Raw genomic sequence first — 288,358 nt, forward strand, 5'->3', positions numbered from 1 at the left:
TACCATTCTTTCAATTCTGAGCCAAATCGAACTCGCCAAACCGGCGTGGTGTATGAGAGACTGGAGGTCATCCAATTTCCCATATATTTGGACTGAACATCCCATACAAACCTTCAACTCATTTGCGCCAGCTAATTTTTCAACCGATTGTGCTGAATCTTTCACAGATTGTTCTTCTCATCCAAAGGCACGATTCTAGAGGGTGCCCCGTGGAAATTTTCGACATTTTTGCATTTGGGCCAGTCTAATCGTACACCCTTACTGAACACCTGTTCACATTCTCATAAGCAACCATGCGTCTCCACCTACCGTTGACTGACGGCCTCGTAATAAAAATATGTTCACGGAACGAGTTTTTTTTCTAGTTCAATATCGCTGCTGAGTTTTGAATAAGAACCAACTGTTGTGGCAGCGTCTATAGATCTACGTTCGTTGAAACTCCGAAAATACGTGTGGCAAACGGAGCACCGAAAGGGACCTACAAACATCCATCGGGGTACGACTGTGCGCATGTCCGATGCTGGATAACCTGGAAAATTTCTACGTCGATTTGGCCGTGGCTGCTATCACACACCGATGAACCGATCTCACGACGACGACGGCTAGATACCTACAGCTCACCAGGCACGGCCGTACACAGGAACATCACAGTTTCTCAGTCAGTTTCGTCGAGACACTTTCATCATCGTCATCATCGAGTCAGTCGCGGTCGTGATTGTCGTGGACGTCTGCTGGCTGAGTCTGAGACGGTCGTCGTCGAGGCTGTCTCGTTTCGCGTTTGTTCAGAGTGGAATTCAATAATTAGATCGGAAAAACGGTGTGTACAATATTGGAACACGGAGTATTCCTTGGTTGGAGCTAACTGATATCGGAATAGTGCTGAATGAATAGGTGGGAAATGAAGAAATATTGTTGGTGGTCCTGTGTCAAGGTTCTTCACGCCTATTGCAAAAGCAGTGAAAAGCTTAGCACTGCAACAATTTCAAGGAGATCTTAGGCACAGCTAAAATGAAAACCGCTACGAGAAAGTGCATTCATTGCGAAGATAAGATCTTGAAGAGTGACCAGTGTACCATTATCAGCTGCAATGAAGCCGAGAATTGTGTCATTTTTAGCGAAACGGATTGGAACCAGTGCCTTTCGGATTGATGAAAAATTGATGGTGGAAAAATCTTTCGTCCCCAGCTATGCGAGAGTGAAGGAAAAATGGAAAGGGGGACGACGCGAGTTGGATCGGGTCCGCGAATACTAGTGTCACCTAAAAACTCATACACACGCAGCCTGGTCCGAGCTCTCTTCATGTGGTGCATGCGTCCGCTCTCCCGGCATCCCCAAGTGATTGTGCTCTTGTTCTTCTTCGATCCACATGTTTGTAATCAAGTGACGGCGACGACGGCGCTTGCACGTTTTTCACGTGGTGGCTATGTGTCGGTGCACAGTGAGAAAATGTGAAAATTTAAAATTGGTGTCATGAAATGATGATAATTTGGGAGTAATCTTAGGCAATGTATAATGTTGGATTCAAAAAATATGTTATAGTTTATGTTCCTCAATTGACTATTGGATGAAAAATTATAAACACTCAGAAAACTGTTGCACATTTCTGAATTGAATGTTGTCTTAGGTTCGTCTGTATACAGTAGAGCGTTCATGATTAACAAAAAAAATATGATTAATCATTGATAATTAAAATTCAAATTTCTGTGATTAATTATTAAGATGAATGATTAATTTGATTTTTAGGATGATTATTGATTATGATTAACGATTAAATTTGGTTTTATCTGTGATTAGTAATTATGATTAATGTTTAAAATGGCTCAATGATTTATAATAATGATTAATCAATCACAAAAAAACTGGAAATGGTTAATCTATATATATGAAGATCTTGAAATCTCAAATGTCATTTAGAGACCAGGTCAGTCAAACTATCTTGGAATTTGGAACTTCAGATCTACATTCATAACAGTAGCCATATCTGATATACTGAGTAAAGATGCACAATCAATCGCTGTTACTGGAGCAAATTGAAGTCTACAATATATTATTATGCCCCAAAGCATTACAGGTCACCCAATCCTGAAGTTTAACTCTTAACAGTAACAGTAGTTATCCTCACATTAAACTGTATCATTACACATCCAATTTTAATCTGTAACCTCCCTGACATTTCATGAGTTATATCAAGATAGTTTTGAAATATTCCAGATCAACCAATCTACTTTGGAGACCATAGTTTCAGTTCTACACTTGTGATAATAACTTTTGCCAGCACGTTAATTAGTGTTACATCCACTGTACTGTATTTACCAAAGTAGTTCAAGGAACAATAAGCGTTGTTATATATTTTTGAGATACTATGGGCCATCCTTAATGTTATGGAGCTTTGCTTTATAAAAACTACTACTGTAACATGAGATGATTTCGTTACACAACCAAATAGGATCCATGATCCTCTCAACTCTCAAAAGTCACTTCATGAATAATTTTTGAAAATTTAGGTCACCCAATCTTTCATGAAGTACACAACTTTATATCTACACTTGCAATGCTAGCTTGCTACAACAAATAATGATACATAATAAACCATATTTATAAATATTCTTCAAAAACTAGTAGGCAGTGCACAATGGTCCACGACACAGATTTAAGAGGAAAGATGCATTCAGCGCCTTCAAATGATTTTCTAGATTAATATGGTCTTCTACAAAGTTGTTCCTCAAAATAAGGCCCTATTTTCAATATACATGAAAATTAGGGTGGTCCATATTTTCAAAGAAATTGTGAATCAAACTTTTTTATTTGCAAGAATAACTATATACATTCTTCGGGAAAGTTGTAGAATAGATCTATCAATTTTGAGCAAGTTTACTGAAGACACTTTTTATGTAACTTTAAAATTGACCGATCTAGAAGTATTTTTCTGAATAAGCTTAGGGTGGTTCAAGAAAAACCGGTTTTCTGGCGTTAACTTTTTCAGATTTGATTTTTCATCAAAGTCGCCCAAGAAACACTTGTAGAGCATATATATATAATAATGCAGTGGCATACGTGGGACCGCGCATAACTTGCGAATGGAAGGTCCGATTTTGATCGTCTTAGTTTTGTTCTGTTAGTTTTCACCCAAGGAAGGTTTATGAGGTAAAAAACATGGAAAATCTGAGAGTTTTTGAAAATCGATTTCCATACATTTTGACAGGGGACTTGGGTCTTGGCTAGAAACTTGGAACGTCAAAAACGCAATAGGCACGACAAAGTTTGTCGGGTACAGCTTGTGATAAATAAAATCTGAGTTATTAAAATAAATTTGAATCACGGAGAAGCAACCACTGACATGTACGTACAGCCAGTCTAAGCTAAGTTAAGCACTTACGAAGTGTAAACTAGCCTTAAAAAGGTAACTCTTTTGAACTCTTTTTGATTTTTGAAAAAAGGAATCATAAATTACATTACACTGGAATCTGTTTCTATTCCATTGGCTAGGGGTTCATAAATTAAGACAGGCATAAAAAGAGAAATTTGTGCATAATTATGTCATGGCTGTAATTAGCGAATCTAGTTTGTGTGAAAAGGTGTTGCTCCTGGGCATTTGGGATGGGCCAAGCGGATTTCCAGGAAGTTCCCCGGAAGCCCAACGAAAAAGAGGCTCCTTGGGCTACATGGAAGTTTCAGAGGATTTCAATAGCATTTTAAGGGCGTTCCGTCAGTTTTCATTGCCGTTTTTCGAGGACTTTATGGGAGTTTCAATACACCGTGTTTAATAAGTTCTCATACAAAATCAAATTGACTAAATTTCACATCTGTAGCTAGGATTTTCAAAGTAAATTTATTTATTGAAGGGCTGTCTAACACTAACCAAATACAGCATATGTTTCGGAATTAACTGTCCTTTATCCTTCTTTGCTGATCGCCTATGTGTCGTAAGTCCATTTCAGCAGGCACGCACGCCATATCATTGATATTTCTGCCCATTTTGAGCTTACTTGCAAATTTCATACCATATCATCACTAACATTGTATTGTTTTAGCCTTAGTATATTCATTTGATACAATACTTGGGATAAAAACTCAAAATTTAACCTCATGGACTTTATTTAGCATCCGTAGAATGAAAAACGTTTCGAACATTTTTTTGCGTGTCGGGGCAAACGGATTTCAGAAAACGGAAGTATACTGCTAGGCTTATGAAAACAAATAGAAAATAACGTTATTCTGAACCGTTTGGTTTATTTAATCAGTATTACGTGGCCCATCAAGACATACATTCATTTTAAAAATATAGATCACAGATGTGAAATGAAATCATATTTCTAAATGTGTATTTTGTATGAGAACTAATTGGACACAGTGTAGTATTAAGGGAATTTCAGAGGCATCCCAGACATATTTCAGAGAGTTTTAGGGGTGTTTCAAGGGGTTTAAGGTATTTTTTTCCCAAATTGATTATGATGATTTCAAGGGCGTTTCAATGGGATTAAGGAGGCTTCAGGAGCGTTTCGAACCATTTCAGGTAAGGTCATATAAGCGGGGTTTTAGGAACATTTTAGGATTTCAGGAGTATTTCAATTCGATTACGGAGATTTCAAGGTCATTTAAATGAGACTATGGAGGTTTCAAGTCATATCCGGGGCGTTTCAAGGGTTTTCGTGGGCCGAGAGATAAGGGATATGTCACACAATCAGACGATCAGTGTACGAATCCATGCCAATATTTTACTTTTATATGATTTGTGTGTCGGTTCGGTTCTAGCGATTGATAGACCCATTTTCAAGCTGCGGCGATTAATTTGCTGCGTGGAAAGCATGTAATTTGTACATCACTTTTACAACTTCCTAAAATGCTTCCGAATTCCCTGAAAACCCTGTCGGCCCCATGTAACTCTCCTGAGACCCTCTGAAATCCCTGAAAACGCCTGCGTTACGACTCTGAAATCCGCCGAAAATCCTCTAAAACTTCCTGACGATATGACGAAGTCACACCTCGAATTTGAAACAGCACAAATCTGAATAACCGGATATCAGTTTGCGCTGAAAAATTGATCGTTTGCTCACCAACAGTGGGTAACCAATCGATTAACTGTTCAGCACAAACCGACTTTTGCTTCTTCAGATTTGTGCTCTTGAAAATTCGAGATGGGGCTTTGTCATATCTTTACTTGAAATGCCCCTGGAAACGCCCCCAAAACCTCTGAAAATCAATGTCCCCGAGCTCCAGGTACCCATCTGAAATCCCTTTGGATCCCCTGAAACGCCTCTAAGACCCCTGAGACCCATTGAATCGCCCCCTGAATCCCTTGTAAAGCCTCTCAGACCTACTGGTGGTAAACCCAGATATTCCTTGAAATGCCCCTGAAACGCCCCTGAAACGCCCTTGAGACCCACTAAAGCTTCCCTGAAACCCCCTGAGGCCTCGCTTTTCGTATACAGCGCGAGCACGGTGCAGTTTCGGTTGCTTGATGGCGCGCGTCCTGGAAGGTTAAACGCTCCTGAGATCTCCTGGTACCCCGCTGAACCCCTTTTTGACCCCCTGCAACCTCCCTTTGCTCGTCCCTGTAAACGTCTCATGGCCGCCGTTGTCATAGTTACCGTCATCATTACATTTTCTTATACACAGTTTTGTAGGGCATTAAAGAATTGCCTAAATTGGAAGTGCATAAAAATAACCTTTATGTAGGTTTTACGGTGAAGGTGAAAATTTTCAAGAGCACAAATGTAAAGAACCGAATGTCGGTTTGCGCTGAAAAGTTGATCGATTGGTAACCGGCTGGTGGTGACCAATCGATCAACTTTTCAGCGCAAATCGACATTCGGTTCTTTAGATTTATGCTCTTGAAAATTCTAGGTGTGGTTTCGTCATATATTCACCATAAATAGTCCTTAGAGCAGCATTCAACTAATTCAAATTGAATAATATATTTTATATAATGAATCATTTTTTTTTTTATCATGAATGATTATTAACACTTAAACTACCGAGGGGGTAAAAACTCCCGCGAACTACCAAGGGTCCAAAAAAAGTCGGAAGTCCAACTTTGACAAGGCATTTCTCGGCCGTTTTTCAACCGATTTCAAAACTTTTTTTTTGCGATGGAACCGGACTTGAAACCTGTTAAAAATATATAAAATAGATGCGTCTACCCAAAGTTATTAAGCAAAAGGCACTTCCTAGTTTTTTTGGGAGCGCATTTTTTACGCACATTGATCAATAAGACAAAATTTAAAGCGATGACATATGGTTTTTTCGACTCTAAATCATGCGTACAGCTGATGTGAACATGTTTATGCAAAATTGGTGATTTTTCAGTACACTGATAATTTACTTTACTTAAAAAACTGCTAAAATACCCTATTTTTCACATAAAATAAGCAATAAATCAAAATTCAAAGCGATGACATATAGTTTTTTTGGTCTTAAACTGTTCGTAGGATTGTACTCGACATTTTTGATGAACAATGAAAATGTTCTAATTACACTCTTATTTTGTTTTACCCGGAAAACTACGAAAATTCCATACTTTTCACACAAAGTAGTCAACAAAACTAAATTTAAAACGATAACATGTAGGTTTTTAGCCTTGAAATGTTCGTGGCAGTTTGGGGGACATACTTGAAGAATAATAGTGATGTTTTTATTACACTCAAATTTTGATTCACTCAAAAATCAACGAAAGTACCACATTATTCACGCAAAGCGCTTAACAAAAATAATGACTTACAATGCAAAGTAGTTTTTCACCATTAAATTATTCGTGGAAGCGTACTGGACGTTCTTGATGAGTAATAGTGACGTTTCCATGACACACTCAATTTATTTTACTCAAAAAGCTACAAAAATATTATAATTTTTATACAAAACAGTCAATAAAACAAAATTTAAAGCCATAACATGTAGTTGTATGGCCTTAAATTTTCCGTTACAATTGACTGGACCTGTTGTTGATGAAATGTTGATGTTTACAATACACAAATATTTTGTTTTATAAAAAAATGTCCAAAAAATATCACAAAAAATCGAATAAGCCAAAATTTAAAGCAATGATATGTAGTTTTTCAACTTTGAATGTATCGTAGTAGTTTAGTGGATTCATTTGAACAACCTTAGGGATGTTTTTATTACACTCATATTTTATATCACTCAAAATACTAGGAAAATACCACATTTTGCACACAAAGTAGTCATCAAATAAATATTGGAGTCAATGCATTATAGTTTGTTTTTGCCATGAAATTATTTGTAAAAAAGTACTAGACTTGTTTGATAAACAATAGTGAGCTTTCAATTACACTCGTTGTTTTCTAAATTTGTTTATAAAAAATCAAAAACAACTCAAATAAAGAGAACTTACTATGCGCAGCATATAGTCACATGTTGATGTACCGTAAAAACATATCTTTACACAGATAATTATTTTTGATAGCTAAAAGCACTGAGATTTTCACTCAGGTGGAGTACTGTCTAAATTTGTTATTTATAATTTTATGAAATTCTTCATGTTGTGATACAATAAATTAACCTAACATGTTCCATACAGCTTTTCCCATCATGCTGATACTCTTTGCTTTTCAATCTGTAATATTTTTTGGGATTTAATATGCTTGTCAGAGCACTATCAAAGTTTCCCCAAAATGAAAATGTGATTCTCGCTCACATGAAAAAATAATATTGATCACCCAAGACAATTAAAACTGTCCAATCCTTACATTGCAATTATAACTGAGACACCAGTACTTGTTTTAAAATTATTAAATCAGGAAAAATACATGGAATAATATATTGGGGAAATTTGCTGAAAAACTATCAAAGCTACCCCGTTTTACGGTATTGCATCAGAAACTCTTCTATATACATTTGTTTTTCAGAAATTTTCCATTTGTTATGTGCATTTATATTTTATGATATCTTTCAAAGATTCTTTCAAAATATTTTGTCGTGGGTTCTTTTCGAAAATGTTTCAAAAATATTCCACAGATTCCTTCAGGGATATTTTCAAAAACATCAAGGATTCATGTGGAATTTATTTGGGGGTTCTATTTCTCGAGGAATTCTTTTAGAAAACTTTTGAAATGTTTCCGTGTATTATTCCTTTGGGTTATCATCACAAATTCCTCTAGCGATTGCTTGATAAATTTCTTCAAGGACTCATTTAGAATATTATCATATTTTTTCATGTATCTGGAGCATTTCCAAGTTTTTTTTCTGGCTTTCTCCAGTTCCCTCAAGTTTCCATCCTAGTTCCCATGCAAAGTGTTTTTCTTTTATTTGCTCCCATTAATAGTTCCTTCCGTGTTTTTTTCGATATTTTTAGAGATTTCCGATAATTACTTCTGGAATTTCTGCCAAAGAGTTTTCCGATATTTCTCCTGAATTTCTTTTCTGGTTTTCATCCGGAGTTTCTCCCGGGATTTCTCTAGAGATTTTCAGAGTTCTTTCATGAAGTTTCTAAATATTTCCTACCAGAGCTTTTTCCGAGATTTCCCAGTTCTTATCAGGATTTCTTCCGAAGTTTCTCTCGCGTTCCTCATTGCATAATTTCTCGCAAAAATCACGTGGACTCATTCCGACATGTCTCCGGTTTTTTCAATAATGAATTTTGTAGGTTTTCTCAGGCAGGAGGTTTTCCGAAAAACACTTCTAGAAAAGTACAGTACTGGACGTATTGACCGATTTTCATACAAAATGCTTAAGTTTGGAGCTCTGTATTTCAGCTTCTAGAGCACAAACTCCGAGAGTAATCTCAGGTGAAACTTGAAAAAAAAAAACTCTCGCAAGAACCTTTATAAAATATCCCGGATGTAACTTCTGTAGAAATCCGGGGAGAAACTCCAGAAAAAAATCATTGAAATTTCTTAAAACTTCGGGAGAAATCCCAGAAGCAATTCCTTCAGAAAACTCGTGAAAAACTCCTTTAAAATCTGGGAGGAGCCGCAGTTGAAATCCCAGCAAAAGTTTCAGTAAAAACCTTATAAATCCCGGAAAAATCTTATGGAGAAGTACCAAGAGGAATACCGGAAGAAATCGCGGAAAACCTTCAAGAGAAATTCCGAGAGAAACTCTAAGAGAAATTCTACGACAACATCTGATGTATATTCCCGGAGAAAAGAGAATGAATTCCACGAAAATTTGTTTGGGCAAAACGCAGGAGGAAAAATCCAACGAGAGACTCTGAGAGCAAATATGAAGGAATCCCAAGAAACAGGGATGAAAGAAGGCTGAAAATCTCTCTAATAAAGACACATAACGTAACCTTAACTTTGGAAACCAGTTAAGTTCGTAACTTTTTTCATTTTCACGGGATTTCCGTTTATTTTTTGTTGATTGCTACTGCATGTTCAGGAGACGCAAATGGACTCAAATAAAAACAAATAAAAAATCCCTGGTGAATTTTCGGTTTGCCTTGTATTTTTTTCAGGTAGTAGATAACCTGAAACTGGTACAAAAAAGTCAGTAATAGAAATCTGCATGTGTTTGTTTTGAATTTTGGTTATTCTGTGTGAAAAATATGGCACATTCGTGATTTTTCAGTAAAACAAAACGTGGATGTGATGTGAGCATCAATGTCTAGTACATTCCAACGGAAAATTCTAAGACTAACAACTACATGTCATTGCTTTAAATTTTGTTTTACTGACTATTTTGTAAGAAAATTATGGTATTTTAAAAACTTGTTTGGTAAAATGAATTGAGGGGCCCAGAATCAGAGGGGTGTAAGTGACCATTTTGTAGATTTTAAGCTGAGCATATCATAAAATTCTTCAGATTTCAAGCTTTCAGGAACTTTTTTAAGATTGTTGCTACGATGATTAGAAAAAATGAAACAAATCAGAGAAAATTGGGTTGATTTTGAAACTCCATACATTTTGTATGGGATGAAAAATTGGTCAAAAACTTTAAACCTCATTTCCTTGAAAGTGGGTTTTTGTCACTTACACCCCTTTCCTTCTAACCCCCTCAATTAAGAGTGTCATGAAGGCGGTATTATTGTTCAACGTTCATCATTTCATGAAAAAATTCAAGCCAAAAAACCAGAATGCATTGCTTTATATGTATTTTTATTTGTTGACTTATTTGTGTGCAAAATGTGGTATTTTCCTAGTATTCCGAGTGAAATAAAATATGAGTGTAATAAAAAATTCACTAAGATTGTTCAAATAAATCCACTAAACTACTACGATAAATTCAAAGTTGAAAACAAGGTTGCGACCATTCATTTGCAAAGATTTACATTCATTTGCTATTATCTCAGTTCAGAAGCATGCTATCGAAAAACAATGTATGGATGAATTTAACCTTGTAGTTTTATCTAAAAGTTTGCCGAATGACATTGGGGTCGCAATCGAATACCAAAGTCGTGAGCGAGCTGTGAAGGCAACTCTCCACGCGGTGAATTCACGCTGTGGAAAGTTGCCTTCACAGCTCGCTCACGACTTTAGAATGCGTGTGCGACCCCAATGTTATTCGGCAAACTTTCAGATAAAACTACAAGGTTAAATTCATCCATACATTGTTTTCCGATAGCATGCTTCTGAACTGAGATAATAGCAAATGAATGTAAATCTTTGCAAATGAATGGTTGCAACCTTGGTTGAAAAACTACATACATATCATTACTTTAAATTTTGGCTTATTCGCTTTTTTGTGGTATTTTCGTACATTTTTTTTATAAAATAAAATTTTAGTGTATTGTAAACATCAACATTTTAACAAAAACAGGTCCAGTCAATTGTAACGGAAAATTTAAGGCCATACAACTACATGTTATGGCTTTAAATTTTGTTTTCTTGACTGTTTTGTATGAAAATTATGGTATTTTTGTAGGTTTTTGAGTAAAATAAATTAAGTGTGTCATGAAAACATCACTATTACTCATCAAGAACGTCCAGTACGCTTTCACGAATAATTTAAAGGTAAAATACCACTTTGCATTGTAAGCCATTATTTTTGTTAACCACTTTGCGTGAAAAATGTGGTACTTTCGTTGATTTTTGAGTGAATCAAAACTTGAGTGTAATGAAAACATCACTTATTATTCTTCAAGTATGTCCCCCAAACTGCTACGAACATTTCAAAGCTAAAAAACTTCATGTTATCGTTTTAAAATTAGTTTTGTTGACTACTTTGTGTGAAAAGTATGGAATTTTCGTAGTTTTCCGGGTAAAACAAAATAAGAGTGTAATTAGAACATTTTCATTGTTCATCAAAAATGTTGAGTACAATCTTACGAACAGTTTAAGACCAAAAAAACTATATGTCATCGCTTTGAATTTTGATTTATTGCTTATTTTATGTGAAAAATAGGGTATTTTAGCAGTTTTTTTAAGTAAAGTAAATTATCAGTGTATTGAAAAATCACTAATTTTGCATAAACATGTTCACTCCAGCTGTACGCATGATTTAGAGTCGAAAAAACCATATGTCATCGCTTTAAATTTTGTTTTATTGATCAATGTGCGCAAAAAATGCGCTCTCAAAAAAACTAGGAAGTGCCTTTTGTTTAATATTGCGGATTTTTAGAAAAATTTCCACTCTGCGGTAGCCGCCGAGTTCTACCGCAGCTGTCAAAGTCCTACCGCAGGCTTGAAAATCATCCTATCATTGAAACTGAAGGCCAAATCAAAGCATGCTTGCAAGGTGAATTGAACCTAATTGAACTGAAAACCACAGGAATTCTAGGAGGAACTATCTGATGATTTCCAGGAGGATCTGCCAGAAGGAATTCCTAGAGAAATTTCAGAAGGGACTCCTGGTAACATTTCATGAGGAACTCTCGAAGGAATTCCAGGATCTTCGAGGAACTCTCATAGAGGTACCAGGAGGATACTCGTGGAGAGTATTCAAGTGGAGAATCCGAAGTAATACTATGACTTACTTCCGGAGGATTTCAGGATGAACTCTCGTAGGGGCTCCAGCGTGAACTCTCAGAGGAGAAGGAACTCCAGAAGGAATTTCAATAGGAAGTCCCAGAGTTTTAGGAGAAACTCCTAGAGATATTCTAAGGCAAACCCCCCTAAGAAATAAAAGTAGAGTCCCCTGTGAAATTTAATGAGAAATTTCACGAGCAACTCTTGTGGGAATTTCAGAAGGTGTTTCAAAGTGACCCTTAAGAGAAATTTCGGTAAGAAAGGAGGAATTTTGGGAGGAATTCTCAGATTAACTCCAGAGATACTCCTAGAAGGATTCCAGAAGAATTTCCAGAAAGAATTCCAGAAACAACTTTAGGAGAAATTGCAGGACGAACTTCCAGAGGAACTTCCGGAAGATTTCCTGAAGGAATTCCCGGACGTTTTTCAAGAGGAACATCCGAGCAGTTCTGTGATAAACTCCTGAAGCATTTTTGGGATCCAGGAAGTTCCATGAGGAATTTCAAGAGGAATTCTAGGAGGAAACTCCCGGATGGTACTCTGAAGGAATACTATGGCAAACTCACAGATAAATTCTAGGTCGAGCTACCGTTGGAGTTTCCGCGTGAACTTCAGAGTGAACTCCCGGAAGAATTCCAGGATGAACTCTCGGAGGAATTTCAGAAGGAACTTCCAGAGATATTCTAGAATGAACTAAAGAAATTCTACAAGCATCTTCCGTAGGAATTCATGGGGAAATTCCCGGAGGAATTTCTTGAGAAACTGCCTGTGGAAGAATTTCAGCATAAACTCTCGGGGGAAATTATGACAAACTCACAGAGAAATTTTACGTGAAACTCCTGGTGTAATTTAAAAGGGACTGCCGGGGGGAATTCCAGAGGAACTTAAGAAGAAACTCCCAGAGGAGTTCCAGGAAGGACTTTGTGCGGAATTACAGAAGAAATTCCCGGAGAAGTTTTGGAAGAAACTCTCATACTTACTTAAGGAAAAAATTTAGGATGAACTCTTAGAGAAACTCCTGGAGGAATTGGAGGAGGAGAACCCGGAGGAATTCCCAGATGGACGTTTGTCAAGAAATTCCGTTGAGGATGCCTTCAAACATTTTGAAAGGGATTCCTCCAGGAATTACGCCAGGGAATCCTTCGGAAGTTCCATCAGGCATTATTTTATCCTGTCAGATATTTCTCTGGACCTAGCCAAGATGCGTTACACACCACATTTTGTCATATGAACGCGTTTGTTCGATATGCCATCAGTCTCTTGAGGGCATTCTCTAAGTTTTAGCAGTAACCACAAGCATATTCTCGAAAAACATGATGAAACCGTCGCTGAATGAACCAAATTGATTCTGGCCATCGGTTCCCTCAGGGCGCCCCAGAAAGTTTCAGAAATGGTCAACCAAGAGTGTGGCCACTTTTGATACGACCACATACATAGGAATTAAAAATCATGATGGTCACATTACATGTTTTGTTGTATGATCGTAATTAGCTTTTGTTGTCGTTTCCGTCGGGGTACCTGGATGTTCCAGAAGTGGCCAATAATGGGGGCCATGTCTAGCATCGATACAACCTCAAACATATCTATGAAAATTCATGAAGGAAGATCCGTCGCATGACACATTTTTCTGTTAGAATATGATTATCCTCTAATGTCGGTTCTTCAGGGCATCCCGGAAGTTTCGGAAGTGGCACATGGGACATGGCCAGTATTGCTATGCAGTCACAAGTGAATTGACGAAAAATCATAAAAAAGAGCCGTGGTGTTTTTCATCATGTTTTGCTAAATAAACGTAATTGACCCCTATCACCGGTTCTCCAGGTTGTTTCGGGTCATCCCGGAAGTTCCCGGAGTGGGCAGTGGTGACCATGTGGTCAATGATTCATCCTGACATCAGCTAATCATGCCTTACAAATTGCTGAACTTCGTAACTGTAGTCAAGTCAGGTTTCATAATCTTGCAAGTAGGAGCCCGAACGCGCGCATTCCGCCACCCACGAACCACGCGTTGATAATTTCAATCAAAGCCACCCTGCCCACCTGGGTGCACCTCAGTAAAACCAGCAAAATTTTTCTAAGTCCAAATCGTAAACAACAAGGCCACGAAACGTCAAGGACTTAAAAGAATTTTCCCTAGCAACCGCGGTGTGCAGTGCCCTATGATCATCGGCGTCGTAACCAAGGCTATCCAAGGCATCGCTAGGGCTCGCTTGGGTAGATCGATGATACCTCAGTGAAAATCAGTAGTCTGACAGCTGCGGTAGCTTTTCGTTCTACCGTAAAACGGAAAGTTTTCTGTAAATTAGCAATAACTTTGGGTAGACGCATCTATTTTATATTTTTTTAAATGGACGATGATCTTGAAACCTGTCCGGTTCCATCGCAAAAAAAAGTTTTGAAATCGGTTGAAAAACGGCCGAGAAATGCCTTGTCAAAGTTGGACTTCCGACTTTTTTTGGACCCTTGGTAGTTTAGGAGTTAAATTTGTATTCTTATGATTATGATTACTGATTGATGATTAAATTGCGAAAGCAGTGTGATTAAGATTAATGATTAAACTGAGGATTAAACGATAATTTTTTGTGATTATTATTAATGATTTTTGATTAATCTTAATCATTAATAATTGATCATGATAAAATTTATGATTAATCATTAGGGAGCATCCATTAAGTACGTCACGCTAAAATTAGGAATTTTCGACCCCCCTCCCCCCTTTTGTACGGGGTTTTCCTATACTTAAAACATTGCTTGTCACACTTTCACAAACCCCCCCTCCCCCCTAAGACCGTAAACGTACTTAATGGATGGCCCCTTAACGCTCTGCTGTAAGTTTTATTTTTGGGGAAATTAAATCCTTTGCGCCTAAATGTTAGTTGGTAGGTAGTCAATGTCATCGACAAATCCGCGAAAATATGAGAAAAGGCTCCGCTTTTCGACTCGCCTTTCTGCAGCTCATCCTCGTGTATTGTGCGTTTAGCACTAAATTGATTTCCGAAAAAAACTTCATCGACTTCCGCTGCCTTTCCTATGCGTTAAACATAACGTCGGAAGTAGTGCGCTGTATAGAAAACCAGATTTACTGTACAGCGCACTACTTCCGACGTTATGTTTAACGCATAGGAAAGGCAGCGGAAGTCGATGAAGTTTTTTCGGAAATCAATTTAGTGCTAAACGCACAATATAATGCTAATATTCGCTACTGAAGTTTTCATTTTCATCCTAATTTTCCCACCAGAACCAGCCAAGTGGTGTTGTGCAGCGTGGAGAGAAGCATAACGAATTGGTGTCGTGCGGGGTGGACCTTTCTAACCTTGCTTGTGATGGATGAAAATTGCTTTTATCAGTGGATTCTCCATTTGTCACCTACATGTACGGTATCAGCCGTCAATTGTGCTGGGCTATTGTACTACTGAAGGGGTTAACGATGAATTACTTTTTCCCTGAAGGGATACAACAAATGCGCGAAAAGATGAAGAATTTCCGCGGGAGCTTGTCCTTGTGCAAAAATTATATCGTCCTTGACCGAAGCAATATAGTAGGAAGTCTACGTGCAAGATCGGTGTAAGCGTGATTCTTCGAACGTATGGGATGGATCATGGTACGGAAAATGTTTAGAGAGTGAAAATAAAATCAGTGCAGTTAAAAAAAATCCGAATAAATAATGTACCAAAAGCGTACCCTGAAGCTAAAATATTCTGTACCGATTCCCGAGCAGAAGAGAATACCTTACAAATACCATGCAAAGAACAACCTGTGCTCTAATACCCAAAACTGTTGCTATTATGCTATTCTTCAAAATGTTATCAGAACTTTTTCTCTTGTTCATTATTTCAAGTTAAGTCAAACGTTTTCCGGAGCTCATTACAGTCAAAAAAAGCCTAAAATCGCATATTTTGTCCTATAAATTAAGGTGTAGCTCAAAATTGTGACGTGCTGGAGCAAATCTGAGCCCGGATTCGGATTCAGCGGTCTACAATCTGTCAGAGACACATAAGTTTGCTCTTGAGACAGACCAAAAGTTATTTTTTGTTACGCTGTGTTATTTGAGTCATAAATGGTCAAAATTTCATTGAATTCGGTTCAAGTTGGCTATCGGATAATTATACCTTTTTCTAAAATCTTTACAACTTCGTGCAGAATAGCACAATCTTTTCCAAATTTTTACCACTGATACATAGTTGATCAACTTACAGTGAAAATTTGAGAATATTTGATGCACTTTTCGAAAAATTATAATTAGCTGAACATTTTTTGTAAAGTGAAAATTTTGCCTGTTCCGATCATTTGGTCTATGCCTTGTATATTGGCAAGAGCATACCACAACAATGTTTCATACTTCCAGAAAGTTTTTAGTACATGTTGGGCAAGTGTTAAAGAATAATATAAATGAATGACTTAAATTGTGAAAATGTAAACAATTTATGAAAACTTCATATTTTCATTCTTTTTCCATGAAGAGCTCTTCAACATAGATTCCAAACCGTGTATCGTAATAAAGCTCGGTTTGGAGGAACGATGAGCGTTGAGTAACATACGTTTCGCTCTTGCTTGGTTCGGGTATGTTTAAGTGTGGTGCGAATATGTAGGTAGCTACGGTGTACGTTATTCGCCAACATCAGCCAGCGTGTTTATTTATAATTCTTGGTCGCAGTGGTTGCAACTTGGTGAACGTACCATTTGGAGGACGAGAAATTGGATTTTCTTTTGTAGAGAAGTTTGGCTGCTGATGCTATTGCATCGATGGATACATCGTACCGTTTGTTGGTGAAAGGTAAATTTTCTAACAGTAGACCTTCATCAATGTTTTTCATCTATTTTTTTATTATTATTGTTAAGGCTAATAGTTAGGAAAACGATCAGTCGACGACATTTTCTTCTTATAGAGTCTACTTTGTAATGTTTTCAAACTAGAACTCTTAGCTTCTTGGAGTCTCCAGTTAGCCTAGTGGTTAAGGCTATAGATCGCCAATCCGGAGACGGCAGGTTTGATTCCCGTTCCGGTCAGAAAAAAATTCTTGACTCCCTGGGCATACAGTGTATCATTGTACTTGCCTCACAATATACAAATTCATGCAATGGCAGGCAAAGAAAGCCCTTCAATTAATAACTGTGCCACGGAAACAAATTTCGTTCGTTTGAAACAAAAATGTTCATGTTTATTCGATAAACTGATAAAATATTTAAAATTAATGTATTAATTTTTGAAACTAACTCAACTACATATTGATTTCTACAATACCCATTGAAGAGCCCCCCGTTCCGCCGTCGAGAACATAAACAAAACAAACAAGTTCCAGCTGCAGCACCAAACAAGATTTCCTCTTGCAAAAAAAGTCAAATTTCACCAAAAGTTTCTACGAAATCCCATTGATTTCGGGAGCGTATGTTATCTACATGATGTTGGCATTGAAAGTGCCACGCGGGAAGTGGGTTATCCTAGAGAAGGAAATGTCTTTGTAAATTTAATTGGAAAACAAATATTTCCGTAGGGCCGACCTGCCACAAAAAACATTTTTTTTTACATTTGTTTCTAACATAACCTGTCAGAAAAAGCATGTTTGTTTCAAAAATGGATTGAATTTGCTTCAAATGTGACGTTCGATTTGCTCCAAACAGTTTTATTTTTGTTGCCAGAACAAATTGACAATGTATTTGAGTTTACCTGAAATATTTTTGATTTTACCATGTTTTTTTCTGCGTGTGGAAGTGCTCAAAGAACACTAAGTTTAAGCGAGGTAGGACAAGTCCCTGTGGCGACGTAGAACCACAAAGAAAAAGGAGAAGCTTCTTGGAGAAATGTACAACAGGAAAAGTTTTTCATTTCTTTGAATGGTCTAGGTGTTCTGAACTGTGCTGAAATTCAGTCCTTCAAATCTACAGAAGTAATTTGGTTTATTTTGGCAACCAATTATAGAATTACGTAATCTGCTGTAACACGTGAATCTCTAGAAAAAAAAAACAAAGGCCACTCATTTACATTGTTCAGTTAGGTCATTCAAACTAACTTGGAGTGGAGAACTTTAAATACAAATCTACAGGGGGTGGCCAAAATGTTGGGATAGGTTTTTTTCTTTTACGAGAGAAAACGTTGCCCAATCCACTATTATTGCTGGATCTATTTGAAGATTGATAGATGCCTATCTTCTATGTATATGTATATTAGAATGGGTCAACAAGGTCATTTTTTTGGAACAATGATTTTTCGATTCCTTTTAGCATCCAAACTAACTGTACAAAATTTGAGAGCGATTGGTTGCATCCTCGTATTCCGCAATGCAATTGCAATTTGTACGGGATTTAGTATGGAAAACCGTGCATCTCGATTTTTTCTCACAAGTTGGAATTTTTTGTCTAAAACGATCTAACTAACGACTTGAAAGTATAATCTAGGATATGCCGAAAAACTTTGCCGAATACCGCAAAGTGATCTAACGCGTGTGAAAAAATGTATACGGTTGGTAATTTAGGCCAAAATTTAAGATTTTCTTATTGATGTTATTCCTTTAAATGTTAAATGTTCAGCATTATCAGACGATCTGTTTGCTATAAGTTTTGGCACAAGAAATTTATTAAGGATTCCTCCAACAACTAATCCAGGGATTTCTTCAGGAATTCCTCCAGAGTTTCCTTCAGGAATTCTTCCAATGAAAACTCCAGAAATTTCTCCAGGAAATTTCTTCGGGGGATTTTCCCGGGTAATTTTTCCAGATATTCCTCAAGGACTTCCTCCAGGAGTTTCTCCAGGAATAACTGCTCATTCATCTAGGAATTCATCAAGGGATTCCTTCAGAAAATCCTTCACGGTGCGGTGTCCTCCAGAAATTCTTTCAGGGGTTCCTCCTGGAATACTTCCATAAATTCATCCCGGAGTTCCTCCAGCAATTCCAACAGGGGTTCTTCCAGGTATTGCATCAGTCATTCCTCAAGGAATTCCTTCAGGAATTGTTTTAGGATTTCCTACAGGAATTACTCCAGGAAATCCTCTAAGAATTCTCCCATGAAATTCATTAAAAATTCCTTCGCAAATTACTAAATGAATTCTTCCAGAAAGTACTGCAGGCTTTATTATGGAAATACATCCAAGAATAACTGCACGAATTCCTACAGGAGTTGCTGCAAGAATTACTATTGGAACTACTCCCGGAAATACTCCAGAAATTTCACCAGGAATTGTTTCAGGAATTTCTCTAGGAATTCCTTCAAGAAATTCTCCAAGAATTATTTAAAGAAATTCTCCAAGATTTGTTCCGGGAAATGCATTAGGAATTCCTCGCGTGAATTCCTGCAGGAATTATTTAAGGAATTCCTCCATGAATTCTTACAGGAAATACTCTAGGAAATCATCCAAAAATTTCTCCAGAAAATAAAACTTAGAAAAAAACTTCAAAAATTAAAAGAAATCCTACAGGAATTCCTAGAAGAATTTCCTTAGGAAGCAGTCCCTGGAGAATTCCCTAAAGGAAATCTCGGAGGAATTCCTAGAGTTGTCCCAGGAATATTTTCATCAGTACTTTCTGGAGGTTTCCTGAAGAAAGCTGGAGGTATTCATAAAGGAATTTCTGAAGGTATTTTTGGATGAATTTTCGAAAAAAAAATCCGTGGAGGTATTTCTGGCAAAATACCTGAAGTGATTCTTGGCAAAAGTCTAAGAGGGACCTCTGTTGAAATTATTGGGGAAGGTCCTGCAGGATTTTTTGGAGGAATTTGTGGAGGAATTCTTGTTTGAATTCTGGCCAGATGTTTTGGAGGAATTCCTGGATGAATTCTTTTAATTTTTTTAATTTTTTTCGGAAAAATTTCTGAGAAAATCTCTGAATATTTAGAATAATCCCAAGAATATTTACTTGAGGAATTTATGAACGTTTCCTGAAGGATTCTGGAGGTGTTCATGGAGGAATTTCTGTAAGAATTCTTGAAAAAAAAATCTTAAAAAAATCCCTGGGGGAATTTCTGGAAGAATTTTTCGAGGAATTCCTGATAAAGATCCTGGAGGATTTTCTGGAGTAATTTCTGTAGAAATTCCTTGAAAAATTTCTTCACGAATTCCTGAAGAAATTTCTAGAGAAATGCCTGAAAGTAATCTTGGTCCCTAAAGTTTTTTTGGAAGAATTTATGGAGAAATTCCTACAGGAATTCTTGAAGGAATAATTATAGAGATTCTTTGAGGATTTTTTGGCAGAACTTTTAGATAATAGCTGGAAAATTTTTTTGGAGAAATTCCTGGTGGAATTCTTGAAGGATTCTTAGAAAAAAACCCTGGAGGGATTCTTTTAGGAATTTCTGGCAGAACTCTTGGAGGAACTCCTGGAAAAAAATCGACGAATTTCTTGAAAAATTCCTGGAAGAATTCTTGAAGGAATTATTGGCAGAAATTCTTAGAGGTGTACTAGGAAAGATTCTTTGAAAAATACTTAGTGAAAGTCTTGGAGGAATTCCTGGAGGATTTTTTGGAGCAGCGTTTGTCAAATGTTTTTACCAACACGTGTATTTCTTATAAGGCTAATAGGTCGCGACCCATAGTTTGAGAAAGCTGGTTTTAGAGGAACTACACCGATAAAGTAAAGTGATACAAGGTTAGAGTATGTAGATCTTGAAGGTCTTAATTTCAGAATAGCTTGGATGGCCTAGATCACCCTGTTGCCAAGTTATCAGAATTGCACTCTGAGACTCTAAAAGACTCTAAGCCTAGAATTAAGCCGATAGAGTGAAGAAAAACAAGAGTAGAGCCTTGAAGGTCCTAATTCCAGAATAGTTTGGAAAGCCTGGAATATCCCTCGAATGTACCAAAAGCATTATAGTTGTGCACTGAGGCTCCATCGGCAGTATTGACTACATTCCACGAATATTTTTTACAATTTAAGAATGATACAGTACGTAGATATTGTAACCCAAACTTTAAAGTGTATTGGAGGCCATTTCTTATTTTACGGAATGTTCAACTACCACAATGTCGAGTTGCTCATGACGTTGCGAGGTCTAATGAACACAAATTATGGTAGATGTTGTAGATCTTAAGGAAATGAATTCCAGAGTAGTTTGGATTACCTAGATTACCCAATTCAGGTACCATGAATTTTCTAGGGTGCTTTGGGGCTTTTTGAGTACCGTAGACTATGTTCTGTGATCATTCATCGTGTATAAAATTTGGGTTAGAATGTTGGATTCGTGACATAAACTTCGGAGTATTTCGGAGGCCTGAGAATAGCTCTGGGATCAAAACTTCAACAGACTATGATGTTATAATTCATTGCATGTCATGGATCATGGAATATATAAAAGCCGTATTTTCGGCTACCAGTAAAAGGAGGGGGGAGGGTGCAAAGGGGGGGAGGTACTATGCGTTTCTAAGCACAACTATTTCCCTTTAATATAATAAACTTTCTACCAAGATAAGATCGTCCGGGTGTTTACGGATTAAATAAAAAAAAAATCCTGTAAAAATAGCAATTAATTCTCCATTTATTTCTGCAACATTCTTACAAAAACCCATAAAAAATTGTAGGATTATTTTTTCAGAAATTCCTCAAGCAAGCAATTTTTCAGAAATTCTTCTCAGAATTGTTGTAGTGGGTTCTGCAAATATGTCATCAGCATTTTTTCAAGGATTCTATCATTTCAAGCCTTTATGGTTTTCCTCTAACGATTTTACCAAGTAATTCTTCAGTTTATCCTTGAGGAGTTTCTCCAAGGATTGCTCCAGGAATTTCTCCAAAGATTTTTTCAGAATGTTTTTCAAGAATTCCTATAAAAATCTTCGATTCGTTCAACATTATCAAAGTATTTCTTTAATAATTACACTAAAATTTTTTTAGAAATTCTATCAATGATTCCTTCAGGATTCTCCTTATGCGTTCCTGTAGGAATTCCTTCATGCATTCAATTAGAAATTTTTAAAATGAATCGCTAAGGAAATTCTGAAAGAATTTCTTAAATAATCACATTCCTGTCTGATCCTTGCTCCTCCAATAACTTCTCAAGACAATCCTTCAAGAGTTTCTGAAGATATTTTACAATATCTGCCAGGAATTCATTCAAGACCTCCTGCAGAAGTTCCTTTAAAGATTAATATTTCTATATGAATTCTATCATGATTTTCTTAAAAGAATTTGCAAGAATTTGTCATCTGCTACAAAATAGCAGCATGCTACAGATTTTTGTTAGAAATGCCGTAGAATGGAAGGGCCCATATAGCCGAGGCGGTAAACGCACGGGTATTCAGCATGACCATGCTGAGGGTGACGGGTTCGATTCCCGGTCGGTCCAGGATCTTTTCGTAAAGGAAATTTCCTTGACTTCCTTGGGCATAGAGTATCTTCGTGCCTGCCACACGATATACACATGCAAAATGGTCATTGGCAGAGGAAGCTCTCAGTTAATAACTGTGGAAGTGCTCATAGAACACTAAGCTGAGAAGCAGGCTTTGTCCCAGTGAGGACGTTACGCCAAGAAGAAGAGAGGAGGAGGAGCCGTAGAATGGATGATCAAAAAGAATGTTTGGGTTCTCAATTCTATACTGCAGTGCTCTCACTAACAGAATCACGGAACCCATCATCGATAGCCGATCATAGATCAGCGAAACGCTCAAATGAGTAAGTAACTATCTGTCTACGCGGTGGGATAACAGACCATTGGGTTGGTCTCACAAATCTGACTACCTGAAAACCCAATTCACAGCACGATCAAGTTGTACTAAAACTGATCGCAAATCAATCTCAATAATTGCAACTAAATGTACGATCCGATCAGTTCCGATTGACTTGTTCTGCACCTAAGAACACCCGTTCTGCGTCCAAATATCTGTTGATAATTTCAAGTGAGGTGAACAAGTTAAGAATAAAGATTAGAAATTCCTTAATAATACTTCAAGAGATTCCAGCGAAGTTATCATCAAGTATTTTTTTAAATTGGTGCTTCAGGTATCTATCCATGGGTTTCTGTTTTAAATACCTCCAAGGAGTCCTCAAAGGGTTTCTCAAATTCTTTACTGAAAAAAAAATTCTTTATACAATTTCTCAAGAAATACGTACAAGAATTCCTTTAAAAAAAATCAAAATGATTCAGGCACTCTTCCAAGTATTCATTTGCGGATTTTTCCAACCAATCATGTTGGAGTTGCTTCAAAGATAATTGAGGAAATTTTTCTTGAGAAATCCTACAAACAAAATCTCAAAAATTTTGCAATTCATTCTCTTACGAACCCTTCTAAGTTTTTCTTTAGAAATTTTCCCAAGTGTTCATCAAACAGCTCCAGCAAGGATAGCATAGCAAATTCTTCCAAAAATTTCATCAGAACTCCCTCCAAGGTTTCCCTAAGAATTTCTTCGAAGATATCTTAAGAATTTCTCCAAGAATTATTCTGGAATTCTTCCACAGATTCATCTAGCGTTATTTTCGAGGCATATTTCATATTTCTTGAGATTGCCCAGAACTCCTCCAAGGATTTCTCTGAAATTTCTGAATTCTGAAAGGTTGGTAAAGAATTCATTCCTAATATTCCTTTTGCAATTTCTCAAAAGATTATTTCAGAATTTCTACAAGTATCCTTTTTGAATTCCTTCAAGCATATATCCTAGTATATCTTTAGGAAAGTCTTCAATGGTCCCTTCAGGAAGAATCATCAAGCGTTTTCGTGTCATTCGCTCAGAAATTTCTCCATGCACACTTCGAGAATTCCTACAAGTAGCCTACCATGGATATTTCTCATGCATTCCGTCTAAAATTCATTTAAGCTGTCATTTGAAGATTTCTTAACAAATTCTTCCCAGAAACACCCTTTTGAAAAATCTCCAAGGAATCTTTTAGGAGTACCTTCAAAAATTTTTAGAGAAATTGTTCATAGAATTTTTGAACAAAAACCATCAATGATTCCAAGAGGCATTTCCTTGTAAATTGAATGATTTTTTTTCGAAAATTTATCCAAGGATTCCTTTAGGAATACCTGAATCGGGTTCTTTCAATGATTTTCTAAGGAGAAAATTCAATTTCTTTAAAAGTTTCTTCAAGATTGTTACCAAATATTTCATCGGAAATTTCTGCCTGAGTCCTTGCAGAGGGGTTTCTTAGAAAATTTCTATAACAACTCCTTTTGGAATTTCCCAAAAATATGCTAATATTTCCGAAAGAAATATCTACACCCTTTTTAACTATTTTTTTTATTTTTTTGGCAGTGAAACTTTGAAAATACGGTAACAAAATTAAGTAATAACGCTTGGAAAAATTCAGACCTCAAAGAGTTAAAGAACTGTGGAAGTGGTTTCTGGTTATGAGGCACTGAGCTGACAAACAGACTCCTCGGACATTACTCAAAACCGAAAAAATAGGAAAATGAAGAAGAAGAAAAAGTAGAGGGATGAAAAGAAGAAGAAAAGAAGGAAAATGAAATGAAAGAGAAGAAAGAGAAGAAAGGTAGGTGAGGAAGAAGAAGACGCAGAGGAAAATTAACTTATAAATAAACACTTAACTATCATTGATTTGTTTTTAAAGAAGTTCTCTTATTTTCCAATAACTAGCAATTCTGCCATCTCTTGCTGCTAATTAGTAATTACTAATTGTGTTATCTAAAATGATCAACTTCACAACGGGGTCAGAACGAAGACAAAACGTGAAGTTTCTAGCGTTCCAGCTTTATTTTTCACACTATCGCGATGGCAATTGATCGGCTGACATTTGCCCAGCTTCCCGTCTGGGCGCATTTTTTTTTCTTTCCAAGCCGAGCAATGGATCCAATAATTAGTTGAGCATACATTCAGTGCGCTGTCTGTCGTATACAAAGCAATTTCAAAACCAACAGATCGAGCCGGCGGCGGCGGTGGCATTCCACAATATGACCAAACCGTCTCGCTGTTCCGCCTGCCTATCGTCGACGTCGTCGTCAGATGACGCTGAAGCGCCCGTATACTTACCCGATACCTACCAGATTGAAAAGCCGCATCATCTTCTGGCTGGGGGTTGATGCATAAAGTGAAACTCATTTATCACTCGGCTCGTATACCTTGTTAGCGAAGTTTGTTACAGCACCCGGCGCGCGAGCGGTGAATCTTTTTCAGATGTATTGCACTCTCGTTCGACAGAGGCGAACAAAACATCAACGTTACCTACACACAACGTGGGTATCGTTCTTGGCCCGTACTGTTGTTGTTCAGGAGGTTTCCAAGTGTGTTTGCGATGTAGCACTAGAAAGTTATTTTAAGGTAATTCATATTTATTATTATTATTATTTAATAAAGAGGTTTTAACTTGAGTCATTCGCCTCTGAAAATTCATATGGTATCAAATTAAAAAAAACATCTTGACAAACTGAGGAAATTGATTAGATAACCGGCATTAAAATTTTAGGAAATGAAATATTATTATTCATAAATCTGTCGACGCCCAAGGAATCTAACAATTGGGTTTTTAAATTAAGAAAAATGTATCGATTTCTTGATTTTATGCGAAAGAGCACCCTTTTCTGAGCCACTATGATTTTTTTTTAAGATTTTTAGAACTTTATTTTGATACCTAAAATCAATTTCAAAGAGATTTCTTGAAATCACCTTTTGACAGCTGGGTAACTGTTTGACAGCTCCATCCAATGCAAAATACGACGAGGGGTGATTCGAGAAATCGCTCCCATACAAACTTTAAATTTATTTTCAAATAGGTCCCCGGGCACCAAAATTCATGAAAATTTGGATATCGGCTCAGTTTCGCATGCAGATTCAGAATATGAAATTATCTCAACACCGCTAAAGAAGCCAATTAGAAACCTTCAATAAGGTTGAATTGGAAAATTTGAATACAAAAACGAAAATATAGTTTTACAAGAAAAAACAGAAACTCTATATTTACAAAAATCTAAAATATCTATTACAGTGGTGATCAGATTTTGTCAGCCTTTTTTGAACAACGAAAATAATATGTAGTGCGTTTTATTTAAAATTGTTATTTTATAATCAAAATTAATCAGTTAATGTCTTCTGCCTGCTGGCATCATATTGAGATTCCACCATAAATTCTTCTTGGGGTTCTTCCAGAAGTTATATTGGAAAACCTTCACGAATTTGTGTTGGGATTCAAAAATTCTTGGTTCGGTTCCTCCAAGAATTTCTACTATGAATATTTCCGGGAATTCGTCCAGAAGTTCTACCGAGCATTTTTATAAAAATCCCAAAGAACTTTTCCAGGCATAATCCTACAAAAGTTTTTCTTGGGATTCCTCCAGAAACTCCAACTAAGAATTATCCAGAAACTTTTGCTGGTATGCCTGCAGGACTTTTCCCAGGAATTCCTCTAGGCCTTAAGAATTTTCTGTTCGGATTCCTTCAGAAATTGATCTAGGGATTTTTCCGGGGATCTCCCAATGGATTTTGTAAAATTTGTTTTATGGATGTTTTCAGTTACTTTTCAAATTACTTTAGCAATTTATCCACGAATCCCTCAGAGGATTTTTCCAGAATTTCCAATTACTGTATGGAATTTCTGGGTTTGCTCTTGGTATTTATCCGGGATGTCCTTGTGCTTCCCCTACATGAGTATCTCTTGGTATTCCCCTAGATTTTTTTTCGGGATTTTCTCCGTGGAATTTCATCTGGAATCCTAACAAGGATTTCTTTAGAGATTTCAGAAGGAATTCCTCCAATGATTTTCCAAGAAATTACCCAAGAATTCTTCCCAGGATTTCCTCTAGGGATTCCTAGAAAGACAATTACTCGGATGCAGCAGCAGTGAACTCCTGCGTCCACTTCCCTGAAAATGTCCGCGGAACTGAGAACTGGAACTCTGCTGGAGATTTCTACAGAAACTTCCAACGGGATTGCTTCCGGAATTCCTGCTCAATTTTGTCTACTAATTTCTCGGAAAAATTCTTCAGGAACTCTTCCAACGATTACTCCAGAAATTTCACCAAGGATTTCTCCATTGTTTTTTTTCAGAGGATTTTAACAGATATATCTTTACAGGTTCCAGGGATTACTCTACAAATTTCTTCACCAATTTCTTTGGAAATTATGCTTACTGTTACTCAAACTGTTGCCTGACAGAACCTGGGCTGACAGAATTGGGTCTTCAATGTAACACCTTTCTGTTTTTTTTTCATTTTCTTTGCTTCATCATCTCTAGTTTGCTAATCAGAAACCGATGGAGTTCAGGAGGAATCCCTGCAGGAATCCCAGGAGGGACGCTTGTAAAATTACCTGGAGGACAACTGCGAATAGGTTTGTCAGGAGTCTTTGTAGAAATTCCATTGGAGAGAATTAATTTCGGAAAAATACTCGAAAAAATCTTAGGTGCTCCGTTGAGGAATCGGGCAAGGAATGCCAGGAATAATCCCAGTAGAAAAACCGGAAAGTATCGAATATGGAATCTCAGCAGGAATCCTTAGAGGAATCTCACTAGGAATACCGGAAGGAAGGAATCTCGGAGTTTAATCAATGAAGTAATCCAGAGTGGAATGCTGAGAGAAACTACTGCTGGAATCTCGGTAGGAAACTTGCGCAGAATACCTGAGAAAATCTTAGGGCTTCCTGGAAGAATCACAGGAGAAATCTCAGAAGAAATTCTTGGAAGTATTCCGAAGTGTTTGGGATAAAAACTGTACTGGAATCCCGGGGGAAAACTCCGGAAGTATACCTGAAGGAATCGTGGGAAGCGGTCTGGAAGGAATTACTGGAGGAGTTATAGAAAGAATTTCGGAGAACATTTCTAATGGATTGTGAATCCACCAATCATAAGAGAAATCTTCAATAGATTTCTGAGAGGAATCCCAGTTTTAAATCCGGAATATATCTTCTGGGGACCCTAGAATTCCAGAAAAAATCACTGAAGTATTTCCAGGAGGAATACGTAGAGAAATTCCTTGCAGGAATACCAAGAGGAAATCCTGGAATACACTAAGGTCTTTTTTTACACGGGGGATACGTCCCGTGTAAAAAAAAAACCGTGTAAAAAAACGTGTTAATTCGCGAGTCCGTGTAAAAAAATACCGTGCTGATTCGGGAATCCGTGTAAAAAAAAACTGAGGGAAATCTGAAAATATTTGAAATGTCCTCACCTTCAGATATCCGAGGTGTGTTTTAGAGAGTTAATAAGGAAAGGGGGTGGCCTTAACTCGCGGAAGTTCATGGAAGACCTAGCATATCTATAATAAATACTCTTCAGTACAATGCTCAATGGACCTCTGGGATCGGTAATGTAGCAAGAAACCATTGGCTTTGTTTGTAGATCTTCTGGCCTTTACTCGCGTAAGTTCTTGCAGATCAAAATTGGAGGTCATGTTTGAAAATTATTTATTTACAGAACAATGCTCCGTAGACCTGTAGGATGTTGCACCGTATCAGTAATGTAACTACAATCCATCGATTACGCTTGTAGATCTTAAGGCCACTACTCGCGGAAGTTCTTGGATGCCCTAAGATATCCTTGAAAATTACTTATCGTCAGAACTATGTTCCATGGACCTGTAGGATGTTACATCGTATCAGTAATGTAACTACAATTCATCGATTACGCTTGTAGATCTTAAGGCCACTACTCGTGAAAGTTCTTGGTTTCCCTAGAACATCCTTGAAAATAACTTCTCTTCAGAATTATGCTAAATACACCTGTAGGATGTTACACCGTATCATTAATTTAACGAAAATCCATTTATTACGGTTGTAGATCTTGAATTTTTAATTCGCGGAAATTCTTGGATGACCGAGAGCATATTTGGGAAGTTTCTTTTTTACAGAACTATGCTCCATGGATCTGTAGGATATTACACCACATCAATAATATAGCAAAGATAATTGATTACGCTCGTAGATTTTCAGGCCTGAACTCTCGGAAGTTCTTGGAGGTCCTAGAATATCTTTGAAAACTACGTCTCTACAGAACTATGCTCTATGGACCTGTAGGATGTTGCACCGTATTAGTAATGTGACTACAATCCATCGATTACGCTTGTCGATCTTAAGGTCTTTATTCACGGAAGTTCTAGGATGCCCTAGAATATCCTTGAAAACAACATCTCTTCAGAACTATGCTCCATGGACATGTAGGATGTTACACCATATCGGCACCAACATTTCAAAAGGGCGTAACTACATTTTGAAACAAACCCCTCTTTCACATCTGTAGATCGTATTTCAATGCCGCCATGCAAATCACCGCCAGTATAGGAAAGAAGAGCAATTTCTCTGTCTAGTAATGTTTGTGAATTTCGTGGGAAACTTAAAATATGACCCACAGATGTGAAAGAGTGGTTTGTTTCAAAATGCAGTTACGCCCTTTTGAAATGTAGGTGCCGATATCAGGAATGTAACTACAATCCATCGATTACGCTTGTAGATCTTAAGGCCACTACCCGCAAAAGTTCTTGGATGCCCTAAGATACCCAGCAAACCAGAAGTCATATAAGGATGTTAGTTTAAAGTTATAATAATGAACTAATTTAGTTAGAATTATATAAAGGGCAATACCAGATTAGGTGAAATCGTATACGAATCTCACAATTTCATACGATTTCATTTGGCAACATTAGTAACTTCAACTTTGCGTGATCATTTATCCAACTTCAAGTTGACATTCTTTAACAACTTCAAATGCAAACTGCAAACTGATAGGGCTAGAGCTGCTAAGTGCGCGGCGCGATGTAGCCAAAACGCTTTTCATTTCAGACCTTTTACAGTCGAACATTGACTGTCCACATTTGTTGTCACTCCTTAACATAAATATGCCCCATCGACAACTTCGCTCTAATGCCTTTCTTTTTATTCGAGGAGCTCGAACAAATTATGCTCATAATGAACCTTTCACTAGTATGTGTCGCTGCTTCAATCGATGTTCTCAAGTTTTTGATTTTCATTTACCTCGTTGTACCCTTCGTAAAATGTTTTGTCAAGTTTTTTCGGCTTCTGTATGAATTGTTTGTTTCTGTTAGGTTAGATAGGTTTAAAATTAATTAGATTATAATTAGTATTAGAATTAAGCAAAATTGTATCACTTGGAATGTATGTAATTCTGTTGATATTAAAAGAAGAAAGATTAAAAAAAAAATGCACATGTTGAGACTCAATTGTAATCTTAAATGCGAGATTACATATGGGGTCATATTTGTAAAAATGATATTGTACGGTGAGGGGATCCAATTGGAGAGCCAGTGGATGATGAAAATTAAGTGTTTTGCCTTTCTCGTACACTAAGTGTACTGGAAAGGCTATATGTTCACTCCAAAAATGACTTTTTGATAGAAGGCCCGGAGGGTCGAGTCACATATACCAATCAACTCAGCTCGACGATTTGAGGTGATGTCTGTGTGTGTGTATGTATGTGTGTGTGTGTGTATGTGTGTGTGTGAGTATGTGTGTGTACAAAATAAACTCACATCACTTTTTGGCAGTAAACCTCAACCGATTTTTATGACCGACGGTTCATTCGACGCGGAATCCGGTCCCATTGTTTCCTATTGAAAATGGTTCAGATCGGTTCAGCCGTTCCGGAGTTATGGCCATTTAGGTGTTCCGGATCAGTACCCCAGGGAGGGGCCAGATATGAAAATGCTACAAAACCATGCATGCGACATATCAGACCGCGGCTTTTTCGATAACCTGACGAACGGAAAGCAGGAAAATACTCTCAGTCCATATCTGAACCTGTAGTATTCCGGAATCGGTTCCGGATGTCCCGCCGGAGGTTGCCAAATACAAAAGTGAGCCAAATCCATGTATGCGACACATCAAATAGCGGCTTTTTCGATAACCTGATGAACAGTGAGCAGGAAAATAGCCTTTGACCCAGCAGAGACTACTGGTAGTGTTCTGGAACCGGTTCCGGGTGCCCCGCCGGAAGTGGCCAAATATAAAATTGAACCAAACCCATGCATGCGACACATCAAATCGCGTCTCTATAGATAACCTGATGAACGGTTAGCAATAAAATGGAATCAGACTATATTTAGGGAAATCAGTAGTATTCCGGAACCGGTTCCGTGTGTCCCGCCGGAAGTGGTCAAATATAGATGGGAACCAAACCCATGCATGCGGCACATTAAATAACAGCTTTTTCGATAACCTCAAGAACGGTAAGCAGGAAAATAGCTTTAGATCACAGCAAAGACTACCGGTAGTGTTCAGGAACCGGCTCCGTGTGTCCCGCCGGAAGTGATCAAATGTAGATAGGAAACAAACCCATGCATACGACACATTAAATTGCAGCTTTTCCAATAACCTGCACAACGGTAAGCAGGAAAATAGCCTTTAATTACAGCAGCGACTACCGGTTGTGTTCCGGAACCGGCTCCGGATATCCCGCCGGAAGTGGTCCAATATAAAAGTGATCTAAACCCTTGACCAAACCCATGCATGCGACACATCAAATAGCGGGTTTTTCGATAACCTGGTGAACAGTAAGCAGGAAAACAGCCAGCAGAGATTACCGGTAGTGCTGTAGAACCAGTTCCGTATGTCCCGCCGGAAGTGGTCAAATGTAAAAGTGAACCAAATCCATGCAACACATCAAATCGCGGCTCTTTAGGTAACCTGATAAACGGTAAGCAAGAAAATGGTTTCAAACCATATTTGAGACAACCAGTAGTATTCCGGAACCGGTTCCGGGTGTTTTGCTGGAATTGGTCAAATGCATATAAGAGCCAAACCCATTCATGCGACATATCAAACCACGGCTTTTCCGATAAATTGATGAACGATTTACAAAAAAAAATGTCACATTAGAGACTACCGGTAGAACCCGTCTTGTATGTCCCGCCAGAATGACCAAAATGTAAAATGAATCAAATCCATGCATGCACATCAATTTTCGGCTTTTCAGAAAACCTGTTGAACAGTTAGCATGAGACTAGTCTCAGACCATATTTGAGACAATAGGTACAGTCTTGGAACCGGTTCCGGGTATCTTACAGGAAGTGGTAAAAACAGTGAAAATAATCAATGCAAGCGATAAATATGTGTAAGAGAACAAAATATTGACCAAGATATTGACAAAACTGATGCAGGCTCATCAAATCACATCTTCTCATATTCCTGAGGTGTAAATATGCAGTAGAATGGGGGTTCCATGAGAACATTGAAATTTAATCCCATCAACCTCGAGCAAAGTTTTTCAATCCCCTTTTTGCGTCTAAAATTGCTGCGCAAAATTTTGATCTGACTGATTGCTCCTTGCGCTCTATGATATGGTTTTAATTTGAATTGGATTCAGTACGAAAAATGTCACTTGCTTCCATTTTTTGGTTATTTTTTTTAATCTAGTAACCAATGATAATAAAATATAGCCTGAAGTGTGCAGGAAAAAGTTTATCGAAGACTGTAAAGTGATTTTTGGTTGTGAAATAAATTATATTTAAGGTTGTTATTATAAATAAATTATTCACAGGATTCAGAATGCTTACGTCGACGGAGAGATTATGAGTACATATTCGACGAGAAAGGCACTATCACCACTAGGTGGATTAATCCGGGTTTTTTGGATCTATTTCGCCAGGCGCATCGTTTATATCAAAAAAGTACAGATGCAGGCGAGTTCATTACATTCACCTACCTGAATGTCCTACTGGCAACTCCAAGGGCAGCTCTGTACAAATACCAGCGCAGCCGTATTGCGGATCGGCAGCTGCGCTGTTATAAGCAAGTTTCTCTCGTTATCCGAACGATTTTTGCAACCAGCTTCTGCTGCACAGATTGAGATGAGCATAACTAAAGAGAGTCACGAAAACATCAAAATCTGTCTCACACTTTGCTTGCAATTTTATCACTATTTATCAACATTCACACTTTTAACCAAGAGTCGGTCACGACTTATTGATATTTCATTGTTTGTAAAAACGAAATCATATAAAAGCTCACACCAAGTTATATTTGAAATTATATAATACGCCGAATGGATTCGACTAGAATTGTATATATCAAAATGATATTGTCAATATGTACGTATTACCTTCAAAATTTCTACTGATAGAGCAAATCTGTGCATTTTAAACATTTTTTTTTCAACGAATAAATATTCACATTACTGAGCTGCGACAGAGATAACGTCAACCAATTTGTTGGGTGAGTTGGAGTGTACAACTTTATCACCCAATACTGGCACTTGTATCCATTCATACCAGCCTCCTAATTATTTATAACTGCTTAAATTTTACTTCCAACAACAGTCAGTAATTGGCACAGTGGTAGGGTATTTAATTAATCAGCTGTAGGTAGGAAAATCGAGCCTTGAAAACTTTTTTTAAAATTTTTGAACATGTGAAAATAAAATCGTATATATTGCCAAGCAAAGTTATAAAGCGAAGTTATATTACATGCCAAATGAATTCGCCTGAAATTGTATAACTCAAAGTGGTTCTCTCAAAATGTACGTATATGGCCTCCAAATTTGTGCGAATAGAGCATATTTGGTGCATCGTATACAATGTGTTTTGGGCGGATAAGAGTTCACTTAGCACAGTTCTAGCAAAGTTATATGAATCAATTTGTTGGTTGGGTATCCTTGAACATTACTTATCTGCAGAACTATGCTCCATGGACCTGTAGGATGTTACATCAAAAATATAGCATAAATTAATTGATTATGCTTGTAGATTTTCAGGTCTGTAGTCTCGGAAGGTATTGGAGATCTTAGAATGTCTTTAAAAACTACGTCTCTACAGAACTATGCTGTAAGGACCTGTAGGATGTTGCACCGTATCAGTAATGTGACTCCAATCCATCGATTACGCTTGTAGATCTTAAGACCTTTATTCGCGGAAGTTCTTGGATGTCTTAAAATATCCTTGAAAATAACTTCTCTTCAGAACTATGCTCCATGGACCTGCACGATGTTACACCACATCAGTAATATAGCAACAATTAATTGATTACGCTCGTAGATTTTCAGGCCTGTACTCGCGGAAGTTCTTGGAGGTCATAGAATGTCTTTGAAAACTACAGAACTATGCTCTAAGGACCTGTAGGATGTTGCACCGTATCAGTAATGTAACTACAATCCATCGATTACGCTTGTCGATCTTAAGGCCACTGCTCGCGGAAGCTCTTGGATGCCCGAGAATATCCTTGAAAATTACATCTCTTTAGAACTATGCTCCATGGACCTGTGGGATGTTACACCTTATCAGTAATGTAACAAAAATCCATTTGTTGCGCTTGTAGATCTTGAATTATTAATTCGCGGACGTTCTTGGACGACCTAGAGCATATTTTGGAAATAGTTTTCTACAGAACCATGCTCCATGGATCTGTAGGATGTTACACCGCATCAATAATATAGCATAAATTAATTGATTACGCTCGTAGATTTTCAGGCCTGTACTCTCGGAAGTTCTTGAAGGTCTTAGAATGTCTTTGAAAACTACGTTTCTACAGAACTATGCTCTAAGAACATGTAGGATGTTGCACCGTATCAGTAATGTGACTACAATGCATCGATTACGCTTGTAGATTATAAGGTCTTTATTCGCGGAAGTTCTAGGATGCCCTAGAATATCCTTGAAAATTACTTCTCTTCAGAACTATGCTCCATGGACCTGTAGGACGCTGAATCATACTCCAGAAATCACCTTTAGGAAAGCCCCATTTAACCCCTCCTAGCCCCATATATTAACCCCCCGCTCCCCCCCTTCAACAAACAGACCCTCCCCCCTTCCCACTACACATCCCTTTCCAGCAGACCTCTTACATCATCATCCGCCTCCACCTCATACCACTTTTCAACTTCCTTGCAACCCTTTCCCATAAATCCCCTTTCTTCATTTCAGTAAGAGTTCCCTTCTAGACACTTAGCCCGAGAAAGTTGAAAAACCCGTGTTAATTCGAGAAACCGTGTAAAAAAGCCGTGTAAAAAACCGTGTAAAAAAAAACGTGTAAAAAAGACCTTAGTGTAATTACAAGAATGTTTTCTGAAAACTTCAAGCTTGCATAACACATGCATTAGTATGACCCACTTTATTATTACAAGTTACAGAAGATTCAACAAAACTACTTGCGAACGATATTTTGATTTTCTTGTTAAGATTGGTAAATTGAAACTGATTGAAATTTGACGAGCGCAAGTTTACTGTCAAGAGATTGAGGAGAAGATTGGAAAACAACGAGGCCGCTGGAGCAGATCAACTACCAAGCGAGCTTCTTAAACACACTGGGTCATTACCAAGATTTGGAAGGAGGAGGTATTACCGGAGGAATGGATGGAAGGTATTCTCTGTCCTATCTACAAAAAGAATGACAAGTTGAATTGTCTGTACTGAGCGCTGCCTACAAAAATTTTATGCCGCGATCTATCACCGATTGCAAGACAGTTCCTGGGGTAATATCAGGCTGAATTCATGGGTGAACGCGCTACAACGGACCAGATGTTCGCCATCCGTCATTTGTTGCAGAAATGCCACGAATACAACGTGCCCACACATCACTTGTTCATCGATTTCAAATCGGCGTATGATGCAATCCTATACAACGAGACCAGCTATGGCAGATTATGCACGAATACGGATTCCCGGATAAAGTGATACTATTGATCAAGACGACGATGGATCGAGTGATATGCATAGTTTCGGTATTAAGGACACTCTCGAGTCCCTTCGAATCTCGCAGAGGCTTACGGCAAGCCGATGGTCTGTCGTGCTTGTTGTTTAACATTGCTTTATGGGTAGTACGGAGGTCGCAAGAAATTTCTTGGCCTATTTCGATGCGTGGATAATTCAGGCAAGGAATCGCTCAAGAAATAATAAAGCGTCGCTTTATTCCGGATCCTAGTACGGAGCTGAAACGAAATGTCAAATCAAATGGGGCTTGCTGTGTTAAATTTCCGGTTATTCCGGTCACGAAGTCCGTTCAGCTGCTTGGTTTCGCTGATGATATTGATATTGTAGCTCGCAAATTTGAGATGATGCCGGAAACGTACATCCGACTAAAGAATGGAACTAGGGGAATCGGATTAGTCATTAATTTGGAGGAGGAGTCATTAATGTGTCGAAGACCAAAGTACATGATGGCAAAGAGGGAGTAATCACCGCGCCCGCCACCCCGAATTTCTGTCGACGTTGATGAAATCGAGGCGGTTGAAGAGTTCGTGTACCTGGGCTCACTGGTGACCGCCAGCAACGATATACCAGCAGAAAAAATCAGAGACGCATTGTGGCAGGAAATCGAGCTTACTTTGTTCTCCGCAGAACTCTACGATCGAACAAAGTTCGCCGTCACACGAAGTTAACCATCTACAAAACGCTGATTAGACCGGTCGTTGTCTATGGGCACGAAACATGGACCCTACGTGCAGAGGACCAACGCGCCCTTGGAGTTTTCGAACGGAAGGTGTTGCGTACCATATACGGTGCAGTGCACATGGAAGACGGAACTTCGACAAGGCGAATGAACGACAAGCAACATCAGCTGCTGAGAGAACCAACCATCGTCCACACCGCGAATTCGGGAGGCCATCCGAGAGCCATCCGACCGGTACAAGAAGACGTGGTGCGCAGCGAGCTAGGTGGGTCGATTTAGTGGAGGACGATCTGCGGACCCAAGTGCGGACCCTTGTGCGGACCCTTCGTAGAGTGCGGAACTGGAGACGCACAGCCATGGACCGAGTGGAATGGAAGCGGCTCCTACGTGGAGCAGATGACAATCAGGCCTTAGTCTGACCGGTAAGGTAAGTAAATTTACTGTCAGGACGGAAGTCTATGGAAAACAGCAGGACCAACACCTGTCAAACTTGACCTGTGAGTCGTGAAATCCGAAGGCGGTCATCAGTGGAAGTCGGGCCTCCTATGGGCTCCAGAAAATAACTGCGATCAACTTTCGATGATCAATATATGCCGAGTGCACCGCGATGCACGTCCTGGAAACCCCTCGAATGACTGCCGGTTATCACTAAGCTGTAGGAAAGAAAGCGAATAGTTCTCCTGGGCGTCCGATAACGAACGGCGTCGCACTACACGGTACGCGAGAGAGAGAGTTGGACGTCCGGCTTCGGTAAATCGTTTCGTGCACAGCTGAAGACATCAGTAATGTTTGTTTGTGTGATATTAACTGCGTTTCGTGATCCAGTGTTTTATCGAAAACATGCAATAAGCAAAGAACTAACCATCTTTCAACGCTCAAATTGACCTTGCACTGCACTATTACAGTCGATAACGTGCATCGTTTGTGTTCGCTCGGTCACATTCTGTTCGGAGACAGTTGAATCAATTACAACGGCGTGAATTCTTCAGTGCTCTAAATGCTGGTTCGATCTAGTTGATCACAATAGTGAAAGGTGTTATTACGGATTGAATGCGAAGCAGAACTTTCAATTATACTGTTGCTCTGGCAATAACTGGATAACCATTTGGACAGGGAACCCTATTTTGGGAACATTGCGGTATAACTCAGTCAATTTTATACAAATGGTCCTGCATCCTATACGAATCTCTTGATCTTTTGACGGGCTATATACTTGTTATTTGTTGAAAAAGCAGTATAAGATCATAACAAAAAATTGATATAGATATCGACACTGATTCTTTATTAGGGCCTAACTGACATTTTCGATTTCTCTTCATTGATCCTCTCTTTGTGTTATAACGGAAAGTGTATTAAGTTTTCCAAAGATTTTATGGTTGAAATGCGAAGACGAAGACTACATCTTGCTCTAGAAACAAAAAGAATAATGATTTTGTTTGTTTTGATCAAGTTATTAGCGAAAAAGAGAGTCAACGAACAAAAATCGATCAAGTCAGTTGGGCCCTTAAGAAAAATCATTGTCGATATATCTGGAAGCAAAATTATGTAAGTGACAAAACGAGCTGTTGGTAAAAAGGGAGTTTAGGTTTGTGGGCATTTTTTTTATATCTATAGAATATTAAAATAAAATCCTCGCAAGGATAATGGTGAAATGTATAAAGGATGCTTTGTTCAAGCTTCTTATGCGACAATGAACGTATTTCCAAGCGAATTAAAGAGAATGCTACATTTGTTCAGCAGGGTGCTCATAACTTTATGCTACTTACGCAACTATCTACGGTACCCTGTAGGACATTTTGCGATAATTTTTGTAAGAATATTATGAAGATCGACACGAATGCCACTCTAGTGGTAAATGGTTTTCAATAAAGTAATATTATTTATTAAAAGTAATAATAATAATTATGAAATATAAATATAATATTATTATATATTAGGGGAATTCACTTAACAGCGTAAACTGATAAAACTGATTAAAGAGACGAACCAGTCAAGGGCTGAAAGTCTCTCTAATAAAGACAAATCAATCAATCAATAAAACTGATTAAACGTAGCGATCATCAAGGCAATTTTTGATTATTTCATTTGCAAAATCGTGAAACATTTCAAATAAGCTGAAAATCATGGCTTTCGCAGAAATTTAATCTGTTTAGTGAGTACCTTTATTATAAACATTTTGGTTAATAGTTTGTCAAACAATTGGGGATGGAGCTTATCTTCGATGGATTTATTGTGCATTGCTGGAATTGCTTCTTGAAGTTTGGTTTGTCTTGGAAAAAACTCCGTCTATTTCGCAAACGATGCCAATGACCAGACCATAAAATGCAAATATTTTACTTTCATGGTTCTAATCACATATTTTTTGTAAATGCACCCATATTACAGTTACAAAATTAGAATAACCAGCCACAGAAATCCAATGTCGCGACTATTCGTGTGACTAACATCTAGTTTGCCTCGCCCTTACAGAGTCAGTAGCGGTACTGTAAGTGCCAAATAAATTTTGTTTACCAAAACAAAAGGTCCTCTACAAGATGGGCACTTAAAAACAATCAATTATTACAACTAAGGTTATTAAAATAATTAAAGAGGAAAACTGAGTACAGCGCCATTGGCGTTCTAGAGTATTTCTATTGTAACAACGTTAAAAATACTAATAAAAACATGTGATCTAATTTTTTTGACTTATTCAAAAAGTTATTAGTAAGCTAAGATCATACAGTATATCAAACAATTGTCCGTAGAATAATTTTTTGTCAAAATAATAATATGAAACATCTGAATATGTTCAGAGTGTCATTTGGAATTTTATCATATTTTGATCAATAAAAGTGCCAAGTGTTTTCAACTTTTTTAAACTCTCTTTATGTAATATTTTTATACAGAACCTACTAAACTACATACGAAGAGTAGGTCCTATGAGTTTTTCGTTCAGTTATTGCACTTTTATTGGTGGAAAATGTTTGGCAGATTATATGTGCAAAATATGGTAAATTTTTAAACAGCTTCAACTACATAAGCACATTTTTCATATTTTTTGTAGTGAATATAAAACCTCAAACATATCTGCATATGAAAGCCATAGGTATAAGATGTAACACAAAAAAAATAAAAAAAAAAATCATTGAGTATATATTGAGATATAATGTTTTAAAAATTTGTTCAAAAATCTTAAAAGTTTTACTCAAAGTTCTATTATTTTTAGAAAACTTATTCGATCTCGCTCAAAATTTTACCAATGGAGCTTTAATACATGATTCATGATTGGTCAAAATTTCAGCGTTTTTGATCGACGCATAAAAAAGTTATAAACATTTGAATGAAAAATTATTTTGACAAAAAATTACTGTACGGACAATTGGGTTGTTTAGTGAATAAAATATTGCTATTTTCTATAGCCTAATCGAAAGAGCTTATTTTTCTGAATATGACGTGAATTTATTGGATTCCAATACCTTTGTTTTGATGGTTAAATTAACAAAACAGTTTTCGTGGATAGAATGACAGTTCAATCGATAAAATGACAGTTCGACCCGAACAAAAAAAAAATCCCCATACAACCTTTAAATGAATTTTAAAAATAGTTCCCGGACTCCAAAAATTATGAAATTTTGGATTTCGACTAATTTTTGGGCGGAGAATCGGGTTATGAAATAATTTGGATACCCCTAAAGAGCCCAATTGTTTGATACACTGCATGTATATCAATTTCTGAATGATTATTGAGACTAGAAAGCTGATACTCGACTATATCTAAGAACTCGTGAATATATATCTTTTGATAAGGTTGATCGAATTTTCAAGGGAAGAAGGGCAGGCATTTTTTTAATACGTGGGATGCCGGCAGGGTACCCGGCTACCCACGAAATTGAAATGATCATATCTCAGTCAATTTTTCATCGATTTCAGAGTTTTTTGGTTCATTTTACTCAGAAACTCATTATCTATCGAGAAAATATCCGGTTGGATCTGATCAGATTACCGTGGTTTTCGGAAAATCAAAATTTTTGAGAGCATGTCTTTATACCATATTGAAACGCTAATTGTTGAGATTAGAATATCTTACAGTGTTTAACCATGGCCTTACGGGTCAACACGTTTTATGGTTCCAGGCTGGCCAGAGATTATATGCTGAGGTAATTTTAGGATGATTGATATCGTCATTGCTACTAACCCATCGAAAAATTCATACATTGTATTGTATAAAAACGTGGACCCGAAAATCCGGATCATCCGGCACCCACGGTACAACCGAATTTTATTTATCTCGATTAGTAATGAGTTTTTGAGTTGAATGAGCCAAACATTTTAGAAATTTCACGGAGTACCTGGGACCCTGCCGGTATTGTAAGGGTGTTTTCTAGCTGGCCACACAACGGTTAAGAAAAATCAAAACTGCTCCACCCGTTTCAACTTGCCCCGATGTACCTTATATGATAAATGAAATAAAATTCCCTGGGTGGCCCAAAATACCTGCCCCGGACAAAATACATACGTCCACTATCCTACATGATACAAAACTAATAGTTGAACTTTTGAATAAAATTCTGAAGAATTTGTTGCTGCAGAAATCTAGTATTTATTCATTCATTCATTTCATTTATTTAGAATTACATTAAAACCACAATTAAGCTGAATCAACAATTCTTCATCGCAACACTCGGTTCGTGGTTGCAGTCCTCCATCCTCGGCCGCGTCCCACACTTGCTAGATCGTTCTGTACCTGGTCCGCCCACCATGCACGCTGCCTTCCAGGTCTTCTTGTACCATCCTACCAGCTTTGCATGGTTGTTGTCCGGCATTCTCATAACATGTCTCGCTCATCGTAACCATCTAGCTTTTGCCGCCATCCGGATGATAGGTTCACCGTAGAGTGCAGTGAACTCGTGATACATTCTTCGCTGCCACACACCGTTCTCCTGCACACTGCCAAAGATGGCCCTAAGTACATGCACCTTGAATACTTCGAGTGCTTGCATGTCTTCCTCGAGCATAGCCAAGGTCTCGTGCCCGTAGAGAACCACGGGTTGTATCAGCGTTTTATACGTACATGGTACATTTGGTGCGAGGGTGAATCTTTTTCGACCGCAGAATCTTGTGGAGCCCATAGAAGGCCTGTTACTTAGAGATGGGCAAAACAGTTCTGTTAGCGGAACCATTCTCAATTGAACAGCTCCTCAGAAAGAACTAGTTCTTTTGTACCGTTCTTCCGTTCAATAGTTCTTATGGTTGTTTTGTAAACCAAAGTTCGGCGTTTGTACGTTGCCGTGTTATTTACGTGACAACATAACAAAGCAAATCCATCTCCGCAAGAATATGTAGGATTTGTGATACTGTAGATTGACCCATTATTTATCAACTGCCGTTATTTGACCGGCTGCATGTCATCTGAGTACTCTTTTGTGAGAGGGTTGGGTAGATCATATATAACATTAGCTCTTACAGAACCCAATATTCATTCATTGAAAAGACTGAATGAACAGCCTGCGAGACATTCATTTTCGCTGTTTTTTTTTATAGAACGGAGAACTACCGTTCTTTTAATACGAACGACAGTTCATTCATTCTCTCTTTAGAACTAGTTCTTCGGAACCGTTCGCGAACGGTTCGCCCATCTCTACGTTACTGCAGTGCCGTGACGAGCTCTTCCACTTCGGTGACATCGTCTAGGGTTTTCGCCTTCAAAGTTGCATTTTATGTGAGAACCCTCACCTCACTCTACCCCTTCGCCAAGGACCTCTTCCACAAAAGTTTGTGGGCGGCACCCTTGCGCTCCTTATCGCACTTCAGCTCCAGGATCATCTCGCCCGTACGAGTACGTCTGATACTGCGCACGTCGGCTTCCAGATCCACGAGCTTGGCGATGCTTCGCATCACCTTCAAGACGTCCGAGTACTTCGACTGCTCGGTCTTGATGACGAGCGCGTCGCTTTTCTCACGCTTATCATCTACTCTTTTACGACCTGGTTTGGCTACCCTTGCTTCTTCTACCTGCGACTTTGACTTCTTCTTCTTCCGCTTTACCTTCGTCCAAGGGGGGCCCTTCCCTAGGTGCGCCCTGCTCTGTGGTTGTTGAGGGCCTACCAACGGTCGCAACACCTTGCTTCCATCCTTCCGGGACGGGTCAGCCTTTTCAGGCCCACCATTCCCAGCTTTCCAGGACACCTGGCTGGGGTTCGACTTGCCGGCATTACTGCCGACTTTCGGGGTAAGTATTCTCCTCGCATTGCGGGCACCGCAAGACAGCTCATCGCTTGCCCCGTTTGTCACGAGCAATCGCTTCCACTTGTTTCGGACTTCCAGCGAAGGAGAAGTCCTTCGTTTGAGTAAGCTTCGACACTTTTTCCTTTGCAGGCTCCGCCGCTGCAGCAGTCAGCAACGCGAGTACCGCGTGCTCCTGCTTGGCCTCGTCGATCGACACCCTAAGTCGAAGCAAGGCCGTTTTCAGATCCTTGCTTATATTCGGCTTAGTGGACGCAAAGTACATGATTTTGCCAAGCTGCTGCTCAGCCACCTCTATTGCGGACCGTCCTTTGTTTTTTTTTGGCTGACGGCCCTCAGCAGCCACGCTCCGCCCATAGTCTCCACCGGCTGGGTTGCCGGGAAGTGGACTGGAGCTCCTACGCTTGAGCTGCGTACGCAGCTCCCAGCGCCTACCTCCTCACTTCTCCTTGTCGGAGACCTCATCAACCCGCTTCTTGCGAAGGGGTAGATCGCACCACTACTTCCACCTATGTTCTGATTTTTAAATTTTTGCTCATTGTTGATCCCACGAGTCGCACGGGAAATAAGGTCCACCACGCCAGAGCCCTGCATTGACGCGATAGAAGACAGCTTACTGTGGGGGGTGCCCAGGTACGAGCATCTTTTTCACCTCCTCGATCACTCATTCCTTGGCACGGGTCGTTTGAAACCTTGAATTGTTTTTTTTTCTCTGTTCGGGACATAACCACTGCGACCAATATTTGATCTATTGTGGTATACCCCGTGTCCTTTGTATAGTGCATGTCGTATTACTTTATCACCATTGAGAAGTTATAAAGTATTCGGTTTTGTTACAGCAGTCATTTTCAACATAATCGCAAGGAAGGATTCCGATTGATAGGTTCCGCTTTTAACACGCTCCTTTTTCAGTCAAAATCGGATCCCTTAACGAGAACGTCAAGAAATGACACCGATATTGACCATGCATCGGAACCCTAGTCCTTTCTGTTTCAAAGCAGTGTACACCGAATAAAAGATTAGGAACCCATGTTTCCTTGTTTCAAGATCCATCTCGGCCACACCTAAAACCGAGACCTTTCACTTTCAACAAGGTGTAAAATGTAATAAGGACCAAAGTGTTTTCCTTTGTTTACTAAAATATGCTGTTCCACTAGTTGGAAGCAGTTAGGACTACGGTTCGATTTGGTAGATCTTTCGTCGCAACGCAACCCAAAAAGGTGATCAACCCACGCTACGGGCTCCGTTAAAGATCGAGCATGTTTTAAACCCCCTCAACCATTCATCCCTCAGCACGGGTCACCTGACACCTTGGATTGGGGTTACCTGTTTGGTGGACTTTTACCCCCGGAACAGGTGGTCCGTAGTGCTATTTCAAGCCGTTCAACTACACGGTCATGAATTGGGGTTAGTAGTCCTATTCTTAGCCGGCGACTATGCGGCTGACTTGCAAGCGGGGGGGTTTGTCAGGCCCCAAGACTATAGTCCCTGCTGCCCCAACCCAACGTAGGTCCCAGCTGCTTTTATCGTACTCTAGACTCGAGTACAAGATACTGAAGACGACCTTACAGTTGAGGTCGAAATACGTATCTGTCAAAGGATGCAAATTCTTAGTGGAATTCAAAGAAACAGTACTTAACACGATTTTATTTTTTACTTAACTTTATGGTGACACTATAATCATCATCATCATGTACATATGACCCTCTGGCCCCAAAGATCCACTTTATATTTATATCTTTATTTTATTTACATCCCTCAGAGAGATACACATGGAAATATGTAAGGCTCAAGTACTGAGCAAAGCAAGCCTACGTCACACATGACTGAACAATAATTGATCATACTCACGATATGATGATGGTGACGACAACGAAGACAACAACAACCACGACGACATCGTCGTTGTTTCGAACCCCATCGATAGCGGGCGATGTGACGTCATGTCATCAAGGACACAAATATCTACATATAGCAGTGCACCGCTAATGCTCGCTTTATTAGGGGGAGGGAGAAGCAACTAAATTGGTCCACATGGGTGCCACGGGACAACTAATTGCCATGTCTGGACGTCGTCGTGGCCATGGTTGATGGTGAGAGGCTACGCGACGCGCCATTGCATTGCCGTCCGTTGTTGCTGGCTGGTTGGGGGTGGTTGTGTTGAAGAGGATCAAAGCGAATGTTTCAACGAAGATGGGGGACCGTGAAAAGTCTACGGGAGCGAGAAAAACCTAGGAGTGTGTGGGGTTATATGCAGTTTTCGACTCTGTACGATTGACGATTTTTCATTAGCTGTTCCAGTTATTGTATAGTGCAAGTGTCTTTGAGGTATACAATCACAAAAAAAAAAGATAAAAAAAAGAGCTCGCTCCCTAGTGCCTATTACCCCAAACACCCCTCTGCTGTACGGATAGCGGCCGTATCGAACCTACTGCGAAGAGGGCTCGGCGAACAGGCTGCTGGCCGCGGCCGGCTGTGTGAAGTGAAAACAGTGTTATCTGACGTTGCAGCATTAGTGCTCCATCTGGAGCGAATCGATGAAGCGGAAAATTGAGCGAAGTGTCGAAGAAATAAATGATGACCATAAAGGAAGTTGGGCCCGACATCGCGGTGAAGTGGTCCGGAAGATAAGAGAACCCGTCGTTCCTACGAGAGGATACTCCGGTGGTTTTAGCCAGTTTGTTGACGTGCTTCCAGTCTGAACGTGCTTATTTACGTGAAAAAAAAAATGTTTTGGGGGGTGTGGTGTCAGATATAGATCTTGATGCTATTTTTTTATACATGGTGCTTTGCAGATGAAAGTATACAGGTTCAAAATTTTAAGGAAATGTGAAAACATATGCAATGATAGTGATTAAGGTGAAAATTAAAATCTGTGGAAGCTGCGCTTAGTTGCGATTGTTGGAAGAGAAAGTTCAGAGGATAAGGGAGAGAGCAGCACAACGCCAGAGTAAGGACTGCCGCTACAAAATGGGGAACTACTGTAGTTCGGGACAAACCAAAAAGGACAAGGATAATGCTTCAGAGAAGTCGGAAGAGTAAGTATCATTTGTAGCCTTTGTGTTCACACATGTGAAATTTTTGCATTACATATAGCAATATTTGTACAACATTTGTTTTTGCATTGCTGTTATATTCGGCTTCCATTTTTCATATTTATCAGGTTATGCGAACGGTGTTGCAAACAGTCAGATCACCCTTTTTTGTTTTTTATCACGACATCTAAGTAGATTCAGTCGGCTGGATATGTCATGGTTCAGATAAAGCCTGTATCCACAATAATTGGGACACCGAAATACGGCTGGACTGGAACTCTGCAATTCATGCATTAACCCTTTGAAGCTGGAGAGGTCATTTATGACCCCAACATAAAAACGGCTGTGTAAATTCACACATTAAATAAAACAGAATACTTTCTTCGGCAAAGTTGCAAATTCAGTCCTCTATTAGGGAAAAATAGGAATACTTGTATTTGAGACTTCACTGACAACCTAGAACACCCCGAACACCTTAAAGTTTGGAGAAACGAACTAATTGACATACCAGTTGCTCTAAAAGCTGAATTTGGATATAGATTACGTTCATATGTTATCATTTAATCTTCGTCAAGAATATTAGAAGGTGTTTCGTATTCTGGGATGTTCTAGGTATTCCAAACTGTCTTACTACACGCCTTCAAATCTACAAGAATAATTTTATGTATTTCCGCCATTACTAATAGAATCACATAATCTACTGGAATCCGTGAAGCTATTGAAATCTATAATGTCATTTATAGACACTATAGGGAAATTCCAGGTCATCCAAACTACCTTGAAGTTCAGAACTTCAGGTCTACAGTCGTAACAGTAGCCATATCTGTTATACTGAGTAACGTTGCATAATCAACCGCGCTTACTGGACCAATATGAAGTCTACTTGATAATATTGATGATGATTAACCTGGGCTTGTTAGGGGAATATCTGTAAATAAAAAGAAAATCGGGTTAAGTACGGTTCCTTTGAATTCCACTAAGAATTTGCATCCTTTGACAGATACGTATTTCGACCTCAACTGTAAGGTCGTCTTCAGTGTCTTGTACTTGAGTCGAGTCAAGTACAAGACACTGAAGACGACCTTACAGTTGAGGTCGAAATACGTATCTGTCAAAGGATGCAAATTCTTAGTGGAATTCAAAGGAACCGTACTTAACCCGATTTTCTTGATAATATTATAAACCTTTGGGATATTCAGAGTCGTCTAAACTGTCCTATAACGAAGTCCTTCAAATCTACAAGAATAAGTTTTTGTGCTTCCGCCATAAATAATAGCATTACATAATCTGCTGGAATCCGTGAAGCTCTTGAAATCAACAATGTTATTTATAGTCTTCTTCTTCTTCTTCTTTATGAATCTACGTCCCCACTGAGATTTGGCCTGCCTCTCTTCAACTTAGTGTTCTTTGAGCACTTTCACAATTATTCAGACACTACAGGGATATTCCAGGTTAGCCAAACTACCTTGCAGTTCAGAACTTCAGGTCTACACTCGTAACAGTGACCCTATCTGTTTTACTGAGTAACTCTGTTATTGGCTATTTCCGGTCAAAATTGGTTTTAGGCGGAATTACTTCCCAAGTAACACAGAAAACATCTTTGAGAATAAACTTTAAAAAAGACGTTGTAGTATAGTACTATAATCGTATTTGTACACATATTATGTTGAAATCATGTTTTAACTCTGTTTGGCAATAACAAGTTACTGAAAAATGTAATCATCCTCACTACAAGTTAAAATAACGTAAATTTAACGTTGGTTACACAAGATATTTATATCACCGTCTAACTTCAATTGAAGATGTTTTGTATAACATCAGCAGCACATAGTTATAACCTTTGAGATCAAACATGTTATTAAAACGTTGTTTTTACGTACTAAATACGTTAATGTACAACATTATTAGTTTGCTATCTCTTCTCACTGATTTAATCATTATTTAAGAAACATCTCTTTCACTTAAAAATACAAGTCGATAGCAACTTTAATTTTATGGTTTGTGGATTGATGCTGCTACAAGTATGCTAAACGAGGTAACCAAACTTGGCGCAGACCAATCAGCAGATCACAGTCACCATGGCTCGAAAGATGGACGCCATCATTCAACTGTATTTACATGGTAGGCCTCCCGTCATCTAAACATCACTGGGGATACTTACCTGGCGGCTAAATCTCCCTTACCAGCACAGTTTTTACACTATTTTTATCCCGTGAAGCGAACGAAATCAATTAATTGGTATTTGTTCTAGGAAACGCACTCTAACTTTGTTATTGTTATACCTATGTTCAAAACAGGTAATCCAAAACCAAAAATGACATCGTCGTATGCTATTGAGTAGTAGATGTTCAAAATACGTTGCTATGATGTTTTTTCAATGTATTTCATTCGACTCAAGTGGTACTCGACAAACATGTTATTGAGATGTATAGCAGTCGTAATTTAAACGTATTTATAAAATTTTGAGCTCTTCCGTATATCAGGCCAGACCAATTACAGTGCCTGCTAAAAAGTTTCACACTATCATTTATATATATGGCCGTTAATTCATCTACTGATGTTTCTGCCAATAATCATCCATCTGGAACAGTTTAAATATGTAATGAAATAATATAATTTCTTTATTGATAACGAAGACAAATTTTACAGTCTAAAAGAACATCATTAATACATCATAATTTAAAATAACATCCCAAAACATTCTGACGGTACTTTGCCAAGAAGCCACCATGTTGCATATCTGAAAATTTGTTTGAAAATCTCTTACAAACCACAGAAATGTCAAAAAACTTCCCTTCTTATTTCTTTCCGATGGAAAGCGAATGAATTTATCTAGAGAAAAAGTTCTCATTTCACCATAAATTTTGAACGGCACATGAAATTAAGCCATAGTGCCCAAACATCGAGATGTTAAATTACAAACGATGTGTAAGACCTGACAATTATTTTGAGCCATCACTTAATACTGCATTTATAATAGATGCCATATTGATTTGCTGTGCGTGGTTGATGAATATTAATTTCGTGCCAGTAATAAGTAAGTTGTTATGATGTTGCTGAGAACATATTCGATACATAATTTTATGTTATAATGATGTATTGAAAAACATCTTCAGTAACATCAAAGATGTTTTATAAGCCGCCATTTTTTTCGCTTTTTCGGTTATATAAGTGTATGAAAATACGTTTTCCATATTTGAAACAAAACATGGACGTTTGTATGAAACATGTATTATATACAGTATTATAACAAATTGTGTTACTTGGGTTAATAGCTTCCAACGTTCCGGCCCTTGGTTTGGGCCTTCCTCAGGGAGCCGAAACGTTGGAAGCTATTAAGTAATTCCGTCTAAAACCAATTTGAACCGGAAATAGCCAATAACAGAGGGACAATTTATAAAAACCCTGGTCGCATTCCAAATAATTTACTGAGTAACGTTGCATAATCAATCGCACTTACTGAACCAATATGAAGTCTACTTGAGAGTATTATAAACCTTTGGGACATTCAGGGTCGTTCAAACTGTCCTATAATGAAGTCCTTCATATTTATAAGAATAGCTTTATGTGTTTTGGCCATAAATAATAGCATTGCATTATCTGGTGGGATCTGTAAAGCTCTTGGAATCTCAAATGTCATTTAGAGACACTATAGGTATATTCCAGGTCAGCCAAACTACCTTGGAGTTCAGAACTTCAGGCCTACACTCGTAACAGCAGCCATATTTGATATACTGAGTAACGTTTCATAATTAATCGCGGTTACTGGACCAACCCGAAGTCTACTATATATTGTTATGAACCCTTGGGACATTAGGGGCATCCAAACTGTCCTGAAGTTTAGCTCTCAGTAACAGTAGTTATTCTCACAATGAACAGTAACATTACACATCCAACAGTAATCTATAATCTCCCTGGCATTTCATGAGTCATTCCAAGATAGTTTTGAAATATTCCAGATCTAGCAAACTACCTCGGTGGCCTTGTGATGATAGCTCGATGACACTTGTGATGATAGCTTTTGCCAGTATGTTAAATAGTGCTACATCAACTGTATCGACCATAGTAGTTCAAGGAACAATAAGCGTTGTTATTATTTTTTTGGGATATTATGGGCCAACCTTCCTTTGAAGAGCTTAGTTGATAAAAACAACCACTGTAACATGAGGTGATTTCGTTTTAGATAGCATGAACCTCTCAACTCTCAAGAGTCACTTCATGATTGATTTATGATTATTTAAGGCATCCAATCATTCATGGAGTACACAACTTTATCTACACTTGCAATGCTAGCATTTTACACTAAATAATGATACATAATGAATCAAATTTACTAATATTCTTCAAAGATTAGTAGGCATTGTTCTGTACCTTTGAAACATTTGCGCTATAAAAAGATACTTTACCTAGTCTTACCCACCCAGATGCGTGAGCTTCTGTGAAACCCAGAGCCATTTCAAAATACCATTGAGATATTTAAGCATTATCAAACTTCCGTACAACTAAGAACTTCCAGCTAAGGAAGACTTACTGGACATGATGGAATACACATCGTAGTTTTGTATAATGATAGAAGTTACTGTTACATACGTAGACTTTAGGATTTAAACTCAAGAACAGTTTGGATGACCTAGAATATCCCGACTGATCGGACACTGTCTATTGAAGACTTACCGGACATGATTGATTACAAATTGTACCTTTGTATAATGAAAGAAGTTACCGTTACACGCGTAGACTTTAGGATCTAAACTCAAGAACAGTTTGGAAGGCCTAAGATATCCCGACTGATATGCTACTGTCTATTTAACATTCAAATGACTTACTGTACGTACATGATAAAATACAAATCGTAGCTTTGTGTAATGAAAGAAGCTACTGTTACACCCGTAGACTTCAGAATCTAAACTCAAGAAGAGTTTGGATGACCTAGGATATTCAGAAAAAATATTCTGCATCATATTTTACCCCTTCCATGCTGTTGAGCACCAAAATCACAGAAATATGTAGAAAAAAACTATTATAACGCTTGGAAAAAATCCGGCTTCAAAGGGTCAAAACTGCTCAAATTTGGCCTGGAAACATCTTAAGATGTGTTCATTTCACCAGCAAAACTTAATGCAAGTCTGTGCACTTCATTATTGCTCCATGGTTTTCTTAGGGAAGTCCTCCAGGAATTTGTTTCAGAGAGTCTTCCACGGATTTCTCTTGAAAATTCTTCAGAACATTTTCCATGGATTGCTTCAGAATTACCTCTAAAATTTCCTTCAGAACTTTCCATTCTTCTAACAATAATACATGGGTTTCCTAAAAAACAAGCCTCCCTCCATAGATTTTTATTTTCGGTTCCTTCTGAAACTTCACCAGGAGTTACTCTTCTTGGAATTCGTTTAAAAAATTAGTGGAAATTACACCAATGCTCCAAAGACTGTTTCAGAAATTCATTCAGGTATTTCTTCAGGAAGTTCATCAGAGATTTGTTCGGAAATTACTTTAGGGATTCTATTGAAAATTTCTGCGTGTCCGGGAATTTCTTCAGGGATTCATCCAGAAAGTGTATCCTCAGTTACACTCTTAGGTATTATCCTAGGCATTCATCCAGGAATTGCTCCATAGATAAACATAAATATTTCAGGATTTTCTGTCCAGGAATTTTTCTAGAAAACTTTCGAGAATTTTCTGTATGAGTTTTCACAGATATCTCAAGGAGTGTTTTTTAAAGAAAGTTCGTGACAAAATATGTATTTTTTTGTTCAATTTTTGAAAAAACTTCTGAAAAATCCCTGGTGAAATATCTGATTAAGGTCTTGTACCATTTGGGCAGGTGTACCTATTTTGGGCACTTGCTGCTATAACTAAGTCAATTTCAAACCGATTGATTTGATATTTTGTACAGAGTTAGATACTGCACGTGCCCAACTCTATACAAAAATTCAAATCAATCGGTTTGAAATTGACTTAGCTATAGCAGCAAGTGCCCAAAATAGGTACACCTGCCCAAATGGTACAATATCTTATATTCAGTATCGAATCTTTAAACACATTCAAAGAGATATTTCTGATGGAATCGCAAAAAAATACTTGTAAGAATTCCTCAAAGAGTTCTTGAAGAAACCATGGGAAAATTTTCGAGAAATCTCTATATTTGTAAAATAATTTTTAGAAGAATTTCTAAAAAAAAATTTATGAAAGAACTTTTGAATGAATTCCTTGCTGAAATTCCTGAAGAAATTCCTTAATTCTCTGGAGATGGAAATCTTCTCAAATTTCAGAAAGAATCCCAGCAGGATGTTTTGAAAGAAGCCCTGATGGAATTTCTGGAGACATTTTCATTAGACTCCCTGTAAAAATCCTAGGAAATACTTTTGAATAAATCTTTGGAGGAATATCAGAAGAAATCCCAGGAGAATTCTTGAAGGAAACTCTGAATAAAATTTCTTTCAAACTTTTAAGAGAAATACCTGGACCTGGTAAACTTCTCGAGAAACTTCTTCTAGAATTCATAGAAAAAATATTGAAGAATTCATAGGAATTTTCATGAGAAATCGTTAAATAAAAATCTTGGAGGAAAAACCTGTTGAAACGTATAGATGAGCGTCTACAAAGAGCCACGAGATATTTCTAAAGGAATAAGAGATTATATTGAATTTTCTTCAGGGACTCAGACAGTAAATTCTACGGAAATTTCTTTAGAAATATCCCAAAAGTTTTCTCCAGGAATCTTTGCAGACGCCCATTTATGTGTTTCTCTAGGTATTTCTACAGGTTTTTATTTCAGACATTCATTCACAGATTTCTCCTGAAATACTTTCAGAAAATCCTTCAAAATTTTTATTGAAGCATTTCTACATGAAATTCCCACTAACTCCTTACTATTTTTTCTAGGAATTCCTCCAGGAGTTTCCCGAGAAGTTTATCCAAATCCAGGTATTTCTCTTCGAAGTTCGAAGAGTTCCCTTGGGATTTCTACAGATATTCCTTCAGAACTTCATTCAACAGTATTTCCATAGATTTCTAAAGTGATTGTACAGCAGATTTCTCCAGAAATTCCTGCAGGGATTCTTTCAGCAGTTCCGGCTGGTAGTTCTTCTAAAATTCGAGAATATATTTCTATCTTCAGAGACTTCTACAGAACTTTGAGAATTTCTGCAAGGGATTGATTCAAAAGTTCTTCCATGGTGTTTTTTCAGAAATTTCTCGGAAATTTTCCAATGGCTTCTTCAAGATTTTTTTGAGAAATTCTTGCATGGATTTTTTTTTCAGAAAATGCTTCTGAGGTTCAATCAGTAATATCTCCTTGTATGTCTTTACGGATACCTGTTGAGTAAGTTCAGATATCTCCCCTAAAGGTTTTTGTTAATTTCTTCCAAAAATTGCACAACAATTAATGAACAATTCTTTAAGGAATCCCAGAAGGAATTTCTTAGTAATCCATAGATGATTTATTCAAGAACTTTATAAAAAAAACTTCAGGAGATATCTGTGATACCATGTGATACCATAGAAGAAATTCTCGAAAGTTTTCTAGAGCAATTCATGGACTAAAATTCCAGATACATTCATTTTTATCTCTGGAGAAATTCCTGAATGAATGCCTAGGATATATCTGAAGAAACACTTTAAGATACCCGCTTAATTAAAAAAAAATAAATAAGATCACGAGAGACTTCTGGAGGAAGCCGTGTCGATAAAGCGTATTGGTCTATATGCCGACGGGTCTACGGGTGGTTTCCCCGCCTTTGGCCATAGAACCAGGTTCTGCTTCATCCAAACCTTTTCCAGTACATTTCGGGAGCCTCTGCAATAGCTACTTATAAGGCCAGGTTCGGAACATCGTCCGGACCTGGGGCCTTATCTACGCTAAGGGACATTGCTATCTTCGCCAATTCTTCATCGGTTATTTGCTCATCATCGCCAGCTTGTCCTTTGCAGTCCCATGACTTGTGTTCTTGTTCCAGAAACCTGAAGCACACCTCCCGTAGCTCGTGCAAGGTCAGTTGGCATACTGATTAGCTCACCCTGAGCTTCCTTTGTTAGTGTCCACCACAGGTAGCTATTCCAAGGCCACGTGTGTCCCTGCACTGTTACCGCAGTGCCTTGACCAGCTCTTCCGCATCAGTTTTTTCGACTAGGGGTTTCTCCTTCAAATTTGACTCCGCTGTAAGAGCCCTCGCCTCAACACCCTCGCCAAGGACCTCTTCCGCCAGACTTTTGTAGGCGGCGCCCTTGCGTTCCTTGTCACGCTTGAGCTCGAGGATCATTTCATCTTAGCTGGTGGGCTTTGTAATCACAATGACCTGAGGAAGCATGGGATATGCACTTGTGAAGACCTGGGATATGTAGCACGCTACGTTCAGGATGTCGGTTCAGGATTTCTGCTGCCGATACATTATTACTAACGTCGATAATAACTGTTTATCAATCAGAACGTCGTCGATTTGCGACTCCGTTTTACATTATCCCCAGACTTTGTCTCTATTGTTCAAATATGCTTCCGTATGTCAACCCTATGGTGATTAATGCGTTGTAATTCGACGATAACCGCCAATATCATTGTCAGGGTTACATCAAATACAAGCAGTTCTGCTTGCGGTGACATCAATCACCAGTAGCCTGTTTTCCCTCGATCGATGAGTTAGGATTGAATACGCTTATCCCCGAATAACACCCGGTCTAAGCATTAACGATTAAAGCGATGCGATGTGATGGGTAGAGATAGGCCCGATGATTAGGGGAAAAAACAACAAGGAAAAGCCGACCGACCGACTGGGCGAGTGACTGTAGTCGATGACGACGACCATAGATAGGTGTCTGATGCCTAAACTGCCTACCGGCTTGGGGCCAATCATGATTTTCCGTTCGCTCCTATAAATTACCGTTCATTGGCGTTTTCCATCAACGGACGAAATGCAAATGAATATTTTATATCACTCCTCTATTTGTTTATTTACCTTATCCAGCTTATAATGGGTGCATACGTTTATACGCACGGTGGTGGGTTGACGTCAAGATTGTTTTTCTCCCCCACGTGCTACCGATTGGGGGATAGCAGGGCATAGGCGTGAAAAGACGTAATTTCGTTGGCATGTTATACCGCCATCTGCGTCAATATTTGTATGCACTATGATCGAGGTGAGGCCTTTCGAAGGCCTGTGATAACGCCTGTGACTGGTAAGCGGAACCATGCTGTACATGGCTGGGCTCGGCACGTGATCTTTTTGGGTTGAAAGTTTTCTATATTTTCTTGGACATGGGAAATCTCCATGACGAAATCCGTACATATGTTTCCAAAAGAACCACAAAAAAGTTCATGTCACCATATTTAACGTTTTTTTTTAGATAATGTTCTGTAACAAATCGATTTACTTCATTGATCGGATTCTTTTTGAAAGTTCTTTTAAAACATCTTCCTTATCTTTCAAAATTACCTCTAGTGGAATAGCTTCCATGGGCTTCCTTAGAAATTTTTCAATAGTTTTTTTTAGAAATTCGTACGTAAATTATTTCAGGATATCATACACGGACTTCTACAAAAATACTTTCTGCAGTTCCTATAGAAGATCAAGAGTTCGGAATTCCTCTAAAAACTACCCAAATATTTTTAAAGAAAATCTTACACAAACACCTTCAGAAGTTCTTCCAAAATTTCCTTCAGAAATTCTTACAGAGATTCCTTTAAAAATTTCCTTAGAGATTCTCAGAAATTCTCTATGATATTTCACCATAAATTTGCCCAAGGATTCCTTTAGGGAATCTTCTGGATAACGCCCAAAGTTGCTTCATGGATTCCTTCAGAAATTACTCCAGAAGTTCTGTTTTGAAATCTATCTAGTGGTTTCTTCAGAAATTCTTCAATACATTCTTGAAAAAAATTCTCCATGACTTCTAAAATTTCACCAGGGATTACTTGAAAAAAAAAACCCAGATTTATCCACCTAGTGGTGATAGTGCCTTTCTCGTCGAATATGTACTCATGAACTTTCTGTCGACGTTAGCCAAAATGTTCCTGAATCCTGATAATACTTTATATAGAAAAACAATAATTTTAACAAATCCATGATCGATTTTGGAAACTTATTCATGGTACATATTCCGATGTAATGCTCAAGAGCAAAGCAGAGATGAAAAATATCAGACCTCTCAGTTGACTGCTTGACCACCTTAACCCTGATCGTATATTGGGGTCAGAGATGCCAGATATACAGATTTTTCTGTATTATACAGATTTTTGACCTTCTATACAGACAAGATATAGAGTACAGAAAAATACAGTATTTTGAAATGTTATACAGATTTCTCCAGAAAGCATGAAATTTGAAGCTTTTTGCAATAAATTTTTCAATAACTTTATAAATTGTTGCTTAAACTTTAAAGAATTTATGAAAATTTGTACGTTTTCACACATGTTTAAAAAAAAAATAAATACCTGCAAAAGTTTTAAACTGTCCGAAAGTAGTACATTTTTGTTAGTTGCTATTGAAATCTAGGACTCTCGGTGTCTGCTCCTCTCTCTCTCTCTCTCCTCTTGTTGGCGTAACGTCCTCACTGGGACAAAGCCTGCTTCTCAGCTTAGTGTTCAATGAGCACTTCCACAGTTTTTAACTGAGAGCTTCCTCTGCCAATGACCATTTTGCATGTGTATATCGTGTGGCAGGCACGAAGATACTCTATGCCCAAGGAAGTCAAGGAAATATCCTTTTCGAAAAGATCCTGGACCGACCGGGAATCGAACCCGTCACCCTCAGCATGGTCATGCTGAATACCCGTGCGTTTACCGCCTCGGCTATATGGGCCCTTTCGGTGTCTGCTATACCCTCAAAAACGGCGATACAGAAAAATATGTAATGATACAGATTTTTGATAAAAATAATCTGGCATCTCTGATTGGGGTCATTATGACTCCATTCCATGCACTACGGCAGCGGGGTGAGCGTCAGCTAATGCATGAAGAAGGTCAACTCTATTCACAATCGTAGATCACTTTGTGATCTTCGCCATTGTTTTTTCAGTACACTTTAGGCTATATTTTATTACCAAATGTAACACGATTCATGTAAAATGTGATCTTCTTACGAGAGAAATGCAGATAATGTAAAAATTTCCATTCATATTTCAATCGCAATGAGAAGAGCGAGGGCTCAACCAGCCGCACCCAAATTGTGAGCAGTAATTTTAGAAGCAAAAGTAGATTGAAGATTGAAAATTGATAAGGTGTTGATGCGATTAGATTTTAATTTTTCCATAAAACGTTGATTCATCCTACTATGCATTTACACCGCTGGAATCTGAAATGGTGTGATTTGAAGATATCACTTTGGTCACGATTTTGTTCTCTTGCATATATGAAGACTTTGACCATTTCTTCACTTATAATCTTACCCAACGTTTACAGGCTATCAAAAAAGCCACGATTTGATTTATCGCTTTGACATTGGTTTTGTTCACTTTTATAGTTCCGCTATTTGATGTGCAGCTTGCATGGGTTTTGTTAAATTTTACGTTTGACCACACCTGGAACCAATTCTGGTTGTCTCAAATGTGGTCTGAGATTATGTTCTTGTTAACTGTTCATCGAGTTACCTAAAAAACTGAAAATTAATGTGATCTGAGGCTATTTTCTTGCTAACAGTTCAACATTTTTTTTTGAAAAACCACGATTTTATGTATCGCATGCATGATTTTGGTTTCTTCTTCTTCTTTATGGCTCGACGTCCCCACTGGGACTTGGCCTGCCTCGCTTCAACTTAGTGTTCGTTGAGCACTTTTCCACAGTTATTAATTGTAGGGCCTTCTTTACCTGCCATTGCATGAACTTGTATATTGTGAGGCAAGTACAATGATACACTATGCTCAGGGAGTCAAAGCCTTAACCACTAGGCTAACTGGAGACTTCTATTAAATCACTTCCGAAGGAACACCCGCAACCGATTCCGAAATATTATTACAAGTTCTAGATGTGGCCTGAAACTATTTTCTTGATGGCCTTTTTTTTTCCTGTTCGGGTTTGTCACTGCGACCAGTTTTTAGATCTATTGTGACATTACCCGTATCCTTAGTGTAGTGCATGTCGCATTACTCAATTGCCATTGAGGGGCAATAAAGTATCGATTTTGATACAGTTGTTGTTTTGTTTTCTTAGAAAACAAAACAAGAGTACTGATATTGGCCATGCATCGCAAAACCTAGCATCACCCTTGTTTTACTGCTAAATTCTCCCCAGTAGGAAGTTTAGGACCCGGGTTTCAACATTAGCAGCAATAGCATTCCAATAATGGAACATGTGTTCAGTAATAAGGATTCTAGTATGTTCCTTGAGTACTAGCACTTTCCAGTCTTAGAAGAGTTAGTACATACATGGATCCCTAACCCAATTTGATTTCCTTTGCATAGAGTTTAGCCTCAGATGGTGAGGTTTTTAACTATATGCAAAGTAAAGTTGGTAAACTCAGTTTTATTCAAAACTGGAAGTCACCAAAACACCAGTCATAAGGACTAAATACTATAAATCCTTGAATTACCAGAACACATATTCCAAAATTGAAAAATAGGACGACACTAGATTTCGGTTTGGTAGATCTATCACCGCAACGCAACCCAAAAAGGCGATCTACCCACGCTACGGGCTCCGTTAAAGATCGAGCATCTTTTAAACCCCCTCAATCATTCATCCCTCAGCACGGGTCGCCTGACACCTTGGATTGGGGTTACCTGTTTGGTGGACTTTTACCCCCGGAACAGGTGGTCCGTAGTGCTATTCTAAGCCGGCAGCTACATGGCCTTACATCAGATTATAAAAAAAACGCCGCTATGGTTCAGTTCCCTTCTATATTTTACCACTTCCGGTGGGCTACTCGTCTCGTCTCTAGTTCTGGAACACTACCGGTTCTCCCAAATATGGTCTGAGATTATTTGTTGGCTATCGTTTATCATGTTACTGAATAAGTCATTGATATGTTACATGTATTGGTTCTCTTTTACATTTGACCATTTCTAGCGGGACAGCCGGAATCGGTTCCGTAACACACTGATATGGTTTGCGTCTATTTTTTGCAACTGTTCATCATGTTACCTAAATAGCCGTGATACCTCAATCGCATGCATGAGTTTGCTTTCACTTTTTGCTCGGAACCGGTTGCGGAACACTACTGATAGTCTCTTAAATTATCTGAGCCTATTTGCTTGCAAACGTACGTTAGGTTATCAAAAAAAGCCGCGCTTTGCTATGTCGCATGCATGGGTTTGGTACAATTTTATATTCAGCCGCTTTCGGAGGGAAACCCGGAACTAGTTTCGGAACTACTGACAGTCCATAGTCTTAGCATAAAAGGTCATCAAGTTGTCGGAAAATCCGTGATTTGATGTGCCGCATGTAAAAACTATGTCAAATTTTATATACGGCCACTTTCGGCGGAACTCCCGGAACCGGTTCCGCAACACTACTGGCTCAGATATGGTCTGAGTCTATTTTATGCCAACCTTTCATTATCACAAAAGCCGCGCTTTGATATGTTACATGCGTGGATTTGGTTCAAATATGGTCTGAGTCTTTTTTAATGCCAACCTGTCATTGGGTTATAAAAAAGTCGCGCTTTGATATGTCGCATGCATGGATTTGGTTCACTTTTATATTTGGCCACTTCCGGCGGGACATCCGGAACCGATTCCGGAACACAACCAGTTCAGATATGGTCTGAGACTGTTTTCTTGCTAACTGTTCATCAGGTTATCGAAATTGCCGCAATTTGATGTGTCGCATGCATGGCTTTAGTTCACTTTTATATTTGACCACTTCCGACGGGACACCCGGAATCGGTTCCGGAACACTACCGGTTCAGATATGGTCTGAGACTGTTTTCATGCTAAACGTTCATCAGGTTATCCAAAATGCCACAGTTTGATGTGTCGCATGTATGTGTTTGTTACATTTTTATGTATGGCCCCTTCCAAGGGTACTGGTCCGGAACACCTAAATGGCCATAACTCCGGAACGGCTGGACCGATCCGAACCATTTTCAATAGGAAACAATGGGACCAGATTCCGCGTCGAATGACCCGTCGGTCATTAAAATCGGTTGAGGTTTACTGCCAAAAAGTGATGTGAGTTTTTTTGTACACATACACACACACATACACACACACATACACACACACATACATACACACAGACATCACCTCAATTCGTCGAGCTGAGTTGATTGGTATATGTGAGTCGACACTCCGGGCCTTCTATCAAAAAGTCATTTTTGGAGCGAACATATAGCCTTTCCAGTACACTTAGTGTACGAGAAAGGCAAAAATAAAATAGGGAATTACTTCAAAAAAAATCCTACGGAAATGCCTCTAGGAATTCCATAAGAATGTTCAAAAGTGATGCCTTCGGAAATGCTCTCAAAAATCATTCGAAGTAGTTTCTTCTGAAACAACAGATATTTCTTTTAGAAGTGCACCAAACATAATTCATTAATTGCTGTAGGGATTCTATTGAAAATTCCCACAGGAATATGCCCAGAAATTTCTGCAGGAATTCAACCAGAAAATCTTGCAGGAACTTCTCCATTATTACGTTTAATGCTTCAGGCAGGAATTCCTCCAGCGACTCCTGCAGGAATTTTTACAAAGATTCCCAAGTAATCACGAAGCACGATAATTACCCTGGAGGCGAATATAATGCTCTTAAGGAGCTGACATGCTCTATACTGACCGCTTAATAGCCCTGAGAGCCAAAAGTGGCGAAATATAGTGCTAATGGTTACTAGGGTTCATGTAGGATTTTGTGCCTCGAAATATTCCTACATGTATTTACCTTGATATTGGTCCTGCATTTCCTATAAGGATATCCCTTTGATTTTCTTTTTAGGGTTCTTTAAGGAATTTATACAGAAATATTTCATAGGAATTCCTTCAGAAATATCTCTAGAGACTTAGGGATCTCTCCAGGTTTTCTTACATGAATGTCTTCAGAAATGCGTCCACAGATTGCTCCAGGAATACTATCATAAAACATCTAAGAATTTTATTAAAGGATTTCTGCAACCATTTTCTTTAAAATTCCTCAATAAACATTCCATCAAGGGTTTTCCGAGGAGGTTCTTCAAGTTTTAATTAGGAAGTTCTTCTCAAATCCCTCTTGCGATTCTTTCAACAATTTCCCTGGGATTTCTTCATATATTTCTCCAGAGATTCATTCGAAAGTTCTTCCTGAGTTTTCGACAAGAATTTGGGAACGTTTTCAAAAATTCGTTCAAGGATTTTCTTAGAAACCCCTGCTTGCATTCCTGCTCGAATTGCTCTGAAATTTCTTAAAAAAAATTCTCCGAATACTTCTTTAGAATTTTTAATATTTCTTCAAGAATTTCAGTACGAGTTTTCTTTCATGAAGTCTTTTAAAAATTCCTCTCAAACAATCTTTAATAATCCTACAGAGATTCCTTTGGATTTTTTTCCAAGAGTTCCTCCACAAGAGTTCTTTGATAAATTTCTTCAGGGATTCCTGGAAAAAACCCTACAGTTTTTTTTTTCAAAATTGCTACACCGATTCTGTCAGGAAAATATCCTGAGAATACAGTGCCAATTTTTGCTGGAGTTTTACAGATACTCCTCAATTTTTTTTTCAGATGCTCTTCCAGAAATTGTACAAAAAATCAAGAGAATTCTTTATTGAATCCCTGAAAGATCTTGAAGAAATCGCTGGTGGATTATATGAAGAAATCTCTTGAAAACTGCTGATGATACTTTTGAAAATTTCCAAAAGAAAATCTTGACAATTTTCTAAAGGAAAAAAGTTCCAAAAATTGTCTTTAAAAAAATATCTTAGCCTGCGAGAATATCTGAAATAACTATTTAAGATGCTTCCTTAATTCCCAGGAAAAAGTCACGAGAAAGTTTTGGGGGAACCCGGAAGTAACAGCTTGAGAAATTTCTTATGGGATTCGTGAAGAAATCCGTAGAAAATGTCTGCAGAAACTGAAGACAAAGATACTGGTGGAATTCTTGAAAGAATACCTAATAAAACTCTGGAGGAATACTTAGAACTCTGCAGGAATAATTTTTGAAGGCATTTACCCAAGTAACATTTTAAGTTTTGTTCGGCTCTACAAGAGATCTTCATGGCCAATTTTATAAAACTTGCAATAAAACTGAATCATACATCAAAACCTCTTGATAACCTCTTTAAGAGCATCTTCCGGCTAAGTGGACCACTCTCGGAGAGGTTTTGCAAACCGCATTAAGAGTAGCAATAAACCCGTTTTAAAACCTCTCTATTGTTGTTGTTTTTTTTCAACAAAAACTATGACAGCTCAAAATGCAGAGAAACTTCTTCGATGGAACGTTAAGTTCAGTAGGATACATCATTCGTAAGTAGAAAGCGATCATTTCAAAGTAATATTTTAGTAGTTATTGTGCTGGTAGGCTTATGCGCATTCGAATTTACCGTGAATATTGGGGTTGCAGAATCATAAAATTTATGCGCTTCGGAAATAGTGAATATTATCATCTTGGAATGAAATAAATCAATTTGTGAATTTAGTAAAACTATCTCGAATCACAAGAAAACTCAGCAGAGAGAGTTTATTTATGTGAGCATGTTATGAAAATGGTGGCAAACTATCAATTTATTGCTTATTTAAGGACAAGGTATTTGGAGTACATTGCTCAAAATTTCTAGAGCACCGTTTTTTAGAACCGTTGAACGGATTTGGATTAAAATGCATCACGCTGTTGACTACCACTGAACAATTAGCGTGATGCATTTTCATCCAAATCCGTTCAACGGTTCTAAAAAACGGTGCTCTAGAAATTTTGAGCAATGTACTCCAAATACCTTGTCCTTAAGCAAAATTAACAATTTTTCATTCACGTAAGCTAATTTTTCGATATAGCGACGACCATAATCAGCGAAAATAAAACGAAAGCAAGTTTACTTTTATGATGACCGCAATAAACCTAGCTGTGTCGTAGTTTCTGCTTTTCCACCAACAGATGTCGTTACTAATCGAACGGATCGCCATCTGTTGAGAGTTTTAACAGTTTTATTGTGGTAATAATAATTGCCAGAAGGTTTACATATCGGAAAGTTTTGTTTACTCTTGAAATATGTCTTTATGGATATCTACAAGTATACTATAAAATATTTTATCAATGGTTTTCATAAAAGCAGTCATTAAACTGTGAGTTTTAATTATTGCTGTAATAAAACCTTAATAAAAATCAATCAAAACCAATCAGCAATGGAATTGTTACTTGGGTAGTGCACAAAAACCCTTAAAGAATTTTTTTCTGCAGAAATTTTTAAAGGATTCCTGGCGAATCCCCTAGAAAAATTCCCAAAGTAATTAGTGGCGAATTTTTCGAGAAGCATTCCAGAAAAGGAAAATTCCTGGAGGGAATCTCTGAAAGAATCTCTGGAGAAAATCCTCAAAGAAATGCTCAAAGAAATACATGGACTGGAATGCATTCTAAAGGGATTGTTTCGGATAAGGCGAAGAAAACCGTGACACGTCTTTGCAGCAGTTACCGCAGCTTCAAAGCTGTAAATATATTTATATAAATAGGGGTCGTGCATGTGTACATTAGGTTACTCACATTTTCGTGTGGCTTCTTCTTTTAAACCGAAACTTTTGAATACACGGTATCTTGTATCAGTCGAACTGTTAGCTTGTTGCTATAGATTGTAAGCAGTTCCCTTGTTCAATTCCGTACTATTAGGATTAGCATGCAATTCACTAGCTCAATAATAATAAATTCAGTAAATATTGCACTTTGATATGACTTCTCTCTCTCTAGAGCAAATTCTGCCTTATCATTGTCTTCTACTGATCAAATGTCAACCACCTCCCCTTCATTGCTTGCTGTCAACAGGGATGGGAACACTCACTTGCGAAGAGTTTCACTCACTTGCTTTTTCTCAGTCCATAAGCGTGCTTGTGGTTTTGTCTGAAAGTTTGCTGAATAGTGTAGAGTAAAGTGGGGTAAAAGTTCGAGTGGGGCAAGAGTTTCTTTTGAAGTTTTTGAGCTCAATTTAAATTATTTCTTTCGGGTGTCAAGGTTGTTCGAACCATTTTTGAAAAAGAGTCTTTCACTCCAAAAATTATGAAAATTGATCAATATTTCGAAAAGTTATAACAAAATGTTGGTTTTTGATGAAAAAATTGTAACATGCGATGGCCCTTCCTTGTGGGCTTCGTGGCCGTGCGGTTAGAGGCGTCAGTCGTCTAGGCGTTTCGTAAGCCTCGGAGTGCGGGTTCGATTCCCGCTCCAGTCGGGGAAAACTTTTCGTCATACGGAAAATTCTCCATTGGGCCACTGGGTGTTCAGTGTGTTGTCCGTTGTCTCATGTATGTAATGTTCAGTCTGTGCAGCCTTTGGCTGAAGACGGTGTAGTGTCTTTTAAAAAAAAACGCATGGAATGAAATTTTAATGAAATTGAATTCGATATTTTATTTTGGGGCGTAACTAGAAATATTTTGAAGATGCTCTAGCATATATAACTTTTTGCAAAAAAGATTTGGAAATCGTATTTTACACATAGTGGGGCAAAAGTTCGAATTGTGGGGCAAAAGTTCGAGTCATGTGGCAACTTTAGGTATAAACCTAAAATTCTGCAAAATGTACATATTATCTCTAAGAGTGATGGATTTTTTTTTTGCCTTTCTCGTACACCAAGGTGTACCGAAAGGCTATATGTTCACTCCAAAAACGAAAATTTGATAGAGCCTCCGGAGGGGTCAAGTCTTATATACCAATCGACTCAGCTCGACGAATTGAGGTGATGTCTGTGTGTGTGTATGTGTGTGTGTGTGTATGTGTGTGTGTGTATGTGTGTGTACAAAAAAACTCACATCACTTTTTGGCAGTAAACCTCAACCGATTTTATTGACCGACGGTTCATTCGACGCGGAATCTGGTCCCATTGTTTCCTATTGAAAATGGTTCAGATCGGTCCAGCCGTTCCGGAGTTATGGCCATTTAGGTGTTCCGGACCGGTACCCCAGGAAGGGGCCAGATATGAAAACGCTACAAACCCATCCATGCGGCACATCAAACCACGGCATTTTCGATAACTTGATGAATGGTAAGCAGAAAAATAGTCTCAGACCATATCTGAACCAATAGTGTCCCGGAACCGGTTGCGGGTGTCCCGCCGGAAGTGACCAAACATAAAAGTGAACTAAACCCATGCATGCGACATATCAAACCGCGGCTTTTCCGATAACGTGGTGAACAGTAAGCAGGAAAACATTCTCAGACCATATCGGAACCGGTAGTGTTCCGGAACCGGTTGCAAATGTCCCGCCGGAAGTGGCAAAGTATTAAAGTTAACCAAACCCATGCATGCATCTGAACCGGTTGTGTCCCGGAACCGGTTCCGGGTGTCCCGTCGGAAGTGGCCAAATATAAAATTGAAATAAAACCATGCATGTGACATATAAAACTACAGCTTTTTCGATAACCTGATGAACAGTAAGCAGGAAAGCATTCTCAGACCAATCGGAACCGGTTCCAGATGTTCCGCCGGAGGTGGCGAAGTATAAAAGTTAATTAAACCCATGCAAGGGACATATCAAATCGTGGCTTTTTTGATATCCTGATGAACAGTAAGCAGGAAAATATTTTCAGAACATATCGGAATCGGTTGTGATCCAGAACCGGTTCCGGGTGTCCCGCCGGAAATGGCTAAATATAAAAGGGAACCAAACCCATGCAAGCGACACATCAAATCGCGGATTTTAAGGCATCTTGATTTGACAAAAAAAAAGTTTCCGGCCATATTGGGGACAACCGGTAGTGTACTGCAACCGATTACGGTTGCTCCATCGGAAGTGGTCAAATGTAAAGGAGAACCAAACCCATAAATTTGACACATTTAATGACTTTTTAGATAAGCTGATGAATGGTTAACAAAATAAATCATAGACCATATTTTGGAAAACCCATAGTGTGCCGAAACCGGTTCCAGGTGCCCCGACGGAAGTGGTCAAATGTAGAAAAAAAAAACCAAACGCATACACGCAACACACTAAATAACGGCTTCTTCGATAACGCGAAGAACGGTCAGCAAGAAAATAGTCTCAGGTCATTAGTGTTCCGGAACCAGATTCGAGTGCCTCGCCGGAACTGGCGAAATGCACGAATGAACCAAACCCATAGCATTACATCAATTTGCGACTTTTTAGGAGAACTGATTAATAATTTGCATGAAACTAGTCTAAGACCACATCAGGGACAATCGGTAAGTGGTAAAATGTGAACCGAAAGTTGTAAATGTGAAATTGAATCAAATCCATGCGTGTCGTACCATAAAACCACGCTAATTCGACAATGATTGCTGTCAAATTACCTGTGTAAACTTTCAATTCGATAAACTAACTCTATTTTAGTTTTGTTTAGATTGTATGATTTGTTTTTGAACACAAATCTTACTGATATTGTGGTGGTACGAATTGATAGCTTGTATATTTTACGATTGTTGGCTTCCGAGGTTCACTGCGGCTGATCACCAAACGGATCAGGTGTCGGAACGCACCAAATTAGAACTTTCGGAAGTAGCAGCTGCTCGAGGAGCCGCTGCGGGTGTAAGTAACATCACAATATCGTATCATTCGTATTTACAGTGTATTACACTGTGACATTTGATCATTTTTTTAATTCAACAAATTTCGAATGAGCCGGGTACAAGTTAAAAAGTGTCTTATTAAAGAGTTATGAATACGTGGGGTTCGACAGTACATCAAATAGCAGCTTTTTTGATAACTTCTTTTTCTTATTTATAGCTCGACGTTTGCATTGGAACTTGGCCTGCCTCTCTTCTACTTAGTGTTCTTTAGGGCACTTCCACAGTTAATAATTGAAGGGTTTTCTTGCCCGCCATTGCATGAATTTGTATATTGTGAGGCAAGTTCAATGATACACTATACTCAGGAAGTCGAGAAAATGTTCCCGACCGGAACGGGAATCAAACCCGCCGTTTCCGGATTGGCGATTCATAGCCTTAACCACTAGGCAAACTGGAGACCCTTTTTTGATAACACGATGATCGATTCGTAAGAATACCTGAGCAGAAAAGAATAACAACCTAATAACAGATCATGGTATTTAATCTGAAATACCAGCATACCTTGATATGCCCTTCATTAGGTGGTAATAAGAGGCAAAATAACAAAAATGAATACCATGATTTTGTATGAATAACACCTAGAAAATAACAAGTCTTGTTATTTCAATAATTAATGCATACCTAAAATTTCAAACATACTGCGAAGTGCTGCATTAGTTATCCAAAAGGTATTGAATAACAAACCAATAACAATTCATAGTATTGAATTAACCATTTTATCGATAGCTGAATTTGTTATCGAGCAGGTATTCAATAACAAATGAATAACAACTATTACTATTAGATTGTACATTTTTTGGTAGCTCAATTTGTTATCGAGTGGGTATTCCATAACAATGAAATACCAACTTTTACTATTACATTTCATATTTTATCGAAAGCTCATATTGTGATCGAGCAGAGATTTAATCCTCGAGCAGTCGCGTCTTCGGCCATGCTCCCGGGATAATAACAAATAACAATTTTGAGAGGTATTACACCGAATTATGTCACAAGTTGACGCGTATGACCACCAGCCGGACCAAAAAAGATCAACTTAGCAAATAGAAAAAAAAAAATCATGGAGCGCAGATGGAACAACAACTTAAAGAACTTGGCACTAGGAAGAGTTGAGCAATCCTTTCAAACCATTGACATTTTAAAAGACGCATCTGTGCAACCCGAGCATTTCAATTCGGGTTGTAATTCTCAAAAACTACGTTGAAGGATGCACTAGGATTTCATTTTGAAGTACACATGAGTCGTTATTCCCAGAAAAGCATATCGTGTTTTAGCAACAGAACTTGTTCTTCACATATTATTACTGATAAAAAGCAACCAATACCATATCGATACCAACCTTTGCTCAAACACCTCAAATTGTTATTGTGATGTTCTCATAAGATTTCGTATGAAAACATCGCAATAATAATTTCAGGTATTAGAGCAAAGGTTGGTATTGATGTGGTATGTTTTGGGTATTCCCTTCTGCTCGGGATAGCCTCAGACCATATTTTAGACAACCGGTAGTGTCCCGAAACAAGTTCTGGGTGTCCCACTGGAAGTGGTCAAATGTAAAAGTGAATTGTACCCATGCATAAGATAAATCAAATCGTGGTTTTTTTAGGTAACCTGATGTACGTTAGCAATGATATTGCCTCAGACTATATTTGGGAGACCCGGTGGTGCTCCGGAACCTGTTCCGGAAAGTAACCAAATGTACCATGCGACACATCACATCACGGCTTTTTTAATAACCTGAGGAACGGTTAACTAGAAAATAGGCTCATACCACATTGAAGACTACTGGTAGGGTTGCACGCACAACCAGCGTTTGATGCTTCGCCGGAACTACGAAAGTAAATAAAATCAATGCAAGCGATAAATATGTGTAAGAGAACAAAATCTTGACATATTAAACCCACATAAAAACAGACACTATACTCACTACGTTCTTGTTTTTAACAGTCAATAAAATTTAACCTAGAATGTGCAGAAAAACTTTATCAAAGACCGCAAAGTGATCTGTGAATATGTTAAAAGTTATATCTTAGCTTGTTAGTATCGTCTTGGTATTGATCAGTTCCCCATGTTAGTGAAGGTACTCAAGCAGTCAACTGAGAAATCTGAATAAGCTCTGCTTTTATGCTGAACACAACGTCGGAGTATGTGCCATCAATAAGTTTTAAGTCGATTCAATGATGGCTTTGATAAAATGCTTGCTTTTCTTAAAAAGTATCGGGATACAGGAACACTTTGACTTACGTCGACGGAAAGATCGTAAGAACATATACGACGAGAAAGGCACTATCACCTCTAGGTGGATTAATTTGGGTTTTTTTTTTATATTTTACGACAAAATCATATATACATTTAAAATACATTTAAACAATTTTCAAAATGCTTTCTTATGGCTACTATGTTATTCCAGCGCAATTGACGAATATGCTGTTGGAATTTGTATAATCTTCTTTGTTTTTCAAAATGTTTTAGGTTAAACGCAATTGCTTCACATACAAGCCAAAGTGCAGCTTTTTCTTTATATGCTTTTTCGCTCATGTTAATGCCAATTATCTCTTCAGGATCGCTTAGTCCTAATCTAAACCTTCTACCTATCAAATCGTGGATCCAGGTCCAGATTTCTTTTGATCCTACACACATTTTTACACGGTGCTCCGTTGTGTCTTGCTGTCCACAAAACTCACAAGTATCATTGCTTATTCCTACTATCTTGTTTCTCAATTGTTTAACTTTACTACTAACTATGTCATTCACACACATGTAAAGACCTTCTCTAGCATTTGTCGATAAAAACGATTTACTACAATTTCCCCATATTATATCCCACTGCAGGTCAGGGTTCTCAGTCTCTATTTTAGTTGCACAGCTTTGCTCTGCAAGTAATGAATCGTAGATTGATTTCGTGGAAATCAATAAGGGATTTGATGCTGCCTCGCTAGCATAGATTAACCATAACCTTGAATTCAAGGTTAAGAAATTATTTTGATTCTGGGCCATCATGAAGTGATCAATTGGGTCTGGGTAATTGTTTGAAAACAAAACATTTTTTACAAATAAAGCTTGACATTTCAGAACAGGATCAATTAGTGAAAGACCACCTTTACTAACGTCCAGGTACATTTGATTACGGGAGACCTTGAAAATTTGTCGATTCCATAAAACATCCAACAACTTGCATTAATCTGCGCCAAATGGTTTTTATTTGGCGGAAATACTTGTGCTAAGTACCAAATCTTCGATAGAATTAAGGTATTTACAATCCAGACTTTTTGAAGCAAATTCAAGTATCTCTTAGAATGAATTTTGAAACAGTGTTTGACTGATTGAATCACAGTATCGTAATTATTTGAAACCGTAGTTTGGTATTTTGCATGAAAAACAACACCTAATATTTTCAAACAATCTTTTTCTTGAATTTGGTGCGGTCCGGATTTGCAGTTGTTAAATCGCATATAATGTGATTTATGGATATTCAATTTTATTTTAGAATAAATACTAAAATAGTTGAGAACCGTGTCGAACTCATGATCATTTAGGATGAAAATATTCAGATCGTCTGCATAAGCTAATACCTTTATAAAGGTATTAGCTACAAAGCAACCTCGAATATTATCACTTCATTCGTATAAGCGGTTCTATGTACAGGACGAATAGTGCCATACTGATTGGGCATCCTTGTCGTACCGATGATCTGATTGCAATATCGTTGGTTAGAAATCCGTTGAATGTAATTTTTGAACTTGCGTCGTAGTAAAGGTTTTTCAAACAATTGATAAAAAGTGGTGGGAATCCGAACTTTTCCAGCACCGCCCAAAGAAAAGAGTGGTTAACTTTATCAAATGCCTTCTCTAAGTCGAGGCTCAGAAGAAGCCCCTTAAATCGTTTTGTCTGACCGGCTCGAATGGTTATATTACGCAATGTTTTCAGGTTATCAACACATGATTTGTTCGGATTACAAGCAGTTTGTCCTGGTCCTATGATTTTTTCAAGTAGGGGATGTAGTCGATTCGCTAAAATTTTCGTAAATAACTTATAATCTGCGTTGAGGATGCTAATTGGTCTTTTGTTGGCTATGTCATGTGGATCACCTTTCTTAGGGATAAGACTTATTATTCCCTTTGTGAAGTTTTTGGACGGGCGCACACCATCAATCAAATATTTGTTGAAAACTGTAAGCAAATCATCAATACAGATCTCAGAAAATCGCATATAAAATTCATAAGTTAGCCCATCTGGACCGGGAGTTTTTTTCCTGGCTGCCTCTTTCAGCACGGTCTCTAATTCATCTTTTTCAATGGGTCTTATCAAAACAGCTCCATCTTCATCCGAAAGTTTTGCATGTAGATGACTGAGAACATCATCGAAATTATTTTCATTGTTTTCCTTTTCGAAAACCTTACTAAAATGAGAAAACAAAAAAGTTTTCAATCTACTGCTGTCAGTGGTTGGAACACCTTCAACTTTTAAACAAAATTCGGAGTTCTCCGTTTGTCTTTTGATTCTTGAGGATAATTGAAATAAACTAAGTTTCTCGTCCTGCAGAAGTGAATTTGAATTAATTTTCATACCTAAATTTGATAACCTATTTTGTTCAATTTCCATTAATTTGGATTTGACGAAGCACATCTCATTATAAACATCTTCACCTTTTGCTTGTTTTTCGATAATTTCATTTAAACAAGCATAATAAAAGTTTTTCTCTCGATGATTCTGCTGATTTAGGAGGAAATTCTGATGTTTGAAAAAATTTGAAATCCTGTTTTTCGCATAATCGTTCCACCATACATTTATATCTCTGTGATACATAGTGTATGTTTTGCATTCTTGATAAATCTGGGCCAAAGCGTCGCATACATTATCATTCAAAAGGATACTTGGATTTATTTTCCAATAGCCTCTTCCTCGAACTTGGTTTACCACGCCATCAGGAACTTGATATTTCAACACGAGAGCATGATGGTCGGAAAAACCGACAGGTTTAGTAGCAATAGTTTTTACTTTTTCAATGACTTCTAATGATGCATAGTAGCGATCCAATCTAGATTTTGACTGTCCGCGTATGAAAGTAAAGTTTCCTCTACGATTCTTTTTCAGCTCAACATCATAGAGCTGTAGTGTTTGCACCAACGTCTCCAAACCTACGCAAGTATTTAAATTTTTGCTGTTTGAATCCGATTTCAAAAGCACGCAATTAAAATCACCTACAATAACATTCTGTTTGACGGTGGAAATATGAGGAACAATTTCAGACATGAACATATCGTTTCTTTCGTTTTTATGAGTTGACCCTGACGCCGCATATACGTTAATGAAATTCATTTGGTCTATGACCACCGACGTTATCCGCCCATTAGGGTTCATGATAACGTTACTGAAATTGACTGTTTTTCGTACAAGAACAGCGGTGCTTTTATGCTCCGTTCCAATATTGACTATGGCAGCATGAGAAGAGAGGAACCCAAAATCTTCAAATGCTACTTCCTGAAGAAAAACGACGTCGATGTCGTTATTCCAAACGAAATCTCTCAAAAGAGACTTCTTGACATGTGTGTTGATAGCGTTAATATTAACAGTACATACTGTGCGCAAAAACACCATTATCTAGATTCACAGTCACTCACTCTCTCAAACAAACTCATCATCACTCATCCACTCAATGAATACTTACGCCTGGATTACTCGGAATCCTACCTACTTGCCCTTCTTTGTCAGTGTGCGGCTACTTATTGTCTCGATTACCTTCTGTTGACCTTTGTTTCGCTTGTTTTTCATAACACGGAAAGGGGCTTCCGCATCTTTCACTCCCTCCTTATCCGTCCGCGACGAATCTTCCAGCTCGGACGATGGTGTGAATGTAGCAGCTCGTTTTTGACCTTGCTTTGGGTCCGTCTCCATCGGCGGTGTACTCTCGTCAGTATCGGCCTGTTCGATCCTAGTTTTTTCCAGCGGTTTGCTGGGTCCCGGTTCAGCCTCCGTCGTGACCTGCGGTTCTGGTTCAGCTTGCTCCGTAACCTGTGGCGTTGAGTTCAACTTGTCATCCTTCCCTTTGTTCAGAACCTGCATGTTAGCCACCAGCGCAGGCGTGTTACGATTTGGTGCGAAAACTGGTCTGCCATGTGCTGCCACTGAGCTGTATGACCGTGCGCCTCCATTACTGTTAGAAGCGGATGCGGCGGCCAGCTTGGGGCAGTTTGCCTTCAAGTGTCCTTCCTCCTTGCAATAAAAGCAACGGTTCTTCAAACCGTCATAGTAAATTCGAGCTCGAAAGTGTCCAATGAAGATGTTGGCCGGGATTTCTTTTGCTATCTCCATATGCACGCCACGGACGACGCTGAAAACACTCAGGTTGTATTCAGCAGGGTAGCGCTCTCTCACCTGTTGCCTCACTGTTCCGAATTGTCCCAAAACTTGGGCGATGAGTCTGTCATCGATTTCCGGGGGCAGATTGAAAATACGCACGTAACGGAAAATGCGGCTGGCCATGTCCAGACTGATCGGTGTCGTAGATCCATCGTCATACTTGAAGGCATAGATTTCTTCCACGTGGTTGCAATAGTCGTTGAATCTGTCTTCATCCAGGAACTTGATGAAGAACAGACCGTCATTCTCATCCTTGTAAACAGAGTGCAGGTCTGCTGTACTCAGGTGCAGTTGACCAGTGATGAACCTGAGAACTTCCAGGTGGGAAGGTACTTTTGCACCAGACTCGAAGCACAGCTTCAGCGTGTTCTTTCGTACACTCGATTCCATTTTTCTCTATTTTTCAATAGATTCCGCTACAACCAAACTAACACTACTACGGCAAAGCCGTTTGAAAGAAAAAAAAAAAATAACGAGAGCAATTGACAATGTCGACTGATCGATCCAACGTCTCATCCACAACTGAATTAGTGAGAAAATTCGATTAAAGTTGAAAAAAAAAAGTGTTGTTTTATCTGAATTTGGCGGAAAACTACTAATTTTTGGTGTAGTAAATTTAACCCTGATTTGGGTAAAATCCAAATCGAATTTTAAAGTGTATTCCAGTTCTAACATCAAATATTAAGTGGTTTCAGGTATTCCTATTACCAAAGTGTCAAAATACTGTGCTACGGTTAGCGAAATTCCACAAACACTAGATTCGAACTTTTGCCCCAGTGGTGGGGCAAGAGTTCGAATAATACACACACATACAAAAAGTGTTGTAACTCAAAATTAAAAAGACATTTGGCGTAACTTTGTTCAGCAAAATTTTAGCTCATGGATGGTAGAATCACCACACGGTATTTATTTATTTTTATCTGCTTCGATTTTTTGAAATAGGTTGAATTATCAACTAAGGTCGAACTTTTGCCCCACCTTACTCTAGGGGTCGCAAACCCATACCAAAGTCGTGACAGATCTATGAAAGTGACTCTCCACAAGGTGAGTGTAATTTACATTCACCTCGTGGAGAGTTGCCTTCGCAAACTTTATTCGGCAAACTTTTAGACCAAAAGGCAAAAGTCGTCCATACATAGTTTCTTGATTGCACGCTTCTGAGCTGAGAGAACAGCAAGTGAGTGTAACTCTTTGCAAGTGAGTGTTCCCATCCCTGGCTGTCAATCAAACGATCATGGGTGATACGGAACTCACCCTATGGTACTGAACGCAGCTGCCCTGTGGTGTTTTTTACAGGGATATTTGGAAAAATCTTTGGAGAAATTCTTGCTGAAATCATGCTAGGGAATCCTGCAAGAAACTTCTTTCTATAAAGATTCAAGAAAAATATTGATAAACTCTGCAAGAATCCACAATGAAATAACTGGCGTGGTCCCTTTTGAAGTAATCATGGTGAAATTTTGTACATGCAAAGCAATAATTTTAAAAATAATTGTCGAGGGAATTTTTAGAAGAATTTTCGTTGAACTGTTGAAAAGAAGTCCTGCAACTCCTTCCGCGATAATCAAAGAAAAGTTTGATGAAAACGATAATTCATGAAAGGGTTTCCATGGTATCATTCTCAATTAAAGTGCAATATTCAAGTAATTTTCATGGGGTCGTACCAGTATAGGCGGCGCTGAAATTTGGAATCTTTGAGCAATCAGCTCTTATTCTACCATGATAGAATTGGATAAGGATAAGTTCATGATTATACCACATAGGGTAGAAATCTACTTCGTCATATGCGCTAATTCCCGTCATATCAGACAGTAAGGGCCAATAATTGCAGATATTTCAACCTTTCTTTGGCAATGGCTCATCAGATGGACACAAAAAGATGTAAACGTAAACTATCAATAACCAGCCCTTTAGCACTGATCATCTATCAGCCCTTTAGCACTGAAAATCGAATAATTACGCAAAATTTCACTAAACTTACGACAACCGTGACAACTACACATGAGTTGATTTGGATTGCGGAGAATTTGACCGATTTTTCTATGACCGATTATGTACCATAGGACCATAGTGTCACGTAGAAGGTGTGCCAGGAATTGAATTCAGGATGTGCCCGAAATAGACGTGGACTAGACGGAAACGTAATTTGAGGGAGAACTATCTTATTAGAATCTTATTATTTCATTACTTTCACAATATTTTTTTCACACGATATGGAAGTAAATTTATAAACTAGTAATTGATACGAAATTGGCTATGTGGCATTAGGTGAGGTGCAATCATTATTGGGCGGTGCTTAGTTGGACGGGAATTAGATAAGAGCACATACAACACGTAGCTGAGGAAGAATTTAATTTTCTACTGATAGGGTAGCGAGCCACTTGGGCAGTGGCTAATATTTTGGGCACTTTTCACTATAACTCAGTCAATTCTGAACCAATTGCCTTGAAATTTTGTACACGGCTAGATAGTATACGTATCTCATTGCGTTCCAAAAATTGTATCAATTGGTTGAAAATTGGCTGAGTTATAATAGCAAAGTGCCCATAATAGTAGTACTTCCGAGATGATTGCACTTGCCTATTAGTATGGGACAAACATCAAATTCTCGCTCCAGTCGACTTTTTTGATTCCATTTAGGTCCCATATAAACTGTACAAAATTTCACTGCAATCGATGAAACTATAATTCAGCGCAAGCGGTTCAAACATATCATAGGATTTACTATGGGAAAAGTTACACTTTCATATAAAAAATCACAGAGGTCGCCCCTTGTCTCCTTAATTCAAATCAATTAACACATCTCGTAGAAAAATCATTTATGAAACTTTTCTTCGAAGACCCCAAAACGATTGGATGCTTGTGGAAAAAGTTATTCATTTATTACCGATTAGTGATCCAACGAACGGCTTTTTGTTTTGTTTTATTAGCAGCACTGTATCTGCTGCCTTGGCTGCTGCTGTTTCTGGGGGTGGTGGGTGATGCCTCCCGCCACTCCATGTAACAACGGCAGCAGCAGTGCTGCTGATAAAACAAAACAAAAAGCCGTTCGTTGGATCACTAATCGGTAATAAATCAATAACTTTTCCCACAAGCATCCAATCGTTTTGCGGTCTTCGAAGGAAAGTTTCATAAATGATTTTTCTAGAAGAAGCGTTGATCGATTTGAATTAAGGAGACAAAGGGCGACCTCTGGGATTTTTTGTTTGAAAATGTAACTTTTTCCATAGTAAATCCTATGCAAACTTTGAACCGCTTGCGCTAAATTATAGTTTCACCGATTGCGCTGAAATTTTGTACAGTTCATATGGGACCTAAATGGGATCTAAAAAGTCGACTGGAGCGAGGATTTATTTTTTCCATACAAGCGTGTCCCATACTATTGCCTATTCAATGACAGGAAAACGAGAATTTTGTACGAAACCGAATTTGCGAGTTAAAACCATATTATTGAAACGTATAATTAGAGGAATTGAGCCCACCACAGCTACGCCAATGCGATCGGAGTGTTCATAATTATAGATTGAGGAAAGTCATCTTGCAGGAGCAATCGGAGCTCTACCAACTGTTGTTTTTGGCTTTGTGTTTATAGATAGTCTAATTTTTCCAAGCATTGAATGAGTGTCACTGCTTGGTTGGTAATTTATCATCCCAGTGGGGGAGTGCTGGCAATACTGGGACATTAGAAACAGTTTTTTTTGTTTCAGGCTGAAGAAGTCGTCATTTCATCTACATTATTGAAATTTCGAAATAGGTTTTCTTGTTTCGATCTTAAATGTTTTCAATGAAAATGTATTAATTGTGTGCTGGATGCAAAATGAGTGAATATATTTTCAATGCAAACATTCAAGTTTTGAACTGAAAAACTGCTTAAGAAATTTCAATAATGACGATGATATCAAAGACGACTTCTTCAAACTTAATAAAAAATCTCTGTATGCAATACAAGCCCTTTTTATAATAGCTTTATCACAGTACTATTCCACTGAGTTTTGACCTACTTTAAGTGTAATCATATTGTATGAAATTAAAAATTATTGGCGAGCTCTTCATCATCAATTAATAACTTTATAATATGCAAGTTAACAGTTAATGTATTTGAACAAAATGAAAACAATTATACTAATTCACATACATTCACATGTTTCCGTATTTTTCTCCACCAAACTACAGATCGCCATCGTACCAGCTGGCCGAGAAAAATAAATCCAAACCCAACGATACGAAGGAAGCTCCACTGGCAGCACCGGAAGTGACTTCCGACGGGTCCGGAACGGGACCGGTATCGAATAATTCTACTGCCAGTGGAGGTGGAGGTGGTGCAGCAGTTGGCAGCAATCCAGCGACAACTGGTGGCTCATCTGAGACTAGTAAAGCACAATTGAAGGCTCTGCAGAATGTACAGTCGGTTACACTCTCTGGTAGGTATAGTAAGGCGATGTTATGTTATGGAAAATTTGCAAGAAAAATGTTGAAATGACAATTAAAAATTAAGAAACAGCAATAAAAAATCTATAAATATGACAAAAAATCTGTCATATAGATATACATGACACTTTCTACAGTGACGTTACAACGTTTTGACGCCTTTTTGGTCAGATTTTTCACTATAACTCCTAAATTCGACCGTAAACCCTTAAATATTATTGCATATTCGGATTTCTTGTAAAATTTCCTATAAGTATGATCTGTTAAACTGTTAGTTTCCATTGGAAAAGTATGTTAAAAACCCGGATTGATCCACCTAGTGGTGATAGTGCCTTTCTCGTCGAAAATGTACTCATGACGTTTCTGTTGACGTGAGCTTGCAACCATTCATTTGCGAAGATTTACATTCATTTGCTATTATCTCAGTTCAGAAGCATGCTATCGAAAAACAATGTATGCATGAATTTAACCTTGTAGTTTTATCTGAAAGTTTGCCGAATAACATTGTGGTCGCACGCGCATTCCAAAGTCGTGAGCGAGCTGTGAAGGCAACTCTCCACGCGGTGAATGTAAATTACATTCACGCTGTGGAAAGTTGCCTTCACAGCTCGCTCACGACTTTGATATGCGTGTGCGACCCCAATGTTGTTAGGCAAACTTTCAGATAAAACTACAAGGTTAAATTCATCCGTACATTGTTTTTCGATAGCATGCTTCTGAACTGAGATAATAGCAAATGAATGTAAATCTTTGCAAATGAATGGTCGCAACCTTGGGCTGAAATGTTCCTGAATCATGAGAATACTTAATTTAGAATTTTATCAGAGCCATCATTGAATTGACTTTAAACTTATTGATGGCACATATTCCGACGTTATTTTCAACGTATAGGCAGAGCTGAAAAATATCACACCTCTCAGTTGACAGCTTGACCTCCTTCACTATCACTGGAGGCCGATCAACACCAAGACGATAAAACTTTTTCACAAACACAGATACCTTAACGATTTTCGACAAAGTATTTTCTACACACTTCTACACACGCTGTATTTTATTATCATTGGCTACAAGATGCATGTAAAATTTGACAAAAACATGCAAGTAACTGAAATTTTTCATACTGAATCCCATTCAACTTTCAACCACATTACAGTGCGTGAGGGAGCAACCAGTCGCACAAAAATTTTACACAGTCATTTTAGACGCGAAAGAGAATTGAAAAAGTTTGTTCGGAGTTATTACGATTAAATTTTAATTTTCCCATACAACGTTGACCCATCCTTCTGCATTATTACACCTCAGGAATCTGAAATGGTGTGATTGGATGAGATCGTCTTAGCTTTGTCAAGATATCTATCGCTTGCTTTAATTTTTCTCACTTTTGAATTCTGACGAAGCACCCAACGCTAGTTTTGGAATACTGCCGGTAGTTTCTTATGTGGTCTGAGACTATTTTCTTGCTTACCGTTCATCAGGTTATCGGAAAATCTGCGATTTGACGTGTCGCATGAATGGGTTTGGTTCGCTTTTATATTTGGCCACTTCCAGCGGAACACTCGGAACCGGTTTCGGAACACCATCGGTTGTCCCAAATATGCTCTGAAACTATTTTCTTGCTAACCGTTCATCAGGTTACCTAAGGAGCCGCGATTTGATGTGTCGCATGCATGTGTTTGGTTAACTTAAATATTTGGCGATGGAGCAGGCCTGGTTTGATGGTTAGAACACAAGACTATCATGCCAAGGGCCTGGGATCGAATCCCACTCCCGACATATTCACAAAACGTAGGTTCTTCCTTCGGAAGGGAAGGGTCCCGAGATGAACTAGCTTCGAGTTAAAAATCTCGTTAATAAAGACAAAAAAAAAATATTTGGCCACTTCTGGAGGGAACCCGGAACCGGTTCCGGAACACCACCGGTTGTCTCAAATATGGTATAAAACTATTTTTTACTAACCATTCATCAGGTCGCCTAAGGAGCCGCGATTTGAAGTGTCGCATGCATGGGTTCGGTTCACTTTTATATTTGGCCACATCTGGCGGGACATACGGAACCGGTTTTGGAACACCGGTAGTTTCTTATGTGATCTGAGACCATTTTCTTGCTAACCGTTCATCAGGTTATCGCAAAGGGCGCGATTTGACGTGTCGCTTGCATGGGTTAGTTTCATTTTTATATTTGTCCACTTCCGGCGGGACGCCCGGAACCGGTTCAGGAACACTACCGGTTCAGATATGATCTGAGACTATTTTCCTGTTAACCGTTCATCAGGTTATTTAAAAAGCTGCGATTTGATGAGTCGCATGTATGGGTTTGGTTCACTTTTATATTTGGCCACTTCTGGTGGGACCTTCGGAACCGGTTCCGGAACATTACCGGTTCAAATATGGTCTGAGACTATTTTCTTGCTTACCGTTCATCATATTATCGAAAATGCCGTGGTTTGATATGTCGCATGCGTGGGTTTGTTGCATTTTCATATCTAGCCCCTTCCTGGGGTACCATTCCGGAACGCCTAAATGGCCATAACTCCGGAACGGCTGGACCGATCTGAACCATTTTCAATAGCAAACAATGGGACCAGATTCCGCGTCGAATGAACCGTCGGTCATTAAAATCGGTTGAGATTTACTGCCGAAAAGTGACGTGAGTTCGTTTGTACACATACACACACACACAGACATCACCTCAATTCGTCAAGCTGAGTTGATTGGTATATGTAACTCGAATCTCCGGGCCTCCTATCAAAAAGTCATTTTTGGTGTGAACATATAGCCTTTCCAGTACACTTAGTGTACGAGAAAGGCAAAAAGGATTAAAAAGGCGTCAAAACGTTGTAGCGTCACGGTAGAATGTGTCACATATAGACAGGGTGCAAAATGTTCAAAGTCATTGACTGAAAACAGCACGAATTTGAATGATTCTGCACTGAATATTCAAAACAAACAAATTCATTTTCGCTCTCCTTCTTCACACAGTCAGTCAATTCCTAGTCATTGAATATGAATCCGATCGAACAACATCTTAATAATTACCTACGTTTATGGCTACGATTCGCACCAAAAACACTCCACAACAATCAAATGGGAAAAGATCCGTGTAAAGCACCGTTATACGTAATCGAAACGTTAATATTTTATCAACAATTTACCACTTTGTAAGATGTTTACAAATATTCATTGACTTTCATTCAGTTGACAAACGAGTATCGAGCAGCTGAATATGAATATGCAGGCAAGTGAATGAAAATTGCCGCACGGTGAACTTCAGCTCGTCTGCTCGAAAATTTTGCGCCCTGCATTTAGATATACATATAGATTAAGCCATCTATCTATATAAAGTTTGGAATCTCAACTCCTGACGTTTCGACCTGGGCATTTAGTAGGATACTTCCCTTGTTTTCTTTCGGAAAATCTCCATTAATTCCTAGCGGAGTTATTACACGGATTGTTTCACAGATTCCGCCAGAGATTTCTTCCAGGATTTCATTCAAAACGCCTTTAGATATTTGTCCCGGGATTATCTTCAAGATTCTTTGCGGAATTTCTTCGAGGACTATTTTAAAATTCTTTCAGAAATTCATCCCAGGTTTTTTTCTACTCCTCCCGAGATTTCTACAATGATTACATGATTCTCCGGGCTTCCACTAGGAAATCTTATGGGATTCTTTTAGATATTACTCCTGGATTCTTTCAGTGAATCCTCCCGAGATTCTTTCATGGATTCCCCACAGAACTCCTTCAGCGATTTTTCCCGATATTATCAAACAACGGAGTAATATTTTCAAAATCGGTTTCCATACACAGTTAGAAGAAAGATCAAGATATATCCTGCTTTTTTCTGGTAAAAATGTTATTAGTTTTAGTATTTCGAAAACCTTTTTTGAATTTTATTTGAAAATAGGTTCAGTGAAGAAACGAGATGAACTAGCTCTGGGTAAACCACTCATTCATAAGAATAAAAAAAAGTTTCTGTAAAAGCAGAATTTTCTATCAGGAAAAATCAGGAGATGCCTTGATTTATGTACAGTATCGGACAATAAAAATGCACCAAAGCCGTATTCCCATACAAACTAGTCAATTTTGGATTGCCATATCTCAGTTATGTCTCAACCAATTGTTTTCATTTTTCTGTGACGAACTACAAAACATTTCAATTTTCAAAAACTATTGAAAAACTTCAGTGATAACTATTGATACAAAAGTTACAGATAGGCTGAATTTTGACAATAAAAATGCACCAAGACAAAAAATTATGTAACCAAAAATGCTGAAGTCAAATCACTATGGTGTCTTCGGCAAATATGTTTCTTGTGTGATGACCAATAAATTTGCTGAAGACACTATAGCTATCTGACTTCAGAATTTTTAGCTACACAATTTTTTGTCTTGGTGCATTTTTATTGTCAAAATTCAGCCTATCTGTAACTTTTGTATCAATAGTTATCACTGAAGTTTTTCAATAGTTTTTGAAAATTGAAATGTTTTGTAGTTCGTCACAGAAAAATGAAAACAATCGGTTGAGACATAACTGAGATATGGCAATTCAAAGTTGACTAGTTTGTATGGGAAAACGGCTTTGGTGCATTTTTATTGTCCGATACTGTATATTCCTCTAACCATGTATGGAAACCGATTTTAATGATCCGTTTTCAATGAAAAATCAAAAACCAAAAAATGAGGAAACGCATCCAGTTTCACCTTGTGGGCTACTTGCTGGATTATTTCAGGGATTCCTCCATGGGACCTCTCTTCAGATTGCTCCCTATGGATTCCTTCCAGGATTCCTACCTGGATTTCTCCCGTGAACCCTTCCAGAATATTCAGGAATTTCTTCTATATTTTTTCTAGAAGTCCTCCCATGATTCCTTCCGGTATTGTCCCTAGGATTTTTCTGAGTCTGCAGTCTTCCAGAAATTATATCCAGGATCCCTCTGACAATTATTCCATGTAGGGGGGAATAGTCATGGTAAAATCACAGCTGGTTACTCAAGGTTCCCAAGTTTTAGCGCTCCCTGTACTGCTTCACCTCCATGTAAATGATTTCAATATTGCGCTTTACTTAGAATTAAGTATTCCGGGAAAACCTCTTTGTTGGGTAGTTGGCCTTGGACCTTCTTCGATAACCGTAGAGCCGGTGGATTAGCCAACCACCAACAGAAGTAGGGTGTTTGAGAGTATATAATCTAGGTCGATTTATTAGTGATAATTGGGGCCAATTGGGAATTACAACCATTCGTGGAAAAGTGAGTCAATCCCCAACACTCTTCATCAATTAGTTTTCACGATTTTTTTAAATTCTGCAGTTTAGCAGTTTAGCATGAATTCTCCAAGAAATTCCTCCAAGAATACTTTTAGAGTGTATTCCTTCGCATGTACTTCTCTAGAATTTTCTCCACGATACCGAGATTCTATTTAGGAAATTTTTCGGAATTAATCAATTTTTTTCCGGAATTTGCATAAAATAGGGGTCCCGCAGGATTTTCCAGAATGATTTCAGCAAGTGTTATTCTGAAGATTCCCAAAGATTAAATGCATTCCTATCTGTGAAAGTTTCTGTAGAGATTCCTGTTGAAATATCTCCAGAAATTTTCCTTGGTTTTCTTCAGAAATTCTCAAGAGATTTCTCAAAAGATTTACCTTGAAACATGTCTATTGTTTTCTTGAAAATTTCCTTCAGAAATTCCTCCTGAGATTATAAGGGATTCTTTAGGAATTTCCTTCAAAGGTTGCTACAAAAGCTTGTGGCTGTATGTATTCCTTAATGTATGTCTTCAAACATTACTGCAGGAATTGCTCCAGGAATATCATCAGGGTTTCTTAGCAATTTTCTTAGGAATTTCTCCAGGAATTATTCTAGAAATTCTACAAGAAATTCTTCCAGAATTTCTCCAGGGGTGTCTCTAAGAATTCCTTCAAAGGTTTTTTTGTTTAATATGCAACTCCAGGAGCAAAATCTAAAGTGATCCTTCTGAAAGTTGCTTTAAGGGAATTTCTTCAGATTTTTCTCCAGGGATGGCCTAGGATCTATTCAGACCTTCTTTTGCGATTCTTTTAGAAATTTGAGATACTTCAGGTATTTCTCCAGTATTTCTCTCTCAGCAGTTCCCACAGAAATTACATTCAAAAGATTTTCTGAAGAAACCACTGGAAGAGTTTATGAAAGAATTTCTGAAGGGATCCCGGAAGAAAATTTTGAAGAAATCACTGTATAAATTTTCAAAGAATTTTTTACGACGAATTTGTAAAGAAATCCTTGGCGGAATTCAAGAAGGAACACATTGAAATCTACCAAGAAAAAATCGAGGAGGCATTTCTGGAAAAAAAATTGAGACAATATTTGAAGCCCTAGAGAAATTTCTTATAGCATCCCTGGGAAAATTTGTGAAGAAACCACGAGTGGAGTAGATTGTAGATTTTAAGATTCCCGAAGGAATCAATAGAAGATTTTTCAATGGAATATTTGGATAATTTTATAAAGAAATCTCACAAGGAATTTCTGAAAAAAAACTACAGGGAAATTTCTGGAATTCCTGGAACAATTTAAAGAAAGTTTAAAAAAATCTGAATAAGTTTGTGAAAAAATGGTGAAGAAATCCTTGAAGTAATTTTAGGAGAAATTCTGAACTTTTGATTTCTAAAGGAATCTTTGAAGGCATTTCTGAAGGAATTCTTGGATATTTTTTTTAATTCTCGTACAGATTTCTGAAAGAATCTATGGAGGTATTTCTCAGAAAACCCTTGCAAGTTTTTCTTGAGGAATTCTCGTAGAAATTTCTGGTGGAAGCTTTGGAAGAAATTCTGAAGGAAATTACAGAAAAAATCCGAAGCCTTCCTCGGAAGATTTTTAGAAGGAAACCATGAAGCAATTTAGGATGTTGGACACCGGTCCTAAGAAGGTTTTATAAACGAGTGCTTACATTAATTTCTGGAGTAATCTCTAGAAAACTTTAGACGAAATTCTAAAGGAAACTATAAATTTTCTCAAGTTAATCCTGAAAGAATTTTTCAAGGAGTTCTCAGATAAATTTCCCAATTCATTCCTGATTGAATTTCATAGATATTTCGTGGAATATTTTCTGAAAGAATCGCTGCAGAAATTAAAAAATACTTGGAGGATTTTTTACAGAAATTCATGACGCCATTTCTGAGGCTATGGTTTTGGATTGTTTTCTAAATGAATTCTCGATAATTTTATGGAGGAATCTCTTCAAAAATCTTTGAAGCAATTGATTCAAGGGCCTTCCTAAAATCATTCGAGGAATTTCGGAGAAATATCTAGTGAAATATCTGAATTGATATCTGTAAGAAACTGAAGAAATCTCGGTGAAACTTTCTGATTTTATCTTTGAAACATTGATTTAAACAGCCCTTCAAGGCGTTTCCGAGAGTTTTGGAGGGCCTCAGGTGCGTTACATGGGGTGTATGTGGGGTGGGTTTTAGGGGGGGGGGGGGGTTTCGGAGGCATTTCAGGATGTTTCAGAGGTTTTTTAGAGATCCCATCTCAATACGTTTCGAAACGCACCTGAAATGTCCTTAGATTCTCGAAACTCCCTTATTCGGCCCTGACCTGAAATGCCTATAAACGCCCCTGAAACCATTATCCCATTGAAACGCCCTTAAATCATTATCAATTTGAAATGCCTTTGAATCCCTTTGGACACCTTAAAAAGGCTCCAGAAATCTCCTGAAATGCTATCAAACGCCCCTAAGACCTCTAGGCTCCCCCCTAAAACGTTCCTGAAACCCCCTTAACCTTCCGTAACTCGTGCGGTTGGCTACCTGCGTCAGCACCACGCTAACGCTGAGTACAAAAAGCGAGTTTATTTCAACGTGTTGTACAAAATACAACAGCGCGATCGCTCGAGGGTTAAACTCTCTGAAACTACTTTGAACGCCCCTAAAACACTCCTGAAATCCCTGAAATCACCCCACGAAACGACCTGTTCTTGTGTACTAGATTCTCTTACTAAATCCTACTTAACTAACTTAATTCATGCACAAATTTCCCTCATTTTATGCATACTTTAATTTATGCACATTTTTAGTTTCTACATCTCCAACCATGTGCATAAAAAGAGGTTCCAGTGTACATAAAAAAACATTATTCAACCTAAATTGTTTACGATGCGCTGTGTATGCTTTTAGGACAAAAGTGTCCAGGCCTAGCAAATTTACGCTTTATTCAAATCCAAATACAATATTTTTAAACATTATTTGTTTTATATTCTATAGCTGATTCAACGTCCAACAGCCCGATGGCTGCCTCACCTCCCTGTGATATCTCGTTGATTCAGCAGAACCTACCGCAGAGCTTGACACCATTGTACGGAAAGCCAGCCTCTAGTCGCCGCACGGATAAATATAAGAAAATTGTCCTCTATATTCTGGCAGCCGATGATAGTAAGTTGATTTAATTTTTCAATCATATAGCACTGACCTAATTGCTCTTCTTTTTTGTGGTTTCAGCGTATCAAACGGAGAAGACTGTCCTACGAGATGTATTCAAAGGATTGGTGCAAAAGTGTCAAAGTCGCGGCTTTGAGCTGCACGTTTCGGATTTGCACGTGCAGCAAACCAAGGGCAACAGTTTAAATGTGACTAAATGGTTGAGCGGCCCGTTGGAGGCCCAAGGAGGACACGATTTGGCTGCCAACTGTTTGGCGGAAATTGCACGCCAGTCGTGTGATTCCTATCTGATCCCGATACTGTTCCTGAGCTCTACCTTGGGGGACCCGTTGCTTCCGCTGACGATTGAAAGTCAAGACTTCGCATCGGTGCTGCAAACAGCCGAGATTAACGCAGAGGACCGAGCCATTCTGGAGAAGTGGTACACATTGGACGACAAGTCGCAGCCGGCGTGCTACCGTTTGAATGTGAAAAACAACTCGGTGAGTGATTTATCGGTGCAATGTGTCCCTGGGGATATCACTTTGCCCGATGCGATGGATTGTGACATTGTTTTATGTGATTTCAGAATCTAACGGCAGAAGAATCGGAGAAGGAGCTCTCTACGTTGCTGAAAATTTTAATTGATATCTTTCCCAAAGAGCTACGGGATTCCTATCTGACAACGGTGGTTGAACAGGTGCTGCGCCGTGATTTATGTACTCGTGCTAAGTAGCGTTTCTAATGGTCCCATACGTTATATTGTAGGAAATCAACAACACTGTTCTGATCAACCAGGAGCTCTCTAAGCGATGTCTTTGGATCCAAAATACGATCTCACCGTTGAAGGTCACGGAAAATTCAACATCCGCCGAAGTGGAAATGGTTCGAAGAATTACCAACATTCAGGGCGATTTGAAGGTACGTAATAAAGCAGTATGTATGTATAATGAAAACTTTTTAATTATTTAGAGTTGTGGCACTGAATTGTATAAAGCCTGTATCCGCAATAATCGGGACACACAAGTACGGCTGTAGCTCTGTAATCGGTAAAAATGGCCAAATAATTGACTGAGAACTCTTTGGTGCATGTTTATTATTTGTGCCAAATTTCATTAAAATCGATGCATTACTTTTAACTGTGGATGAAAAATAAACAGACCTGGTTTTAAGCATTTTGTACAATCTTGACCCATTTTCATTCGCGCTACAGTTCAAAGCAGTGTTGCGAATACTCACTTGCAAGAGTGATACTCACTTGCTTCTATCTCAGTCCAGAAGTATGCTATCAAAAAATGATGTTTGAAGGGCTTTTAGATTGTAGTTTAATCTAAAAGTTTGCCGAATGAAGTAAAGGTCGCAGACGCATACCAAAATTGTGAGTGAGCTGTGAGTACGAGATGAGTAAAATTCGTGTAGTTTATACTCACATTGTGCTCACAGCTCTCTCACGATTTTGGTATGCGTCTGCGACCTTTACTTCATTCGGCAAACTTTTAGATTAAACTACAATCTAAAAGCCCTTCAAACATCATTTTTTGATAGCATACTTCTGGACTGAGATAGAAGCAAGTGAGTATAACTTTTCGCAAGTGAGTATTCGCAACACTGGTTCAAAGTACTGTGAAGATAATTATGAAATTTCGTTAGCAGTTATGATACTTACAGAGACACTTTCTTGCAAAATTTCATCAACTTTGATCAATTAGTTTGAAAGTTACAGGTGCTGATAGGAGTGAGTGTTAGTGGAAATTTTTCGCGTTTTTCATGTGCGATGTTTGCCTATTCAAAACTTTTGAATTTCTCAGCCAACTTTCATGAAATTTTCACAGAAGGTAGTTGATTATGTGTTTATTATGCCTGCAAAATTTGATGATTATTGTTATAGTACTTTTAATAGTACAATTGAAACAATAAAGGATGCTGAATAATTGCTGTCTGAGGGGCCAAAATCACGTTCAGTCCCAATACATGTTTCGACTATAATTCGCCCCCTTAATGCTAGAACTAGGTAACTTGTTTTGGAAAGTACGGGTAACAATGGCTGGTAAAACTTATCCTGCTATAAAACAAACACTTTGTTGGTTTTAAATGAAGCATCATTATGTGTTTTTGTAGTTTCAATCGACAAACTTTTGTTTATTGTTGTGAACGTTCACATGTAAACAAATTGCTCGCGATTTCGCAAAACCAGTTACCTAGTTCTAGCATTAAGGGGACGAATTGTTGATAGTGCATCGATTTTTTTTTGAAATTTTGCACATACAACAAATGTAGTTTGAGAGGTTTGTGTTCAAAATTTTAGCCATATCCTTTTCCAAATTCCAAAGTTACAGCGCTAACAAGCAAAACTAGGGGCTGTACAAAATTCAATGGCGCACATTCTACTCTTTCATTGCTACAACAAAAAGTACTGCATCAATTCACATAAAATTTTGTAGGTGAAATGAACACATCTGAAAATGTTATTAAGCCAAATTTGAAAGATTTTCATGCGTCTATTGCAGAGTAATAGCTGTATTTCTGTGTCCCGATTATTGCGGATACAGGCTTTATTATGACGTCTTTGAATGGGGCTGCAACCACCCAATCTGCATGGTATCTGCGTATTTACCAGAGAGGAAGTGTTGGACATAACGCGAATTAGTCACGAGCTGATCAATTGGCCTGTGCCAGATAAAGAACCACTATCTAACCATCGCTATATCGTTTTTGAACAGCTGAATGTTACTGCTCAAACTTTGCGTGACAGGAATCCCAGTTTGGTCAACCAACTGGGATCTCTTTACTGATTTGGTTGCGGCCAAATTTGATGGATACTCACCATCCATTGACACTCCAAGTGATTTAGATCATGCCGTTGATACTACGACGTCCTTCATTATAGAAGTTTTGTAGAAGCTTACCCTCTGCGGGGCTGCAAAACGGTGAGTCGAAAAGGAGAGCGTCCAACATAGCTCTGGTCCTCACAAGTTCCTACCTCATGCTTCCACGGGTCAAGCGATGACAAAGACCGCCAGCTAAGAGTTGTGTGCTTAGCTGGTAGTGCAGCCTGGGCACTGTTGTCCTTCTGACTTCAGCTAGATTGAGGAGGTACGTCTCGAGCGTCTGTTCATCAAGGAGGTGCGGCTCAAACAGCGTCTGTTCTGGGATCCAGCGGCTGATTATGAAATGCTCCTCCATTGGAAGCTATACCTTAGGTGGCAGCCCCACCACGATGGATAGGGGAACTTAGGCCAACAACCTACTGTTTCCGAAACCGTTACAGAAACCGAAAATGAAAGATTACGAACTGATTCAACTGCAACTTTTATAGTGAAACAAAGGACAAGAATTGGAACGTGGAATGTATTAACCCTAGCCCAGCAGGGTTAACTGGCTCAACTAGCCACTGAGGCATGCCGTATGAAGCTTAAGATCCTAGGACTGAGCGAAGTCCGTTGGCCGCCACCGTGGAATTGGTTTCCTGCTCAGCGCTCACGCCTACGCAGCGCTCATGAAGTGGGAACCTATTAAGGGGCTGTCCATTAATTACGTAAGGGAATTTTAGCGATTTTTCGATACCCCCTCCCCCCCTTGTAAGATTTTTTGTATGAGAACCCAAAATTTTTTGTATGGCGCGTAAGATTTTTCAAACCCCCCCTCCCACCATAAACCCTTACGTAATTAATGGACAGCCCCTAATGAGAGGATAATTGTAGCCAGATTCAGAACACGAGTTCGAAACCTTACCATGATCCAATGTTACGCGTCAATCGATTCTGCCAAATTGCAAGACAAAGAGAACTTTTACAGTCATCTGAATGCTGTCGTGGACAAGATTCCGAAAGGTGATATCAAGATCTTCATGGGCGACTTCAACGCGAAGGTTGGTTCCGACAACTCGGACTATGAGCACGTCATGGAACGCCATGGTCTTGGAGAAATGAGCGAAAACGGATCTGCATCAGCCGAAAATGGAGACGGAGCCTTTTTGATGTGCGGAACAAACGTAGCGCCGACATTGCGTCCGACCATCATCTCCTAATCGGCGAGATCCGACTGCGCATTGCTAGGATACATCGACAGGAGGAAAAAATCGGGTGATAATTTAACACACGCCGACCGGAAGACGCTGTGGTGAAAAGGTCCTTCGCCGAGGAGCTAGAGAACCATGTTGCGGATATTTCAGCAGGCAGAAGCGTGGAAGATCAATGGAGCGCCATCGGGTGAGCAACGCACCCGGAGAAAGCAGTGGATCACAGATGATACCTGGAGGAAGATAGAGAAGCGAAGGAACGTCAAAGCCGCGGTAGAGCGAGCGAAAAAACAAGAGCCAAAGCCGTAGCAAGTCAGCTCTATTCGGGTTTCGAGAAGAAAGTGAAACGCTCATGTAGATGGGACAAATGAGTATGGGCGGACTCCCTAGCCGACGAAGGCGAGAAAGCCGCAAACACCGGCGACATCCGTCTCCTCTACTATGTTTAACTTCGCCTTAGTGGGACTAAGATGAATGCTACAATGCCCGTGAAAGACATGTCTGGACAGTTACTGACCGACCCGGCTGATCAGTTGAAACGCTGGTTCGAGCACTTCAAAAACTTTTTTGAAGTATCGGTCACGCCATCAACACCTCAGCATGATCCGCCAAGGATTCGACGCATTACCCGTGTCAACACCGAAGCTCTATCAGTGCAAGAGATAGATACAGCCATTCGTAGCATGAAATCGAACAGAGCCCCAGGGGTCGATCGCATATCAGCTGAGAAGCTCAAAGCTGACCCCTTAGTATCCGCACAACTACTGCATCAATTATTCTGCAACACATGGGAAACCGCGACATTTCCGGCCGACTGGATGCAAGGCGACTTAGTATCCCAAGTAACAATCTGGCAACCAATTAGCTTTTGTGATATCTTATAATGGTTTTATTGTTACAACCGACATGCTATTTTGCTTACAGGGAGCATTAATATATGCCAAATAATCTTGATTTGAAACTATACTTATAAGTGTTTCAAAAGCCGTCTCTAGTCAAATTATAAAGTCAGACATTATGTGGCATTTAATATAGGTTTATTGCAGCCTCCTGTTCCTCCAGATAACCATTTGAATGAATATACAAACATTGGTTTAAGAGTGCCGTGATAAAATATGCTTTAAACTCATTCTGTTGTCATAAAAGCCATAACAAAGCCATTCGGTTTCACCTGAGAGTGAAAAACATTGCGTCCGACGCAGCGACTGCTGCTTGGGCTACTATCCACTGCCACGACGCCATCATTGTTCTTTATCATTCATCTATCATTTTATTTGCTACGGAAATATTTACCAAGAACCCAACAAGAACCTTATTTTCACCAACGGAGTTATCTCGCGGCAGACCTCGACGGTATCGAGCACCCGTTTGACCATCTTCCGATTACACAGAACATGTAATAAAGATTAAGTGCATCGCGATCTGCTAGAGCCATATCAGGTAGAAGATCCAAGTATGACATCGTCAGTGATGCATCTGTGTTATTGAAGAAATATTGATTAATACGGTTCCCGGTGGTTAGGCCAATTGAAGTGTGTTACTGTTGGCATTTTGGATCCATGTTGTGGGTAGTCTCGTCGATTTAGTAGCACTTTAATACGAAACAGCTATGACGCGAAAGTTTTGCTCGATTTAGGCTATTTCAATTTCAAAACAAACTGCAGCTGTCAAAATTGCACCAAGAAGCTGTTTGGTTACCATATAGAGTGAAAAATAACCAAACGGCTTTGAAAGGGCTTTTAATGTAACTGTTTAGCAATCAAATTATCTCCACAAATGCGTTCTCTAACCGTTCTGCACTAATAGTTGCTTTTATGAAATCAAAGTGGCAACAATAATGAAAATTGATATTTTGACTCCGACATGTTGATTTTCTGAGTTTTGCTGATTTCATTCTATTTGTCAACGTGACTTTTCATGCAAATTACTCCAAATAACTACTGTATTTTAAAAATACTACGCCTGTATCAACATGTAGATGACCATACCATCATAACATAAGCAAAGTTTTACAATTTGGCTACTTCAATGAAAAAATACATTTTTGTTTTAGCTGAAGTTGTCTGATGAATATGATGATCTTGGAAAGGGCGCTCGTTTTTTCGGTTTCCAATAGCAAATTTCACGATAAATTTTGATGGACGCCTAAATTTGGAGCACCATATAGTGGAAAAATTCCGCGAATGATTCGGGTACGGAGAATAGAATATTTCCATATTTTTATCGAATTGCTTGGTTATGTTTTCACAATGAATTTATCGAGGCTAAATGTAATATATAAATTCCACAATGTTACGATTAAAGTCATCATTAGTGAAGATGGCAACCTCTGTTCTGGGAAATATAACAACAAATGTCAAATTACTTTTATTCAAGCAACCAAATGGTTTTCAAATCGGTTTCGGTGCAACAATCTTGTTGCTAGTTGATTTTGATTCAGTCTTGAAACAGCTCTTTAATACACTCTTGCAAACCTTCGCTAGGATGGGCCAACTAGCAAAATTCTACTCTTCGGGAGGTTTTGATAGAAGAAATGCGGATAAAATTGCCATGACTACGGTTTTATCAGCATTGGTTTATAACAGCCATCTAGTCGTTCATAAAACTGAAAATGTTACTTGGGATAGGTACCCAAAAAAGGTGACCTGACTGTATGCGATAATTGGCTGTGTATAGCTCTCAAAGTCCTCTGCAAAGTGATCCTTAACTGGATACAGGAGAAAATTGACCAAATCAGTCGACGTACCATAATCCGTGCGGAGAACACGCAACGGCTGCAGGTCTTCATCAATAGATGCCTGCGATATATAATTCGTGCATGGTGGCCTTACAATTGGATCTCCAACGTGGAGCTCCATCGTCAATGTCAGCAAAAGCCGATAGCGACAGGAATTCGGGAGCGAAAGTGGAGATGGATCGGCCACACTCTACACAGGGGCGGAAACGAAATCTGCAAGCAAGCGTTAGACTGGAACCGAAACGAAATCAAGCAAGTCGACAGAAATTTGACCTGGCAACAGGTCAAGGCGATGGCTGGCAATCGCCCAGGATGGAAACCTTTCAATGCGGCCCTCTGCACCACCGTTGGTGCCCAGGACTGAAAGTAAGTAAGTTGGATATCGAGGGTGATAACGTGCCTTTTCATGCTATAATGGAAGCCACATGGAGTCATGGTGTATCTCCAAAGATTTTAAATTGGGTTCATCGAATCGATAAATCTTCTCGACATTGCCCCAAACAGCGGTTAGGAAATTAAGAGTTTGGGCCCCCAAAGGGGAAGTGTACGCTGATGTGGCAACTCAATAATAGCGGTTTCCTACTTATGGTTTTGCCGACGACAGTTGTTGTCGAATCAATTTCACGTCAGGTAGATCGGCGGGGCATGGGGGCTGGCTACCGATCGCTGGGAACAGCATGGACTTGTAGAAGGGAGTGGCATCAATCTCAAGAAGACAACGGTTCAGTAGCAGCGCTTTGGATTTGAGACTGGGGAGTTGTAGCTTTATTCCTCCTTTTTCTCGAGAACGAGCGAGTTGATACATTGGGATCCTTTCTGGGACCCTCCACAGGAAGTTACCCATGGTTTTAGTTAACTTTGTTATGTGTACTGCTGCGGGTGGGAGCACCGAGGAGAGGTACCAGACTATAGAAGTGGCAATCGTGTTCAGAAGAGAAGCCTTCTCATGGAGCGGGAGAGAACGAATCGAGTGCAGCCAGACTGGGAGAACTTATTAACCATTGCGTCCCAGTTTAGCTTGACCATCAAGCGAATGGAGTTGGCGAAAATGATACCGAGAATTTTGGCGGTGTTAACTGTTCGCAGCCACGAGACGTTGAGAGTATTTGGTCCGCTGGTGTCGCCGATGTCCACTGCGAGCGTTTTCTCTAGGTTGAGTTTTGCACCAGCTACTCTCGATGATACTTTGAGTGCTTGTTGAGATAATGCTAATGTCATCGGCATAAGCGACGACAAGGTTGTTTCCACGAACGTTTTCCAAATTGCGGACGAGTGGCTGGAGATAGATAGCGAACAAGAGACTGGAGATTGGATTGCCTTGCCGAACACTCCGTTCGATCGGAAAGGCAGCTGATAGGTGGCCGTTAACGAGTAACCGAGATGACGAGAGGCTAGATATGCGAGCGAGGAGGCTAACGAAATTCCGATTAATACCGAGTGAGCACATGGTCCGATGAAGGAAACTGTGACGGACCCGATCATAAGCGTGCTCTAGATCAAAACTGATCAATTTGCCTCTCTGTTTTTGTCGGATCATCTGTGCCAGCCGATCCTTGATAGAGAGGGTAGCTTGGAAGATGTTGTTCGGTGGATTAGCGCATTTCTGAGCATTGCTCAAAATGCGATGCGGGCGAATGACGTTCTCGAGGCGGTTTTTGAGAATGCGTGAGAACATTTTATAATCACTGTTCAAGAGAGAAATCGGCCTGTACGATCGCACGGTTTCGTCACCTCCTTTTTTCAGCACGATTGTCCCGTTTACGAATTCCCGGAGGAAACGTTCGGCTAGCGCTTTGTTCAACACTAAGTTGAGCTCTCGGTGGATGATGTCGTATGTTCTCAGGTAGCACTCTTTTGGTATTCCGTCGCTCCTTGGGGATTTTCTCCGCGATGCAGCTCGTATAGCTGAGAATATTTCGGTCGAACGGATGTTCTCCATGCACGTTTCGTTTGTTCTGTCGTTTTCAGGAACGACTCGATCACACTCTAAGGCACCCTACACACTACTCAAACCGTTTGACCAACATTGCCACCGCCCCCTGGTTGGTCGAACCAGCGAATGTTTCTGAAACCGTATGACGAACTGCCAAATCGTGTTGCACCAACATGTCACTTTGGTTGCACCAACATCTTCTCCCATTTGAAATCGCACTATGTTTGTGCAACAACGCTACACACGGTACGATCGGTTCGTCAAACATTGGCTCCGCCCACCGTTGTTTGAGTAAAATCAAACTGGTTTGATTTTTGCCGAGCAAACCGTCAACCGTCAAATCGGTTGGACGAACTGCCAAATCGGTTCGTCAAACAGCATCACACACGGTCAAACACAGCACCAACTCAACCACCAACCTGGGGGCGGAGTCAATGTTGGTCAAACCGTTTGAGTAGTCTGTAGGGTGCCTAACGCATTGTCGATCGTCTGAGGTTCTTCTCCTTCCCCTTCAGAGTACAGCTGTTGGTAATATTCGTGGAGATGACGTTCAATCGATTCGGACGTGTCGTAGCTCTCGTTTTGTTCACCACGAATATGGGTGATGATGGTTCGTTTCTTCCTTCGTTCGCCTATGTGAAAAACCGACAGAGCTTCGCCGGGAACGTATGGCTCGTTGATCCGGACAAAAGTATGCGAGAATTCTCTTCCCTTAACCTGGTTGATAAAGACAAGTGCGGTCCCATCGTGTTGATAACGCTCGTAGGCTTGTTGGAGCTCTGTGTATAAGCGTTGAAACTCGCGATGGAAGACATCGTGGACGATCTTCGCCTTGCGTCTGAAGAGAGCTTTGATTTTTGGTTTTGTGTGATCGATCCACCACTTCATCCAGGACGAGTAGTTTCTTTTCTGGCGCGTCCAAAATTGCCATTGGACTCGAAATTCCTCCAAGTTTTCATGAGTCAGGAGGTGTGGGCGGAGGCTCCAGAAGCCGCGGCTCGGTTCTCTACCAAGGTTGGGCAGGCACATTCGCATAGTGACCGCTTTGTGGTCAGAAAAACAACATACGTGTGTGTTGATAGTTCTCAGCTGTCTGCATTGGTTGAGGCTGACGTAAATACGATCAAGCCTAGCCGATGAGTTATGCGAGATGTGTGTTGGGCCTTCAGTTCGCGGGTGTAGTTTTTCCCAGACATCTACGAGTTGGAGTTGTTGTATGGTTCGCTGAAGTGTTGGGCTGTGATTATTTCCTGATGCATCGCATGCTCGTACTACATAATTAAAGTCCCCAGCCAAAATCACGTTGGGTGCATTGTGTCGGAGATAATACGCAAGAGTGTGGTTAAAAAACCGTTCTCTCTCCGGTCTGAGATTTGTACCGCTGGGAGCGTAACAGTTGCATAGGGTTACGTTGTTTGTTTAATTTAAGGCTGTATCAGACACTGTGCCGTTTTTCAGGCCGAAATCTTCGCTCTTATGTGCGCAGTACAATCAGCAGCACGCAATGGGTAAAGTAAAATACTTCTGTTCAGATAGCCAGGCTGCTATTGAAGCACTTGCGTCGGACACCTCCAGGTCGAAGATAGTTATCGCTTGTCGAACTCAAATCGAGGAGCTGAATTCAGCTAAGACCAAGCCCACCCGTGGGCTTAATACTACACACGCAACAGCAAGTCGTTAACGATTTTTAATTTCGTTATCAACCCATTTTCGCACCGGTCGTTCGTTTCCATGTGAGTAAAATAATGATCGGTCGCCTTTGCGCACCGGTGGTCTCTATTCTCTCCGTACCATCGGTTTTTTGCACTTCTGTAAATCATCGCAATATTTTGTGTATTTCTATGGGGTTATTGCAAATCTTATTCAGTATCATAATTTGTGCTCATATTATGAAAGATGGGGGTTTGGATAAGACTGAAAACTGTTAGTAAAAATTGAATTCAAATAAATAATTCCCTTGGAGATTTGTACCAGTTTTGGTGCGTTTAAAGATATCATTTTCTCAATAATTTATGATTGTATTTAATCCAGGAATTCAAGCAACCTTTTTTTAAATTATATGTTTGTTGCTTACTGTATGACTTGTAGGTTGAATTTTTATCTAAAATAATGTTGCCTTTCTCGCAAGAAATTTATCTGAATTTGAGATTATGAGCATCTTTTTTGATAATTAGGTTTATTGAATAATTACATCCCTTGCATTTCCAACACATTTATAACGTAGTTGTCTCCTTTACAACTTCGCGTAGGTCAAGATTCTTGAATCCTGGTCATAGTAGAAGCTGTCTTCTAACAGTCTGCGATAGGTTTGCGCAACCTTTTTTCATTAACGTGTATTTTAACATCAGCTAATTCTATACTCAGTCACAACCTTTTAGTTACAAAGCATCACTCGCAAATCTTAATATATATTGCGATCTTTTGGATGCTGGTATATGAATATTTTGTTGGAAGCAGATTCTATGCGCTTGAAGTAGCCTGCGTATTTGTCAAAGTACATAATGAGCCCACTCTCCTTTTTGGCACTTCATACAACAATTGTTGTTTTTTAACATCCAACGCCTTGCTTTTTCTATAACGAGGAACCTACAATATGGCAGTCCTGCACACTGCCTATTTTAATTGGCGAAACTTGGCAGCTCGACTACATTTTTTAAGATTTTTATCGGTATGATTTAGTTTTTACAAAAATAAATAACTGTAGTGTTTCTATGATATCTGAGTTGAGTTAGGTACAGTCAATGCATCTTTGAAAAATCGTAACTACTCTTATCTAATCTCATACATACGCGGAATCACCCTGGAAAGCAATCGTGTTACTTTTCTTGTCAATACTGATGCTTGCAGCATATCAGAGATATGGCACATGCATCAAAGCGGCCTTGTCTACTGCGTTGTATTTACGCGCAAAGATGATTCTTCGAAATACTTGGAGTACAGAATATTTTATTTCGGCAAGATACTTCTCGAATTTACAGGGGAGGAAGGATGCGTGGACGGTGAAGTTACCAATTTCGCACACTTTCTTCCTAATGTCTCGTTTATTTAATTTATTTTTTTTAAATTTATATTTAATAAACCACCCACTGACGACCACCATTTTCAAAAACAGCAATCTAACCAAAACGCTTTTGCCTTTTTGAAATATACACGACAAAACGAACGCGAGGCACAACTCTTTCAAAGCGGAGGATCTCAGCCCGGAAAGTGAAGAAAGAAAACCTTGTGGTCACTTATTACCGTCAAATAGTTTCTTTTCGGGTTAGAAAATACGCACATCTTCTCACCGGAATTTGCGTCGGATGACGATAATTTTGAAACTTGTCGGAACGAACTTCGCGAGTTATTTATTTGGACATTTTTCTAAATGTGCGAAACTAAGCTTTACTTGCTGCGTAGAAAGCCGGCTCAAACATGTACGTGTTAAAACAGCAAAACTCACTGAATTACTATACATTTCTTCAAATATTAGTTTCGAAACGATCGGCCGAATCAAAAACTAAAGGTGCGATTATGAGCAATCGTAACTATTTTTAAGAGAAAATCAATACATTTTCGATATGCATGACCCTAAAATTGGCGAAGAAGCGGAAACTTTATTCATTACATACTTAGGCAAAGCTTGTCAATTTAAACCTATTATTTTTCTGCGTTTCACAATTCTATGTCAGACAATTTGTTGTGTTATTCGTGAAACGATCTAGGGTATCGCGCCGCTTGGGCGGTGGCTTCTATATTCATCTGTTTTCCACTATAACTCAGTCAATTTTGAACCAATTGACTTGAAATGTTGTACACGAGTAGATACTATACCTATCTCACCACATTCCAAAAGTTGTGTCAATTGGTTCAAATTTGACTGAGTTATAGTGGAAAACAGACGAATATAGAAGCCACCGCCCAAGTGGCGCGATTCCCTATGATATTGATTGGTTGAAAATTTCAAATATTTGATGCAAACTAAAATAAATTCCTACCTATACAAAACAAGAAAATCATTCTCTAGAAACTATATACCTGGCAACAAATCCATACTCATGTTCTTTCGTCTCCTCTTTACGCTACCCAGAGAGCTAAACGCGAGAGAGCGCACGAGCCTACGGATAGAGACCGTACTTTGCGTGTCTCTATATTCTAAGCCCTGCTACGAACCGTACGTAAACTTTTCGCTTTCGAGCCCTACTTAGCAGCGACCGGTGCGGTTCGCTTTTTTGTTCGGGGCTCTACTTAACATTAAAACGCTTGATTGAGCCCATGAGTGGGCTTGGTCTAACGCTGTTCACTTTGTATGGGTACCTGGCCATTCTTCCATCGCTGGAAATGAATTGGCGAAATATCTAACAAATCTGCCAACACAGAATTGCAGCATGCTGGTCAAAGCATTGACTGGCCACTGCAGACTCAGCTATCACATGGCGAATATTCAGCAAACTGATTCATTGCATGTGATAGCTGTGAATCCGATTATGAAACTTCGTATCATTTTATATGTAACTGTTCAGTTTTTGCGCAACGGCGTTTCCGAGTACTCGGTAAACAGTTATTAAGTGAAACTGACTTCAGAAACTTGAACCTTCAGGACGTTCTGTTGTTATTATTATTATTATTATTATTATTATTATTATTATTATTATTATTATTATTTAATATAATTCATCCGACAGTTAAGTCTACATGAATTTTAAGAGGTAAAAATTACAACACAAATATAAAACAGTCATCAAAAACTCATCTTAATCTTCTAATTCTGTTGCGAAACTTGTAGGAAGCCTCGCCAAACTCGAATTCCGACTCCACCGCCGAGAAAGCTCTAATAATAGACGTGAGCGGTTCATTGTAGCCGTAGTCTGTACGATGATACCTGGTCTGCAGTAGAGAAGAAGTCCGAAGCACGCGTTGAGGAATACGAAATTCTAACTGCGACAACAGATCTGGGCAATCCACTTCGCCGTTCAAAAGCTTCGCGGCAAAAGTTGCCTGTTGAACCCGTCTTCGATGCTCCAAAGTGTCCAAATCCAGCAACTGGCATCTATCCTGGTATGGAGGTAAATTAGCCGGATCGCGCCATGGCAAATGTCGCAACGCCAGCTTCACGAATCTCTTCTGAACACGTTCAATTCGAAGTATCCATGTTGTTTCATATGGACTCCAAACGATTGCGGAGTTTTCTAGCAGTGGCCTTACCAAAGAGCAGTATAATGCTTTTAAGCAGTAGGGATCTTTAAAATCACGAGCGATTTTGGAAATAAATCCTAGTTGGCGAGTCGCTTTCGATATTACTGCACTGTAATGTAGACGAAAATCAAGTTTTGGGTCCAAAAGAACACCTAGATCGTTCACTTTGTCTACTCTGTTTAGCTTAACTCCATTAATGTGGTAATCAAAACGGATGGGTTTCTTATAGCGATGAAATGTCATCACCACACATTTTGTGGTACTGACGGTTAGTCTACATCGCCGGCACCATTCTACGAAAAGGTCCAAAAGTTTTTGAAGACGATGACAGTCTTGTTCCGTACGCACGACGAGGTAGAGTTTCAGGTCATCTGCATATTTCAGTTTGCACTTATCACCCAGTAATGCCGCAACATCATTAAAAAACAATGTGAAAAGCAACGGTCCCAAGTTGCTTCCCTGAGGCACACCAGACGTACTGGAGAATGGTTTTGAAACACATGAATCAAGCTTCACACGGAGAGTCCTATTGGTCAGGTATGACAGCAACCACGTCTTAAGAGATGTCGTAGCACCAAGCTTAGCCAGTTTATAAACCAGAATCCTATGGTCTATCTTGTCGAAAGCAGCTTTAAGATCGGTGTAGATGACGTCGACTTGAGTGTTATGTTCCATAGCCGTAACGCACGTGCTGGTGAATGTTAACAAATTGGTAGTAACCGATCGGCCAGGAATGAAACCGTGCTGGTCTGTGGAAATGTAGCTCCTCGAGTGATTCAAAATAGCCTGACTTAGTATTATTTCAAACAGTTTAGATGCTGCCGATAAGCTTGTTATACCCCGATAATTTTTGACATCCCGACGGTCCCCAGCTTTAAATACCGGAAACATGAATGACTGCTTCCACAATGTCGGAAATTTGGCTTGTTCGAAGGAGCGGTTGAAAATGGCAGCGAGAGGTTTGGCCAAAGCAGCTGAGCAACGACGAAATACCACAGCAGGAATGCCATCCGGCCCAGGTTTAACAGAGTTTTTCAGCTTCTTCGACGCAGCGATAACTTCTTCTTCAGTGACGACAATCGTGTCCAGATTCAAAAAATCAGCAGGCACGTTACTTGCTGCTGATTCCGCTTCATTGTCGCTAGCTCCATCCTTATCAAAAACAGAAGCAAAGTGCTCTGCAAACATCTCACTCGCTTCCGCAGTACTAGATGCTTCTTTATCGCCAAGTCGCATGTTTGATGGAAAGCTAGAGTTTTTCCTTTTACTATTGACAAAACTCCAAAAACTACGAGGATTTCGCCGTAGATTCCCCTGAACTCTAAGAACATGGGATTTGTACAGGGCGCCATTAAGCTTACAGTAGGCACTGCTTGCACGTTTAAACACCCTCTTATTGTCGTTAGTTTTGCACAGCCTGAGTTTCCGTTGGGCAGAGTTCCGCTCCCGTTTTAATTTTCGCAGTAACGGTGTACTGTTCTTGACCCGCTGCGGTAAAGAGCTATAGGCTTTCTTTACGCTTTATGCGTTATCACAGTTTCCTTTTCAGGACGCTATGTGAATCCATTGTGGTACGCTTATGCGTGTATGACGATACTATTCCCTTATCTGTCCTTTCCCCTTTCCCATCCTTTTTCCTTCCCTTCTCTCTCTCAGGTAAATGATGAATAGGTTCGTGTTCATGGCGATGGCACAAATGTCCCAAATGGAGGAGAACGTGCCTCTAAAGTCGACCAACTGATACCTGATACCTGTCACCAACGAAAATATTAGAGAGCATGTCATTATCTGTTAACAGTTAGGACAAAGTGTAATTGCTGCGTCTTCTTTGTTGCTGTTTTGTGCCTATTTTGTCCGACAATTCTCTTCTCTGCGGGGGGTCTGGTTGTGGACGGAGTGCACTCATCTCCGACTACCCTCGCTAGCTGCTATTTTGTGTGATGACTGATGAGTTAAAAATAGTTTCTTATGAGTAAAAGATCTGACAAAAAACGGGCTGACAAATTGGGTTCTCACTGTATTGTTTTTTTATGTCACTACTAAGCTGTTCCCAATCATCTTTTCTTCTTTCAGAACCACCTGACCGAGAAGCACATCCTTCGTATTCCGGCGAACATCGCCCAGCAACAGGATCAGTTTGCCACGCTACTGGAGAATTGTCTGTCCACCGAGATTGATCTGATCGTCGAGGAGCACATGAGCAAATATTCGATTCCCATGTGCACCTACGGAGTCGATCGCCGGCTGCTGAGTGAAATCGAGGAAGTCAACCGCCATTCACGTGTTCTGAATGAAAATTGCGCCAACTTTTCCATTACGGATCGGGTGAAAGAGTACCTCACCAGTAAACGACGGAAACCGCTGGTGATTTTCGGCAAAACCGGTGCCGGGAAGAGTGTTCTGGTGGCAAAGATCTCCCAGAATATCCATACGTGGCTGCCGGATTCTCATTTAGTTCTAAGGTAGGTAAACCAAAGGAAGGGATTTGTGTCAACCTGACAACTGATTATTGTGACTTGTAGATATACCAATCTGACTGCGATGAGCTCCGATGTGACCTCGTTGTTAGGATCAATTACGGAACAAATTTCGGTGCTCGTGAAAAGTGTACCAACTCGATGCCATCATGTAAGCACTAGAGTTATTTGGAAAAGAAAAGAACGATAGAACTTAATTCCATTCCTTGTCTTTGTTACAGACCATTGAATCATACTCGGAAACTTTGAAGCAGCTGATCGAAGGCACAAAACAGCAAATCACAATCCTGATCGATTCCGTAGATAGTCTTCGGGATCTCGACGAGCTCGATTGGCTTCCGCTGGAGCTGTTGGAAAATGTGAAACTGGTTCTGACTGTATCCTCCACATGCACCAGCCAGGACCAGTTCGGTGCGGAAGACATTGTACTGAAACGGTTGAAGGAGAAAACTGGCGATGCCGACAGCTTCCTGTATTTGACTCCTTTCACTCAAGAACAGTGGGAGGATGTGCTGTGTTTTGGCGGTGGGGACATTTACTCGGCAAACGGCGCTCTACAGTTACCTGATGGTTGGAAAAAGTCTAATGAGAAAATTTCGGTGCAAGCAAAGGTTGGGTTTTGAAGCTGTGTAATTGTTGTGCAGTTCAACATTTTACATTTTTTTCTCTTTAGATACTGTGGTGGCTAGCTTGGCTTGGAGTGACGGATTTAGCTGATACCTCGGTGTCGTATATTAGCGAGAAGGTGTTTGAGATTCTGGAGGAAAAATTCACTGGCGCTTTTACTAGGTTCATTATATCTGTCCTGCTAGCGGCGCGGGAAGGTCTACTCGAAACGGAGATTATTACGCTTATTAGGAATTCTAATTTAGTTACAGGTAAGGTTACACAAGGAAATGTTTGAATACGAGAAAAACGGGATATGATGTGGTTTGAACTCGGTACTGCGACATTGTTTTTCGAAAATTGTTAAGCAAAGCAATGATTACTAAAACATTTGAGTATTTCTCTGAGAGGGTTGAACACCGCTAGCTTGCATTCTAGGAAAAGCTTTTCTTCAGGAGAAACTTTTGAATAGTTTTATCAGAGGTTTTTTCTTCTTCATTTACTGTCTATTATTTCAAGATGCATTGCTACAAACCTTGGCGCTTTAGGCAATTATAATTGCAGTGTACTCTACTGAGTACAGTCATTATTACAAAAAGTTGAAAATAGGGTCTGGGACCATTTGGGCAGAAGCACCTATTTTGGGCACTTGCTGCTATAACCCAGTCAATTTCAAACTGATTGACTTGAATTTTTGAACATGGCTAGACACTGTGCGTATCTGATCGTGTCTCAAAAATCAAGACAATCGGTTCAAATTTGACTGAGTTATAGCAACAAGTGCCCAAAATAGGTGCTCCTGCCCAAATGGTCCCAGACCCTAGTACCCTTTTTGCAATGTTGTATTAAAAAAATCGTTTCGCAGGGTCCACCACCAAGTTATGGACACATTTTTGCTGGAAAATGGGACCATTATTTTTGCACAACAAAAACATAATCGTTGTGGACAAAACGCTCAGAGAAGTAGCTAGGAAGCGATACGAGAAGGACATCCAAGAAGCGCACAAAACCCTGTACGACTTCTTTGAAAAGCAACCGAACTGCTACACCGACAAGAAGGGGAAGGATAAAAGGTAAGGAAACTTTTGTTATCTTATACCTCCTGCTTGTTTTTGTCGTAATTTCTGATTTCCATCGCAGCTTCAACACTAGGAAATTCATAGAACTCCCATACCACAAGTACAAGCTAGAAGCCAGCGCAGCATCCTTTGCCACGTCGTCTTTCCTCACCGATCTGGGCTGGCTTCACGAGAAACTAACCGCTACCGGCTGTGTTCATTTGTTGAATGATATATGTTTAGTAAACTTAACGGAAAATGGCGACGATCCAGCTGTGGGCCATTTGATGGTGCTGAAAAAGTTCTTGGAAACACACTTCAAGGCCCTGAACTACGATGGTCAACAGTTGTTTTCCTTGTTGTCCGTGTACATCGAGGCAGAAATGGAGACCGTTGGCTCGAGCTTGACTGAGAATGAAGTACTGAAAAAGTGGCGAGTTTTCATCGATTCCAGTCCGGTAACATATCTGCAGAAGCTGGAGTATAGTGAGGCAGGAGTAATTACGGAAGAACCACCGAAGGAAAGTGGAGATGTGAAGAGTGCACCGGTGGGTTATGATTTGATAATGAACTTGAACATTGATGGATTCTTCGTTATATCGTTAAGCACCGAGAGAGAGGAGATTTGCGTTTGGGATGTTGCAAAGTAAGTATGTAGATCAATATTCATCCATTTTATTTATTTAGTATAGGGTATGTGTGCCATTAGTAATCTCATGCTCCCATTTTCATCCTATTCGAAAACAAGCGATTACGGCACCGATTGACTCCGTTCTTTTTGCTTTCATGGGTGCTTACTTCTAACAAAAAATACAAAAATAAGAAACAAAACAAACAGCGCTTCAATCCTTTGTTTTTCGTGGGATGAAAATGGGAGTCACATGCTTAATAAGGGAACCAATACCCTACTACATCATATTCAAGGTAAAACTGAATCAACAATATTTCTCCATAATACACAGTACGTGGTTATCAATCTCCAGCCTCGGCCACGCGCAAAGCTCGTTAGATCTCCTATCACCTGATTCGAACACCTTGCACTCTTAAGATATTCACTAGATTTGCAGGGTTGTTGTCCGGCATTGTCACAACCGACCCTGCCCATCGTATCCTTCCAGCTTTTACCAACTTCCGGATGCTAGGTTCGCCGTAGAGTGCAGCGAGCTCGTGGTTCGTTTTTCTCATGCATACCGTCAAAGACGGCTCCAAGCACCCATCGCTCCAACATTTTCGCACGGTGACTGGTCCACGCAGCCGGCTTGATATCTTCCTACAAACTCATTTACTTTAGGTGAAAGCAGACAACACGGTCTGGAATAGCATTTTGTAGGTGACATACTGAATTGTGATTTTTCGGAGGTTTTCACACTCCAACGTGTCACCTTTCTTGTAGATGGGGCAAATGACCCCTTCCTCCGGTAGGTGATCGGTCACTCGGATTCGGACTGTTAGTCGGTGCAGGCAGGTAGCCAAATTTTCCGGGCCCATTTTGATGAGCTCTGTTCTGGTTTCAGTTAACTTACTGCTCTTGAGCTGCTGGATAATATCCTCAACTTCCCCCAACGTGGAAGTTTATTCTTTGGTGTTCCCTGCTGTACTGAGATTATCATATCTTCCGTTGCTGCCTTAGCCATCCATATCTGCGCTCTCAGCACCATTAATTTTCAAATTTTGATAACATTACATCTGGTGTTCCGCGACGTTCGGTGTTAGGTCCTTCATTATTTTCATTATTTATAAATGATTTGCCCTCGTCATTGAAATATTGCTCCATTCACCTTTTTGCCGACGACGTCCAAATTTACTTGTATGATAGTCATAATAATTGTTTAAACGAAATTAGTTTCAAAATTATTCACGATCTGCATAACATCTTTCTGTGGTCGCAAAATAATCTTTTGCCTATTAACCCAACGAAAACCAAAACCATGCTTATAAGTAAAAAATAGGAACACAATCACATATCCTGACTTATTCTTCAATGGCGAAAAAAATGAATTTGTTGATAAAATTTGCAACTTGGGGATAATATTTACAAGCAGCTTGAGTTGGGACGATCACATGAATGCCCAATGTGGAAAGATATTTGGATGTTTGAAGAAACTAAATATGACAACTAGACATTTCAGTACGAGTACTAAATTAAAACTGTTTAAATCTTTGATACTCATTTCGTGTTTGAAGATTTTCTTATATCAAATTTGCATAGCGACCTCATTGGTTGTAGTTTTTCGCATTTTTACAAATTAAGATCTTGTGTCACCTTTTGTAAAATTATGTTTTCTAAAAACTCAGGCTATTTGTTCAGTAAACTGAATCCAATATGAAGCGATATAAATAGAAACTACCTCATTCCACAACATCTGTCTGTTTATTATAGTCAATCTCTGTTCGCACGAGGCGTTGTATATTGGAACCAATTGTCTCTCAACATTAAACCTAATTCAACGATATACAACCTTAAGCAAAATTTGGCAACATAAATCAGCTATATGATAGGAAACCTCAAGAACATGATTCCGATACATAATATCTTTAAGAATAATCATAGTGTAGTGATAAAAATGGCTTTCAGCTTTATGCTACGCCAGTGGTGCTCAGGCTGAAGGATACCGCGGGCCAAATTTACAATTCAGGATCGACCTGCGGGCCGCAAAGAGAATATCGATGCAGAAAAACAACTTAAAGAAGAATTCTACAACACATTTATTGAAAATCTGAATTGTAAGGGACAAACTTTTTAATCTACTCCCTTTTGGAGTTTCTATTTTTCTTAAAGGGACACAATTGACTAATAAACTGTGGATTTTCTTGGTTCTACTTTTGCAGAACCTTAAGTTTTTTTTTGTATTTTAAGGAAAAAAATAATTTCGATTCATAAGTTTGAATTAGAAAAAGGTTTGAATTTCAATTTCAAATTCCAATATTTCAAATTCTTGTTCAAATTTAAACAAACATCTTTGGAGTCGTCCCTAAAATTTCTTTGAAGCCACTTCACGATTTTCTCATGCAACTTTTATAAGAAATTCTTCTGAATAGCTCCAAAAATGTATTCTGGATTTTCTCCTAGAATTTCTCCTGGAGTTGCTTCAAAAACTTCTGTTGAAATTGCTTATCCAAATTTTACTTGGAGTTTCTTTTAGTATTTCATAAATTTTCATGGAACGGCCCCAAGAACTTTTTGTGGATTTGCCTTTGGAATTGCCCTGAAGTTACTTCAGGAACTCCTCATGAATCTTTTCTAAGTATTTCTCCTAGAATGGCTTTGGAATTTTTCCTTGTTATTTTCCTGGAGTTAAAAATTTACGTGAAGTAATTCCATAAGTTTCTTCTTTAGTTGCTCCCAAAGCGTTTTATTAAATTTCTTCAAAAAAAATCTTCTGAAGTTTTGTATGAACTTCTACAAAACCAGAGTTTTTCATAAATATTTCCCAAATTTCCTCCTGGAATGCCCCTAGAATTCCTTCAAGTTTTTGTTTAAGGATGCATCCTTAATTTATCCAAAAGCTGCTTAAGATTTTTCCTCCTTGAGACACTTCACAATTAACTCCGACAGCTTCTTCAAAATTATCTTCCAAAGTTTCTGCACGAATTGCTTCAAGATTAATGTTCAAATTTTTCGTAGGTGTTCTAGACCTCTTTGATTTTTGTTGCAGTTGATCCTGGAATCTTGTTTGTAGTTACTCCAAAATATTTTTTTTAGTTGCTCCAGAAATTTCTTCAAAAGTTTTTTTTGCTTGAGTGGCACCAGAGCTTTTTTTCATGACTGGTATGGGCTTAGCTGAAACGCTGGAGCATTCCAGAGTCGTGAGTTCAAACCTTACCAGAACGAATTATTATTTTTTGTTTATTTATCGTTTTAATTTGTGTTCCACACTGTGAAAGTTGATCAGTTAAATGTCTTGTGTTTGATTTCTTAAGAAATTTAACGATATATTTCAAATAATCATTCAAAATTTTCGATTCGTGTCTAAGTACTCCGCGGGCCGCATCTCAAGGCTTGAAGGGCCGCATGCGGCCCGCGGGCCGCACGATGAGCACCACTGTGCTACGCGAATAGTTGTAAAGAAAGAAATAAATAAATTAAGGTGCTCACCCAAGTAACAATTTCATTTTTATTTTTTATTTTATCTGTATTAACGAGATTTTTAGCCCTAGGCTAGTTCATCTCGGGACCCACGCTTTACTTCCCTTCCGAAGGAAGAACTCACATTATGTGAGTTTGTCGGGAGTGGGATTCGATCCCAGGTCCTCGGCGTGATAGTCAAGTGTGCTAACCATCACACCAGGTCCGCTCCTAACAATTTCATTGCTGATTGGTTTTCTTTGATTTTTTATTAGGGGTTTATTACAGCAATAATTAAAACTCACAGTTTTATGACTGCTTTTATGAAAACAATTGATAAAATGTTTTATAGTATACTTGCAGATATCCATAAAGACAGATTTTAAGAGTAAACAAAACTTTCAGATATGTAAACCTTCTAGCAATCATTATTACCACAATAAAACTGTTAAAAACTCTCAACAGATGGCGATCCGTTCGATTAGTAACGACATCTGTTGGTTGAAAAGCAGAACTACGACACTGCTAGGTTTATTGCGGTCATCATAAAAGTAAACTTGATTTCGTTTTATTTTCGTTGATTATGGTTGTCGCCATATTGGAGAATTAGCTAACGTGATTGAAAAATAGTTAATTTTGCTCAAATTAGCAATGAATTGATAGTTTGCCACCATTTCTATAACATGCTCACATAACCCAAGTAACACAGAAAATATCTTTTAAAATCAACGTATTAAAAGATGTATTATATATGTCGTATATCTGTATTAGAAAACAACTTGTGTTAAAATTAAGCTCCATATATGTTTGTGAATTACAAACAACATAAATACAATTTGTTTTCCTCATCGACTTCAATATGTATAAAATGAAGCGATTTTACTTGTAAAGAACATTTCTAGAACACAAACAAATCGTGATAAAAAAATCATTCTTCCAACATTTAACTTGAACAACTTCAGGTGTACTATGCACTCTGCTCCAACTGCAAGGCCAGAACGGCAGTAGAACCTAACCGCTGATCCACCCGCGTCAACTAGAGTTTTACGCATTACAACGAACTTTTTGGCTGTAATTCTCTGATGGTAATGCTCTGTTTCTCCCCTCAGCATTTCATCAGCACCAATAATAGCTGCTGGTTATTGATTGTTGTACAGGATCATCCGCCAGCGGGTTTGCAGTGTACTGGGGTTCTGTCGCAGAGATCCGATGCACTCAATAGTCATTTCAAGTATCCTCGTGCTGCTAGCCAATTGGCCGATTGGAAATGAATTTCCTCACTCGCGAAATATTCTGTACGCGTTGACCCATACGCTGACCAGGTTAATAGTCCACGATTATGCTAAGAAAGCTCGCGGAAACCAACAATTGACGAGGGTGATCACCATAAACAAATTAAACATCACGATGCTTGACAATAATATGTTGACATTTGGCTAAGCTCTAACCTCACTAAAGAATAAGTTGTAATAAGGTTATTCCAATATTGTAATGACATCCTCAAAACAAAATTAATATTTTGATATGCGCGTGTTAAATTAACGCTATCAAGACGTATTACAAAAGTTGATGACACATGCCCCCACAATTCATTATTGGATTGCTATCATAACGCAATTTCAACGTTGTTTCAACTTAACAATGATAATGAAAATTTATAGAAATGAATATGTTTTTCAGCAACAGTACCGGTCAGAAACAAGTTAATATGTTCTTAATTGAAAAGAAAATGTTAAACAAAATTAGCCTTATTATTTCTTTTGTTTGCGAAAAAAAAACTATTATTATCAGTTCTAATGTAAAGTTTTGATAATGGAATTTCATTAGAGACATTGTCTGTGATAATCATCGTAATTCAGATTGAAAGTTTAATCAAAATTGTGATTATGATAGTTTATAGCATTTTGAACGGTACTGTAGGTCTTTCGAAAAGTCTGCCATATTGCTTCTGCGTGAGGATTTACAATTGATATTAAAAAATCAGTATTATTTTGTTGGGACATGCTATGTTTTCAGTTCAATTCAGTGGCGCATAATTTACGGGTGACTAAAAACAATGATTCCACGATAACTCTTGAATCGCATGAAAAACATCTGTACTACCATCGAGTAATGCCCATTTCAGAATTTGTTATCTATTCAGATATGTTATGAAAAGCCAATGAATCCATCACTTAGAATTTGTTTTGCGATTGAAGAAATTAAATGTATTCATAAATGTTTATTTTTCTGACATGTTCTGCATTTAACATTGGTGTTTTTCTTGATTAGTTATGATCGTAAGTAATATAACTCAGAAAAAGCTTAGTCTCAACGTCTCCATATGGTATGAAATATAAGTGTATTCTCTAAGTTATATCACTTGAATGCTGCCTATTTTCAACTATCTAATATGATTGTATTATGATCGTATTTTATAAGTTTGAATTGCAAACAAATAACTGAATTACAACTAATAATTACTCAAGCGTACATTTGGACATACCGCGGACGTGATTTTTGGTACTAAAAGTGTATTCGAATACATATTATACAACTTGTGAGATGTTTTATAAGCCGCCATTTTTTGCGCTGTTTTGATGATATAAGTACACGAATTTAAGTAAATTTAACAAAAATAATACTTCTCAATAAGCATTAAAAGTGAATTTTTGACTGTCATACAACAAGTTGTGTTACTTGGGAAATAAACTCTCTCTGCTGAGTTTTCTTGTAATTAAAGATAGTTTTACTAAATAAACAAATTGATTTATTTCATTCCAAGATGATAATATTCACTATTTCTGAAGCGCGTTAATTTTATGATTCTGCAACCCCAATATTCACGGTAAAATTGAATGCGCATAAGCCTACCAACACAATAACTACTAAAATATTGCTTTGAAATGACTATGACTTCTGCTTACGAATGATGCATCGTCCTGAACTTTACGTGCCATCGAAAAAGCTTCTCTGCATCTTCAGTTGTCAAAGTTTTTGTTGAAAAAAAAAAAACAACAACATTCGGTCAAAATTTTTTATTCAATTCGACTGATAGTGAAAATTTTTGTTTGGAGTATTCCTTTTTTTTGAGTTTTATAACTAATTGAGTCCAAGCCAACAATGGATAGCGTATTTATTTCGCGAAGGTCGTCGTGTGAAATGATTGTGGGTGTTGGTGCGACTAGGAGTGCCTTGATGGTTCTGGAAAGTTGAAGAGCTGATGTGTTCTATGTTCCATCCATGACAGCGATGCCAGTTCCAGCAAATGGGTGAGATCTAACCATTTTTAATACATCATTATCGACCATATACATTTTGCGCCCGCTTCGGGTTCGTGCAATGCGTTGTTCAACGGTCATTTCCTATAAGGTGTTCTGCACCTCACTCCAACGGTTGGTAGGATCTTTGTCCAACACTTCCGAAAGGCTAGCTTGGGGATTGGGGAGGGTCTTATTATTTGTTGTTTGTAGCATTTACCTTTTTGAGAATGACAAACAAACCGTAGGGGGAAATGAGTGGTCGGGAAAGTGTTGAAGTTTGACCGGTAGTTGTCATTATCGGTAGCCAAGATGTATAAACACTGTTATTAAACAGTCTATTAAACAGTTTATTAAACAGTCTCTTGTTCCTTATAAGAGATTGAAAGGTAGTACATAATTGTTTGATTGTTTGTTTTTTTTATGTTGTGTGATTTACTCATTTACTCAAATCTTGCATGACTTCCAGTTTGTGGCATACTGTATGGAGCGGTATGTTGCACGACAGGCATACTCCCCTCTGTTGGGTCTGGGGCCTATTCTGGGCGCTTGCTGCTGTTGCTCAGTCAATTTCAAGACCTTTGACTTGATTTTTTTTTGTACATGGCTAGATACTGTGCGTAATAAGTTCTCACTCAACACGTCATATTAGCAAGGCATAATTTTTCCAATTGATTGATCGTTTGACGTTGATTATTATAATAATTTTGTACTCCCCCATTTGATTGATATAGTGACTCGTAGGCAAATTTTATATTTTCACTACATGACTTTTTGCTACACTATATTTCTCGCGTTACATTTGAAAAGGGCCTATCCCCAGAACGTAAACATTGAGAAAAATCGATGCAAACATTTTCCATCACAATTCCTATTCGTATTTCACAGTTTTCGGATTTTTCAACATGCTTTTCGTTTCAATGACACAAGAATAGATGTATCTATGCCTCAATAATCAATTTTGCATTAAAAGTTATCAAAAAAGTATGAAAAATTATAGATAAACATGTTAAGCACAGAGAACAGACATCCAAGTCCGGTGCCGAGATTGTGTAAGAAATTTAACGACCATTTGAAATCGGCAACACAAGTGGCAATAGCGTGGCGCTGCAATCGGTTAATTTCCCATACTAATTTAATTCACCACTTGAAATGTTTCAATTCACCACTGACTGTGGCAATATGGTGTTTGGTGGCGTTAGTGTTGTCATCGTGTATTGGTTTGCAACCTTACTCAAGTAAAGATTCAAATCCTTACACAACTTTCCGAATGAAATTTGTTCTAGCCTGGATGTCTGTTCTCTATGTGTTAAGCTAATTTGAAAAGTTTCACCCGGTGTACGCCTTATTGTGAGTCTTTCTAAAATTTTCTTAGCGTGGGTTGGTCCCCCGAGTGAGTCCGTTGTTGACATCGTATCAAGGCTTGGCCGTTTTTGAGAGAGAGAATTCTCGCTCTCGGCGCTCGGCGCTCGGCCGCTCCGAAAATTTTCGGTTGTCGGCCCTTTAAACGAGAGGACCAACAAATGAAAACAAAATTTTACCGTTACTGGCCCATTTGGAGCACGGGCTTATGAATGATTGGGGAAAAAAGCAATGATCGGCCGTTTTGAAGGTGGGGTTTATTCTAATAAGATTAACGGTTAGGCGGGTGATGTTTGCACAGTATGTTACTGTTGGGGGATGCTATGGAAAGGTATCAAAATCGATTTGTTTACATTTTAGGGATAGGCCCTTTTCAAATGTAACGCGAGATTTCACTATTATTTTAAACTGCTTATATGTATATAATCTCATTTTAATATTATATTTTATCTTCATATATATTACTGGCTGAACTTTCATGTGAGGGAGGATGGGTGGATGCTTCTACCATTTGATTTATATTTTATCCAAAGAATTGTACCAACCCAAACATGATGATAATTCAACAATTATCAGTTCATACACATATACAATCCACAACTACCACAATGGAAATATCATTCAATTAATTCGATTAATTCACTCTTATAATTAAAATTAAACACTATTATACACCAAAAAATGGTAGAAACAAACTTCATAACAAATAAAATGAGTGTATTTACAGGCTTACAGGGACAGGGCTGTCCATAAACCACGTGGTCATTTTTTGGGACTTTTCAAATCCGCCCCCCCCCCCCCGCGTGGTTCATTAATTTAAAACTTTCAGAATGTTTTATGTAATTTTTGGATAGCATAGCATTCAAACTTAAATTTTGATCTGGCTGTTTCCAGAAAGAAATATTTGATCATAGCTGGATCAATATTTGATTGCTCTATTCGTGCGTTCTGTTTTACTACCTATAAACGTTTTATTTCAGAAGGATTCAGGTAAATCTACCATTTTATATAGGAGGACTCAGGTAAATTTATAATTTTCCTTTTCTATTTTAGATTTGAAATCGAACACCCAACAAGGATCAAATTGGGAAAGGAACCAGGCATCAACCAAAAATATTTTGTGCACCTGAACGTTGACCAAACGTTTCCTTTGAACTTTACCCTTCCCCTAACACCCAAATTCCCGTGACGCCTAGGCCTGAAAGAATGTAGAGGTCTCTATGTACTTTCATAGGTGTCCAACTAATCTTCCTTTCCCATTCCTCAGCTGTCGCAAGGACGTGGCCAGGACAGCACTCGGCCGTTGGAGGATTGCGTCAATCTTGTCTAAGAGTCAAAGATTAGTCCCAAATCTTTGCGCTTTGGTAACGGACAGGAAGGATGCAACCCTCATAACAGCGATCCAGGGCTGTACCACCTACGAATTTGTGCGACTTGCTTAATGCTAATGCTAATGCTAATGCTAAAAAAAAACAACAACATTCGAGAATGGAAAATTTTTCAACTAGGTTTTAAAACGGTTTTATTGCTACTCTTAATGCGGTTTGCAAAAGCTCTCCGAGAGTGGTCCACTTAGCCGGAAGATGCTCTTAAAGTGGTTATCAAGAGGTTTTGATGTATAAATCAGTTTTATTGCAAGTTTTATAAAATTGGTCATGAAGATCTCTTGTAGAGCCGAACGAAACTTAAAATGTTACTTGGGTAGCGACATCCGCTGACCATCGGTACTGTACTATTACTAGACAGAATTTCCTCGCGCAGTATTTCCATAGAGCAAAGAGATACATCATTTAAAAAGATTTAAAGTTACATTTTATTGAATAACAAATTTCCTGTAGATTTTACGTGTCTGGTGTTTTCGGCAATTTGGAGGATGACAATGTAAGCTATATGAATCCGCATCGGTAACATGAAAAAAAGTTTTAACTTGTGGAAATAACCTGGAACTGCTACCTGTAACTGTACGTCATTAGGGAGACCTGAAGTTATTCGTAAAAAATTAATATTTCTCAGAGGAATGAAAGGCAATTCGCCATTAACACCAAACCCATGGAATCATATATTTTTGATCCTTAAAAGGTTTTTTTATTACTCTTATTTTGAACACATGTGTTCTTCTTGTTAATCAATACTTTAAGGTGAAACTTCAGAGAACACAAACATGGCTGCCACAATGGCCGACTTGGTCCCCTACTCGCGTTTTCAAGAGCACCAATCTTGAAAATTCGTAAACAAATGCGCTCGATTTGGAAAAGCTGCATCTTTTTGCAAGTGAGCAAAGCCAGGATAAACAAGTGCGGCTTGGTTTGATGCTTCTTTCATCAGATTTGTGCCCCTAAAGTTTGTATGCAAAATTGCAAAGGGATTTCTTGATGTTTCACCTTAAGAGATGGTCATAACTGTCGATGGCAGTAATGTTTTAAATCTTTTGGTTTGACTAACAACATTAATTCACATTACAGGTGCAGTAAAGTGCGTACATTGTTGGGTGTGCCACAGCCGTCGGCGATTTGCCCAGTTGGAGAACATGGTGTTGCAGTACTGTGCCGAAGAGAAATCCGGATGGTTGATCTCGACGATGGAAAGTTCATGGTTACGCTGAAGGGCGTCATGAACCAGAAGATGCCATACTTTGGTTTGCATGATTCATCCCATTTGGTTTGCCTGTCAAGAAATCGAATGTACGTTAATCTGATGAACATTGAATCTGGAGATTGCGTAACGACCTTTAAGGCGGGCGAGGATCGGTTCCTCAATTCACTGCTGGTGTCTGGCGATGGAAGGTAAGTCTTTGATTATAATTTTAAAGAATAAAGTGAAAACGAAGTGAATCTTACAGAATCCTGGTGTGTGGTGACGAAACTCAGAAACCGTTTCCGTTGCTGGTTTGGCATTTATCGCAGAAGAAGTTGCTCTACGATCTTCGTATACCCCATCATGACTTCATCACCTCGCTGTCGGCCATAACTCATGAAGGATCGTACGTGTGCGTGGTGGCCAAAGAACTTGCTGAACCCAGTCCGAATTTCATCGTCGTATACGACCTGCAAAGTGGTACACTGTTCAAGAAGTGGAAGCCATCGTGTAACACTGTCTCGTTAGCTATCTCCCAAACCAACACGTGCGTTATCGCCGGGTTGGAGGATGCCCGAATCTTGATATGGGACTTGGTTACAGGTAGAGTACTAGAATCGTAAGAATTCTTCATTCGTCTATGAACATTTTGACTATTCTTACAGGAAACTGTCGTTGTACGCTGACTGGACACAACGCACCGGTGACGCTGCTGAAGTTGGACCCGACGGGCAAAGTTCTGCTCTCCGGTGATAAGGAAGGTCGTGACATGTCCATCAGGTTGTGGGAGCTGGACAGTGGCAAATCGCTAGCCGTTTATACTCCTCACGAGAAGATAACTACCTGTGAGATCCTCAAAGGAGGACAGTACCTGGCGATTGCCCTTGAAAATAGGGCCAATATCATAACGTTGAAGTTGCGAGGGGCAAATGTTGCCGAGCCGGATAAGGCAGTGGAAGCGATTGTTTACGGCAAACAAGATAACTGTGGAAAAGTATTCAATTTGAAACAGTAACACAATTAGGTTTAAAATATTTATTTTTGGTTCATTCATAATATTTGTTCTAGATTTATGTTCATATTATCGCCATAATAACAATTGCACATTTTATAAGAACCGAAGTAAGTACAGAGCTACTCATCTCAGAATCGGAACAGTACACTTGGTACTACCAGACCATGATCGCGATTCAGATAGATGTACAGTTCTGCAACCGTTCCAAATGTTCTAGCAATAATATCCATGTCATTCGTAAAAATACCAATTTGGCCGGATTTCGTGCCCCAGCTGTTTGCACCTGTAGTACACCTTCCAGGGCAATATTGAACAGCAGACATGAGAGTCTATCCAACCTGCTAGACAGATCGCCCGAAACCCTTACGCAGTTTTTACAGATCGTTGGCTTTGATCAGTCTCGTGGGCTTCCCGGAGAGGCCGTTCTCGTCCATGATTATCCATAGCTCTGTACAGTCGATACTGTCGTACGTCGAGTCGCCTTGAAATCGATGAATAGCGTTGGGGTCTGGTAGGTGAAGATCTGGTCCGTTGTCGAGCGGCCTTCAAGGAAGCCGGCTTAATAACATCCTATAAACTCATTCCTTTTGGTGAAAGACGACGGATGATGATCTGGAATAGCACTTTGAAGGAGGCAGGCAGGCAGGTGACCAACTTATCCGGGCCCATCTTGATGAGTTCAGCTCTGATACCGGCTGAATTATTGTTCTTGCGCTGCTGGATGGTATCCTTTACTTCCCTCAACGTGGGAGTTGGCTCGTTGTTGCTTTTTGCTGTACTGACGTAGTCATATCTCCCGCTGCGAAGTCATATTGCGCTCCCCGCAAAATTTCGTCCAAGTGTTGCTTCCATCTTTAGATCACCTCACGTTCGTCCGCCAAAATGCTCCCGTTCTTACCCCGCACATTTCGGATCCCGGCACGAAGCCTTTGCGGGATGCGTTGAGCTTCTGGTGGAACTTCTGTGTTTCTTGTTAACGGCACAGCGGTTCCATTTGTTCGCACTCTGCTTCTTCTATAGGCGGTGCTTTGTCTCCCGGAAGAGGCGGCTCTGCTGCTTATGCGTTGTTTTATATCGTTCCACATTCTGTCGAGTCCCGTGCTGCAGCATGACCGACCACACTCGCTGCGATCTTCTCTTCCAAAATCTCTCTACACCCATCCTCTACATACCCTAGGTTGGTCTCAGCTGCGTTGTTTATGGTGGCTTTTATCGTACTTCAGCAGTCCTCGAGAGGGACTGTCTCAAAATACCGCTTCAGTCTCTCCAGATTATACCGAGGCGGCCGTTGATATCGTATGTTGTTAATCACGTTGAGTTTATGGTGCATTTTCACCGCGTCAGGTATTGGTCAGAGTCGATGTTAGCACTACGATAAGTCTTGTCGTCGATAATGTCAGAGTAGTACCTTCCGTCAATCAGGCCGATTTGGGATTACGTCTACTGCGGTGGCGAAATCAATCAATCGTAGACCGTTCTCGCTGGTGGGCGCTGAACATTCCAATCGACTGCCTGAATTCGTCCTCGTGTCCTAGCTGAGCATTTAGGTCTCCTATCTGGCAGCTCTGGTAGATGGTATGAGTACCTCTAAAGGTTCGCATCGTTGAACCTGTTCAACGCACCTCCTGCACCGTTTTCTGTTATTCTCTTTGGTTTGCAAATCTTCCTGTTTCAATTTGAAATAAATATCTCACTCATAGAAACAAAAACAAAAAAAAAAGTAACATGGATTAAAGACAAAATTTAACCCAAAAATCGTTACTTGGATCGTTATTGCATAATAGCTAAATCAGTAACACCTGATTCCATTCGTAATGTAACCTTGGCCCGTAGATGACGCATAGAATGACAAAGATAGAGGAAATTGCGGTTTCGGCATTTTCGCAACCGGTCAGGTGAATGGAAGTGTTAGTTAATGATCATTTTTTGGCATTAAGATGCATCATGTACGGTACGTTCATCGGTTTTGGCCAGCCTAAGGAAAATCATGTAAGCCATGTAAGCTACCAATATCTTAAATAAAAACATTCAATCCATATTTTGTGTAAAAAGAATTGAGGAATCAGGCTAATACTTAGCAATTGCAGTTAAGTTAGAAATACAACACTAGTTATGGCCATACTCTTAGCTTTGGTTTCTATTTTGACCAATCGAATGTATTTTTTATGGGTAACGCCAAATGAGACGGCCGAAGCAGATTTTTGAAAGCTGATTTGTTAAGGGACATTATATTTTCTGCCATTTTTTCAAATCAAATACTTCAAGCTATAGTTATCAGTTATCAAATACTTTTAGTGATAGCTAATAGTTATTAAGATCTTCTAGTCTAAAATTAATGCATGCCGATTTAGATCGCGACAGGTTGTCTTATAAACTATGTTTAAAATTGACAACTGCCCAAAACTGATGCTACTGATTCTACTGGTGCATCGTCATGCCAATAATAAGATCCACCGGTAACATGTGAAGAAACTGCCCCATCCGTCGTTTCCCCCGTATAAAATCTACGTACGTAATTATGGAATCATACTTGGCAATCGATGCCAAATCGGAGTAATAGTCATTCAAATTAAGAATCATAGTAGCGTTAGCTTGAATTCATTATCAAATTATAGGCGCAGTGTGACTAACGCTCTTCTCGATAACGTTTGTGTTAATCGGAATCCTGTGAATAGCTTCCACTCAGTGTGTATAATTACGAAGCAGTAACGCGATAGCTCAAGCATTAAACATCCAAGCTACCGCGGTGTGGTTCGTAAGCAGCATTTTACTTAGATACTGTAATTAAATGAAATTCGAAAATAAAAAAAGAGGAAAATTGTAGAGCTCTAAGCGTACAGAGAATTCGTCTAAAACATAATCATTAATGGGTAAGCAGAATTCAGAAGCAAGTAAACTCTCGTACTATTATGTGTATGCATGGAACCAAGTAAGTCGAATCAGCAACTATACAGCCAAATACAGCTGTAAACCATTTAAATTGGGTCACTATCTATATCTAGGCTAAGACAGAGCTATAGATTTTGAGCATTTGTGGAATGTACCAATGTATTGTATCGCAATAGGCAAGAAGTCATGTCATTTCCAAATATCCACGAAACTTAATCACAAGAACACTTTGCATAGCAATACGTACGAAATGAATGAGAACGTCGAAGCTCTCACAATACAATTGTTCTGTTCCTCAGACACACAAAACAAGTGTAATCTTGGGTCCTGTACTATCTTCCCTCTATCTCATAGGTTGTCTATTGTGATTAGGCTTCCATTTTGGATTAGTGATGGTCTACTCTTGAGTAGAAATCTTTAGGTTAGGTCGCACAAAAATGTACAATCAGTTTTTATGACTTTTTTTTCTATTTAGCATATCTGTGCACTGTTTTATACTAACTTTTCAACTATTATTCAAATAAAAAATGTTACATCAAGCTAAGTACTCACTCATTATACGTATCAGCTAACTTAAATAATACACCGACGTGTGTCACAGCATCCAACAAGATAAGTGTGAGATAGCGTCTATAAATATCTGCTACTCGATTAAAGGCAATTTTCCACGTGATCGGTGAATTGTCGTTATTGGGTATATTTGTGTGAGTGTTATTTTATTTATTCCGCCATCCAAATATCCATAAAATGGAAAAATGTATTGCATCCAAACACAAAGATTAAACTGATGAAGCAACCGAAAATACCAAAGCATACCTTAGTTACGGTATAGAACTGTAACGAGTAGCGAACAAACAAAGAAACCACAAAAAAACTAGTAGAAGCTCTCATCTGGTATGAGGAATAAGGCTGGTCCTTTAAAAACCAAAATGAAACAAAAACATACATCGTTAGGCAAAACAACAATGACTTTAGCGTTTTAATTAATTTAAATCATGATGAAACAACAATGGTGAAGGGAGCGACCAACGCAAGATCTACAAAAAAAAAACAATCAAGCCGTATTCTTGAAAGTTGAGAGCAAACTTGACAACATTCAATTCTCATCATTCTTCGGATAAAGCACGATCAAATTTCAAACAGGGCTGTGTCAAACTTCTCCAAGATGTTATTGTTCTTCGGACAGAAATGACAACCTTGCATCAGATCCTTTCAGTTGCCACTAAATCCTTCTCAAAAATCGAATAATTTTCCAAGCCATTCATAGAGTGCGGAACCGCAGCAGAGTTCAGGATTACCCAACCCGAAACAGTAGTTAATCTCACCGGAGCAAAAATCACCGATCATCACGATCCCTACGACACATTGAACTATGAATACCAAAGAATAAGATGGAGTATTGATTGACGCAGAAACTGTGTAGGTATGATGGAAAACGTTCAAAATCTATGCCATTTTTGATGTAAAACTTTTAAGTCATATTGTATTTGTTACTTTTATTTGTATGTGTGTATTATTAAAGAGAAACAGAAACAAAGAATCTGAGAAAAATATATATACAAACAAAAATGCTATTGATGCTACTGGACAAGGTATTGTAGTTTTATTTGCTTGAGAACTTTCTCCTATTTTGAATGATCTAGAATTTAATGAAAGCACGAGCACCATATTAGTGATGCTTGAACGGTTTCGTGTTTACGAACATGAGGAAGTTCCCGTAGCCGAATCCGAATCCGGGCTCAGATTTGCTCGAGCACGTCACAATTTTGAGCTTTACCTCAATTTATAGGGCAAAATATGCGATTTTGGGCTTTTTTGCCTGCAAGCCATTAATTAGGCATGGAATATTTTTTTTAAGCAATCAAAAGGTTAATTGGTCAATTAACATCTAAATTAACGACTCATGAAAAATATTTCGTTATACCAAATCAAATTCGATAGATTTAAGCATTTTATGTTAGTAAGTAAACTTGCATGCAACTTTTAGGGGGTGACTTGTATGGGAAATATCGTACCTAACATAAATCGCTTAAAACTATCAAATTCGATTTGGTAAGACGAAATATTTTGCATGAGTCATTTATTTAGATGTTAATTGACCAATTTACCTTTTGATTTCTTAAAAAAATATTTCTATGCTTAATGGCTTGCAGTCAAAAAAGCCCAAAAACGCATTTTGCCCTATGAATTGAGGTATAGCTCAAAATTGTGACGAGCTGGAGCAAATCTGAGCCCGGATTCGGATTCAGCGGCCCAAAATCTGTGAGAGACACATAAGTTTGCTCTTGAGACAGACAAAAAGTTAATTTTTGTTACGCTGTGTAATAGACCAATGGACCTATTAATACAGCAATTCCATAGAAGGGAGCGGACCTGGTGTGGTGGTTTAATCACCTGACCATCACGTCGAGGACCTGGGATCGAATCCCACTCCCGACAAACTCACAAAATGTCTGAAAAAGGTCGATTTTTGCGTGACATAATTTGTGTATCACCCCTAAGATAGATTTCGAGATTTGAGAGTCATATATTTTAACTAGCTGCTCTAAAATTGCCTGATATTGTAAATCCTCATAAAGCTATGCCTGGTACCGTAATCCGGGGCCAAATTGATCACTTTAAAACAACTTTTGCGGATAACATTAGTGGCAATTCAAATATTGCCAAAATAATTTCTGTAAAATCAGTACCCAGTGGATCTTCATAGAACCATGTGAAAGAATTTGGTTCAACAAATTCAAACTTTTAAGTTAAATATTAAAAAAATTGAAGATGCCACTTTGGGGCGAAATTGATCAACATACAATGAAGCATCTGTTAGAAAGGAAAACTTCCTTCTCCGCCTAATTTTGCTCTTCTAAAACTGAATAATGCATTTAAACTTTTACAACTAGGGAATTTGATACGCAGAATGCAACATTAATTTTGGAACTTTCCCCCCTAAACGCCTAAAGGTAGGCAATTTCATTTGAAATAAATTATTTTTATCACAATAAATGGCTAATTCATCATAAAATGAACTTTTTTTTTAACTTATTCATGTTCAGAATAACATCCCAAACAAGGCTCCTTAAAAATGTTGAAACAGAGAATTTACGGGAAGTCCTATTGGCAATCGATTGTTTAGTAGGTAGCAATGATTTCAGCTAAGTGAGATCGCTAAGTGCAAATTCTTAAAAAATGAGGCAAAACTAAATTTTATCTAAAAAGTTTGAAGGCTACACTCATCTGTAGACATCTATTAACAAGATGACGTAAAATGTTTAAGATTATTACGACGCTTAAGAGTTCATACACAAAAAAAATATGTATTTAAAATTCAGCGAGAAATCATGCACATAAAGGGAATGCTAGAGTTAGTGCACTTTTACATGAGTTATAATGTAAAATTACATGACCATCGTGTAAATTTCCGCCAATCATCGTGTAAACCAACATGGACTCCAACCGGTTACGTGACTATTAGCGGAAATTTACACGATTGTATCGTAATTTTACATGATATCTCATGTAAATATGCACTAACTCTGGCATTCTCTCTATGTGCATGATTTCTGGCTGAATTTTACATGATTTTTTTTCTGTGTAGTATGGAATTACATTGTAGTACCCGAATGATCAATTTGACCCCGGTTTACGGTATTGCTTTTTTGAGTGATTCCTGATGGTTTTGGTATCCATAGGTTTATAGGGATTCAAAATAAAATCAAATTTTAAAAACTGTTTTGTATAGGGAAATATGGCCTTTTATTTTAATAAAAAAAATCATATCTCAAAAACTAAAAAAACACACATCTCTGATTTTTTGATATGTTACGCCAAATTTCCTGAATTTTCTGATAAATATATAAAATCAGGGTACCCTTTTGGCCCCGAGACCATGAAAACGTGAGAACACTGAAACATATATTTTTTTGCACTCAAACACAATTTATTTCTTCATCGTATTTTTTCTTAAAAGTACAATTAGGGTAATTCGCCAATTATTGAACGATTAATACTGACATTTTGATTTTCGTTTGTTTTTCCATGCATAATTACACAAATCTGTATATGTTCAGAGTGTCATTTGGAAATTTATCATATTTTGATGAATAAAAGTGCCAAGTGTTTTCAATTTTTTTAAACTCTCTTTATGTAATATTTTTATAAAGGACCTACTAAACTACATATGAAGAGTAGGTCCTATGGATTTTTCGTTCAGTTAATGCACTTTTATTAGTGGAAAACGTTTGGCAGATAATATGTGCAAAATATGGTAAATATTTAAACATCGTCAACTACATAAGCACATTTTTCATATTTTTTTGTAGTGAATATAAAACCTCAAACATAGCTGCATATGAAAGCCTTAGGCATAAGATGTAACAAAAAAAATTAAATTTCATCGAGTACATATTGAGATATGATGTTTCAGAAATGTGTTCAAAAATCTTATAAGTTTTACTAAAAGTTCTATAACTTTCAGAAAACTTATTCGATCTCGCTCTTAATTTTACAAATGGAGCAATCATATATGATTCAAGATTGGTCAAAATTTCAGCGTTTTTGATAGACGCATAAAAAAGGTATAAACATTTGAATGAAAAATTATTTTGACAAAAAAAACTGCTGTACGGATAATTGTTTGATACACATCGTGCCATGGGGTGAGGGTTCGATTCCCGCTCCGAGTGATGAAACTTTTCACAAGAAATGTTTCTTCCTCGTATCCACTGGTGCTCGTAATATAAACCATGTCCGTTGTCGAGTGTTAAGTTTCGTTCAGTCTGTACAGCCTCTGTGCTGAAGACGGTGACTGTGTCCTTTTATTACCGAAGTTGGTGATTTCTTCCAAGTGTGTAGTGAGAAACGTTTGTCTTCTTCTTGTTCTTCTTTATGGCTCAACGTTCCCACTAAAGCTTTCCCCACCATATTCTCGTACACAAAAGAAAAATAATACAGTAATGTTCCGATTTTATCACGCCTTCCGCGCGACATTGCTTCATTTTTTCATTCATTTGCAAGTTTAAGAGCAAGTGTTTCCACTTTTCTTCAAAATGAAAGTTGAGGGCGCGTTTTGCAACGTAATAAATAATGAAAATGCAGATAGATTATGAAGAATATTCAAACATATTTTTGAAAAGAGGCGTGATAAAATCGCAACAATACTGTATTTGCCTTGTAAAAAGGAAGCATATATGATTTTTACCACTCCTCCTCCCAGGTAGCCACCGGAATTTAACTGTCCACTATTCTAAATTTTTGATTTTAAAGACATAGACACGTTTAATGCTTCCAGTGAGCTATTTGCTCTTTGAAGGAAGCACGACACTAGACAACGGACTAGCATGCAACGCCCAGTGGCACAGCCGAAAACTTTTCCTGACAGCTGCGGCGGGAATCGAACCCGCGCTCCTTGGCACGATGCGACTTAAGGCTTGGTGACCTTAGCCGCACGACCACGAAGCCACACAGCCATTTGATTGATTTTTGCGCTTTTGGTAGCAATTTGATTTTTTAAATTATTTCTCGTAGTCTACGAGTTAATTGATGATCGTTTCATTTGTGCAACCTTTGATCTGGTTGAAGGCGGTGCAGTGTCTTTTTTTCTATTATGCTACAGGGCTCAGGTTGTCCGGGTACCTTCTCCGATTAACTCATCTGCGTAGATAATAGAGAGGGCCAATGGCACAATGCGTAAATTGCAATCGTTTGATTCTGTCCTAGCCCTAAATGTACTTGAGAGTCATTATTGTACCGCTCTGACCATGATCGTACTCTACGTGCAAGAACCATTCAACCGATTTATCATATCTACGCGTGCTTCACCCCCCGGTAATCCATACGTGTCCATCTGTTCTGTTACGGGAATGCCACAGAGGAGATGCAAAAACAACTAGACTGCCATGTGGCAGGCAATTTACATTTTTCAGCGCTATTATCCTATGTCGTTGTCGTGTTTTGTCGCACGCGGTTGCTCGAGACATTATGGCTGCTGTAAGAGCAGACACAAATTTCTTACGATGACAGAAATAGTGGGTAAGACAATATGACATAAATCTAAATTTAAAATATGTGCAGACGGCAATTTTCCGCGGTGTTTGTTTTCTTTTTTTTTGTGATGTGATTTGTACAAAGCTATTACGTTCTTCTACGAAGATTCTCCCACATTATGCACTAAATTGTTCAAGAGTAGTTGAAATGTGTGTTTGCACCTCCTGAGATAAAATGTAGATGGTCTACTTAATGTTATTAGTTAAACAGAGGGTGGGACATATACTATACACCTGGCAACCATATTAAAAAAATGTTTTGCACACTGTATCTACGTTTTTGATATTTTTTTTCTATTTCTTTTGCTTGGGTCTATATCAAATTATATACAACAAATCTGAGTCACTTTTGCAGTAGCTTGGCAAGATAATCTACTTTGCGTCCACGAACGTCATGAGTTGATGGACGAAGCCAAGCAAGATCACGAGAGGTTCGTGAAGACTATTGCAGCAGTGGCAGTTCAGGCAAAAGCAAAAATTTCCAAGTTTACCCAGACTGAGATTTTCGCTTTCGCAGGAAACCCAAAAGGGTGACGATTGGACTGCTTTTGATAAGCACTCGCCAAAGCGGGTGAGGCAGCCGTCAGGTGAGAAACTGTCTGGCGGTGCCCGCAAGGCTAAGCGGATACTAACCCCGAAGGTCGGCAGTAATGCCGGGAAGTCGGACCCCAGCCAGGCGTCCCGAAAAGCTGGGAAGGGTGGTCCTGAAAAGGATGGCCCGTCCCGGATGAAAGCGCGAGAAAGGCGACGCGGTCGTCATCAAGACCGAACAGTCTTGGTACTCGGACGTCTTGGAGGCGCGACAAGGAGCGAAGGGGCGCCGCCTACAAATATCTGGCGGAAGAGGTCCTTGGCGAAGGGGTCGAGGTGAGGACTCTTACAGTAGAGGCAACTATGAGGGTGAAGAGCCTACATGATATCACTGACGCGGAAGAGCTCGTCACGGCACTGCGGCAACAGTGCGAGGTTCAGGTGGCCACCGCAACCGTTCGGCTACGGAATGGGCCGGCAGGGTACAGCTAGCCTTGGTACAGCAACCTGTGGCGGACGTAAATAAGTCCGTTAAAGTAGGGAAGCTGATGGTGGACTGGTCAGTATGCCAACTGATCTTTGATTTGTTCCGGGAAATCTGTGAATAACAGGCACCCACCAAGTGGTCCAAGGTGACAGGGCGCCAAGAAAGCCCAAATGAACAAATCACAGTGCAGGTAACACAGTTGAACCTGAACCAGTGTGACGCAGCTCAGCAATTGCTTTGTCAGGCGGTTACTGAGAGGGGGACGGATATCGCCATCATAGTGGACCCATATCGAGTACCCGCCGGCAACGGCAATTGGGCCGCGGATGGGTCCAGAAAAATGGTGACGATATGGACAACGGTTATATACCCCGTCCAGGAACTGGTGTCTACTACCTATGAGAGCTTCATGGTCGCCAAAGTAAACGGGGTCTTTTTCTGTAGCTGTTATACGCCTCTGAGGTGGTCGATCGAGCAGTTCATGCAAATGCTGGACCGCATAACGACCGTGCTAACAGGGCGAAGGCCGGTGACTTTAATGCCAGGGTCGTGGAATGGGGAAGCCGTTTCACGAACCAGCGGGGTCAGATCCTGCTTGAGACACTGGCCATCTTAGATGTCGACTTTGCTAATGTCGGTACCAAGAGTACCTATAGTCGAAACGGAACGGAGTTAATTATTGACGTGACTTTTTCTAGTCCTGGCCTAACAAGTAGTTCGAACTGGAGAGTAGACGATAGCTACACTCACAGTGACCACCTGGCGGTTCGCTACAGTATCGACTATAACAACAGCAGGCAGCGAGTAGAAGATGAAGCAGCTAGGCCAAGGCCAAGCCCTCGCAGTTGGAAGACATCATACTTTGACGAAGAGGTATCGTACGAAACTTACTTGGTTTAGACGGCGACGAGCTGGTAGCAGTGCTCTCACGTGCGTGTGATGCGACCATGCCTAGGCGAGTCCACCCTGGAAATGGGAGGCCATCGGCTTCCTGGTGGATCGACGCGATTGCGAACCTGCGCCGCGCCTGCCTACAGGCTAGGCGGCGGATGCAGCGAGCAAGATCAGAGGAAGAGCGAAACGAACGGCGGGTGGTGTTCGTCGCTGCAAAAGCCGCGCTGAAGATCGAGATAGGATCAAGCAAAAAGGCCTGCTTTGAGGGTCTCTGTTAGAGTGCTAATGCGAACCCGTGGGGCGACGCCTACAGGATCGTGATGGCCAAGACAAGAGGTGTAATGGCTCCTACAGAGCAATCTCCAGAGATGTTGGAAGGGATCATCGAAGGGCTTTTTCCACGTCATGATCCTAGTCCTTGGCCTCCTTTCGTAGGACAGCCGGGGAATGGGTCTGGCGATGAGGAGAGGGTCACCGATGTGGAACTTGCGGGGATAGTAAAGTCCCTTAGCGTAGGTAAGGCCCCAGGTCCGGATGGAGTTCCGAACCTGGCCTTCAAGTAGCTATTGCAGAGGCTCCCGAGATGTTCAAGTCTGCTATGCAGAAATGCCTGGACGAAGGAGTTTTCCCAGAAGCTTGGAAGAGGCAGAGCCTGGTACTATTGCCAAAGGCGGGGAAACCACCCGGAGACCCGTCGGCATATAAACCAATATGCTTAATAGACACGGCGGGGAAGGTGCTCGAAAAGATCATCCTGTTGTTGAGGTTCACCGAGGGCGAAAATGGTCTTTCGAGTAACCAGTTCGGCTTCCGGAAGGAGAGGTCCACTGTAGACGCTGTCTTGTCGGTTACAAAAATCGCCGAGAAAGCACTGGAGCTTAAAAGAAGAGGAATTCGTTTCTGTGCGGTTGTGACTCTGGATGTAAGGAATGCGTTTAATAGCGCTAGCTGGTCTGCTATTGCCAATGCGCTCTTGCGTCTAGGGATACCCGGGTACCTGTACAAGATTCTCGGATGTTACTTTCAGAATCGAGTACTAGTTTACGACACGGAGGTGGGTCGGAAGTGCTTTCACATAACCTCAGGAGTTCCGCAAGGTTCCATCCTGGGTCCGGTGTTATGGAATGTCATTTACGACGAGGTGTTGAGATTAGAGTACCCAGTGGGAGTGAAGATTGTCGGATTTGCCGGCGACATTACGCTCGAAGTCTACGGTGAAACGATTGAGGAGGTGAAGTTGACTACTCGATCAAGGTGGTTGTAGAGGCGTGGATGCGATCCAGGAAACTGGAGCTGGCTCACCACAAGACAGAGGTGACGGTTGTTAACAACCGGAAGTCGGAGCAGCAGACGGAGATCAGTGTAGGAGAGTGCACTATCCTGTCAAAGCGCTCCGTCAAACACTTGGGCGTGATGATCGACGATAAGCTTACCTTCGGTAGCCACGTCGATTATGCCTGTACAAGAGCCTCCACGGCTATTGCGGCACTGTCCCGGATGATGTACAATAGCTCTGCGGTGTACGCCAGTAAGCGCAAGCTTCTGGATAGTGTTGCTACGTCCATACTTAGGTATGGCGGCCCGGCGTGGGGCACCGCGCTAAGTACTGAATGTTACCGATGGAAGCTGGAAAGTACTTACAGGCTTATGTGGCTGAGGGTTGCGAGCGCGTATCGTACCGTGTCACACGACGCTCTCTGTGTCATTACTGGTATGGTGCCTATCGGCATCCTTATCAGTGAGGACATGGAGTGCTTCGAAATGCGCGACACAAGAGGCATACGCAGGACTGCCAGGATGGCCTCTATGGTCAAATGGCAGCGCGCATGGGACAGTTCCAGCAAAGGAAGGTGGACCCATAGGTTGATACCGAGGGTAGATAGTTAGATTAATAGGCGCCATGGGGAAGTTGATACCGAGTGTGGACAACAAGTCCGTCGAGATGGTCACCCTGGTCGCATAACGTCAGCGCTTGTCAGTTTGGCAAGCCTAGATATACGTGACAAGACAAAACGTCAAACCATTTCTATAAGTATATGCCACGCTACATTATTCACTGAATTCATCTAACTAAAGTGTATTTCTTGAAGTTATTGGCTAAATTATTGTGAGTTTTGATTTTCATTTTCCTCAATTGTGTTACTAAATTCGCATTTATCTTGCAGTTAAAACAAGCAAAGTTCTTTGATCGGTTATAATTTGTACTTGAATTAAAAGGAATCACTGAAAAGTACGATAATTGACCTAACCTATATTATATACTAAACTAATTATTATAATCTGTTTTTTTAGTTTTGAAGCATCGCTGAAGTAAAGTGCTATCGAAATTCAGTCCGTTTTTCTTCTCTACTGATCGAAAGAACAAACTTCAAAATTTTCAATGTCGGAACCACATACACCGGAGGTTGAGGTCGAACCAGCCTGTAACTACGCAGCATGCGAGCACCCGGACAAAGCAGGAGAATTCGTTCAGTGTGATAAATGTGGTTCGTGGTGGCACTTTACTTGCGCCGGTGTCACCGGATCTATCGCGGACAGAGCTTGGTCATGCTCGAAGTGCACCACAACATCGATTATCTCTCCGGGTGGTGAAGGCTCTGCAAGTGCTTTAGCTCGAAACCTAACCCTGCTCAGAGAACGGCACGAGCGCGAGAAGAAAAGGATGGAGTTAGAGTTGCAACGGAAGTTTCTCGACGAGCAACAGCGCTTATTGGACATATCGGCGGCAGAAGATGTCGGCAGTACAGGTTCTAGGGTGTTGAACGACTGGTTAAACGGTCACGAAGGAGAAGAAGGCGCGGTAGGAGGTACAGCAAACCCGCCAGCAGCCTCTCAAATTCAGCCACCAGGGATTCCCAAAGAACCAGATGCAGTACAGGTGATCAAAGATTTGCAGGCGCAGCTCGCCCATTATCAGCGCGCGTCTGTGATGCCACCACCGCCTCAAAACCAACTAAGCGAGTTGAATCGTCAGCTAGAACTCTGTAGGGCACAGCTAGAAAAACTCAACATTCCCGATTCGCGCCCAGCTGCAGGAAGGCCGAATGCTACATCTACGCCGCCACTCAACGATCCATGTGTTCCGTTTAATACTGAACGGCCGTTACAGCTGCCACGGTTATTTTCGCAAGGAGTTGTTCCCAAGCATATTCCCCGACAAGCGGTAAGTAGGCCCGAACCAGTACCGCTGGATAGCTCGGTGCCGCCTGCTTTCGCCGAACTGCGCCGCCCTCCGATAGCGCATCCAGTCAATTCAAGCGGCATAGAAGGATCCAACAATTCCGTTGGAAACCCACAGTATCGTAGGCTCAGGAACTACGTACCACCGATTGTAGGACCAACTCAGCAGCAACTCGCGGCTCGTCAATCGCTCAGGCGCGACCTTCCGGTGTTTTCAGGAAACCCCGCTGACTGGCCGATATTTATATCGAACTACAATTACACCACTGCCGCTTGCGGATTCACCGATGGGGAGAATATGCTTCGGTTGCAAAGATGTCTTAAAGGCGCCGCGTTAGAGAGCGTCCGAAGTCGGCTGGTATTGCCAGCAGCAACTCCTCAAGTCATCGAAACGCTCAGGATGCGTTATGGGCGACCAGAACTTTTGATTAACGCTCTACTCGAGAAGGTTCGATCAATCCCGGCGCCGAGATCGGATAGACTGGACGGACTCATCGAGTTCGGCGTAGCGGTACAGTCATTATGTGACCATATAGAGGCTGCTAACGAACACGACCACTTGTCGAACCCGTCGCTCGTGCAGGAGCTAGTGTCGAAACTGCCTGACGATCAAAAACTGATGTGGGCGGGATACAAACGTGGTGTTCCGATAGTAAACTTGAAGACATTCAGCGACTACATGATGGAAGTGGTTCAAGATGCATCCAGCGTGATTTCGTTTGAACCAGAAGTTCGGAAACCAGCTAAGAAGGTCACGTCGAAGGGCTGCATAAATTCACACAATGCTGACGTCCCTGAAGAGGCTTCAGGACCCAAGGTCGCTAAACAAAGAGAATGTATGGTTTGCAGCAAATCGGGTCACTATGTGAAGGAATGTGGTATCTTCAAAGCGTATACTGTCGATGAACGATGGCGCAAGGTTCGAGCCTTAGGATTATGCCAGAATTGCTTGTTCGGGCACGGAAGGCGCTCTTGCCGAATTGCAAGCCGGTGTAATGTCGATGGATGCTAGTTACGTCACCACTCTTTGCTACATTCGGCGCAGCGCCTGACCCAAGTCGTTGAAAACCATACCCACCAGCTGATGGGTTCGAAGGTGCTTTTCCGGATAATTCCGGTGACTTTGCACGGTCCGGCTGGAGCAATAGACACATTTGCCTTTTTGGATGAAGGATCGTCCCTCACTTTGATTGAAAGTGAACTGGCAAACCAACTCGGCGTACATGGACATTCGCGGTCTTTGTGTCTTCGTTGGACTGGCAATACATCTAGATTCGAACATAAATCCCAAGCAGTGACCGCCGTCATATCCGGAAGTAGCATGAAACAACGCTATACACTACGGGACGCACAAACGGTGGAATCCCTCAATCTCCCAACGCAAACTTTCCTGTTTGAGGAGGCGTTGAGACAATTCGGGCATCTTAAAGGGCTCCCGATACAAAGCTACCATAACGCGAAGCCGAAGATTTTGATAGGCGTTGACAACCTGCGCCTTGCCGTGCCATTGAGGATTAAGGAGGGGCTTGGCGCCGACCTTATCGCAACTAAAACGCGTCTAGGGTGGTGTGTGTATGGTCGTCAACAAGGGAAGACCAGAAGCGAGTATAGTCTACACATATGCGAATGTTCGTGCGATGACAAATTACAGGATTCGCTCAAAGAATTTTACGCCATAGAAGAGGCTGGCGTGAAACCTCCAGAAGCGATAATGTCGAACGACGATCGTCGCGCTTGGGATTTGATGAAAACCATTACCAAGCGCGTTGGAAACCGCTACGAGAAGGGTCTTCTTTAGATTAAGGATGACATCGAGTTCCCACAGAGCTACGGAATGGCAGTTAGAAGACTTCAATGTTTAGAGCGACGGATGGAGCGAAATCCCAAACTAAAGGAGAACCTACATCGACAGATCGCTGAATACTAGGAGAAGGCATATGCTCACAAGGTCACGCCAGGAGAACTCAGCAAAGTGGATGCAAAGAAGATATGGTTTCTTCCTATCGGCGCCGTAATCAACCCCAAAAAACCGGACAAGGTCCGAATCGTTCTGGATGCCGCGGCTAAAGTGAAGGGTATGTCGCTCAACAGCTTTCTTCTAAAGGGTCCTGATCAGTTAGTTTCCCTTCTTGCTGTTTTCTTCAATTTTCGTCTCTTTGCTGTAGCGGTTACAGCAGATATTCGGGAAATGTTCCACCAGCTGCGAATACGTCAGGTGGACAAATATGCGCAATGCTTTCTATGGCGAGCAGCGCCTACAGACGAGCCGGAAACATATGTAATGGACGTGGCTATATTTGGGGCCGCCTGCTCACCAGCATTGGCCCAGTATGCCAAGAACACGAACGCCATAGAACACGCTGACAGATTCCCAAGAGCTGCTCAAGGGATTCTCAAAAGTACGTACGTCGACGACTACTTGGACAGCTTTGGGAGCGTCGAAGAAGCGAAAAAGATCGCCACGGAAGTCCGGATGATCAACGAACACGGAGGTTTTGATTTGCGCAACTGGAGATCCAATAGTTGAGCTGTCATGGAGCACATGGGGGAAACCGAAGTAACCCATGAACAAAAAATATGTCTGTCCGAAGATCGACGACCGAATGCCAGTCTGGAAACTGAGCGGGTGCTGGGGATGTTATGGGACCCGTCGAAGGACGAACTGTTTTTCTGCACACGTATGAACGACGAAACGACGAGCTTGATCAACGAAGGTGCCAGGCCGACAAAGCGACAAATTTTGCGATGCGTAATGTCACTTTTCGACCCTCTTGGCCTGCTTTCTCCATTCGTAATACATGGAAAGATCCTCGTACAAGACCTGTGGAGAGCCGGGTTAGAATGGGATGAACCGGTAGGAGATGGAGCGTTTCTACGTTGGCGTAAGTGGATCGATGCAATGGAATGGGTGGCAACTATACGAATTCCACGCTGTTACTTCGCCCTCGCAACCGAGTGCACCTATTACAATGCACAGTTGCACGCGTTTGCAGATGCGAGTCCGTCCGCTTACTCGTGCGCCGTATATTTGAGAATTGTCGGGCAAGATGGTATTGTACAATGCACGTTGGTGGCCGCGAAAGCGAAGGTGGCACCGTTAAAGCCACTTTCCGTTCCGAGACTTGAGCTCCAAGCGTGCGTTCTTGCTGCTCGTCTAATAAAGTTCGTCGAAACGAACCATCCAATCGTAGTCGCTAAAAGATTTTTGTGGACTGATTCTCGAACGGCGTATTCTTGGATTAGAGCAGACCCCCGTAATTATCGACCTTTCGTTGCTCATCGAGTAGGTGAAATTTTGGAAACGACGCAAAGTAACGAATGGCGATGGCTTCCGTCAGAAGAAAATCCGGCCGACGAAGCCACGAAATGGGGAAGCTGTCCCTACGTCAACGCGGACAGTCAATGGTTCAGCAGTTCCCGGATAATGTACCAGCCTGAAGAACACTGGCCAGACCCTGCGGTGCCCCACGTCGACATTGAGGATGAAATTCGTCCTTGTGTACTGCACCATGTCGAGGTCCATCCCATCATAGAGTACGAACGATTTTCTAAATGGGAAAGGCTCCGAAATACAATGGTCTACGTTCTACGATTCAGGAATAACATCGACAAGCGGCGCTTGAGGACGGTTGGATCACCATCGCAGCAGGAGTTGAAAACCGCTGAAGAAACGATTATAAGGATGGTACAGCTCGAAGCCTATCCCGATGAAGTGACTATAATCGGGAAAAATAGTTCGCTGCCAAGGGAAAAGCAACAGCATTTACACAAATCCAGCTCGATACATAAGTTAGTGCCCTTTATGGACGAATGTGGCATCCTTCGGCAAAACAGCAGAATCGCCGCCGCTGAACAAGCCGCCTTCGGACTTCGCTTTCCTATGATCCTGCCGAAACAGCACCTCGTCACCAAACTGATAGTTGACCATCATCACCGCCGCTTCAGGCATGCATTTGCCGAGACAATGGTAAACAAACTCCGCCAAACGTACGCTATACCCAAGTTAAGATCCTTAGTGCGTTTCGTGTCACGGGCGTGCCTAATCTGTCAGCTGAAAAAATCTCGCCCTGCCGTTCCTCCTATGGCTCCTTTGCCACCAGCGAGATTAGCTGCTTTCGTACGCCCCTTTAGTTATGTGGGCGTAGACTATTTTGGCCCTCTGCTTGTAAAGCTTGGGAGGTCAAATGCCAAAAGATGGATTGCTTTATTCACATGCTTAACCGTGAGAGCAATCCACCTTGAAGTAGCTTTCAACTTATCGACGGACTCCTGCATCTCGTGTGTCCGACGCTTTGTGTGCCGTAGAGGTTCGCCGATCGAGTTCATTTCCGATAACGGCACGAATTTTTGCGGTGCGGACCGAATATTGCGTAATCAGATCAATAGTGGACTAACAGCAACCTTCACTAATTCATGTACCAAATGGAGCTTTAATCCGCCAGGGGCGCCTCATATGGGCGGCGCCTGGGAAAGGCTGGTGCGCTCGGTGAAATCGGGAATGGTAGGCGCTTACTCGGAGGGCAAACTAGACGATGAAGGGCTCCAGACTTTGATCGTTGAGATCGAAAGCATCGTCAACGGTAGACCGTTAACTTATCTACCGCTCGAATCAGCAGAATCGGAAGCCCTCACCCCTAATCATTTTTTGTTGGGCAGTTCCATGGGGACTAAGGTACCTTCGGTGGAAATACCAACCGCTTTACAAGTGCGGGTTTCCTACGACCTGATTCAGCGCCAATTGAACCATTTCTGGGCGCGCTGGATAAAAGAGTATCTGCCGGTGATCAGAAGGCAACCTAAGTGGTTTTTGGAAACCAGGCATGTACGGAAGGGTGATCTTGTATTTATCGCCGACGAAGGAACAAGAAATGGCTGGATACGAGGAATGGTTGAAGAGGTTACGGAGGGCATCGATGGACGAATTCGTCAAGCGACGGTGAAGACTTCGAGCGGAATCCTGCGAAGGCCAGTATCGAAACTCGCCGTCCTGGATGTAGTCAACGGAAGTGCAGTCTCGGAGGATGTCCAGATGCACTCGGGGGAGGATGTGGACAACAAGTCCGTCGAGATGGCCACCCTGGTCGCATAACGTCAGCGCTTGTCAGTTTGGCAAGCCTGGATATACGTGACAAGACAAAACGTCAAACCATTTCTATAAGTATATGCCACGCTACATTATTCACTGAATTCATCTAACTAAAGTGTATTTCTTGAAGTTATTGGCTAAATTATTGTGAGTTTTGATTTTCATTTTCCTCAATTGTGTTACTAAATTCGCATTTATCTTGCAGTTAAAACAAGCAAAGTTCTTTGATCGGTTATAATTTTTACTTGAAATAAAAGGAATCACTGAAAAGTACGATAATTGACCTAACCTATATTATATACTAAACTAATTATTATAATCTGTTTTTTTAGTTTTGAAGCATCGCTGAAGTAAAGTGCTATCGAAATTCAGTCCGTTTTTCTTCTCTACTGATCGAAAGAACACCGAGGGTAGATAGTTAGATTAATAGGCGCCATGGGGAAGTTACATTCCACCTGACACAGGTCCTTTCAGGTCATGGTTGCTTGAGACAGTATCTACACCGTTTCAGGTATGCGGATTCTCCCGAATGCCCAGTGTCCAATGGTTTAGACTAGAGGAAACGGCGGAACACGTTTTGTTCGTGTGCCCGCGTTTTCGCACAATGCGTGACCGTATGCTTGCCACATGTGGAGAGGACACAACTCCGGACAATTTGGTCCAGAGGATGTGTAGGGAAGAGTTTGGCTGTAACGCCGTTTCAACGGCTATCACCCATATCATCTGGGAGCGCGTGGACTCGGAGAATGGCTAGCTCAGTTGCGGTACAAGAGGAGGTCATTCTTGAATCCAAGCTTTCCTGGACACCTCACATTGTGTTCAGAATCAAGAAAGCTTGTATGGCCTTCGGGCCTTTGGTACAACTTGGGGCCTAAAACCCAAGTATAACCCAAATGGATCTACACAACTGTTGTGCGGCCAATATTGGCCTATGGATGTCTAGTGTGAAGACAAAAGGGCGAAATGAGAACGGTCCAATCAAAGTTAGGCCATCTCCAAAGGATGTGCTTAATGGCGATGTCTGATGGAGCGTTCTCTTCAACTCCCACGGCAGCACTCGAAGTTCTCTTTGACGTTGCCCCACTACACATTCACCTCAAACAAGAACCGCACATCAACATACACCACGTTGTTTCCACTTTTGGTGAATTGGGGCAAAATTGTCCTTGCTCCAAGTGATCTTACAATTGCTTGTAATTTTCCATATAGGACATTTTCCACGAAATTCCCTTCCCGGGAAGAGTAGACATCTGGATATCTGGAAAGAAGTATTTCAGACGGCATCGTATGTTACACTGATGGCTCCCTTCTTGAAGGTCGAGCAGGTGCTGGTGGATTTTCTCGTGAGCTAAGGCTGTATCAGTCTTACTCACTTGGTAGACACTGCACCGTTTTTCAGGCCGAAATGGAGGATAACGTGCCTCTGGAGCCGGCCTTCTGATACCTGATATATATCATCTGGGAGCTACAGAGGAGGTGGCGATTGGACTCGGAGAATGGCTAGCACAGTTGCGGTACAAGAGGTGGTCCAGGGGTTCGGAGTCGGCTTCGTAGGTCATACCGGTGCCCTGCGGTCGAAAAAAAAAATACAGACATTTTCTTAGTTCGTCAAACTGAGTTGAGTGGTATATGAGACTCGGTCTTGTGAGTCTCAGATCTAAAATCGGTTTTCGAGCGGTATGTCAACCCTTCTCATGGGCGTTAAAAGGAGAAAAACAGAAGAAACAAAAAAAAATCCAAACAGCATAGGGGCTGTCCATAAACCACGAAGTCATTTTTTCCTGAACTTTAGGCCCCCTCTCCCCCACCGTGGTCTTGCGTAGTTCCAGGCAGTACCCAAAAATTGCCAGAAATTGCCAGGTGATCGAAAACATTATTTATCATCAATAAAAGTACCCGAATTATTCCTTTCCTGAATTCATTCATATTATTTTAATTCTGTTAAAAGAGAAATGTGTGACATAGAATGTTAGGAAACTGAACATTTCCAAAATACTTTATAATTGATCAGATTGTAGAAAAAACATGTAGGTTGACAATGGGTATTATCGGCAGGTTTGTTCTCTTCGTCATGGAGGGTTTTTGTCAGTCAAATTGCCTGAAACTTGGCCATATAATTCATCTTAGTTGGGAAGGATTTGAGACCTACTCTGAGTTCAATATGTTTCAAAAAATCCCCAAAGACGAAGAGAACAAAACGGCCGAGAATAGGTAATTTCCTCTACTTAAAATAGCTGAGAATCTCAGCTGAGTTTATGCAACTTTCAAGTATTCATGAGAAAAAAGCGAAATAGTATCCAAAATAAATTAAAGAAAAAAATGTCTTGGAAAATGTTCATTAACCTGTACTTTTTCATGCTGTGGACAGAAAAAAATTACTTAGCCAGTTATTTCAAAATTGATTTTATGATTTGGAACAGACAGAAAAAAAATAAAATACCAAATCAAAAAACCACGTGATTTGGTCGCAACCCCCCCTCCCTAGTGACCACGTGGTTTATGGATTGTCCCATATGAAATTTCATTTGAAAATTCGAATAATACCAATAATATCACGTACAGATTCCGCAATAAAATGATTGAAAACATTCGAACTAAAAAAGAATATTTTTCTAGGTAATACATACTACATATAAATTACAAATACAATGTGATCAATGTCCTCATAAGATTCGACAGAATTGCATAAATTATAATCCTTAATATCGATGCAATTAATACATGACTATTGCAGATGTATTGATTTGAAATTATTCTCGAAAAAATACATATCATATTTCTTTTCATAGACACATTTTTGAACCACATAATTTTATTTACTTTAGGACGAAGGGAATGACACAAACTAGTATCCCAATTATTTTTCCAATTATCCTAAAAATATGCATTAAGCATTGAAAAGAATTCTGATGCATGAGTTTTGCGGTTGAAAATTATTCCACGATTCACTCCCAATTTGGCTAAAGAATCAGCTTGTTCATTTTCATAAATATTACTGCGTGCTGGAACCCACTCATATTTGATTAAAAATCCTCGACAGAATTGATCAAATAAAATGTTTTTAATGACCATTGCTCATGCTTCAACCCTACCAAACTACTCAAACTTTACGAACCGTTCGTACGTAGAACCGTTGAGATTCGTGATGAATCTGTACGATTCGGTTGTTGACAGCGTGCTCAGTTGGCACCCAGTCAGTTGTTTCTCGATAGTCTAAACGGTCGGTACATATTAGTGAAGCCCCGGCAAGTGAGCAGAAGAGACAACTTAGTAAAAGCACAGAAAATCGCGAAATTGAAGATTTTACGAGCGACGGTCTCTATCACATGTGATGCGAGTTGTTTAGCGCGCGCGAATCCTAGTCCGTCCTTGGCTGATTGTTGCTTGTCCTGGTTGGTCCTGGCTGGACTAGCACAACCTATACTCCACCAAAAGAGGAGGCTGCGAGGAGCATCATCGTCATCGTCATTGAGAATCACGACCCCCGTCGTCATTGCGCTCTGTGTGCTACGAAGATTCCTTGCGAGAAGGGTCCACGAGAAAAGCCAAGAACAGGAGATACGTTCTGACCGTGCTAGTGGGAGGACACGTTTTTCACGCTCTCTGCTGCGGAAAAGCAGAAAAGTTGCCACTTTGCAAAAGTGCTGTTCTGAAAAGTTCCCACAGTGTGACATGGTGTGTATTCCGTAGGCGGATCAGTGCTCTGCTGGAGTTTGCATAAATTCAAAGTGGAGAAGTGCTACACCTGGTGAAAAATGATGCTGAAGAAAAATATCCTCTGCTGGTTGCTCCTGTCAGCCATATTGGTTAAAACGGGTGAGCCTTTTTTCGTCGATATCGGAAGAGGTGTTTTGGGGGTGGTGAAATCTTCTCGGTGGGTGGTGGGTGGATTGTGTCCCATTCGGGTCGATGGTGTGGGATGTTTATGTTCTGTTCGTGCCATCTTCGGCCGCCGGGGTCCATGTGATGCGCGTCCGGTAGGGGATTCCGTGCGTTCCAGGTCACACCGAACAGCTGATTTTCGAGTTGTGTTTTGTTTGCGTGGCCTTCGTTGGGGGAGAGATTCGGAAGCTATCAAAACGAGAGCATGGAATTCCGGTGAACTTCAGATTTTTACGACAGAGCGACAATCAAGTGAACAGTGAGACACGAAACTCTCAGAATCTGGAAAAGCTATGGATCAAAGTCATGACCTGCCGAAATATGGAGTTCAATAAACTCATAAAAATATGAGGAAATATCCATCTTAGCGATTTTATTTAAACTTTAGCCATTATTTTATTTTTTTTTTAATAAAGAATAAATGCGAAAGCAGCCTTTTCAAAACAAGGTTTTTTCATCATTGTTTTATAAGCGATTTGGTGCAGTTCAGCATTATAAGATATGAGTGCAGTGCAGATCCCTCAAGGTTGGCTGCTGCACTTTTACTAATTGACTGCTTGTTTATTATGTATAAGCAAAAAAAATCAGTTTTCCCACATTTTAATATTTGAGTCAAATTTAGCGAAAATTATATTCTGACTGAAAAGATCATCAAGACTCAACACATTTCGCCAGACGTGGATGTCAAAGATTGGAGCATGGACTATTTCAATTAAATGTTTATGTATTCAATGTTTTTATTTTTATATAATTTTAATAATCCTAAATGCCATACTCAACTTAACACTGAATGGCACAACTCTTGGAAACAGTAAAATTCTGGAATCCGGACACAAATCGATTGTACGAGTGGGGGAACTAGACGGCTCATTTTCACTGTCATGACACCATTCCCGTATTTTTTTTTGCTCCGAAAACCGGCAACTCTCAGTAGGTATCAAAGGTAACATTAATGACGACGATGATGATGGTGATGATGGTAGAAGCAAACAGGGATCCAAGAATATTTATCACAGCGTCATTGCGCTTGTGCACTACGTGTGGAAAGTGAAAGAATGGGGACAGCATCAGCATCAGCAGGAAGCAGGAACACTCTGATGCTCTTCAACGTAGTGCAGCAGCTCCAGCCGTGTCGGAGATGGTTGTTGCTTTTGTAGTATGCTTGTGCCCTTGCACGTGATTTCCTGGAGTGAAGTGTTTGAGATGAAAGTGAAAATGTGCAAAAAGAATTTATAGTTCATGGATGACGTTGATGGATGGGTGGATGATGAAGCCGGAAAAAGTTGTGCTAGGGAAAGCTCTGTGTAGGATTTGGTGCTCCGATGCTTAAGAAAGATAACAGATGCATTGTTTTATGTCTTTATCGAGGTGTTATGAAATGGTGACTTGTTTTACACAAATATTTGATTGAAGGCTCAGAATAAACGCATAAGAACGTTAAACTACATACAAGTGTAAGTCTATTACCTCAGAATCGCACTTATCTTCAAACAAGCTTCGAGGTGAAAACTACGCAATAATTGTGCAATTATTGTCACCTGCAGAATTTGATGTAAATCCATTTCCATAGATAGACAATAATTCAGGAAGACACACTGGGATCAAAAAAACCGTTACGTAGTTATTGAACTTCCCATGTTTTTGACTCTTGGCTATAACTTGTCAAACTTATCGCAGTTTTTTACCCTTATTTGAAAGATTATTGAATTTTCTATCAAATGGCATTTTTGAATCGAGTGGTTTAGTTAAATAATTAAGTTTTCTAGAGCAAAATAGCTCAAAATAGTGTGTTTTAATTAGTTTTTGTCAATTATCTTTGAAACATGCGTAATAAATTAAAATTCTTTTTTAGGCAAAGTTGTTGCCCTTGGTTTACTCTACAATTCGTTCTTTGACATTAAACTTCTAGCTCTTATCGTTTTCTTGCAATTTCGATTTAAATGTACGGCACAGTGCGCAAAAAAGTGCTTACCTTGACAGTTGCAAATTTATGATCTGAAATGCGATGTTTAAATCATGTTTAAATGATGTTTGATGTCAAAGAACAAATTATAGTGTAAAACAGGGGCCAGAATTTTGCCTAAGAAAGAATTTTAAATTATTACGCATTTTTTAAAGATAATGGACAAAAACAAATTAAAACACACTAATTTTGAGCTAATTGCTCTAGAAAACTTAGTTATTTAACTAAACCAATCGATCAAAAGATGTCATTTGATAGAAAATTCAATAATATTTCGAGTAAGGGTCAAAAAACTTGGGTAAGTTTGACTATTTTCAAGTTATAGCCAATAGGCAATAGGATTCAAACACATGGGATGTTCAATAACTACGTAACGGTTGAGATTTGACCATATGCGTAGAGCAATTTTTTTCACCATTTATGATCCTCCAATACCCTTTAAAAAGTTTGCACTCAGGAACCTAACACCCTGTATAGAATTGTTGCATCCACATTTATTTGCAAGAGAAGAAATAATTGATTCAGTACAAAAGGGCGAATCATTTTCTCAAAAGGTAAATCTAAACACTAAACACGAACTGTAAAATTCTCTATACTTTTAGATAAGGAACGTGTCATTCGCCCCACGATGTATGTAGCTCGTTTTACCCCACCCTCTCTCTCTTTTTCACCTTTTTCGAAAATTTCTGAAGTGCAAAATAAATGTTTTTTAAGTCGTGATTGTGTAAAAACTTTCTTTGTATCGAATGGAGCTAATTTGGCTCACCGCACGGCTTTAAAAATTCAAATATCTTCAAACAACCCCGATATCCCCTATTTCTTTAAAATTTCACATGTATCTCCGCCCGGAGTGGAGCACAATCGATAAGAGCAGGACCAACCCTATGTTGAATTGCCGATACTATGGAAGTTTTTACACAAATACGAGTTAAATAAGTCATTTATTTTGAGCGCCAGTCGGGAATAGATGAGGATTTTCTCAAAAAGGTGTATGATAGAGAGAGTGGGGTAAAATGAGCTAAATTCACTGATTTCCAGCATCGTGCGGTGAATGACACCCTCCTTAACTGAAACTGTAGAGATTTTTGCAGTTTGGGTCAAAAATTCATTCGAATCCATCCACTCCGAGCAGAGATATTGAATTTATTCGCGTTTTATACCTATTTCTTCCCACTGTGCATTGATTCGAAACAGAGATGCAGTGTTGGTTCCATCACTATACAGATAAAAAAATGAGATTAACACGTCATGTAAACTTCATTTTAGTCATGTAAACTTAATGCTATGATGGTTTACGTGATATATCATGTAAATTTGTGTTATATGTCATGTAAACACTCAGAGTCATGCTAAATTACATGACATGTAATGGAAGTTAACATGATATTTCATAAACTTTACATGATATGTCATGTAAACTTCTGTGATATCCCACGCTCCACAGAATTTTACATTCTTTTTTCGATCTGTGTAATTTAGATGTTGACTTGAGTGAGACTTGTAAAAGTTATCTTTCACTCTTAAAAAATTAGGAATTTACACGCGACATAAACCATCAACGCACGTAAACATTTCATGACTGAATGACAAATTTGATTGAATTTTACATCCATCATGTAACTTCGAGTTGATTGCACAAGATGTCAACAAACTTATCCGACCAGGTAGGTAAAAACAGTTTTACATTTATCACTTGATCTACAACTCGGTGATATGGCCGAGAGGTATTAACCTTGCCTCTCAATCAGCGGACCAGTGTTCGAATCCAGTTCATTATTTTACTTTAATATGTTCCATCTGTCGATTCGGTTGTAGCTATTGCTAGCTCGACTTTTTTTGTGATAGAAGACGTAAATTTGTGTCAAACGGGCCGCTCCTTTTATGTGCATCCAAGAGAACTTAAATTTACATGATTTTTTCTAAGAGTGTTATACCAAAGAAAAGGCAGTTTCTGACCTATCCGGTTGACCAGTTGAAACGCTGGTTCGAGCACTTTGGAAACCTTTTTCAAGTGTCGGTCACGCCATCAACACCTCAGCATGATCTGCCAAGGGTTCTACGCATTACCCGTGTCAACACCGAAGCTCCATCAGTGCAGGAGATAGAAACAGCCATCCGTAGCATGAAATCGAACAGAGCCCCAGGGGTAGATCGCATATCAGCTGAGATGCTCAAAGCTGACCCCGTAGTATCTGCACAATTACTGCATCAATTGTTCTGCAACATATGGGAAACCGCGACATTTCCGGCCGACTGGATGCAAGGCGTCTTAGTAAACGTACTCAATAAGGGTGACCTGACTGTATGCTATAATTGGCGGAGGATCATGTTACTGTGTATCGTTCTCAAAGTCCTTTGCAAAGTGATTTTTAACCGGATACAGGAGAAAATTGACGCAACTCTCCGACGACAGCAAGCAGGATTCCGTGCCGGACGATCCTGTGTGGGCCATATTGTCACGTTCCGTATCATCCTGGAACAAATCAATGAATTCCAAGAGCCTCTCTACCTGGTATTCATTGATTACGAAAAAGCTTTCGACTGTTGATTGATTGATTGATTGATTCAGCTATATTATAGAGACTTTCAGCCCCTTTCGGCCATCTCAATCACGGAAACATGTGGGAAGCCCTCAGGCGCAAGGGTCTACCAAATCGTGGACTGTTGTGGCAGCCCATTACCATGGAGCACCTAAATGACTTAGGGCCCATATAGCCGAGGCGGTAAACGCACGGGTATTCAGCATGACCATGCTGAGGGTGACGGGTTCGATTCCCGGTCGGTCCAGGATCTTTTCGTAAAGGAAATTTCCTTGGCTTCCTGGGGCATAGAGTATCTTCGTGCCTGCCACACGATGTACGCATGCAAAAATGGTCATTGGCAGAGGAAGCTCTCAGTTAATAACTGTGAAAGTGCTCATAGAACACTAAGCTGAGATGCAGGCTTTGTCCCAATGACGACGTTACGCCAAGAAGAGAGAGAGACCTAAATGACTTCGAACAGGCTGATGACGTTGCTCTCCTAGCGCTCTAATATGCAGAACAAGCTCGATGATCTTGCCAATCGCTCTTCGGCGGCAGATCTGACCATCAACGTTAACAAGACCAAATCGTTGGATGTAAACACGGTCAACCCTTCCAGCTTTACGGTAGGTGGGCAATCAGTGGAGAATGTTGAAAGATTTCAATATCTTGGTAGCCAAATGGCGTCCGATGGTAGCACCAAGATCGACATAGGTGCACAAGTCAAGAAGGCGAGGGCTGGTTTTGCGAGTTTAAGAAATGTATGGGGAAACAACCAGATCAGTCGACGCACACAAATCCGAATTTTTTACTCGAACATGAAATCTGTGCTGATGTACGCCAGTGAAACTTTGTGTGTATCAGCGGAGAACACTCAACGGTTGCAGGTCTTCATCAATAGATGCATGCGGTATATAATTCGTGCATGGTGGCCTCACAATTGAATCTCCAACGTGGAGATCCATCGTCGATGTCAACAACAGTCGATAGCGACAGAAATTCGGGACCGAAAGTGGACGTGGGTCGGCCACATTCTACGCAGGGCGGGAATGAAATCTGCAAACAAGCGTTAGACTGGAACCCAGCAGGACATCGCAGCAGAGGCAGACCCAGAGGCTCATGGCGGCACAGCCTCAATAACGAAATCAAGCAAGTCGACAGAAATTTGACCTGGCCACAGGTCAAGGCGATGGCTGGCAATCGCCCAGGATGAAAATCTTTCAATTCGGCCCTCTGCACCATGACCTTCGATGTCGCATTGTGATGCGAACTGAATGGAAGGTTTGTTTTCTTTATCTCTTTTGCCAAACTCCTGTTACAATATGCATTTTATGTATGAATTAATTGTCTGATAATATTGATAACATCTACAGGTTAGAAGTATTGACTAATTTCTTCTGCCTTCAACTTGTTGTTACATCAATATATCACTCCCCTGTTTGACATTCTACCGCCAATAAATCCATGATTATCGTACGTTCCGAAAAAGAAATCCGACACACATCCGTAAACACGCCGCAAGCCCTCGTGGTGTCCAAAGTCAACCACTCCCAGACGTTCCGGCTACTGTCTGTCTGTCTGCCTGTCTGTCTCTCTGAGCCGATTTTGTGTTGGTTGGATCCCACACTGACTGGGGCTAAATTTAAATTTACAGCCTTTCACCGCCGTAGGTACCGTCTGTCTAGTCACGGTGTCTGGGACAGTTTGTTGATTTGCCGTTACGTTAAGCGAGGCGAGTTAGATACTTGCGCTCGCGCGCTACATTGCTCGGCAAGACGAATTGACTACAGGATGCAGCAATAGAATTGAAGTCAAGCGTTCTGATGGGATCTTTTATCTAAGCCAGCGCTTTCCAAATTCCGTTTTCGCGGCGCAAAAGCCTCTTGCAGGCTCGCTAAAAGGGGTAGCAAAAGCGAGTCGGCGACGCATTGGGGCGCCGCGAAAACTGAGTTTGAGAAACGCTGATCTAAGCGAAAGATTGTAAGACTTTCACACATTTCTGGTGCTTGATTGGCTACAGCTCGTGCCGAGCAAATTATACCGTTTCCGGTCGTTTACATATGTACCTTGATCATTGGTATTCGAATGTTCTTCCCCAGTATAGTTAACGGGAAATGGGTTCACGTATTGGTGCGTGGATGCCGTTTAGAAGGAGAAAGGTGGTAGATATGATAGATTGATTTCAATGTATTGTATTGCTGTATAGTTGGAAAGAAGGGGGAACGACTTTCCCAACCCGATACTGATCCTAGCGAAGGCTAGATAGGAAGTAGGAGGAAGAGGATGGGTCAGGGATTGAATTGAACCCAGGACTTTCTGCATCCGAATCAGACGCGGTAGTTATGAGACCACCAAGCGTATGTTCAATTTTCCTGAATTCTCTTAAAACCACCCTAAATCCTCCTTCGATACCCTCAATCTCCTGAAATGCCTCTGAACCCACCTGGGAGTCCCTGAAACGTCTCAGAAAATCCATAGAACCCGCTGGAATTTCCTGAATTTTCTCTGAAGCCTCCAGAAACCTCCTGGAATTCCAAAACCCTCTAAAACTCCCCTTGAGATCCCGTGAAACGCTCCCCGAGATCCACTGATCCCCCTTAGACGCCTCTGAAATTCTTTAAAACCTCCCTGAAACACCTCTGAAACCCCTCTAAAACCCCTCTATATCCTCTTGAGACTCTCTGTAACGTCCCTGACATCCCTGAAACGCCCTTGAGACTCCCTGAGTTTTCCTGAGATCCTAAAACGCACTCCTGGGACCCCCTGAAACTCTTCTGAAAACCCCCTCAAACCATTTGAGACCCCTGAAACACTCTCTGGAAGTCCCTGAGACTCTCTCTACTCCTGAAACTTTCTCAGAAAATCCATAGAATCTCTCAACTCCCTGAAACGTCTCAGAAAATTCATAGAACCCGCTGAAATTTCCTGAATCTTCTCTGAAGCCTCCAGAAAACTCCTGGAATTCCAAAACCCTCTAAAATTCTCCTTGAGATCCCGTGAAACGCTCCCCGAGATCCACTGATCCCTCTTAGACGCCTCTGAAATTCTTTAAAACCTCCCTGAAACACCTATGAAACCCCTCTAAAACCCCTCTATATCCTTTTGAGACTCTCTGTAACGTCCCTGACATCCCTGAAACGCCCCTGAGACTCCCTCAGTCTTCCTGAGATCCTACAATACACTTCTGGGACACCCTGAAATTCTTCTGAAAACCCCCTCAAACCATTTGAGACCCCTGAAACACTCTCTGGAAGTCCCTGAGACTCTCTAAACTCCTGAAACCCTCTAGAGCCCCTTCATATATCCCTTCTGGATGCTTCTGAGATCGCTTGAAACGTCCCTGAAAATCCTTTGAAACCCCCTGAAACCCTGCACACACCTCTAAAATTCCCTCATCGAGGTTTCAACCTTTAACTTTCTTAAAAACTAGAGTGTCCATCCCGGGACATCCCGGGACAAGAATTCCCGGGATTTAGGCAATTTCGGGATTTCCCGTATCCCGGGATTTAATATTTGATTTCCCGGAGTTCCCGGGAATCCCGGAATGCATGATTTTATGCCCATTAATGGCGTTAAATTTCAAAAATTCTTGATGGAGCCTGCAAGAGGACGATTCAGTTTTTGTTAACAACACATTCTCTTGACGACTTCTATAATTGCACCACAAAATCACGAAATCCTCTGTAACAATCAAGTAAACAAAAATTTTACTCACTCGATAATTAATAAACTTTGTGTGGGCATGTATTGTATGGTAATCCATATAATCGAGACAATACCTAGTTTACAGAAACATGTTCGCCCCTTTAGAAGCTCAGACAAGAGTTATATCAAACAATATCTACATATGCTAAAAGCATTTTGGGCAAATTGCATTCATATTTTGCAACTAATCAAAAAAGTACTGCTAGCTCTCCAGCAGCATATTGCAATTTAGTTTAGGGTCCCTATTATTTATCGGATTTCTGAAACTAAAAAAGCTGTTTTTATGAGTGACTACTGGCAGTACAATAATTCCCCATTCAACAAAATGGATAGACAATAGCTGACAATTTGAAATTCATATCATTTTCCACTGAAATCTGTATTTCATAAAAATCCCGGGATCTCGGGATTTCCCGGGAAATGCTACAATTTTTATCCCGAATCCCGGGACAAGGTGAATGCCCGGGAAATGGACACTCTATTAAAAACACCTGAAATCCCAAAAGACACCATTGAAGCTACCCTGGAACTTCTTTGAAATTTCTATAAAACCCCCGAGCCTCCTGAAGTCTAAAGAAACGCCTTTAAAACTTTTATGAAACCTACTCAAAACCTTTTCAAACGCTCTGGAACCCCCTGAAATAATGCTCCCCGCCCCCCGAAACTCATCTCTGCAACACTCCATTGCTTTACTCCCTGAATCGCCCATTGGCTTCTCCCATCCAAACTCGATTATTTCTTTATGAGAAATCCCTGAAAGAATTGCTACAAAAATATCGCAAAAAATTCCGGTAGAAACTGTTGGAAACTGTTTTGCTACAAAACTACAAAGAAAAATCCTAGTATGAGCTGTGATGAAATAATCTTGCAAAAAGCTCTTGCAGAATCCTAGAAGTAACTCTCATATAAATCCCTGTAACTGTCTCGGAATGAACACTGAAGCATCCCGGAAAGTACTCTGGGAGCAAATCAGGGAAAAACTCCGGAATTCAACTTGGGAGAAACTCCTTGGCAAACCTAGCAAGAAACTCAAACAAATTTCTATAGGAATTCATTGGAGAAATCGCGGGAAGAGTTCAGTAAGAAGCTGCGTAGGGATTTAAAGAAGAAATTGCGGTAGGAACTCTTGGAGAAATTCTGAGAAGAATTCAATGAAGAATCCTGGATTGATTATGGAAAGGAATTTCGGAATGAATTCTGAATACATTTCCAAGCATATCCCTGAACAAATCTCTGGAGGAAATCGCTGAAAAAGTTCTTCAGATCACATGTTTGCTGTAGAGTTTATTACTCTCACTCTCTCTTCTCTCTCTTCTTGGCGTAACGTACTCATTGGGACAAAGCCTGCTTCTCAGAGTTCTATGAGCACTTCCACAGTTATTAACTGAGAGCTTCCTCTGCCAATGACCATTTTGCATGCGTATATCGTGTGGCAGGCACGAAGATACTCTATGCCCAAGGAAGTCAAGGAAATTTCCTTTACGAAAAGATCCTGGACCGACCGGGAATCGAACCCGTCACCCTCAGCATGGTCATGCTGAATACCCGTGCGTTTACCGCCTTGGCTATATGGGCCCCATAGAGTTTATTACATATTATACAAAAGCATTAATATTCTATTGCAATTCCCAAAGATTTTCATCAAAATTCCATCATTACTACACCACCAGTAGCAACCTCTAATGCCTGGTACTTAAAACTTGTTTATTAGTTTACTACATAGTAAATATAACCTGTGGAGAATGTTCGAAGGAATAAACACTTCTATGAAGTATTCACTACAAGTTCTGAGTAGCAAGCCTTAGAGGTTGCAACTGGTGGTGAAGATGAGCTTTTGATGAAAATCCTAAGGAAATTTGAAAACTACGATGCAATACTAACAATTTCGTATAAAAACGGGTGATACCGTAATAATCCTGGCTATTCCGATGAATACTAGTAAACTCTGGAGAAATCTCATGATTTTAAGAACTCTTTCTATGATTAGAACTTTTCTGATATTGGTTTAGGGATATGCTTAGAAAACCAATCAGAATTCGTTCCAAAATTCCTTTGAGGATTTCTTCTGAAATACTATCCAGGATTCTTTCTTGAATTTCTTAGTGGATTTCTCCTTTGATTTCAACCGCTATTCCTTCTTTGAATTCTTATGCAGTGTCTTATTGAAGTTTTTTTTCCTAGATTTGACCAGGAGTTTCTCCCAACATTCCATCCAGAGGTTCCGGATTTGCTCTCAGAGTTGTTTCTGGGATTTTTTCGGTGTCCCTTCCGTGAATTCTGAGAGTTATTTCTAGGATTTCTACCAGAGTTTCTTTTAGGACTCATGTATGAGTTTTTCGCGGGGTTTCTGCAAGAACAGTTCGCTGGACTTCTTCCAGAGATTCTCGGACAACTCTTTTTGGAGATCCTTACGAACTTCTCCCAAAGTTCTTTCGGTGATTTTCTTTGTGGTTTTTCGGGCAAATGTGCCAACAATTTCATCTGGTATTTATGGGATACTTCTGTTGAACTTCTTCTAAGGATTTCATCAAAGAGTTTTGCGGGCTTATGATTTACAAAAGTGCAGATAACTTTTGATTGGGAAAAGATACATCTCTAAATTTTTGATATGTTGTGTAAAAATGTCCCCTTTCGATTGACGCAAAAATTTTGAAAATCGGCGGTTGCCAACATTGTTAAAAAACAGTATTGGTATAAAAATCCAAGATGGCGGCCAAAATCAATATGGCCGATCCAACTTTTTATAACTGTAAATAGTTGCCCTATCTTTCCTCTTTTCAACAACATTTTGTTATGAGGGGTTTTTTTTTAGAAACTTTTGAGTTATAACGGTTTAAATGAGTCAACAATTGATCAAAATCGAGTAATCCGCAAAAATGGTTGTGGCTCCAACCAACGGGGGGGTCCATCAAATTGATTAACAAAATGCATTTTTCTTACTTTTTTGAGGAGGACTTTCAGAAAATCACCACCTTAAACATTTTTAAAGACATGGTGTAAATAGTGGGACGGTCTCAGCGAGAGTTACCTATCTTGGAATTTCTCACCAAATTTCTTCCGAAGTTCTTCCAGTTATTTTTTCAATAGTTCGTTTCGGAATTCTTGGCTGACGTTTATAGGAAAGAGAAAAAAAGGTCTCGGAAGATCTAAGGAGGTAGGGGCAAAAAGGTGATCTTAGGGAGTGTTACGGCGAAGCAATAAGGATCACTGAGAGGATATTAGATGGGTTTCGGGGGTTTTCGTGGAGATTTCAGGAACTTTCAGTAGCGTTTCAGGGAGTCTAAAGGGCATTTCAGGGGCATCTCATCGGCGTTTCAAGGGGATTTTTAAGGGGCGTTTTAGGAAGTCTCAAGAGTATTCAAGGGATTTCTGGAAGTTTCATGGTTTTTTAGGGGCGTTTAAGATAATTTTAGGGAGTTTCCGGGGATTTCGTGATGTTTCAGGAAGTCTCAGGTGATTTAAGGGGATTTCAGAGGAATTTCAGAGGATCGTAGGAGGGTTTAGGATGGTTTGAGCTGCAGGGGTGTTTTAGTATTTTTGGGGGTTTTAGTTACGGCCTTCACGGTCCTTAAACTGCTCTGAAACGCCCCTCAAGCTATTGAAATGTCCCTGAAAGGGCTTTAAGCCATTCACCTAAAACCCCTTAAAATTCCTCTGTATTTTAATGTATTACCAGAAAAATTCGTGGATAATCCCAATTTTCGGTAGGATTTCAAGGAAGAACAGTGGGAGTAATCTTGGAAAAATCTCTGAGAGATATCTCAGGACGGTCACTAGAAGAAGTTTAGGAAAACCTGGGCAAATCACAGATACAAATCACGGGAAGAACTCCATGAGAAATATGATCAAAAACTCCTGTAAAATCCCAAAAGGAACTCTGAATGAACACCGGAAGATCCTTTTTGAGATAAAGTCCTGGATAAGTTCTGATTAACTGTGGTAGACATCCCGGGGAACCCTGGGAGGAGTTTTCCAAGGTTTTAGAGGAAATTTGATGGGAACTTCAAGAGAAATCACGCGAACACCTTTTAGAAATATCCCAGGAGAAACAATAGGCGAAAGCTCACGATAACCACTCAAAAAATTGCAGAACAAACTTCGGAAGAAATTCCGTCAGAAATTCTAGAATAAACTCCTGCAGAAAAAATCATGAAAAAAATCCTGGGAAGAACTTTAATAGAAATTCCAGGAATTATTCCTGTAGAAGTTTTGGGAGAAATTGTTCAAAAGTCGCTGGGAGAAATTCTAATAAGAACTCTCGAAAAAAGAACCCAGGAGGAGCACCTGAAAAAATTGCGGAAAATAATTGAAAGGGAATCCCCGGAGGTTCTCTAAGTGATATGCTACGACAACACCTGACAAATATGCTGAGAGAAACTCTTACAGAAATCCTGGGATCAAAACCCCATGACAAATTTTTTGGAGACAACATGGGAGCAAATCTGGGAGAAATCTCACGTGGAAATACATTTGAAAGAAATCCTGTAAGATCACTGTGAGAAACTTGAGGCGAAATCGGTCGGTATTCTGAAATTCTGGAAGACTCCCCCTTCCCCCTAAAATGCTACGTCATTTATGGACTCCCTTACTTCTGGGTAGATACTTCATGTAGCAAAGTTCGTTACTTTTTATTCATACGACCCATTGTGTCGAACTTTTGGGCACACCATGTGCATAGGTGGGATCGCTTCAAAGGTTGCCCCAAGATTCGTGGCCACAGAATTCAAGCCGAATTCGTGCACTTATTTTTGGCAGCCGGTGACTGTCCGCAGAGTCTGCATTTGTGGCAAACTAGTGCGCTACATCCGAAGCCGATGATCATACGACCGACGGACGACATACAGACACATGCTCGGAGACAGAGCGCGCGGTGCGGTGCAATGCATTGGCTCCATCATGTCTCGTCAGGCCGAGACAGCGAGACCTCGCATATGGTCGTAAACAGCCGCCTCAGTATATGTAGTAACATCCGAGCGAATACGCAATGTGAGTCCCCCTGCCTTGGATGGGGTTTAACGGTGGTGCTTATCTGCTTAGCACAGGAAGCGAGGCGGGAGGTGTGTCATCAACATGATAGTAACGTAATGTTTGTATCCGCTCGGGTGGAAAACGAACGATGAAAACCTCGTTTTCTTGGGACCGTTTATGCTAGACTCGGTGTCTGGGCTCGAGACGGTTTTCAAAGGGAAAACGCATGAACGAATGTGTAAACGTTCAGTTACGCTGTCGGGTTGACTGCCGGCGAGACTGATGGACTCTATCAATCTTCGCGTGAAAGACGGCCAGGAGCTAGACAGCGATTTCAACGACAGACGAGAAAAATTTGACGCTCCTTCGTGTGGTAACGAGTATTTTTATACCTTCAATTTATTTTCTCGGGTGGTTTGCGAGAAATGAGGTACATTATCCACCTTCTCGGATTGTTCTGTCGGGTCACATGCGAAACCAGACGTGTGTGTAATTTATTTGTTTTTCTTCTATCACCTAGGCAGTTTGAAATGCTTTCTTCGTGTTTTGACATTCCATACGAGAAGGAGGCTAAACTGCCTAAAACCGCCTATTTTTAAGGGACCGTTGAAAATTTTCTGATTAGGAATGGTTTTTATTTCCCAATGCTACAATGCTTAGACGAACCATTTGGGAAATTCATGCCATTTCGGAACTTCTACACATTAACACGTGGTGCAAATTGTGTTTTCTGGATAGAAATAGAAGAACACCTGGTAGAATGCTTTGGTAGACTACCAATAAAATCCTTTAAGCGAATCCTTGGAATAGTTCCTGGAGGAACACTTGAAGGAATTGCTGAAGCAGTCTTTGGCCGAATAATAATCTTTGGAACATTTTCTGGAGAGGCAGTAGCAAGAATTCCTAAGGAAACTTAGGACAAATTAGTAATGAAATTTTTCGTGGAATACCTAAAGCAGGAATTTGAAAAAAAAAAAATCCTTGTGGAATCTTTGGAGGTAGGGGAACTTACGTATTTTCGGCAGTTTTGTTCTCTTCGTCATAGGGGTTTTTTGAAACTTGTTGGTCTTAGAGTTGGCCTCAAATTCTTCCCAACCAAGCTGAGTTATATGCCCAAATTTCAGGAAATTCGGCCCACAAAAACCCCCCATGACGAAAAGAACAAACCTGCCGACAATACCCTTCGTCACCTTATTTCCGAAAAAATCATTGAACGAATCATTAAATTAATCCTCAAATAAGTTCCTGGAACGAAGCTTTACTGAACAATTTAGTGCAGAAGTTTTAATAATAAATCGTTGGAGCAATTTTCGAAGGAAGTATTGGAGAAATTCCTGATAGAATACGTTTAAGAATTTATAAAAGAACCATTGGAGAAACTCTTTTTAGGAATTTCTGAAAAAATAATATAAGGAATTCCGTAATGAATCTGTGGTGTATTTCTCGGTGGAATTCGTTCAGTAATTTCTTATGGAACCGTTGAAGGATTTCTAGAATGATTTCTTGGAGGAGTTTCTGCAGAAATCGTAGGAGAAGCTCCTGTAAAAATTTCTGGAGTAGTTTTTGGAGAGAAGCTATGGAAGAGTTTCTGAGGGAAAACTTGAAGGAATTACTGCTGCAATCCTGCTGAAGAAGTGTTGAATATAATACTTGGCAATCTTTGGAAACATGGTTTTAATGATTAACCCAAGCAACACACATGTCATACATACACAGATCGAAAAAGAGTGTAAAATTCTGTGACATATGATGCACATGTTTGGAGCGTGGGGTATCACAGAAGTTTACATGACATATCATGTAAAAGTCATAAAATATCATGTAAACTTCCATCATATGTCATGTAATTTAGCATGACTCTGTGTGTTTACATGACATATAACACAAATTTACATTATATGTCATGTAAACCATCATAATACTAAATTTACATGACTAAACTGAAGTTTACATGACGTGTAAATCTCATTAGTTTTATCTGTGTATAAGAGTTACGGCAGCGCAAATTTTGGTTGTATAGAAGTTTATGTGACGTAATTCCATCATTGTGTTAGAATAACATCTAATTGACTTCAACACAACTAAATTTTACGCTGCCTTAACTATTGTATGGCATGCGTGTTACTTGAGAATGAGGATATTACCGATGGAATCCTTGAAGGGTTTCCTGGATGAATGGAATTATGCCTGAAGGAATACGTGGAGGAAATCCTTGGAAAATTTACTGAACAAATCTTTGAAGAAGTTTCAGAAGTAACCTTTTAAGGCACTTCTAAGATAACACTGCTCGACAAAATTTTTCAAAATTTGGTGTTATGGAATGAGAAAAAAAATAACAGGGGTTTGGGACCCTAGAAGTGTCATAGTGGAAGATTTTTTGATAAATATTGGACCGGGCCTTCACAGTTCAAAACCGAAATTTGTATGGAGAACTTGGGGTGTTCAATTGATATGTGCATTAGAACGTGTCGTGCATACTTTGAGGCGTTTTCGATACTTGCGTTTGTTTCGTTATTGTCTAACGCCTAAATATATGCACAGCGCGTTCTAATGCACATATCAATTGAACACCCCAAGTTCTCCATACAAACTTCGGTTTTGAACTGTGAAGGCCCGGTCCAATATTTTTCAAATTTTTTTTAACTATGACACTTCCAGGATCCCAAACCCCTGTTATTTTTTTTCTCATCCCATAACAAAATTGAGTGTTGAACGGTGTAATCTTTGGGTGAGCTCCTGGAGGAACTAATGAGAAAATAATAAAAAAATAATCCTTGAAAGAGCTACTGAAAGTTTCTGATAGGGGAGTTCATGATGTTTTTATAGAATTTAAAGTCAGGATCAGTGCTGTCATGGTAAAATAAGGGCTGGTTACTCATGCTTCCCAAATCTCAGCGGCTCTAAACTGGTGAGTCCTCACAGGAATGACTTCAAAGAAACTGAAGTTTTCCACGACTTTTTTTCTGAAATTATTGCGGGAGGGGAATTTTGTGGGTTTATGGGCAATAATTCTTCTAAATATTCCTCCAAAAATCTTTAGAGTTTATTCCTTCTTCTGTACTGCTCAAGCGATTTCTTCATGATTTCCTCCAGGGTTACCGCCAGAAATTCCGTTGAGGATTCTTTCAAGATTTTTTAAATTTTTTCCTTTTTTATAGAAAGCAGATTTTGCAGGATTTCCTAGAATGATTCAAGGAAGAGTATTTTTGAAATTTTCACAAGAAAATTCTCAAGAGATTCTGAAAGTTCCTCTAGAGATTTCTCCAGAAGTTCCTCCATGTATTCTTCCAGGGATTGCTTAGGATTTATTGAGACCTTACTTTAGGTAGGGCCCATATAGCCGAGGCGGTAAACGCACGGGTATTCAGCATGACCATGCTGAGGGTGACGGGTTCGATTCCCGGTCGGTCCAGGATCTTTTCGTAAAGGAAATTTCCTTGACTTCCTTGGGCATAGAGTATCTTCGTGCCTGCCACACGATATACACATGCGAAATGGTCATTTGCAGAGGAAGCTCTCAGTTAATAACTGTGGAAGTGCTCATAGAACACTAAGCTGAGAAGCAGGCTTTGTCCCAGTGAGGACGTTACGCCAAGAAGAAGAAGAAGAAGACTTTAGGTATTCTTTCAATTTTTTTCCTATGATGCTTTAGAAATTTCTCCAAAGATTCCCTCGGCAATTGGCTTCTTCGGCGGTGTTGAGATGAGATTCTCAGAATAACATCTAATTCCAGAAATTCCATATTCTGAATCTGCATGCCAAACTGAGCCGAAATAAGAATTTTCATGAATTTTAGTGCCAGGGAACCTATTTAAAAATCAGTATGAAGTTTGTATGGAAGCGATTTGTCGAATCACCTCTCGTTGCATTTTATACTGGACGGAGCAGTCCAGCAGTTGCCCAGCTGTCAAAAGGTGATATCAAAAAATCTCTTTGTAATTGATTTTAAGTATCAAAATAAAGTTTCTTTTTTATCTGTATTAACGAGATTCTCAGCCCTAGGCTAGTTCATCTCGAGACCCACGCTTTACTTCCCTTCCGAAGGAAGAACTCACATTTTGTGGGTTTATCGGGAGTGGGATTCGATCCCAGGTCCTCGCCGTGATAGTCAAGTATTCTAACCATCACACCAGGTCCGCTCCCAAAAGTAAAGTTATAAAAATCTGAAAAAATCATTGTATGTAGCTCAGAAAAAGGTGATTTTTCGGAAAAAAATAAAAAATCAATACATTAGCCTGAATTTAAAAACCCAATTCCTACAGAAATTATGCCGGAATTTATTCCTTGGGATTTTTCAATAAATTTACCAAGAAATCCTTCTATGAATACCTAAAGAAGGTTCTCCTGCTTTTCCAGGAATTCCTTCAAAGATGCTTTTAATTTTTTTTTCCAAAAATCATTCAGAAATTCTATAATTTTGTTTTTAGAATGTTTTTTTTTTTTCGTTTCTGCAGGACTTCTTTCAGGATTTTTTTTAGAGATTTATATGTAACTATCCCCGGAGAAATTGCATAAACGATTTTTCTATATATTCCATCATAGATATTTCCAGGAGTTCTTCTAAGGATTCCTTCAGAAATTCTTCCAAGCATCTAGCAGATTATTATTGATGAATTTATACAAGAATTCCACCAGCATGTTGATCTGCCAGTTCTGCCGGAATTTCAGCAGACATTTTTAAAAATTTCTTCAGAAATTTACCTACGGATATCTGCAGAACTTCTCTCAGAAATATCTCAAGCAATTTTTCCTTAATATAACTTTCAAAGTACTTCGAGTAGTTTCTCATGATTTATTCTCTTGGAAATAAGAAGGTATCTTAAGAAGAATATATAGTCAAGGAGATATTGTCCAGGAATCGGTCCAAAAAATTTTCAAGCATTTCTTCTAGGAATCTCCAAATTTATAACAAAGGAGTTTTTAAAGAAATGGTTCCAGGTATTTCTTTAGAACTTTCTTTGGAGATTCTTTTAAAAGTTCTGCCAGGCGTTTTTGTAAAATTTGTGGATAAACTTCTGAGAAAAATCCCTTGAAGAACATTCGAAACAATTCCTACATAAATCTTGAAAGGAACCCCGGGAGATATTTCTGACGGAGCCACAGAAACAATTTTCAAAATAAAATCGTGTAGGAATTTCCGCAGGAATCCCAGAAGGAGTTTCTCTTGGAATTCTTGGAGGAACCCCAAAAGAAGAATTTCATAAATATACGCTTTAGAAAAATTCTTGAACAAATTTTTCTATGAATTTCTGTAAAACCCCATGAGAGAACTGTTGAAGAAACCCTGCACTGAAGTTTCTGAAGAAATTCCTTAAACTTTGAAGAAGACTGTGAAGATAATTTTGAATGAATCCCTGACGGAAAATCAGGAGAAATTCGAGCGGGATTTTCTGAAAGAATCTCCAAATGAATTTTTGAAGAAATTTCCTCACACATTTCTTTTGAAAACCTCAGGAAGAACTTTCGGATGGATCTCCAGAGGAATATCTGATGAAACCCCCGGGAAATTTTTGGAAAAACCCCAGAAGGAAAAATAAAAAAAAAGAAAATCGCGTTAAGTACTGTTCCTTTAAATTCCACTAAGAATTTGCTTCCTTTGACAGATACGTATTTCGACCTCAACTGTAATGTCGTCTTCAGTGTCTTATACTTGACTCGACTCGACCCAGGTTAACCCCAGAAGGAAGTTTTGAAAAACTACTTAGGGAAATACCTGGGGAAATTCATCGAAATATTGGAAATTCATCCAAATAGGTTAACCCCAGAAGGAAGTTTTGAAAAACTACTTAGGAAAATACCTGGGGAAATTCATCGAAATATTGGAAATTCATCCAAATAATGATTTCAATGAAATTCGCAAAAAAAAAGTTTTCACGAAAAAGTTATTTTGTCTTTTTGTGCTTCGATAGTACTTACACTAACATTTTCCCAATTTGCACAAGTTCTGGTTAACAAGGCTAATGATGCAACAGAACATTGATTAGAGTGACTTCGTAGTTTATCTGGGAATTATTACTGGACAAAAATTTCAATGTTGTATGTTATATCGAAGCAAAATGTTCGTTATATCGTATTCGCTGCATCGAGGGTTCATTATGTCAAAGATTACATGTATCGCACTTACATGCGTTTAACAAAAATCCATTTTATGGCATCAGAAATCATATTGGAATGAATGTAAGCAGTTTCGTACCTTTTAATTCCGCCCTAATTGTTACATAATGATAACTCCATACCAAATATACCCATACTTCATGGTTTTAGGGCCTAAAACTCCATTAAACAGCCATCATCTTAAATTTGAGCCTCCATCTTGGATTTTAAACCGCCATTTTAAATATTCTGGTCGCCATTTTTTGACTCCGGACATCTTCCTCATACCAAATATACCCATGTGCATGATTTAAGGGCCTAAAAATCCAATAAACAGACCCATAATGAATTTTGAGAGACCATCTTGGATTTTAGGCCACCATCCTGGATTTCAGACCACCATCTTGGATATTCTGGTCTCCATTTTTGGACTCCAGACATTATCCCCATAAGAAAATATATCTCATATTGCATGGTTTTAGACCCTATACGGTCAACTCTACCGATGCTGGTCCGGAACACTGAAATGGCCATAACTCCGGAAAGCCTTGACCGATCCGAACCATTTTAAATTGCAAACTATGCGGTAAAATTTCGGTTCGATTCGAGCTATAATCCGAAAAATCTGGTAATGGGAAGTGACTTAAAGTGAGTGACCTCTTTTTGCGCACTGACATACATACATACACACATACAGACATCAGCTCAATTCGTCGAACTGAGTTGATTGGTATATGTGACTTGACGAGCCTTCTATCGAAAATGCGTTTTTGAGTGAACATATAGCCTTTCAGTTTACTTTGGTGAACGAGAAAGGCTAATTTAGGTTCTGTGGAGATCCTTTAAAAAAACTGAAGATATTTCTGAAGGAATTCCTTCTGAAGTTCTAGGGATACATTTCTGAATAAGCTCCTCAAAGAATTCGCAGAGAAATTCTTGGAGTTATCCTTAAGAAAATGCCTGAAGAATTTATGGAGAAATACATCGAGAAATATTTTGAGGAAATCCTGTAAAAATCTATGAATGAAGTCCTGGAGGCATTCCTGCAGGATTTTCTGGAACCGTCTAAAACATATCGGAGCAATTTTGAAAGCAATCCATAGAAGATTTCTTGATGGAATCCTTGGATAAATTTATAAAGGTATCTTCATAAAGGAAATTCCAGCAAAACAATTGGCAGAATTCCTAACGGAGTCTGTGTAAGATTTTTTAGAGAAATCCGTGGAGAAATTTCTGGAGGAATTCTGAACTATTGATTTTCTGATGGAATCGCTGAAACCGTTTCTGAAGAAATCCGAGGATGATTTCCGATTTTCTGAAGGAATTCTCATGCAGAATTTTAAGAGAATTGAAGGAGGAAGGTTTTCTAGAGGAGTTCCTGGAGACATTTTTGGGCGATCCTCTAGAATCCTTTCGAATTAACTAAATGAAATTTTAGAGCAATTTCTGAAGAAATCTATGGCAAATTTTCTAAAAAAAACTTAAAAATAACCGCAATAAACTTTTTGAAAAAAAAAAAAAGATTTTCTGAAGGAATCTATGGAGAAATTTCAGGATGAATCCAAAGAGAAATTTCCAAGGGCATTCCATGCAGTTTTTTTTTCATTAAACTCTCTGGAAAATTTTCTGATTGCATCACTTTGGGAATTTCTGAAAGATTTTTTATAGGAATCGAAGGAGTAATGTCTTAAGATATCCATGAATTGTTTTCCAAATCCACGCTTTGATAAATTTCTAGAGAAATCTCTCAAAGAATTTCTGAAGGATTCACTAGAGGATTTCTGAAAAAAAAAAAATCATGGCGATATTTCTGAAGCAATCTTTGCAAGGTTTTCTATAATAACCTTTTGTGGAATTCCGGAGAAATAGCTTATGGAATATCTGAATAAACTCCTGTAAGAAACTCTAGAAATCCCCGGAGAAAATTTATGTATGAATCTTTGATAGATCATTATAAGTTATTTCCGGTGATTTTTGGGGAATATTCCGTGGGCGCTGATACTGGCAGGGAATTATTTTTGTTTATGTTTTATCTCAAGAACTGGTTACTCAGTGAGGAACTTGGAGTAAACCCGATGACACCACTGGTCAGAATACTCCTGAACAAATCCTTGGATGAACTACTGAAAAAAAAAACCATTGAGGAAACTGCTGAAGAAATTCTTGGAGGAAATTCTGAAGAAATCCTTCTGCTTGATTTTTTTTAATTTTTTTTGTTGGAATACAGAGATAAATTCCTGATTGAAGTCAAACAGATTTTCCTGTTAGCATATTCGAAGAAATTCCAGGACTATTACCTATTTGGCGCATTTTTGCATATTTGGGAAAATTTTCGAAATGGTATCCATAAAGCAATTCTTAAAACTTAAAGAAATCCTTCGATGGATTTCCAGAAAATGTTTGAAAAAATCCTGAACGAATTTCTGAGGAAACTTTGGAAATTGTTGATTTTTTTTGTATTTAATTATGTCTATAATTATGTGTGGACTTCTGCACAAATTTTTGTTGGCCTGCTTACTCTCATGGACATTATGGACAACTTTCTGTGATAGTAAAAAGGTCAGTCAAATTCGGGCAGAAGACCATTGTGTAAGTATGTATCTGCTCTAGGTCCCGAGATAGCGGAGTTTGAAGCTTTACTTGACAACTAGCGCCACCAAGCGGCGAAATCACCAACGAACGGTTGAACCACCAGATTGCTCTTGAGTTCCTGAAGAACTTTGCCGAAGACGGCACTTTTCTATCTGCTCTGGATCTCGAGATAGCGAAGTTTGAAGCTTTGCTTGACAACTAGTGCCACCAAGCGGCGAAATCACCAACTAATTGTTGAACCACCAGATTGCTCTTGACTTCCTGAAGAACTTTGCCGAAGACGGCACTTTTCTATCTGCTCTGGATCTCGAGATAGCGGAGTATGAAGCTTTGCTTGACAACTAGCGCCACCTAGCGGCGAAATAACCAACCAATTATTAAATCGCCAGAAAGTTGTTGACCTACTGTACAACTTTGCCGAAGACAGCATTATTCCAAATAAAGTAGATCTAGAGATGTGATAACTTATGAGTGCTTCTTCTGGCGAGTGTACAAAGCAACCACTTCTACACAGGCCTCTATCGGCCAAAATGCCAACTAATTGGATGATAATTGGCATTGTGTGGAAGACCTATTCTAGGTCAAATTTGACAAAGAAAGTATGGTGCTATCTTGTAATACGCCTGAGATATTCGCTCACACCCCCAATTAGGCGAAATCCCATAAGCTCTGTGATTCCCATAACACGGATTCCTACTGCACCCCCGAACCAATCGTGTAGTAGGAGTCTAGACTGTTATTCAACATGCAAGAAGCTCATATCCAATGCTCTGATTTTTTTCCTCCCTCGTATTAGCATACTGTGTGCCAACGGCAGCGGTAACCGAGGCGGACGACGACAACGATTCCGAGTGGGACGAGGATGACGAATCATCCGAGGCAGACGACGACGGGCGGATCTACAAGAATCCTCGGAATTTGCCCTCGACCGAATGTCCACGGGACGAAGAGCAAGCGACACTGCTGGTAAGCTACATATCTATACCTATACGCCTTTCCCTTTTCAATCTGAGTCACGTCGTATTTTACGCACTGAACTGAAGCTGGCTGTACGCATTCCAATCTAATCGGGCGATGCTATTTTTTGCTAGGGACAAAAATGTCTGCGAAAATGCTCCTCGGATGAAGACTGCAAAAGCAAGAAGAAGAAATGCCTGTGCGACGGTGCATGTGGAATGTCGTGCATCAAGCCGGACCGCGAATGCCCACCGGTAGACAAACCGTCCATGGGCGACGTCAACGTGTCTGGCAAGCACTTCGGGTCACGTGCCGTGTATACATGTCCGCACGGTTACCACGTGGTTGGGCTACAGAGTCGTCTGTGCCAGGCCGATGGAACTTGGGCCGGGAGTGAACCGATATGCAAGCAAAATAGTAAGTGGATTAGTGATTTTGTTATCAAATTTCGTTTTTCATGCAGTCACTATAGAATACAAACATCACGTACTTATACTTATTTATTTGATCGATTTCCAGTCTACTGTCTACAACCTCCTGTAATCGAGCATGCACGCCACTCGGCTCTTCCGGAACAGGCCACGTTCGATCTAGATTCGACGGTTCAGTACCACTGTCATACAGGCTATGCAACAGCCGGATTCCCGAGGGCAAAGTGTTTAGCGGTCGACGGACAAGCCAGCTGGTATGGACCGGATATTTCCTGCGAACGTAAGTTTCGAGGCTTCTACCTTTTTCAGGCTGGAATTTGTAGCACAAACCTATCAACCCTAATTTTAGCTCGTTCCTGTGGCCAACCGTCGGATCCAAATCACGGATGGCACTCGGGTGAGAGTTACACCTTTGGCGGCAAGGTGACTTACCACTGCGGAGAAGGATACGAGCTGGTCGGAAAAGCTGAGAGGTACTGCCAAGCGGACGGGTCGTGGACTCCGAAGGAACTGCCTACATGTGTTTGTGAGTATTATGTACGAAAGCCTGACTTGTGGTTGAATGTTTAGAGGTTGGATATTTGGTGGAGGCATTGGGAAGTACTTATTCTTGAGGAAATTTGGTGGATGCTTAGTAGTGGAGTCTATCATTATGATACAAAGATTTTTTGCTGGCTATTTACATGCACTGTTACTAATGGTATTTACGCTGAGTTTTTGTAGATTCACAATGCTATTTGCAGCCCCTAATAAGGAATAATGGAGCATGTAATTGATGGTTCTCTATCCTTCACTCTCCTTACCTAGTGTATACTAAAGATGATACGTATTTTTATTATCGCTTATGGCGAAACGAATGTTTGGGAAAGGCAGCGAATTTATTGCACCGACGAAAAACTAGAGACGCTTTAAAAAGCGCTCCATAAAAATTTGGCATAGGTATGTTCCAATAATAAAATGTGCTCCATCTATATATATAAAAATGAGTTTGATGTACTTTTGAGGCAACAAAACTCACGAACGGGTGAACCGATTAGCATGACTCTTGCACGGTTCGATTCGTATTCATGGTGGCTGTGTTTATATGTATAAAAAGTTATGAAAATAAACTAGAAAAGTAAGAAAATTGCTAAAATACTGATTTTCGTGAGCTGGGAAGGAAATCAACACGATCGAAATAAAACCAATCTAGAGTGCGGTGACGTTATGAGCTCAACAGTTGTCAAACCACCACAGCTTGGCAAGACAACGTTTGCCGGGACAGCTAGTAATAAAATACAAATGCTCCATAAACTGAAGAGTGGAATCGTAGAAGCAGTTGACTAGTTGGTTATTCAGCACTGCTTCACATTGCACTACTTCAGTGATGCAGAAGTTTAAAGTTATGGAGAATTTTTATTTTTTTAAGAGCAATTCATATTTTATACGGTGCAGTTTGATAATAGTTATGGAGCTTTTTTTCTATTTTGTAAGGTCCAATTTAAATCTTTCATGGTGCAATTTAATTTTTCTATGGAACAACATTCAATTTACAATAATGGATACATTTTTTATTGGCATTTTATTTTAAAGTGTTTCAGAATTATTTATTGGTGCATAATATCACTTTATATGAGAAAAGTTTGTTTTACCGATACATTTTCTATAAAGTATGGAACGTTTTCAATTGTTTATGGGCAACATTGTTCATTTTTTATGGAACGTGTGTCCACAATGGAGCAGTTTTTGTTTTTCTATGGAGCATTTGCAATTTTCTATGTTCTCAAAAACCTTTTGCCGTTTGGACACATTCCCAAATGTCTATAATACGATTTGAAGTGACATTCCCGTGAATGAAGTGAAACTTGATTTTTTTACCACCAAATTCATGTTCATCGAAAACAACATCGATACAAAATTGATGTCTTGTCTACGGAAGTTTGTTGTTCGACTGGACAAATGGGTTGAATCGAATGACATGTTGTCCAATACACAAATTGGTTTCCGCAGAGGCAAAAGAACGAACGACTGTCTTGTGTTGCTTGCTTCAGAAATTCAGCTTGCCTTTGCTCAAAAGCAGCAAATGGGCTCAGTGTTTTTGGATATTGTAGTGACGAGTGTCTTACTTGTTCACCTAGCACAGCGCATTAGTATGCATGCATGCACATTCGTGGTGGCGCGATAGCTGGCTAACGCGCATCAGCGCAGCAGCCGAACAATCAGTCTTTTGTACACTCTCGTTCTTAACAGACGCGGTTACCACAAGTGGCGACGAGGATAAAAAAAAAACGGAATCGCGTGGGTGTTTCGGCTTTACGAAATCGATATTAGGCAATGTATAATTGATCCGTGCATTATCGTTTGGTTAAAGTGATTATAAGTTTCAATTCAGCAGATTACCGAACAAGACGCGTGAAGAGTAAAAGTAAAGAAGGACAACAGAGCGAATTGAATGTGCTTCTAGTGAAAGTGGAGATTTTCCTAATGAAAATGGCTAAAAGAATATGAAAGAAAATAAAATATGTATGAATTAGTGTAGTGAGATAGTGATTATGAAATAAATAATAATTAGAGAAAAAAATGGTAATGAGATCGCAGCGTGGCCTGAAAAGTGATAATCAGTCGTGATAATGGCGCCACACGCAGCGGCTGATGGTGACCTTGGTTTTTGTTGCTTGCGCCTTGCGCGTGCTAGCAAAGCACAAAACAAAGGCATGTGTTTGACAAAGAGCGTAATCGCAGTGTGAATAATGCGATTCAGTCTAATTGTAAACAGTAAAAAAAAAAATGTTGGTGAATTGTTACGCAGATTTCAGAACGCACATCGTCGTTTGTTTTTGTGATTAAGAGAACTGCAATGAAAACGTTTGATCTGGTAAGGTAAAATGGAAACGGACAGAAAGGTACGTACGTATGTGTTTTAATGTTCTGTGCTGTATTTTGGACATTTTGAAGCGCTTTCGTTCGCTAAGTACTACTGAGTTCAGTACTGACGTATTATATTGCATAACGCTTGAACTCCGTTGCCTCAGTCAAGAAAGGCCAACTAAAAACACAAAGTTTTTGAAATATATAAAATGCTACCATTTCTACTGCTACTACTTTGAAATCAGAACAGAGTTCTTATGATTCATTTGTATGATTTGAAATTGTGTAGATAATGTGATTAAATTCACTGGACCGTGATTCCGTGATTGAATTCACTTGAGATGAAACACGATTACTGCAAGTGTAAACTGATCGTTCCGTACCAGCTATTAAATTCTATTTATTAGATGATAGATTCATCGTAAAGCACGAGGGTTTGGTTCATTTTTCGAAAAAAAAAAAACATCTAGCGCATCGCTAAAGACTGTTGTGAGCTTACAGTGTTAGATACACTAAATGTGTGGGTAATTGACAAAGAAGTTGCGGTTCAGTTTAAACTAATCCCTACTTATTAGCATTAAGAGAGTCGCACAAATTCGTAGGTGGTACAGTCCTAGACCGCTGTTATGAGGGTTGCCTCCTTCCCGTCCGAACCAAAGCACAAAGATTTGGGACTAATCTATGACTCTGAGACAAGACTGACGCAATCCTCCAATGGTCAAGCACTGTCCTGGCCACGTCCTTGCGACTGCTGAGGGATGAGAAAGGATGGTTAGTTTTGGATATCTATGAAAAATGTAGACAGCTCTACGATCTCTCAGGCCTAGGTGTCACGAGAATTCGGGTTTTGTTAGTGGAAGGGTAAACTCCAATGGTCAACGTTCAGGTTCACCATTGTTAGACTGCTTCGAATCAGTTGTCTGCCCAATTCATCCTGATTTGCTGAGCGGTGATAAACGCAATTCTGCAACTAGTTTTAAATAAATACCAGATCACAAATAGCAGTATAAAGTAATGTATTCTGGTTCCATTTCAGCGTAGATATACAAAACAAACAATAATCTGTATATACCTAAACAAAAAAAATAAAAAAATAGGACGTATTCTGTATTCAAAGAGTGATATTGCTTTTCAGTAGATATTTCCAAGATATTTCAGTCTTTTACGCAATACTGTCATATTCCAAGTTTTTTTTTCACGTATGACTGATAAACTCGGTATGGTAAATGTGGCTGTATTGGGTTACCCAACGTTTAACAGAGAAAACGAGTATTTAACGCGTTATTAAAGCATTTGCATCGAAAAAAATCAAATGTTTAGCCAGAGCATAGTGTACTATTTGCATTTCCAAGATTATAAACTGAGAGTTTTCCTGTAAATCGTGTAGCAGGCGCGAAATGCTCTATGCTAGGGAAGTCATGCAAATTTCCGCTACAAAAAAGTTCCTGAAACGAAAAGCATTGTACCCAGACACTCTCAGCGTAGTCATGCAAAATATCTTCACATGTAGTGCTTATATATGCCCGCTTGCTTCTAATATTTTAATTTGTTCTTTTAGGTTGAAAACGTCTTACATAGACTTGCAGTATATACATAAGAGGAGTTTTAGGCGTTTCAGATTCAGATTGCTGTTTACCTGTATATCACGTTATCAAGACTTATCTAATCCATAGAAAAATCAAATAGTTATGATTGGACTGTGATTTAATTCACTAGATGCGCATTTAGGCTATATATAGATATGGTCGTGATTTGATTCACTTGGAAACCAGAAGAAAGAAATGTGATTACATTCATTGAAAGATTGTAGAGAAAGGACGCACAGGGATTTTCTGAAAAAAAAGGAGGAGGTGCGTTGATTCGTTGTTACGAATGAACGCTCTGTCACTATCTATTGTATCGTACAGGCACCCTATAACTTTGAAAATCGCTGAGCTATAAAATACCAAACGTACACTGACGTTAAAAAAATAAATAAATAAAACACCTTCAGAACATTTTTGTGGATATTTGGAGTCCGATACGTTAGAAACGTTTTTCACTCCATAACACGATGCGAATGCAAATTTGGTGACATTAACCCGATCTGTGGATCTGTGTGTATGTAGGGGATGTATGTATGTATGTGGATCAATGATGTTATGATTGTAAGCCTTTGAAAAAGGTGTTTATTTCATTTGAAGTTTTTTATGCATTACTCATAGTGTAGTGGACAACGTTCGGAATTGTTAGCTCTCTTTTGGCATTGGGGTCATTTTTTGACCCGAATCGTACACTACGTCAGCAAGCTATTCCCTACCAGATGCAATAGGAAGGTTAAAGACAGCCAGTAAACAATGGCTGCATATTGAAGAGTTGTGATGAAATTCACTAAAAGCGCTCAAAGTTGATTCAATTTACTGAGTACGTGTAGCACTAGTAAAGGACAATTGGTGCACAGTATTTCCTAAAAATGAATGTGTGAAAGCTGGAAGCTTGTACCAAAAAGTATTGATGAACTTACTCTAAAAAAAAAAGTGGAAAGTGTGTTCTCTAAGTGCGTGTGAATATTTTTCTCTGAGTAAGGGAAAGTGTTAAGCCAGTGTTTTAAGTGCTTGAATCATTGTCAAATCTAGGATGTGGATTAAAACTAGGAATGTCATAATACACGGATATCAGAAAAACGAAAAAACGATAAAACTAAATAAAACAAAGCGATTGTAGTGTTATTAATAAAAAATAAATAAATTTATAATAATAAAATTAAAGGGAGAGAGAGTAGCTGTTCTGCAATTCTACACAATTCTGAAATAATAATAAGAATTAGTCATTATTAGATACATCAGTAATACTGATTCAGTATAGATGGACACAATCCACGTATTTGGCAACCCCAATCATACCTAATGCATCTGACAGGAGCCAACATCTCTCGTGTATCTACAATGGAATCCTTTGTGGATACACAAATGTTTACATACAAGATGTTGGATTCTTAAACATGGCGGCCTCGCACCCTGGTGACACAGTCATACAATAGGTACAGTGTTGAGTAGATTTATATAGAGCCAATAGGTATCATTGTTCCATTAGAAGCAACATCGGGAAATGTGTTAAACTCATAAATAACAAATATGACTTTTTGCTGACCACATTTGTTAACAGAACTAACTACATTAGAAAATCCAAAGGGTTAGTTGAACTTAAGAACAGTTAAAACCAGACACTTAGATTAAATAAAGGGGGATGTGGTGACGAGTGTCTTACTTGTTCACCTAGCACAGCGCATTAGTATGCATGCATGCACATTCGTGGTGGCGCGATAGCTGGCTAACGCGCATCAGCGCAGCAGCCGAACAATCAGTCTTTTGTACACTCTCGTTCTTAACAGACGCGGTTACCACAGATATTAAGGGGGCTTTTGATTCAGTTTGTGTCGATGTTCTTTCCGACAAACTACATGAAAGTGGCCTTTCGCCATTTTGCACAACTTTCTGTATAATTTGCTGTTTGAGAAGCAGATGAGTTAGAGTGTCCATCCCGGGACATCCCGGGACAAGAATTCCCGGGATTTAGGCAATTTCGGGATTTCCCGTATCCCGGGATTTAATATTTGATTTCCCGGAGTTCCCGGGAATCCCGGAATGCATGATTTTATGCCCATTAATGGCGTTAAATTTCAAAAATTCTTGATGGAGCCTGCAAGAGGACGATTCAGTTTTTGTTAACAACACATTCTCTTGACGACTTCTATAATTGCACCACAAAATCACGAAATCCTCTGTAACAATCAAGTAAACAAAAATTTTACTCACTCGATAATTAATAAACTTTGTGTGGGCATGTATTGTATGGTAATCCATATAATCGAGACAATACCTAGTTTACAGAAACATGTTCGCCCCTTTAGAAGCTCAGACAAGAGTTATATCAAACAATATCTACATATGCTAAAAGCATTTTGGGCAAATTGCATTCATATTTTGCAACTAATCAAAAAAGTACTGCTAGCTCTCCAGCAGCATATTGCAATTTAGTTTAGGGTCCCTATTATTTATCGGATTTCTGAAACTAAAAAAGCTGTTTTTATGAGTGACTACTGGCAGTACAATAATTCCCCATTCAACAAAATGGATAGACAATAGCTGACAATTTGAAATTCATATCATTTTCCACTGAAATCTGTATTTCATAAAAATCCCGGGATCTCGGGATTTCCCGGGAAATGCTACAATTTTTATCCCGAATCCCGGGACAAGGTGAATGCCCGGGAAATGGACACTCTAAGATGAGTATTGCTCATGGCGACTTGACAATTTCACGAATTAGTTACATGGGACTCCTTCAGGGTTCGTGTCTAAGCCCACTTTTTTTACAATTTTTATGTCAGAGACATAGATGATTGTCTCATGGAAAATTGCATGTTAAGACCGCTTGCGGATGACTGTATTGTTTCTGTAATGGGATCAAGAGCAGTCGATCTGCATGAACAGCTACAGGATACTTTAGACAATTTGTCTACTTGGGCTCTAAAGCTGGACTTCGAATTCTCTCCGGAGAAAACTGAGATGATTGTCTTTTCTTAAAAACACAAACCGGCTAAGTTTGCGCTCAATCTGATGGGTAAGACAATCACTCAAAGCATATGTTCTCAATATCTCTGCGTCTGGTTCGACTCCAAATGCACCTGGGGGTAGAGGTTTGCGCCGATTTGAAATCTGTCGGCGGCGGCGTTTTGCACTTTTTTAGCCGGCGGCAGCAGCGGCGGCGTGAAACGGCGTGGTCACATTTTTTAAAATTTTGTAATTCCGTTAATCAATATCAGTAGTGTTTTATTTTTTCAGTAATTCATAATTTTGAAAATGCAATGACATGTTCATAGTTACGGTTTAGTTATTTTTTTATTTTCACATGTTTTTTGATTTTTTTTTTAAATAATTGTTATGGGGAATCAGCTGCCCAAAAAATTATCCGGAATGACCTTCTAATTCTAGATGAGTTTCCGAATAAACTCTTTAAGGAATTCCCGGAGGAACTCGTAGAGGCATTCCTCTATGTACACCTATAGGAATTCCCGGATGAACTTGTGGCTTCGTGGTCGTGCGGCTAAGATCACCAAGCCTTTAGTCACATCGTGCTAAGGAGCGCGGGTTCGATTCCCGCCGCAGCTGTCAGGAAAAGTTTTCGGCTGTGCCACTGGGCGTTGTATGCTAGTCCGTTGTCTAGTGTCGTGCTTCCTTCAAAGAGCAAATAGCTCACTGGAAGCATTAAACGTGTCTGTGTCTTTTTAACTTATAAACGAATTTCCAAAAGAGCATCTAAAAGAACTCTTAGAGGAACGTTTCTCAGAGGAAATTCCGGGTATTCCTTGTGCAACTCCCATAAATATTTTTAGAGCAACTAGTAAAGTAATTGCCAGAGGAACTTTCGGAGGAATTTTCGGAGGAACTCGTAGAGAAATTGCCGAAGAAATTCGAAAAGCAATTCAAGAAGGAACTCGTAGAGAAATTACCAGAGGTATTCATAGATGAGTTCTCGGATGAACTCTTAATGGATTTCCCGGAAGAATTTCTTGAGGAATTCCCAGCCGGATTTCTTAAGCAACTCCCGATGGAACTCCTAGAAGAATTGTCAAAAAATTCGTGAAGAAATTCTCGGTAGAACTCGTAGAGAAATTGATTGATTGATTTGTCTTTATTTAAGAGACTTTCAGCCCTTGGCTGGTTCGTCTCTTAAACGTAGAGAAATTCCCGGATGAACTCAGTTACTTCTAGAGAAATTCCTGGTAGAACTCCTTGAGGAACGTTTGGGGAAATTCTTAAAGGACTTCTCGAGGGAATCTCTTGGCATACCCAGTGCAAGTTCTAGAAAAATCTTATATAGCAACTCGTAGTGATATTGCCTGGGGAACTTCTTCCCGGTGAAACTCGTAAAGGTGTTTCGGAAGATATTCGAACTCCCGGAAGCACTTCTAGAGAAATTCCCCGAAGAACTTTTAGAGAAAGGGGGAACTGCTACAGAACTTGCCGGAAGAACTTTCAGAAGAATTTCCGGAAGAACTCCTAGAGGAATAACAAGAGAAACTCCTAGAGGAGTTGTCGGAGGAAACTTCTGATATTTCCAGTGCAATTTCTATGAACTCTTAAAAGAATTCCCGTAGAAATTCGTTAAGAAATTGCCGGATGAACTCGTTGAAGAACTCGTGGAGGAATTCCCGGAGCTGCTCCTAGAGGAACAGTGTGTGCATTTGGTTTTAAAGAGGGACTTAAACCTAGTGGTTATTCGTCCCTCTGCCCTAGAGGAATTGCCGGATGATCTCTTAAAGGAATTCCCAGGAAAAACTTCTAGATTTCTAGATGAATTCCTGGAGGATCTCCTAAAAGAATACCCGGAGTAACTCTTAGAGGAGTTTCTAGAGGAAGTACCACAAAAAGTCTCAGTGAAACTTCTGTAGCAATGCCCGAAGAAACTCCTAGAGGATGTCTCGGAGGAAACTCTCGGATTTCCCGAAGCACCTTCTAGAGTTCCCGGAGGAACTCTTAGCGGGATGCTTGGCGAAACTGCTGGAAGAATCCTCAAAATAGTTGCTGGAGAAATTCCATCTCTTCTGGCAATGAACACAACAAAAACATTTTTTTTTTCAGAATCACCAGCGTTTTCTTCAATCTTCGGAATCCCTTGATTCTTTTTTCAGCCATCAGTTATCTTTAGGAACCCCCGGTATCTTTGTAAACTCGTTTTAAATCGAAGGACAAACTCTTTCACTTTTTTAGAACTGTTATAAATTTGGACCAAAAAAAATGGACCATCGCTGAAAACGATCTTACAAATGCTATGTATGTAAATGATTCCATTGCTTGAAATATTGCAATGAATATTCAAGAAATAATTTAATTTATCAATGCGGTTTTGAGATCGGCGTAGAAAATTGGAGTTCGGCGGCGTAAGCGGCGGCGCGCCGAAAAATAATCGGCGGCGGCGTGAACCGAAAATCGGCGGCGCACGCCTCTAGCGGTTGGCCATCCCAAGCAAAGTCGAATAACAGCCCCATAACAAAATGATTACTGATGCTCACTCCAGAACTCATTTACCAATTTTGTGTTATCACCCTGATAATTCATGCTAACGCACCTGTCAAACTCTGAAGCGTCATCATCGACAATATCATCGGAAGTTGGTTATCAATGGCCGAGAAAATATCTCACTGATAACAAAATGAGTTTTCAATCAGATCAATTCAATTGATTTACAAAAGTTGTTGATAACATAATGAAATAGTTTAATGATATCGTGGGTATAATTGATTGTTATCATGTTTGTTATGTTACCTGCTTATTCAACCAAACTGAGAACAAATTTAGTTAATTATTTTTGATATCAGATAACACAGTTTGTTATCCGTTTAGTTGTAAGCAAAGTACCACCACAGAGCAGGAGCACTGCCTCTCTGTGATGCGCAATAAAAATGGAGTAATCAAGAAGAGTAGTTCGTCTTCCTCGTGTCCCCCGGGAGAAATAAAACACAACGTGGGGCCTAGTCAACCGCTGGACGAAACAGGTGACTGTTGTTGTGAAGTCGGACCCAGAACCGGCTGACAATTGAAGGGCGCGAATCGATTCAAATTCGGAGACACATTTGGCGCCAATTGTGATTGCCCTAACGAATCTATCAATGGAGGCCCTACTACGGGAGGTGTATAGTGTGTATAGGGTGTCCCTACTCTCCTATCCTGGCTAGCAACAGTTGGACTTAGATCGTTATCGTGAAAGCTTGGGATTGTTTTATTTTGTACAACATGGGAAGAACTTATCGCAGCCGTTGGTGGGTTAGTACTTACAGCTACGCCTCGCTGATCAGCAACATGCTGATGCTGAGTACAAAAATCGAGTTTTTTTTTTCAAGCTGTTGTACAAAATACAACAGCGCGATCGCTCGAGGGTTAAATAAGTTAAAAAATCATTGTTTGATGGAATAGACATTCACAGTGATAGAAATCACTTATTTCATGGAAAATTGTCTACCGTTTAGGGAACTATTATAAAATTTTATTTGGTATTTTATCAGTCAAATTTACTAGTTGTTAGAGTTTTGACACTTATTTGTATTTAGAAGAGCAAAATTGAGCGGAGAAGGCAATTTTCACGCTTTATAACCTATGTTTACTGTATAGTGATCGATTACGCCCCAAAGTGGCATTTTAATTTTTTTTTTGAGTAATTTAACTTTGTTGAACAAAATTATGTCACGTAGTTTCATGGAGATATACCGGGTATGTACTGATTTTACAGAAATTCTTTTGGCAATATTTGAATTGCTACTAATGTGATCCGCAAAAGTAGTAAAAGTAATCAATATGACCCCGGATTACGGTACTTCACTGATTGTCTCCTATTCCTCGAAACGATCTAATGAACGGAGCACTTCTGCTAGTAGGGTATTGGTTCCCTTATTAAGCATGTGGCTCCCATTTTCATCCCACGAAAAACAAAGGATTGATGCGCTGTTTGTTTTGTTTCTTATTTTTGTATTTTTTGTTAGAAGTGAGCACCCATGAAAACAAAAAGAACGAAGTCAATCGGTGCCGTAATCGCTTGTTTTCGAATAGGATGAAAATGGGAGCATGAGATTACTGATGACACACATACCCTACCTCCAAACACATTGTGTGCATCAAGTTCATGCAGCTTCTGGATGTATGTTTTCGCGTCGGACAAAGCGAATGCTACCGTATTCGGGAACCGATAGTACCGTGGTTCGATAAAGCTTTATCTTTTAGGTGGGCTTCCCACCGTGTTCCGGTTAAATTAACAAAAATATCAAGGGGATCCTCGAACCAACTGCAGGAAGGTAGAAGAAATTAAGAATCAGCTTCAAATATAGAGTATCATTTGATTCAATGGACCTTCCGAATAAATTCATCCAATTGGAAAAATTCCAATCGAAATTTTTAAAACACATGTTGATTTTTGAAAACGTTTCTGAAGAAAATAATTCAAAAAAATATATGAGTTGAGCGTAGCTCAACTACAAAAATTTATTAAAATTCAGGGGCTACGACTTGATTATCTCTCCAACCTTGTTTCATCTGTTGACGTATCTTGCGTATTCAAATTTCGGGTGTCTGGCCATTTGGCCGAATGTTGTTTGGCCGAACGCCATTTAATCGAATGCCATTGGGCCGAATGGCTCGTTTGGCCGAATTATGATCAATAAAATTTAGAGGAAGTTTTTGACATTCTAACTGCCAATATGATCATCAGAAATATTTCCTTCTTTTAATATTAGGCTATTCTTTCTAGTTTTTACATTCAGAGACTAGTTGGCGCTAGAACTTTCAATATTTTATCAAAGATTTTTTCTTTTTTGAGCCATAGATGCGGGAAACAGTGGCATGGTCACTACAGCTCATCATTTATTTTTCGGGCAAACGACATTCAGCCAAACGGCGTTTGACCAAATGACACGGAACCCATTTTTTGGTGTAAATTAAGCTCTATTTTCTTCAACCTTCACCCGATTTTGATGAAAATTCGACAGAACTATCGGAAATTACTACCGTTTCGTAGAATGTACCAGTTGGTTGCATGTCTCTGATGCTGTTGCATGTCGTAGCCGGTGCGCATGAAAATGTATGGAGAAAACCTGGCTCGATTTACAAAACGGCAGATAACTTTTGAAAAAAGAAAAAAACATCTATAATTTTTTGACATATTTTGTATAACTGTCACAGCTTTCAATTGATGCAACATTTTTTTTGTCTCAGGACCAAAGTTACGTGTCTCTGATAGATTTTGGATCGCTGAATACGAACCCGGGCTCAGATTTGCTTCAGCACGTCACAATTTTGAGCTATACCTCAATTTATAGGGCAAAATATGCAATTTTGGGCTTTTTTGACTGCAAGCTATTAAGCATGGAAATATATTTTTTAAGCAATCAAAGGATAAATTGGTAAATTAACATCTAAATTAATGACTCATGCAAAACATTTCGTTTTAACAAATCAAATTTTATAGATTTAAACATTTTATGTCAGCACGTAAACTTACATGCAACTTTCGGTGGGTGACTTGTATGGGAAATATCGTACCTAACATAAATCGCTTAAAACCACCGGTTCCCAACCTTGGCTCTCACGACCCCCCAATCTGTCGTCACAGCGCTTTTCGTAAAACAATCGAAGCGTGCCTCCAAGCGGTTGAGGGGTCGCGAAATGAATGTTGGGAAGCTATGGCTTAAAACTATCAAATTCGATTTGGTAAAACGAAATGTTTTGCATGAGTCGTTAATTTAGATGTTAATTGACCAATTTATCCTTTGATTGCTTAAAAAATATATTTCCTAGTCTTATGACTAGCAGTCAAAAAGCCCAAAATCGCATATTTCGCCCTATAAATTGAGGTATAGCTCAAAATCGTGACGCGCTGGAGCAAATCTGAGCCCGGATTCGGATTCAGCGGCCCAAAATCTGTCCGAGACACATAAATTTGCTCTTGAGACAGACCAAAAGTTTATTTTTGTTACGCTGTGAAATCGGTGCTTGCCATCATAGTGGAAAAAGTTTTGGTATAAAAATCCAAGATGGCGCCCAACTTTTTATAATTGTAAATAGTTGCTCTATTTGTCCTCTTTTCAATCACATTTCGTTTTGAGGTGATTTTTGGAGAAACTTTCGAGTTATAACGGTTTAAAAGAGCCACCATTTGATCAAAATCGAGGGGTCTGCAAAAATTGTTGTGGCTCTAACTAACGGGGGGTCCATCAATTTGAGTAACCAAATGCATTTTCCTTACTTTTTAGCGAGGACACCATTTTCTACATTTTTGAAGACAAGGTGTAAATAGTGGGCCGGTCTCAGCAAGAATTACTCAAAGGTTAAAACGGTGTTCATCAACACTTTATTTGCTATTTTCTATGCTTTTAATTAGAGCTATAAAAATGACAAGAATCATATTTATTATTTTATGCAGTTCAGTATCATAATTTCTTTTTAACAATACTCATTTTAGTTACATCATGACCTACTTTTCCACACTGAAAAAACTGTTGCATAATGTCCATTATGCAACTTGGGCCAAAATTTTGTATACAACTTGTTGCAAAACTCGATTTTTTCTGCGTTCTTCGTATTTATCTAACCCAGTAGTCTTTATAAATATACGATTGGTGCTGAAAAAAAGACATTTTTTTGCAACTCGTTGCATAAATAACTATTATGGAATTCATTTCAATATAATAATGGACAAAATTTCCAAACTGGTTCATTTTACAACTGAAATGAGTTGCATAAAGCTTTCAGTTAATTATAGTGGAAGTTCTCATATAACACTTAGCTGATAAGCAGGCTTGGTCCCAATCTGGACGTCACGTCAAGAAAAAAAAACAATGTTCATTTTGTAACTCCTACGGGTTGCAAATTGTGTGTTCACAAAGGGCACTCCTGATTACGCTTTGGAAATTGGCAATATTATGTTAATACGGAATTATCAAACATTTTACCATTATTTAATCAATAATACTGGCAATCTTAGTGATTGAAGATGCCCATGTTTTGAACATTCTGTATCCACCATCCTCTATACATTCAACCTCAAATCATACCATATAGCCGGTAACTTATATTTTCCTCCATCTTAAGCACCACCTATTGCGGAGTAAATTTACCAACCGGTTATGTGAACATCAAACTGAAGGGTATTTAGGTCACAAACTGATGATGACCGTACTGGACGGAAAACAGTCATTCCTATTTATTTAGATATTAGGGGCTTCAAATGGCTTATTATGTGGCGCTGTAGAACTTAGAGAGAGATAGCATTTTTATTAAGGAAACTTTTCTGTTTCCTAGCAGTATCAGGAAGAATTGCGTGGTAACTTGGAGCTGAAAAAAATGCGTAGCTGAATCCATTCCATTAGCAAAGGTCAGTTAATAGATTGAACAGAGAGAAGAATAAGGTCTCCAATTTGAAATGTATTCGTAACCATGGATTTAATTTGCAAAAATTGTAATGCAAAAGATGCAAATGCGTGAAGATTAAGACTCTTTTATGGATGCTATGTAAAAAAGAAAGTCTATCAACATTACAGACACATGTCGTGAGACAGCATGTTAAATTATACGTTTGATTTCATTACACGTGAAATTAAACAAATTCTTAAACAAGTGGAACAATACTACTCATGTAAAAGGTCGATTTTATTGAAATGTTTTTGTGAAGTTGCCCATCCTCCATTTGATGAGCTCGAAACAAGCTGGAGAAGAACTAAAGAATCTCTTGTACGCAGATGTAGCACAATTTCCTGAATAAAATCATTACCGCAATCTCTAATACTTGTTTCATTTTCATTTTGTTTTCCTTCGGCTCGACATCCATATTGGCACACTGTATCCAACTGCGAAAATAAAACTATTGTTGATTGAACAATAAAAAAAAAACAAACAAACAAACAAACCACACACACTTTGAGAAGAAGAATGCAAAATGAATGACGGCGGCGAGTATTAGCGATTGGCGGTGGTAAAAACGGTTGATCTCATGTATCTTAAACCGTTTTAGCGATAATTTTGAATGGTTGCAGGATCTCCGACGCTTCAGTTTCCTCACTTGGGGGATCCATTTCAAATTGAGTGTTATCCGTTTTGCAATCTTCTTCTCTAATTTATTATTATTATAGTAGAAGTATCACAAATCCTATGCTTTGAGAAATTTTGGGGATAAAACATGTTTGGATTTATGGAAATGAATAGAACGGTAAGTGTTCAGTTAAATTTTTAGAAACTATACGGCGATGTGATGATTGATATGAATATAATCAGTTATTATTGGCGCCCTTGTACCTAACATTACTTATAAATGCCAGCCCCAGTCCCCAGCTGTCCTACAAAAGAAGGCCAAGGCCAAAGAAAGAACCTCTCGATAATCCCCTCCAACACCTCTGGAGACTGCTCTGTAGGAGCCATTACACCACTTTTTTTCCTTCTAAACCATAGGGGGATCATCTGCTCAGCAGACACCCTAACAGGAAGGTTAGGGTAGTGTAGGTCTGAGGCTGTCTTCTACAACAAAAGTAAAAGCCAGGACTACTCTCTCCTCGTACCCACTAAACCATTCCTATGGTCGCCAAACCCTACGTCTCTCCGGAACCACCAAGACGACGACGAGAGGGGCTAGTGCACATCGCACCCTCAAGGTTAGCTGCGTAGCCTAGCAGCAACGAACATCGATGACTCGCTCTGGAGAGTCCATCACGGTAACGTGCTGGCGCTTAGCCAGTTTCCCGAGTGGTCTTCGCCACTCCCTTTGTCCTCGGAAGGCGGGCAGGGTCAACCCCGCCCGCGCCCAACTGCTTTGCAGACATCAAGAACTGATGCCCACGTGCAACCCGATCTGACCTGCTGAAGGCAAGGGTATCACTACCCTTCAGGCCCTATCAGATGCACCCGAAGGTTGCATACAGCAGGGTCTCCACCTGCCCCGACCCTTACCGGGGACCCCTTTCCAACCGCGGGCTCGGATCCAACCCAGTAGACCGACGCCACGACAGCACCGCTACCGGGACTTCCTCTCCGCGGCCACTTAATCGCTGTAAAGGTCGATCTCGACCGCAGGGCACCGGTATGACCTACGAAGCCGACTCCGAACCCCTGGACCACCTCTTGTACTGCATCTGGACTAGCCATTCTCCGAGTCCACGCGCCACCTCCTCTGTAGCTCCCAGACAATATGGGTGATAGCCGTTGAAACGGCGTTCCAGCCAAACTCATCCCTGCACATCCTCTGGACCAAGTTGTCCGGGTTTGTGTCCTCCCGCATGTGACAAGCATGCGGTCACGCATTGTGCGAAAACGCGGGCACACGAACAAAACGTGTTCCGCCGTTTCCTCTAAACCATTGCACACTGGGCATTCGGGAGAATCCGAATGCCCGAAACGGTGTAGATACTGTCGGAAGCAACCATGACCTGTAAGGACCTGTGTCAGGTGGAATGTAACTTCCCCATGGCGCCTATTAATCCAACTATCTACCCTCGGTATCAACCTATGGGTCCACCTTCCTTTGGTGGAACTGTCCCACGCGCGCTGCCATTTGACCATAGAGGCCATCCTGGCAGTCCTGCGTATGTCTCTTGTGCCACGCATTTCGAAGCCATCCATGTCCTCACTGATAAGAATGCTGATGGGCACCATACCAGTAATGGCGCAGAGAGCGGCGTGTGACACGGTACGGTACGCGCTCACAACCCTCAGGCACATAAGCCTGTAAGTACTTTCCAGCTTCCGTCGGTAGCATTTAGTACTTAGCGCGGTGCCCCACGCCGGGCCGCCATACCTAAGTATGAACGTAGAAACACTAGCCAGAAGCTTGCGCTTACATGTGTACACCGCAGAGCTATTGGACATCATCCGGGACAGTTCCGCAATAGCTGTGGAGGCTCTTTTACAGGCATAATCGACGTGTCTACCGAAGGTAAGCTTATCGTCGATCATCACGCCCAAGTGTTTGACGGAGCGCTTTGACAGGATAGTGCACTCTCCTACACTGATCTCCGTCTGCTGTTCCGACTTCCGGTTGTTAACAACCGTCACCTCTGTCTTGTGGTGAGCCAGCTCCAGTTTCCTGGATCGCATCCACGCCTCCACAACATTGATCGAGTGGTCGGTAGTCAACTTCACCTCCTCGATCGTTTCACCGTAGACTTCGAGCGTAATGTCGTCGGCAAATCCGAAAATCTCCACTCCCACTGGGAAAAACACCACTTATGTTCACGATCCTGTAGACATCACCCCACGGATTCGCATTGGCACTCTGACCTTTGAGTCTCTCAAAACTGACATTTTTGGTTTCCTCTATCTGGCTACTCGAGAGAACATTTACACCCTCGGAGTGCCTCAACAGCGGGCCGTGCCTTTCCGGCAAGCAGCATGATTTCGTGCACCATTGTCGTGTTTCCAGTAAAGAATAAGCGGTCCTATCAATTTCTTGAGGTTCAACGTAAGAACCTCGATAATACACATAGAACGAGACGCAAGACAGGACACAACACTTGTAGCTCTTACAGCAAAAAAAAAATACCTTTTAAATCGACCGATTTCGGGCTTGACATTGCCCATCAACAGGACGACGTCCGGACTGATGATGATGAAGCTGTCCGTTTCGGTGGGCCTCTACGCGTTGCGCGCATCGGCCGCGCTCCTCGACCAGACGGTCGTACTCCTTCTTTGTCAGAGCCACTGAATTACGGAGTTTCAGCTAACCGATCAGATAATCGGGTTGCCCAGCGGCCCCAACATCTTTGGTAGCCCACTCCTGTTGCGGCTCAGTACACACGTAACGTCTGTACCGCTCATCATAAGTGCTTCCTCTGCAGGCGCTGTACCGCTTTATGCTGTTCCTCTGTTCACTGGGGAGTAAACAAGCATCCGCCTTCACGATCTCGCCAGTTCATCTCTCGTGAACGGGAAAACCGTCACTCCCTGCCCACACTGCTCGTGCCACTTTTAGAATTCGATTTGTAAGAAGTCATATCTGCTGGGACCTTTTTTAAACCGCTATCCCTTCCTGTTTAGTGATGGGTTCGATCCCAGTCCCGGCACTTTCGTCATTTGCTTTTTCCCCCTGAGAGCAGCTGACACTGACCCTCTTCTGAGCCCATGGCTCAAATGAACCCGTATACTTGGACATCGGCGAACAGCAACCCATAATGGACCCCCAATCGGACTGGAAAAAGGAACAACCAACAGCCACACATCAACATCCTCGTACTCATCATTTTACCATGATAGGGTAGAAAGCGAAAGCAGCGCAATGGCAACCAGTTCGATATAGGGCACCGCACTGTTTTGAATTTGTATGGGATTTTGACGTTTCTTGGCCTTGTTGTTTACAAGATTTCTGTAAGAGTGAAAGAGATGGAGAGGATTCCATGCAGTGCCCTATAGTACAATTAAAATAGAATACATTTAGGCGCTGTATACAAAGTGTAAATTCTCTTAGAGTAGGGAAAACGCGTGTAGCTTGTTCTACGGTAACTTAAGGAATACATTTATTTTTCTGACAATCAAATTATGACTACTTAGATTAACTGATTTCAAGACTACTTCGATGTACTTCAACACTCCTCCTCAAACGTAGTATTCTTGAATGGTTTCAATCCAGCAGCACTTCTGAATGTCTGCAGCTTGATTTTTGATAGTGGTTTTGTCATCATATCTGCAGTTTGTTCAGCTGATTGGCAGTATTCCACGTTGATAACTTCTTTCCTTCTCAAATCCTTCGTAAAAGCGTATTTGGTATCTATATGTTTTGATCGCTTCTCGATCCTTTCTCCTTCCAATTGTCGAATGCAACTTTGGTTGTCTATCGTGATCTGTTGGTTCTTCTCTCCAAAATCATCAAGTAGTTTCTGCAGTCACAGTAGTTCTTGACAAGCCTCTGCTACAGCAACAAACTCAGCTTCGGTGGATGAGAGCGCAACGCAATTTTGTTTGCGAGCACCCCACGAGATCAATCCTCCTCCGAAGAAAATTAGGTATCCAGAATTCGACTTTCGATCTTTGGTGTCGCCTGCCCAGTCGGCATCAACAAAACACTTCAGGTAGTCATTGTTTGCACCAAAATGTAGCCGCAATTCCCGAGTAGCATACAAGTAGCGTACAACTCTTTTGGCCTCTGCCCAGTCGGCGTTTGTAGGGTTGCTCACTTTTTTTTTTCTAAGAATTGAAGCAGCAATAGCGACGTCTGGTCTGGTCATCACGGATAGGAACAGTAGTGCTCCAACAAGGCTTTGGTACTCATCGTTCCTTGGAAGTGCTTCAGATTCCTCCTCCTTTCGTTGCATATACCCTGGATCCATAGGGATGGCCGACGGCTTGGCAGAATTCAGTCCAAACTTCTCGGTTAGCTTCGAAATATAGGCGGTTTGACTTACCAGGTAGAATTCGCCGTCGTGCTCCACATGCATGCCCAGGAATAGCTTCAAATATCCAAGAAGGGATATTTTGAACTTGGTCTTCAATGCAGTGATGATTTCTTGGAATTCTTCTTCGGTGCTGCATGCTTGCACCATATCGTCAACGTACACCACGATGAAAGTATTCCGCTTCTTCGTCCTCCGTTTGTATAAGCATGGATCCGCCGTAGATCCAACGAAGCCCATTTTCGTGAGTACTTCATCCAGCGTATGGTTCCACACACGGCCAGCTTGCTTAAGGCCGTACAAACTTTTCTTCAATCGGCAAACCGTATTTGAATTGGATCGTTCCATCCCTTGGGGCAACTTCATGTATTGTGGAGCCTCGTAGCCGTGCGGTTAGGGTCACCAAGCATATAATCGCACCATGCTATGAGGTGAGGGTTCGATTCTCGCTTCGGGTGTTGAAACTTTTCGTGAGAATAGTTTCTTCCCCGTTTCCACTGGTGCATGCTCCGTTTGTCCGTAGCGGACGACTTCACCATGCTCGTTAGTTTTCCGCTTGAAAATCCAACGATTGCCAACAGCTTTTCTTCCGGGTGGTAGCTCCGTCAAATCCCAAGTTCGATTTTCTGCCAATGAGTCCAGTTCTTCCTGCATCGCAGTGAGCCATTTGGTACGCTCGGGTCCGCTTATTGCTTCCATATACGACATTGGTTCATTTTGTAGATCAACAACAGCACCGGTGATTTCTGGATATCGAAGTGGAGGAACTCCTCTGGTAGATCGGTCTGATCGTCACGGTGCTATGGTGACATCGGCATCTTGATCCAACGTTGAGTCAAACGATGATTCCGCAGCTGATTCGAAATCCTCTTGATAGATGTCATCAGCATCAAACGGTTCGAGAACTTCATCACCAGGGTCTTGGACGTCATCAGCCTCCTGAGTTCCTTGGAATAGATCATATTCTCATATATCCGGTTTCTTCCCGTTGTCCTGAGTGGGTTTCATGTTGTTTCCGTTGCAATTCAGTTCCAAAAAATTCGCATCCCTGCTAACAACCAGCTTCAGCGACTTCATGTCCAGGAACTTCCACGCCTTATGGTCTGGAGAATACCCAACAAACGTCATCTTTTGCGAAACAGGGCTCAGCTTTTTGCGTCGTTGTTTGGGAATGTGCACATAAGCTTGGGATCCAAAAACACGTAGATGCTTCATGTCCGGTTTGTATCCATACCATAGTTCATGAGGGGTAACATCAATGGATCTTGAAGGAAGAACGTTTTGAAGGTAGACTGCCGTATTCATTGCCTCCGCCCAGAATCGATTATCAAGTTTCGCATCAGCAAGCATGCACCTCGTCATTTCGGAAAGGTAGCGGTTTCTTCGTTCCGCGACGCCATTGGATTGCGGAGAAAAACTTGTCGTGTACTGCGCTAGAATCCCGTTCTGCTTGTAGAACTTTCGCAAATTTCCACTGATGTATTCTCCACCGTTATCCGACCTAATGGCTTTCGGAACTCGTCCATGCTGCGTCTTCACCATTTCCACATATTCTTGAATTTTCGCTGGAACCTCTGACTTGTTCTTCAAGAAGTAGAGCACACAGAACCGGCTGTGGTCATCAATTATTGTGACAAAGTACTTGAATCCGCTTAACGAGTCCGATTCCATGGAACTGCAAAAATCCGTGTGTAGTAGGTCTAGCACAGTCACCGACTTGTTTTCTGTGATTTTCGCAAACGGTTTTCGAGTTTGTTTCCCTTCGAGACACGGTTCGCAGGCTTCTTGAATTTTACAGTCACGCACCTGAATACCAGTTGCCAAGTCCTTACCGACGATCTGCTGAATGGCTGCATCCTCGCGGTGTCCCAGGCGTCTGTGCCACGTATGCTTGCAGTCTTTCGTATGGTCCTGTCCGACAGCTAACGTTCGTTCATCGTAGATCTTCAGTCGATACAGGCCTCCATGTTTCAATGCTACAGCAACAACTTCCTTCTTGAAGAGAACTTGACACCCGCTCGTTCCAAATTGGATGTTGACTCCTTTTTCAATCAGCTTACTCACCGACACCAGGTTCATCTCCAATCCGGGAACATACATTACATCAGACAGCGTGACGATTGTCCGACCACCGTTGGAATCGATGCAAAAAATAGTCACAGATCCAGTTGCTTGAACTTTGACTTCTTTGCCGTTTGCCAGGAAAACACTCTTCTCTGTGCATGACTTCAGACCGTCGAAAAAGCTTCTGTCGCAGCACACATGGGACGTTGCGCCGGAGTCTATAATCCAGTCGACTTTCTTCCTATCAGCCGCGTCCAAAACGAAAGCGTATGACCTGTCCTTACCAGAATTATTCTTCGGCTTTGCAAACTTGCTTCCGGTTCTATCTTGAGCTCTGTCTTGATGGCCAGATTTGTTGAATGCCGGGCAGTCCTTCTTCTTATGCCCTTTCGTTCCGCAGAAATGGCAAGTTAGCTTCTTGGTTTCCACCTTGAATGCAGATTCTCCAACGATAACTTCCTTTTCTTGCAGCTTTCGAGCATAGTCCAGAATTTTCCCTTTGACAAAAGGCATCTTCAACTCGTCGTCCTTCAATACCAGTAGGGCCTTCTCCCAAATCTTTACCTGCTCCTTGGAGTCTTGAAAACAGCTCTTCCAGCGCGTAGACGTGTGCTTCAAGGTCTCCTCCTTCTGAAAGCTTCTTGTCACAGACTTGGCAGATGAGCGACACTCTTGAACACATGGTGGTCTTCTGGTGCTGTTCCTTGTGTCGATTCCAGGTTTCTCTAGCAGTCTTGGCATCTCGAATCAGCGGATGTTGACGTTTCTCGTAAAGCGATCGTCGCACGCGCCTTCCTGTCCCCCGCTGTCCACGCTGTTGTGACCGGGTCCCGAACCGCATCCACGACATGCTTCCAAAGATCTTCACGCTCCAGTAACATCTCCGCTTCGAATGACCATTGGGGATAGTTTTCGTTCGTCAGTTCTATACCGAGTTTTGAGTCCATAGTGCTAGGTTTCCTCACCGTAAAAACACTTAGCTGTATCTGGGTCCACAACCTCTTAGAGTAGGGAAAACGCGTGTAGCTTGTTCTACGGTAACTTAAGGAATACATTTATTTTTCTGACAATCAAATTATGACTACTTAGATTAACTGATTTCAAGACTACTTCGATGTACTTCAACAAATTCAACTTCCAATTGAAATCGCTCACGCAGTGCCCTAGTGGACAATAGAGCTGAAAATTAGATTAAGTGATTGAAGAATAAAAAAATCCCTTTCTGTCAATAAAGTAGTCGTCAATGATTCTGATGGTTATCGATATAAGCAGGGAGGCCAGTCGAGGGTGGCACAGACTATTACGGAGGCTGAGCTTGAGCCTGATCAGGAGGTTCATCTGAACTTACACCCACCCAGTTAGTTGCCTAAGCCGGTTACAGCTCGGGAACTTTGAGGCTTCGCTACGGACTGATGGGACGGTAGGCGGCTCTTGCACTTAGCTTATTCGTCGTTTTAGGTAAGTGTTGTAAGTTAGAATTTTCCAACCAATAATGATCATGCGACTTACCTTCAGCAACTCATCTCAGGGACGCCTCACTTCTCTATTCGAGAGGGTGTTACGATGGGAAGGGGATTCCTTCCGCCGCTCTTCGCTGGGACACTGATGCATACCGACACTCATTCACAAACGTGGCTATTCTCCGGGCTATTTCTTCTCCGTTATATTTTCACAGCGTGCCGTCTACCGCTCTCGGTCTCCCGCGTCTATCACTCCCGGTTCACGGTCACGAAGGGCTGTCCGTGATAACTTTACTTCCTAGGTACTCAACTAATCTTCCACTCTTCGAGCCTTCCCCTCCACGAGGCCGTATCCCGAGCAGAGGAGAATATCAAATAAATAACAACAGAATCGCATAGCCTGTTTTTATATCACAATTTGTTATTATTAACTTATCGAAGTATTATTTTTTTTATAACATATTTTTTTGGGTAATCTTATTTTGTTATGATCTAGTTATTGGGATTCATCCACTAAATAATATTTCAATAACATACTTTGTTATACACTAAGTTTTGTTATTTTTCTACTTTTGAAAATGTACAAATATGTGATGAACTATAACACAACAATGTCAAGTTTCGAAATTCACTGCAAGATTCATTGTTATTAAGTTGTTATTGAATCTAACAAAACATGTTCTTGTACCGACTTTTCGAACCCTCTAAGCAGAATACCCTCTTTGAATGAGTGTAATCTGTAATCTGTTTCGTACCTTTTAATTCCGCCCTATGTTACTTATCCTTTGACAGATACGCGTATTTCGACTACCACTTGGAATCTTCCTCAGTGTCAGTTATCCACTGTGGATAACTGACACTGAGGAAGATTCCAAGTGGTAGTCGAAATACGCGTATCTGTCAAAGGATAAGCAACATTGGGCGGAATTATAAGGTACGAAACTGATTACACTCATTCAAAAAAAAAACATGTTATTAAATTGGTCGTCCAGGAACATTTTTGTGTTATGATTTTTGTTATTTTGCCGCTTATGACAGACAAGTTTATAACGCAATATGATATGCTAATAACATAAAAAATACTGATTCCATTATACAGTTATTAGGCCAAAATGACATATTTTATTATGCTGTTGATATTTTCTTCTGCTCGGGATGCACCAGCCTACAACACGTTTTTTTTTTCTTCTCGGGGGGCGACACTTAATGATTGTGATAATATCACTTCAGAGATTTTGATCACTCCTCTTGGGGTATCTTCCACGAATCACTGCGGCCTCAGGGTAATTTCCACCGACTAAGGACCCCACACGGAGCACATATAACCCACGCGGCGGATTCCGGACTATCGACCGTCTTACTCAGATGTTGTCACAGAAGAGACCGATCTACTCCTCATCGCCGACGCACCCACCTCTACCTTTTCTTGATTCGGGCTTCGATGGCCAGAAACTCTCGGCCAAATGCTCGTTCTCTGCGTTTTCCCTTGGTGTGGACGTTCGCATTTTTCGAGTTGTCGGAGTGGGGTTTATAGCGCGATAGCGGCATTACAAAAAGGTTTTTTCTTTAACAAAATCTAAGCCTTTCTCCTAAATTCGCAACTTACAATATTTATAATGGTATTTTTTAAACTATCCTTTTATGGGACATTGATTTTAAATGTTACAGTGTCATGCCCTAAACCAAGTTGAGGTCCAGAAGACAACAGTGCTTGGGCTGCCCTGGTGGTGGTAGACGGACTCTTTGGAAGCATGCAGAACAAACTTGAGAGGACCAGTGCTTCGTTGGACGAACCTAATATATAAATTGTCGAATCACCATTTCGAAATCTATAAGCACAAACAAATGATTCATGAATCGAATTAATAGGAGGCAATCAGTGAAGTACTAGATTGAAAGTAGTGAGCTGGATTTTTGTATGGTGAGATGTTCAATAGTAAGGAATCAAAGCTTGTTTTTCTCAGAGATGGCGCCACCACATTAAAAGTAAAATCATTTTTCTTGTATGGACAAATCGCTGGCTTGCACTTGTTTCGCATCGCAGCGATTTGTGCCTTGGTGCAAAAAGTTGCAAATTAGAAACAAAATCATTATCCCTACGCGTTTCTTCTGGGTTCATTGCAGTAACAGAGAATTGATTACATCACCATACAAATTTCAAGTTGTTTACTTCTTTTTTTCTGACTGGCAATTTGCACCCGTGTTGCGCATGATGTTTCGAGTGGATAGGTGCCAGGCGGCGCCGCTGTATATGTGAAAAACGCATGGAACACGAGCGCCGTCTATGATTCCGTAGCGCAAGCTTTTCTGCTTGTTTACACTGTTATCACGTTTACCGCATTTATCAGAAAAGCGCCACTATCGGCACTTTAGCAAAACCGCAGCTGCTTGCTTCCTATTCTGCATTTCTGCAATGAAATGGTGCAAACAGCGTGGGTTATATGATTTCTTGGCTAATTTGATGCTGTTTGAGCAAAAGTTTGGATAACTTTGTTGTTGTATTATTTATTTCATGCAACTTCAACAACACAGTTACCCAAACTTTTGCTCAAACAGCATCAAATTAGTCAAGAAATCATATAACCCACGCTGTTTGCACCATTTCATTGCAGAAATGGAGAATTGAACATCTCATTATACAAAAATCCAGCTCACTACTTTCAATCTAGTACTTCACTGATTGCCTCCTATTGCTGCGTTGGTAAAATCACAATATTCAATAATAAAACTTTAACTAACAGCCTTGTTAATAAATATCTCAAAATATCAATATCAATCAGCTCCGAAAATATCACCTAAGATGAGTCCCTCATTTTGTGTTTAGCTGCTCAGTGAAGTACTCAAACAACTGCGGTTTGCTTGATTTCAGTGGTTACATCGGTACAATGTCCTTCACCGGAAAACCCTAAGAACGGTAAAGCCATCTATACAAGCACGTCATACAATTCGGTCGTAAGCTATGAGTGTCGCTACGGGTACACGCTTGTTGGCGAGAGTTCCCGTCGTTGTGGAGCTGACAAACGATGGACTGGAACGTTACCGGCCTGTAAAGGTAGACACTTCGAAGTTTTGAAATTTTGAGGTGTTACTTTGAGTGCTTAACTTTTTCAGAAATTAATTGCGGCCATCCGGGAACCCTATATAACGGGTGGTTGGAAAACATCGAAAGTGGAACCGGGCTTGGTGCCAGCATAATTTTCCGATGTCATCCCGAAATGTTGCTGGTGGGAAATACTTCATCGGTTTGTCAGATTGATGGAAGATGGCGCTATCCGTTGCCTCAGTGCTTGGCTCCCTGCGTGGTGCCATCTATATCACAGGGTCAAGTCATACCGATCGAGTTTGAGGTGGACGTAAACTTGACAACGATCGTGCCAACGAGTGGAAGCAGCTCCAAGGTGAAGCATGGCACCGTACTGGAAGTTATTTGCGACGAGCATTACGAATTTCCATTTTCATCTCTGTCGCCACCTACGTGCAACAATGGAACGTGGAGTGTTATTCCACGCTGTGCACCCGCTAGATGTAAGACAATGCCGAAGCCTCCAAAGTTTGGAATGGTTTTGGCACCAAAAACTGAACACGGCATGCGTGCAAGATTTAAGTGTAAAGACGGCTATACGCTAGTAGCTCCAGGTGGAAAGGAGTTGTCGAATCCGAATGATTACGTGTTGATATGTTCTTTTGGAAACTGGACTGGAGAAACCCCTCAGTGTCAGGAAGTGTACTGTGCTTTCCCTGGATATATTCCAAACGGTAAAGTACTACTGGTTGGTAACATGGGCTTGTATGACTATCGGCCATATGTGAGAAAGGTCATCAATAATAAGCAGATTATGTACGAATGTGATAAAGGATACGTTATCGACGTCGGTCCACCAGGTGCAACTTGCATCGGTGGTAAGTGGAGTCCTAGAGAACTGCCCACATGCATTCCAGGTCAGCATCCAAGGCTACGATGGAATAGACGACGTCGGTCAATCGACTTGAGGCTGAGATTCCATAGATCAACCCATCTTAATCAGCATTATCGGTTTCTGAAACGAAAACTTGAAGAGCACGATGCGTATCACAATTTGTACCCCATGACAACTCATGAAGTAGCCAAGCGTAGTATTCTAGGATATCGAGGGCAGATGCCTCATAAAAGACATTACAACTTTGACGATTTCCAGCGATTCAGAGCAAAACGGAACGTAGAAGCAAATCGAAACGCATTCTTGAAGAAAGCACTTCAAAGCTCGACGGTCCGAGAACGACGTCAATTATCGGACGTGGAACATGCCTACAATAAATACTATGAACGAATTCGAGCAAAGTATCGAAACTACGTGCAAAACCTACTAGGGTATAACAAGATGCGTCCCCTACAAGATATGCAAGTACAGGATGGAAGATGGCAGCCGACAGACTCGGAATCAGTTTCCAGGAACAGAGTTGCACAAAAGTCAAGAATAGGTGCAAATGAGTTCGATGATGAACATACGACGAAGCCTCCACGCGTACCGAAGCCTAAAGTAAACAAATCACGAATCAAATCGAAGGTGCAACCGCCCATCGTGATCCCGAATATAAACGAAGAATCAACATACAAATACGACTTCCACGATATTCCAGAGACCAACATGTCCAACAATGTGGGAGAAAATGACATTTACTCAAACTACTTTCCACCCCCACTGACCGGGAGATCCCACACTAATTGGCAATTTGCTTCGGAGATAACTCCAAAAGTTCAAGTACGCTCAGACCCTTACAGCCTATATGCTACTCTGTCTCACAACTTTACGTACACTGGCAGGAAACCGGCCACAACTCCGGTTTTGATGCAAAATTTGCATTCACAAATAATTCGTCGTAAACGTAACACTGTCGAAGTATCGGTCTCGTCAGCTGAAGAGACTCGAAGAGCACAGAAAAATAATCGCAAGAATGCTGGAGCCACCGCAAATCAGACTGACCCATCCGGAATGGATGGAGATCCGGCGAAGAAAATTAAGTTCAAGGGACCATGTGAACCTTTGGTAAGTGAAACGCATGCCCAACTGGAAATCGTCAGACCTGGAAAAGACCCGAACGAAGCATTTGGTCCGGGAACAATTGTACGGATGACCTGCAGCAACGGTTATGTATCTAACATGGCAAGCCCGAATGCGACGTCCAAGTGCGTTAGAGGTCGCTGGAAGCCAATCAAACCTGCCTGCAATATGAGTAAGTGATTGATACCAGGCTTCAAAATCCTACTTATTCAACTTTTCTTAACCTTATAGAGCCCTGCTTTGCACCCTCGACCGAACATGGTAAATACTACTCCAGTCAGCTCGATATGGTTACGATGGACGCTGCCAAGCTGTCTTCAGCAGTGGCTCTAACCCCTATGGAAACTGTCGAAAACGCGCAACAGATAATGTTTCAATGCGATCCAGGCTACAACACTCAGGGTCCGTCCACTCTACGCTGTTGGAATGGAGAGTGGGCTGTGAGCTCCATGCCGGAGTGTCTCCCGGCGCCCTGCGTTCTTCCACCGATCATGCACGCTATGTACCAAGGAGGCTACCGAGCCGGGCTAACGATCGCTCATGGAAGCTCCGTCATGATACAGTGTGAAAGCGGAATGGGCAACGTGGCGCCCGTTCAGATGGGTAAGTATACACATCTCATTTTCGAAAAAGATTGTAGTTGAGTTGATATTTTTTTTCTCCCTCAGACTGCGCACTTGGGTCGCTCACTCCGGAAACCATAAACTGTGGATACATTGCATCGGCTTCTGCATCACGAAAATCCCGGGACGACGACAGCAGTTCGATAATTGTACTAGACGGGAGTAACGTTACGTCATCGGAAGATGAAAATGACGGCCGAGATTGTGGACCCCCTGGCAAGATTCACGGATCGCTGGTGTACAAAAATGGTGAACAAATCGATGACAGTGAGGAAGGCTTTCCATCCGGTACGGAGATAACATTTGACTGTATTGTTAGCATAACGGGCGAGCAAACCACCTGGAAGATTATCTGCGAAGATGGCCAATGGATTGGTCGGTCCATGAATTGCGGTATGTTAGAACAAAAAAAAACAACATTATAAGGGAGTCTGTTTTATTGAGAAGTTTGGTCTCTTTCAGACGACGATGATCCACTTTACCACCGGATTCCGTCGGCCAATGGTTCCTGTATGTTCCGGAACAACGAACCGCACGTGGTGAGCTTCTACAACGATCTCGAGATAAGAGAAGACATAGTCGAGTTTCCACCGGCCACTACCATCATATCAAGGTAGGTCTCTGCTTAGTCATATTCCGCTCCAACCGTAATACTGATTTCGCCGGAGAGCACATTGGTCTTGTGGTACCACTTGTTAGTGTCAAGAACAACTGAAAATAATTAAATCTGTCAGTATTGCCGGGTTTAACATGTATGCTAAATAGTGATCGTACTTGTGTCTCCAGTTTGAACCACTACCGAAAGAAAGTTGCAGCTGTAGTAACACTCGGGAGGGGGAGCAAGAATCCATTCCTTAGAGCCTTTGAGTTGTGATTGCCACGATGGTAAGCGCACGTTGTCGACCTTGAGAGTGAGCAAAGCATGTTAAGGTACCACGGGCCAAGTAAAGGATCTCAATTTTTTAGTATTGAGCCTTGAAAAGATCCAAAACATCGGTAAAGATTCTGTAAAAATCAACGCAACTTGGTGACTGATAGTCAGTACCATAAGCAAACCAGTTGAAAGTCACCAACAGACATTGCTGATTACTTTAAACAGTAAATCGAAACTTTACATCCCAGAGTTTGAATAGGAACAAAGTTATAAACGTGAATGAATCATAACTGCGCCACTTACATGCATGTGTGCTCCTAGTCCGGTGCCACCCATAAACACCCAATCCACGGCGTTATTTTCCGACCCTCGGGGCAAAAAGTACGGGCGGCCGTAGTGCTCCCTTAAAATTTTCAGTATCTCTGGATCGCAGTTACTCCACCCAAAGTACCACGGCTCAGTACCGGGCTCGTAGTTCACACGCGCTGGGTCCAAATCGAACGCCTCGTGGATGTTGCGAAAACCCGTTTGGTAGGGGAAAAACTGGCATCTGGCTGCCTTCTTTCGCTTGCCATATGTTGCGTAGATATCTTTGAAGAACCAATAATCGAAGTATTCCGTGGCCGTCCAGTTTGCGGTTGCGTCCGTTACAATCACCGGACCTCCAGCGTAAGCATAGTTTCGCTCGAACTCGTTCGGGTCCACGTTGGCAAGCCGCGGCACATCTCGGACTTCCCGGCAAAAGTTACAAATTTCCGGTGGTCGGAATGCTTTCTGCAGCTGTTGTGGCATTCCAAGGATGCACTGTACCGCGACCATCCGCAGCGATGGAACGGGGAAGAGAAATTAAAATTCATCAAAAGAGGGAACTTTCCACAGAAGTGGCTCATTTACATCTTCATTTGCAAACAGCTCGCTGAAATAATGTTTTCCGATCGTACAAATTAGGAATGCGAGGATGAGCTGATACTTTCCCGTCCCGTAGTGGAGATAATTGCGCTGCAGCTCCTGCCGGTGCCGACGGAACGAGGCCAAACAGTTCAACTCGACGCCACTTGTACTCGATGTAATGAAAAAATTCTTCAACTTTTCATTGACTTCTTCCATTTTGGCGCTGCCGCGGTTTGGGCTCCCACGCGTCGTCAGCATCCGATTGTGGCACAATGGAAAGGGTGATTGCAAGTGTTTCCTTATTTTACACCATTCACACTGGTTCAATCGAACACTGGAAAACAGTCAGATGGTCCTAGCACGTCTGCACAGGAGAAAGTTTTAATTTGAACTGATCAAACAATTTAACCAGCTCTCGTTTGCCGGATGGGACCTTCTATATCTACTTCTATTCGCCCGAAGCACAGTGGGAAATTGGATGTCATGTATGTCTATAAATATGTAAATATGGGTAAATTCAATGTATTGTGACTGTCGAAAACGCGGTGAGTCGCTGCAAGCAAGAGGTTTGAGTACTCATAGCAGTCAATGGCGAAACTAGTACTCAGATGGCTGTTACTATAAGAAGGATGTGATGTAGGGTGGGGCTAATTATGAAAAATCTCTCCGAAATATGATGTCCTACGTGCAGAGGACCAACGCGCCCTTGGAGTTTTCGAACTGAAGCTGTTGCGTACCATCTACGGCGGAGTGTAGATGGAAGACGGGACTTGGAGAAGGCGAATGAACCACGAGCTGCATCAGCTGCTGAGAGAATCAACTATCGTTCACACCGCGTGGGCGGGTCACGTCATCAGGATGTCGGATAGCAACCCGACTAAAATGGTTATCGAGAGTCATCCGACCGGTACAAGAAGACGTGGAGCGCAGCGAGCTAGGTGGGTCGACCAAGTGGAGGACGATCTGCGGACCCTACGCAGAGTGCGGAACTGGAGACAAACAGCCATGGACCGAGTGGAATGGAGACGACTACTATGTACAGCAGAGGCCACTCCGGCCTTAGCCTGATCGGTAAGGTAAGTAGTTGAACTAAGATGAATGCTTCGATGCCCGTGAAAGACACATCTGAACAGTTACTGACCGACCCGGCTGACCAGTTGAAACGCTGGTTCGAGCACTTTGGAAACATTTTTCAAGTGTCGATCACGCCACCAACAGCTCAGCATGATCCGCCAAAGGTTTGACGCTTAACCTATTTTCGACCGACTGTATGCAAGGCGTCTTAGTAAAGGTACCCAAAAAGGGTGACCTGACTGTATGCTGACCTGACTGTATGCGATAATTAGCGGGGCATCATGTTACTGTGTATCGTTCTCAAAGCCCTCTGCACAGTGATCCTTAACCGGATAGAGAAGATTGACGCAACTTTCCGACGGCAGCAAGCAGGATTCCGTGCCGGACGATCCTGTGTGGACCATATTGCACGCTCCGTATCATTCTGGAGCAAATCAATGAATTCCAAGAGTCTCTCTACCTGGTGTTCATTGATTACGAAAAAGCTTTCGACCGTCTCAATCACCGCCACTGTTCCTCATCGTAATCGACGAGATCCTGGTTGGTGCGATTGACCGTGAACCAAATCGTGGATTGCTGTGGCAACCCATTACAATGGAGCACCTAAATGACTTTCAACTGGCTGATGACGTTTCTCTCCTAGGCAGGTCTTACAATTAACGTCAACAAGACCAAATCGTTTAATGTAAATACGGTCAACCCATCCAGCTTTACGGTAGCTTGGCAAGTTGGAGAATATTGAAAGCTTCCAATGCCTTTGTAGTCAAATGGCGACTAATGGCGGCCCCAAGATCGACATAGGTTCACGGATCAAGAAGGTGAAGGCTGTCTTTGCGTGTTTAAGAACTGTATGGAAAAACAATCAGATTAGTCGACGCACCAAAATTCGAATTTTCAACTCGAACGAGAAATGCAAGCAAGCGTTAGATTGGAACCCAGCAGGACATCGCAGCAGAGGCAGACCCAAAGGCTCATGGCGGGGCAGCCTCAACAACGAAATCAAGCAAATTGACAGAAATTTGACCTGGCCACAGGTCAAGGCGATGACTGGCAATCTCCCAGAATAGAGTTCTTTCAATTCGGCCCTCTGCACCCCCGTGGATGCTAAGGACTGAAACTTAACTTAATACAGTTTGTGGACTTTACCACTAACTTTTCCCACTGTCCATAGGGTTACCAGACGTACTCTTTTAAGAGTACATGTACTCTTTTACAGCAAAAAATTCGGCGTACTATTCTTTTTGGTAAAATGGGCCCAATTGTACTCTTTTTTTGAAAAATTACTTTCCTTTGGATTTTTTTTTTGAAAATTTTCTGATAAAATATACTTATCAATAAAAATAACCTTACAAGTAGTAAAAAATCAGTGTGCTACAAATTACCGATAAGTCCAATCTGCAGAAGAAAGGCCATCTTTATTTTCCCTTTCTTCCATCGAAATCACACCAAATTATTCAGATTATGATTTGCTCCTTGCTGAAAAATGTTGTTAAAATTGTCGTTTATTAATTTGCTTTGCAAAAATGGCTTCACTTTGACGTGCAATAATCGGAAGAGTAAATAATAACGAAAGTATTTTGTTTCTGTAATATGTTAGCTTTTGAAAGCAGGCTCAATTTTTTAAACTGTCTTGAACGAAGCAGTGAGTTACATTTTCCATTGAGTTCTTTAAAGAAGTTTGTAATCTGTAAACGAGATTCTAGCCCTTCCGAAGAGAGAACTCATATTTTGCGAGTTTTTCGGAATTGAGATTCGATCCTAGGTCTTCGGCGAAAGCGTCACGTGTTTTAACCATTACACTAGGTTCGTTTCACAAAAAAAGATAAAAAAAAGTCTTAATACGAAACCTATTGCACGAAATTACAGTTCTCACTTATTCTTAACGAAAGGAATTTGAAAACAAATTATTAACACACAAGTATTTAGATTGGTTAATAGTTGGCATGAATACTGAAAAAATGTGATATTGGAACTGCTGTAATAACTATCCAGTGATGTATTAAGTAGACATAACTTTAGTTTTTCACTTCGTTAGAAAATTTACCTACCTTTAGGTGTCAAGTATGATTAACATAATTTAAACATCAAAAACTTCAAGAGTGTCAAAATAATCGAAAAAAAAGATCAATATTTTCACGATGACTGTACTCTTTTGTACTCTTTTATCAGAATTCTTGAATGTACTCTTTTCATGTGTGAACAATATGGTAACCCTAACTGTCCACCAGACCCCGCGATTCAGTTTTCCACATTTTTCCTACCCCTTCCAATACGTTATCGGCAGTTGTGTTGTAAAGCACCAAGCACATCCCTTACGTTCACATCACAGCAAGTGTGTCATGCTGCTGCTGGTTTTGCTACATTGGCTGTTGTGTTGAATGCAGACTGGCTGACTGGCTGGCTTCGTGGCGCGCTATCGTTATCAAATGCTGCCATTCATGAAATATATGAGAATGAAGGACTCGACTCCTTCCAACCAACCAGCGGAGGTCTTTGTTTGTTGATATACTGGAACGGGACGCCCTCGCCAATAACAAATTGTGCAGTTAACCTTTTTCCTTTCGAATGATTTCCAGGGTAAGTGATGGTATATTGGGCGGGCTTAGGATGCTGCATCTTTTCCATGGCGTGTTTTCTAAAGCGTATTTTTTTTTTTGTTCTTGGATTTATATTATTCATATTAAAAATTAATGTATCAAAAAAATTTCATCTCATCGAAAATGCTGGTATGCATGATCAATACATTTACCCTACCCCTCCCAGAGTAATTGAGATTTTTCCGGAATGGCAGAATGTTTCCAATGAACGTTGCTTTCGATTTCAAAATTGTTAGCGAAATGGTTGGGGATAACTTTTTCGTTTCGTTCTTTGTCTACGAAACCTGGCATTACCTACACTTTCGGCGTATGTAAAGTGAATTGACGTGTGGGATTGTTTTATTTGCATACATTTAACATTGGACATAAAAGATGTAATCATAATGGCAGAGTAATTTAAAATAGATGAAAACGTAATTTATATATTTTTCGTTTTCTTCATACGTTTGATTAAAACTGAGAATAAGGAAGCACTCAAAAATGCTAGGAATTGGCTAGCCAAATAGTTCTTAACAGCTATGTAAGAATAACAATTTTTTTGCAACAATTCAGGAAATCAATCAATTTCTTTCTTTCATTTCAGATGCATCGACATAGGAAAATACGCGATGATTGGAACCAGCGTTAGGACTTGCGTCAGATCAGAATGGACAGGACAGAAGCCGTCGTGTTTCGGGCTGAATCAGGAAAATGATTATGCAAGTAGGTACACTCGAGCCTTCACTTGGGAAAATTACATGAAGGTATTTCAGGTAACATTACCTAAATGGAATTCATTTGTATTCAGAGCAGTGTAGACTTAGCTTAGAGGAAAGAGAAAGAGGGGAATGACAAAGGGTGTTAAAAGTAATCAGTACCGTAAACCGGGGTCAAAAAGATCAGCGGGGTGAAATTGATCATTCGGGTACTACATTGTAATTCCATACTAGGAACTCTTAAGCGTCGTAATGATCTTAAACATTTTACCACATCTGGTTCGTAGATGTCTAGAGATGAGTGTAGACTATTATTTTTCTTAGAAAAAAGTTAGTTTCGCCTTATATTTTTTTTTGAGAATTTGCAATGTATTTCTCATTTAGGTGAAATCATTGCTACTAAACAATCGATTGCTAATAGGACTTTCCCTAAACTCTCTGTTATTACATTTTTGTGGAGCCTTGGTTGGGAAGTTATTTAGCTTATCAGAACATGAAATAGTTCAAGAAAAAGTTCATTTTATGATGAATGATGATCCTGATTACTTAGAGAGTTGGTGTCTTCGGCAAAGTTGTTTGGTTGGTCAAGGACTAACCGTTAATAAAACTTAAGATTCAAAATTGCACCGCTAGGCGGTGCTAGTGAACTAACAAATTTAGTTTTTCATACATATCAGTAAAAATTGCAAAAATTGCAACTAGCGCCACATAGCTGCAGAAACTTGAACCAAACGGTAATTGTTCTGAAAGCTCTTGATCTACAAAACAATATTGCCGAAGACACCATCTTTCTACAAAATCAGGATGCAGAGATATGCGAAATTCAAAATTTGTTTGCTCTCTAGCGCCGCCTAGCGGTGGAATTTTGAATCTTAAGTCTTATGATAGGTTAGTCCTTGACCAGCCAAACAACTTTGCCGATAACACCAACTCTCTAAGTAATCAGGATCATGAGATATATGAGATTGAAATTTCGTTAGTGTCACATCTATTCTTCTGTGATTTATGCAACACTGACAAAATTTTCATCCCATAAATCTCAGGATCCTGATTACATAGAGAGTTGGTTTCTTCGGCAAAGTTGTTCAGCTGATCAAGGGCTTTCAGAATATAGGTCGTATGATTTGTAATTTCACCGCTAGGCGGCGCTAGAGAGCGTACACATTTTACATTTCACATATCTCAGCATTCTGATTCTTTAGAAAGATGGTGTCTTCGCCAATATTGTTTGGTAGATCAAGGGCTTCCAGAATAATTATCGTTTGGTTCGAGTTTCTGCAGCTGGGCAGCGCTAGTTGCAATTTTTTGCATATTTCCCTGATATATATGAAAAACAAAATTTGTTAGCTCACTAGCACCGCCTTTTGGTGGAATTTGGAACCAAAATATCCATCAACTGTAAGTTCTTGAACAGCTTAAGACGTCTGCTTGTCTCTGATATCACAGGATTTGATACCCCTTAAGCGGGTTTTGGACTCACTGGCATGCTTTCGGTTCATCAAATGCTCCAACAACACTGACCCCTTTGAACACACTGCGTGTGCACTGAGTTCTGTTTTTTCTGCGTGCGCGCCGAAATTGCGCACTGGGTGTATGACTTGCGGGCTCTCATTGCTCTCACGCAGCATTCTAAAACAGCATTCTGAAACTAGGGTCCCTCCATTAAGATCCTCGCAACGCCTTGAAAAATTCTCGGAAGCCTCCCGTAAATCCCCGAGAACATCTCCTGGAGTCCCGATACAAAATACCTAAAAACTTCGTTAAATCCTTGTGAAATCCTTTTTTCAACTCCCAAACCCAAATATCTCAAACGGAGAAGAACGTGCATCTGCGGAGTCTACGTAAACCTCTCTCATAAACTCTCAGGAAGTCCCTTGAAACCTTATGATATGCATTGAAACGCCTGGAAACCCTTCGAAACTCCCAAAAACTTCTCTTATACCCCCTTGAGCACTTTTAATAACACAGCCAGGCCCTGAAACGTATACGGAATCGCTTTACAATACCTGTAAAAAACCCTTTGAATCCCTCCCTTAGGATCCTCAAAAACTTCTGGTGAAACACCCTGAAATCCCATAAAATCCTATGAAACGCCTTAAAACCCTTCCAAAATTCGCGGGAGTTTTTTTTGATATTCCTGGGAGCTCTCTTAAAGCCCCACTGAACTCTTCTGAAACCACTCGAAACCCCCAGGACCTCCTTGAACCCCTTTAATGCCCCCGTGAAATTTACATAAACTACTCCTAAAATTCCGGGAACCTCTCTGAATCCAATCGGTGCCTCCCTGAATTCCCCCATAACTCCTCTGAAACTTCCTAAAACCGTTTAGAACGCTTTTGAATCCATCTAAAACGAAGACTCCCAGGAACTTGCCGTAAACCACCGGTAATTACCCTTGAAAACCACCTCTGAGTCCCCTCTTAAATCTCCCTTGAAGCCCTCTTAAATGTACCTGAAACCGAAGACTACTTTAACAAGAAGACATGCAACTTTGTTATTTTCCGATACTGACAGTAAGCGTCACCGACGGCACCGCCGCCTGATGAGCTAAGGTGGTACCTTTGTGTAAAAGTGTAAGAGTGTATTGGAGCGAGTATGAAAATTTACACACACTATCATGAATTAGGGTGCCAATGAAAATCGACTTTTCGAATTTCGAAAACGGGTAGCGCTCAAAAGTTTCTTCTTCTCAAAAAAAGTCACCATGCAAAATTTCAGCTCAGTCAGACTTCGTTAAGGGGTGGCCCAAAGCGGTCAAAGTTTGGCTGTTTTGAAACACGAAAAAAGTCCCAAGGTAGGGAGGGATACATGAAAATTTCAAAATCGAATTTTTTTTTGATGCCAAATGTCTTAAAAGTGCATGAAACGTCGAGATCTGGTGTTATCTCGAAATTTTTTTTTTTTGAAAAAAATTGACTTTTTAGGACTTTAGAAATTTTTTGAGTTGGAGATATTCATGGCGAGAGTACTGAAACCTGTCTTATATCATCGTTGGCAACTGCTAGCATACTATATTATATATTTCGTTAGGGTGGTTCACTTATTTTGAATTAGGGTGGTCCTTTTTGTAGAAAAATAAAAAAAAAGTATTAAGAGTATATTAAGCAATAGCATTTAAAAAAGTCTTATATTATCGTAAGCCATTATCAATATAATATTCCATTAGGGTAGCTTATTTATTTTCCACTAGGAGTTCTTCGAGTTGGAAATCAATATTTTTTCGTATAGCTTATAACCATTTCTCACAAAACTTTCCAAAACGCCTGTCTAACATCACTTCTATCGTGCTGTTTCATTAATTACGGCATCAATATAGTATTTTCAACCAATTTCTATCCACAAACTGAATGATTGTGGTACCGTAATCCGGGGTCAAATTGATCATATTAAAACAACTTTTGCGCATAACATCAGTGGTAATTCAAATATTGCCAAAAGAATTTCTGTAAAACCAGTACCTAGTGGATCTCAATGGAACCATGTGTTAGACTTTTGTTCAACAAATTCAAACTTTGAGTTAAATAACTCCAAAATCAAAAAAATAGGAATGCCACTTTGGGGCGAAATTGATCAGTATACAATTAAGCATCAGTTGAAAAGGAAAATTTCCTTCTCCGCCTAATTTTGCTCTTCTAAAACCGAATAAAGTATTTAAAACCTTATAACTAGTGAATTTAATACTTAAAATACAAAATTAACTTTTAAAATTTCCCCTTAAACGCCTAAAGGTAGGCAATTTCATTTGAAAAAAGTGATTTCTATCACAATAAATGACTATTTCATCATAAAATTAACTTTTTTAAACTATTTCATGTTCAGAATAGCTACATAACTTCCCCACCAAGGCTCCACAAAAATGTTGAAACAGAGAATTGACGGGAAGTCCAATTAGCAATCGATTGTTTAGTAGCAATGATTTCGGCCTAATAAGAAGTACATTGCAAATTCCTAAAAAAAATAAGGTAAAACTAACTTTTTTCTAAAAAATAAAAGGCTGCAATCATCTCTAGACATCTACGAACCAGATGACGTAAAAATTTCAAGATCATTACAACGCTTAAGAGTTCCTTGTATGGAATTACAATGTAGTACCCGAATGATCAATTTCACCCCGCTGATCAATTTGACCCCGGTTTACGGTACTGACTACCAAAGAGATTTACTAGAGAGGCTCTTATCGTAAGAGAGGTGCTTTTGAAAAGTTTTGCGAAACTACCATTGAGAATACCAGAGAAGAGATGGTGCTCTCCCAAGACAGAAATTGATTAAAATTTCATGCTGTTGGTCGCGACACCTAGCGGTTGAAACAAAACTTTTTACACGGAAAATTTCAACCGTGTTGACACGATAGAGCAAAGTATTTTGAAGGCAGGTATACCAACTCAAAAATTGATTCGCACAAAAGATTGTGTTCAATTAAAATGTATTTTGGGGACACAGTCAACGTTACTTATTCATTAAAATCGTAAAAAGGGTACGCGATACAAAAATGCGGGGAATATGCGTATGGTAATTAAGAATAATGGGTAAACACCATTAGGGGCTAATAGCCCCGGGCTATCCATAAACCACGTGGTCATAAGGGGGGGGGGGGGGGGGGGGTTCGGCCAATGACCATTTTGTATGGACAAAAAAATAAATGTATGGACTTATGACCACGCGGGGGGGGGGGGGGGGTTGAGAAGTCCCAAAAAAATGACCACGTGTTTTATGGACAGCCCCTTATTATGCTTTATAACAGCTTCCAATTGCAAAAACATCGTTGGTACGTCTGCCATATTATTGCCATTGCAAGTTCAGATGAAACATTTCAGAATTATCGACTGTAACCAACAAATAATTTTGATCGATAACACGTTAATTCAGCTGTTTTTATGAGGAAGAAGAGAGTAAGCCAAAATCGTTTGTCGGACTCCTAAGTTAGGGAACTATTTCAGTAATGCGGTATTTGCAGATAATGGTTGTGGTAAAAGGCACGTAACGAAAAAGAGGGAACAGTATTGTGATATTTCAGACTATAGTTTAATTTAAAAACACTTCACTAATATTTCACTTTTGCAAAAGCAAAAATAAAAAACGACAGTCGAGCACTTAACACTGAAGAAGTTCGTAAGTCACAGACAAAGTAGGCCTATCTGTCCGAAGATAAGCATTAAGCACAGTAATATAATTAAAAGGAATTTGCTCGTCCTTTCTAGTTTTTCTTTAAAAGGTTATTCATTTTTTATTTTTTATTTTGCAAAAGTGAAGTATTAGTGAAGTGTTTTTAAATTAAACTAGAGTCTGAAGTAACATGTTCTACTAAAAGCTCTAAAGTAATGGTGAAGTGATTGTGATATTTACAAAACTCATGTTGCTAGGTTTTTGGTACATTGCATCGCATATATTTCCTTAAATTACATCTGATTTTTTTTGAACTTTTATACATTTTTCGATGTTCTTCAACTAATTGCAAAATAAACTGTTTCTGATTTTCATCCGTTGACAATTTCGAATTATATGTTTTGATTAATGCAATACCTCGTTCTGCATTGTCATTGACTACTTCCAAGCCTGTAATTCGTTTAATGGCACTTTCATATTCTTTGTTGCTGTTCCATTGCGTAATATCAGCTTCCAACAAAGATTCCGAGCACATAACAATTCTTTAGTGTGCTGACTGCCTTGTACAAATGAATGCAGCTCTAGTGTTGAAACGTCGTTTGATTCGACTATGGATTTAGCAGACACATTTTTTGGTTATCTGAAAATAAAAATATTGTTAGAAAGATATATTCTGTGTAATAAATTGAACAACATATTTACCTGATGTGTGCAAAGCTTGAATATATTTTTTTATCTGCGATATCCAACGTTTCATCAAATAAACACAATCCGATGAGATTGCTATCCAAATACTGCAGATGTTTCAAGAACCCTTTATATACTGCTTTGGCAACTTCTTCGTCATTAGTCTCGTAGATTTTAAGCGATTTTTTTTTTAAATTAAGGTAATTTTTTGCAGCCACTGCACCACTGCACATTGAATAGTGCCACCTTCATCCGGGGTGGCGCTGCTAGCAGTGACTCCCGATTTTCAGCAGTGCTGTAAGTCTTCTTGATAATGAGGTCTTCGCTGAAACCCTCCATGTAGCACTCTTCATGTTTCCTGTTAAATTTTCCCGTTTAATTCTGTCAAAAATTCATTAAAATGTTTTGGAGAATTGTTCACGGAGTTCTTAAGATTCTTAAGAATCTTAAGAATCTTAACAATTGGGTGTTTCTGCTCAAAACTTCCGAAGTTATTTTGCAAAATTTCCCACTGAGTGTCCAGAAGAATTCCAACGATTGTTGTAGGAATTTAGAATAATTATTGGGAATCTATGGTTTGCTTATAATTAGCAAACTAACGGCTTTTTCAAATCAAATCCCATTGTTTTTGAAACATTTTTTTGAAAAACTGAAGCTGAAATTTAAGGTGAATTATTTTGGAGAGATTCGATCCGATTTTTTCCGAATCACATGGTTATGGTTAAGTTCTTCAAATTTTCTTTTTGATTAAAGAAAGTTTGCGAATATGGCGAATTTTTCATAACATGTATAAATTCCTTGAAAAATTTTCAGAAAAAAAATGAAGAACCCCTAGGAGAAGAAAGTTTATATAGTTTGACAAACAAAATGGCTGCAATTCCATCCGGGGTTTCAGGCAAAGATTTTCTACTAATTTCACAGGAAATTTTATCAACGACGGAATCAAATATTCAATTAGGAATAACGGATTTCCACAAAAAAAAACATCAAAAATTTCATTAGAAATTTACGTTAAAAATTGAATTCCCATTGATTCGTGAAGTTCTGCCAAAAGTTTTGATGAAAATTCTTTTTCAAGGCTTCATTTAAGTTTTACTTACTGGTTTCAAACCTTAAAGCATTCTGCAGTTACAGAAAGATTTGATTTTTTTTTTCTAAGCTAAACGAAAACTAAGTAGGACCTAGTTAATTTTAAACCAATCGACTTGAATTCCTGTACACGGCTACATACATGCCATGATTTCACCGCCACTGGCTAAAAATTGACTGAGCAACTTGCGGAAAACAGTAGCCTTGTCGAGATGGTTCCACTTCCCTAAATAAAACAAACAAGAAAGCAAATTTTATTTTGCAAGTTGTAGGTACTGTCTAGATAATGCAAGCTGTACATTTCCCTACTCTCATATTCCATCCAGTTAGGTAACCTTATTTTCAATCTTTTCGCAGTGGAAAAACCTCCAACGATTTTGATTCGTCACCAAAACGGCCCCATTGCACAAAGCAACGATGGCAAGCTCATCGTCTACCCGGGAACGACGGTTCACCTGGAGTGTCTTTGGATGCGACGCTTCGGAAATCCGAAATGGAACGTCAGCCACGACTACAGGAAGTATCCGGAGGGGTGGAGCTCGGACGAGGGACGGGATCCCCAGCTGGAGTACCGAATCAGCATCATGCATGCGGTGAAGGATGATTCTGGAATTTTCACCTGCGTTACACCGGCTCGGCACACGCATGCAGTGGAAGTGATTGTTAAGGTAAGCAAGACTTTTCCATTTGTAGATGCTTGCTGACGGTGTGAGATGCCAATATTTTCCGGGGTAGACGTACAAATGGTGCATGAAAAGTATAGAAATAGGCATTTGATGAGGGTTGGATTATTTCTCGGGGGATTTCGACTTTCAGGTAAATAACGTTTTGATCGAGATGTTAGGATCTACTAAGACAGTGATACGGCTTTGAAAGTCAACAAGTTTGTATCTTTGCCGACGTTTCGGTCCGGGGAGTGGATCTTATTCAGGGATCGATTTTCAAATCAACAAGTTAATTTAATTTTAAAATGTCGGGTTTGAAAGGGTTAGTCTTCCTCAGGGTTGTTAACGTTAATCAACGATTAACGCCGTTAACGTTAATTTTCGTCCGAATCAACGTCAACGGCGTTGCGTTAATTTTCTAGCCAGTTAACGTTAACGTCAACGGAATGCGTTAAATTAACGTCAACGAATGCCGTTAATTTTGGCGTTAATTGATGTGATATGCTTTGTGATCTGTGTGACACTTGTGGTTTTTTTTCAATTTTTGGGTAGGTTATTTTGTGTTTGACAAGATTTTTTTTCATTACTCACTAGCAAGAATTTTTGTTTTTTTTTTTGAACTTGTGCGCCGGCATTTGACCAACAGTGTCATAATTGAATCTATAGACGAGTGCACTGATGAACATTGAGTTCACTAAGCCTAATTTTTGACAGCACAGCGGGGTCGACTCTCAACAACTTCTACTCAGAGATGCATTACCAAAATTTTTTTCTTTGATTTCTTACATGAATTTCCATTTAAAGTGATGCATATTCATATAGGGTAACAATGGGTATTATCGGCAGGTTTGTTCTCTTCGTCAGCCAAATTGCCTGAAACTTGGCCATATAATTCAGCTTATACGAGGTATGCACTTCAAACGAAATCGCTCAAGTAATTTTCGTTCAGTGCATTATTTTTCCGTGACCGGAATGGTCAATAAATTTAACACAGCAAGTCCCATTTGATTTGACGTTTCGTTTCAGCTCCGTACTAGGATCCGGAATAAAGCGACGCTTTATTATTTCTTGAGCGATTCCTTGCCTGAATTTTCCATGCATCGAGATAGGCCAAGCAATTTATTGCCATCTGCGTACTACCCATTAGTTGGGAAGGATTTGAGACCAACTCTGAGTTCAATAGGTTTCAATAAACCCCGAAAGACGAAGAGAACAAAACGGCCGAGAATAGATAATTTCCCCTACTTAATGCACAAGCTCATATTTTTGCAACTTCATCGCGATAACTAGTTGAAATAAATTAAACAAATATTTAGCTGGGTAGAAGTTGTTGAGAGTCGACCCCGCTGTGGTGTCAAAATTCGCTGCCCGAGTGAACTTCCAGCGGGCGGTGCACTCGTCTATTCTTCATTACACCAACAAAGCTAGCCATGAAAATGTTTGACAATTCTCAGGTCATTTTGACAGACCACACACATGCACGAAAAAGACGGATTATATATTCTACTTTATCGATCTTGTTGCCGTCCCTTTCATGCTCATGGTACATCTGTCAAAATGACCTGAGAATTGTCAGTCATTTTGAGGTTAGGTTCGTTGGTGTAATAAAGAATATCGTCCACGTCAAGAACCTGCAAAATGCTTTGCCGACTTACTCAGGAAGCGTGAATTTATGCTTCGGAAGGAAGTAATGGTGTTGGTGCATTATGCACCTTCAGCTGTGAAACTGAGCGCGCTTGTTATGCAATATGTACAACCAGCGCGCTCGTCTTTGAGACTGGAAGTGCCCAAAGCGCTCTAATTTCGTCCATGATCCCCCGGTGTTTTTAGGCTATCCACATGTTGTTTGTGGACAATTATAAAACGTGACTCATCTTAAGTAGCTATGGTCCACTGCACGAATTTATGCTGGCTTGCTTACTCTCACAGTTTATTTGACGTTTGAGAGGTACCGACACCGCTCAAACGTCAAATTTCGTGTGAGAGTAAGCAGGCCAGAATAAATTCTTGCAGTAATCCATTGAGTTGATCACAGTAGCCATCCATGCAAATGTCAAAAATTTCAATCTCATATATCTCATGATCCTGATTACTTAGAGAGTTGGTGTCTTCGGCAAAGTTGTATGGCTGGTCAAGGACTAATCGATAATAAGACTTATGTTTCCAAATTCCACCGCTAGGCGGTGCTAGTGAGCTAACAAATTTTGTTTTCCATATATATCAGGAAAATTTGCAAAAAATTGCAACTAGCGCCGCCTAGCTGCAGAAACTCGAACCAAACGATAATTATTCTGAAAGCCCTTGATCTACCAAACAATTTTGCCGAAGACACCATCTTTCTTAAAAATCAGAATGCTGAGATATGTGAAATGTAAAACTTGTGCGCTCTCTAGCGCCGCCTAGCGGTGAAATCACGAATCATACGGCCCATATTCTGAAAGCCCTTGACCAGCTGAACAACTTTGCCGAAGAAACCAACTCTCTAAGTAATCAGGATCCTGAGATATATGGGATGGAAATTTTGTCAGTGTTGCATCTGCTTGTCTAAGATATCACATAAATCACAGACAAATAGATGTGACACTAACGAAATTTCAATCTCATCTATCTCATGATCCTGATTACTTAGAGAGTTGGTGTCTTCGGCTACACTGAAATAAATTTTGTTGTGGAAACTACCGATTCCATAGTAAAATTACTAACCGTGCCTATGATTCTCAACCGACAACAAAATCTGTTAAGGTAACTGAAATATGCTTGAAATTACAATGCATTGTAGTAAATTTAACTAAAAGCATAGTCATCTCAACAACAAAACATTGTTAATTTTTCCAGGACACGAATTTTACAACACAGTATGGTTAAATATACAATGCTCATTTGTTAAATTAAGATTATTTTTGGTTATGTTAACTGCACTGCTAGTTAAGTTGACAGTATTTTAGTGGAATTAACTGGAAATTGTTGTCGGTTGAGAATCATAGGTACGGTTAGTAATTTTACTATGGAATCGGTAGTTTTCACAACAAAATTTATTTCAGTGTAAGTTGTTTGGCTCGTCAAGGACTAACCGATAATAAGACTTAAGATTCAAAATTCCACCGCTAGGCGGCGCTAGAGAGCAAACAAATTTTAAATTTCGCATATCTCAGTATCCTGATTTTGTAGAAAGATGGTGTCTTCGGCAATATTGTTAGGTAGATCAAGGGCTTTCAGAATAATTACCGTTTGGTTCAAGTTTCTGCAGCTAGGCGGCGCTAGTTGCAATTTTTTGCAAATTTTCCTGATATATATGAAAAACAAAATATGTTAGCTCACTAGCACCGCCTAGCGGTGGAATTTTGAAACATAAGTCTTATTATCAGTTAGTCCTTGACCAGCCATACAACTTTGCCGAAGACACCAACTCTCTAAGTAATCAGGATCATGAGATATATGAGATTGAAATATCGTTAGTGTCACATATATTGGTCTGTGATTTATGTGACATCTTAGACAAGCAGATGAAACACTGACAAAATTTCCATCCCATATATCTCAGGATACTGATTACTTAGAGAATTGAATTGAGAACAATCTGAATTATGCGATTTTACACACCTTTCCGACAAATTTACCGAAATTTTTGGTTTGACCCAAGTAGGTTCACTTAAATGTACAGTCTAGTATCAATTAAATATGTACTACAATTAACGAAAAATTAACGGAGTCGTTAACGTTAAATCAACGCTCCGCGTTAACGTTAACGTTGATCAACGCTTCCAAAAAATCAACGAAAGAATCGTTGATCGTTACAATTAACGTTAACGAATTAACGAAACGGCGTTAATCGTTGATTAACGTTAACAACCCTGGTCTTCCTACATTGGGGCATCGATCTGGATGATTTAGCCTCTGCTTACGGTCAGGGAAATTTGATGTTGCAGGTTTTTTTTTTTTACTATAACTGTGCAAGGCACTGTTTGTCACGCGAGGTTCCTAGTATGGTGCACTTTTTACTTGCACGTAGAAACCGGCTTGGTGACTTGGTGACAGCGATCTGCTTGGATTTACAGAGTTCGTGTTGCAGGGAAAGCGATAAGCGCCATCTACCGCCGGGACGACTCCAACCTTGAGGACTCGGCGGAAAACCTTACGATCCCTCTTCAATATATTCGTGGACATCTGTGGATTTGTTGACAAACTAAGTGATGTATGTCTGGAGAAACTGTACGGAATGTGAAAAAAAACGAACGACATTACTGCTGGACAAGTTCAAGGAATTTATGGAACCCAACTTCAAACAGTCCATCCACAACCTAGATAACTCGCAACAACCAACCGTCAAGCACGTACGACTTTCACAAATCAAGTTCCACTACCTCAAGGGATGTCTAGCAGGCGAAACAGAAGCCCCAGTAGATTGACTAGCGATTACTAAGGAAAACAACTAGTTCGCATGTAACATCTTGGCATGGCGTTACAATGATAGCAAGCAGTCGAAGCGACGACAACCCAGTTAACCGATAATCGTATAAGATGTTGGATAAGATGATAAAGTGGAGGCCATATGCGTACATGCCTCCATTTAGGCGCGTGTAAAATGTACGCATATCGCCTCCACTTGAACATCTTGTTCAACCTCTTATACGATCAATGGTTGACTGGGAAGTGCAGGCGCTACTCAGACTTCCCAATCTGGTATAAGAATCAGCATTCGAACTACAATCGTTGCTCGAGAGATTCGAACGTGCTACACAAACGTTGTTGGATCAGCTAATGCAACCAGTAGATTACAAGGATTTTCTATCGGCAGACATCCTGTGTACACCCGATTCTTTTTTTGCACGATTCTGGTTTTTGCTATAACTCAGTCAATTTTCAACCAATTCTCATGAAATTTTGTACACATGTAGGTACGATGAGCAAAATAACGACCCGTGCAAAAAAAGAATCGGGTGTACTCGTTTGGATCCAGTTACGAGAAGAGCATGGGAAGAATTGCCATTGACCTAAAAACGGGGCACGATAAAGGACCTAGCCGAATATCTGCAGCGTGAATAAGATGAAAGTCCTCAAAATCATTCTTATGAGGTCATCTGACATCAAGCCGGAAATTCATCACGCAACAGCATTGTGAAATGTGCTGCGAAGATCACTTTCCTATTCCAGTGACCTGCATTTCAGCGGATTGGTATACCACATCATGACGACTGTAAGGTGGCCCACATTTAATTGAAAAAAAAAAAAAACAAAAAATGCCAAGTCTTACCTCCTGAATCAGTTGTTTCCAACTCCCAGAAGCTACTTTCAAAATTTGAGCAAAATCGGTTAAGCATAAGGGGGCGCTCAAAACGCTTGAAGTTTGTATGGGAAAACTTGGCCAAATGTATGTAGAAATTTTAAGTTTTCGAATGTTGCCGCTAGGTGGCGCTGTAAGCGTTCAATCATCAAACCCTTTGGTTTTATTGTAGGTGACTATATGCCAAACAACTTTGTCGAGAACCGCAAAGTGATCCAACGTCTGTGAAAAAAGTTATACCGTAGGTAAAATGAGGATAAACTTTATTGTTGTTTTTCCAATACATGTAAAAGAATGATATCGATAATGAAATCTCAACAGTTTGCCTCACTTTGCCTAGGGTATAACTTTTTTCATAGCCGTCGGATCACTTCGCGGTCTTCGACAAAGTTGTTTAGTATATAGTCACCTATAATAAAACCAAAGGGTTTGAATATTGAACGCTTACAGCGCCACCTAGCGGCAAAATTCGAAAACTTAAAATTTCTGCATACATTTGGTCAAGTTTTCCCATACAAACTTCAAGCGTTTTGAGCGCCCCCTTAGGCTCAACCGATTTTGCTCAAATTTTGAACGTAGCTTCTGGGAGTCCAAAACAATTGATTTAGGAGGTAAGACTTGGCATTTTTCGATTTTTTTGTTTTTCATATAATAGTGGGCCACCCTAGTGACGAGGTGTTGCGAATTCACGGACTCTCTGCCGAAAATGCTTTAAGCGCGGACACAGAGTGATGGAATGCTCTTCCCGTCACGTGTTTTTTGGAGTTTAAGGCCAAGCACCACACTCTACTATGCTTCCAATCATCTCCAAATGCTATTAGCAATTGACAATGGATCGTCTACCGTACGAACTTCTGCACTGGGAAATAGAATTGAATCAATTCGAAAGCCAAAGATTCCCAACATCTTCCCTGGTATCATCAGATGATTCCAGAGATGCTACGATCTGTTGCTGTAGGCAGCACTACCCTGGACGATATTGACATCATCGGGAATCCGGATGACCGTAGAGCCCAGGAAGAGGCGTTCATACCCTTTAAGAGGGAGACTGCGAGGATTGGACTTCGATCAACACCACAAAGATCAAGTACATGATTGCTGGTGGCCAACGCTAGTCCGCGGCCTTGGTAGTGGTGACGAAGTGGTGCTGGATGGTGAAACGTTTGAAGTTATGGTCGATTTTGTTTTATATAGGTACTCTAGTGAAGTGTAGAATTAGCAATAGTTAAAATACACAGAAATAGCACGATAGTTCCCGCAATCCAACTTGTCGTCCTCTTTGTAAATGGGACACACGTTACTTTCCATCCATTCCTCCGGTAATACTTCCTCCTCCCAAATCTTGGTAGTGTTCCAGTGTAGTACTCTTGTAATTTCTCAACCGGCTAGCCTCCTCCTCAATCTCTTGGAAGTTATGGGCTGGAAATATTACCGTCGATTAAAATGCTATAGATTTGGTTTTCTGTTTGATGATTGGATGATCTCCAGGTTGCTTTGAGGATATCTTTCAGGTGAAGAAAGTGCTTCGAACGACCGTACCACGGGAGGCTGCAAAGTTTACGCATTGCTGGCAGTTATCATTCGATACGGCGTGCAGGCTGTTTCGCCCGATTACCGGTCTATACATTTCCTTCCTTCCTACCTGCGCGTTCACGTCACGCGGCAAACAACCATCGTTTGTTTTCTCTAACTGCGCGTAGAACGCTCTCTTTCTCATGCACATCCTTGCGTTGATCGGCTACCACCCAATCACACGCTGTCGCATCTTGCCCAACATAGTTGATCCTGTTCCCAGTTCATTGGTGGTGCCTCAGCTTTGGTAGAAGGTAGCCGCTCGATGCCCGTTTGTCCACACTTTCTATCCAGTCCAATACAGTTTCTGCAACGCCACGATGCGATGTCAAGGTATGTAAGGGGATGCAAGTCGTCGTTATCCTGTCACATCCTGCGAAACCAAGTGACTTGCAATTCCATGCTCCAAGTTTCCAATCGTAGTCCTAATTTCGTCGCGTGTGTCTCTGCCAATTGGCTTTTTAAATTAAGAAAAAAAGTATCGATTTTTTGATTCTATACGAAGGAGCACCTTTTTCTGAGCCACTATGATTTTTTTCAGATTTATAGAACTTTATTTTGGTACCTAAAATCAATTTCAAAGAGATTTTTTGAAATCACCTTTTGACAGCTGGGTAACTGTTTGACAGCTCCACCCAGTACAAAATGCGACGAGGGGTGATTCGACAAATCGCTCCCATACAAAATTCAAATTGGTTTTTAAAAAGGTTTCCGGGCACCAAAATTCATGAAAATTTGGATTTCGGCTCAGGTATCAGGTATCAGAAGGCCGGCTCCAGAGGCACGTTATCCTCCATTTGGGACATTTGTGCCATCGCCAAAATAACAGCCTATTTCATCATCTACCTTAGGGAAAAAGAAGAAAAAAGGATTTGGATGGGAATAGGGACAGGTAGGGAAATAGGAAAAATACCCTGGAAGAGGGTACTAACGCATAAGCGTACCACAATGGGTTCAAACAGCGCCCTGAAAAGGGCACTGTAAGAACGCATAAAGCGAAAGAGAGCCTATAGCTCTTTTCCACAGCGGGTTAAGAACAACAGAATATCCTGAAGATTCAGGTTTCTGAAGTCAGTTTCACTTAATAAGTGTTTACCGAATACTCGGAAACGCAGTTACGCGAAAACTGGACAGTTACATATCAAATGATACGAAGTTCCATAATCGGATTCACAGCTATCACAGGCAAATGAATCAGCTTGCTGAATATTCGCCATGTGATAACTGAGTCGGCAGTGGCCAGTCAATGCTTTGACCAGCATGCTGCAATTATGCTTAGACAGATTAATTAGATACTTCGCCACCCGTAGAGATGGCTCAGCACTATACAATTTGGTTTGACGACATGACTCCAAACTATTCCAGTATTGTCTGTGTTGAGTTGTCAGCCCAGGTGTGAATCTGAAGCTTTACCCAACACTTCGATATCGGAATAGCCGGCTCAGGGCCAACGAGGTCATGTAATGCTCCAGTGCGAGCTAACTCATCAGCCAATTCATCTCCAGCGATGGAAGAATGACCAGGTACCCATACAAGGCGAACAGCGTTTGCTGAATTCAGCTCCTCGATTTGAGTTCGACAAGCGATAACTATCTTCGACCTGGAGTTGGCCGAAGCAAGTGCTTTAATAGCAGCCTGGCTATATGAACAGAAGTATATTACTTTGCCCATTACGTGTTGCTGAAGTGCTGAATGCACTCCGCACATAAGAGCAAAGATTTCGGCCTGAAAAACGGCGCAGTGTCTACCAAGTGAGTAAGACTGATACAGCCTTAGCTCACGAGAATACACACCAGCACCTGCTCGACCATCGAGAAGGGAGCCATCAGTGTAACATACGATGCCGTCTGAAATACTTCTTTCCAGATATCCAGATGTCCACTCTTCCCGGGAAGGGAATTTCGTGGAAAATGTCCTATATGGAAAATTACAAGCAATTGTAAGATCACTTGGAGCAAGGACAATTTTGTCCCAATTCACCAAAAGTGGAAACAACGAGGTATGTGTTGATGTGTGGTTCACAGGAGTTTCCTTTAGTAAACCGAGTACCCATAGACGGTAAGTGCAAGAAAGTGCTTCTTGTTTGAGATGAATGTGTAGTGGAGCAACGTCAAAGAGAACTTCTAGCGCTGCCGTAGGAGTTGAAGAGAACGCTCCAGACATCGCAAGCACATCCTTTGGAGATGGCCTAATTTTGATTGGACCGTTCACACTTCACCCTTTTGCCACCACACAAGACATCCATAAGCCAATACTGGCCGAACAACAGTTGTGTAAATCCATTTGATATACTTGGGTTTTAGACCCCAAGTTGTACCAAAAGTACGCCGGCATTGCCCGAAGGGCATACAAGGGTTCTTGATTCTGAACTCAATGTGAGGTGTCCAGGAAAGCTTGGAATCAAGAATGACTCCAACGTACTTTACCTGTTCAGTCAAATCGATTTCAGAATCAAAGAGACGCAAAGGTCGAACGCCATTACGGTTTCGCCTTTCCGTGAAAAGAACAATAGATGTTTTACTCGGATTAACAGAAAGGCCATATTGGCGACACCAACCCTCAACTACCTGAAGGGCGTTTTGCATCAGGTTGAAAAGGGTGCTGATGCACATACCAACTAATAATGTTAGGTAGGGTCTGGGACCATTTGGGCAGGAGCACCTATTTTGGGCACTTGCTGCCATAACTCAGTCAATTTTGAACCAATTGACTTTATTTTTGAGACACGATCAGATAGGCACAATATCTAGCTATGTTCAAAAATTAAAATGAATCGGCTTGAAGTTGATTGAGTTACAGCAGCAAGTGCCCAAAATAGGTGCTCCTGCCCAAATGGTCCCAGACCCTAGTCGTCGGCAAAACCATAAGTAGGAAAACCGATATTATTGAGTTGCCTCAATAGCGTATCTGCTACGAGATTCCACAAAAGCGGTGATAAGACTCCCCCTTGGGGGCATCCACAAACACTCAATTTCCTAATCCTTGCTAGACGCAATGTCGAGAAGAGATATCGGTTTTTGAGCATTTGGTGAATCCAATTGGAAATCGTTGGAGATATACCATGACTCCGTGCGGCTTCCAATATGGCATCGAAAGGCACGTTGTCAAAGGCACCCTCGACATCTAAGAAAACACCCAAACAAGATTGCTTTTGAGCGAATGCTTTCTCGATATCGTAAACAACCTTGTGTAAAAGAATCACAGTGGACTTATCAGATTGGTAGGCATGTTGGTTCACATGAAGAGGCACGTTGGCCAGATGAACATCACGGATGTGATGATCCACAATGCGTTCTAAGCATTTCAGAAGAAAAGATGTCAAACTGATAGGTCTGAAGCTCTTAGCTTCTTCATACGACGCACGACCCACTTTCTGAATAAACTTTACAGTAATATCCCGCCAGGATTTGGGAATATACTTTGTAGCAAAACTGCAAACAAGTAATTTTTTCAAAACATGTTTGAAATAATCAAATCCCTTCTGAAGCAAAATAGGATAAATCCCATCAGCCCCAGGAGATTTGAAAGGAGCAAAGCTATTAAGAGCCCACTCAATCGATTCTATAGTTACAATACTCCGAGCCGAAGCTAAAGAATCATAACTACAAGAAAAGACATCAGGTTCATCCGAAGATGTAATATCCACGAATGGGTGACAAAACGTCGAATGCCAAAACGTCGAATGCCAGAACGTCGAATGCCAAAACGTCGAAAGGACAAACCGTCGAAGGGACAAAACGTCGAAAGGACAAAACGTCGAAAAGTGTGTATGTCTTCACAGTTCAGCGTGGATTTTTTTTTTGAAATTTTGTGTGAATTTAAATCGATCCTGTTGGTAGCCTGAGAGGGGTGGTAATACGGTTGATCCACCAAGATGGCAGGATGACGAACTGATTAACGGAGACACACGAACATTGTCTCGTTATCTGGGGTCACTGCCCGAACGCTGAAGGTCAGTGACTCATTTTGCACTCTATAATGCTTCAGTTGAAACCACTAGCTGAGTAAAGATTATTGCGAGGATACTTAGCATTGTTGTACTAGTACCATATTCTGTGAATACCGAATGAATTGCGGAGAAAGACAGCTAGTCAAAACCCCGCTGTTTCAAGTAGAACTCCGGTTCTGAATGAGGAAGACATTACCTCCCACCCCACCCCTTACCACAGTGGCCGGAAGCCGGACAAAACCTCAAAAATCGACTTCGATATTTTATTTTTCTAATATTTTTCTTCCATTATAGATACTTCAACTAAGAAAAGCCCAAATTTTCAAGTCATTTGGTCGAAAATTGTGTCTTGTATATTTTTTCAAAGTTGAAGTTTTATGTGCTACAATATTAGTATTTATTGTCTTTATTTTATGAGCTTCCTTCATGAGTTCGTTGTAAAAGTTAGGAAGACTTGAATAATGTGACAATATTTTTTGTGTTTTTGGGTATGAATAACCATTGCATTTCAGGGATTGTTTGGAACCCAATCACAAAATTATTATGTTTTTACAATATGCAAACATATTGACTTTTTATGAAACTTTGGAGAAAAACTTCGTATTAAAAAGATCCAGTACTTGTTTAGGAAACATCAGAAAACGACGCCATATCCCGCAACTGACGTGTAATTTTGTCTAGTTTTTGGCTATATAGGTCACTGTTTGCGCATTTTTGCGCTAAGCGTGAAAATTTTTTTTTTCTATCAGGTCACAATGGAGCCGCATGGTTGTGGAGGAAGTGATATTGTTTGAAGTTTAAATTTTATCTTAACGTAGTTCAAATTGACTTCAGAATACTAACAATTTAGTGTAATTTTCATTCATGTAAGAGACCTTCACAAAGCCAGATGGTCAAAGGGGCAGGGGGTGAGGGGGGGGGGGTTTGGTTTGACTGATAACGTAATGGCCACAGATATAACTTTTTTTTTATTTTTTTTAAATATTATTTTATTTTTTGACAGAAAAACACAAGAAGGATGGTGCTCCAGTTAAAAACAGTAATCTGGAGAGGAAAGGAGTAATGACAAAGTATGAATAAGCCTTTATTTAATTAGACACTACCTACATGTTGCTCCACCAGATACAAATAACTCTTTTAAACTTCAAAATAAACGAAAGACAAAAACAACCGTGAAAACATGTACAACTACAAACCATTGCATATTGATTTTCTTGAACTAGTCGTTTCTTCGATTCATCTTAGTTGTTAGAATTGCTCAACAACCTTGGAAGGAATCTCTTCATGAACTTCTATCGAAGTTTCAATATATAGTGACACAAATTTGTCGACATCTACGCGTTTATTTTCTACACGCACATCGCTACAATTCAAAGCAACAATCATCTAAAAAATATAAAAAGAATTCACTGAACGGCGTAGAACGCTACGTTAAATATTTTTCTGCGTCGCGACTATCAAGGCAATCTTTGAATATTTTAACCGCAATTTGATGAAACGAACATTTTACGTTTTTTAGTGAAACCTTTTCTATTGTTTTCTTAAACTTGAAGTTTTATTGTAAGTTATTTATGCGTTTTCGTTAAACACATTTCTACTAAACGATACACAGAGTGATAAAGATTTTGAAAATATTTGCTGAAATGAACAGTAGAGCATTAATATGAATACCGATCTCTGATGATCATTTATCAAAAACTTTCTTCAATATTGCGAATATGAATTGCCAATTCTTTATTGATAGGATTGTTTTGGTTGCTTCGACAAGTGATAGCAGAGATCAGTGTACCTTACAACCCAAACTCGGAAGAGCATATATGAAGTTGTTGAAACGAGATTGATAAAAAGGAGTTCAAATTTTACGCAGTTCACTATATTAGACTATGTATCTGATCCCATAACGATTGAATTAACACACCTCCGTGTACACACCGTAAAATGTCACGTGGTCTAGGGGCAGTCCCTGAGAATAGACCTTGTCAGCCAACATTGGTATGCATCTGAATTGATCCATTATTGAAAGAAAACGTAGGTAAACGATTTTTTCTTATGGTTTATGTAGTTTTGAAGATTTTGGACCACCCTAACAGCAACAAATACAAAATTATAGTTTATTTCAATACCAATACATGATTTAGGAACCCCCGAATTAAAAGGTTAATCAAAATCTACGTTCAGAAAGCACATCGTGATAGCTTATTATCGATTATTTTTACATGCTTTCCATAATCAGCAGATTTCAAAATTTTGAACCACCGTAATATAGTAATATCATAATATATGTATGAAAAGTTTCATATCAGAATTAGATTTAGGGAACTAAAATCATCATAACCTGTGAATTTTTGCAATTTCGGTTAACATTTGAGGTTTTGTCCGACTTTTGTATGGAGGCCCGCCACTGTGCTTACGTTGGGATGGAAAGTACCGGCAAGTCGTGCCGTAAACCAAACCAGACGCCCTTGAAGGAACAATGCACTCGATGATCGCCATCGCCACCCTAAAGGTGCCAGAGATCCGGCAGACGATAGGTAGAGGCTACCATCGAAGCTACCCTGAAGGAAGCAGTGACGTAATGCTGAAAATTTGTGACAGTGTGCTCCTCGCAGTATTGCCCATTGCACGGTGACGTCATCAAGAAATCGCTCTCTTTCTCTCGCCGGGAAAGTCGGGCATAAGGTCACCAGAAAATCCTCCCGACAACTCCTATCTCCACCTCCACGCGGTTCCCGGTGGGATGTTTGTATCAAAACATGCAAACGGAGAGGGGGGGGCATACGGCCTCGAACGCAAACAATCTAAGCCTGCTTAGATTATCTAGCGCGCGTGCTAGATCACAGAGGGTAGAGGAAGGATACATGAATTCGGACAGTATGTCAATGACCCAACCGAGGAAGTACATATGAGCGATGATTGATTGCCCAAAAGGCGATTCGATCAAATAAGGGCGAAACAAAGGAGGTTAAACGATCACACTAGAAGGGATAAAATCCCAATACAATCATGAAATAATAAAACCAATAAGTGATAATATCCCAACAGAATAAAACACATCCACACTAGCAAGGGATAACCTCCCGACACAACATGATTCACTAAACTAGATCCACCAACCACGAAGCCCACACAATGATCAGGGTTTTTTTTAGATCATACACTGTACTTACCCTAGGCAGCCGTGTATGTGACTTTTTCCCTACACACCAGTGTCAAAACCTCGCCCAAACTAGAACATAACAATGGATGTGCCAAGACAATAGAACACTTTTGAATAATTTTTCGCATCTCGACCAACCCCCGAAAGGGGGTCCTTGTTAGGGTTTTGGAGGCACAACATACTCCAAGGTGTTGGACAGCAAAAGTTTCAATTGCTGGCTGGCCATGACCGGAGTGTCCTTTCAAATAATCCATTCCGACGCGTGCATTTGAGGGAATTTCTATCCTAACCTATCCTAACAATCCAATCCCTATTTTCCATTACCACCTTCTATGATAAGGGGTCCGTGGTCTGGTAATTCATGGGAGCCGTGAAGGAAGACTGGGTAGTGAAGGTGGAGTAACCCGACACCAACACAACGCCCAAGAAACCTAACTAGCTGTCCCCATGCGTACCAGGCTTCGTAGGCGCCCTCGGCACGGGCTGCAGACAGGGGAGGGTTTTGGCCTAACGCCTCCCTAGGGCGACTCTAATGAGTTTAAAACATGCCCCGTGTCGAAACTTAATGGATCACTCCATTGCAAGGCACGTTAATACGATACTAAACTGGGAACTCTCTTTCTCTCCTACGGGAAATTAGAAAACAACAGGACCAACACCTGTCAAATTTGACAGGTACTGGTCCTGTTGTTTTCAAACTCTCTGAAGGAGCAAAAGAGATACAATTTCGCCGTGAGGTGGTCTATTGCATTTGAACGCGATCAATTTGCGTTGAAGTTCAAAAACGGCACGCTGCGATCAAACATATTTGAACATTGCTCAGTTCAAAATTTGATCAAGAACTGCACCCGCAAAAACATGGCACCCTGGTACCTGGTAAACTTAAATGGTCATGTGTCTGCCATTTTTTCACAAATTCTAACAATCTTGGGTTGATTCGATTCAGAAAGAGATTGAGAGGGGGAACCAGTTCGGTCACCGTGGATTACCGGAAAATCCGGATTTCGGTGCAGAATCTTAATGCCCGATGCCAAAATGTCCCATTTCATTGTGGCGCATATATTCGCGCAATAACGCATGTATGCAGATGCTTCACAAAGTCCTAGGGCAGCACCTTGGTCAGGACGCACATAACATTTGATGACACATCCAAGCTCAGTTCCTTTTTGGCTCGCGTTTAGTTCAAATATAACACTAGGTGCCAGTAGAAGGGGTCTCAAAGAAGTAAGAGAAGAAAAGCCGGAAAAGTTCGGGAATAAATAATTTTACACTCAACGTGACGTGATGTGAGTTTTTTATATACGACAGTGCGAATCCACGAATAACTGGTCAAGGAACATGCCGACCCTGAGGTATTGTTTCAGGGAGTCTCAGGAAGGCTTCCCTCTGAACTAGTTGGCAGATATAAGTGAAAGAATGAGTATCCTTTAAAAGAATAAAGAACTCACTATTTGCTTTGATTACTCGTTTTCGACGTTTTGTCCTTTCGACGTTTTGTCCCTTTCGACGTTTTGGCATTCGACCTTTTGGCATTCGACGTTTTGGCATTCGACGTTTTGTCTTTCGACGTTTTGTCCCTAAGCCAATATCCACACATCCAGGGAAGTGTGTCTTGAATAAACATTCCAGAACTTCCTTATCAGAGGAAATCAGATCGCCATTTGGCAAACGAAGTTCGTTCACCCGGAAATCCTTAGATTTCGCAAGGATTTTGTTTAATCGACTGACTTCACTCAAGCTGGAAACATTTGTACAAAGGTTTTTCCAGCCGGATCGTTCAGCAGACCGAAGAGCTTTCTGGTAGGCCTTGCGAGCCGACCTGAAAGCCTCCGATCCAGCCGAACGTCGTCTGTTCCAACTCTTTCTACATTGTTTCCTGAGTTTCCCCAGATCAGAGTTCCACCAAGGGGTTCCTCTTGTGATCTTCACAGACCGTAGAGGGCATGCTTCTTAAAAAGCTTCCATGATGAAGGTCGTTGTAGTATCAACGGCATCATCTAAATCACTTGGAGTGTCAATGGATGGTGAATATCCATTAAATTTGGCCGCAACCAAATCAGTAAAATGATCCCAGTTTGTTGACCGAGGATTCCTGAAACGCAATGTTTGCGAAGTAACATTTAAATGTTCAAAAAAGATATAGCGATGGTCAGATAAAGATTCTTCATCTGACACATGCCAATTGGTCAGCTCGTGACTAATTCTGCTAGAGCAAAGCGTTACATCTAACACTTCCTCTCTAGCAGATACCATGAAGGTTGGGCGGTTGCCTATGTTAAGTAATGCAAGATCTGTACTACTTAAGTACTCCATCAAACTGGAGCCTCTCAAATTAATGTCTGAGCTGCCCCAGATGACATGGTGAGCATTAGCATCACTGCCAACAATTTGCGGAAAGCCTTTTGAAGTGCAGTATGCGATGACTTGTTTGAAAGCATCCGTAGGGGATGGTTCATCATGCGGTAAATACACAGAACATTAAACTTATTTCCTGTTGAGGTTTCCAACAGATACATCAATTGTGATAGCACATACATCTCTGGTGGTTAGTTCAGAGATGAGTGTAGTAACTATTGCGTTGTTGACAAGCACACAGGCTCGAGGCATGACACGCGAGTTTGCCATTTCATGTTTACTGAAAGTGGCAAACACCGGGTTCACAAGGTTTCCTAGATAGAAATTTCCCTTACGAAAGTAAGGTTCTTGTACCAAGGCCACTTGGGCTGTACCATTTTGCATAAGTCTGCAAAGATTGATCGTTGCTGTTCTTTTATGCTGAAGATTGATCTGAGCTATCCTAACCGTAGCCACTACCCAAACTAGGTAAGATTAAACTCTTCACAACAACAGCACAACAAAGAACAGCAACAATAAAACCAAATCGGTATCGATTGGAAAACGCCAAAGGCGAGGATACACAGAATACACTGTGTAAATCGCATAATGCGAAACCATATAGGTGAAAATTTAAACTAATTAACAACATCTTCATAATCCCGCCCTTATTTAGCCTCAAGTGAGACTAAAGAAGGGCAGCTGATTGTCTCGGAGAAACCATTGCTGCACCATTGCTCCGGTTAGCGCAGTAAGGGCTACATACTGTGGTGGGCGCCCTGGTACTCCACAGGCTCCGTTAGCGGTTAGGTTTTTATTAGACCCCCGTAGCCATTCATTCCTAGGCACGGTAAGCATAAAGCCGCATCACACCATGAATTAGGGGTCACCTGTTGGTGGATTCTTACCACCGGAACAGGCGGTCCGTAGTGTTATTCTTAGCCAATTGAGATAATCGCTACCGACACTACACAGCTATTTAGGCTGATCGAGAAAAGAAGTTAATATTGATGATCAACTTCATACGGACTCGAACAGCCGTTCTATACGAAAGAGCACCTTTTTCTGAGCCACTATGATTTTTTTTTTTCAGATTTTTAGAACTTTATTTTGGTATCTAAAATCAATTTCAAAGAGATTTTTTGAAATCACCAGAACAGACGCTGTTTGAGTCGCACCTCCTTGGTGAACAGATGCTCGGATTGTACCTCCTCTATCTAGCTGAAGTCAGAAGGACAACAGTGCCCAGGCTGCACTACCAGCTAAGCAAATAACTCTAAGCTGGCGGTCTTCGTCATTGCTTGACCCGTGGAAGCATGCGATAGGAACTTGTGAGGACCAGAGCTATATTGGATGCTCTCCTTATCGACTCACCGTTTTTCAGCCCATTTTCGAATTGTATCCAGTATATTAACGCTCGAGTAGTGGCGTTTTCGACCCCCTTCAGCGACACCACTCTCACGCTTTTTCCATGGTGCGCGTACTCAGTACACGACGCGACCGCTCCCGGGTTTCGAGATGGGTATAGTGAAGTGAATGAAACACGGCAAGCTCCGGTAGGCTGAACACCTAGCTCGTACGCCAGAGGAACCACAACCCTAAATCATGTTCAGCAGAGAACCAGCAAGGTCCTTTAGCTTTGTGGTAGGCCGCAAAAACGTTGACTTTTTGTAGTTGATGACAACCTAAAGACGCTGAACGTTCAGGGTGACTGGAAGCGATTGGCTCAGGACTGAGACCAGTGCAGTGGTGACGATTGCTTCATTCAGCGTAGACTCACCGGCAAGCTCACCGGTAGGAGCTGTAGCCCATCAAGTGTCAAGACACTACGAGTGTCGCCGGTATTTGCGGCTCTCTCGTCTTCGTTTGCTAGGGAGTCCGTCCACGTTCTTTTGTCCCATTTACATTAGAGTTTCACTTGCTTCTCGAGAGCTGAGTGGCGCTGTCGAACTACGGTTTTGGCTCCTTCTGTTTTCGCCCGCTCTATCGCGGTTTTTCCGCTCCTTTGCTATTTCACCATCCTCCCAGGTACCCATCTGTGATCCTAAGTGCGTAGACTACCCAAATTATTCTCGCCGGTGACGATGAAGGCGTTCTTGATTGTGTTTCGTTGATCTTCTACGCTGGTACTTTTAGAAATCTCCGCTGCAAGGCTCTTCAGCTCCTCGACGATGGACCTATTCACCGTAACGTGTTTCAGTCATAATGTGATGAACCGGCGCCCGAATTTCTCTTCTTGTCGATGGGTTCTACCAATGCGCAGCCAGATCACGCACCGATTAGAAAATACTGATCAGACGCGACGTTCTCAGACGCGTAATTCTCTGCACCTTACTTATAAGGAGCACAATTTATGAATCATTTACATACCATACCATTTATGAATCGTTTACATTTCCATCCGATTTTTCTCTTCCTTTTATCCACAGCCGGTGCACTGCAATGAAATTCAAGTTAGACGAGGCCTGTCTGCAAGCACATCGGAGACGATGATGGGCATCCGAGTGCTATTTTCATGTACGAACGGAAACGCACTGATCGGTACACCGGAAATTACTTGTCTGCCGAGTGGCAATTGGAGTGCTCCCCTTCCTGTTTGCGAGAGTGTCGAGTGCGGCGAGGTTCCAATCCAGGCCAACAGCAATGGGTCGGCTCCGAGAGTTGCCATTCTTTCACGGGAGGTTGGAGGCCGATCGGCATTCTCCTGCCCGCCGGGGTATGGACTGCGAGGGCCCAGCGAGGCCATCTGTTTGCCATCGGGAGAGTGGGGCGGCCCGTTTCCAACGTGCGTCGGTAGGTTTTGGGTGCTTTATTGGAGTGTTACTAGGGGTTTACACTTAAAAGATGACTGGGTTTTTCAGAGGTTCAATGTTTCCATCCGGGAGCTCCACAGAACGGCTACGCACAGGGAACGCCTCCCTACAGGGCCGGAGATGTTGTACAGTTTAATTGCAATCCGGAGTACATGATGCAAGGTCAGCCAATAATTGCCTGTCAGGATAACGGGCGATGGTCAGGGGGATTGCCCAAGTGTGAGTATAGAATAGAAAGCTTGGCGTGAAATACTTTGACCCTAATAATAAGCGAAATAGTAATGGCTAGAATGTTGAAAACCAACCCTTCGTTCCTTTACAGGTGTGCAGGCGTGCTCTTACCCGGGAACGGCAATCAGCGGCCGGATGTCATCAGTCAAGTTCTACTACTCAATAGGTGAAAGCATTACGTTCACCTGCGATAACGGCCTGGAGCTGCGAGGCGCCAAGATGCTCAAGTGTTTGAAAAATGGCAAATGGTCCAACGCCATCCCCACCTGCGTCAATCCCGATGCGGTGAACGTGCGAAGCGATGCCAAGGGTATCTTCAAGCGGGAAAATTAAGTTCGTTCGTGTGGTGTTGTTACAGCGCCACCATCTGGCAAGGCTCCCAATCTGGAGTGGTTTCTATTTCCCCGCAATGGTACCCCGGGGAGACATACATATATCAATGAAACAAACCGACTACTTAGAAGATAACTGTAGCCCGTTCACACGTAGGCTGGATCAATCAAATTTTAATGAAGACATCAAATATACACGTTGACTGTTTTAAGTTTACTCTGCGGGAGGAACCGAGCAAGTTTTGCATGAACAAGCGTTTCCCACTTGGTGCACTGTGGTTCGAAGGAATCGGTGGAAAATGGAAAAATTGAAGCTCTTCTGTTCATGATGGAATTAGTTATTGCTTATAATTTTAAATCCAGTTTACTTTAAAAACTCAACATTTGAACAAGTTACGTTCTACATGAGGCTTGTTTAAGACTTGTGTCCTAAAAAGCCATTATTATTATTCTCCCTCTTTTTATTATTCCTAGCTCTACGTTTCCACTGGAACTTGCCTTTAACAGTTTTATTATTAATTGAGGACTTCTCTAGCCTCCCATTTGCTTCAATTTGTGTATTGTATAGCACTATGCCTCCTATGAAAACAAGAAAATATCCCCGAACGGAACGGGAATCGAACCCGCCTTCTTCAGAATGGTATTTCACAATTTTATCCATTAGGCTAACTGGGGTAAAATTCCAATTACAAAGATGAACCAAGGGTAGAATTGGCAATGTCAGCAAACACTTATTGTTTTCTGAATTTGTTTTATGTTTTGGAGATAGCAATGAAATAAATTTAATCAAATGAAAATGCGGACGTGATACATTTGTTGGCGATTTTTTTTAACCATTTCTAGAGCCCACACTTCCTGTAGCCAACATTTTAAAGCTTCAAACGCAATTCCGCTGATTCAAACAGTAGAACATAGTGCCAGACCCAAGTGGGAAAGAACGAGGAGAACCAACAGGTAATAAAATTTAATTCGCTCCAAGCACGTTACTCGTTTATTTGCTTGTTAGCTCGTGTTCTCTCTTTGTGTGCAAAACTGATGATAGCCGGGCGGAGAAATCAATTACTGCGACGATGTTGAACCTGTGCGGATAATGGCAATCGTCCTATTATTGATTGCAAACAACGATTGATAAGGACAACGACAACGTTGTTAAATGTAAATTGGTTTTGTTTGTAGGCTATATCTCTATACTTATAGGAATAGGTCGCTCTTGGCGTTTACTGTTGGCCGCCCATTTCCTCTCGATGGGGGAGGAATCCCTGTAATACTCATCCCACCCAACTTCCCAAATCTAGCCGTAAAGCCAGATCGTTTATCGCCGCATGCATATCTATAAAGTTATACTTTTCATTATTTACCGTGCATATAAATTGGATGGTACTGCAAATTTGAACATTAATATTAATTGAAATGGATGGAGAGTAAATAAAAAAAAAAGTTAGTAATGTTTACGGGCTAGTGTTTATTTTGGTACCATCGTTCAGTGTAGGCTAATTGCGATTTCACGCTGTTGCTGTAAATAGAGGATTGAGTGTAATTTATTTATTTATGTAGTCATTAATCTACTATTGATGTCAGAACTGAGGCATATTGGAAATCATAATTTCCTGGATTAAAAGCGCACTTTGCTGTATGGTTTTCGTGTTGTCAGCAATGAGTGCTGTGTAACTGTTTCACTGACAAATGCAGACATCCATAAACTGAAGAATTAGAAAATATTTCACAAATAAATCATAATTGATTTAAAAACATATTAGGTTCGTTTATACATTTCTTTTTCTATCACATCCATTTTCACGAGAGGCGACCCTACAGGTCCGCCTACTAAGAAAGATTAGCCAGTAGTGTGGAAAGAATGGTGTGTGGCGGCGAATGATGAACCACGAGCCCGCTGCACTTTACGGCGAAAACAGCATCCAGTGACCAGTGACCAAAGCCGAAGGGATACAGCAGGCAGGGTATGTTGCAAGAATGCCGGACTATATCGCTGCAAATTTGGTTTTTGTTACTGGTCTGGTTGGCATAAGAGAGCACGGAGGGCAGAGAGCACGGTGGCCGGACTTATTGTAGCATAATCTGGACATCGTTGGGCGGGACTGAGGTTGAACGGCTGCATCCGCAAACCGAATATGCTATATTTATTTACACATTTCTTTCTAGCTCTGTAAAATACTTTCAATATTCTTTCGATGGCTAATTTGACCAGTGAGGTCGGATATATGATTGAAGTCCTACAGTGGAATTGTAGAAGCTTAATTAGAAATATAAATGCGTTCAAATTTGAGTCCACAACACATGCTGTGACATATTTGCTTTTAGTGAAACATGGCTAACTTCCGATAAAGATGTCTCTTTCCACGATTAATATTATTCGTTGTGATCCAGGGGATGGATATGGACGGGTGATCTTGGGGATCAAAAAGCTCCATTCCTTTTATAGAATTGATTTCCCTCCGATGAACGACACTGAAATAGTTGCGTGTCATGTTACTATACAAGATAAAAGTTTCAGTATAGCCAGTGTTTACATACCGCCCAGTGGTAGAGTATCTCGAAGAGATCTTGCGGAAATATGTTGTGCTATGCCTGCGCCTTGGCTGATCCTAGGTGATTTTAATGCACACGGAACAGTCTGCCTGGGGGTCTCCGAAGGACGACAATCGCGCAAACCTGATAACCTCTGCGACTACAGTAAGGACCCGATTTTGTCAGCCCCATTTCGTGACAAACTTTTTGCTCTCTATAGCTTACGGTCACATTTTAAGCAACTTATTCATTTTTATCATCAAACTACAGCTGAGATGCAGAACATAGAGGTATAAAAAGTTGGAAAAACTGTTCAAGTTTTTGAAGAGTGCAAAAAGTGTGTTCCGAAAAGGGGCTGACAAAATCGGGTCACTAATGTATTTCAATTTGACAATTTTGAACTCCGGGGAAGCAACGCGAATTAAACCTCCAGATTCTCCAAGCATGTTATAGACTGTTTCAGAAATTATAAATACACTTTGTTTATTAAATTAAATGAACTGTCCTAATGATTTTTACCAACTTCTTTCAGAGTATAACATATTGTATTCCATATTCTTATGTTTCCTTTCAATTGTCTTGATATTTTAAAGAACAGTCGAGTTATCTAACATATAACTTAATTTTTCAAATTTGCATTTGCACAAAGGTGTTTTTTAATGATTTTTACATTATTTATCACTAAATACCAAAAATTATCTAAATGTTTATCACATTCGCTTTCTTAACAAGTTGTCTAAGGAATGCCTTGATCAAAATTTGGGAAAAATCGATAAAGGCATTTCCACAACATTTTTCGAAGATCAAGTTTCTTATTTTTTAAGGTTTTCTACGGAACATAAGAACTACCACACAGTTTCTTAGCTTTCCTGAACGCATTTAATCTAAACAAAATTATTTTTTTAGCTCATTCGATCCTTCAGATGGCAAAGCTTGTCATATCATAAAAACGAATGCAGTAAGCAGTAATTACGACATTCGTTTGCTTAACGTTTGTTGCTACTGGTGTTGTTGAGAAATTTGAAACAAAAAAAATGAGTATTGAGAAGGCCCGTAATGGTGGTTCTTGATCAAATATTTCAGTAAAAATTACTCTTATCAATCGAGAAATATCTTTTATTATCGATACATAAATTTTTATTGGGTTTGGAAATAAAATATTTTATCTGTGAGATTTTTTTTCTTTTCTACTATGCTACATTTTTTGACCACTTTGTGCAACTTCAAATTTTAACCATCTAGTTTACAGCGCTCTATTTTTTAACTTATACTAGAAACATCAACAAAATTGGTATTATTTGCTTCGATAGCATGTTTACTATAAGAGCTAGAGGAAACTGTTTTGGATATTGTGCTCAAATTGAAATGGCAGTTAATCGTTAGTGTATTTATAATTTCTGAAACAGTCTATAGACCTCTCAATATGTTCGAATTCATTATCATTGGATTGCACGTGGAATGTAATTCAGGATCCCCATGGTAGTGATCATCTGCCAATCAAAATTTCAGTTACCAATGATTCGTGTCAGGCTCGCCAGATCAACGTCGCGTATGACCTCACGAAGCATATCGAATGGGGTAAATATGCTGAATTGGTCTCAGAGGGCGTGCAGTCGATTGACGTTCTTCCACCGCAGGAAGAATACCAATTCTTGTCCGGGTTAATCGTCGAAAGTGCTCTTCAAGCGCAGCGTAGGCCGGTTCCGGGAACTTCGATACGGCGAAGACCCCCCACACTGTAGTGGGATGAAGGATGTACCGGAGTCTATCGCGAAAGATCCGCCGCGTTTAAGATCTACCGGAAGCGCGGTACACGGGAGAACTACGAGCGGTATTCCACTCTTCACAACAAATTCAAGAGCCTCGTGAAAGCGAAGAAACGTGGTTACTGGAGGAATTTCGTCAACGGCTTATCGCGGGAGACGTAAATGCGGACTCTCTGGACGGTGAGAAGGAGAATGCGCAACGCGGTATCGGTAAATGAGGATCGAGAAAGCTCACCTCGATGGATTTTCGATTTCGCAAAGAAAGTCTGTCCGGATTCGGTTCAAGTACTAGCGAATATTCGTTGTAATTCACCCGAAAGGAATGCGATGGATTCACCCTTTTCGATGCTAGAATTCGCACTTGCGCTTCTGTCATGTAACAACTCTGCCCCAGGAATGGATAGAATAAAGTTCAACTTGCTCAAAAGCCTCCCAGACGTCGTGAAGAGGCGCTTGTTGAATTTGTTCAATCTATTCTTGGGAGACGAACCAGCTAAGGGCTGAAAGCCTCTTAAATAAAGACAAATCAATCAATATTCTTGGAGAGCAATACTGTTCCGGATGACTGGAGACGAGTGAGGATTATTGCCATTCAAAAACCCGGGAAGCCCGTGTCGGATCACAACTCGTACCGTCCTATTGCGATGTTGTTGTGCTTACGGAAGCTGCTAGAGAAGATGATTCTCCATCGGCTCGATACATGGGTTGAATCGAACGGCATTTTTTCAGATACTCAATTCGGTTTCCGCAGCGGCAAGGGAACGAGCGATTGCCTGGCGCTGCTTTTTACAAAAATTCAACTGGCCTACGCTCAAAAAGAGCAAATTAAAGGGGCTTTTGATGCAGTTTACGTTGATGTCCTTTCAGACAAACTCCACGAGTGGGCTTTCTCCAATTTTAAACAACTACTTGTACAATTTGTTTTCTGGGAAGCACATGTTTTTCTCTCATGGAACCTCGGCAACTTCACGAATTAGTTACATGGGTCTCCGCCAGGGCTCATGCTTAAGCCCCCTTCTTTACAACTTTTAACTTAGAGACATCGACGAATGTCTCGTGGAAAATTGTTCGTTACGAAAACTTGCGGACAACGCCGTGGTTTCTATCACCGGACCAGAGGCGAAAGATCTGCAAGGACCACTGCAAGATACCTTAGACAATTTGTCTGCTTGGGCAGTAAAGCTGGGTATCGAATTCTCTCCGGAGAAAACTGAGTTAGTTATTTTTTTCTAGGAAGCGTGATCCAGCAGAGCTAGAGCTTCAATTTTTGGGTAGCGAACTCACTCAAGGTCTTTCACATACGTATCTGGGGATCTGGTTCGACTCTAAAGGCACCTGGGGAAAGCACATTAATTATCTGTATCAGAAGTGCCAACAACGAATCAACTTCATGCGTACACTCACTGGAACATGGTGGGGAGCCCACCCGGAAGATCTGATAAAGCTTTATCGGACAACGATACTGTCGGTTCTCGAATACGGTAGCTTTTGCTTTCAGTCCGCCGCGAAAACACACATCCTGAAGCTAGAGCGTATCCAGAATCGTTGTCTTTGGATCGCGTTAGGCTGCATGAACCCGATGAACACAATGAGTTTGGAGGTACTAGCAGCAGTACTCCCCTTATCAGATTGATTCGTGGAATTGGTGCCTCATCCGCTGTGTGGTGCAAAATCCATTGATAATTGAAAATTTTGGAAAGCTGATCGAACGACTTCATCAAACAAAGTTTATGACAGTGTACTACTCGTACATGACTCTGGAGGTTAACCGTTCTTCGAATGTTCTCAACCGTGATTGCTTCCAAGACTTCTCCTATTCCACTATAGTTTTTGATTTGTCCATGTTGCAAGAAATCCGTGGAAATCCAGATCGGAGCACATTCCAAAAATTTTTGCAAGCAAGTTTGATCAAGTCAGTAGCGACAGAAGGTTTTTCACTGACGGGTCAAAAACAAATGATTCCACTGGATTTGGTGTATTTAATGAGCTTCATAGTGTCGCCCATAAACTTCAAAGTCCTTGCTCAGTATATGTGACAGAATTGGCGAAACGAAATGCTTCTCTTCCCTCTGATCAATATTTCATTTTTACAGATATCTCAGCTCAATTGAGGCTATTCGCTCAATGAGGCCGGTGATATTTCCTGAGCGAAATTCGATCAATTCTGAGTGCTTTATCGCATCAAGCTGTATAACATCACTTTGGTTTGGGTCCCTTCACATTGCTCGATCCCGGGCAATGAGAAAGCGGACTCACTCGCCAAGGTGGGCGCTATGGTAATGGAAGGCGATATTTATGACCGTCATGTCGCCTTCAATGATTTTTTTTTTCAATTGCTCGTCAGCATGCCTTGGTCATTTGGCAACAAAAATGGGATGCAGGAGAATTGGGCAGGTGGTTACATTCAATTCTCCCACAGGCGTGGGACATGGGCCGAGATTTTATCAAGATAATGAATCGACTTATGTCCAATTACTATTCTCTGGGCTCGCATTTTGATCGAATAGGACTCACAGATAGCAATCGTTGTAGCTGCGGTGCAGGCTATCAAGATATCAACCATGTTGTGTGGGAATGCCCCGAATTCGGTATTGCCAGATCCGATTCATGTGCATCCCCAGGGCACGCGGGAAACCAGAAAAGGAAGACATTAGAGATGTGTTGGGTAAACTTTATCTTGAGTATATGAAGCTTGTGTACGACTTCTTGTAGCAAGCTGAAGTCTTCGTTTGATAATTTCGGCTTGTTGTTCCACTTGTCCACCTCGTGTCTCTGTTTGAAATCCCAGTCTTGTTGCTCCACTTGTCCACCTCGTGTCCCTTCGAAAATCGTCTGTTTGTATCGTTACAGGTTGTTTGTCCACTCTACGTTTGTCCAGCAGCAATACGCCACACTATGCTGTTAAGTGTCAGCGAAAAGCCCTCATCACCCTATCCTTTCCTCAAATATTATTGTTATTCCTAACCTCGACCAAACCGCGAGTTTTACGGTTCCCCAAAACTAACATAGTTTTAGTCAAACACATAAAATTGTAAGAAATAAAAAAAATAACTGAATTCGGCTTCGTTATGCCTGTTGGCGCATGAGCCTCAAATAAATGATTAAGTAAAAAAAAAAATACTTTCAATATACAATATACGATATATGAATACAAAAATGATCAACTAGCAAAATTGAATAACTGCGCAATGAATGACTATAGAACAATTAGTTGGGAAACAGTTCGAGTGTGAGAAAAATAAGTGTTGATCAGATTCTTGATAGATTATGGTTTGTATAATCTCCGTAAATTATGTTATATACTAACAGTGGACCGAATAGAAACATAAAAATAAGCAAGAATTGTCCCCTAGTACCTCCTCTGACGGCATGACATTTTTTTTAATTCCACTTTTTTCCATTATTTGCTCCGAACGAATGTCATCCAATCGCCGAAGTGTAAAAATAATTGCTTCGCGGTTTTGTTGATATTTTACCCACACATTCGACACCAGGCTGGAAGGATATGGCAGGGAAAGCTGCGAGTATGCCCCGAATGCTTACGTAACACCAAAACGGGAATCACGAGAACATTAATTAGAGAGAGAGACGGGCAAAAAATAAATGCAAATTAGGTATGATGTGACCTGAATTTCATTTCCGGCGGTTTTGGTTTTGCCGAGTGGATTGTGAGTTTGTCGATTTTTTTGGCCTCTCAATTGATGGGGTGCTTATTTAGGGAATAATTGATCGATGGAAAGCAATGATGAAATTCTAGTATTTTTAATTAAATTTCACAGTTCAAGTGAACATAAAGCAATAATGGCATGTCGTGGAGTTTTATATGTTGTCAAAAAAATCTTCATTAGGGTAACGAGCCACTTGAGCAGTGGCCGGTATTTTGGGCACTTTCCGCTCTAACTCAGTCAATTCCAAATCATATTTTTTTTTTTTATATTTGGAAATTGTTGATATTTTTCGGTGATTATAAACACACTGAAACACGATTTATGACGTTTCGGCCTACTGTCATTCAGCCATCATCAGATTTATGCAAATCGATGTTCCTGCCACCAGTATGGCTTTATCAGTAATAAAGCCATACTGGTGGCAGGAACATCGATTTGCATAAATCTGATGATGGCTGAATGACAGTAGGCCGAAACGTCATAAATCGTGTTTCAGTGTGTTTATAATCACCGAAAAATATCAACAATTACCAAATATAAAACTCGACGGTGACCAAAACCCTTAAGAAAAAAACAATTCCAAATCAGTTGACTTGAAATTTTGTACACGGCTAGATACTGTAAATATGTTCCAAAAAATGTGTCAATTGGTTCAAAATTGACCATTTCAGTTGACCCGTGTATGCCACTGTTTACAACTGCCGATCAAAGGCGCAAACGCTGAACTGTCATTTTCATAGGAGAATTGCCAAAGGCCCCCAAAATCAGCTGATTTTAGATATCAAATGAAAAGGCCCATACCCTGGAAGAGGGTACTAACGCCAAAGCGTACCACAATGCACAATGGGTCCAGAGCCGTATTTACGAAGACAAAAATGTTTGTGCCTAAACCATAAGTTTTAGATACATGGTGTCTTTGGGAAAGTTTCTTCTTATTTTTCGACCCTTCTTCTCATTATTGTGAAATTAGGGTGGTCCCTTTAGTTTAGCTGATCCAAACATCTGCTTTTTAATAGTTTTATGTACGTTTACAAAATGTTCTAAAAAGTTGTAGAACAACTTATTTGGAGCAAGTTTGCCGAAAAAAACATTATTCTATCTCTTATGGTTCCTAACTTATATTATTTTAAAAGATTCATGTTAGGGTGATCCATGAAATTCTGTTTTCTTGAAATAACTTTTAATTCGTTCGTTTCTCGTAAATACTTTGTTCTGAGCACTTTTAGAACTATCAATAGCGCATATTTTTTCCAAAGAGCTTAATGTTCTAACTCTCAAGGTTAAAAAGATATTGGTTTTTTTCTTTGAAAAATCACTTTTTTCAAAAAGTCATATCTCAAAAAGGAGCAAATGGATTTTCAATCTCTCGATTGCACTGAAAAGATCGTACTCCGTTCTATTAATGGTGAAAAAACTGCAGGTACCTTTTTTGTTTGAAGCTTTTTATTGAATTTTGAAAATACGATTTTTTTCATAAAAAGGCAGTTGTAACTTTGAAAATCGATGAGATACAGACTTGGCGTCTTCGACAAAATTGTCAGTTTTTGGCTGCTCTAATAGTGCTCAAAACAAAGTATTGTGAAAAAATCAACACATTAAATTATATTGAATAAAAACAGATTTTCATATGGAAAGCGGAAAAATTCAAGCAAATTCAATTCGTCTTTGTTAGATAGATCGAAGTAACCATGTCAAAAATGTTTAAATTTGTTTATAATCCATATTTTGTCAATGAACTCAACTTAAAATATGATTTTGAGCTGATTTCCATCAATTAAAATTTAATTTATCACATCAATGTATGCACGGTGTGTCTGGTAGAAGAAATTTATTACAAAAAAATAAGCATCGCTAATTTTTACGTTACATGAAAGTTGACGCTACTAGCTTTCATTCAAGCCCAACATCGAAATATTCCATCGGGGGAACTTTTTCATACAAAAATTGGGTATGTTTGTTAAGTAGAAATAGGGATTAATTTGGAACCGTTCATTTTGTGTATGGGGAAAAACAGTATTCTGAAAAAGTTGTTCGAGATCCCTCGGTGGATTTTTTTGAGGGACCGTGCAAATGAAAGCTGGAAGCCTCTATTTTTGAATAGCGAAAAATTTGGCGATGCCCATTTTTTTGTTATAAACCTTTCCCATACACACGCCGTGTATGGATAGCGAAAATGTCAATCACTAGTATATGTTGATGTTAACGTAAAAGCCTATCAAAGTTACATGATTTACAAAATCTAATCAACATTGTGCCTTAATGGTTATGACAGTATAAATAAACATTGGTTCTAATGAAATGGATGACCATTTACCAAGCTACTTTGATCTATCTAACAAAGACGAGTTGAATTTGCGTGAAGTGTATCGTTATTCATATGAAAATCTGTTTTTACTCAATATAATTTTATGAGTTGATTTTTTCGCAATACTTTGTTCTGGGCACTTCTAGGGCAGCCAAAAACTCACAATTTTGTCGAAGACGCCAAGTTTGTATCTCATCGATTTTCAAAGTTACAACTGCTTGTCCATGAAAAAAAAACGTGATTTCAAAATTCAATAAAAAGCTTCAAACAAAAAAGGTACCTGCAGTTTTTTCACCATTAATAGAACGGAGTACGATCTTTTCAGTGCAATCGAGAGATTGAAAATCCATTTGCTCCTTTTTGAGATATGACTTTAAAAAAAAAGTGATTTTTCAAAGAAAAATACCAATATCTTTTTAACCTTGAGAGTTAGAACATTGAATTCTTTGGAAAAAAATATGCGTCGTTGATAGTTCTAAAAGTGCTCGGAACAAAGTATTTACGAGAAACGAACGAATTAAAAGTTATATCAAGACAACAGAATTTCATAGAACACCCGAACATGAATCTTTTAAAAAAATTATAAGTTAGGAACCATAAGAGATAGAATAATGGTTTCTTCGGCAAACTTACTCCAAATAAGTTGTTCTACAACTTTGTAGAACATTTTGTAAACGTACATAAAACTATTAAAAAGCAGATGTTTGGATCAGCTGAACTAGAGGGACCACCCTAATTTCACAATAATGAGAAAAAAGGTCGAAAAATAAGAAGAAACTTTCCCAAGGACACCATGTATCTAAAACTTATGGTTTAGGCACAAACATCTTTGTCTTCGTAAATACGGCTCTGGACCCATTGTGCAATGGGCTCAAACATCGCCCTGAAAAGGGCACTGTAATAGCACATAAAGCGTAAGGAGAGCCTATAGCTCATTATCACAGCGGGTTAAGAACCCGCTGAACATCATGAAGATTCAGGTTTCTGAAGTCAGTTTCACTTAAAAAGTATTACGCTTCGGCCCTGCAGGTGGACGCTGGGGTCTCAATGGTGAACGATTCGACAGGTTGACACTTCATCCCTGCAAGTAGACGCTGGGTCCCAAGGATGAACGCTGGGGGTCCTACGGTGAACGATTCGGCAGGCGACGATGATGCGCTCACGACCTGCAGTGAACGCTGGGTCCATCACTATGGGGCGGCTCCATACAAAGTGGTGGTCAAAAATATTTTTTTTGGTTTTTCCGCATTTCTTGAAAGCATTCTAGTAAGATCCGAGATGAACCAGCCCAGGGCTGAAAATCTCGTAAATAAAGATAATAATAATAATAATCTAGTAAGATTAGCATAACATTAGTCCAATTTATGTATTTTCATCACATCTGGAAGGTGTAACTAGTATTTAACCCAGCTGGGAACTACTTATTTGTGAATAATAAACTTAAACGTTTGTTTTTAATTTTTGAGGCAGTTCAAATGCAAATCCCCCCCCCCCCCCCCCCCTATTTTTTAATGTTATATAAGAGTGTTGTTTTATCAATCAGGTATTTTGGTAAAGCATTGTTTATCTATCAAGAGAACTCCCCCTCCCTCCAAATTATCTGCCACACCGCCACAAACCCCCCCCCCCCCCTACTGTCATATTTGTTCAAACTCATCGAAAGGATATTTTTTAATATCCTTCTATTATTTTACTGAACACATTTCAACATCAACTGCAGGAATGAATATACCGTAATCCGGGGTAACATTGATCAGAATTTGCGATTTTTCTTGAATCATTCTCTTGTTAAAGCGAATGTTACATGTTTTATATTTTTAAAATTAGTACTGGCTCTCTGACTATGTGTTAAGCTATTCGAAAAAGTATTGTAAAACTTTTAAACATGTTTAAGTAGGCTTTTTAAACTAATTTTTGATTTTGTTGATTTAGGGTAACATTGATCACCTAAGTTAACAATGTTCGTTTATGTTGAAAACACCCTTACTTTCCAAATTCGGGGTCGCTGATTTCAAATATATTATCTAAATTCTTACAAGTTATGTACTTTTTATTTTAGGAATAAAATCCTTCAAACTCCGAATAACGCCTAAAGGTAGGCAATGCCTTAAAGAATTGATAGCATACTTTCAATAAATCGAATATTTTATTGAAAAGGAGCATTTTCATAAAAGTTTCGTTCATTAAATCCAACTCTAGGATATCATATTGAAGTAATACAGTGATTTCGAACCTCATATTGTATCTAGTATTCATGCCATGCATGAATGTTTGACAATGCATCTCATTGCGCTACGAAACACAGCTATTGAAAAATCGATTTATTTTAATGTTCATGAAATTCAATTTTTTACAATTATATGTCATTGAATAGCTAAATAATAGCAGATTACGATATACCATTCGATAGCAGAAACAGATTCAATGTAAAATGCTCTTTTGAACATTTCATGAGGTCGGTCAAGCCGATCAATGTTACCCCGTTGATCAATGATACCCCGTTTTACGGTACTGCTAAATAGAACATAATTTTCATAGATAAATTTCCATCATAAATTTTATTAATTAACTGTCTCTTGAAACTTCAATTTCACAATCAATTCCTACTCATTTTTCTGTTCAGGTAACATCATTCCATATATTTTTTTGGGAATTGTCAATATCTTAGATTCACTTTCACAATTTTTGAGAACATGGCCAATCAAATTCACCATATTTGACGATGATTTCTATCGCATTTTTTTTTTCAAGTGTTACGTCTGTTTGTCTGTGGTAACTTGATGCTCCTATGTTCCATATTACCACAAACTACTATTTTCAGATTTGTTTTCGTTATATTAACTACTGTGCGATATTCACGTTGCTAGCGTTTAAGTTGAAAACAAATGAATTCAAAATATTGTCCTCGTCTTTTTAATACAAGTAGGTAGTTTTTAGTAAATTTAATATATAAGTTGTGGTGTTTCTTTCCCTGATGGTAAATATGTATTGAAAATATAAACAAGATTTTCGTGAACAAAAGAAGCATTTCAGTCCAGATGGGTTGATGCAGTTTATGTATGAAACGATAATTTTCGGTCAGTTTTTACCCATTTTTAACATAAAAATAATTAAGTGTGTAAGATTTTTAAGACTTAATTTGACAATTAACAGTTCCATCTTTGAAGCACTGTTTAAATTGTACGATTTCTTTTTGTATGTGCTCGCATAATCAATAATCGTAAATAACAAAAAAATAATAAATCAACCGTGTAACCCCAACAACACACCCGTTATAAAGTTCAATCAATAACATTTCCAACGGTGGACTAAATTCTAAAATTAAACCGTTTTTTCGCTGAGAAAATTGCATTTGTTTAAAATGCATTTTTTCCACAATTTTCACTATTTTTCTAAGTCTGATATCTGTGGCGCAATGAGTTTCCATCACAGAGGGCTGAAATTTTGGGAATCTAGGTTTGAACTATCTGGCTCTCAAATGGTGTATAAGACACGTCATTCAAAGCAAGTAAATTTTTCGATTTTTGGCCACCACTTTCCCCATAGATGGGTGGACGCTCGTGGCCCGACGGTGGATGTTCGGCAGGGCGATGATACGCTCGCGGCCTGCAGGTGGACACTCGGGGTCCGACGGGTGGGCGGCAATGGTCCGGCAAAATGACACAGGGTCCTGGGGGGTGGACGGCAATGGTCCGACGGTGGACGCAGGGGTCCGATAAGGGAGCGTCCATAAATTACGTCACGCAAAAATTGTTGATTTTTAACCACCCCCCCACAACCCCCTTTGTCACAATTTTTGTATGAGACCACTGAAATTTTTGTATGGGTCGTCACACTTTGCTGAATCCCCCCTCCCCCCTCAAAGCGTGACGTAATTTATGGACGTTCCCTAATGGATGCTAGGATCCGACGGGGGGACGCTGGAGTCCTACAGGGGGACGTCACGATCCGATACGAGTGGATGCAGGGATCCGACGGGGGATGCAGGGATCCGACGGGGGACGCAGGGTCCAGCAGTGGATGCAAGGGTCGGCGAGGGGACGCTACGGTCCAAAGAGTGGATACTCCGATCCAGCGAGCGACAGTTCGGCCCATGGTGAGTTGTTGGGTGACGTCGAAAGTAAACCGTTGTTCGTCCGATGATCTTCCGGGGTGTTCTTCATCCTGGTCACGGCACCAATGTTTCGTCCAGGATGCGACGGCCCCAGGTTGTGTATTTTAATTGCCCGGGCGGCGGAGGGTTCTATCCCATTACCCCGAAAGCCATTACCCCGAATAGACCATTACCCCGATAGCCATTACCCCGAAAGCATATTTTTAAATCGGTTATTCTGATGATTCTTTATATATATATTTTTCATAAAGAATATTGAAAGAGAAGCCATTGTTGAAAAAAGAAATAATTAAATAACATTACTGACAGCTTCAATACCAGAAGATACTGTTTGAAAGAATAACCTTTAAACAACATAAAAGGAGTTATGCGTACTCTAGCGTGCGCAACTTTTCTTTGAGCTGAAAGTCTCTATAATGAAGATAAAACAATCAATCAATCAACTTTTCTTTTTTCTCACTCACTCTCGTAAACAAACAAGAAAAAAAAACAGATAAAAGAGGTGGCATTTTGCCTCTTCCATCTCGATCTTTCTTGAGTATATCAAAGAGAATGAGCGAGAAAAAAGAAAAAGCTGCGCACGGAAGTGAATGCGTGTTAGAGCTGATCTTGCATGTGATGTAACTGTCAGCAAAGGTCCGTAAAATACTGACTGCCAATACTGGTTTATTAGGCCGAAAAAACATTTGGACAAACTATCACTATGCCAAATGATCATAAAGCTAGATTAAAATAATACCGATCGAAAAATTTGCCTCGAAAGAATAGCATATACCTAGAAGAAGGGAAAATCACTTAATGAGGAATAGACAGTTTGATACCTAATAAAACTTTGTAACAATGTAACTTGAAAAAAAAAACAACACATTCTTAACAAGAGGAAAAATGTGGTTAATACGTTGGTTGCCCACAAGGTCTGCATGGTTATTACTAGAAAAAACAGCCTTTAAATTAAAGAAGGGCATATCTCCTATGGGTCCATTCACAAACCACGTAGACCAAATTTCGGTCACCTCAGACCTTTTCTTCTCCCTGTCATATAATTTTGTCCATACAAAAATTTGGAAAATTGTATGGAGCGTAGACTATGGATAGACCCCCTTGCTCTGAAACTCTATCTAGTTTATGCACGGCTTCTATACAGAAACCTGCAAGGGCCAATAAACCACCAGGCTACCGAACAACTCTGTAACAATAGAGCTCGAAAGAATAGTCCAATTTTCAAAGAAGGAAAAACACCAGATAGAATTAATAGATAAGTCGTCAATCAACCCGGTAACGATGTAACTAGAAAGAACAGCCTATGAATTGAAGAAGGGCAAATCTCATATACAGTAAGCAGTTCAACTGCCAGTAAACTATGTAAGTGCACCTATAAAAACAGCCTTTGACGAAAAGATAAGTTACAATTTAATCACCAGTCAAAAAAAAGTCGATTTGGTCCAACGATGCTGGCTTTACTTTGCAAGTACTGCAAGTCCTAAAATCTAGAAAATATTTGAAAACAATTTTAGGGCTTGACGTTCCGGAAACTGATCATCAACTGATACAATTAATAAAAATAAGAAACACAATATCTGATCATGTTTAAATGTACTTAAATTTGTTAAAATAATGATGAAATAAATTATTCGAAAAAATGTGGCATTCTGGAAAATAGTATAGAACCAATTCATCATAGTAGGGCCACAGCCAATGCATACTGATAGACTCAATCAAGATAATGAGTTTATATGTCAACTGAACCGCTTCATTCCAGCATAGCCATGAACATTGAGGCCGAATAAATTATAGATCGACTGAAGAGCAGGCCTCGGAAGAACAGTCTATTCTCAGGTGAAAAAAAAAATCTGACCAATTTGGCCGCCAGTTAATTTTCAATAACTTAATTTGATAGAACAGCCTATTATTCAAAGAAGAACAAATCCACTATGGAGTTAGTAGTTCGTCTGTAAATAAACTATATAACACTCAAACTCGAAAGAACAGCCTCTGATTAAAAGAAGGAAAAATGTCTATAGATAAATTAACAGGCTGCCAAACAACTCTGTAAAAGTACACGGTTGGACACTGCAAACTCAAAAGAACAGCCTATTTTTTTAAAGAAGGCAAACATTTGAATAAGTTCAGTTTGATCACTATAGGGCATCACTGCCGAATATTGTTGTTTGTGTAGTCTCAACTACGATAATTATTTTTGTTAGTTAATTGTTAAATCGAGTTTTTCGTTGATTGTGTTTTTGTATCTGTGCACTACGTACGTCCAGGAACGTCAGTAAACCGGAGTACAGTTCGATTCTTGTCGCTCTACAAGAGAAATCCAGTAACCATCCGGCCGTTCTTGTTGCTCGTGACCGATAGCACCAACTGCACACTCGTATCGTTACTTCGTGGGATACTTCCACTAGGCGAAGATGAGCATTAGCATTAGCATTAGCATTAGCATTAGCATTAGCATTAGCATTAGCATTAAGCGAGTCGCACAAATTCGAAGGTGGTACAGTCCTAGACCGCTGTTATGAGGGTTGCCTCCTTCCCGTCCGAACCAAAGCACAAAGATTTGGGATTAATCTCTGACTCTTAGACAAGACTGACGCAATCCTCCAATGGTCAAGCACTGTCCTGGCCACGTCCTTGCGACTGCTGAGGAATGGGAAAGGATGGTTAGTTTTGGACACCTATGAAAAATGTAGACAACTCTACGATCTCTCAGGCCTAGGTGTCACGGGAATTTGGGTGTTGTTAGTGGAAGGGTAAACTCCAAAGGATACGCTTGGTTAACGTTCAGGCACACCATTGTTAGACTGCTCCGAATCAGTTGTCTGCCCAATCCATCCTGGATTCCTCGTAATCTTGTTGACATTTGGTTGAATTACTAGATTCTTCGGTTGATAATCTGGAATATAAAATAATATTAACATCGTACGTGAAATAAGCTACATATTGGTGATACGTACGCCACAGTTACATATTATTAAAATATTATTTATATCGTTCGAATCATTTACCAGAATCCTGCTGAAATAAAATGTTAATTAACAGTACATTGAAACACAAAAACTACAAAACACAAGGAAAAAAGCATCAACTTTTGATCTTGGAATATTTAAAAAATACGGTAAATATCAAGATCAAAATTTGATTTGGTAGATCTTACACCGCAACGCACCATTCTAAGGTGATCTACCCACGTTACGGGGTACCACTAGGCGAAGATGAGCAAAGCAGAAATGGATCCAAAACATTGCGGCGAATGTTCCCTCGTTATCAATGAGTTGGAACCAATACGATGTGGCTTTTGCGATACGTACTTTCACATTAGCCAGCAATGCTGCGGTTTCAACAATCGGGCAAATCGAGATCTATTTTCGAATGGCAAAGCTATGTTTATCTGCCCCAAATGCAGAGACACACTTGTCGTGACCCAGTGGAAATCACGAAATACGGCAGGATCAATTATCCTGGAGGGAAGGGCTTGCGTCCGGATTGGAAAAGAGAACGCTTTTCTTGAAACTTTTCAAATTTTATTTTCTCCGTCTATCTCCTACAATTTCTGTCACAAAACTGTCAATTATTTTCTCTGCTGAAAGTCACCGCCTACTAATTGTTCTAACTATCCATACTTTGTGTTCCCTTTTAGTTGCCTTCCTAAACATTATTTTTTTTAACATTACTATCAATCTCATTCTCTACAACACTCAACGGTCGCAGCGTTTGCACGTATATCGAAGAGACGATGAGTCCACAACCGCCCCCATCGGTGGATTTGAATTTGCTGTCAGATCAAGTGCAGAAGTTAACCAGCCTGGTTGAAGCTCTGAGCAAGAAAGTCGAGGGCGTCGATAAGGAGCGCCCACTTGCTAAATCGGTTAGTACACCGCAGTGGCCTAAAACCGGTATCAAACGTCGTCGTGGTAATAATGGTCAGCCTGTCCTGGTTGTCGCTGTCGCTGAACGCGGAACAAACTCGATCGATCTATCTGACCTATCTGTTCCATTCATCGTACCTCCTCCACAACCTCAGAAATTCTGGCTTTACTTGTCAGGATTTCAGCCACTGGTAAAGGTAGAGGATGTGCAGAAAATCGTCGCTCGTTGTTTGGATGTGCAGGACTAGGGTGCAGGACTGCTTCGATGTTGTGCGTCTGGTTGCTAAGGTTGCCGATATTACCAAGCTGAGTTACGTCTCCTTCAAGATCGGATTGGACCCTGATCACCGGACCCTAGCATTGAACTCTTCAACGTGGCCGGCCGGACTTAGGGAATTTGAACAGCAACCCGGCAGACGACGTCCAGACAAGGTTACTACTGCGGGGACCCCTTTGGACAACGCCATGGAAGTGAATCAAGCATAGGAAATTATAATGTGGACGGTGGAGACCAACTGGTCTCTACCAGAGGCGAGTATTTTGTTTTAATACCTGACGATCCCGCACCGAATTCCTATCCGTTTCAGTCGACTGACGGTGATGGGATATCTCTCAATGTTTTACGACTCGACCAATGCAAGGATGATGATCAAGCCCCGCATGGACCAGCGAACTTTAGAGGAGAGAATACCGCTTATGATATTGAAGCAACGCGATATTTGGAGGACGGCGGAGGTGCTTGCACCTCCGTCAGAGGCGAGTATTTTCCTGTTGATCTTCCCAAAGACAGACCACCGTTCGTGCAATCATTTCAGCCCTCACAAAACACTCGTGAAATGTACGTGTACTTCCAAAACGTCCGTAGACTGCGCACTAAGATCAGCTAGCTTTTTCTTTCCGTTGACGGGAGTGAATACGATGTAATTGTTCTTGTGGAAACCAACCTCGATTCAACCATAACGTCTGCACAACTATTTGGCGAACACTATGTAGTCTACAGGAATGACCGCGATACGACCAACAGTCAAAAGAAGTCTGGAGGAGGTGTCCTCATTGCCGTTCATCGCAAGCTGCCCTCTTCATTGATTAGGTGTGCTACAGAAGGCTTCGAATTGGTGCTGACCCGTGTCCATATTGCAAATTCCTATTTGTTTATTTGCGCTGGATATATCCCTCCCGAGTTGCGTTCCAATCCTCCATTTGTGAAACGCTTCGGTGATGCTATATGTGACAGTCTTCGACCTGCGGGCAATGATGATTTGATTGTCGTTTGTGGTGACTTCAATCAAGCCAACCTCGTGTGGAAGCAGAGTGAGTCGGCTTTTATTACTGCTGACCCCGTCAGTGTTGGTCCGGCGAGTGCATGCTTACTAGACAACATGGCTATGCTGAATTTGAATCAGTTCTGTTTCGTGACGAATCCTTGGAATCACATCTTGGATTTGGTGTTTGCTAACACTGAATCTTGCGTCATCGCCGAAGCCGCAGTTCCGTTGGTGAAGATTGATCGCCCGCACCCTCCGTTAGAAATAACATTACTCGTTGGTGACAGCGAACCTCTCTTCGAGCACGAAGATACGCTTCCGTTGAACTATAAACGCATCGATTTTGCTTCGCTGAACAACTTTTTTGCGCGCATTGATTGGACTGAAGTTTTGACTTGTTCAGATGTGGACGTTGCGGTGCAGAACTATACGGATGTTATCGCGAATTGGCTGTCTTCGAATGTGCCTAAAAAGCGATTGCCGGCGAAACCACCATGGGGAAATGCACGACTTCGCTCGCTAAAGCGCGAGAAAAATGCATGTCAGCGTCACTATCGGAGACTACGAGCGCCGCTTTTCAAGCAACGGTTTCAAACAGCAAGCAATGCTTACAAATCGTTGAACAGTCATTTATATATGCAATATGTCGATAACGTGCAGAACAGCTTGCGTCATAACCCCAAACGGTTCTGGAACTACGTCAACTCGAAGCGAAAACAAAACGATGGTGTACCTGCAACGATTTTTTCCAACGATGATGTAGCTTTAAGTGCTTCAGAAAAGTGCAACCTTTTTGCTAAGCATTTTACCAGCGTTTTTAACGAGGAGTGCGCAACACCCGACGATGCTACAGTAGCTGCTTCAGCTGTACCTGAAAGTTTTTGCGACATCGATGTCCCGTTCGTGACGGACGAAATGCTGCGCAAAGCCGTGAAGAGGCTGAAAACATCCACCGCTCCTGGACCCGATAGAATCCCCGCTATAGTTTTGAAGAGTTGTATTGATGTCCTCGCTGTTCCCCTGTGCAGAATTTTCAATCTGTCGCTGTAGCAGAAGAAATTCCCTGAGCAGTGGAAACAATCCTTCATGTTCCCAGTGTACAAAAATGGCGATAAGAGGGATGTACGAAACTACCGTGGAATTACGTCATTATGCGCTGGCTCAAAATTATTTGAGACTATTATCAATGATTGCCTTTTTGCCCAAACAAAAATGTATATTTCCACCGACCAGCATGGATTTCATCCTGGCAGGTCAGTAACGACCAACCTGCTCTCTTTTACTTCTAATTGCATCAACCATTTGGAAGACGGAAAACAGGTAGATGCAATTTATACGGATTTGAAGGCAGCCTTCGACAAAATCGATCATGGTATTCTCTTGTGCAAGTTGGCAAAATTGGGTGCCTCGACCGCTACTGTAAGTTGGCTAAAATCTTACTTATGTGGTAGGAGCCTTTGCGTCAAGATTGGATCATATACCTCATTTTGGTTCACGAACTCCTCGGGCGTACCACAAGGAAGTAACCTCGGGCCTCTTCTCTTCGCACTCTATTTCAACGACGTTGCTGCTTTGCTGGGTGTTGGCTGTAGGCTTATTTACGCCGATGACCTTAAGATCTACGTTGTCGTCGAAAGCCCGGCGGATTGCGTCAGATTGCAGAGTTTGCTAGACATATTTGCTAAATGGTGTGAGGAAAACCGCATGACACTTAGCATTAGCAAATGTCAAGTAATAACATTCCATCGCTCCGCGGCTCCTGTCCACATGGATTATAAAATCGACGACACTAGTATTCAGCGCGTCAATCAAGTGAAAGACTTGGGTATACTGCTTGACACCAAACTAACATTCAACGACCACCGCGCAGAGATCATCGCGCCAATCGACAGCTAGGCTTCATTATGAGGACGACCAAAGATTTCACCGATATCCACTGCCTCAAATCGCTGTACTGCTCGCTGGTTCGTTCAATCATAGAACCGTCCTCAGTTGTCTGGAGTCCATACCAAGCAAACTGGATCGATAGGTTCGAACGGATTCAGAAACGTTTTGTACGTTACGCCCTACGATTACTACCTTGGCGGGACCGCGCTAATCTCCCGCCCTACGTTGAGCGCTGCGGCTTGGTAGGCATCGACACTCTGGAGCGTCATCGGACTATCCAACAAGCAGTGACTGTTGCAAAAATTCTGAACTGCAATATAGATTGTCCAAACCTTCTGGCACAGTTGCCGTTAATCGCTCCTACACGTATTCAACGTTGGACACTTGACCGGATGCTTGCGACGCCGTTTCACCGTTCACAAATTGGCTTTTATGAACCGATTTCCGCCATGGTGAGAGCCTTCAACGACGTGGCTAACTTATTCGAATTTGGAGTTTCTTCAACAGAGTTTCGGAGCAGAATTATTGCTTCAGCACGTCCGGCAGACGCTTGTTAGATTAGTACACATTCATTAAGACCTAAGTCAGATGGATTAAAATAAAATAATAATAATAATAAAATAATAGGGAAGGGTGGAGAAGAGTAGTCATACACTAGTTACTGATTACCGTATTCTAACTTATAACCATCAACTTCTAATCGGCAATCACTTTTTTGGTGATCTCCTGGATGATTGGGGGTAATGACCCATTCGGGGTAGTGGCTTTCGGGGTAATGGCCTATTCGGGGTAATGGCTTTCGGGGTAATGGCTTTCGGGGTAGTGGCGTTCAGGGTAATGCCGTTCGGGGTAGTCGGGTGGAGCCGAGGTGATATGACGATACACACTATACATACAGAGTTGTGCAGTCGCCTTTTATAGGCGACTGCTAGTACGGACGAAACAAAATAGAAATACAAAAACGTACAGAATGAATATCAGCTGTGCGCTGCTCTGTTGCATACATAGAGCCCGACACAATATCAGGCCACCGCGGTAACAATGATTTGGCTGTTGAATGGTCGGCTTCTGCACACTGTGCACTGCGGTAAAAGAGCCTACGGTGACGCCGAAGCAGAGGAGCGAGATCCAACAATCGGATTAACCAAAACTACCTCAAGAGCAATTTGTATCAGGTCGAAAAGGGTGCTGATGCACATACCTGCTAACAATGTTAGGGCAAAATCATAAGTAGGAAAATCGCTATTATTGAGTTGCCCCGCTATTGGGGCACGAGATTCTACAAAAGCGGTAACAAGACTCCCCCTCAGGGGCATCCACAAACACTCAATTTCCTAATCGCTGCTTGACGCAATGTCTAGATATCGGGTTTTGAGCATTTGGTAAATCCAATTGGAAATCATTGGAGATATACCATGACTCCGTGCGGCTTCCAATATGGTATCGGAAAGCACGTTGACAAAGGCACCCTTGATATCTAAGAAAACACCCAAACAAGATTGCTTTTGAGCGAATGCCTTGTCGATATCGTAAACAATCTTTTGTAAAAGAGTCACAGTGGACTTACCAGATTGGTAAGCATGTTGGTTCACATGAAGAGGCACGTTGGTCAGATGAACATCGCAGATGTGATGATCCACAATGCGTACTACGTATTTCAGAAGAAACGAGGTCAAATTGATTGGTTTGAAAATTTTTGCTTCTTCATACGATCGTTAACCCGCCCACGTCTCCACTAGACAAAAATGTTTTGGAAAATATTACAGAACTGTTCAAACCCCCTCAAGGAGGGCTCCTTGAAAACGCCAAGAGCACGTTTCTGTCATGACACATATGTCCGGAAAAGGCACCCTGTCTAGTGGAGACATCGGGTAATATGCTTCCCAACCTCACACGCTAAGGAAACTGACCACAATTTGGAATTTTTGTTTTGCAAAAACTTGGTTGAGGAATTTTTCGAGCATTTTTCTACACGATGAAGGGCGCAATTTCGCTCAAATTTTATATGTTCGTGGGTTTCTTTTAAATACCATCGATGGTTACGATAAGCTTCCGTTACGTAAACTTATTTAAGGAAAATGGAAACTTATTCATTTTAATCACATTTAATATCTTAAACGAAAAGACACAGACAAATTCAATGCTTCCAGTGAGCTATTCACTCTTTGAAGGAAGCACGACACTAGACAACAGACTAGCATGCTACGCCTAGTGGCACAGCCGAAAACTTGTCTTGACAGCTGCGGCTGTTATGCCGTCGATACAAGCTTATGCCGTCGATGGGCTGCAAAACGGTGAGTCGATAAGGAGAGCATCCAATATAGCTCTGGTCCTCACAAGTTCCTACCTCATGCTTCCACGGGTCAAGCGATGACAAAGACCGCCAGCTAAGAGTTGTGTGCTTAGCTGGTAGTGCAGCCTGAGCACTGTTGTCCTTCTGACTTCAGCTAGATTGAGGAGGTACGATCCGAGTGTCTGTTCACCAAGGAGGTGCGGCTCAAACAGCGTCTGTTCTGGCATCCAGCGGCTGAGTAAGAAACGCTGCACCACGCCCAGCTAGATCCAAGGTGGTAGCCCCATCAGCGTGGTCGTCCCAGTGTTGGTTGGGACGTTAAACAGAACTGGCACGATGGCCCTCCGGCGAGACAGGAGTGTTGGCGTAGGCCCAATAAGCCACCCGTAAAAATCCCCATTGCGAATAACATAGGAGAAAATACGACTCGATACAATCGGCAAAGACCCACGCGACGAAATAAGGACTACGATTGGAAACTTGGAACATGGAATTGCAAGTCACTAGGTTTCGCAGGATGTGACAGGATAATCTACGACGAACTACATCCCCGCAACTTCGACATCGTGGCGTTGCAGGAACTTTGTTGGACTGGACAGAAAGTGTGGAAAAGCGGGCATCGAGCGGCTACCTTCTACCAAAGCTGTGGCACCACCAATGAACTGGGAACAGGATTTATAGTGTTGGGCAAGATGCGACAACGTGTGATCGGGTGGCAGCCGATCAACGCAAGGATGTGCATGTTGAGAGTTAAGGGCCGTTTCTTCAACTACAGCATCATCAACGTCCACTGCCCACACGAAGGGAGACCCGATGACGAGAAAGAAGCGTTCTACGCGCAGTTAGAGCAAACATACGATGGTTGCTCGCCGCGTGACGTGAAAATCGTTGTCGGCGACATGAACGCGCAGGTAGGAAGGGAGGAAATGTACAGACCGGTAATCGGGCGAAACAGCCTGCACGCCGTATCGAATGATAACGGCCAGCGATGCGTAAACTTTGCAGCCTCCCGTGGTATGGTAGTCCGAAGCACCTTCTTCCCCCGCAAAGATATCCACAAAGCCACCTGGAGATCACCCGACCATCAAACAGAAAACCAAATCGACCACGTTCTAATCGACGGTAAATTCTTCTCAGATATAACCAACGTCCGCACATACCGCAGTGCGAATATAGATTCGGATCACTACTTAGTCGCTGTATGCATGCGCTCAAAACTTTCGACAGTTATCACCACGCGTCGACGTCGAACGCCGCGGCTCAACATCAAGCAACTTCGTAACGTAGAATTGGTTCAAGACTACGCGCAGCAGTTAGCAGTGGCCCTACCAACGGAAGAGCAGCTTGGCGCAGCTACACTTGAAGATGGCTGGAGGGACATCCGATCCGCCATAGGTAGTACCTCGGCTACAGCACTAGGTTTCGCGACTCCGAATCACAGAAACGACTGGTACGACGGCGAATGTGAACAGTTGAAAAACGAGAAGAATGCAGCATGGGCGAGAATGCTGCAACACCGTACGAGAGCGAATGAGGCACGTTACAAACAGGCGCGGAACAGGCAGAACTCAGTCTTCCGGATGAAGAAGCGCCAGCAGGAAGAACGAGATCGCGAAGCGATGGAAGAGCTGTACCGCGCTAAGGACACACGAAAGTTCTACGAGAAGCTGAACCGCTCGCGCAGAGGCTTTGTGCCACAAGCCGACATGTGCCGAGATAATCACGGGAATATTCTCACGAGCGAGCGTGAGGTGGTCGAGAGGTGGCGGCAGCATTACGATGAGCACCTCAATGGCGACGTTGCAAGTACCGAAGGTGGCGTGGTAACAGATCTAGGAGTATGTGCACAGGACGAAACACTTCCGGCCCCTGACCTTCAAGAGATTGAGGAGGAGGTTGGCCGGTTGAAAAACAACAAAGCCGCTGGAGCAGATCAACTACCAAGCGAGCTTCTAAAATACGGTGGAGAAGCACTGGTGAGAGCACTACACTGGGTCATTACCAAGATTTGGGAGGAGGAAGTATTACCGGAGGAATGGATGGAAGGTATCGTGTGTCCCATCTACAAAAAGGGCGACAAGTTGGATTGCGGGAACTACCGCGCGATCAGACTACTGAGCGCTGCCTACAAGATACTCCCTCAAATTTTATGCCGCCGTCTATCACCGATTGGAAGAGAGTTCGTGGGGCAATATCAGGCTGGATTTCTGGGTGAACGCGCTACAACGGACCAGATGTTCGCCATCCGCCAGGTGTTGCAGAAATGCCGCGAATACAACGTGCCCACACATCACTTGTTCATCGATTTCAAATCGGCGTATGATACAATCGATCGAGAACAGCTATGGCAGATTATGCACGAATACGGATTCCCGGATAAACTGATACGTTTGATCAAGGCGACGATGGATCGAGTGATGTGCGTAGTTCGAGTATCAGGGACACTCTCGAGTCCCTTCGAATCTCGCAGAGGGTTACGGCAAGGTGATGGTCTTTCGTGCTTGCTGTTCAACATTGCTTTGGAGGGTGTAATAAGAAGAGCGGGGATAAACACGAGTGGGACGATTTTCACGAAGTCCGTTCAGCTGCTTGGTTTCGCCGATGATATTGATATTATTGCTCGTAAATTTGAGACGATGGCGGAAACGTACATCCGACTAAAGAGGGAAGCCAGGCGAATCGGATTAGTCATTAATGTATCGAAGACAAAGTACATGATGGCAAAGGGCTCCAGGGAGGAATCACCGCGCCCGCCACCCCGAATTCATATCGACGGTGATGAAATCGAGGCGGTTGAAGAATTCGTGTACTTGGGCTCACTGGTGACCGCCGACAACGACACCAGCAGAGAAATTCAGAGGCGCATTGTGGCAGGAAATCGTTCTTACTTTGGACTCCGCAGAACTCTACGATCGAATAAAGTTCGCCGTAACACGAAGTTAACCATCTACAAAACGCTGATTAGACCGGTCGTCCTCTATGGGCACGAAACATGGACCCTACGTGCAGAGGACCAACGCGCCCTTGGAGTTTTCGAACGGAAGGTGTTGCGTACCATCTACGGCGGAGTGCAGATGGAAGACGGGACTTGGAGAAGGCGAATGAACCACGAGCTGCATCAGCTGCTGAGAGAACCAACCATCGTCCATACCGCGAAAATCGGAAGGCTACGGTGGGCGGGTCACGTCATCAGGATGTCGGATAGCAACCCGACTAAAATGGTTCTCGAGAGTCATCCGACCGGTACAAGAAGACGTGGAGCGCAGCGAGCTAGGTGGGTCGACCAAGTGGAGGACGATCTGCGGACCCTACGCAGAGTGCGGAACTGGAGACAAACAGCCATGGACCGAGTGGAATGGAGGCGGCTACTATGTACAGCAGAGGCCACCCCGGCCTTAGCCTGACCGGTAAGGTAAGTAACAAGCTTAAAATCGAATATTTTAAAGACTCCAAAAGTTTCTGTGTAATTGAAGAGAAACCATATTTGTGGAAATGATTGTACCAGAAAACATTCGTGGAGTTAATGAAATGCTAAAAAAAAATAACTTTACATAAAGCTACATCATCCCGCGACCCATAGTTCGAGAAACGCTGTTCAAAAATAATAGTGAAATGACACTTTAATAAGCCTGGGAATATTCCTATACATCATGAATGGAAACCAGGTGACCCAAATAGAAAGTCCATTGTGTGTGCAGTTGCAAGTGAAAACGGTGAATGCCTTCCATTCCAACCCAACAAGCATAAGCATGGGGCTATAATTTGCGTTTAAATAAAGTGCTGCTTTCTCAAAAGCTCCTTTGTGGTCGCTCTGTTGCTCTGCAGAGCTTCTTTTATAAGGTGAAGCGTCATAAATCTATAACAGTGTTGTGTTGTATGAATAACAATTTGCAGTAATTAAAATAAGCCTTCAGAACAGGTGCAAGTCGCAACGTATTTTTAGGATTGTTTCAAGAAATATATTACATACATACTGACGAATGATGACCTTTGTCTTGATTACTTAAACCTGGTGTTATTTGTATTATATGAATAGCATCTGAGTACACCTCATGAATTTTTCTTCACTGTTCACGACGTTTTCTTAATAAGCTTAATGAAGCTTTTCCAATATATCTTCTAACTAAATAATGTTACATAATTTTCTCCAAGTTTTTCAGTTGAAATAATTTTTTGAATTGATTTTCTCAAAATTCGAACGTCAATGAAAATTCATTAATGAGAACCACCCTGGGCATTAATAATTAACCAATTCTTCTTTTCCTTCAGAGCAAGCAATTGTGTATCCCACAGTCAGTCGGTGATATCATTTATGGCTCCCATCATCAGCTGTGGAAGCCTGACCTGTTTGCAACTATTAGGATGTTCACATGTGCAGCTGGGCACGATAACCTCAAACAATTGTCCTGCCGGCAGTCGTTGCTCTTTCGTTTGTTTGAGCAATGAGCATAGGACTGTTGTCGGTCGCTATTGCTCAAGTAACAATGTCTTACAATGTGTGCTGTAGCGTGGCGTTGTTGCAGGGCTCGGAGTTGGCTGGGAAAACAGTAATTATTGTAACGAGTCGTGTGCCACAAATTCCCCGGTTTGTTGTGCCGCGCAAACTGTTCACTCACTCACAGACATGGTGCACAAAAAGAGAAAAAATAGTCATCGTGCAGTAATTACGGGCGCACTCCACGATTTACGCTCGTTCGAGCGTATGGCTGGTGCATTCTAGAAAGCAACAATAAATAACTGGTCCGGAGCACTGGATGTCTGAAAGTGAGTTGCTTTCAGCAAAAATGTGCGGACAAATTTTGGAATTTTGGTTCATATACTGATAGAATGAAGTTTGGATTAAACATTTTAAAGCTAAACTCGAATTAGAAAGATTGTACACAAAACTGGGTCCTCCATTATAAGCATGAGCGAGCATACACTCCCGATCAAAAGTTTGGTGTCACCCCTTCAAAACACATGTTATTTTTTAGGCCCATATCTTCGCCAATTTGCATCCGATTCCAAAACACAAGCTTTTTTTTTTCAAAAGTCAAAGAAACTTTAAACATGATTTAAATAAAACTTTTTCAAACATATTTGGGTTGTAGGACAGAAGGTCGAAGGACAAAAGGTCGAAAGGACAAAAGGTCAAAATAAAAAAATAGGTAGGAGAAAAGGTCGAAAGGTGGAATAAAAAAACGATCGAAAATGATCTCAAATTTTTTTAAATCGTCTTCTTTCTTACTTAACGTTATCATTGCAACTTAGCCTTCATCAGGAATTCAACACCATTTCCCGTATAGATCGGGAATCTATCCTTTGGGCTTTGTGTAATAGATTAACTGGTACTAGTTTGTTGTATAATATTTATCAGCAAGGGCTGAAAATCTCTTTAATAAAGACAAATCAATCAATCAATATTTATCAGCCTTTTAAGTAATGGCAGTTCTTTGGAGTAACATATTGACAGCTATAGGCGTGATTATCATTCCTATATGATTTAGCCTTCTTTGAAAAATAGGCTGTTCTTTCTGGTAATGCCCTTTGACAATTTTTTGCGCACTTATTAATAATATAATTGTTCAAAATATTTTGCCTTCTTTTAAAATAGGTCGTTCTTTCGATTTATACTATCACAGCGGTTTTTTTTTGTAATTTGACTGTAGATTTTTCCAAAGGGTTCTCCCTCAAAGATCAACCAAAATGACGGGGCCCATGGCGTAGTGGTCCCAAGTTCACTTCATAAGTGAAGGTGGTCATGGGTTCGATCCCAGCCCCGGCATTTGAAATTTTTCGTCAGTGGCTAACCAACCGAAATTTAGAGATCAATGTTACGTTTTTTTATCAACCTCTAGTTAAATGTATATTTATTTGACAATGAAATTTTGCTACTTTATACCTAATGTTTCTATACGTTTTGACTATTTCTTTTTATTGCATCTATATATTGATTATGGGCGACGAGTAATATTTATAGTGAACATCATCGTGCTGCAGGGACTTGAAGAAATTTGAAATCCACTTCTCGAGCCTAACGAATCCTGGTTCTTTCAGTTCCCAAGCAGCACCTGCAACATCATCCAGATTGTGGCTTTCTATGCTTTGGTCTAAATGAGTTGCACGAAACTTCCATCTTGTCAGTTGAGTTGCATTTAAACTCCGAAATCCGTAAAGTTGCGGCTTTGTTTCATAGAAATCACAAATTACCACGTGTTTGACATTGACCTGTGGAGGCGGAGCTTACATATTGCTCGCAAGTGATAATACAGTCAGCTTACATTAAATGTGATATGTAACATGCATGAAACATCTAACTCTGGTTTGTTTGTTCAGAATAGGTTCCATATGCGTTACAGAAAACTTGAGCGTCTTTTCATTTTGACAGTTTTCTAACTTGTGACAAAGAAGGTGCAATAAAGTAACAAGTAACTTCAGTAGCTTTTATGGTGTGTTGAGCATCGATTCTCTCACAGAGCTTCTGATGTAGTATGTAAGGTGAGTAGATAATACTCCTGGTGTCCATGGTTCGAGTCTGGACAAAATCTTTTCCCAACTTTTTTATCATTCCTTCTCGTTGCATAAGAATTCAGAATCTGCGCTTTTTGGGTTTCAAAGAAGAAGCAATTGTGTTCTGTCGTCCGTAATACGGACAGTGAATAAATTGCACTAAGGTTGCTGTTACTGGATTAGCAACAAGTCGTGTTGCTTGGGTTGTATATCTACAGCCTTGGGCTTTTGTCCTATTAACCTTCTTCGTTTCTACGTTTTGCCCCAGATATTTTTAATTACAACCTTTCGACCTTTTGACCCACCGTCCTTTCGACCTTTCGTCCTAGTTATATTTTCATTTCGACCTTTCGACCTTTTAACCACTTGTATTTTCGACCTTTTGACCTAGTTATTTTTATATTTCGACCTTTTGACCTTTCGACCTTTTGATCCTTCGATCTTTTGACCCTTCGAACTTTTGTCCTTTCGATCTTTTGACCGTCGACCTTATGACCTTCGCCCTTTTGACCTTCGACCTTTTGTCATAGAACTCATATTTGTATGTAAACTTAACCTAAAGATGCCAAATTTTCTAATAAATGAATATAAAATTACGGCAGTGTCGCTGGAAATTGGGTCGACCAAATTTTAAGATGACAGCGGTAATATAACCTTTTTTTTATTAACTTTCAACTGCCTTTTATCTAACTTAGCTAAAAAATCTAGAAAAAAAGTTATTAAGTAAATTAACTTTTGATGTCATCGACCAAAAGTTTGGACATAAAAGAACCGCTTTAGTACAAGAACCTTACTTCCATACATACATACATTTATTTGTTCAACATCATTAAGACAAGACATAATCAACAATAGTACGCCACAATACTCGGTTTGTGGCTGCCGCTCTCCATCCTCGGTCGCGCCCAATGCTTGCCAAGTCACGCTCCACCTGGTCCGCCCATCGTGCTCTCTGCGCTACACGCCTTCTTGTGCCAACCGGATCAGTTGCAAACACCAGCTTTGCAGGGTTGTTGTCCGGCATTCTTGCAACATGCCCTGCCCACCGTATCCTTCCGGCTTTGGCCACCTTCTGGATGCTGGGTTCGCCGTAAAGTGCAGCGAGCTCGTGGTTCATCCTTCTCCACCACACACCGTTCTCCTGCACACCGCCGAAGATCGTTCTTAGCCCGCGTCGCTCGAAAACTCCGAGTGCTTGTAGGTCCTCCTCGAGCGTGGTCCATTTCTCGTGCCCGTAGAGGATCACCGGTCTTATTAGCGTTTTGTACATGGTGCATTTGGTGCGTGGGTGAATCTTTTTCGACCACTGTTTCTTCTGGAGCCCGTAGTAGGCCCGACTTCGCGGTCGATACTGTCGTATGCCGCTTTGAAGTCGATGAACTGGTGATGCGTAGGGACCTGGTATCCACGGCATTTGTCGACCGGCCGTCGATGAAGCCAGCCTGATAACTTCCCACGAACTCATTCGTTTTAGGTGACAGACGACGGAAGATGATCTGGGATAGCACTTTGTAGGCAGCATTCAAAATAGTGATCGCCCTGAAGTTCTAGCATTCTAAATGGTCGCATTTCTTGTGAATGGGGCAAATTACCCCTTCCTTCCACTCCTTCGGTAGCTCTTCGGTTTCCCAGATCCTGACTATCAGCCGATGCAGACAGGTGGCCAACTTTTCTTGGCCCATCTTGATGAGTTCAGCTGCGATACCATCCTTACCAGCTGCTTTGTTGGTTTTGAGCTGGTGAATGGTATCCTTAACTTCCCTCAGCGTGGGAGTTGGTTCATTTCCGTCCTCCGCTGCACTGGCGTTGTCGTTTCTTCCGTTGCCGTGGGCTCTCGTGCCTACGTTCTCCACGCCGTTCAGGTACTGATCAAAGTGCTGCTTCCATCTTTCGATCACCTCACGTCTGTCCGTCATGAGGTCTCCGTCTTTATCCCTGCATATTTCGGCTCGCGGCACGAAACCGTTTCGGGATGCGTTGAGCTTCTGATAGAACTTCCGCGTTTCTTGGGAACGGCACAGCAGTTCCATTTCTTCACACTCCACTTCTTCCAGGCGGCGCTTTTGCTCCCGAAAGAGGTGGGTCTGCTGTTTCCGCTTCTGTTTGTAACGTTCCACGTTCTGTCGAGTCCCTTGCTGCAGCATTACCTCCCTCGCTGCGTTCTTCTCCTCCAAAACCGTTCTGCACTCTTCGTCGAACCATTCGTTCCGTCGATTCCGTTCCACGTACCCGATAGTGCTCTCTGCTGCGTCGTTGATGGCTGCTTTCACTGTACTCCAGTAGTCCTCTAGAGCTAGGCCTCATCGAGCTCGCCCTCGTCTGGCAACGCGGCATCGAGATTCTGCACGTATGCTGAGGCGACATCCGGTTGCTTCAGTCGCTCTAGGTTGTACCGTGGCGGTCGCCGGTACCGTATATTGTTGATGACGGAGAGTTTTGGGCGCAGTTTAACCATCACCAGATAGTGGGCGGAGTAGATGTTGACGCCCCGATAGGTCCTGACGTCGATAATGTCGGAGAAGTGCCGTCCGTCAATCAGAATGTGGTCGATTTGAGATTCCGTCTGCTGTGGTGATCTCCAGGTGTAACGATAAGGGAGGCTGTGTTGGAAAAAGGTGCTACATATGGCCGTATTTTTGGAGGCGGCGAAATCAATGAGTCAATGGCCGTTTTCGTTCGTCTGCTGGTGGGCGCTGAACTTACCAATCGTCGGTCTGAATTCCTCCTCCTGGCCTACCTGAGCGTTCAAATCTCCTATGATGATTTTGACGTCGTGGCTTGGGCAGCGATCGTACTCGCGTTCGAGCTGCGCGTAAAATGCGTCCTTCCGGAGTGTGGGCTGTGCACGATTATTATGCTGAAGTTGAAGAATCGGCCCTTGATCCTCAACCTGCACATTCTTTCGTCGATCGGCCACCAACCGATCACGCGCCTCTGCATGTCGCCCATCAAAAGCTGTTCCCAGCTCACGTGTGTTGCCGCAACTCTGGTAGAAGGTATGATCACATCTGAACGTTCGCATCATGGATCCTGTCCAACACACCTCCTGCAGCGCTACGATGCCGAACCCGCGGTCCTTCAGTAGATCGGCGAGTATGTGGGTGCTCCCAATGAAGTTGAAAGATCGGCAGTTCCACGCAATGTTGCGTTGGATCTTCCTCGCGAGCATTCATTTTTGCATCTTCGCGATCCATTATTCACAAGCATTCGTTTTTTCATTTATGCTTCGCGAAGAACACTCTAGCAAGTCAATGGGAGCAGTGAACGAGGAAGTAAGTTGATCATTTGTGCAGACCACATGCGACTTCCATTCGTTCATGGTGCTCACTCCTTCAATCGTCCTCTTCGTTGCGAGTGCATTTTGACAGTTGCGTTGCGGCTAATCTGGTTGGGAAAGACCTGGCATCAGGCATTAAAATTATACGCCGAAATCCGGATTTTCCGCAATCCTCGGTGACCGCTCCGGCTCCCCCACTTAGTAGAAGGTGATTTTTTGAATTGAATTAGCCCAAGATTGCTAGAATTGGCGATAAAATGGCAAAAATATGACCATTTTTATTTAGCAGGTACCAGGGTACCATGTTAGCTAGAATGCCGTGCAGCGGGTGCCGTTCACGAAGCTGCTCGTGCGAATGGTTTTCTGATCTTCGCGAAGAGCACGCATGATGCATCGAAGCAATCATGTCTTCGGGCGATGAAGTTTTTTTTTCCAGTCGTAACGAGCGACGACGACGCTTTGTTGATGACGAACAAAGCTCAATCATTGGCAAACCTGTTCACTCGCAGTTCACATGTACATGGCGAAGCAATATTCATCGCCCTTCGCATGTTTCATCAGTGTTCAGCAACATTGGTTCCACGTACCGAGTTTCCAATCGCAAGTCCTTTTCGTTCGCTGGGGTCGTTGCCGTTGGTTTCGGTTCGTATTATTCTGTTGCTGATTTTCCGCTACAATGGTTTTTTACGGCTGGCTCGTAGGGCCTGACACCAACCCCCTACTTTCCGGAGGACCATAGTGCACAGTTGAGCTTAGAGTCCTTCCCTGGCACTCGGACGTAGATCAGCCGCCCCTAGCATGGGGATCAGACGCTGTTGTGAGCCGCTCCTCCTGGAGAACAGACGCTCAGGTTTTTCGAAGCAAACCCCCCTTCCCTGTCAGTCTACGACCAAAGCTCCCACCGGGGTTGGTTACCCGATATTCCCTAAAGTTGCTCATAGTTTCCGGCCTGTACCGCGTGGAGGTAGGGATAAGAGTTGCTGGGCAGAGGCTAGTGGATCACAATGGGATCTGAATTGCGCAGCATACCCAGCCTTTTCCTTACTTCCGTAGGGGGGATTTCTATGCAGGTGACTAAACTTTAATTACCCCTACATGGTTTCGCATTATGCATTTTACCCGGTGTTTGCTACTTTCAGTAAAAATAAAATGACAAACTCGCGTGTCAAGCCTCGAGCGGCAATTAACTTCCTCTGATGATGATTTCTGGAATGTTTATTCGATACAAAACATCCCCGGATGTTTGTACAGGGGATGGCCAAAATGTTTGGGATAGGCAACCTTTTTTCTCTCACAAAAAAGTTCAACATGCTATAACTTTTCAAAGAGCGCATCAAAAAATCTCAAATTTTGACTGTTTGTCAACCTATTATATGTGCATCATTGGTACAAATTTGGGCTCGATTGATAAATATTTCGCAAAGTTAGAACCGCTCGGGTAAAACACTATTTTTCAGACAACTCATTTTTGAGCTGTCATATCTCGGAAACCAGTGAACCTAATTGAATGAAATTTTGAACGTGCACTAACAATATGTAAATGCTTCACAAACTATTAAAACATAGGTACTTTTTAAACGTTGGAAAAAGTTATCATGGATAGACACTTTTTGGATTTTTCTCGAAAAAATGTATTTTTTTACATTAACGTCAATAGATTTTAGTGTTGATATCCAAAGATTTTCCACTTCTGTTCTCAAGTTATCTTTAATCAGATATATTAGAGCCTATTTAGATTGAAGGAAGAACACATTTAGTAATTTTTGTTTAGTATTGTAAATTTGACTTATTTTCCACCATATGGAAAAAAAATTCAACCCGTTATAACTTAATTTGCCGTGAGAAAATATTACATTTTATAACGTCGTATTTAGTATCAATATATTGTTGATAAACGTTAAAAAATTCATTCAATTCAGTTCACTGGTTTCCGAGATATGACAGTTCAAAAATTAGTTGTCTAAATAATAGTGTTTTACCCGAACGGTTCTTACTTCGTGAAAAATTAATCAATCGAGCCCAAATTTGTACCAATGATGCACATATAATAGGTTGACAAACAGTCAATATTTGAGATTTTTTGATGCACTCTATGAAAAGTTACAGTATGTTGATTTTTTTTGTGGGAGAAAAAAAATGCCTATCCCAAACATTTTGGCCATCCCCTGTATATTACATCTACGGATGAACCTGATAGATATCGATTGAATGTGCACTAAATCGGATTGCTTTTTTCAAATCTCCTAAATGTGAATACTTTCAACATGTTTTGATAAAACTGCTTGTTTGCAGCCTTGCTATTCCCAAATCTTGTAGGGATTGTGATTATACTGTCAAGTTTATTTCGGTAGTGGAATGCATCGTATGAAGATCAAACTTTTGTGTTTGACCTCTTTCTTCTGAAATGATTAGAACGCTTTGTTGAGCATCTCATCCGTGATATTTTTCTGGCAAACAAGCCTTTCCATGGGAACCAACATGCTGACCAAAATGGAACCCAAGCAACACACATCGTTACATAACAGTCACAGTGACTTCTGTGCAACCCTTACATACGCTGCCGTGACTGTTTTGTAACCATGTGTGTTGCTTGGGAAAACTCGTTTTTGCGCAACTGCGTTTCTGAGTACTCGGTACACACTTGATTAAGTGAAGCTGACCTAAGAAGCCTGAATTTTCAGGATGTTCTGTTGTTCTGAACCCGTTGTGGTAAGTAGCTATAGGCTAACTTTACGCTTTATGCGTGTTTTACTATGCCCTTTCCTATACGCTGCGCTGTTTGCACCCGTTTTGAACACTTATACGATTAAGACGATCCTATTCCCTTACCTTCCTTTTCCCTATCCCATCCCTTATTCCTGCCTTCCCTCTCCCTCAGGTAAATAATTAATAGGCTGATATTCATGGCGATGGCACAAATTTCCCAAATGGAGGAGATAGGAGAACGTGCCTCTGGTACCGACCTACTAATACCTGATTCCTTGATAAGTTAGGACCCGAACATGGCCTTGAAAATAGCTATTGCAGATGCTCCCGGGATGTTCAGATCTGCTATGCCGAACTGCCTGGACGGGGGAGTTTTCCCAGAGGTTTGTAAACGGCTGTGCCAGCCAGGTTCTATTGCCAAAGGCGGGAAAACCACCTGGAAATCGGTTGGCATATAGACCAATATGCTTGATCGACAAGACGAGGAAGGTTCTTGCTGTGCAGTTGGAAGCAGGCGTGGTGTTGACCCTGCCTGCCTTGCGTGGACAAAGGGAGTGGTCTGGTAAGGACCACTCGGGAAGTTGGCTAAGCGTCAGCATGCTACCTTGGTGGACTCCCCAAAGCGAGTAATCGATGTTCAGGCTACCCAACAAACAATATTGGTGCACAAGAGTGGAACAAACAACACTTAAACAAACTTTAACTTAAGAAACTATTACACTGCTAATACTGTTTCTTGGGTAGGCAGCTAATCTTGAGGGTGCGATTTACACCAGTGCCTTTCTAAAGCAATGCCTTTCTTGGTGGTTCCGGAGGGACAAAGGGTTTGGCGACAATGGGAATGTTGGTTAGTGGGCTGAGGACATAGTAGTCCTGGCTATTACTTTTGTTGTAGAAGACGGTCCTTAACCCCACACCACCTCCTTGTTAAAGTGTTTGTGGAGTAGATTATCCCCCATGGCTTCCAAAAGTTTCCCAAGTAACCAAAAGCTCAGATAGGAGAGTACTTTATGAGCTAAGCAGCTTGTTCGAGGTTGCTCATTAGCCTTCTAAGCAGCTTCATTTTTAAGTAATTTTGGAACTTGAAAGTTCAAGCACGCTGGATAGCCTTCTAAGCAGCTTCTGACAGAACTTTGACAAAATTCATGCAGAAACAAGAATGTGTTTTTTTCCAGAATCACAACCCCACCCACCCCACTTGTTGATGGGTTTGTGATTCATATCTGGAAATTGCTTCTGATAATTATATTTTCACACATGTCGCTGCTATGCAGATTTGATCTGGATTCTTCTGCGTGATAGCCTGCCGACTTACCGCTGCACTGCTGAAGACACTTGACAAAGTCAAGCCAACTTCACTGCTGTACAAATGTGCAAAACTAGCTACTGACAGAAAATCGATTCAAATCAGGCTTTACCTGTTGTTTACTCAATCGCAACTGTAGTACTGTGGTATAACATAGTATTCTCACGCAGCGACTATCGGTTCAAATCCAATGGGCCGCATTTTTTTTTTTTTTGCTCTAGCCAATCATCGATTTGATAAATTCATATTTGTCTTTTACTCGTGTATGCTTGAACAGTTGTTTTCTGTAAAAGAAAAAACAAATATCTTCATTGAAACACAATGGAAGAGCAACTAATCTAATCTAATCTAATCTAATCTAATCTAATCTAGTGCTTGCACAGCCAGTATTGAAAAGCATCCTGGAAATACCGAAATTACTTCTGGTATTTTCTTGTCATCATTAATATTTGCAGCATATCAGGTATGATGTGATACAAATATTAAAACGGCCAGGCCCACTGTACAGACTAATGGTTTCAAAGATAACTCAAAAAATTGTGGCAATCAGATTACCCACGTATGAATAACATGGTTGACACACGTTTTCAAATTGGAGGATTGATGAAACGGGGACAACCGTACCAACCGTTTCGTTATCGAATGAAGATTAGGTACAAGATCGTTGGGAGTGGTGAAGCTAAGAAGGTTAATACGCACTCCATTGGTATGCCTACTCCTGGAATGGAACACAGGTATTTGATCTGTGTCCGGGCTCGAAAGCCTAGGCTTAAGCGCCATTACTCGCTCTCTGAAACGAATAATAATAGCATTACATAATAATAGCATTACAGATCCCCCCTCATACAACCCTTACATTTTTCAAATATTCAATAAGTTTATGAAAAAATAAACAAAATAAATTAGATAGATCTCCCCCCATTCTGGATGGAGAAAGTTATGAGGTCAACTTTGAGTACTCAGAAACTGAAATCACTTGAAAATATCACAAAAAAAATGGATTACATTGAAATGGATTCTAAATACTGTTCCAGTTTTGGTTTTGATTGTGTGCGTACTCATAGAAAAGTATTATTACTAGTATAAAAAGGAAAGATCAAACCTTAATGACTATGTCACCCAAGTGCTGGTTTCCGTCGTAGATTTCTTCACTACAACTCGCTGGACAGCAGACTCCAGGTTCCATTGGACCACATGACAGTCGTCGTTCGGCGGGGATTACCGTTCTGCAACCCGAATCGTCATCGCAGCTGTAGGAATGAAAACCAGTCTTGATTGTTTGATAGTTTGAACCAGAATGAGCATTTTATTATCTGTCATTAATTATTACAATTCTTCAAGGCTTCCTAGATTTGGTTAGCATACTGCGATCCTACATTCTCTCCCTTTCTTCAATAATAAAATCTTATGTCAAATTCAATTCAAAATATCACAACACGATTTAAAAATCTACGGGGATTATGGTCTTCGTTTTGTATGTACAAATTAGTATTCTGAGTTGCTATTCAGTGATTAATATAAGATGCTTATTATTTCCTGAAATTCGTTTGTTTGGAGCATTCAACATCTTATGCATCTGAAATAATGATTCTTTCATTTGCTGAGTTATACTAATTATACAATTATAAATGCCACTGTTTTCCATAGTTTGTTTTTTCTAGTTTCGTACATGTATATAATAATTTACGCAAGTTTATACATTTCATCAATGCGAACTGTCTTGTACTCAAAGGAACTTCAAAGGAATAAATGTTAGTTTGTTCTTTCCATGTTTTAATTCAAACTGATTCGCTATCAGTTTTTAGTTTTACAATATTGTTATTTTTTTCTTTTTCCTGGGATTTATTATTTGTTTGAAACTTACATACATTACTGTATACCTTTTTCCAATATCACGCGAGACCTATATTATAGACAGTTTCATATTTAAATAAATCATAAAGCATAAATAGGTAGTTCACTTAGATGCAAAATATTTATAAACCAATAGACGAAAGTGAACATGGACCTCATATTTGTTCGTAATAGGAAACTTTATATGCTCAGAATTCAGATCACAGCTTCATGTTATGTCCATTTGACTAGAAAAACGTCAATAACTGACATTAATTTGTCTAGATTACTCACTGCAAAGTATTTTGATATATTTTGTTTTACTCATTTATTCAAACATTAAACAAGCTTGATGGTTAAACATGGATGAAGTGATTTCATCAACTGTTCAGAATGTAGGTCCCGTACGGTAGATATTTAAGAGATTATATTCTCGTACAATAATTAATCATATGTATATTTTTTTTTTCAAAATGGTAACAACAGTCTGTATAAATGACATAAATAACTTGTTAATGTATGTTATATTTATGTAACACAGTTTTCAATTAAAAATCAAAGGTTCATCCTTTTGAAAAAAATAAATAAATATATACGTTGCTTCGAAAATTATTTTTCTATGATATAACATTTCCAACATCCTTAGTTAATCCTCACTAGATATTAAGCTAAGCGCACCACGATGATGTAGTGCACGCTCAGCGAGCCTGTTGCAATCAATAGTACATAATCTTATCCTTCACTCACCTTTTCAAAAATGCGTGCAAGATATCTATGACCAGCCTGGTTTACAATAAAAGTTAGAGCTATCGAATTACTTTCATAGTTAAAACATGTTACACAAGCATCAACATTGCATCGTACATTAAGGTGGATACAAATTTCAGAACTTATTCAATTTGATAACAGTATTCATAGCCCGTATAATTCTGAGTTATTGATGTCTAATCATCACAATTTAAACGCATTAGAAAAATGAGTATTACTTCAGTATCTACCCTCTGCATCACCGATGCACATTATGTGGTAATAACTTGTAATAAAGACAGAGAGATTTTGCTGTTGGAGGTCTGTTCCTGTTTACCTACGGAAGTTAATAAGATCAGAGTTTACTAACTTTGAATATAAAACATGATAATTATCGACGTGCACTACTTTTATTATTTAATAAATGTGTTCTTTGTAAATACTGCTGTTTTCGATTCTGATTCACGGTGTTTCATAATACAGTTAAATCAGAGAGGAATCCATTAACTTAAATCCATATATCATTGTACTTAGTCAATCAAATAGTTTAACTTTCAGAAAAAATGTATATCTAGGAATAAATCGTTAATGCAATGAAGTTTCGAAATTGATGGTTTTATTGTTATTACTTTATTATATAGATCTTCAGTCCTAGGCTGGTTCATCTCTTCATTGAAGGTTTTGTGCTATGCATCCTATTGTTCAATATTGGTCAATCTACAAACCATTTCTCAATACGTAAGCTGTATTTGTTCAAATACTTGGAATTTCAGAAAGCTTAGATTTCAAAAATATGTGCTGCTGGTGAAGCCATTTATAAACAGGCTCCGATGAGAAAATAATCGAATTCGATACAGTTAAATAACAACAGAGTTTCTATGGCAGGGTACGTAAAACAATGAATTGCTAGAATGCATATTGGATATAAACGAAGTATTTTCAAAGATCTTATATCACAATATACCGGAAACATTTGAAGACTCTTGTTTTAATACATCGTTGGTTTCGTTCATCAGATTAAGTCTATTGAGGCAGGCTTAAACACTTACCCGGAACGAGTGTTGATATGTTTCAGTAAATGGTTGAATAAAACAGCTTATCGTCGAGTCATTACCGCTTTTACGTAAATTTAACCTCACGTTGACAATTTCCTTCAAACAATTCTCACGGAGTGTTGATCTTCAAAGCTTGGTGCATCGCCAAAATCGCAGTAGCTCGTCTGTTTCGTGAGCCTCGTGACAGATATCGAATTCCTCGCTTCGTCAAGACAAGAGTCAGGTAATGTTTGACCCAAATCGTAATGAGTCCTTGTTCCAAAATTTCCCAAACTGTAATAGTATCTATGTTGAGAAAATATACTTTTAGTGAATTGAATACACAGTGCAAGAATACACACACACACACACACATATTGTTTGTATAACAAGTCAATCACAAGAATCACAAAGGCAGTTCTTTATGCTACGCTCAACCATTTGGGAAACTCATCCACAATCGATGGTGTCTTGCTTCAGTTTTCCTCAAATTTTCTCACTCTCCGCTCAACCGCTTGGTATGTGCTGTTTGCCTACTAGATACCATAACTGTGGGTGTCTTGCTGGCAGAGGAAAAAAAAATCCGGATTTAGTACTCTGCTCAACCTTCCATCATGGACAGCAATAGCATCATGCATTGTTGCGAGGGTCCATGACTCTCGGTATCTTGCATTAACTTTTCATCTTACTCTGCTCAACCTTACACGGACATCACCCTGCATACATGCCAGATTCCGTAGTGCTCTAGGTATCTTGCATCGAGTGCTACCATCGGTCCAGAAAGGGCTTATTGAAATAAGAGTATCAGACTTTGACCTCTTCAACCTCAATAATATCAACCACTCTTCGTCGGACATGGTATAGGATCCAACTAAGATTTGCACATCTTACGCTTTCCTCCGAGACATTCAATGAAGTGGTCTCTCCACCTGTATTCCGGGTTCTAGTATTCCAAAATATCACACTGCATGGATTCAGAACTGATTACTTACTCCGGGTTCCGCAAAATATGATAATGCGTACTTCATCCCTAAGAGCAGGACCACTGAAACGCCATCGCAGTGATATTAATACAAGAAACCATCCCTAAGAATACCAGGTCTCTTCCCTTTCAGGACAGCCTTGTGATTTATTTTATACCTACAATTGGCCAGGCCATTGCTGCCAATTTTCCCAATTTTCCTGTCGTCGCCAAAATGTAGGAATGAAAACCAGTCTTGATTGTTTGATAGTTTGAACCAGAATGAGCATTTTATTATCTGTCATTAATTATTACAATTCTTCAAGGCTTCCTAGATTTGGTTAGCATGTTCGAATATGGTGTAGCGATGGGGGACTCTTTGTGGTCTTCTCCTGGCTGGACCGTCAACAATCACTCGATAGGGGGATCCGGTCACATGACGATTAATGTTGCCGCACGCTTACACTTTATCCAGGACCAACATTTCTTCCGGAATTAGCAACTGTAGACACTACAACTTCAAAACGTTTTTGAGTATTTTGTGAGTTTTGTGAGTTAAACTTAATCACAAAAAGGCACAAAATTGACGGATCAATTGAAAATCGCGTCCGCTTCCTGGCACAGCACACTTCGATCTTCCGGCTCTCTGGGGGGGCAATTGCAAAGTGCCGGGGCTGGGATCGAACCCATGACCATCCACTTATGAAGTGAACGTGTAGCCACTACGCTACGGGCCCCGACGAGGCAGCCAGTTGGAATGTGAGAACTTCAGTTCAGAAGTTTAACATTTTGTTCCTCATCAATTTATAATATTTTATTGCATAATTGTGTAAACTGATTTCCAGTCTCTTAATTCAGATGTATTAGAATAAGTATAATTGAAAAATTAACGGATAGTTTGAAGTCATATGTATTTCATGACAAAATTTAGTAATATTTGCTGAAAGTGTTTTATATGCATTAGTATATCGTAATCGTTTTAGTTAAAACTTGCAAATAATCTTTACATTTTTGCAACCAGTGTGTACTGATCCTTTTTACAAAATCACACATTCTCATCCAGTGGGAATTTTACTCTCAGTCGGCGCTCAGCCAGCTAGGAGATGCGGTTCGCTTCAGACGAAATTATGTACACTTACTTGAACCGACAGTGCAAGTGAAAATCATCCAAATATAGCACTGGTGTCGAATGGTGGTGATAGTGTGCGCAGAGGGAGTTTATTTTTTCGGTTTAAATTATTGCAACTCAACAGCTGTTGCCGCTTGAGCGCCCACTTTCCAAGTACAGTACCTCCCCAGTTCTAGGTACCTATAGATTCTCGTGTGTGTTGTAGAGTAAACGCGTGGAAAACTCTCAAGCGCATCATCGTCTGAGTTATGGGAGCTTTTAGAACACAGTGGATGAAATTATCGAACTAATTTCATCGCTTACCATCGTTTAGCTCTCGAGAGAGGGGTGGATAGATGGTCTCCTAGCGAAAAAGAAGGTCAAAAGTGGGTTTTTATAGTCATAACTCAGCAATGTGTTACTCGGGGGCAGATCGCCCCTTATTACTGCCCTGGATGCCAGCTAGTCAAAGCCCAAGCTCCTATGCTCTCAGGGTCAGCAAATATCGCTTTCAAGGGCTCTTTCATTCAGAAAAAGGTATAAATACAGAACCAAATACCATTTTAACTTATTTATTATTTTTGCACTTACTCTATCGGTGTGTGTGTGTGTGATTGTGGGTGGGGTGGTTGGGCCGGCCGGCTACGCACTGCGACGATGGACGGTGGACCGTGGACAATGGACGGTTGACCGTTGCGGGTCCGTGGGTGGATGCCGGAAGCGAGGGTTCGTCTGTTTGTGCGGGCCAGACTAACTGCATGCGGGCGGATCAGGGCTGGTGCCACGTGGGAAGAAACGTGGATGACGATCGGTGTACGGAGATCATGCGGGATCATGCGGGGATGGTTCGGACTAGCTTCTGTTCCGAACGAGGGCTGCTACTGAGCCGGCGGACGGGGAACCGGGCGATGTCCGGTGAACTCAGTTTCTGGTGTCGATTACCGGTGAGGACCGGCAGATCGGGAACTCTAGGAACCGTGGGAGTGCTGAGCGGTGTCTTTAGGCGGAGGGCGGCCGCGGTATCATGCCCTTTTTCGGCCGAATCGGCCTTCTCTTGCGACACGAGGGCGATTCACCGGCTTCTGGGCTAACCTCTTGCCGTTAATCCTCTGGGTCCTGAACAGCACGAGTAACCGGTACAAAAGTGGGATTAGAGCGCTACTAGGGTAGATTTCTTAAACTATTCATACCTGATTCGATTCTTATGAAAGTCTCACGGGATAGGTATCACTCAAAATTTAACTTGAGAGCGGTTCTTTGTGAACTGTCTGGTCGTAGCTAAGGTTTTACAATGGCTACCTTGCTATCAACTAGTAGACCATTGTTTTGGTGAATAGCCATCTCAGACCCTTGTAGCCTTCTTGCTCTATCTATCCCTTTCCCATGTTCCCCTTTTTAATTTGGCCCAATCGCTGATATGTGGCAATACAATTTGCTGTTCGGCAGTGCGTACGAGGGGTGTTGGTTTGTGTAATGGTGGTTTGTTAACAAATTATGTTTCGGTTGCATTAATTTAGTACTATTTTTAAATCTGAATTCTAGAGTGTGCATGCTTTTAAATAACTTTTAATTTATAGGATATACAATTTATTTTAATTAGTTTTACACATTGTACTATTTTGAACAACAAATATACAGTAAACATATAGTTTTATATCACAACGGTAACACTATCTACTACTCCCCCCTAAAAATTAATCAAAACAGAGTTTTAGATTAATTTTTGTTTTCAATTATTCAATTCATTTAGAACCATCTCAGGGTTGAGTCGCACCTTTTGTGCTTCGAATTTCTAACGAAAATCAACATGAATTGCGTATACCCAACAAATAGAATTCTCAATCATAATTGAGATCAATTGTTTACGCAATTACTAACGCGCATTGGTTATCTAGTCTTATGTTCTTCCAATTACCGAAACCTCAATTTGTTCCGAGGAAGAATAAAGCTAATCGAATCGAACAGAGTCAATCTTGATGATCTGATTTTTGAATGCAGTTTTTCGCCGAACAATCTTGCTTTAAAGGAATGTAATTGACCCTAATGGGTCCTCAACGGTTTCTGAATTAATTGGAGTTGAATGGAATCATCTAAGGTATGCGCACAGCAAAATCTGGCCAAAGAAAATCAAGCAGTAATAATTCATTCCAACTTATTCCCAAACCAAAAGCAATTCATCGTAAAAAAGCATTAATTTACTTTAAATCAACATCAAGACATTGCTGATTTGACTTGTTATATCCGTCATCTCGAGTTTTGAGCTTGAGTCGTTCCGTAAAGTTTTGCACAGTACCTTCGACCGTATGCCAAGAAACTTTTACCACCTTTGTGTCAAAATCAATCTTATTTTTCGATGAAAGCTGTCGTTCTTGACATTTTTTGAAGGTTCCAATTCACGGTTACTCAATATTTTTCAATTGGGTTGAGTTTTGAAGTGTATGAGATTTTACGTTTTTTGGAAAAATGCAGTACAATTTCTACATAGTTTTCTGCATACAAACGCAAGCATTCTCCGCCTAAAACAGGGGACAAAAATCAATTCAAATCAATACACAATATCTAAGCTTTTGAATAAGGGGTGCCAGCCATTTTTCCCGACATTTCCCGTAGTGAAAAAGATGATCTGCTGTACATGTATTTCTAAAAGTTCGGTTTTTCAAACCACAAATTCATATTGTTGACCAAACTATGTATTTCTTGCCAAACTTCGATTTTTTCTTGCTCTTAAGTTGATCTGCAACCTTTCCAGGTTGTAATGATGTATAGAACCGAATACTTGAAAGCTTACTTAGGTCTGCGGGGACGGTCGCTTTAATGTACATTGTCAGATTTTCAGCACGTTTGTGCAAAAACTTTTTGAGGACTTCTTGTTCCCTCGACTCTAATTTAAACACAATGTCAAAATATATCCCGAAGTAAATATTTTACGATTCCTTACACAATAAGCTTTCATTTGCGCCAGAGATTGCCACTATTCGTTGAAAATAGAGAAATTTCTATCCAAAATGCGGTGGCTAGATTTTGCTGTGTGCATACCTTATATTAGTAGGGCAGTCAACGGGTACCTACGTTTTCCGCCTCGCGAATAGGAAATGTTGCACTTTAAGTTCTCTTCCCCTAATCAGTTAGATTTCTCTATCACTACTACTTTTTCAGACAATGGACTATTATAAACAACCATTATTCAAACAAAACAAGACAAGCAATCGATACAGCGAAACACTCTCCAATCATCAATCTCATTATCTCGCTCTAGCATAATTTGCTGTAATCTCGAAATTGTGATGATATCATCTACGCTCTAAACAACACATACAAAGTATCATTGGGACTTTATAAACAACGGCTAACAAACTGCTATTTTCAGTATATTCTGGACTTCACGACAGGAAGGTTCAACGGAGAAACTTGCTTGAGATCACGTATCTTCTGGAACTCCAGGCTTAAGGTCTGCGGAGGAAAATATTCCTATATTTTTACCTGTCTCATCGAGAAGCTCATATGAGCTCGTTCCTCGACGAGACACCACGGTACATAGAGTGTATGCTGGACCTAACTTTGCGTTATATGAGTCCCCAGCTGACGATGGTGTAAAATTGCGCTTATACACCTTCTGTCCCACCTGGTAAATGGGAGCAGGCTTGCGAAACCGAAGGTGATAGGCTCTAGTGCTCTTCTCGTGTGCTTTTTCTAAATTTTTGCTTACAATTGTTTGGATATGCTGGTCCACATTCAACTTTTGTTGAAGCCTTTCAGCTTCAGCGCCATCTGTAGTGATAGGATCAACGCGATGTTCTTCGCCATTTGCGATTATCTCATGGCCGAACAGGATCCTGTACGGTGTAAAACCAGTGGACGAGTGAATTGTATTGTTGATAGTGTGTTCTACTTCTGAAATTCGTGTATCCCATAAACGTTGATTGGACTTAACGTATGTCCGGATACACGAATTAATGCTTCTGTTCAACCGCTCAACCGGGTTGGCCTGACTGTGGTGCCTTGAATTGGCCCAATGTTTAACCCGATATTGGCCTAAAAAATCTTGAAATGCTTTACTGAGAAAACTCGTCGCATTGTCACTTATCAAAATTTCCGGAACAGAGAAGCGACGGAACCATTGCTCCTCCAGGATTTTGATAATTAGGTCTGTAGAGATCTTCCTTACTGGCACCAACATGGTCCATTTCGAATATACGTCCAGAAGCACTAGGAGGTGAGTATGGCCGGATTTTGATCTAGGTAGCGATTGTATAAAATCAATTGCTAACATCTGGAAGGGCTTGGTGGCTAATCGGGCGTTTCCCATTAACGGGTGCTGTGAAGTAGTGGTTGGTTTGCACTCTTTGCAAATGCGACACCGTTCGACATATTTCCGAATTGTGGTAGCCATTTTAGGCCAAAAATACCTCGTTCGGATTTTATCGAGAAGCTTTTCGTACCCCACATGAAGCGAATCGTCGTGCTCTCTTCGGAGAACCTCCTCTCGAGATTTCTCCGGAACACATAGTTTCCACTCAAATCTAAAATCCAAAACTTTGGTTTTGCTGGGAACGAATTTAAAAAGTTTCCCTGTTTCTACTTTATAGTCGGTACACTCATCTGGCGCAGAGAGTACTTTATTGTATATAATGGAGTACCATGCGTCTCCGTCATCAAGGGTAGCTGCTTCTATTGAACGGGAGAGCGCATCAGGGATCACGTTATCCCTTCCTCTCCGATGTCGTATCTCAAAATCATAATATATATAATATATCATAATATATAAATATATATTATATAATATATATATAATATAATATAATATAATATAATATAATATATTATATAATAATATATACAGTAAACATATAGTTTTATATCACAACGGTAACAAATGGGGCACTTGCATTTGAATGTAATTTTTCATAAACAATCTGCAATAACACAAGTAGGAACATTGATTCCATTCCTTTTATTATCAATCGTGATCACTTGTAATGAAAAATTTTAAAATATGAAACGAAACAAACAGCACTTCATTCCTTTCATAACTAGCAAAATGCTAAAAATGAACCCACTTTTTTCGATCTTGGCGTAAAACTTTACAGTACGCTGAAGTTTTTTTACGCGGTTTTTTACGCGGTCCGTCAAAAAAAAAAATGCGTTATTTAAAAACCGTCGTAAAAAATCCACATTTTTTCAACAACACGCGTCAAACAGTCAGGTCTACATCCAACGTGACTTAACTTTTTTTACGACGTTTTTGAAATAACGCGGTTTTTTTACGCGGTACCACTACCATCGTAAAAAAAACTTCAGTGTACTCAAACCTGTCACAACAAAATATTGAGGCAATATTCATAGCATCAACAATTCAAGCAAGTAGCAAGATATCGTATGTTTTGACGAATATGAGTTTTTTTTTCATACACGACCACTATGCGGCGGCAAAGTTTCCCATGAGTGTTTTGAACAGCAAACATCAGTCAGCGAATCACCCCGATCCGATGGCTGCTGCTGGCTGGTGCATTTCACTCGAATGGGTAGTAGGGCTTGACTGCATCATAATTGCATGCATGTGGGATATGTAGAAAGTTGATAGAGGTATAAAATTTTATCATCCCTCCCGCCGATGCGAAACTGCGAGGTACGTAAAGTTAGAATAAAGTGTAATTTAATAAAATTTTCAGCTAATTTTAACGATGCAACTGCCGGTAAGTGCACTTTAGGCGTGGTTACGTGGTTCGCGAATCTCAATAAAAGTGTAATGTATCTCACGTTTTTACTAAATTGAAAACGGTGCTATATAAACGGCTGCATTACCATGTTTTAACGAGGACAAGAAAGTTCCGTTCAGGTTGATAGAAAATAATGTTCTAATGAATAGAATAACTGAAGATTTTCAGAAGTTCATGAAACTCACTCTGCTGGAAAACGGACCAAACTAATTAATATCCATTATTGGCATGGTACCCATTGCTTCGAATACTAAGAAATGGCTAATAAAGTAGCATTTCTAAGAGAAAGCAGTTTCAGACCGAATAGCAATTACAGGCGATAAAACGCTTGCCTGATTTCGGTAATTAATTATTCACTGTGTATTGTTCCAGGATCATATTAATGAAAGTTGTTATTTTCACGCTCAAATTTTGTGTAAGGCTGGATTATCTTGTAAATTATTTGCAATGACGTCTACACCAGGATTCGGTGTGGGCGCAGGCAAAAAATAAGCTATAGTGCATTTTCATTTCGAAACTCATTTCCATCTATTCGGCGTACACTGGAGTAACAAGGTACAAATCTCTTTCTGAAAAAACTTGTAATTAGAAGGCACGAAATGTTGCTAATTAACAAATTGAGAGATGAAATTTATGAAAAAATCGCGTGCTGATGAGATTCGAACCCACGACTTCGTATTTGCTAGAGCAGCGCCTTAACTAATTAAGCCGCAGAACAAGTAACAATTCTGCGGAATAAACAGCCAAGCTGACTCAGAGGCCACGCCGTGAACACTCCTTTTTCACAAACCTATTTCTATTTTGGCTTATATGCCAATACACAACACACTCTCGTTTGTGCCTACTAACTACAAGTGAGAGTGAGAATTATGATTTCAGAATTCTGTAGTGTTGGGCAGTAATACGGTTATCGGTGTGAAACAATAATTCATTAAGTGCGAAGTTTGGAATAAAAACCCCAATCAGTGTGGGTTTTTCGGTAAAGGTGCCTACGAACTTGCTACGAACTCTGATGTAATTTCCGTGGCATTCAGTAATTGTCGACGAAAAAAAGGGAGGAAAAGGAAGATCTAAGTGCCGTCCAGAAGATGATGCGGGTCATGCAGGAAAAATGGAAAAAGTTTATAAGCAACGAAGAGCTCAAGGTGATCTTCTTGGAATGGCGCTAGCGGATGGACATGGCCATCTTACGGATCATCGTGACGCTAAGCATTGCTTTGATTCCGACGCACTTCTTCCCGGCGATCGGAAAGGGCAAGCGGTGTTTCTTCAATGAAGATGTTTTGAAATTGGTGAGAATGTTCCTTGTAAATTGACTTCTTTTTATTCAATTCACGGGAGGAGAGCTTTTTCAAAAGCATTTGTATTTTCTGAACTTTTTATTGACTTTTAGCATTGCTAATTTAATGCATCGAACAGTAGAGGACCAAAATTTACTATACCAATTTGCATCAAATTTATAAATATTTTTGAGATGGGCTTTTATTGAGGAGTCATGGGACCATAACATTCTAGTTTATTTTCAGAGAGCGAGTAAAGGCGCTTTAGCCTAGGAATTAGGGCCAGGGCACGGACCAAATACCTGTGCCCCATCCCAGGAAGGACCAAGGACCAAGGGGTGACATTAACCTTCTTAGCATCGTCACCGTATTTTACTTTTTCATAAACTGAGCGGTCGGTACGCCTTGATACGGCCTAGCCACTTTAATGCTTGCAATGCATCTCCGTTGTACTGCAATCATTAATAATGACAAGAAAAAATATGGAAGTAGTCGTTTCTATCATTTCCTAGGATTCTTTCAATGATTGACTGTGTATGTGTAGACTATAGGGTGTCCCAGAAAGTATGGGCACAACTTTGCAGCTCTGCCATTTGGGAATGGATGCATAAACAAACTTTATTTTCACACATAGCCTGCCTTAATATATCAACATCAAATGCCAATCATTAAAATTTGCATTTAACACTTCGTTTGAAAGCGGTAGAACATTCCCTAAAAGATCTTTTAAAGCTTCTGCACAAATTGCTATATTTTTCAATAACATCGCTTGTCAAATTGTTTCCTACGCATAAAATTAAGCTCTATAAAAATTTCAAAAAATATTTCCGTGTATTTCCATATGCGTATCTATTATACAACCCTTAGTTTGAATTGAAAACAAATATTTTTCAACCTGAAATATAAATTTAAACACCAAAATCGAAATTTTTGAAAACCCGTTTTTCTAATAGATGAAAACATGCTTCTAAATATACATCACAACATGCAGAAAATCACATATTAATTTCACTATAAGTAAAATAAATGCTCCAGCTTTACAAAGTGTAGATTGAATTATTTTTATTCTCGTTAAAACATGCTTAAAAACTCGAATGTCTGTGGGCATGTCTTATCCAGAAATAGAAAAGGCTAATTTTCCAGTTTTCCAAAAAATGTGAAGTACCCGTACGCACAAGCAAAACATATGTTTATAAAAAATTTCAATCAACCATCTGAGGAAACATGTTTTCGAATAAATAATGTGAAAAAAAATCGAAAAAAATGTTTCGAATTTGAATATTGGGCAAAACCATATAAAAGTAGTTTGTGCAGAAGTTTTGAAAGATGTTTTTTCATTTTAAACATTATGCATACAAAAACCCTTTTTAATGTATAGACTTTTTACAGGTATCAATTGAAATACCTTGAATAAAAATACAAGAATATAAAAATTGTTGTTTGTTAAGAAAATGATTGTATTTTCGCTATACAAAGTTGTGCCCATACTTTCTGGGACACCCTATAGACTAGACTAGACTAACTACAAGTGAGAGTGAATTGTTTTTCCAGTATGTTTCAGATATACCAGCAAATCTGGTAAATGCCAGTGAAAGGGCAATATGTATCATTAGCGTGGTTCAAAAAATCGTTTTTGCTCCACACCGCTTATTCGATTCGTACCCAGATTCTAAGCCATCTCCCAAAAAGTGAGCTAATTTGGTTGAAAATTGAGAGTGCACAAGCCCTTCAAAGTTTGTATGGGAATTACTATGGGAAAATGACGTTTTTCATTCAATTGACCGTAGCATTTCCCCAGGTGCCCTAGAGTGTTAGTTAACCCTTGGCAGTCCTAGGCTACTCTATCACCTACAACTTTGCCGAAGACCACATTCAAATCGGACGTCTCATTAATTAATTATCGATTTTTATCCAACTGGAGAAACTTTAACGGTGATCGTTCAGCTTCCCAGCAGGCAACATTGCTGCACATAGCGCCAAAGATAGCACACAGAAATCATGGCTACTATGTTTCAAGGCAAATTGCAGTGATGCCCATCGAATAGTGTAACCCTGTGTAACCATCATGATCCAAGATTTTCATCCTAGACAAAAATCAATAGCTAATTAATGAGGCGTCCGATTTGAATGTGGTCTTCGGCAAAGTTGTAGGTGATAGAGTAGCCTAGGGCTGCCAAGGGTCAACTAACACTCTAGGGCACCTGGGGAAATGCTTCGGTCAATTGAATGAAAAACGTCCTTTTCCCATAGTAATTCCCATACAAACTTTGAAGGGCTTGTGCACTCTCAATTTTCAACCAAATTAGCTCAATTTTTGGGAGAAGGCTTAGAATCTGGTTACGAATCGAATAAGCGGTGTGGAGCAAAAACGATTTTTTGAACCACGCTAATGTATCATGGTATCCTTGTTTGCGTTGCATCGGCGTAGTTCGTCAAGCGTGCGACCGCGCCGAGCTCTCGATGCATACAAATTAGACACTAGCAAACAATCGGCTTGGTGGCTAGGTATGCGAAGTGCGACAGTAAGTCTCGGCTTCATAAAACAATTTGCTCTCACTTGTAGTCACGGTGTCTCTGACAAAAACATTATCGAAAAAAAAAAAACAGTATCGCTAAGTCACCTACCAAATGAAAGCTAAGGGTCTCCTCTTTCATTTGGTGCTAAGAGGGGAATGTTCTATCGAGGGGTTCAGACAGGGGGTGGGAAACTCGGCACAAAGTGCCCGGCACACTTTCGGCACACTCACCGGCACATTTATGAAGCTGGCTGTCATCAAACTGGCAACACTTTTTTTTTGTTTTTCTGGAGAATGAAAAAAAAAACGAAGACAACTTGTAAATATAATATTATCAACACTTCGATGAAAAAAAATGCGTAATGTTCCGGACTCGGTTCTGGATTGAAATCTAATTCAGAATCCCTGTCCGAAACTCATTAAATCTCAACTAAACATGATGGAGTTTTAAGACCGTTTTAAATGCATTCCAAAGACGATATCGAAAGATTTTTCATCCTGAGAAACGAAAAGCTACAAATCTTGGAATAACAGATCTCTTGGGACGCATGATTAGGACGAGGGACAAGCACAAAAATGAGGACCTAATGTTTAGATTGTCTAGAGCCAATGTCAAGATATTCATTCCATCAATTTCTGGAAAAATATCCTGAGAAGAACGTAATCAATGGTAGGTTTTATACGATACCAAGTACGGCACTGATATGTATCCGCCGGAAAAATCTAAATACGCAGATCTTTGCATGAATGCCTGACACGTCGTTGAGATGAGAGCGCTAACCGAGGCGCTAACCCTGGCCCAAACATTGGTTCGATTCAGAATTCCTAGGATTTAGATTTGAACATCGTACCGGCGAGTTCAGAGAGGAATATTTTGCTCAAATAAACTTTGCAGATAATCGCAGCAAATTCAACAAACTTTTTGGTAATGAGTATACGAAGAATCAGTAGGACACATCAAAGCGAAATCAAAACAAGAGAAATGTTGCCAGATACATAAAATGTATTGAATCAACTGACAGCATAACTGCCAGCATGCCGGCACACTTCGGCACATCACGGCACGTTTGGCACAAAATCCAGTGTGCCGAGTTTCCCACCCCCTGGGTTCAGAGCAATTTTATTTTTTTTTCATGATTTCTAAAACAAATTTCAAAAAAGATTTTTGATCGCAGCGGGCGTTGCCGCGAACGCATGTGTTTTTATTTTGCTTGTCACGTTTTCTTCGCGTTCGCAAATTTCACGATTCCGCTGGTGGTTTGGTCGGTACTACGCCACCCGGAAAGTTTTGTCACTTGTAAACGCGTTGATTTTGCTTAGAATGCTGAAATGTGAATAAAATTTAACCTTTAATGTTGAAGCAAAGTGAATTTTGACAAACCAGTGCGAAAAAAATACGTGGGTGGCGAAGTTAGCGTTGCCGTGAACGGGTGTCTACTTTAACCGCTTGTCATTTTTTTGCGCGTTTTTATTTGACGATTTCGCTGGTGATTTGGCCGGTATTACGCCACCCAGTCAGTTTTCCGTGTGCGAAAATGTAGTTCGGGAGTTTCGGTGTAATGTCAGTAATCGCTGAGAAACTCGGTTGATCGCTCAACGTCGTTTTAAGTGAACGCAGCAATGAAATTAATCCTATTTCGGTCGTTGCTGCACCGCTGGAGAAATAAGAATACAACTACATCACGGCAGACTATGAAGAACTTGGTGAGATCTTTCTAATTAAAAAAACGTCATTTTATTCATACATGGGATATAAAAGAGCGCAGTAGGCGTTGCCGCGTGCAGGCGTGTTTTGATCTGCTCGGCGCATTTCGTTCGTGTTTGAAAGTTTTTTTTTCTTCGCGATTCCGCTGACAGTTTGGCCGGTGCTACGCCATCCGGATGGCTCTTCCGCGGGTGAGAATGTGTGAAATATGGATTTTGAGAAGATTTGTGTTTAAGCATCCATGTTACTGAAGCAGCTGGCAGCGCTACACCATCCGGAAGTGTTTTAGTGTCTTGTGCGTGATTTCATGCCGCTCAGTGCTGTCATGCTAAAATCAGAGCTGGTTACCCAAGTTTTCAAAATAGCTGCGCCCCTTATGATGCTACGCCCCCATATAAATAATTCAAGCATTGCGCTCAATTTAACTATTTTACTGTTCCCAAAATAAAGCAAACAAGACAATTTTCCCGCTCACAAAAAAAGTGTTAGTCTTGGATGTTAAAATTGCGCTCATCATATACCAAAAAAGGATAATAGATTTTTCAGTTCCCAAAATATAAAGTGGCTATCTCAGATTCGAAAACAGCTCTCATCGTAAATCAATAACAATGTGAAAATTCCTTCGCTTTTTAATGAGCTGCGATCTCAGTCGTAGAAATTCCCTCAAAATATATCATTAACAATGTAATATATGAAATTACGGATTTATTGTAATATATGAAATTACGGAGGTATTGCTTTATAAATCTGTCAGAAAATTTAAGAAACATATCGGCCAAAAATGCCATAGAGGTTCCTCCGAGAAGTCCTTCAGAAACTCTTCCATTGATTCCTTCAAAAAATTCTAGTGATATTTGCAGACGCGGCACAATGCAGTTTCTCCAGGTATTCAGATTTTTTTTTTTTGAATAAAAAAAATCGCTCACAGATTTACTTTTACTTGCAGATTTAGAATACTTGCAGGAAATTCTCCAACAATTTCAATAAAGGGGTTTTCAAGGAATTTTGGCTATGAATAAGTATTTATTTTTGTATTTTTGGAATTCCACCAAGAATTTACCAAAAAGTTCTTAAGGTATTTCTCCTCGGATTCCTGTACGGGAAATCCCTGGGATTTTTTCGAATATTCATTCAAAGCTTCATTCAAAAACACTTCCTAAGATTTCTGCAGGGATTTTACTAAAAATTTCTTCACTATCAAAAACTCTTGCACACGAATGTGGAGTTGTGCTCGCTGAAATGTACTTGACGTTCATAGAATGAGAGGTTCAAGTTGATAATTCAGAGAAGATTCCACCTTCCTGATCACGGAACTGCTCAGGGTTTCTTTCAGAAATTTGTGCTGGCTTTTATTTTGAATTTCAGGGATTTCTGCAGCAATTTCAGCAAGGGATTATTTCAATAGTTCTTTACAAATCCTACTGGGATTGCTTTAGAAATCCATCCCAAGGTAAACTTTGACTTGTATTGCGAATTTCTGTCGTAAAATCACAGTTCTAAGGGATTTCCTTGGAGTAATTCTGATAAATTTATTGACATAATTTTTAAAATTTGACTTGTATTGAGAATTGTTGTCGAAAGATTACAGTTCTTATGGAACTCCTTGGAGTATTTCTGATAAATTTCATGAAATTATTTTTAAAATTTAACTTGTATTGAGAAGTGTTGTCGTAAAATCACAGTTCTTATGGAACTCCTTGGAGTAATTCTAATAAATTTATTGAAATAATGTTTTAAATTTAACTTTTATTGAGAATTGTTGTCGAAAGATCACAGTTCTTATGGAACTCCTTGGAGTAATTCTGATAAATTTATTGAAATTATTTTTAAAATTTGACTTGCATTGAAAAGTGTTGTCGTAAAATCACAGTACTTATGGAACACCTTGGAGTTATTCTGATTAATTTACTAAAATATCTTTTTAATTTGACTTGTATTGAGAATCCCTAAAAACGAAACGGACCCAGGACGAAAACGGCTTTCCTGGGAATCTGACTAGACTGTTTAAAGCAACGATGGACGGTGTGTAAAACTGCGTAAAGATTTCGGGTGAACTATCCAGCTCATTCGAATCTCGCCGGGGACTGCGACAAGGTGACGGACTCTCATGCCTATTCTTCAACATCTCTCTAGAAGGTCTAATGCGACGAGCCGGGCTCTACAGCTGGGGTACGATTTTCACAAAATCCGGGCAATTTGTGTGCTTCGCGGACGACATGGATATTATCGTCAGAAAATTTGGAACGGTGGCAGAGCTGTAGTGTACACCCGCCTGAAACGCGAAGCACCAAAGCAGGTCGGACTGGTGGTGAATGCCTCAAATACAAAGTACATGCTTGTAGATGGAACCGAACACGACCGGATCCGCCTGGGTAGCAAGGTTACGATAGACGGGGATACCTTCGAGGTGGTGGAGGAATCAGTCTACATCGGATCCTCACGTCCAGCTGACAACAACGTTAGTCGTGAAATTCGAAGGCGCATCATCAGTGGAAGTCGGATTTACTACGGGCTCCAGATTCACCCCCGTACCAAATTTACCATGTACAAAACGCTTATAAGACCGGAGGACCTGCAGGCACTTGGAGTTTTCGAGCAACGCATGCTAAGGATGATCTTCGGCGGTGTACAGGAGAATGGTGTGTGGCGGCGAAAGATGAACCACGAGCTCGCTGAACTCTACGGCGAACCAAGGATCCAGAAGGTGGCCAAAGCCGGAAGGATACGGTGGGAAGGGCATGTTGCGAGAATGCCGGACAGCAACCCTGCAAAGTTGGTGTTTGCTACCAATCCGGTTGGCACAAGAAGGCGTGGAGCGCAGAGAGCACGCTGGGTGACCAAGGATGGAGAGCGGCAGCCACGAACCGTGGAATATTGTTGACTCAGTTTTATTATGAATTTGATGTAATATTTAATAAATGAAATGAATGAGAATCCCTAAGGGAATCCCTAAAGAAATTGCTGGAGAAATCCCTGTGGAAATCATGGAGGAATTTCCAAAGGGATTCCTGAAGGATTCTAGGAGGATTACCAGGAGGAATTACAGAAGAAACCCCTGAAGGAATTGGCTTAAGCGGTGTTGATAAAAATCCATATTCTGAATCTGCATGCCAAACTGGACCAAAATCCAAATTTTCATAAAATTTGGTGGCATGGAACCTATTTAAAAACCAATTTGATGTGTGTATGGAAGCGATATGATGAATCACCCCTCATCGGATTTTGTACTAAGCGTAGATGTCAAGCAGTGTCAAAAACTGCCAAAAACTGTTTTCGAGCTCAGAAAAAGATGTTCTTTCGTACACAATTAAAAAATCAATAAAGTTTTCGAAATATGAAAAGCTCCAAGAATAGGAGGAATTCCTGGATACATTCCGGGAGTTATTCCTGGAGAAATTCCAGATGGAATCCTTGGATTTTCTGGAGGAATCCCTGAAGGAATCCCTGGAGGAATTTCTGGAGGATTCCCTGCTGGAATCCCTGGAGGTAGCCCTGGAGGAACCCTTGAGAAATTGCTTAAGGAATCCCTGGATAAATTCCTGGAGGAATTCCTTGAGGAATCCCTTCGGAAATTCCTGGACGAATTCCTGGAGGTATCCCTGGAGGAATTCCTGGAGGAATATTTGAAGATATTCTTGAAGGAATTCCTGAGCGAATCCCTGGAGATATTCCTGGAGGAAACCCTGAAGAAATTCCAGTTGGTATTCCTGGAGAAATTCCTGGAGGAATGCCTTGAGAAATTCCTAGAGGAATCCTCGCAGGAATTCCTGGAAGAATCCCTGCAGGAATCCCTTGAGCAATCGCTGGAGGATTTCCTGGAGGAATGCCTGGAGGAATGCCTGGACGATTTCCTGGAAGATCCACAGGAGGAGTCCCTGGAGGTATTTCTGGAGGAAGCCCTGGAGGAATCACTGGGAAAATTCTTGGAGGAATCTCTGGAGGAATCTCTAGATGAATCTCTGGAGAAATTCCTGGAACAATCCCTAGTGGAATTCCTGAATTAATCCCTGTAGAAATTCCAGAAGAAATTGCTGGAGGAATCCTTGGAGGCATTTCGTGAGGAATAACTGGAGAAACTTCTGGATGAATCGCTGGAGGAATTCCTATAGAAATACCTGAAGAAACCCCTAGAAAAATCATGGAGGAATTCCTGGAGAAATTCCTGGGAGAATTACCACAGAAATTCCTGAATTAATCCCTGGAGAAATTCCTGAAGGAATACCAGGAGAATTCCCAGAAGAAATTCTTGGAGGAATCCTTGGAGGAATTTCTTGAGGATTAACTAAAAAAAATCAAGAGAAATCCCTGGAGGAATTCCTGGACGAATCCCAGGAGGAATCCCTGGAGGTATTCCTGGAATAACGCCTATAGGAATTCCTGGGGGAATCCCTGGAGGAGTTCCTGTAGGAATTCCTGGAGGATTTCCTAAGAAATTCCTGGAGGAATACCTAGAGGTATTTCTGGAGGAAATTCTGGAGAAATCTTTGAAGGAATCCCTGGAGGAAGCCCTAGAGGAAGCCCTAGATGAATTCCTGGAGGTATCCCTGGAGGAATTCCTGGAGAAATCCCTGGAGGAATTCCTGGAGGAATACTTGGAAAAATTCCTAGAGGAACCCTGGAGAAATTCCTTAAAAAATCCCTGGAGAAATTCCTCGACGAATCGCTGGATGTATTCCTGGAGGAATCCCTGGACGAATTCCTTGAAGAAACCTTGGAGGAACTCCTGGAGCAATCCCTAGGGGAAATCCAGTAAGTATTCCTGGAGGATTTCCTGAGGACTTCCTTGAGGATTTCCTGTAGGTATTTTTGGAGAAATTCCTGTAGGAATGCTTGAAGGAATCCCTGGAGGTATTTTTGAAAGAATTATGATAATTAGCTTTATTAAGGACAGGGCCCCTATAGCCACAGCTGTAAAGGCGTGGGTATTCAGTATGACCAAGCTGAGGGTGACGGGTTCGATTTCCTTGGGCATAGAGTATCTTCGTGCCTGCCACACGATATACACATGCACAATGGTCATTGGCAGAGGAAGCTCTCAGTTAATAACTGTGGAAGTTCTCATAGAACACTAAGCTGAGTAGCAGGCTTTGTCCCAGTTGGGACTTTACGCCAAGAAGAGGAGGAGCTTTATTAAGGAAATTTTCAGCCCTTGGCTGGTCGATCTCCGTTTTTTTTAAAGAATTCGTGCAGGATTTCTAGGAGGAAATCCTGGAGGAAGCCCTGGAGGAATTCCTGGAGGTATCCCTGGAGAAATTCATGAAAAAAAAAATCCTTGGAGGAATACTTGAAAAAAAAAACCCTAGAGAAATTCGTTAAGGAATCCCTGGAGAAAATCCTGGAGGAATCGATGGATGTATTCCTGGAGGAATCCCTGGAGGAATTGCTTAAGGAAACTTTGGGGGAATTCCTGGATGAATTCCTTAAGGAGTCCTTGGAGGAATTCCTGGAGCTATTCCTGGAGAAATTCCTTGAGGAATCCCTGTAGGAATTAATGGAGGAATTTCTGGAAGATTCCCTAGAGAAATCCCTGGAGGAAATCCTGGAGGAATCCGTGACGAAATTCCTGGAGGAATCCTGGAAAAATTATTTAAAGAAATTCCTGGAAGAATCCCTGGGGAAATTCCTGGTGGAATTTCTTAAGGTATACTTGGAGGAATCCCTGGAGCAATTCCTGGAGGTATTTCTGGAGGATCCCCTGGAGGAGCCCTTGGCGAAATTCCTGGAGGCGCCCTGGAGGAATTCCTTAAGGAATCCCTGGAGAAACTCCTGGAGGAATCCCTGGAGAAATTCCTGGTGGAATTCTTGGAGGTATTCCTGGAGGAATCCTTCAGGTATCAGTAGGTCGGCTCCAGAGGCACGTTCTCCTCCATTTGGGAATTTCCTGAGGAATTCCTGGAGGAATCCCTGCAGGTATTTTTTAGAGGAATCCTTGCAGGAATCCCTGGAGGAAGCCCAGGAGGAATCCCTGGAGGTATTTTTTTAAGAATTTCTGGAGGAATCCCTGGGGGAATCCCTGGAGGAAGCCCAGGAGAAATCCCTGGAGGTTATTTTTGGAGGAATTCCTGGATGAATCCTTGGAGGAATCCCTAGAGAAAGCCCTGGGGGAATTCCTTGAGGAATCCCTGAAGGAGTTTCTGGAGGAATCCTTGCATGAATTTTTTGAGGAATCCCTGGAGAAATTGCTGGGGGAACCATTGAGAAATTGTTGGAGAAATCCTTGACGAAACTCCTGGAGGAATCTTTGGAGAAATTTCTTCCGGAATCTCTGTAGGAAATCCAGGAGGAATGCCTGGGGGAATTCCTGGAAGAATCCCAGGAGGAATCCCTGAAGGTATTTCTGGAGGATAGCCTGGAGGAATTCCTTCAGGAATTCCTTGAGGTTTTCCTGGAGGAATCCGTGGAGAAATCCCTAGAGATATTCCTGGAGGAATGTCTGGAGAAATTCCTGGAAGAATCCTTGGAGAAATTCTTGAAGGAACTCTGGAGAAATTCCTGAAGACATTCCTGGAGGAACCCTGGAGGTATTCCTGGTGGAATCGCTGGTGGAGTTCCTTGAGGAATCCTTGGAGGAATTATTGGGACAATTCCTTGAGAAATTCCTGAAACCCTGGAAGAACTCCTGGGAGAATGCCAGGAGGAATGCCTGGTGGAATTCCTGGAGGAATCCCTAGAGAAATTCCTGGAGGAATCCCTGGAGGAATTTCTGGATGATTCCCTGGAGGAATCCCTGGAAGTAGCCCTGGAGGAATTTTAATTCCTTAAAGAATCCCTGGATAAATTCCTGGAGAAGTTTCTTGAGGAATCCCTGCGGAAATTCCTGGAGGAATCCCTGGACGAATTCCTAAAGGAATCTCTGGAGGAATACTTGGAAGTATTTTTGGAGAAATTCCTGTAGAAATTTCTGGAGGAATCGCCGAAGAAATTCCTGGAGGAATCTCTTGAGGAATCGCTGGAGGAATGCTTGGACGATTTTCTGGCAGTTTCCCAGGAGGAATCCATGGGGGTATTCATGGAGGAATCTGTGGAGAAATTCCTGGAGGAATCCCTGGAGAAATTCCTAGAGGAATCTCTGGAGAAATTTTTGGAGGGATCTTCGGAGGAATTCCTGGAGGAATCCCTCGAGGAATCGCTGGAGGAATTTCTGGAGGAATGCTTGGATGATTTCTTTGAAGAATCCCTGAAGTTTTTTATTGAGGGATTCCTGGAGGAATCTCTGGAAGAATTCCTGGAGAAATCCTTGCAGAAAAGAATGCGAATCTTCACAAGAATCAACGATTTTTTTTTCTCATAAATTCCGAATTTTTTCTCATTAGTTGCTGAAGAAACGTTCAAAATAATATACGAATATTTTCCCGAATTATGCCGAAAGAATCCCTCAACATAATGTAAGATGAATTTGCAAAGTAATTGCTGGAGAAATCCCTCAAAAAAAATATGAAGGAATTTCTAAAAATTGCCTAAAATAAATTTCAAATTATTTTTCATAAGAGTTTTTAAAGAAATTTTCAAAAGTAGGTACTTCTGAAAGGATTTTATAATTATTGCCGAAAACGTTGTCGCAGGAAAGTTGAAAATAATGTCTGGAAAATTCTGAAAATATTGAATAAATTCGCGGAAGAATTATTGATGAATTTGGCAAAATAACTTTAAAACGATTTACGACAATATTTGTTAAATATTGCCGCAGGAATTTCAGAAATTGCTGTTGAAATAATTATATTATTTCCCGAAGAAACTTATAAAGGAACTACGAATAATTCCTCCAAATACTACCGCTGGAATTTCTATAAAAATTGCCAAATAAATCTCCCAAAAAAATATTTAAGCGTAGAATTAGCTTTAAGTTGAAATAACATAAAATAAAAACCAAAAATGATTTCGAGAATTTTTAATAAACTTCTAAAAGAATTCACAAATAAGTTTTCCGATCAAATTTAAATAAAATAATGTCGAAATCATGATGTTGGACGTGTCGCAAGCCAGGTTTCGTAATTGTTCGGGAAAAGGCCACTATTTCCGGGTAGCCCCAGGTTCCCGAAACATCCGGGATGGTGGTCAATATGTCCAAAAATTTCTGAATATTCCTCCCAAATACTTGATTTGCGACACTATGTAGAATGGGACATGACAAATGTATTTTTTAAAATTATGCTATGCAAAATGTCAGGTGTCAGGAACTTGCGAAATGTGTCTCCTGAAGGCACCCCAAACGTGACCCAGAACATCCGAAACCAGAACCAGGTAATCCCAATTTACTTAAACAATGCATTTGCAATAATAAAACGATAATTGAACACATTTGCAATCTTTTTCCATGTGTTTCTCACAAATAATCAGTGATTAAAAGGAAGTTGTTCCATTTTTTGACCCTATTTGACCCCCCTTCAATAACTCAACCCCCAAGAACCAAAAAACCATTTTAATATTTTTCCATGCAACTAGGGATGTAGCGCGGTCTTCATTCCAAATTTTGTAAATATCGGTTGAAAAATGATGTCACGGCGATTTTCTGAAATTAAATTTCTAACTATGACCAAAACGGGTTAATCAAAGGTTTTTCTTTCGAGTGGCATTGTTGTGTAGCTTATGGCAGTTGAACTGTTAACTCTATGGTAGATTTTTTCCGTAATTACACTGATAAAGGTTTTACTAGCAACCAAACTGCATAGTTCATATGAGATTTTTCCTTCTTTTAAAAATAGGCTGTGCCTTCGAATTACACTGTTACGAAATAGTGGACCTTCCTTTCTTAGTCAAGCATGTGGAATCATGAAACACATGGGAACAAATGCCAAAAATGGAAGATAACGTGCCTCTTCAGCCGGCCTTCCAATGTATATGAGTAGACATATAACTAGGGTTACCAGACGTACTCTTTTTAGAGTACATGTACTCTTTTTCAGCAAAAAATTGGGCGTACTATTCTTTTTGGTAGAATTGGCCCAATTGTACTCTTTTTCGCAAAATTGCATTTTTCCGATAAAATATACATATCAATCAAAATAACCTTTAAAACAGTAAAAAAAATCAGTATGCTACAAATTAGAATCACTTAACGATAGGTCTTATCTGCAGAAGAAATGTCGTCTTTATTTCCCCTTTCTCCCATCGAAATCACACTAACTCATTCAGATGATGATTTGCTCTTGCTCCTTGCAGAAAAATGTTGTCAAAACTGTCGTTTTTTTTATTTATTTTGCAAAAATGGCTTCACTTTGATGTGCAATAAACGGAAGGGTATATAACGAAAGTATTTCGCTTTTGAAATATGTTCGCTTTTGAAAGTAGGCTCAATTTTTAAAACTGTCTTGAACGAAGGAGTAAATTACATTTTTGCAATTTCTCATCGTAATAGGCTGTTTTACCTCACGCAAATCTGCCAGGAAAAGGCCTACTTTCCCACACCACATTAGTAGTGCGGTAATGGTTCATTACAGCACTGATTTGCGTTGCGTAATGAACCATTACAGCACTGTTTTCAGTTTTGATCAACTTCTTGATGCTTTCTGGACGCAGGTTTCAAAATTTGTGTCAACTGCACAGCATAACCTGCTATGATCAGACTTTCTTCAACATGGCTATGAACATCAGTGTACAGTTTGATGAAAAAGTTTTGTTAAAAACTATCCTCAAGTGGTAATTTATGAAATTGCAATAAACGTTGTACGCATCTCGGTGCAGAACTCGATTTTTACAGCACTCGTCGTACTTATCCAACTCGGCAAGCCTCGTTGGATAAGTGTACAACTCGTGCTGTAAAAATCTTCTTTCTGCACCTTGTTGCGTAAACTACTATTTCCATTGAGTTCATAAAAGAAGTTTGCAATCTGTATTAACGAGATTTTAGCCCTTCCATAGAAAGAACTCACATTTTGCGAGTTTGTCGGGATTGGAATTCGATCAGGATCAGGACTAGATCTTCGGCGTAAGCGTCACGTGTATGCATTTGGTTTTGAAGAGGGACTTTAATCTTATGGTCATTCGTCCCTTCGTAAGCGTCACGTGTTTTAACCATCACACTAGGACCGTTTCACGAAAAAAAAACATTAAAAAAAGTCTAGCGAAATCTATTGCACGAAATACATCTACGGGAGATAAAAATAAATGACAGTTCTCGCTAATTCTTAACGAAAGGAA

General features: G+C 40.3%; 3 protein-coding genes across 11 annotated transcripts; 2 read left to right on the forward strand and 1 right to left on the reverse strand.

Moving 5' to 3' along the window:
- Nucleotides 1–588: 588 nt before the first annotated feature.
- LOC109412936 (uncharacterized) lies at nucleotides 589–119,303 on the forward strand. Of its 9 annotated transcripts, XM_062851197.1 has the most exons (17): nucleotides 589–891; nucleotides 44,787–44,940; nucleotides 45,072–45,314; nucleotides 76,459–76,706; nucleotides 84,948–85,115; nucleotides 85,182–85,603; nucleotides 85,690–85,800; nucleotides 85,869–86,021; nucleotides 101,037–101,425; nucleotides 101,486–101,591; nucleotides 101,662–102,051; nucleotides 102,114–102,318; nucleotides 102,912–103,119; nucleotides 103,187–103,750; nucleotides 114,234–114,554; nucleotides 114,611–114,948; nucleotides 115,011–119,303. In XM_062851197.1, the coding sequence occupies exons 3-17, from the start codon at nucleotides 45,247–45,249 to the stop codon at nucleotides 115,358–115,360; spliced, it is 4,041 nt and encodes a 1,346-aa protein (XP_062707181.1). In that variant the 5' UTR covers nucleotides 589–891; nucleotides 44,787–44,940; nucleotides 45,072–45,246; the 3' UTR covers nucleotides 115,361–119,303. The 9 variants fall into 9 exon arrangements, with proteins under 9 accessions (XP_062707181.1, XP_029715451.2, XP_029715454.2 ...); XM_029859591.2 differs by lacking the exon at nucleotides 44,787–44,940; XM_029859594.2 differs by lacking the exon at nucleotides 44,787–44,940 and having other exon boundaries at nucleotides 589–817.
- Nucleotides 119,304–137,664: 18,361 nt separating this feature from the next.
- On the forward strand, nucleotides 137,665–225,600 carry LOC109433104 (sushi, von Willebrand factor type A, EGF and pentraxin domain-containing protein 1). The gene is made up of 15 exons (XM_029859590.2): nucleotides 137,665–138,278; nucleotides 160,984–161,153; nucleotides 161,279–161,561; nucleotides 161,664–161,855; nucleotides 161,925–162,101; nucleotides 187,713–187,895; nucleotides 187,955–190,054; nucleotides 190,114–190,485; nucleotides 190,551–190,898; nucleotides 190,968–191,118; nucleotides 196,525–196,643; nucleotides 203,873–204,183; nucleotides 222,903–223,266; nucleotides 223,335–223,505; nucleotides 223,609–225,600. The coding sequence occupies exons 1-15, from the start codon at nucleotides 138,218–138,220 to the stop codon at nucleotides 223,848–223,850; spliced, it is 5,244 nt and encodes a 1,747-aa protein (XP_029715450.2). The 5' UTR covers nucleotides 137,665–138,217; the 3' UTR covers nucleotides 223,851–225,600.
- Nucleotides 191,076–192,766, reverse strand: LOC109433105 (uncharacterized). The gene is made up of 4 exons (XM_019709495.3): nucleotides 192,274–192,766; nucleotides 191,683–192,183; nucleotides 191,280–191,409; nucleotides 191,076–191,216 (listed from the first exon to the last, which is right to left on the reverse strand). Exons 1-4 carry the CDS (start codon nucleotides 192,526–192,528, stop codon nucleotides 191,131–191,133), a joined length of 972 nt encoding a protein of 323 aa, XP_019565040.3. The 5' UTR covers nucleotides 192,529–192,766; the 3' UTR covers nucleotides 191,076–191,130.
- Nucleotides 225,601–288,358: the final 62,758 nt, after the last annotated feature.

The sequence above is a fragment of the Aedes albopictus genome, chromosome 2 (assembly GCF_035046485.1).
Source record: "Aedes albopictus strain Foshan chromosome 2, AalbF5, whole genome shotgun sequence".
NCBI classification, from domain to species: domain Eukaryota; kingdom Metazoa; phylum Arthropoda; class Insecta; order Diptera; family Culicidae; genus Aedes; species Aedes albopictus.

Bases quoted from the DNA above. Each gene is read 5' to 3' on its own strand.
- LOC109412936 (XM_062851197.1), top strand. From the start codon at position 45,247: ATGGGGAACTACTGTAGTTCGGGACAAACCAAAAAGGACAAGGATAAT. The intron at 101,592-101,661 runs GTAAGCACTAGA...TCTTTGTTACAG, and splicing joins TACCAACTCGATGCCATCAT to ACCATTGAATCATACTCGGA. The intron at 103,751-114,233 runs GTAAGTATGTAG...TTCACATTACAG, and splicing joins TGCGTTTGGGATGTTGCAAA to GTGCAGTAAAGTGCGTACAT.
- LOC109433104 (XM_029859590.2), top strand. From the start codon at position 138,218: ATGATGCTGAAGAAAAATATCCTCTGCTGGTTGCTCCTGTCAGCCATA. The intron at 138,279-160,983 runs GTGAGCCTTTTT...CCCTCGTATTAG, and splicing joins AGCCATATTGGTTAAAACGG to CATACTGTGTGCCAACGGCA. The intron at 190,899-190,967 runs GTATGTTAGAAC...GGTCTCTTTCAG, and splicing joins TGGTCGGTCCATGAATTGCG to ACGACGATGATCCACTTTAC.
- LOC109433105 (XM_019709495.3), bottom strand. From the start codon at position 192,528: ATGCTGACGACGCGTGGGAGCCCAAACCGCGGCAGCGCCAAAATGGAA. The intron at 192,184-192,273 runs GTAAATGAGCCA...GTCGCGGTACAG, and splicing joins AGCTGTTTGCAAATGAAGAT to TGCATCCTTGGAATGCCACA. The intron at 191,410-191,682 runs GTAAGTGGCGCA...CTCACTCTCAAG, and splicing joins GACTAGGAGCACACATGCAT to GTCGACAACGTGCGCTTACC.